General features: G+C 48.5%; 7 protein-coding genes, 2 long non-coding RNA genes and 1 pseudogene across 21 annotated transcripts; 5 read left to right on the forward strand and 5 right to left on the reverse strand.

Annotated features, from left to right (window-relative positions):
- Positions 1-261: 261 nt before the first annotated feature.
- Positions 262-49,393, forward strand: Tbc1d2 (TBC1 domain family member 2). Of its 6 annotated transcripts, XM_087897136.1 has the most exons (14): positions 262-423; positions 626-1,049; positions 4,367-4,508; positions 13,862-14,009; positions 20,845-20,978; positions 21,951-22,150; positions 31,217-31,591; positions 35,680-35,790; positions 36,749-36,933; positions 37,541-38,020; positions 43,654-43,774; positions 45,804-45,989; positions 46,483-46,604; positions 47,082-49,393. In XM_087897136.1, the coding sequence occupies exons 2-14, from the start codon at positions 684-686 to the stop codon at positions 47,287-47,289; spliced, it is 2,778 nt and encodes a 925-aa protein (XP_087753262.1). In that variant the 5' UTR covers positions 262-423; positions 626-683; the 3' UTR covers positions 47,290-49,393. The 6 variants fall into 6 exon arrangements, with proteins under 6 accessions (XP_087753262.1, XP_087753264.1, XP_087753266.1 ...); XM_087897138.1 differs by lacking the exon at positions 262-423 and having other exon boundaries at positions 526-1,049; positions 21,954-22,150; XM_087897135.1 differs by lacking the exon at positions 262-423 and having other exon boundaries at positions 527-1,049.
- A 2,577-nt stretch (positions 49,394-51,970) lies between these two features.
- Positions 51,971-107,814, forward strand: Coro2a (coronin 2A). Of its 2 annotated transcripts, none has more exons than XM_087897142.1 (12): positions 51,971-52,100; positions 78,205-78,405; positions 94,011-94,127; positions 96,447-96,596; positions 97,553-97,732; positions 98,514-98,630; positions 100,090-100,194; positions 100,805-100,901; positions 102,350-102,462; positions 102,775-102,865; positions 103,775-104,049; positions 105,077-107,814. In XM_087897142.1, the coding sequence occupies exons 2-12, from the start codon at positions 78,205-78,207 to the stop codon at positions 105,206-105,208; spliced, it is 1,578 nt and encodes a 525-aa protein (XP_087753268.1). In that variant the 5' UTR covers positions 51,971-52,100; the 3' UTR covers positions 105,209-107,814. The 2 variants fall into 2 exon arrangements, with proteins under 2 accessions (XP_087753268.1, XP_087753267.1); XM_087897141.1 differs by lacking the exon at positions 51,971-52,100 and adding an exon at positions 76,410-76,601.
- A 701-nt stretch (positions 107,815-108,515) lies between these two features.
- Trim14 (tripartite motif containing 14) lies at positions 108,516-130,811 on the forward strand. The gene is made up of 6 exons (XM_085677184.2): positions 108,516-108,776; positions 111,131-111,226; positions 120,226-120,459; positions 121,727-121,889; positions 126,011-126,103; positions 128,256-130,811. Exons 1-6 carry the CDS (start codon positions 108,576-108,578, stop codon positions 128,789-128,791), a joined length of 1,323 nt encoding a protein of 440 aa, XP_085533310.2. The 5' UTR covers positions 108,516-108,575; the 3' UTR covers positions 128,792-130,811.
- Positions 130,812-134,888: 4,077 nt separating this feature from the next.
- Positions 134,889-151,218, reverse strand: Nans (N-acetylneuraminate synthase). Of its 2 annotated transcripts, none has more exons than XM_085677185.2 (6): positions 151,034-151,218; positions 148,635-148,850; positions 140,774-140,873; positions 139,350-139,504; positions 136,842-137,112; positions 134,889-135,162 (listed from the first exon to the last, which is right to left on the reverse strand). In XM_085677185.2, exons 1-6 carry the CDS (start codon positions 151,163-151,165, stop codon positions 135,029-135,031), a joined length of 1,008 nt encoding a protein of 335 aa, XP_085533311.1. In that variant the 5' UTR covers positions 151,166-151,218; the 3' UTR covers positions 134,889-135,028. The 2 variants fall into 2 exon arrangements, with proteins under 2 accessions (XP_085533311.1, XP_048276355.1); XM_048420398.3 differs by having other exon boundaries at positions 134,889-135,132; positions 136,846-137,112; positions 151,034-151,215.
- Positions 151,219-168,261: 17,043 nt separating this feature from the next.
- On the reverse strand, positions 168,262-189,834 carry Anp32b (acidic nuclear phosphoprotein 32 family member B). 2 transcript variants are annotated; one of them, XM_085677187.2, is made up of 7 exons: positions 189,499-189,834; positions 181,324-181,473; positions 177,188-177,310; positions 172,508-172,736; positions 171,468-171,589; positions 169,189-169,258; positions 168,262-168,697 (listed from the first exon to the last, which is right to left on the reverse strand). In XM_085677187.2, exons 1-7 carry the CDS (start codon positions 189,550-189,552, stop codon positions 168,630-168,632), a joined length of 816 nt encoding a protein of 271 aa, XP_085533313.1. In that variant the 5' UTR covers positions 189,553-189,834; the 3' UTR covers positions 168,262-168,629. The 2 variants fall into 2 exon arrangements, with proteins under 2 accessions (XP_085533313.1, XP_085533312.1); XM_085677186.2 differs by having other exon boundaries at positions 171,468-171,592; positions 189,499-189,823.
- A 34,871-nt stretch (positions 189,835-224,705) lies between these two features.
- On the reverse strand, positions 224,706-226,765 carry LOC146891436 (uncharacterized). The gene is made up of 2 exons (XR_014997448.2): positions 226,536-226,765; positions 224,706-225,371 (listed from the first exon to the last, which is right to left on the reverse strand). It is a non-coding gene; the product is annotated as an uncharacterized LOC146891436 (long non-coding RNA).
- Positions 226,766-231,032: 4,267 nt separating this feature from the next.
- Hemgn (hemogen) lies at positions 231,033-248,424 on the forward strand. Of its 3 annotated transcripts, XM_048420704.3 has the most exons (5): positions 231,033-231,169; positions 239,618-239,749; positions 242,810-242,906; positions 245,178-246,571; positions 247,770-248,424. In XM_048420704.3, the coding sequence occupies exons 2-5, from the start codon at positions 239,671-239,673 to the stop codon at positions 247,877-247,879; spliced, it is 1,680 nt and encodes a 559-aa protein (XP_048276661.3). In that variant the 5' UTR covers positions 231,033-231,169; positions 239,618-239,670; the 3' UTR covers positions 247,880-248,424. The 3 variants fall into 3 exon arrangements, with proteins under 3 accessions (XP_048276661.3, XP_085533314.2, XP_048276662.3); XM_085677188.2 differs by lacking the exon at positions 231,033-231,169 and having other exon boundaries at positions 239,550-239,749; XM_048420705.3 differs by lacking the exon at positions 231,033-231,169 and having other exon boundaries at positions 239,551-239,749; positions 242,813-242,906.
- Positions 248,425-248,474: 50 nt separating this feature from the next.
- LOC148119549 (uncharacterized) lies at positions 248,475-251,783 on the reverse strand. The gene is made up of 3 exons (XR_015735099.1): positions 251,657-251,783; positions 248,819-249,007; positions 248,475-248,585 (listed from the first exon to the last, which is right to left on the reverse strand). It is a non-coding gene; the product is annotated as an uncharacterized LOC148119549 (long non-coding RNA).
- Positions 251,784-252,338: 555 nt separating this feature from the next.
- Trmo (tRNA methyltransferase O) lies at positions 252,339-264,480 on the forward strand. Of its 3 annotated transcripts, XM_085677190.2 has the most exons (6): positions 252,425-252,546; positions 253,645-253,732; positions 253,845-254,019; positions 255,266-255,423; positions 259,611-260,231; positions 263,876-264,480. In XM_085677190.2, exons 3-6 carry the CDS (start codon positions 253,991-253,993, stop codon positions 264,133-264,135), a joined length of 1,068 nt encoding a protein of 355 aa, XP_085533316.2. In that variant the 5' UTR covers positions 252,425-252,546; positions 253,645-253,732; positions 253,845-253,990; the 3' UTR covers positions 264,136-264,480. The 3 variants fall into 3 exon arrangements, with proteins under 3 accessions (XP_085533315.2, XP_048276663.2, XP_085533316.2); XM_085677189.2 differs by lacking the exon at positions 253,645-253,732 and having other exon boundaries at positions 252,339-252,546; positions 259,665-260,231; XM_048420706.3 differs by lacking the exon at positions 253,645-253,732 and having other exon boundaries at positions 252,400-252,546.
- Positions 264,481-268,684: 4,204 nt separating this feature from the next.
- On the reverse strand, positions 268,685-268,882 carry LOC125391428 (small nucleolar RNA U3; annotated as a pseudogene).
- Positions 268,883-283,277: the final 14,395 nt, after the last annotated feature.

The raw sequence follows: 283,277 nt of genomic DNA on the forward strand, positions 1-283,277 counted from the left end.
GGCGACCTCAGCAGCGTACTGGACGCCCGAGGCAAGGCGAGCCGAGAAAGGGGCGGTGAAGGCCGTGGGCCGACCTCACGGAAAGAGGGAGGGCACAGAGAAGAATTCCAAACTTTCTCAGCGGGGACAAACTCGCGCCGGAAACGGAGCTTCCCCGCCCCGCGTTCACTCCGCCAATGGCTGCGCGATGCGCCGTCCAACGTTGGCTCGCGCGGCACCCGTAGGGTGGCGGCCACAGAGGACGCCATCCCCTGTGCTGGCACACGAGCCTCACGGTTGCATAGCCAGGGGGTGGTGTGTCTCCCCGCATCCCCTCCCACAGCTAAAGCACCTCGAAGCCACCTTGTCTTTACACCGAAGCGCCTGCATACACGACAGACGTGCGTAGCCAGCATGGCCGACGACGTGGAGGAAAAGCCGGAAGTAGGTTGCGTGGGCGGGGCCGAGGGGCGGGGTCGAGGGCGGGTCCTCGCGTGACAGGGCATAGGGGCGGGGCCTGCCGGGGAGCGGGGTTTGTAGTCAGGTGTCTGCCGCGCTCTCCCGGCCGCCGACTGGGGCTCTCCGCCTTCTTCTGGGGGCCGGGCTGGACCGACTCCGCCCCAGCCAGGTGTCGGTCGGTTCCCAGGTGCCCGCCAGACCTTCGAGATTCCGGTGCTGCAGGCCTGTGCAGCGGGCCAGCAGCGATGGAGAAGGACCCCGAGTGCACCCCTTCTCCCTCCGAGTCCACACAACCTCCCAGCTCGGCCAGGGAGCCCGAGGTGGTGCCTCCGGAAGACTCAGAGGGCTGTGCCCAGCCACTAGACACGGTCCCCAAGAAACTCTGTGGGTATTTAAGTAAGTTTGGTGGCAAAGGGCCCATCAAGGGCTGGAAATGCCGCTGGTTCTTCTACGACGAGAAGAAGTGTCACCTGTATTATTCGCGCACCGCTCAGGATGCTAACCCATTGGACAGTATCGACCTCTCCAGTGCCGTCTTTGATTGCAAGGTGGACGCTGAGGATGAGGGCACTTTCGAAGTCAAGACTCCCAACCGGGTTATTACCCTCAAGGTAAATGGAACTTTTCTCTCTTTTCCAGTTTGAGCTAGTTTGCAGGGCCAATGCCTGGGCACCCTAAATTGACCTGGACAGTGATTACGGCCATGTGCCTAGAGCCTGGAGCTTTGCCACAGAGTCTTCACGCTGTTTCCTTATTGCCTTCCCACAGGCAAGGGTGAGGGACTCATTTTATGGAGCCAGAAACTGAGACATAGCCAAAAGGGTATAGCTCAGACCGGGCATTTACAAACGATGGGATCCACTTTTGGAGTCTTCCAGTGCTGTATCAAAGCTTTACTTTGATGGTACCTAACCACCCAGTTTCCTTGACTTACTTCCTTGGTACTAAAGCAAGAGTCAAGATTTGTGGTTGCCTTCTTTAAGGCCGGATCTGATTCATGTCTTGGTGGTTTGGCCAACGGGAGCAAACGCAGACATGGGCAGGGGTTAGGAGGAAAAATATGTAAGTTTAGCGATCAGTCTAAGTTGTTTGTCCAGGCATGTCTGAACTGGTGAGTTCTTAGTAAATGTTGTTTAAATAAACACATAGGCACACACACAGGGTGGTGGAGCCCCAGGTCAGAATCTACGAAGTTGAGAGGAAATGGCTTTTCACTTAACTGGGAAGACAGATGCGGGGGAGGGGGATGGCTTAGTTCTTGAGGCTCAAGAGTGTAAGAATGAAGGTCTTCCTCCCCACCGCCTCTGCTCCTGCTCCCTATTCCCCCAGCTTGATGCTGTCCAGACACTGGGATGCCCACAGGTTTTGCTTCTCCTTTCCTTGCAGGGTGTGGCTAGTTAACTAGGCTCCAGGAGAGAAGGGAGGAGGTTGCTTTTAAAATAATGGAAACTCAGACGTTTAGGCCAGAAAGGATGTTTTAGAGGTCTTGTGGGCCTTAGGTCTTGCTCGTTCCATAAGACAAGTGCTGTGGACAGGGCCTCTCAGCACATGGTTTTTACTGTTCCGGGAGTCCACACATTAGGCTCTGGGGTGTGGAACAAGTCTGACTTGTTTGCCTCTACCCCTTCTTCTCAAACAGCATAAGGTGTGATGGGAAAACTGGCAGCGTATTTAAATGCCTTTGGAGACACTGTGAAGAATCTGGGCAGTGAGATTGTGGTGACAGGAGGGGTCAGCGCCTCCACATGAGGTGGGGAGCTCTTCAAAAAGGCACTCCTTAAATGAGAGAAATAATGGGCTTTTGGACAGGCAAATGATCAAGGCAATGATGCTGAGGGAGCCTGTGAGCTAAGATGGGAAAACACAGTGTAACCCTGAGCATTCATCCAGGCAAGCCACAGGAGCCTGACCCAGAAGATGGAGATGAAGAAGGAGACACTGGTGAATTCAGCTCAAGAGCTTAGACTTTGTCCAGTAGGCTGTAGAGGTTGTCTAAGAGCCTTACACTAAGGGAGTGCAACGAGATTAGAGGGTTTAGAGAACTCAGCCTGGCTGTTGGGCAGGGAACAAATTGGGGGGAGAGGAAACTGGTAGTCTGAGAGCCCCTCAGAGAGTAACCAGGAGGGTATGGTGGCTGAGCAGGAGCTGTGACCCTGGAGAAAAAGCAGATGGAGGAGTTCGTAACCGGTGGTTGCATGATGGGGGTAGTGCTGACAGGAGAGAGAGAGAGACCTCAGGGTGAGGAGACTGTAGGACACTCAGATCTGTCTTATCTGAAGTAAATCTGGCCAGAAGATCTAAGGGCTCCTTTCTGAACCTCACTGTGAACCAAGATCACGTGTGCTGGCCTGCCACAGGGTTTCCAGTGTCAGTAGAGCCTCTGACAGAGCAGTGGCTCGGTGTGAATGTGTCAGGCGAGTTCAGGAATAAAATGAGGTGCTTGTGCTTGGCTGGGGATTATCAGGTCTGGTGATGCCCGAGAGCAATTGAAGCTTTGGAGGAACAGTGTATGAAAAGGAAAGGCTGACAGGCATCCTACTGATGTCTGCGTAACAGGCCAGAGGACTATCATAGAAATACCCTGGTTCTCGTTGAATTTCTGTTGCCTTGAGAAATACCACGACCGAAAGCAATTTGGGGGAAAGAAAAGGTTTGTTAGAATTATTTAACGTCCCGGTCCTTTGCTGAAGGGCAGGAACTCAAACAGGAACCTGGAAGCAGTAGCTAAGGTGAAGACCATAGTGGAACAGTACTTACTGGCTTACTCTTTCTGGCCTGCTCAGCTATCTTTTTATACAGACATGCCTGCCTAGGCATGGCACCACCCGCGGTGGCCTGGGCTCTCCTGTATCATAGACATGGCCACAGGCCAATCTGATCTGGACAGTTCTTCAGTTAAGGTTCTCTTTTCCCAGGTGACTCTTCGTTTGTGCGTTATGTTGACAGCTGAAGCTTACTGTGGCAACCTCTCTCCCCACCCAAGTCACACCGCATGTGTGGCCCTCTTCAAAGAGGGAGCTTGCCCTGGTCGCTCTGTAGCCTGTTGCTGTTCTTTTGTAGCCTTGACTGTGGACGGCTCCACGAGCCTCACGGTCTACTTCCGTGAGCTGTCCATCATCCGTGCCCACATAAGCTCATGCCTTTGAAATTAGGTCTGAAATAAAGCTCTGCTCTACAGTGGAAAGGCCTTGTTCTTGGGCCAGCATGCCATAGCCACTACATGCCTGGACCACTTGTGCCTCCATCTGGGAAAAGGGCCGATCACGTCTACTGTCTCCCTAGAAGATCCAGCGAGCTAATGGATGTAAGAACAACCGTTTGGGTTATTAGTTGGGAAGGAAATGACTGATATCAGCTGCTGACTTGTTGGAGTGGGGCAGGTTTCCAGTGTGTGTTAGCACAGTGCGTATGGGGCTTTCCTGCCCCCATCCAGAGTCAGGAGCTGGTGTAGCCCTGCAGTAGGTGGGATTACCCCCATCCCACAGAAAGGCAGCTAGTACTTGGGGCTGTCACACAAGGAGAGTGGCAGTCGCTGGGCCCTCCAGGTCACAGTTCCCAGCTCTCTCCTCTCTCATGGTACCTCTCTTTCTCCGTCTAAGGAATGCATTTGTGCACCTGCCGTGTACCAGGCACTGTGCCAAGCACTCTATTCCCCCTATTTTGTCTTCATAAGCACTCTATAAAATCAGTAGTACTGTCCCTACAAAACGCTCAAGGAAACAGAGGCAGAGACATGAGGAGCCTAAGCAGGAAACCAGAGCCTGGTTCTTTTCTGTGATGTTCCAGAAGTGGATGCAGACCTTCAGTGCTGATGGATTTTTTTTTTCTGGGCAGGACAAAGTTCCTAAACGTCTGTGATCTCTGAAGGCCGTGCCTAGTGCCACCCTGCAGGCCTGGGACCTGACTAACTAATGCTTGTGCTTCTTAGGCCGCCACCAAACAAGTGATGCTATACTGGCTACAGCAGCTACAGATGAAGCGCTGGGAGTTCCACAACAGCCCACCTGCACTTCCCGTCACCCCTGCTGCCGGCCTGTCTGGGAATGGGCCCACCCTGCACCTCAAGCTAGGTACCAATGGGCTGACCTCCTGCCACCTACGCAAGCATTTGCTAGCCAGGCCTTTCCCTTACTGCTGGGAGCATGGGAGGAGCCCTGTTCGCCAAGGAGTGGAACCGGGAATGGAATATAAGATCAGTTAGGACAGGAATATGGGCTCAAAGGTCAACTACTTGAGTTCAGGTCTCAGCTGTGGGATGATGTCAGGCAAGTTTCCAAGCCTGTCTGGGCTTCAGTTTCCTTCTCTACCAAATGAAGTGGATAAATTATACCCATCTTGGTGCTCTTCCGAAGCTTGGCTGAATCCATGGACCTCAAACGCTTAGAACAATGCCTGCCTATGGTCAGAACCCAATAGAACATTGTGATATCCCGAGCATATCTCAAGAAGTTACTCCTGCCCGGAGTTGTGAGAAGGAAGGGTCAGTGCAAAAGTGCCGTGCAAACCTGGCGGTGGTGACGCACGCCTTTAATTCTAGCACTCGGGAGGCAGAGGCAAGCAGATCTCTGTGAGTTTGAGGCCAGTGTGGTCTACAAGAGCTAGTTCCAGAACAGGCACCAAAGCTACAGAGAAACCTTGTCTTGAAAAAACAAAAACAAAACAAAACAAAACAACAACAAAGCAAAAGTGCCATGCTGTGGGTTTCTAGGGCATTTTGTAATGGTTTGGAGTATTTGTTACTTTAACCCTGATGATTTCAGAGATCAAAGTTCATATTACCTACAAGTGCAGTCTCTCTCTCTCTCTCTCTCTGTGTGTGTGTGTGTGTGTGTGTGTGTGTGTGTGTGTGTGTGAGGGGTTGAATCCAGGACTTCATGAGCGCTAGCCAAGCACTCTGCCACTAAACTATTATTCTTTGCCCTTGGATTTGGAGACAGGCACGTTCTTGCTGTGTAGCCCAGATTGACCTCAAAGCTCTCAACCCTACCTCAGCCTGCCAAGTGCAAGGATAGTAAACATGAGCCATCACAACTTGTTGTAAGTTCTAGGATATCCCAACATGGAGAAACCTGGAAGTCACACTTCCTCCCACCACATGCTGATAGATGTGGGGGATGGACTACCCCACAGCTACCATGGTAACAGCATGCATAATCAGTTAGGTCCCAGTACAGAGTCAGTGTCTAAAATGCCACAACTTCAGGCCAGTTAGCCAGGATAGAGCGTCACATGTCCGATATTGAGCACACCTGCCTGTGAGAGTTCCCCCTCCCTTGGTAGATGCCCGTGTGTGCCCACCCACAACAGCAGGCCACACCCCCACCCTTCCTCGGTTTCTACCAGCCAGTCCAATCAGGAGCTGCCCTGGGCCTCTTGCCCCTTAAACTGCCTGTCAGTTCCAGGTCCCCTCACTGCCATTCCTAGGTTAGATCTCTCAGCTAGGAAACCCTAGCATCCTGCTCTCTTCGGTAGTGTCCCCTCTCAGGGCCTGTGTCCGAGCCTGTCCCCGTAGTCTGAGTGGGCTTTCTAAAATGAAAAGCCACCCAGATGTGCAGGCTCTTACACACTGCCTAGGGCTAGTTCCCTAAGCCCCATCACATCTCTGCCAGCCCCCAGTGTCTCCCAGTGTCTCCCAGTGTCCCCCATGCTCTAGCAGGAGGTTCTCATGTCCCTCTGTCTGGCCTGACCAGTCCCTGATTATTCTGTAAGGTGAGGCTCATGTCCTCTCATCTTGTCAACTTCCACTCAGATGCCTGCTGGGCCTTTGCCATCGAGACTCGGTGTAAGCCCTTGAAACTTTTTCAAACCTTGCAGGGAGATCTGTCTCATGTTTTCCCATTACCAGTGTCCTTGTCAGTCTCCACTAGTCCTTAAGACTAGTGTGCCTAGTCCTTGTTAGTGTCCGGTCTGGCACAATTTTTATTTGCAGAGTGACTGTGAGAATAAATGCATTTTTATGCCTGAGAAAAGGACTGTAACATGCAATGTCAGGCACACAGGCCTAGTACACGGTAGCGACACTCATGATGCATTTTGGTGTGTGACACACACACGTTGTTTATGCTGTTATTGTCATCGTAGTGCCTACAAGCACATGTGTGCTAGTACTATCATACCATGTATGTTGACACTATCACGGTAGCACATACCATAGTACACACTATCATAGCATGCATGTTGACACTCTCATGATAGCACACACCATAGCACACACTATCATAGCACACACTATCATAGCATGCATGTTAACACTATCACAGTAGCACGCACACATGATAGTACATACTATCACTATGCATGCTTGTTCTGTAGCTATCATAATAGCATATACACACTATTGCTATCCTAATAGTGCCTACATACCATGACCACTATAACAGTACACCCACATCAATGGCTATCACTACTGTTGTATAGTAGCTGCTTCTTGCTGTGAATAGTCATTAACTTCTTTGGGCAGCTTCTTCTTCTGCTTCTTCTTCTGCTTCTTCTTCTTCTTCTTCTTTTTCTTTTCTTCTGTGAGACAGTGTCTCTTGTAAAGCAGGCTGACCTTGAATTCACTATGTAGCTGAGGCTTTTCTGGAACTCATGAGCCCCCTGCTTCTTCCCGCTCCTCCTTTCAGGTGCCCGGATTACAGGGATTATAGGGATTACAGGCACGCATCACCATACAGCTTCAGGCAGGGTTTTTAAAGGGTTTCTTGGCACCCATCCTTCTTCTATAGCTCATACTCACCAGCTTCACACAGCCAGGCATCCCTGTCTATGTGGAAGATTATAGCCTGAGTTGACACAGTCACCATAGCCAACCTCAGGGCAAAGACAAGTTGATCTGACATGTGAAGAACAAGGCTCCAAGACAGTGTGGAGCCACACGGTGTGGAACCCCGAAGGCCTCAGCTGTGCCAGTCCTGGCCCAGGTTCTTAGTTCTATAGCTTTGCTTCAGTACACAGACTAGGCCTGTTTGGGGCTAGCATTGTTTTTCTCATGGGGCAGGCCACATGGTGTCCCCATAACCAGGGTGGTGGTATCCTAGGGAGAGAACTGGCCTGAGATGTGGGAAGCAGAGGTACAGACTTTACCTTCCATCAGCCTTTCCGTTCTGTAGCAAGCCTACCCCTGCTGGACCCAGGGCCTGAGTGGAAACTTCCTACATCACATGTACACATACGTCTGCACACACAGAAAACCCTTTATGGAGTCCATTGTATGTTTGTTTGCTTGCTATAGCCCAGGATGGCTTCATTCTCACCACGTGGCCCAGGTTGGCTTTATACTCACAGTGATCATCTTGGCTCAGCTTCCCAGATGCTGGGATTATAAGTGTGTGCCGCTATGCCTGACTCCTTTTCTTTCTGGAGTCTTGAGCAAGCTGCTGAGCCTGAGATTAGCTGTTTGGAGCATGTTGCCCTACCTCAGCCCCTCCCCATCCTTCCTGAGGAAGCAGAAGGCTGTGCAAGCCTCCTGATCCACTTCTGACTTTGAGTCACAGAGGCTGGGTCCCGCTTAAAAAAAACCAAAGTTCCATCAACACCCTTGAGCAATCTGGAGGCGTGGTCTCTCCCTACAGCGTTTTAGCATTTCCAGCTTTCTTTTATACCGACACAGTGGTCCCCAGAGAGCCAAGGACAATGAGGATGAATGACAGATTTCTGTAATTATATGTTGCCAAAGGAAGCCACACCTTACAGGGGCTATTCATAAATGTCTGCCATCAGAAATTCCCATTTACCAACACCGCTCTAGCCTGGCCGTGTCATCCCATTTAATCCCTGGTCTTCTCAGTGTTAGTCTCATTTTACAGCAGAGGGAGCTGAGGCCCCTCGGAAAGGAAATGCCAACCCTAACATTCAAACTGCACCCCATAGGTTCATACCTCAGAGCTGAGGGGGCATTCAGGGCTACACCACAGAAGCAGCACCCTCCTGACCAGGCCGTTTTGTGTGTGTGTAGGCAGGGACTTCCTTGTAGCCCTGGAATAGTCCAAGCTCTCAGACCAGAGAAGTCTGAGGGTCGCAGGATATGCCTAGCGCGATCATCTCGCCGGGGGCCTTTCTTCAGGCAAGAGGAGCCAGGCCATCTAATCTGTCTGCAGCGGGAAGTGCTGGTCTCGGCTGCAGTAAGGCCACTTTGTGTGCCTGTTCCTTCAGTGCTTTGCAGTAGGCTGTGCTCTCTGGGCACCCCACTTTTCAGGAACCTCGTTCTGCCCCAGTGAGCCACTGAGGTTAGCAAAAATGAATTGCATCTGGGCTCATGTCACCGGCTGGCTTTGGCTTCCCCACAGACCTTATCCTCCCCGAGCTGCTCTTTCCGTATTGGTGATGCCTCCCCCTCCCCCACCTGCCCGACACACAGGGCAGTTAAGTGTGGCCCCAGAGTTGATCTTGGCAGAGAGGTGTGGGTGACCTGACACACCTGAGAAACACACACTAAGGTACTAACATCTGGGAGAAACAGATTTTGTTTGCTCTGAGTGAAGGAGAGGGAAGGCAATTAAAGTGTTGTCGAGTAAGACAAATTTATATTGAATCTGTTTAAAACCTGAAAGGTCAGAGTCCACATTATGGGGCCTTATCCTTTTCTATTTCTGTGTACTCTAACCTCGAAGAACACAGGGTAGAGAGTAGCCTTCCTGAGTTTTCATTTGCTTGTAAGGAATTTGGTGTAAGGAATTTCCAACAGATCACAGAATTCTTGCTGTGGAAATAGGACCTGGCCATGGATCTTCTAACCAAAGGCAGGTCTAGTATTTCGGCTCTTGTTGAACAACAAACAACACACACACACACACACACAGACAGACATATTTACACTTATACATGCATGTATACACATAAACACACATTTCTCCTCATGCATACATACAAACACACATACCCCACACACACGTATTTACACTTATACATGCATGTATATACATAAACACGCATTCCCCCTCATGCATACATACAAACACACATACTCCCCCCTCAGACAGACAGACAGACACACACACACACACACACACACACACACACACACACCCCTCATGATCCAGCCTCCTAGCCATACCCCACACATGACCTTCCCATCTGGTTACCCTAGTCCTTGTCCCCAGGCTCAGTACTGGTGCTGGAACCTGACACTTTGCCTTCCCTCCTCAGGCAGGTCCAGTCAGCTCCAGCCCTCCCAGCCCTCCCAGCCCTCCCAGCCCTCCCAGCCCTCCCAGCCCTCCCAGCCCTCCCAGCCCTCCCAGCCCTCCCTCCCTCACTGTTCTTCCCCCAGGGAGTCTGCTCTGGCTTGAGGTGGAAGGACTGTCTTGGCCTCCCAGAACAGCTCTCTCTGCCCCAGCTCCTGCCTAACTGGGTCTCGAGTTGTGACTTCTTCCCCTTGCCTGCTCCTTAGCCTCAGCATCCTGCAGCCCCAGCATCCTGCAGCTTTGCCTCCTCTTACTTCCTCCAGCTCTCCTTGAAAAGCCCAGTTCCTGTCTGGGGAGAGGGGGAATAGAAAAGACGGCTTTGAATGTTGCTGCCAAGTCAACTGACCAGCCTGTGCAGTTGATGGAGCCTGCTGAGAGTTAGCAACGTGTGACCAACTATTGTTTAAGTGACTACGGGTTTTCTTGGATGAGTGGAGCAGCCTCCACTCCCACCCTACCCACCTCCCATGATCCCCACTATGATGATGAATGTTTTTATACCCACATCTTCTTTACAGATATGATGCACAGATAAAGTTCCCCCACCCCTAAAGTCATAGGTTACTTTATTTTAGTATGTGTGTGTCAGTGTGTGTGTGTGTGTGTGTGTATCATCACATCAGTGTGATGCCTTCGGAGTCCAGAAGGCTTTGGATTACCTGGAGCTGGAGTTACAGGCAGCTGTGAGCTGCGGGTGGGTGTTGGGAGCTGAACTCCAGTCCCCAGTAAAAGCAGTCAGTGTGGCTCTAGGGGAACCCCCAGGAATCCACAAGGATGACCCCAGCTAAGACTCCTAGCAATTGAGGAGAGGGTGCTGGAACCGGCCATCTACTGTAAGCAGATTGGCGACTACCCTAATTGTCACTTGATACTCTATCTAGTAACTGATGGAAGTAGATGCAGAGATTCACAGACAAGCACTGAGCTGAGTTCTGGGAGTCTTGCTGAAGAAAGGGAGGAGGGATTATATGAACCAGGTGATCTCATGATGGGAGAATCCACAGAGAGAGCCGTCCTGAGCTCATGGGAGCACATGGGCCTGGACCAACAGTTAGAGGAACTGACATGGGGCCAACCTAGGCCCTCTGCATGTGTGTGACAGTTGTGTAGCTTGGTCTCTTTGTAAGGCTCCTAACAGTGAGATCAGGACCTATCTCTAGCATTTAGCTGGCTTTTGGGAACCTGTTCCCCATGCTGGATTACCTCGCCCAGCCTTGATGCGAGGGGTGAGAGGCTTAGTTCTTCCTCAACTTGATGTGCCATGCTTTCTTCAAGCCCATGGGAGACCTGCCCCTTTCTCAATGGAGATGGAGGAAGAGTGGAAGGGAAGAGGGGTGGATGGGAAGCAGGGGATGGGGGAAGGCTCAGAAGGAGAGGAGAGAGGGAAAGAAAGAAAGAAAGAAAGAAAGAAAGAAAGAAAGAAAGAAAGAAAGAAAGAAAGAAAGAAAGAAAGAAAGAAAGAAAGAAAGAGGCAGGGAGGGAGGGAGGGAGGGAGGGAGGGAGGAAGGAAGGAAGGAAGGAAGGAAGGAAGGAAGGAAGGAAGAAAGAAAGAACAAGCAGCTAGTGCACTGAACTGCTGCCCATTTCTCCAGCCTCACACCCCTGAAGCTTTCACTCCTTCAGGATAAGGGCTCCACAGGAGAAGTGTCCGATAAGTGGCCCTGGCCCTCTCCTCCTTTCTGTAGCAGTCCATACTAACTTCTGAGATGCTGGATCCTCTCTGTTACACTTCAAATGATGTTTTTAGTGTAGAAACTTACCTTAACATTAAACATTTTGAAGCCACTTTCTCTAGAAGAATTCTTGTCAGAATATTAGGGAAGCAGTAAAGAGGGAAAGGCAGCCCATGTCCATCTTCTAGTGAGGTCCGTGGTAATGTCCTGTCATGACCTCCACCCTCCTTTGTTTTTGTGTATTTTGCATCATCTGCCAATGTAAGGCATCTTTACTTTACTTTTCAGTATTTAGGATTGCGATCTTAATATGTCTCTGTGTTTTAAGTTCTCTTTGTAGCTTCCTATTTTTAATGAATCTAAATTTGTTTTCTAGTTATGACGGTAGGCCTAAAATGTTTACAGTAGCAAATCTAGTGGGAAAAATAATAAATTGAGAATAGCCTGCTCACCCATAATCCCATCATGAAACCTCAGTCACACTTCTTCCCAGTATCCAAGCATTTATTGAGTCAGGTAAGGGCTCTCCTAACTGCTGCATACCAGCTGTGTGCGGTTATCAGGGCTTGTTTGTCTCCAGAGATGGCCGAGAGAGGTTGGCAAGACCAAAACTTCAAGACATTCAAAAGCTAACGCAGCAAAGGTCACGCAGATTCCAGAGCAGTGAGTCGTGGCTCAGCTCATTCTTTCTTATCTTCAAAATCCAGGCCAACCAGGAAGAAATCTGAAGAAATCACTACTCAGGTATTGAGGCTCTTACAAACTTACTATTTTGACTAGGAACAGCCCTTATCATGGTAGAGGACATGACCCAACTTTTTTTTTTTTTTTGTAGGCTTTTCAAGACAGGGTAGTTTGTGTAGCTCTGGCTGTCCTGGAACTCGCTCTGTAGACCAGGCTGGCCTTGAACTCAGAGATCCACCTGCCTCTGCCTCCTCGAGTCCTAGGATTAAAAGTGCGCTCCACCACCCAGCATAGGCGGAGGGTATTTTAAAGAGACTCACATGGTAAAATTCATGCCCTTTAGCCATGTTACACCTTGAAATCCCATTAAGGTATGTAAGGTGGTGCCCAGACAGGAAGCCAGCCTATGATCTCCTCACTTAGTGATCTACATACTGGTACAAGAGAAACACTGAAGATTAAGGAGACTGAGACTTGGTTGCAAAACAGTTCAGTGCATAAAATAACCCGCTTGATGTCACTTGAGTGAGTGGTAAGACCCTGAGACCCTGGTGACTTTTTGTTAGGTGGTAGTTTTGAACTGCCCTGTGACAAATAGCTGATGTAGATTCAAAATGATAGCTGCCTGGAAGTCTTTGCTGCTAGTTGACCTTAAATCTTGTTCATATCCACGTAGTTTATAGCACCATAGTGATGGGAAGGTTCCAGCAACTCTTAAGATCAAGAAGTTTATTTGTTTTGTTTTGTTTTGAGAGTTGGAGCCTTGAATCCTGGAGCTTGTGCATCTGGGCAACATCCCTGCCCCGTGCAAGTCTATTTTGAAACTTTTCAGTGTAATTAAGACCAACTGTGACTCCATTTTTAAGTCTGGCATTTTCCATTTGACATTATATCCCATGTATGTTTCTATGTTCTCTGGAGGGAAATGCTGACCTGGAACTCACAGCAATTCTCCCGCTTCAGCTGCCCACTTGTTTGTGTTACACAGTGGAGTGGCAGTTGTATGGAGGTATAGGGTTTACCTGACCTGCTCCCGGGTTGTAAAATCTTCATTTCTAGCCGAGCTTGTTGTGCACCTGTAACCCCAGTACGTGAGAACTGGAGGCAGGAGTGTGGAATACAAGGTCAAGGCCGGTGTGAGTAATTTAGTGAGTCTCCACGTCCAAATAAAGGACCGGGGAGCTGGCTCAGTAGATAAAGACTTGCCGTGCAAGCCTGAAAACCAGCAGTCGGATCCTAGAACTCCTGGAATACCCAGGTGGGTGTGGCATCCAGCCCCCTGTAATTCTGGCTCTGGGGAGGTCGAGCCAGGAGATTCAGAGCAAGCTGAATAGACAGATATCCTCACCAACAAGCTCTGGGCGCAGTGAGAGACCCTGTGTTAGTAAATAAAACAGAGATGGAGAAAGATAATCTGACGTCAACCTCTGGCCACCACACACTAGCACAATTCACATTCAATACACATTCAAGCATGTATATATGCTCCCACACACATACATGCACATGCTAAAAAAAAAAAAGCAAAAAAACAAAAACAAACGAACAAACAAAAAAGAACCAGAAAAAGTTATTTACACTCTAAGGTACTAAAGATGATGCTAGGAGAGACCCTTTGACGCATCAAGTTTCAGGACATTTCAGACATCTTCTAAATGGCTCATCAGATACAGAATAACCTGCAGGCCTGCATGTTCATGAAGAGTCTCTGCGAAGGCTGCAGCAGCAAAATAGATCATGTTGCAGCACTTTGCTGTTGTTAGCCTGCATCAAGGTCGCTAGGCGAGCAGCTGTCACAACCCTGTGCGCCCATAGCCCAGGACTAAGTCATTCCTACCAAGTATGCTAGTTCACACCAGTCTTGACTGCCTGTCTTCGGCTCCCTAGAACAAGAGGAGACGGAGCTGGAAGAGTTCCTGTGTCCTGTGAAAACGCCCGTCGGACTTGTGGGTGCAGCAGCTGCCTTGCAGCCTGTCCCTGCCATGCCCTCGGCCCTTCAGAACATCTCCCTGAAGCATCTCGGAACTGAAATACAGTAAGTGCCCTAGGAGATAAGAGGCAGCCAGCCCACCAGACCCCCTTTCTGTGAGCTTCATCAGGTGGAGTTCTGTGTAGGGTGGACAAGGGTGGGATTGTTGCCTTATTTTTAACTAATCACATTGTTATTTAAAAATAGGCCAGGTACTGCCTGGGAGGCAGCGGCAGGAGTTCCATGAGTTCTAGGCCAGCCTGGGCCACATAGAGAGATCTTGTTTCACAATACAAAAACAGGGCTCAGCTGGTAAAGCACTTGCTGCTCAGATCTTGTGACCTGAGTCCCTGAAATGAGCATAGAGGTGGGAGAGAGAACCAACTCCAGGGAGCTGTCCCCATATGTACTATGGCAGAAGCACCCACCCACCCTACTGCACCCATAGGCACACCATACCTCATAATAAGAAACAAAATTTTAAAAGGACAATCGTTAGAAATTACCCATACTTTAATCATTCATCACGCTTAGCAGTAGTAAATAGCTCTATATATCCACATATAGCTGAGATCACATCAAATGATGAGTTTGTATCAAATTATTTACTTCTACTACTTGTACTTTATCATGGCATGTCAACTACTTTGTAATGAAAGGTGTTGAGATAAGGTCTTACTCTGTAGCCCCTGGCTAGCCTGGCATTCACTTTGTGGCCCTGGCTGACTTGGAACTTGTAGCAATTCTCCAGTCTTGAGTGCTGGAATTACGAGCATGAACTACCATGTCAGGTCCTAACTCCTTTTAATTTTTAATTTTGCTACTGTGTGTGTGTGTGTGTGTGTGTGTGTGTGTGTGTGTGTGTGTGTGTGTGTGTTTGAGAGGGTAGTTATGTTCTTCCCAGAGAGAAGCAGGCTTTAGAGAGAAGACGAGATGTGACTTTTTAGGGCCTGCTTGGCTGGAGGAAGTGCTAACCACAGCCATTTGGACAGAGGGGCATGGAGCCCATCAGAGAGAAACCTAGGGGACATGGATCATGGGTGAGCACCCAGGGTGCAGGGCTTATCCCCTGAGATACTGGGAAGAACTGGTATGTTGTCAACACGCTCAAGGGAAGAGGAACCTGGGAAGGCCAACCTCCTAGCCAGCGTGTGTCCAGGATGGGTGGTTTGTGCCTGAGGGAGGCCACAGCCGCAAAAGTGGAACAGCGGGCATGTGGAAACTGAGAAAGGGAGGTGGTTTCACAGCCTCGCCCAGGCAGTGCCCTCCCGTCACTTGTGATGGCCACAGATACAAGGCAACAGCAGCATTGCAAGCACTGCCGGGGCCCCAGACGATGTGGTGAAATGAGAACCTGCCCACGGGTCTTGCATAGGCCCTGGTAAGCCTTGAGCTTGCCGCTGTGTGGCCTGAGCGCAGGATGAGGGGCATCCTGAGCACCGCCAGAGACTACGCTCCCACTGACTGCCATAGCAAGCTGCCGTGTGTCCCAGTGTTAGACCCAGACTGGGTTCTCCTCCCCTTCCATCCAGGGGCACTTCCAGGGCTGTCAAGAAGGTGAACCAAGGAGAAAAAAATCTTTCTGTTATTCTCAGAACCTTGACCCTGGGGGAGCATGTGTTGGGGTCTATTCTTAATCTCCCTGGCTGGCAGGAAGCCACCCTGGAGGATGTGCTGGCCAAGCCTTTCAGAACAGAGCTGAGTTAGGTACTCTTCTCATTGCTATGACCAAATCCCTAACTAACCTCTAAGAACAGGTAGCCCATGGTGTCCTGGAAGGTATGGAGGCGGGAACCAGGGCATTTCATTCAGTCAGGAAGCAGAGACAAACGATTGGTAGTGTTCAGCTCCTTTCCTCGTCTTTATTCCTTCTGGAACCTTCCTTGTCCATGGATGCTCCCCACCCCATTCTAGGTGGGTCGTCTCCCTTCTGGAAACACCCTCACAGGTGGGCGGAGAGGTGCGTTTCCAGGGTGATTCAGATCCAATAAAGCAGACAGTGAGGATCAGCCACTCCAGGAACCAGCGTACAAGGAGAGTAATCTAAATTGCTCCAAGCAAAGTCGATGGGTTGATGGCAGAGAGATGCTCCCTTCAGGAACAGTGGCCGCCTAGATAGTAGTAAAAGGTAGAGAGGACCCTGTCCCAGAGATATACCAGCCAGGACCAGAAAGGTCCTTTCCTGCCCTAAAGTTGGGTTTTTTCTTGCTCTCCCACACCCAAGGACCACTAGTCACAAGCCCTGTGACATGCTGGGGAAGCTTAATTCCTGACAACATAAAGTGTGAGCAGCAGTGACCATCACCCCACTTAGCCAGTGCCTCTGGCTGTGGCGTGTGTCCCTCAGTCCCTCTCCAACTTTTGTTCTTGTGACCTGTGAGACCCATGCATAGCAGCGCTTAGCACACAGTAATCCCCATCATGGCAGTTGGTGGTCTTTCCAGCCTGCCCACTGCACTGTGAGTTTCTGATAGGGGGAGTAAGAACCAAGAAGGGAAATGACCAGCCCAAGAAGTCAGGGGTCTTTTGTAACAGGGTTTTAACAATAACCAAATGCCACGATCTGGTTATTAGCATCGTAATGCTGATCTTAATCTAACTGATGACTATATTCTTTATCAATCCATGAAAAGACAATCGCATTCCCCCCCCTTTTTTTTGTGAACCCATCTATTTAAAACAAACAGACTGGATCTTCTTTCAGACTGGTGAGATGGTGACAGTGTCTGCTGCCAAGCCCGATGACCCGAGTTCTGTCTCTGGAACACACTTGGTGGAGGGCGAGAACTCTCTCCCAGAAGTGTTCTCTGACCACCCTACGTGTGCTGTGGCAGATGTATATGTGCGTGTTCTCTCACACACAAATAAAATAAAATGGCTTTTCTTTTAAAACTCCAACAAGATTGATAACTTTTAGCTAGGTCATGAACGGGAGAAAATTAAAAGTACTAAAGTTGGGAACAACAACAACAAAGGGTCATTACTGCCAATGCTATAGAGATAAAAAGGATTGTAGGGCCAGGCGTGGTGGTTGGGAGGACCGGCGCTCAGGAGGTTGAGACAGGAAGATTCTAAGTTCAAGGTCAGCCTGGGGTACTTAGTGAGTCCCTGTCAAAAAATAAACAGGGCCCATGGGATAAATTTGAAATCTTAGATGAAATGGACAAATTCCTATAAAGACACGGATTGCTGGGCCTGACTGAGAAAGAACTCAAAGTCTGAGTAGACCTAATAACTGGAGCCCAGGAAGTTCTGCAGCTATTTGAAGAGAGGCGCTGCACTCCCTTGGGGGTGGCCTTTGCTGGGGTGCTAATCTGATCTGTGCACCCCTTTCCTTTTCACCCCAGCCCAGCCTCCCATCCATTATCAGGCCCAGTCCCCGTATTCCCTTCCTTTTCTGGGACTGCGTTTTGCTCTTCTCCAGCATCTGAGCAGGTTTGTAGAATGAAGATTTTCCAGAGTGACTTGTCTGTCATATTTCTCAAAGTATGTGTCTCACACGGGTGACTCAACAGAGCCAGGGGCCCATACAGGTCTTTCAACTTTTGTATCCTTTTGTCTGACTACTCCCCATCCACCTAACACCCCCCCTCTCCTTAGTAAATGCCCTCTGGGTGCAGTATCACCCAAAATGGTAACGGGTCATAGTGAAAACTGGTTATCTGTTATAGCTCAGAACAAATTTCTAGGGTTCACAGAAAATCTTAACCCTCAGTAGGTGGGGTAACTCTTAATGTTTTCTCTTTGTTTTCTTTCTCCTTAGAAAAAGAGTCACCATATCAAATTTATCTCACTTTTTCCTATCCTTTATTTAAGGCAGAAAGTGTTGGTGGATACCCTGTGATAGTAAGCATTTTCAGTAAGGCTGGGCCAAGAGAAACGTGGGGTTGGGGATGTGGCTCAGTTAGTAGAGAGAGCCCTTGCCCCTCGGCTCACTGAAGCTCTGCATTTGATCCCTAGCACCCACGGCAGAAGGATGAGAAGTCCAAAGTCGTCCCCTGTCACACAGTAAACCTGTGATGCCTGAGATGCCATCTGAGATGCAGGAGACCCTGCCTCAAAAATAAATAATAATAATAATAATAATAGTAATAATAATAGTAATAGTAATAATAATAGTAATAGTAATAATAATAATAGTAATAATAATAGTAATAATAATAATAATAGTAATAATAATAATAATAATAATGGAGAGAACTAGAGAAATGGCTCAGTGGTAAAGTGCTTGATGTACAAACCTCAGATCCCTGGCACCTGTCCCTAGCTAGAGCACTGGGGAAGCAGAGACAGGAAGCTGTTCTGGGGCTCACTGGCCAGCGCTGGGTTCAGTGAGACACCCTGTCTCAAAGAAAAAAAGTAGATAGTGAATGAAGAAAACACCCACTGTCCCAGTGTTCACCATGGCCTACACACAAACATGCAGGAAGGGGGGGGGCTGAGTTTAACTTTTTTTTTTTCTGAATGGCAAAAGGATTTTAATTGTAAGATCACTGTGGACTCACCAATAGAAACATTCAAAACACAGTTCAGTCACTCAGGCACCGGATTCTTCCCTGTGTGCATCTACATTGAAACAGATCTCGGGGAATTTCAAAGGCCAGGGGTTAAATCTGTCTGCCTTCAGAACCCCTCCTACAAAACTCCACTAGGAAGCACGGATGCTCTGCAGCTGGCTTTCAGACACCATCACCCTCCCTGCCACACGCCTTGGCTGCCCTCCCTGGACAGGTGTGCCTCCCGTGGTCTATTTCTAGGTGGTTTCTTCTTGCATAGCCTGAGTTTTATTTATTTTGATTTTTTTTTTCAAGACAAGGTTTCTTTGTAGCTTTGGTGCCTGTCCTGCAACTAGCTCTTGTAGACCAGGCTGGCCTCAAACTCACAGAGATCCGCCTGCCTCTGCTGGGATTAAAGGCGTGTGTCACCGTTGCCCAGCTGCATAGCCTGAGTTTTAAACAGTTCACTTAGAGAGCGCTTTTTCTCTCCCTTACTATTGATTTCAGAATCCATGAGCTTTTATCTCTTTGTCAGGGAAAATAAGCACCTGAGCTCCCTCTTCATCTGGTAGACTGTGAATTTTGCTATATTCTGCACTCTCAGGTCAGTCTTTGGTGCTCCTGGTTCCTTTCTATAAACTGCACAAGGGTTAAGTCTGGAGTCAGGAGTGGGGCCTCAGTCTCAACAAGCTTTTGGCTGAAGCTGGCCTGGGCACGAGTGTATTAAGTCCCTTGGAAGCCATGAGTCAGTGAAACCTGCAAGCCTGGGTGGGTCTGGGTCCAGGAAGAGAGCAAAAGCAGAAAGCTGCCAGGAAATGCTTACAACATGCCTCAGCAGATCAGAGCTGGGAACCACTGATGGCCTTTGGGCCATAGGATTTGGGGAAGTTAGGTTGACAAGTGCATTCAACAATTGTTCAATAAACGTGAAGCAATTTCTTTCTTTTTTTAAAAAATTTTATTTATTTATTTATTTATTTATTTATTTATTTATTTATTATGTATACAATATTCTGTCTGCGTGCATGCTTGCAGGCCAGAAGAGGGCACCAGACCTCATTACAGATGGTTGTGAGCTACCATGTGGTTGCTGGGAATTGAACTCAGGACCTTTAGAAGAGCAGGTAATGCTCTTAACCTCTGAGCCATCTCTCCAGCCCCGTAGGAATTTAATTTCTTATTACAGCCACTGCTCTAAGTCTACGAGCAAGCAGAGCAACAAGGGCAGGCACCGCTCCAGACGCGGGGTTGGGGCTGCAGGAACCAAGCCTGTGAGAAACACAGTGTTCATTGCACTTGTGAACTTGCAGCAGCTGGGGTACCTGAACAAGATAAAGCCATCAGTAATTCCAACATCAGTGGGGGGAAGAGGCTCGTGAGGCCCCACCCCTAGCTGAGGAGCTATTGGCAGCTGGTGACTGTTGGGGGCGGGGTCATTGTTCTTCAGGGTTATGGCCAACAGTAGGTTCTTCATGCTCAAGCTGGCAACAGTAATGGGACTCAGTAAGGAGGGCATATGTTGGGGGTACTGAGGAATGGGGGAGAATGGGGTAGATATGTATGGTCAAGATATATTGTAGGGGGCTGGGGAAATAGCTCAGTGGTTAAGAGCACTTATTCTTGTAGAGGATCACCTGGGTTCAGTTTCCAGCACCAACATGGTGGCTCACAACCATCTGTAACTCCATTGCTAAGAGATCAGATGCCCTCTTCTGACCTCCACAGACACCAGGAATACACATGGTTCACAGACATATATGGTGGTTTGAAAGGAAATGACCCCCCCCCCAAAGGGAGTGGCACTATTAGGAGGTGTGCCCTTGTTGGAGTAGGTGTGACCTTCTTGGAGGAAGTGTGTCACTGTGGAGGCGGGCTTTGAGGTCTTATGTATGCTCAAACCACATCCAGTATCTTAGACTACTTCCTGTTACCTGCAAGTCAAGATGTAGGACTCTGAGCTAACTCTCCAGCACCATGTCTGCCTGCACACCGCCATGTCCCACCATGATGACAATGGACTAAACCTCTGAACGTAAGCCACCCCAATTAAATATTTTCCTTTATAAGAGTTGCCATAGTCATGATGTCTCTTCACAGCCATAAAAACCCTAAGACAGCCATACATGCAAGCAAAACACTCATAAAATAAAATAAATCTAGAAAAATACATGGTATGTATGTGTGAAGTTAACCAGGAATAAAAGGGTGTGGGAGTGTAGTGTGGCAGGGGATAAATGAGAAGAGTAAGGGGTTTGGAGCTGGGGGGGGGGCAGGTGCGTCACACAGGATGCTGAGAGTGGAGACAGTCTGGGTGGTTGGAGACATGCTGGTGAGGCCAGCACTCCAGCAGGCAGCAAGCAGGGCAGAGAGGTTGCCAGTCTCACACTCCTCGCTTCTCCTTCCAGAAACACCATGCACAATATCCGGGGCAACAAGCAGGCCCAAGCCATAGGCCATGGACCATTAGTGGAAGAGTCTTCCCAGGGTGTGGAGCCCCAAGGTGGTGAGCAGCCCTCGACCTCTGACCCCAGCGCTCCAGGTGAGCTCTGGCCTGTCTCCTCCCTGCCTGCAAGAGCATGTGTGTGTGGCTCACGCAGAACATGCTTACGGGAATTCTTCTAGTTAGGTGAAAGACTGAGAAACGCGAGGTCAACATGCTGAAGATTGGGATCTAGTCAAGGCTCTCTCTTCCAGGCTTGTTGACTGCTGTGCTCTGACTTCTAGGTGGCTGAGACTCTCATCTTCATCTTCCTCTCATCTTCATTTTCATCCCCCTGTCATGGGGCTCCGCCCTCATGCCTTCATCTCAATTACTTAAGTCTCTGCCTCCTAATGCTGTCACATAGGAGACTGGCGCTTCCTCCTGGGGCTGTGGGCAACACAAACGTTCAGTCCTTAGCAGGGTGTGTTATGTGACAGACTTTTCCTGCAGAGTTGTAACACACACACACTACTGGGGAGGAGGCTTTCAGAGTCTTCCAAGTGTCTCTTCTTCAGATGAGTTACCTTTTTTTTTTTTTTTTTAACATTCTGAGTCTTAAGAGTCTCCCTTCCCAAAGACGCCTCCAGCGTTCTGGGCCTCCAGAGGATTGGCTTGTTTCCACCTTGAGACAGGGTCTCATGTATCCCAGGCCTTTAACTTGCTCTATAGCTGAGAGTGACCTTGAACTTCTGATCTTCTGCCTCTGTACTGGGATGCAGGCATGCACCACCACACCAGGTTCAAGTGTGTTTTATTGTAGTAAAATACACATAGCAAAATTTACCGTTTGACTACTTTCCATCACACCATTCTGTGGCATTAAGTGTGTTCACACTGTTAAAGACTTCCGCTGCCATCTTTCCCGCAGAATTCCTAGTAACGATTCATAAATAAAGCAAAGAGTATTCCCCCCTTTATAACCCATAGGGAAAGAGCAGGAAGGTGCCTTTGTGTGGGTGAGGCAGCTGTAGGTGGCTGGACCATTCCATTGTTTCTGCCCATCCTGACATCTGTGTTTTTCATCTCTAGCAGGAAAAGAGCCGGAGGAGTCTCCCAAGGCTACCCCCAGGTCCTCTCTGCCCTCAAGTCCCATACAGAAGCCTAAGCGACAAAGCAACACCTTCCCATTCTTTTCTGATGGGCTGGCTCGGAGCCGCACGGCCCAGGAAAAGGTGGCAGCCTTGGAACAGCAGGTGCTGATGCTCACGGAAGAGCTGAAGTCACAGAAGGTGAGCCCCAGCCCCTTCCTGGGAACCCCATTGTGCCCCCTGGCCTTTGAGCCTTGACAAGAACTGTGCAGTGCATCAACCAATCCAACACGGCTCGTATGTGGTCTTCAGAGGACAACTGTGGAGGTCAGAGGTGCCTCACTGTCTGTCACTCTGAGACATGCTGTCACACAAACTAGGTGATAGGTGGCCCCCAAAGGCATGGGTCTCTGGGGGCTTGCTTTAATAATTGATTTTGGATGCCTCTTAGAGAAACTTGGGTGGTCTGATCCAACATGAAAGCAAGGCAGTGTCTGGGAGGTGCTGTCGAGATGCGAGGTCTCAGGAGGAGTGACAGGGAGGGTGGATGGTAGAACCTGGTGACTGTGTACCAAGACCCGAGGGACTGACCCGGGACAGAGAACGCTGGCAGCGTGTGGCAGAGAACAGTGGCCGGAAAGGTGTCTTAGTTTTCACATGAGTTCACCATAGCAGACAGAAAGAAGATATGGGGCCATTGTGGAGGACACAGGACGTATGCCCAGAGGCATTAACATTCAGAGGGCTTCAACTTGGAACAAGTCAGGTTTTTACGGGTAAAGGCCGTTCTCTGACGTGGTGAGCGGCAGGGGCAGGGGTGTGGGAGAGCTGCAGCGCTGGGCAGGCGCCTCTCTCCAGCATCATGAAAGTGAAGCTCTCACAGCTGTTATCACAAAGCCCAGGTAGGGCCTTGGTGGGCTCCTTTGTCCCTGAGGAAAGCGGAAGTTTGTGTTTGAGCTCTGGCTGCCCAGAGAGCTTCCAGCTTCCTTCTCTGGCCCTTCTGCCCAGGACTCCGGCTGGGGTGGGGCATGTGGTGTGTGCTGGGGAGTCTTCTCTCCCATCTGTGATTCTGCTTGTGCTCTCTGCCCAGCTTGGGGAGAGGTGGTTTAGAGAGGCCCTCTCTCCTACCTCACAGGCCAGGCCTGACACAATTAGCAAAGCAGATGGCGATTGGAGGGGCTCAGCCCATCCGGGACTCGCATTGCATCACAGAGGCAGCTGCGGGGCAAATGAACACCCAGGCATGCACTTGCTGCATATGACATATCCTGTGAGAACACAGCAGCGATGTGCGAGCTCAGGTCTCCCCTGAGCCCCGGGATCTGTCGTAAAAGTGTGTTGTAAAAGTATGTCCGGTTGAACTGTAATGCATGTCAGATCCCCAGATTCATGTCACTGAAGCTCCTCAGCCAAACTTAGAAGGAAAAGGAAAAGGAACCATGATTGTAAAGACTGCATGTCCTGTTACCACCTGTCGCTTCTGCCTAGAATATATGGGTAGCTCGACCTTTACCTGGTCTTCCTTTCTAAGGCATAACAAATGGCCAGAGGAACTCACAAAGCCCTTGGAGATCCGCATGCCTCTGGAGTCTACCTACCTTCCATAAATGAAGGCAAGACTCTTAGGGGCCTGTAAAGGTTGCCAGGCTATAAATACCCATTCAAAGGAGAAGGTCATGGGGAAGTTGTCTGGGTCTTTCAAAATGTAGACTTTTACTGGGTAATTTCCCAGGAAACCTTCAGTTTGTTGGGACAGATAGTTGGGAGGAAAGGGCTTGTGGTTCATCTGTTGACTTTTAGCCAACTTTACTAGCAATGTTACTGCTCCCAGCCTGTCTGATGCGTGCATGGCAGCCTAGCGGTGACTCCCAGCACAGGCCCACATTCTGACTGTGACGTGTCTGTTAACTTCCCAACCCGTCTGCTCTTGGTAGAGGGAGGGATGGCCATTCTTGCTGGAGAGGTCACGTCTGGACCCTCAGGTCAATGCCAGGCACCCCACAGTGCACCACAGCTGCCAGTGTCCCCTCCCTTGGGCTCTGAGGAGAGAGGCTCATCTCAGGCCCTCAGGGTCTGTTGTACTTTGCCTTTCTGTCTGCAGTAAACACCATGACCAAAAGCAACTTGAGGAGAGAAGGGTTTGTTTTGTCTTACATATTGCAGTCTGTCAGTCATGAAGGGAAGCCATGGCAGGGGCTCAAGGCAGAGCTTAAAGTAGAGAACATGAAGGACACCACAAAGCCACCTACTGGCTTGTCCCCAGTGGTTTGCTCAGCCACGTAGTTTTAATGCGGTCTAGGCCCCAAGCTTCACAGGCCCGTCTGATCTGGGCAGTTCTAAAGTGGAAGCTGTGTTTCCCAGTGACCAGGTTTGTGTCAAGCTGGCAGCTGAAGCTCACTGTGACAGAACCCATGAGGAGGAAAATGGCTCCTGGCTTTCCCAGGGGCAGCACCTCTGAGACGCTTTCCTGTGTTTGGTAGGAACATGTGCTAGCTTCGGGAAAAATGGCAGCATGTCTAAGTTTAACCATCCAAGTAGACCAGTGGTTCTCAGCCTGTGTGCGGGTTGTAACCCCTTTGGGAACTCAACAACCCTTTCACAAGGGTCACCTAAAACCACCCCAAAATACAATTATTTATATTATGATTCATAACAGTAGCAAAATTATAATTATGAGATAGCAACAAAAATTATGTTATGGTTGGGGGTCACCCCAACGTGAGGAGCTATGTTAAAGGGTCACAGCGTTAGGAAGGCTGAGAACAGCTGAAGTAGATGAACGTCAATGGATTCAGAAGCCCTGTGAGGATTTACCTCAAATTTTATGCTGTGGAAAGCACACTGGGGCCAAACCCTGCCCTCGAAGACTCTGCCATCCTTCTGGGAAGAGAAAATAAGGTATGCTCATTGCCGGTGTTGTGTTGTTTGGTCCCAGCACAGGGCAGTCTGAACGCCAGCTATAGCTCTTAACCATGGATGCCCTCCTCCCTTCCTGAACAGAAAACCGAAGGTCTGAGGTCTGAGACCTCTCCAAACCCAAGCTTCCCAGGGCCCAAACCAGGCCTCAGAGTCTGATCTTTACCACTACAGCCTCCGTCCCTTTGCTGGGGCCTTGCTCAAGGGACCTAGAAGAGGTCGTTTGCCTGAGGCCCGGTCTGCAGGCCTGGAAGCTGCCCACAGCCGAGGCTACCTCCCTTATTTCCCAGTGCCATGGCCTAGCCTTAGACACAAATGCCAGGGCTGCTCTTGGAAAACTCTCAATGCACTCTCAATGCTTTCCCGTGTCAGTAAGTCCACGGGGACTCTGGTACCCATTAAGCCATCATCCCATTATCCATCTGGACAATCCCATGCTGGCTTTATAAGAGGTTTAGACTCCAGGAGACAGCTCCAGGTGGCAGGCTGACTAGGTGCCTCAGGCCCCTGAGCTGAGAGTCACACCCGGTTTGAAAGATGTCCGCCCTGGCAGATGGCTGGTGTTGGCCATCTGTCAGCTGCGGGAAGGTTGGACCCCAGTGGGACCACTTAGGCTCACTCCGGAGGTCTTGGCTGTTTGTTTAGGAAATTACATAGGGACAGTCCTTCAGCCCCCTCCCCGGAACTCTGACCAGAAACTTCAGAGTACTGCCACAGGGCCTGGTCCTTGACTTGGAGGGAGGATGGGAGGCACCCTGGCTGAAGCAACTTGAGGAAAGGCTTTTGACACTTCTTTCTTTAATTCTTGAGGCAGCTCTTCAGGGAACTGAGATCTTTATCACCAGCCTAATTAGGAGAAAGTTGATATTCTGTGAAGTGACCAGCCCAAAGCCACCCTCCTTGGATCCATTAACCTAAGGCAGGTTGCTTTATGAAGAAAAGGGTTGTTGCTCCTCAAGGTTCCCCTGATTGCTGGGGTTACAAGTACATACAACCACATAGCTTATTCTAGGCAAGCACCCTACCAACTTGAGCTGTCAGGCTGAGGTGTCATACCTGGGGTGGCCTTGATGGCGGAGTTCTGAGGCGATTCAAGGCATCCCATGACAGGGGACAGGGAGTTCTTATGTGTGTGACCTTTGGTCTTCACCAGCAGGACTGAGTTGTGGGGACTCCACCGTCACGACCTCTCGGTGACCCCAGAGGCCCAAGGACCATTTCCTCCCTCTTAGGAGCTCCCAGTGGGACCACAGATCAATAAGTGAAGCTTAGACACACTCACACCACACAGAGCCTGAGGCCTGTGTTAACTTCCAGCCACTCTCCTGAGCTTCACTTAGCGATGTACATATTGGCGCTCTAGGAGGATAAAAGCTGGTTTGAAAGGATGACTTACTGGCTTGTAGAGATGAAAATAAAACAACTCATGGCCAGGTATGAAAACCTGAGATGGGCCAGACAACTGTTGGGTTGAGAAGTTATCACTCAGTCAGCCTTTCTGCTTCCTATAGCCCTCAGCATGCCTTCTGACCTTGGAAACCACTTGGCCAGTCCTCGACAGGGTCCCAGGATGCTGGGAATTGTGCCACATCCATCCTTGTGTTCCTGACATGTCACATGTGGGTGCTGCTAACCAGTCTCAGTCAGGGAGTGTTCCACAGCCTCCTAAGGACACAAGCAGCTTCAAAACTGTGATACTGGGTTGGGGTATAGCCCATGCTGGTGGAGTTCAGGTCTAAATGATGCAGGCCTGGTAGCCTTATAACCCTAGCCCTCAGGAGATAAAAGCCAGATGATCAGATGTTCAAGGCTGTCTTTAGTCACACAGCAAATTCCTGAGGCTCTGTGGGAGCGTGCCCCCAAAGTGATGAACTGCAAGCTTCCCTCAGCATTTCTCTGTGGTATATGTGTGGAGAGAGAAGCCAGTTTCCACGGGATGGCTGTAAGCCTGGCGTGTGGCTTATATACTTGGCTCTATGGTGACTGTTGTCCATCTCTGCCCACTTTCTGATCCTCACTGGTCCTGCTCTCATTGTGCACCTGTCTAGGCTCACCTGCTAGAGTCCTCACAGGTGTGTCCACATCGTAACTTCTTAGCAGGTGAGCGTTTGAGCCGTTCATACCCATATAATCAGTGCTGCTTCTAAGTGGTAGTTTTATTATTTTTTTCCAAATAATCAAAAATTTGCATAAGAAGCATGAAGCCTTTGGTCAGAAAAAAAGTAAACCATGTACTTTTTTAACCAATGTTCCGTAGTGCTGGGGCTGGAGCCCAGGCCCAGGCCCATGCTAGGTGGGCCCTGACTTCTGACTCCAGTGCTTCTGACTCCATCCAACCTGCCATTTGCATTTTTAAGAGCGTTTGTTCATTATGAGTTTGAATGGTTATTTTTTATTTTTTAAAAAATATGACATTAAAATGGTTCAATTACTGCATCTTTTGGCACCCCCAACTTTGTAGTTAATAATAATAATAATAATAATTACAAGACCACTACGGGTGGGCCCCGGGTTCCAGGCCCAGCACCACAAAACAAACAAACAAAAAACAAGTAAGCAAAAAAAGGTACCATAAAATCACAGTCTGGTTTTGGGTTTGTTTGGTTTGGTTTGGTTGGTTGGGATCTCCCTGTCACTGTTCCACAGCGCCAGGACCTTAGATGCATGCTACCACGTGGCATCCTGTAGCCATTTTGAAGCATTAGGGCTTGCAATGATGTATATGTTCATATTGTACAACAGATCTCCTGAGCATCTTCCTCTTGCAAAGTGAGAGCTGAGCCACTTAACAGCTGCACTCCTGCTCCCCACCCTGGGGACCACGCTCTTCTCAGCTCTGTGAATCTGAGCATTCTAGTGTAAACAGAATGACCTGCAGAATCGCAGCTAGTTAGTGCACCACCCTCGCAGGTGCGTGCAGAGCTGACTAGGTAGTTCGGTGGATAAAAGCGCTTGCCACCAAACCTAATGACCTGAGTTCAATCCCAGGGACTGGAGGAAGAAGAGAACCAACTCCCATCCACAAAGGGGCACACATGGGCATACATATATACACATACGCTAAATATTAAGTTTTTGTTTTGGTTTGATTTTTGAGATAGGGTTTCTCTGTGCAACAGCTCTGGCTTTCCTGGAACTCACTCTGTAGTTTGAAGCTGGCCTCAAACTCACAGAGATCTGCCTGCTTCAGCCTCTCAAGTGCTGGGATTAAAGATGTATGCCACTACTGACTGGCTACTATAAAAAATAATATTAAAATTTTTTAAAATTAAATATTTTTAAATTTTAAATATTAAAAACTTAAAAAGCTTTTTTAATTAATAAAACATCCTTGTGATGATGTATATCAAAGTTTCTTCTTTTTAAGGTTGAATAATACTCCTTTGTATCTATACAACACATTTTGTTAATATATTCATTCACTAGTGATAGATACCCTTTGACTGGGTTGTAGTAATGAGGTCTCGCTGTAGATGGCCTCAAATCTCTGATCCTCCTGCCTCCACTTCCCAAAAGCTGGCATGGCAGGTGTGCCCCACCACCCTTCGCTCTTGGCTACCTTGACTGATATTACTGTTTATGGGCTGTTTCCATTTCAAAGAGAAATGGAAAGAAAGTATTCTACTTCAGAACCTGTGTGCTAAGGGCATGGAGAAGCCAGGGCTCCTGAACTGAGACTTGGAGTCCCTGCTCAAGCCCGATTTAGTCTTAGATTTTCTCTGGGGCTTCAGTCTCTATGTGCCAGCGTGGTAGCTGGGCAGGAGGTCTATGGGGTCTCTCTGGCCTCCAGGTTTTCCATGTCTATGCATTTCCTGTGAGGCTGCGTCCTCTTCCCAGACTCCTTTCTCCCAAGCATGACTTGTGTAGGGATGGAGTGGGTGGTGGTTGGGGCTTCAGGCTGGAAGCCTGATTGGAGATGCTGAGAATCAGCGAAAGAAGCCACTCGCTGACTGTAAAGAGCCGGCTTCCAGACCCTCTGAAGGAGGGGAAGATGTTTGCCTGCTTCTGGTCCAGAGCAAGACTCAGCTATGGTGTCTGGGCCTATTTCACCCAGCAGTAACCCAGGGCCATCTCCGTGTTTCAGCTGGACCCTGGAGCCGCAGGAATGTTAATCTCTCACCCTGGAAGCTGTGTCTCCATTCTGGGACATTCCAGACATAGTGGTCTGGTGTGCAGTTGTGTCTCCACCCCCACCTTCTGGCCACTCCCAAGAGCTCCCAAGGCTCTGAATCTTCTCCTTTTGCTCCCCAGATCTTTGCTCGGGCTGTCTTTTGAGCTTTTGCTGGGGGCCCAGCCTGGAAAGGCTCCCTTGCCCTCACCACCTGTGTGCTGTTGGCCATCTCTGACCCTCTTCATTCCTCAGGACTCTGAATTGCTTTGTCATGTTGTCTGGTGTAAGGACCTCTTCCTCCCCTCATCTCCACCCCAGGCAGAAGCCACTGTGCAGAACCAAACACCTTGCCCTTCTCTTATGGCAAACCATCCCACTACAGTGGTCCATCTTTACTCCCAGTCCTTGGAGGTGGGAACAGTAGCCTATCCCTTTCTGGACTGCAGCACCTGGCATGATGGTGTGGGGTTAGTTCTTGAATGTGGAAGCCTGAGGCAGGAGGATCATGAGTTTGAAGCCAGCCTAAGCTGATTGTGAAGCCCCTTCTCAAAAGCAATCAAGAGCTGGAGAAGAGATTGTCAGGAGACCCGAGGTGGTCTTATCAGCTGCTCAGTCATGGTCTCTGGCGCTTCTCCCAGATGGAGTCATGCTAAGTAGTTAATTCCATCCAGCTGATTCACTTACTGAACTGCTGCAGCATGGACACAGTTGAGGTGTCCCTAAGAGAATGTGTGTTCCAAGTGCACTAGCAGGGTCAGGGTAGCGGCCTGCGGGGCTTCCCCACACCTGGCTGCTGGGCCGCCTGGCTTCTGAAATTCCGATTCTGGCCCTGGATCAATTCATTCCCTGCTTTGGGCACGGCGAACCTGAGTCCTGGGGAGGTTAGAGTACTCACTCTGTCCCAGTGACGCACTGAAGACCTGGAGGGTCAAAGGGGGAAAGGCCAGTGCGGTTTCCCAGCTACCTAGCATTTACTTCCTGTACCGGCCTTGCAGGCACTGTTTATCGTTGCTGGGCTAAAGGCTAGACTCAAAGAGATTGAGTTTGCTTGGTGAGTGTCCTCCAATCCTGGCTTTTCCCTCCAAACCTGTCTCAGCTTGCTAGGAAGTGGCTATTTGGATACTGTGTAGCGGCTGTAACAAAACTTGACAAAAGCAACTTCAAGAAAGAAGGGTTATGTTATTTTTGATGCCCTGTTCAAAGATACATTCTATCATTGAAGAGAAGTCCTGGCAACAGGGACTTCTTATCACACTGCATCCACTTAGAGAGACAAATGCGGTGCTCAGCTCCCTTCCTCCTTTTCTCCTTTGTCTTCAGTCCTGAACTCCAGCCCATAAAAAGGTGCCGCCCACATTTAAACTGGGTCTCCCCACCTCAGTTAACCGCGAATCTAGAAACTGGTTCACAGACACGCCCAGATGTGTGTTTCCATGGTGATTCTAAATCCCATCGAGTTGACAGTCAATGTGAGCCACCGCAGATGCCATCTTGAAGATTCTGAGGCTTGCACTACCACCATGACGAGAAGGGCTATCACACAGTCTTTAGTAATATGTGGAGACGAGAGAGAGAGAGAGAGAGAGAAGAGTGAGAGAGAAGAGCCATACCTGCGTGCCACACACCTGCACCTCAACTTTATTATTAAGCTTGGGCTTTGGGGTCTGGATGTCTTAGGATTGAACTCTCCTTTCCTGGACTTCAGTTCGTTCTTCTCTAAAATAGACTTGTGTAAGTCAGAGTGTGGGTTCAGCCCCTGGAACAGAGAAACCTCAGATTGCCATAGCCTAAAGCAAGTTCAGAATTTTTTTTATTTTGCACTGAAGAATCCAGATAAGCAAGTCCAAGTTGATGGAGGTGGGCAGCTCTGCTATCCTCAGCATGGACTTCAGCTCTGGGGTCTGGTGGCCGTTCTCCTCCAGTCCCTTGCCAGCCAGAAGGAAAGGGAACAGGACCCATAGAACTAGTGGTCTCAGAGGTGACCCAAAAGCTGCCTACTTCTCTGCTTATCCATGTTAAGGCAGAACTTGCTGAGATGTGTTTTGTTGGTGGTGGTGGTCTGTTTGTTTTTTGGTCAGATAGCCTGTGCTCAGCTACCATTTTTGCTGGACCAAGAAGGCAGAAAGGAATACTGGGATAAGATGCTCAGGGGAGCTGCTGGGCACCTCAGAGTCTTGAGGTCTGGGGCAGTACGTACCTACCAGGGCTTCCAGCACTCACCCTGCTCCCTTCCCATCCAGGAGCTGGTGATAATCCTGCACAAAGCATTGGAGGCTGCCCAGCAAGAGAAGCGAGCCTCCAGTACGTACCTGGCAGCCGCCGAAGACAAGGATCGGCTGGAGCTGGTCCGGCACAAGGTGCGGCAGATCGCGGAGCTGAACCAGCGGGTGGAGACTCTGGAGCAGGATCGAGAGCGCCTGGTACATGAGGCTGGGCTGCTGGGACAGCAAGTGCAGGAGCTTCAGCAGCACGTGCAGCTGCTCATGGATAAGAATCAGGCCAAGCAGCAGGTCATCTGCAAGCTTTCCCAGAAGCTCACCGAAGACCTTGCCCAGCCGGAGCAGCCTGCCAATGGGGACTTCCTGAGCCAACAGGAGAGAATAGAGCACCTGAAGGTAGGCCCCCTCTCCACTCAGCATGCTCTCCTGGCATCTGGATGCCATCAATGGGTTTCTGGTTGGGGCAGAAGTCACCCCTCATGCTGCAGCATCCAAACCAGAACTAGGTAGCAAGAGGAAAATTCTCTTCCCTCTTTCAGTTTTTGAAAGCCCAGTGCAGTTTGACCTTCCATGCCGTGCGGGGAGGGCCTCTGAAAAGCGAGCAGGTTCCCAGCTTATCAGTTTAGAGCCGAAAAAGCAAACTAGTCTGGAGCCTGCTTTGCACAGCCCCCTTCAATGCCGTTCTGCTGCCCAGGATCCCCAAGGTGCCCTCAGCGTGGTCTCACATATAGAACAAATGACCAGTACTGGCTGTGGCTGACACACACAAGGCAAGGGCACTAATCACCACTGAGGGCTTTCTACATGCCAGTCCCATCTCCAGTGTTTGCTGTATCAGCTCACTGTGGCCTGTGCCAGCCCTGCGAGGTGGTGACTGGCAGGTCCTATTTTTGCAGCTTCAGTTGCTGAGGCAGAGATGTTTGCCCAGCAACTGGCACAGGGGTGGGAGCAGGACTGACTGATCAACCTGTCCTGCACCTCCCAGCCCCTCTAAGCCACTTTCAGGCCTCACTCTGTTTCCCTTCTCTGTCTTCACCTCTCTTTTCAAGCCTCCCCAACTCACAGGGACCAACCATGCTATTTAGGGCTATTATTTGAGGTGTGATACCTGCTGTGGGCCACAGGCTGCTCTGAAGGCTGTGCCAGGGCTGCCCGAGCACCAGCATTCCCGAGGCTGAGACTAGGCGCTCTTGCCCCTCACTGTCCCTAAGGACAGCACACAGAACCGGGGTCAGTCTGGTCCCAAACACTGTTTCTCATGGCCTCCCGTGCTCTTGTACACCTCGAGCCAAAGAACTGCTGGGTGGTGGGAGGTAGGGAGAAGTGGCTGGTGAGTCAGGTGTGGCCACTGCCCACCTATGAAGTAAGCCAGCCTTGGTGCTCTGCCTTACTAGATGAGCGACTTCAGACAAGTTCTCCCTCTCCCTCTCCCTCTCCCTCTCCCTCTCCACTGTTCCTAAGCTGAAGAGTCCTTAGAATGTAGGAAGAGGACTTGAGACCCTTACTCCCTTCCCTGCCGGGCAAAACTAGCAAGCATAGACCCACTGTTAGCCTGAAGCCAAAGACCACTTAGAAATAAAGCAGAATGAAGAACAGCTGAGGCCTGCTAGAAAGCCGCTGGCCGTGCACGGGGTGGTGGGAACAATTCTTGTTGACCTGTATGCCAGAGGCCTCCTTACCTCTCTGTTCTAGACCCAATAGAGCAGCACAGGGCTGAGACATAGATCAGCTGAATGGTTCTAGCATGCCAAGGGCCACTTGTTATCCCGCCTCCCCTAGGGGCCAAAGTGTGTCCCTCGTTCACATCTGTGGGAACATCATTTATCCATTGTGGGAGTTCATGCTTGTAGATCTTGCTCCCGAGCCCATACTGGGGTCTGACAGAGCTGCTGCTGTCTTAGTTTGTAGGTCTTAGAAGGCCCATCAAATGCCAGGCCTCATCATATGTGGCCACAGAGAAGTGCTCACATTTCCTGCTTGCCTGAGACAGGATGCCAGCCTTAGCTAAAGGCCCTCTTAGCCTGTCATTTCAAGAGCAGTGCCGTTGATCTCTTGAATTTCAGAGCTGGGGTGGGGAGAGCCCAATATTACCAAACTAGGCTCGTGATCCCAGTGCTAGGAGGGAAGTGGAGGCAGGAGGATTAGGTCAAGGCCATCCTCAGCATAGAGTTGGAGGGCAGCCTGGATTACACAAAGTCCTGTCTGGGTCAGTGAGGGGTTCAGAGATGGGAAGGCTGGGGGATCCAGCTGTGCAGGTGCACTGTTGGCAGATACAATAGCCACGAGCAGGGAGACGGGTCCTGGTCTTACAGCGTGGGCAGCAGGATCATGGTAGACTCAGGTCCCCCTACAGGAGCCTTTCCTGTGAGAACCTGTGATACCTGATCCCGCGCAGGCTGCGGCAGGCTCTCCTCCTGGGCCCCTTCTGCATGTTGTCCTCTTGCTTTGCTTGTGACTTTGTGTGGCTTTTTTCTTCTCTGAGGTCTCTCTTTTTCCTCCCTACAGTTCTGAGCCAAGGAGCACAGCCAAGGTAGGGCACCAGTCTGATTGGAGGCTGCCCGGCTGCCATTCCTTACCCACTGTGCTCCGAGGGGTGTTCACACCCACTTCCCTTCCTGGACACGGCTTGGCTTCCCTTTGACCCAGAAATGGGCACCCTTAATGACAAATACATATTCTCAAAGTCTGAGGGGCGTCTTCCCCATGAAGAAGGGGTGCTAACAAGGAGCAAGAGTGGATGTGGTCTGGGTAGTCAGTGGCATGGGCTGAGCGCCTGCCATGGGCTGAACACTCCCAAGTTGGGATCCTTGCTCTCCCCACCAGCTGTGTCATTGAGAGCTTTACCTTCTAGATCCATGTTTCCTCATCAGTAAAATGGGAACAATGCTACTTTTAACACTCATCGCCCACAGATGGCACACAGTGGGACTGCAGCACTGACACACACTTCATTCTCTCTCAGCTGGATGCCGTGGCTTTCCCAGGTGCTCCCCTGAGCAGCCGCAGCAGGCTCCCCACAGACTGAGTGAGCAGGCAGGCTGTGGCAGCCATCTTGTATGCCTTACACACACAGTGACTAATGAAAGCACTTCCCAAACGCACACACAGCCCAGGACTCTTCCCCAGCAGGAGAGGAAAGGCTTGGTTTCTCAGGGGATATGAGTGGACCATGTGCTTGACTGGCTTCTGGAATATTCTTCTCAATAGAAAAAAGATTGAGTCATAGCTGCAGCTCTGTATGGAACCTTCCTATGACTTGCCCAGCCTCTTATCAGTCCAGGCACCAAGCATCGTTCCCTGCAGGACTGTGGGGGGCAATCTCAAGGCTCGTAGCTGTTTATCACGGCAGCGTCGTACTTAAAACACAGCTAAAACACCAGGGCTCACATTTAAAAACATCAAAACAAAACGAAAACAAGGGCTGTGGTGGTGTGTGTGTGTGGCCAAGACCTGCACAGTTTGAGAATTGACAGGGAAAACAAGGAAATGAAGAAATAAGAGACACAAATAGAAAAACTGGGCAGGACTGGGCCAGCGTGCTCTGATGTACCAGCAGCCTGGAAACTCAGCACTGACTGCGGAGGCAGGTTTATTATTTACAGCCGCACCAGGGGAAAGCTTTGCCACTCCCATGGGTCCAGGCTCTGGCATCCTTGGCATGGCCTGCTCATGTCAACCCTACACACACACTCAGGACTTCACTCACTCCGCACAGCCTGTGGTCTTTGCACTTGGCAGACAGAGGCAGGGGGGTCTGCAGTGCAAATCCATCTTTAGCTACGGAGCAGATTTGAAACCAGCCTGCGATATGTGAGACCTTGTTCAAGCAAACAAACAAAACCAGAAAGAAAAATAGAAAAAAGAAAAGAAAGAAGTGTCCGGGAGAGTGTGGCCCCTGGCAGAGCCCATACTCAGATGCCACAGAGGCTGGATTTGAGTCCTAGTGTCAAAAGTAGGCGAGCGTCTCACAGTCGTGTTTACAAAGTGATACTTAGCACAAAGCAGTCCACACACAGCTACAAATACCGGACACATGTACTGATTTAAAAGCAACCAACGCGATTCTAGGGGCGGTGCCATATCCTAGAGTTTGAGGGGTGGAGGAATTCCAAGTCATCCACAGCAGCCTAGTGAGCTGGAACCAGCCCAGGCTACCTGAGACCCTCTCTGAACTAAACAAACCAAACTGAATGCTTTGCTGGGTTCTGTCACTTCCTTGACGCTACCTGTTAGCTGTGTACTGTCCCAGCCGCTGAGGGGAGATTCATGGCTGCCTTTCACAGGTAGGAAAACAGAGGGTCAGAATGGTACCAAGATGGCAGCCATCTTGAACTCCAGGCCTCGGGCTCCCCCCACATTGTGCTGGAGAAGTCTTTGAAACCCCCTTTCTCTGTAGCTTTGGGAATTCCTCAAGGAAGGAAGCTTTGGCAGCTCCAACCAGGATGTTTGTGACTCCCCTGCTGATTCACTTTGCTTTTCTCCAGGATGACATGGAAGCATATCGAACCCAGAACCGGTTCCTCAACTCTGAGATCCATCAGGTCACCAAGATCTGGAGGAAGGTGGCAGAGAAGGAGAAGGCCCTGCTGACCAAGGTACAGGGGCTGATGGCCTCATCTATGGTCTGGCCCCTCCCTGGCCCCTGCCTTCCTTCCTCTACTTCCCTAATCCCCTCCAGCCCCTCACGCCTGTAGCTGATTTTCAGAAGGTAGACTTGGCATAGGGGACAGTTTGGAGTCTGTAGCAGAAATCCCTGCAGTCCTGGGGTCAGGTTGTCCAGGAGGAGAAGAAGTTGGGCAGGAAGACACAGGAGTGTGGGGAGGCCAAGGCAGGGTTGGACTGAAGTGTCCATAGAGCGTCCATAGCAAGTGGTTCCTGGGCAGGACTGCAGCCCTGCAGCCTCAACCCTGACCTCAGGATGGGAACCGAGCTGGCGCAGTCATCACAGCAAATGCTTCAAGGCAAAAGTCGACGATCCCCATCCTGCAGAGACAAAATGCAAGGCCCAGAGAGCTCACCTGACTCACCCAAAACCATCTGACTTGTGCACTGAAGTGGGGGTAGGGGTGGGAGTGCAGGGCCACACCCTAGGCTGAAGATAAGGGTCTCCAGAAGCCCAAGGAAGGGCAGCAGTATCCTGCCGGCCACCACCTGCAGGGAGCTGTCTCTGTGCCCAGTGCCTGGCAGGACTTCAAACAGGGCTCACTGCTCCTTGCCAGAATCCTGAGGAGACCCCGTGATACCCCTGTTCTACAACAAAGAGCCTGAGGTACCGGGTGAACTAGCACAGTAGCTGACTTGTCAGCTACTTGCAGTGTCTGAACCAGGATGGGGTTCCAGACCCTACATGAGCCGAGCTGTATCTGCCCTTGCTTCCTTCCCCTATTTTGAACCCAGCTCCCTCCTTGATCCTGGTTTCTTTTACTTCCCTTGCAGTAAGCCTTTCTCCATCTGCCGCTCCCGGAGTGGGCAGAGCTGGGAGGGTTAGAAGCTGCTCAGGGCTTTGGCAGCTTGATTGGCCCAGAAGCCTGACCAGCTGCTCCCTTCCTGCAGTGTGCCTACCTCCAGGCCAGGAACTGCCAAGTAGAAAGCAAGTACCTGGCCGGGCTGCGGAGGCTGCAGGAGGCAGCGGGGGCTGAGGCTGGTGGCTTTTCTGAACTGCTGCAGCAGCTGGTCCAAGAGGCACTACAGTGGGAAGCAGGAGAGGCCTCAGGCAGCGTGGAGCTGAGACCCATCAGGTGAACCCAGTGGGCAGCGAGGGAGGGGCTGTGGGCATGATGAGATCATTGTTGCTAATGCCAAAGGCCACATATGCCAGCACTTCATAGCTGTGGATTCCCCGGGCTCAGGCACATACTATGCGGTGTCACCCGAGGTGGGGGGGGGGGGCAGGCTCAATGGAGGCACACAGACCACCCAGTCACCACACCCAAGCTGTCTCCTCCAGCCAAACCCTTGCTGAGCACAGCAAAAGGGGGAAGCTGTGTCTGATGGGCTCTGGGGATCGCAGGCAGGATGCTGTATGCCCCAAGCAAGGTACCTTACCTTTCTGCATCCCATGTTCAGCCCCCGTGTAATTTGGGTAAAGAGCCCTGACTCTCAGGCTCCCTGGGAATGACCGAGATGGCACACACAGGACACACAGTGAATTGCAGTCAGTAAGTGCATCTCTCCTGGGCCACATATAGGCTCTTCTAGTTTACGAGAGGGGCTCTCCCGTGTCTTCAGGAGGCAGAGCAGTTCTCCCAACTGTACATATAAGCAGGCTGGGCCCTGGAGTGATCTCAGTGCAGCCAGGGTGGAAGCCCATCTGAGACAGCCGTGCTGATGCGGCCCTTTTGCCAGCAGCGAGTATGATGATTATGGCTTCCTGACGGTGCCGGACTACGAGGTGGAAGACCTGAAACTGCTAGCCAAGATCCAGGCCTTGGAGGTGTGCTCCCACCAGCTGCTGGCCCTTGAGGCTGTGGAGCGGCCACTAAGGGAGCGCTGGGCTGCCCTGACTGAGCTGGCACCCTCAGCCGAGCTCAAGCAGCTGCTGCGGGCAGGTGTGCCCCGCGAGCACCGCCCGCGTGTCTGGAGGTGGCTGGTCCACCGCCGCGTCCGGCACCTGCACTCCCCAGGCTGCTACCAGGAGCTCCTGGCCCGGGGGCGGGCATGCGAGCACCCGGCCGCCCGCCAGATTGAGCTGGACCTCAACCGGACCTTCCCCACCAACAAGCACTTCACCTGCCCAACCTCCAGCTTCCCGGACAAGCTCCGCCGAGTGCTCCTGGCCTTTTCCTGGCAGAACCCCACCATAGGCTACTGCCAAGGCCTGAACAGGTGAGAACAAAGCTCTCTCTTCCCAGCAGTGTCTGGCTGCTCAGAGCCCAGGAGGCAGAGAGAGGGCATGCTCACGGCTGAGACAGGCTGGGGTCCTTGTCCTGTGTGCTCTGACTTGATCTAGGGAGGTTTTACTCATGGACTGGTCAGAAGTGGCTCTCTGTGGCCAAACAGACCGAGTCAAGATCATGTCTCAGATGAAACCCATCCAGGGAAGCCCAGAGGAGCACGAATTTGCAAATGGTAAGGAAAGAAAGCAGCCCCTAGCAGCTTGCATGCCTGCATTCTTCCTGTGTACACCCTCCGCTCTGCAGCCACACAGGCCCTGGCCTCTCCCTCTCCACCTCTTCATCCTCCTCTCAGTGGGGCAACCTCTGCCACTCATTCTGTGGACATGTAGGTTCCACCAGGGCTGCCTTGAGCCTGCCTACTTCACCCCTCCCTTCCCACGCTTGACCCCTCATAGCCAGGCTTGGAATTCCAAAAGCGGAGCGTGAGTGGTCCAGCCTGGTTACTGCCTGCCTGACTCCAGTCAACGGCAGAGGGTTGACTGAGGCTGGAACCACGCAGTTGGTAGAGGTGTCTGCCCCCTCCAACACTGGGAGACTCTCATGAGTACCCTGGTTATTGCCCTGGATATTGCATGCTCTCACATATTTCCCAAAGCAAGTTTGACTCAATTTAGTTCAAGCGCACATATTCTTGTGCTGAATTTACATAAGTTGTCTACTCTCCCTTCAGAACAGGTGATGTGTGACATTTATTCCGCACAGCAGCAGGCTCAGAGTGTCCTCACTCAGATTTCAGTGGGTCCCAAGGGCAGAGATTTTTGATATGCCCATCTCTAGTCCAAATGTGAGTAAAATTGAGCAGGCGTATGTAATTTCTGCGATTTGTGAGTTAAACCCCCAGCAGTCACGTAGCTCAGTACCCCTCAGCAAGATTGTCAGGATGCATTGCCGCTCTGCCTGGGACAGAAGATGACTGTACACAGTCTGCCCACTCACTCCTAGCCCAGCAAGACCACCGTGCTGTCTAAACGTGTCAGACTCCAGAAGGGACACACGCGAAGCTTCTTTAGGAATAACTAGCTGCGAAGGGACGTGCAAGGTGGCCCAGAAGGTAAAGGAGCTGGCTGCCATGCTTGGTGAGCTGAGCTCCAGGGTGAAACGCACGTGACAGAGGGAGAGACTCCCACAGGTTGTCCTCTGGCCCCTGCACATTCAGCACACGCCAGCACACATACATGTACACATGGAAATAAAGGTAATTTTAAAAAAAAGTTTGAGAGGGGCTAGAGAGATAGTATCCTGGTGAGTGTTTCTATTGTGATAAAACACCATGACCAAATTGGCGGGGGGCGGTATTTCATTTTCCTGTTTGTGGTCCTTCATCCAGACAGGACAGGTCAGGGCTCAAGGCTGACCTTATACAGAGGCCATGGAGAAACACCGATTACTGGCCAATCCCATGGCTCACTCTGCCTGCTTTCTTTTGTTTTTATTGTTTTAATTGAGCTATATATTTTTCTCTGCTCCCCTTCCCATCTCTCCCCTCCCCTTCTACCCTCTCTCCTTAATCCCCACACTCCCAATTTACTCATCTGCCTGCTTTCTTACAGCACTCAGGAGTGCCTGCCCGGGGATGGCACTACCCACAGTAGACTGGGCCCTCCCTCACCAAACACTATTTAAGAAAATGTCCCACAGACTTGCCTACAGGCGGATTTTATGGGAGTATTTTCTCTTTTGGAATTCCCTTTCCCAAATGTCTCTAGCTTGGGTCGAGCTGATGAAACACTAGCCAGGATAGGTAGTCTGGGAGCTCCGGGCACCTGCTGCTCCTCCAGAGGACTAGGATTTGGTTCCCAACACTCACACGGTGGCTTTCACCACCCATGACTCCAGCTCCAGGGTATCTGATGCCCTCCTCTGGCCTTCATGGACACACGCACATAAATGTGGTGTGCATAAACCCACGTAAGCACAACTCAGATATGTGTAAAAATAATAAGCAATTCTTTAAAGTAAAACAGCAAATGCTAATGAATTCGTCACCAAATAAATAAATGGAGGAGGAGGAGTTAAGAAGATGGGTCAGAGGGCTGGAGAGATGGCTCAGAGGTTAAGAGCATTGCCTGCTCTTCCAAAGGTCCTGAGTTCAATTCCCAGCAACCACATGGTGGCTCAAAACCATCTGTAATGGGGTCTGGTGCCCTCTTCTGGCCTGCAGGCATACACACAGACAGAATATTGTATACATAATAAATAAATATTTAAAAAAAAAAAAAAGAAGATGGTCAGAGACCTATAATCTCCAGATTATTCCAGAGACTCAAGCAGAAAAATCACAAGTTCAAGCCTGTCTAGACTATTGTTGAGTACAAGAACAGCCTGCGTGATTTAGTGAGTACCCTGTCGGGGGTGGGGGATGGGGGTGAGGGGGACGCCTGAGGATGTAGCTTAGTGATAGAGTGGTTGCCCAGCATGTGCAAAGCCATGGGTTCAATCCCGAGCACCCTCCAGGAAATGGGGGGGGGGCTGTGAGGGACCAGAGGGACCAGAAATTCTGGGATTGGGTGAGCGGTAGGTTTTATCTGTGACCGCGCAGGTGGGAATGAGCTGAGCATCCCATTTTCCAGCCGAGACCCGAGATGTTGAAGAAACTGCCCAGACTTTCACCATGCACTGCAGCCCTGCAGCCCCTGGCCTGGATTGACCCCATACCCAGTCCTTCATACAACCCACCCTCTAAGTGGGAACTGGGCCAGAGAGAGTGTTGGGCTACATCAAAGCCTTCCTGATCCATGTGTCTTTTTTGGAGACCAGGGAACTTAGCCACACTGGGGCTCTGGACTTTGGAGGTTGGCCAGTGGTTAAGGGACAAGGGAAGGTCTGATGGTAGGAGGACCTTAAAGTCAAAGTCAGCCTCGGGAGCAAAATGTTCTGGTGCAGAAGGGAGCAACACGAGCCCAGAAGGCCACAGGGACACGTGAAACAGAAAGGGCAGGTGACTTTCAGTATATCTCTCCATTCTGCCTTATTTAAATTGATGTACAAGCACACTTAATTAGTATTTGCACAAATATTTATATTATTGCTTTAAATAGAAAGCTATGTATAATAGAGCCTACCTGGATCCCAAGAGGAGTGTGTTTTGCAGCTGCAAGCCCCTTATGACTGTCTATGTCACCATCTAGTGGTCAATCTTATAACTGCATGCAGTGTGTCGGACTAAACAGTCTTCTCATAAAGCAACAAAATTGAGCTTGTTCTGGAGGTAACAGATAATGTGAAGATGTCTGATTGTTGCAAGGAAACCGCTTGTTCATCCTGCCCACCCAGAACCTAAATAATCACACAGAAACAATATTATTTAAATCACTGCTTGGCCCATTAGCTCTAGTTTCTTATTGGCTAACTCCTACATCTTAATTTAACCCATTTCTATTAATCTGTATATCACCACGAGGTTGTGGCCTACCAGCAAAGTTTCAACACGTCTATCTCCAGTGACTCCTTGGTGTCTCTGACTCTGTCCTTCTTCCTCCCAGCATTTAGCTTAGCTTTCTCTGCCTACCTAAGTTCTGCCTTGCTATAGGTCCAAAACAGTTTCTTTATTCATTAATGGTAATTATAGCACACAGAGGGGAGTCCCACATCACCTAATGCCAACTTAGAGCAAGCCCTTGAAATCCATTTCCCTATGATAATAATTGTAGTGCACTAAATGTAATTCTTCACTATCTGCATACACCTTTGCAGGCCTGCTTGTTGGTAGCCCCTCATCTCAGGTGAGCCCCAATGGACTAGTCTCCGATAACTGACCTTATATATACAGAAGTCTAAACTAATACTGACAGCAGTTCCTGAAGACTTTCTTGGGCTTTGGGGGAACAGCTGGGCTAGGGTAGACAGCAGTAGGCTGGGCTTTGGGGTCCTGGATTCTGTCCCCTCTGCGAATATAATCTTAAGTGATGGCCACTTTTGCCTTCTGAGTTCGTTTCCCCATCTGTATGGTAAGAGGTTTGCTTTGATCCGAGGTGACCCATGGGAAGAAGCGTCCTAGAGACCTGTTTGAAGTGTCCAGGCTCAGTAGCAAACAGTTCCATGATCCACTACATATGTCTTCCCTGGGCATTGGTAATACTGACCACTGTGGTACTGACACACAGGGCATTTTCTGTTCTTGAGCCCAATGACCTCTGCAGGTCCCCTCCCCCAGCTTGGAGAGGGCTGAGCCTCCTGTGTCCCAGGAGACCTGAGGCTGTTTTTCTCTTTTTGCACTCAGCTCAGACTCAGGAGGGTTTGTATAAACATGTAACAGCAGGTAACAGTTCCCTCTCAATCGGCTGGGAAAGGAGAAAGGATTCCCCAACACACACACACACACACACACATACCCCACCCACTTTGTGAGAATCAGCCCTGGTTCTAAAAGTCATGAACCTCAAAAGAAAATGGAAGTCATGAATCCAATCCATTAAGACCCCCAGAAGCATAACTGCGGCTCTGAAAGGGTCTGCAGAGTGTGCTGTAACACCCCTGTGACCCTAGCACCCAAAAACCGAGGCCAAAGGATTCCAAGTTCTAGGCCAGACTGGCTAGACATCGAGACTTAACAAAAAACAAAACAAAACAAAAACCCTTTTAAAATAAAATTCAAAGCTACTTGAAATCCACAGAGAGCCCATGACTTCCAGTAAAGGCCCCGTTTCCCTCCAGGTACCCTGAGGGGAGCTGTGCCTCATGTACAATGTACAAAGGGGCCCCATGGTCCCCATCCCCCCGCCTCTCATCTGACTCTCCCAGGGGCTTGTTGCTGCAGAATGTCCTGAGGCTTTGCTGATACTGAACACTGTGCACCTCCAAGAGTGGCTGGAACAGGCAGTGTTCCCAGATGTGGGACCTTGTGTTTACCAGGCTCCATGGAAGACCTGCTGGGGCTGAGGCTGGCCCTGGATGTGACCCCTCAAGGAAGGTGGAAGAGCCGAGTGCTTCTCTGGGGAAGATGTCCCCACTCAGCTCTAAGCGTGTGTCTGTCCCGCTCGCGGTTTCAGCCGACCTAACTGGGTGAACGTGCACAGGAGGGAAGGTTGTATGTCGAGCACAGGCTGTGTGGATGAGTAGGGCATGAAGCCTGTCTGCCGTCACTGGGGACCACGCAGCTCTGTCCGGTGGGCAGTATCCCTGAGAGACTCTCAAAGCTTGCCAGTGTGAAGGTGAAGACAGCTAGCATTTCCTGCACTGACTGCATGCCATGCACGGTTGGGCAGCAAACGTGCTGACAACCCACAGAGCTGACTGTTGGTCTTCACCCAGCCCTGGTGACGATAAGGAAGCTGAGGCTCAGAGAGGTTAAGGCCACCCAGGAAACAATTCTTGCCGCAATTCACACCCAGGCAACCCAGGCTGGGAGCCTCTGTTCTGAATTGGCCGTCATTGCTCCGAAAGTCAACCCGGGCATCCTCCTCCAAGCATGCCAGGTGCCGTGACTACCAGCCTGGTAGGGGGAGTAGGGCTAGGTCAACTAAGGCCAGATCCACTAGGGCTCAGCCCCAGGACCCTGGATGCTGCCCTATCATACAGCACTGTAGCTGCTATGGGTCACTCAGGCCTCTCCCTTCTCCACAGGCTGGCGGCCATTGCCCTGTTGGTCCTCGAGGATGAGGAGAGTGCTTTCTGGTGCTTGGTGGCCATCGTGGAGACCATACTGCCGGCTGAGTACTACAGCAAGACACTGACTGCCTCCCAGGTGAGCTGGCTGCATCTCAGGGTGGGGTGGTACCTGGTGACTGGTCAAGGCAATCCGCCAGAGGGGTTCCTTCAGGCCAGCAGATCCTGGGTCTCCTCCTCTCCTACACAGAGGCCTGTAACCCCTCTCTGGCTGCTGAGCGGAGGGCCTGTAAGAGTGTGAGGTCCCGCCCGCCAGCAGTGACATCATACCACTGGCAAGAGCTGATTCCTGGGGAGGAGAGAAAGAAATTTATGTCCCTTGCCATCTGCCAGTCGAGAGTTGAGAGAGACCACAGGATGATGGGATTATCAGTGGGCTGGGGATGCTGGCCACCATCCCTACATATACTCATGGTTATACCATATCGCTGGGGAGGGTTTGGCTACCCTGAATCAGGAAGAACAGGGCTCACAATCCACTGGCTCTGTGACCTCCCCATATTACCACTCTAAACTCCAGGCTGGCCTAGTCTAGAATAGGAATAAGGTCCCTGTGGACTTAAAAATTCTCAGTGCAAAGTCATGCCCCAGTCCCCCACCCCATTTTTGCGGAGGCAGCCTTCAGCTTTGACACACCCAGCCTCCTACCTCACCTCTCTGCCCCCTCCTGTCATGTCTGACACCTATCCCCGCCCCCCCCTCCTGGGCTGCCCTTGGATGACAGGGATCATGTCCAGCTGCAGGGAGAGAGAGCCAGCTTGGACTCCGAAGGACCGAGGGAAGGGACTGCATCCAGCCTCACAGAAAGGAAGGGCCCAAGAGTGGTACCCGGTCCTCGATGCTGTCAGTGGTCAGGTTCCTCCCAGCTCCCTACTCTGCCATCCTCATACTTCCAAGTGGCTTCAAGGGGGATGCATCTCCCTTAGCCCTGTGGTCATGGTGTAGGTCAGAAGAAGGAGACAAAGGGAGGCGGGGCTGGTCCTTTCGGTCCACAGTTTCAGTCCACTTCCTGCTTAATTCTTTTTTTAACACCCCCCCCCTTAATTCTTAAGGTCAGAACTATATCTTATGTTTGCCTCCCACTGCAAGGCAGCCTAGGAAATACCATATTTCATCTCTGGATCTTAACGTCTCTGAAAGGGAAATGAATTGAACAGCAGCATCAAGCTTACCTTTGGTTTTATTTTGGTCATGGAGAATTTGCCACATTCAGAAAAGGAGAGAGGTTCCCACACAGTGTCCCTGGCCACCAGCAGAGGGAAGAGGCCTGTCCCCTGCCTTGACTGCCTTGGTGTGGATCACAGGCAGTTCTTTGGCTCCATTGTATCAGCTCTGATGACTCACCTGGAGCTCTGGACTGACCGTGGCCTCTGCGGCTACCATGCTTCTGAGGGAGGGAGGAAAGCTGCCCTGAGTACTCCACACAGAAACACTGAAGCCCAGACAGACTGGTGGGGGGGGGGGGGCTGCCATGGTTCTAGACAAGAAGAAGCAGGAGGAAACGCAGATCAGGACACTGCTGGGGAGGAGGGAGCCGGCCCCAAGAGTAATCAGCCATGTCCACAGAAATAAATAAGCCAGCGCCACCAGGAGAGGTCACTAGCAGCAGTGGCCTTCAGCTGCCTGCTATCTGATGTGGCAGGACACTGTTCTCCCCGCCAGTATCTGTCCCAGGCACTCACCTCAAGTGTCGGCCAATATGGGTCTGAAGCCTAGAAAAGCAGCCTAGAAAAGATGCTCCTAGCTTTCTGTGCCTGTGAGCGTGAGACTGATTGCCTTGGTTGCCTGATTGCCAGGGACGCTGGCTGAGTGAAGGGGCCCATGGACTTACCCACAAAGAGGCACATGCCAAAACCTGTTGTTCCGCCTGGGTATTTCACCTGTGCTGGGAGCCATGGTGATGCCACTGCACCCTCCACGTGCACGTGTGTGCATGCGTGCGCGTGTGCGCACACACACACACACACACACACACACACACACACACACACACCGTCCCTGGTACAAGATAGGCCCACCCAAGCAGCTCTGAGCGTATAAACCACTGGGGTCTGAAGAGGAGGCAGAGGGGGAGACAGCAGGTGTGACAGGTCTCTGCTGCCTTCCAGGTGGACCAGCGGGTGCTCCGGGACCTCCTCTCAGAGAAGCTGCCCCGGCTGACAGCACACTTGGGGCAGCACCACATAGACCTCTCCCTCATCACCTTCAACTGGTTCCTCGTGGTCTTTGCCGACTCTCTCATCAGTGACCTCCTCCTGCGAGTCTGGGATGCCTTCCTCTACGAAGGGACAAAGGTGGGTATGCCTGGGCCCAGCTGCCCGGCCAGGCCTCACGGAATGGACAGCCTGCCAACTGTCAGAGTCATTTGGGACACCTGAGAACACAGCTCCTTAAACTGCAGTATTCTGTGCAATATGAGAGGAGCGGTGGCCCCACCTTTGAAGCTTGGGTCTGGTCCAAACCTTGCCTGTGACCTTGCCAGGAGATCTCGGTGGAGGCTGCCACCGGCCAAAGATGCTGGTGATACTAACCCCTTGACTCCAGCAGGGCCCTGCTCCCTCGTGCCTTGTGGAGGGATCAGGTACTCAGAGACCAGATATAAAGCCACGTTTCAAGCTGTGCTTCCTTTAGGATCTTCTGTCACCTGCTCTTCTAGCCCTCCCCCCTTCCCCCACCCTCCACACTGCCCTGCCAGGAACCTCCACATTCCCGGAGTCTCTGGGCTTCTCCATGAGCAGTACCTTCCTGGACTCCTGCACCCCATCTGAACCCCCCACTTTGCCCCAGGTGGTGTTCCGATATGCCCTGGCCATCTTCAAGTACAATGAGGAGGAGATCCTGCGGCTGCAGGACAGCCTGGAGATCTACCAGTACCTACGCTTCTTCACCAAGACCATCTGCGACAGCCGGTGAGCTGCCACCCCTCGCCCACCCTTCGCCCAGCTTAGGAGTCCTGAGGGCCAGTCTATCTTCAGTCCATCTGTGTCCTTATGTGGCATGCAAGCTCCCTAGCCCATCTTCACCCTGCCATCCACAACCAGGGTGTGGAACAACCCCCCCCCCCTCCCCTACTGCCTGTGCCCTTAGTTTCTCCTACTTAGAGCCTCCTGGCCACTTCCTTCACTGCCACCACTGTCTTGGGCCTGGTCCATTTCTTCAAAGCTAAGCTCCTTACCCCGCCCCCAGGAGCCCTCATGAGCAGCCCTTCCCTACTGGGTCAGGTGCCTACTGAGCTCCGTCTAGTCCCCGCTCTGGTTAGAAATGGTCTTTATTGCCTCCTGGAAGGTAAGTTCCAGAAAGCAGGGCCACCATCCCAGGGCAGATGGGTGTCAGGACAGGCCCAGAGCTAGCATTCATTACCCTGGCTGACTATGCCTTCCTCCCAGGAAGCTCATGAGCATCGCCTTCAACGATATGAACCCCTTCCCCATGAAGCAGCTGCGGCAGCTGCGGGCAGTCCACCGGGAGCGGCTAGAGGCCGAGCTGCGGGAGCTGGAAGTGCTGAAAGCCGAGTACTTGGAGAGACGGGCTTCCAGGGGCAGAGCCGTGCCCGAGAGCTGTGTCAGCGAGGACGAAGGGGAAGGCGACGGCTGATCTGCCACTCTGCTTCCCAAAGCCTTTCTTACCTTTGCTGGCAGGAACACAGAATACAGGCATGGGCCAGAGGTCTGCGTGACCCTGGAGAAGGCCCGTCTCCTCCCATACAGACAATGCTTGCTGGGAAGTCATTGGTTGGAGTCTCTCTTCTAAGCCTCCCAGGCTTACCAGCCTGTATTACAGCACCACAGAGCACTTTAGCATGTAGGGAGGCAGGAGAACACTCTGGATCGCCTGGAGCGTTCTCTGAGGCATGACTGTTTTGGTTTGGCTTAGGTTTGGTCTTCTGAGGTTGGGTTTTGTGGAGCTCAGGCTGGCCTCAAACTCACTACATAATTGAGCCTGGCCTTGACCTTCTGGTTTTCCTGTCTGAGGCACGTGGGCATAAAGCAATCACCCTTTGACTGATGTCTCTCCACCTTTAGGACAGACACGCTCTCACTACCAGTGTTCTGGGTAGGCCAAGGTGTCAGGAATGTTCGCTGGCACCCTCTGACTCAGGGCCTTGGTCCCCATTCTTGTGGATCCCAAATTAAAGATCTGCATTTTCAGGGCATCTGTCTTTCCGGGCAGTAGCCCCTCTGAAGTGCCACCTGGATCCATGTTGAGACCATCCTGCTTGAGGGGACTGTTTCTAGAGCCCCATGCCTGAGGCTTCCTTACTTTTTGTTTACAGCCTACTGGGGACACCCCAGGGGAAACCCCTGCCTGCCACCCTGAGGAACTCAGGACAGTGGGGCCCAAACAATTATCTACTCTAACTCTAACATGCCCTTGTCATGTGGGGCCAACAGGGTAGGGTTGGGAGGGCCTGTGGGGCTGCAGCCCGCCTGGCTCAGCAGAGCAACTTGAACACAGTTTTCTGGCCCAGCATAGCCCTGTTCTCCATGTTCTTCCTGTGTTTTCAGTAGAGAGGGCTGCCTGTCCCGTGTGTCCTCCCTACCTAGGGCAGACAAGACGCACAAGGGGTCCATATCTCTGCAAACTGGGGCTGCCATTGGAACCTTGAGCCTGGCTCTCAGAGGGCTAGGGGGGAGGTCTCTGTGGAGGCTGTTCTGGAAACTTCCAAAGTCAAGGCTCCTATGGAGCTGGGGCCACACCCATTGTATATAGGCTAGCATCTAGCCCCGGTGTGAACCTGAAGGAGTGGCATGCCTGACACCCCACAGAGTACCTTCTCCCCCCGCCCCCCAACACACACACCAGCTCCTGGTCTAAGGAGTCCTGTGAGCACCCTGCACTGGGGCTTGCCTGCTTCCTCTGCCAAGGCCTCTTACCTGCAGAGTTTCCAGGAAGTGGGAGAAGACATAGGAGGGAGGTCTTGGGATCTGGCCTGTACTCTGACTGGCACAGTAACCCTAGAGTGAGTCATGGAGGAAGAGGCAGCTCAGCCCTGTGGAGCACGCAGCAGAGTAAAAGTTGTTGCTGGGGCCCGGTGCGATGAAGTACCCAAGGCGATAAGCAGCCTGAGGAGACCTGGCGAGGTGGGGTCCGGATATCCCCAAAACAAGTCAAACGGTGGGCACAGGCTGCTGGATAAACAGTTCCTTCTGCCCTTCTCTGCCACTTCCTCTTCCAAGCCACTGCCCCCACCTTGCCTTTTCCTCACTCCTCCCTAGAGGAGGTCTCTGCCCAAGCCCTTGTGCTCCTCCTTGGGGGACTAGACCAGCTTTCTTACCAAGCTATGCCTTAGAATCCTGGGCAAGCTTTGTTCCGTCCATGTTGCTGGGCTTCTCCTCTGATGCTGTTGGGGCCATGGCCTTCTGATAACCGTGGGAGGGTTAGAGTTCTGGGACTAATTGCCTCCTCCAGCCCCGAATGAGGAGGCAGGCTGAGGACAGCTTGTCCTACCATATTCACCCAGGTCAGGCTGCGGTGACAGGCCACAGAGAAGTTAATGAACTCCAATGTCACACAGTAGGGGAGGGCGGAAGGGCCTGGTCTGTGAAGGCCTGCAGGCATACCCACAGGGTTAACTCTAGGAAGGGAAAAGGGGGCGCCAAGTGGTACACACTTCTGGTCCCAGCAATCTGGGCTACACCCTGGCTACATAGCCAGACAGTGTCTCAAAGAACAAAACAATAAAAAGAAAACAGATGCATGTCTGAGTTGCTTGAACTGGAACGGGGTGGACAAGGGGTACAGGGTGTCCCATGCCTGAGAATATCAGGCTGCTGCTAAGGCAGAGTCTGCCCCTCCCTCGGGGGCCTGGGGCCTACCCCTAGTGTCAGGTTCCTTGCTCGCCCCACAGCTGTTGCCCCTTCCCCAGGGATCACTGCTTCCTAGACTGGGGGATCTGATCCCACAATTCACCTTCCTACCCAGAACAGGGATGGGACTCTATGCTCCACCCCTCCCATCCCTGGACCAGCAGGCCATATCACAGAGAACAAAGGGACTGGGTCAAAGGAAGGGCCTGGGTTCCTGATAAACTCCTCAATCCATGTGGGAAGGGCCAACTCCCTACCAGACTACTTTGTTACAGTCCAAGGGGCTGTTTTCTCTCCGTACCCCAGGCACATTCTATGGGAAACTCCACGTGGGACAAGCAGGTAGATGAAAATAAAGCAGTAGATAACATAAAGCAATGTCCCTGTGACGATGACTCTCCACCTTCAGGACAGAAGCACTCTCATTACAGGCGCTCCCCTTGGGACTCCATGCCCTCACCCCAGGAACACAGAGTTGAGCCTGGTTCATATCCTCAAATTAGGCATTGTCGCTGTCCCCACCCCAACCCCATGTGGGGTTTAACCAGGCCCTGGTAAGTTGTGTCCCTGCCCAGGGTCCCCTTGTGTGTAACTTGAGTTTTCAGGCAGAGTCTTCCACACCTGGGGCAGGACTAAGAGAAGGCAAGAGGAAACAGGGAAGGTCCTTCCCCAGACACAGAAGGGGCGTGCCAGGTTTCAGGCCTCCCCTCTGATTTGTGGGTCCATATGTTCACGGTCCCCAGAGAATCCCTGTCAAATAAGACTGTCCCAAGACTGTCTCGGCCACCAACTGGCCTGGCACTCATGAACTAAGGTTTCTTAGAAGATGACTCTTCTAAGAGGGGACCGTGTGAGCAGAGACTCGGGGGTGATGCTGGGAGAGAGATACTAGAGAGCCTGGCTTCAGCCTTTAGTGAGCTGGGACATTCAGGTGGCTCTCAGCCTGCTCCCAGATAACACCTTAATTGGCCTAACACGATGGTACAAATCTGCAATCCCAGCTCTTGGGAGGTGGAGATGGGGTGCGTTTGAGGTTCTTCTTAGTTCACATACAGTTTAAGACCAACCTGGGCTATGTATGTGGGGGACCATGTCTAAAAGAATAAGAAAGCAAGCAGGCTGGCAAAATGGCTAAGGGGGTAAAAGTAATTGCCACAGAAGCCTAACAGCCTGAGTTCTATCCCTAGAAACCATGGAATACATAACATGGCAGAAACAAGAGAGACCTTGACCAACTCCTAAAAGATTCCTTCTGACCTCTACACAAAGGCACATGCACACACATAAATACACGTGTAAAAAATGATAAAACTCTGTTGAAATAGCATGGACCCATGAGTGCAAAGGTCCAACTGCTGCATGGCCACATCTGGTGTGTGCTGTGTGCCTCTGCCACGCAGATGCATGACCACATTCGGTGTGTGCTGTGTGCCTCTGCCAGGCAGCTCCCAGGGGCTGAGTTTGGCCTGCAGGGAACCCTCAGCTCTAGACATGGGTGTGACCAAAGCACTGTGATTCAGGCCCCCTAGGCAGGCTGTTCTAAAGTGATCAGGGTCTCCACCAGAGTTGAGTGTGGTAGTATACTCCTGTAACCCCATCTACTTGAAGCTGAGGCAGGAAAATGGCTAGTTCAAAGTCGACCTGAGCAACTTAGTGAACCCTTGTTTCAAAGAGAGAGAGACAGAAAGAGAATTCTCACAATGTAGCACAATATAACACTAGAACACTTGTCTGGCATGCACAAGTCCCTGTGTTCAATTCCACTGTCACAAAAGCATGCATACACACACACACACACACACACACACAGATATTAAATTAGTTAATAGAGCCTGCCAAGAACTTAGCCAGTCTCAACCTCTTAGCTAAGAAATGGGGGTATTATTATGGCTAGATTGAAGGGGTGGTAGGTCAATGTAATAATGTGTCTACTTATTCAATACATACAGCACCTACTATGTGCCTGGTACCGCGCTAGCACCGCCCCTCCCCCCACTACCACCACCACCAAATGCGTCACTACAAGACACGAAGAACTCTTTCCAAGATAAGTGGCGTGGCGTGGTTATTATGAAAGACCCAACGTCCCATCTTCCATGTTCAGTGTGCACAGGGCTGACAGCGGGCTAGGCTGGGCAGCAGCGCCCCCTATTGGCAACCACAGGAAGGGTCTCCCTCCCGGGTGCGCAGTCGCCCTCCGCCTCCCCGTTCTCCCGCCGCCTGCGAAGCCGCGGTGCGGGTACTCGCTACGTGATCCAGCCAGGAGCCACCTGGCAGGCAGACGCGGTGACTGTCTCCATCTCAGCAAGGGCAAACTGAGGCTCGGGACCCGAGTCCCACCCAAAGCCTGCCGCTAGAGCGTGAGGGAGGCAAAAGCGTGTGCACGCGGGACGGGATCCGAGCTGCGGGCAGCGGGCGGCGCACAGGCGGAGCCTCCCCGTCCCGCCCCGCCCCGGCCCCGGCCCCACCCGGCCCGGTCCCGCCCGCGGGGCTGCGCGGGGAGGTGGCGGCGCTGGGCGCGGGGACTCGGCGGGCGGCGCGGAGCGCGGAGCGGGAGCTGGAGCCGCCGCAGCCGCCACTTGCGCGGCCGCCAACAAGGTAGGGTGGGACAGGGACAGGCGATACGCGTGCTGCTCCCGGGTTGCGGCTAGGCGGCGAGAGGGATGCTGCCCCCGGAACCACGAGACCTATCTTCTAGCCCCCTACACGACCTCACACAAAGCCCTGCCCCACTCTGGTCCTCAGTTTCCCCAACGGGATAGCGGTGCGGCCGCCCCCTCAACGGGTGACTTGCAGCAGCGACCAGGTTTGGGCTCCAGGGGCTCGGGTCTAGTGCGCACCGCCCGCGCCTCCTGCAGCGGTGAGCGGCCCGCCCTGGGCGCGGCAGCCAGTCCTGACAGGCCCCAGTGTGGCCCTGGTGCCCCGTGGACCCGAGTCGTGATTGTTCCTGTCCTGGCGGGGTTATCCGCGAGGCTTCAGCTTCCAGTCCGTGCCTGCCGAGGGGACCTGGGCGCGCCGGTGGGGCGAGCAGTCTGCCACCCAGACCAGCCTCACGCCTGGAGCTGGAGGAGGAGCCCCGCTCTGGCGGTGGCCAGATCTCAGGGGCAGGAGCCCAGTTCTGTGTACCAGTCTGGTGGGTTGACTCTGCCACAGAGAGTCCTCAGAAAGTCCAGGAAGGCAGTATCTCCTGGGGTTGGGGGACAGAGCACTTATCTACCGGTGCAGTGGCCCTAAGGTCTGTGAAGACCTCTGCCGTGGGGCTAGGACCGTTCCATAAAGATGCCCCTGGATGAAGGTCTTGTGTTGCATTCTTCTGGCGATGGGGATCTCATTAGCTGAAAATGGGAAGCCTGCTCCCACTGCAGCTGTAGCCCTGCTAGTGTCCTTTAGACAACATCTGGCCCTTCTGCCCCAGAGCCTGCCCTTGTGCATATGGTTCAGGGGCTTGTTCGTAACCATCTGCCTCGGCATAGGAATGTGTCCTTATGCTGTCTTCGCCTTCCGACATCTCTTGTGGTATGTGGGAGAGAAGGACCTGGACCATCTCTGGGCCTTTCTGCCTCATTTCCTGGCATTTGTCCCAATTAAGGAACAGGTTCAGCGCCTGCTGATTTCCTCTCTCCCTCCCCCTCACCTATTGAAAGCCAGCTTCGACAAAACTCGTACCTTCCAGGGTAGGAGCATGAAGATTAGAATTATTAAGCAAACAGAACAGAGATATAGGAGAAATAAGAGACAGAAACACAGAACAGCATCGGGAGCGACGCTCAGTGAATACTGAATTCTCCTCATTTAGCCTTCCCCACGCCTATCTACTTCACTCCAAAAAGGGAGGGGAGATGCGGCAGATTTCATTAACATGATATAAAGAATAGACTTGAATTCTCCAACTCTTGGTCCAAGTGGAGAGGATCCTCCTTTACCTCCAAATTAACCACACCCTAGGTCAGCATCTCTCATGTGTAGCCACACCTGTTGTCAACAACCTTGAGAGAGCAAAAATAAGCTCCAACTCTCAGACCTCCAGTCAAGGTAGGACAGGCTCACATCAGTGTGTGCCCTGACCCTCACTGGAGGGCTTTCTTAGGGCTGAAAGAGGGGATTTGCCCCTCCACCAGCATCGGGGCAGGTGGTGAACCCAGTGTCATCCTAAGTCTACAGGCAGAGGGCTGGGTGGGCATTGTCGGGTGCCATGGTGTTCCAGGGCTGAGGCAGAGTGGCGGGGACCTTGTCCCTTGGGCCCCAACCTGGAGCTTCTCTGCCAATGAGTGTTATTACCCTCTCGTAAAGGGAGACTAAGTATAAGTGTGGCTGTGCCAGAGCCCAGCACCAGCTTGAAGGTCTAAGTACTACCCGAGTCCCCTGTCATTGCGTTCGTGTGTGATCTGCAAGGATGGTAGATCCTGGATGGTATCTGAGGAAGGCAGGTTCGGGTTATTACAAAGCCATCCCATACTTTAAAGATAGACTGTGGAGTTGTGGGTTATCTGACTTGAAAGGGGTCTCTAGAAATCACCTCATCCAATCTCCTTATGCTATGGGGAGCTATCACCTGTCCCTTGAAGGGGATGTGACTGGTAAAAGCCACACAACAACCAGTCAGGAATCCTAATCCTAAACAGGGCATGTTTAGCCACTAGCGTGCAGCCCAGCGATTTGAGTGCTTCCCTAGCTGCATGAAGCCCAGTGCCATCCCAGAATAGACTGAGCATGGTGACTCACGGCCGTAATTCCTCCACTTGAAGGTGGAGGAAAGAGGATTGGGAGTTCAAGACCACCCTCTGCTACAGATCAAGATCTAGGACAGCCTGGGGTATGTGAGACTCCGTCTCCAATTTAAAGTGGGCAGGAGTAAAAACATGTCATAAATGAAACAGTCTTATTGCTTTGTAAAAGCGGCGAGATATAAACATAAAAGGTTAAAACTCTGCCCTGGCAGGGCTGCAAGGATTAGCCTGGGGTGTGTCGTTTTGTAGGATAATCCAGCACCCATCGAAAACAGAAGTCTACTCAGTGGATCTGCCTGCCCTTTGCTCCCAGGCCTCTCCTTCGGGGACTTTACCCTAAGGCGGTCACTAGAGAGACTTGTGTGTATTACTACAAGTTTCCTGACCCTGAAGAAGCCTGTCGAGGCTTCTGAAACATTTTATTTGAAGAAAAGTGGTGTCAAAGGGACAGCAGTGAAGTTCCCACCACTGCCCCAGTGATCAGGCGGGAAGACCCTGAAGCAAGGTGACAGATCCAGACTCCCGCCCCACTGTGTGACCTCAGGGCAGCCCTGCTCCTCAGCACCTCACTTTCTCCCTTATGAAGTGGGTGTGGCTTTGGCCGTGACTATACCTCACTTTCTCCCGTGTGAAGTGGGTGTGGCCTTGGTGGTGGCTGCATCTGTGCAGCTCAGCTAATGGAGCCTTTTACTGGAGGAACTGAGCGCTCTGGACGTCCAGAGATTGTGACACCCTCCCTCCCCCAGAGATAAGTGTCCTCCCTCGGGGAGGGTTGCCAGCTCCCCTCAAGGAGTTCTGCTTGAAGCCTTTGCTCTTTTGAAATAGCTCTGATTCAGGCCTTGGGGAACTTTTCCTCTTCTCTGCCAGACACAGGAAGACCCCAGATGTTACTGCTTTCATTATGAGGCAGGGGCTTCACTTTTAGGACTGGAGGAAAGAGCTTGGCAGCCACGCTGCATCGGCGGGACCAGAAACCCTCACTCTTTCTCTGGATGCCTCCTGGGGACCTGCAAGGGGCTTACACGTTAGTTTAAACCATTCCAGAAAGGCTTATGTCCAACTTTTTTTTTTTTACTTACAAAAAAAAGTGTGGTTCAACCTAAGTAGAAAAGGATATAATTAAAGATGTAATTATGGTTCCTTACAATAAGTGAGCCATGGGGTGTGGTAGGGGACTGGGAAGGTGTGATTTGAGACTCCAGTAAGGAGGCCTTGAGTCAGACAATACAGTGCTGGCTGCCGCAGGGCTGCAGTGCTCTCTGTTGTACACTCCAGGCCTCTGTCCCCAGTGTTTACCAAACACCTCCACTGTAAACAAAACACTCAAAGAAGATGCCCTGAAGGAGTTTGCAGTCTGTCTGAAAGGGACAGAAGGCAGAAGGTGACAGAGGCAGAAGGTGACAAAGGAAAGAAAACAAAGGAATCAGGAAGGAATTTGACCACAGAAAGGGGGACTGCCATTTTAGGCAGGGGTCTGCAGGGCTCGCTAAGAGGGTGACTTGGGCAAATGGGGTTGAGCTGTGGGGGAGTAGCCAGTAAAAAGGTCCTGAGGTAGGTGGGTACTGGGAAGACCAGGAAAGCAGGTAAAAAGAGTGAGACAGGAGAAGGGCAGAGGCCATGGTCCTGATTATCTAACCCCCCCCCTTCCGTGTGCAGTGTGGAATCCTACAAGTTAGTGAGGGAGGTACTATTTTTATACCTTTTTCAGTTAAAACAAACAAACAAAGAAACAAACAAGAGGTACAGAGAGGTTTGGAAACTTCCAGCTCTGTCTGAGAGAAAAGCTAAGACTTCTGACCCAAGGCAATGGGAGCCACGCAGGCTTTTGACCTGGTGGGATTCCCCAAGATTGCTGTGATCTGCCAAGTTCATTGGTTGAAACCGGCACCCCCAAGGTAATGGCATGGGAGGAGGTGATTGGGTCAGGGTGATAGAACACTTCTGATAAGGGTTCCTGTTCCTGCAAAAGAGGTCCCCTGAGACACACCAGCCAGCAGGCACCCTTCCCTGACCCCGGAAGCTGGCCCTCCCGCACACTCCCAGTCTGCAGCCTTATCTTGGCCTCCTGGCTCCAGTAACAATGGGAACTGCAGTGTGTGATTCACAGGCCACCCATTCGTGGCACCTTGTTACCAGGTCTCAGAGGTGGCTGTCACAGAGTTCAGGCCTAGGGTGGGTGGGAGGGTGGGCGTGAGCTCCGTGTGTTTGCAGAACAGTAGAGGGCCAGGCTGGCCCGGCTTCCTGACCACTCTAGGCAGGTGAAGGAATTACACTCCCTAGCTCACTCCAGCCTTCAGAAGCCATAGGTGAGGGTCTGGGCAAGCGGAGGGTAGATACTAGTACCTGCTTTTATCTTTCCTGTGCTTCCTTTGGTTTGGTTTGGTTTTGATTCTTTTTGGAGACAGTATGTTGCTCTGAATTCCAGGCCAGTCCCTGGGCTCACAGCAGTCCCCCTGCCTCAGCCTCCCCAGTGCTGGTATTGCAAGTGGGAACCACCATGCCTGGATTCTCATTTTTAAATGGGTCTGTTATGTTATAGGTAGACTGTATCTCAATAAAGTTAACTTACAAAGAACATTCTCTTGGTTTTTCTGCTATGACTATTTGATGATGGTGGATAAAACATTAGAAAAGAGGAAAAGTAGAAAATTAATGTCCCGTGTCCTCTTGTCCTCAGTGTGATCACTCGGAGCGGGGAGGTTCCTTCCTTTCGGACACTGCCACCCCCATTCTGCGGATGAAAGACTAAGGCTCCCGTGTTGCCCAGGGGCTCACTTTTGGACTGTGCCATCTGCCTGCAGAGTTCAGACCTGGCACTGTTCTCTGTGTCTGGAGGAAAAACCCAGGGTGCCCAAATTGGCGCATTTCATCGAGTCACCCCCATCACCCACCCACCCAGCCCACTCACTCCTAGCCATGTCCCAAGTGCAGCAAGTAGGACCTTGTCCAAGGGTTCCGGAGCTGGGGTCTCATTCCAAAGAGAAATCAGGCATAGGAGAACCTGTGTGGGATTCTCACGACAGCTGCTTCTTTCTAGCCTGGCCCGGAGCCCAGAGAACTTGTACAGAGTTGGCAAGTGTCATGACCCTGTCCCCCAGGGAGTCCTAGAGACTTCAGGGGGGCCTGAGCCAGAGTCTCATCCTTCAGCCCTTGTTGGGAGGTGGCAGGGAAAGGGGAAAGGGAGGAACTTTGCCACAGTCACACTGCCCCTCCCCCTGAGGACTTTTCTCCTGCAACCTGACTGCATTTCTCTCCAGCACTGGGCCAACACACCCTGGCAGCCAGCCACTGCCTGGGATGCAGTCATCCAGTTCCATCCAGTTCAGTCGTTAACTTATCTCAGGCCAGGGTCTTTACGTGCTCATCTACAATGTATGTATTATGATGGCACCAACCACTGGCTTCAGGGACATGTGTGGCAAGAGTGGATACTCAATTTATGGGCCAGTCCTACAGCTGCCCCAGGGGGGTGGCTAAGCTGGTAGACTGAGCTCCCTCAATCTCCTGCCAAGCTCCCCTCCCCATTCTGTGTCAAAGAAGACAAGTGTGAACTTCAGGGAGAGACCCAGAGTCCAAGGTTGTAGATAAAGGGCTTGGTGGGATGGAAGGAACACTTACTCTAGGAAAGGGGCCTGGTCTTGCCGCTGTGGTGTGCCTCTGTTATACTGCAGTACCCCCGCGGGAAAATGAAGTTTTTCCCCCATGTTTCTGAGTTTAGAGGGAGGGATAAACCAGAATCAGCACCACCCGCAGTAGCTCATAGCCCCAGCGGGGAGCCATGGCTACCTACCATCCATAGCTGGGAACCAGGAATCTCCTAGCTAGGACTTCCAATCCAGCCTGGGTGGGGTGGGAGCCCAGGAAGACAGCCTGGAGAAGGTGTGGAGTCAGCCACCTCTAAAGGTCAGACATGGGGTACCTCGCCCATCTCTCTAACCTTTGTTTCTCCCTTTATAAAAATAGGAATGGTTGGGCTGGAATGTAGCTTAATTGGCAGAGTGCTTATCTAGAGTATAGGAACTCTGGGTTCAATTTCCAGTATCCCATAAACTGGGTGTGGTAGCCATGTCCTAATCCCAACACTTGGGAGATGGAGGCAGGAGGATCTTTAAGTTCAGAACTATACGGCAAGTCTGAGGTCCATTTGGGATGCCTGAGAGTATTGTAAAAACTGGGAGCTTGCAGATAAGTGCATGTTGCGCCGAGTGTACCAGCCTGTTTAGAGCCACAGGCCTTGAAGGATATGGAGGTGTTCTGTGACCTGCACGGCACCAGGCACCCCTCCCATTGTGCTTGATCCTGAGCTCTGGAGTATCCGGGCAGGGAGCACTTCCCGTGTGTTGTGCAAGTTCTGTGACCAAACTGGACATACAGATGTCCACCACTGCTCTCAGCCTGCTTGACTGAAGAGTTCCAGAGCATGTGTGCTACAGTTCACTTGCAGGTGGTGGCCGCTGCCACTCAGTCACCAATCACAGCCCCCTGGGGAAGAGAACTGTCTGTGCCAATAAGACCCGTGAGGCTCACAGTGTTGCCCCCACTGGTGAAGGCCCCTGGAACCTGCCTGAGGGGCTGGAGGGAGCTGCCAGGCGGTGGGGTGGGGTGTCATGACATCATAATGAGGACCAGCCTACCAGAGACAGGCCCAAGGTGGCATGCTATTGGAAAGAGAACAGTCTAGGGGCAGAAGGAGCGTGTTTGAGTTCAGATATGAAAAAAGAATATGTGTGCAGACATAAATGTAGAAAAACATTCAAGCCAGGCTTGGGGGTGTAAAGCATAATCCTAGACATCTGGGAGGCTGAGACGGGGGTCGCGAGTTGAAAGCTAGACATTAAGATTCTGTCTCCTGCAGCAACAAAGAGGGCTGCCAGTGTATCTCAGTGGTAGAGCGCTTACCTCACACATAAGAGGCCCTAGGTTTGAGCCTCAGTACCAAGGAGGGTGGAGGGCGGGAAGACTATTCAGACATCTGTCTGGGGATCTTCAGTGGTAAGGGGGTGTTTTCTGTGGTTTGAATTTTCTAGACGTGAATCTATCTGCCTGCTATAATTGTTGAGCTGTCTGTATCTGTACCGTGGGTACAGCGAGCAATAAGACCCAGTTGGCACCAGCAGGCCAGAAGGTGAAGTACTCTTCAGGTCAGAGCGACGGAGCACATCGTGAGGCCTTGATGCTGTTTCCGGGGACAGCTGTGTGGAAACACCCGGAGGAGAGCTCTCACATCTCTGGGACTGCAGACACAACTGCAGTCAGGAGCGAAAGACCAGGCCCAGGAGGCAGGGGCCCCGCCATAAGTGGGGCCCTCCTCTGAGTGAGGCTGAGGTAGCCGGCACAGATCTGGGGACACCAGGGTGGGCAGGGGCCCAAGCCTTGGGGTCCTTGATGCATCAGAAGCCAGGATAAAGAAAGGGGCTCCGTTCCCTGAGCAGCATGGAACCTTGGTCTTTGTCCCTTGAAACACACAGGCCTTCAGCCGCTTTGCCCAGCAGAACGAAGCTAAGCTACCATATTGATTTGATGTGGTGTTTGAGACAGGGTCTTGCTATAGAGCCCTAGCAGATGATATGCTACTTTTTATATAGCTCATGCTGGCCTGGAGCTCCTGACAAGTGTTTTGCCTCAGCTTCTGGAGTGCTGGTGTATGCTGCCATGCCTGGCTCCCATCTAGGTGTGTGTGTGTGTGTGTGTGTGTGTGTGTGTGTGTGTGTGTGTGTGTTATGAGTGTTGTGTCTACACACGAATGTCTGTGCATGACTTTCATACCTGGTGCCCGCAGAGTCTAGAAGACGGTGTTGTTGGAATTACAAACTGCTGTGAGTCACCATGTGGATGCTGGGGATTAAACCCGGGTCCTCTGGAAAAGCACCCAGTGCCCTTAACCAATGAGCCATCTCTTCAGCCCCACATTTAGACTCCTAGATCTCTCCTCTCTAACCCACATAGCAGCCTCACGCTAGATAGAGGCACAGCTGGATTCACCCCTGCTCACACTAGGTCCTACCTCTGTAGAGCTTCCTCATCCACAGCAGGTGCTGTTTCCAGGGACAGCTGCATGGAAACACCCCAGCTTAGGGCAGGGGAACATGCCCACACTGGAGCAGTTCAGACGGCCCAGTGGGCTGCCCATTAACATCCTGGCAGTGGTCAGAGTTCATGGCCAGCAGGAGTTTGGAGATCTTGGAGAGTTTGCTGACCTCCCACTAGCCTCACCCCTGCTGTCACCGTTACCCAGAGTGGCTTGGCCAGCGGCCCACCTGGAGAAAAGCATAGATGTTTACTCTCCACAGGGTGCTGGAGTGTGGCCCAGACTAGATCCGCTCTTCACTCCCTACATTGTTACTGTTTTTCTATTCTATCTTTGAGACAAGGTTGCACTGTGTAGCCCCAGCTAGCTTGGAACTTGCTATGTGTATCAGGCTGGCCTTGAACTCAGTAACCTGCCTGCCTCTGCCTCTTCTTGCTAAGATTAAAGTCATGTACCACCATGCTTAGCTGCTTTTCTTTTTTGATGCTATTTTTTTCCTTCCTTTCCTTTTAAATAGTATTTTTTCAGTAGGACTTTTGTTTCCTTATCTATAGCTTTCTGGGTATATAACCCAAGGCGCAGTTAGAGACACTAAGGGAATCCAACAGACCCAGACCTTGCCCTTATAGACTCATGGTCTAAAGGTGTCAGAAAGAGGCATTGTACAGTCCCACAAAACCTGAGGCAGGTGTGTGGAGAGAGGAGGAGAATAAGGAGAGGGTGGAATAGAGTATGACTGGACCCTGAGCTGGAAGACTAAATGACTTTCCTGAGGGAAGAGCTTTTGAGCTGAGCTCTGAGAGGCGAGCAGGGGGGCATGGGTGAGGGTGGGGAATGGGCATAGCGGACAGGGAAGACAGCCAGGGCAAAGCCTGGGGCAAAGGGGAAGGGCCTCTGGGAAACGGAAAGGGCTGTGCATTGGCGGCTTAGCTCCTAAACAAGATGGGGCTGGAGAGTGGGGTACTTCGGGTCAGAAACTTCAAAAAGCAGAAGGAGAGTGGAGACCCGTGAGGGTCCTCGGGCCAAGTAATCTCAGCATTTGGGAGCAAGGACCAGGAGTTCAAGGTCATCATCAATTACATAGTCAGTTCAAGGGCAGCTTGAACTACAAGAGGCCCTCTCTCAAACAAAACAACAGAGGAGAGGAGGTGGAGCGCTGACCTGGTGAAGGGGTAGGCTTCGTTCTGGGAGTGGGAAGTTACAGATGTTTTGAGAGGTGTCTAAGAGGAGGGTCCATCCATGATGGATTGACTTCGGGTGCAAGGAGGAAGAAGCCAGATAGAAGGTCTGAGTTCCATTTGGTCCCTCAGTGCCCTTCCAGACCATACTTGCAGAGGGGTGCAGGTGGGAAAAGCAGCCTGCACCCCATCAGTGCCTCCTGCCCCTGTCTGGGCCCCTTTACATAGCCACCCACCAAGGAGGCAGATACCGAGGTTCCTCCAGTGCAGGGGTATTCTAGGCGCTGTGGGAAGTGGCAGAGAAAAGGCTTTAACGGGTTGATAAAAGAAACCCAGTGTCCCAGGAAGTGTGCATCCAAAGAAGGTGATTATCCTGTTGCCCAGAAGCCATCCCTAGAGCTGGTCTCCTCCATACAACCTGGGCCAAGCAAGTTAGTGGAGTCGGCTGTCACTCACTGAGTCATGTTATCCTAGAGGGATCCTGGCAAGGGCTCTGTGGTGGGTGAGATGTGGTCAGGTCAGCAAGAGGCTTCTGGAATTCCCTTAGAAACAGGGTAGTGTTCTGTTCATCTAGACCAGTGGTTCTCAACCTTCCTAATGCTGCGACCCTTTAGTACAGTTTCTCATGTTGTGCTGACCCCCCTCACCTCCAGGTCATTGTTGCTTCATAACTTTAATTTTGCTACTGTTATGAATCATAATGTAAATATCTGTGTTTTCCGATGGTCTTGAGCGACCCTTATGAAAGGGTCATTAGACCCCGAAGGGGTCACAACCCACAGGTTGAGAACCATTGATCTAGACCAAGTTTGGCGTGTGATCAAGAGACAGGAGGCCAGTCTCCGGAGATAACTTGGGGGTGAAACACGCTTTGCAGAGGTGAAAGAGTCACAGGGAGGCTGTAAGACTTGTTGAGGTCCAAGACCTAGGAAGTCGAGCGCCTTGCAGGGCACTCTGTGCTCTGAGTCCCTTTCCTGAATTTTCCTTTGGAGCTGAAAACCATTGCTGAGTCCACACTGTGGGAGTCCGGAGGGTGGGCGAGAGTCATGGCCACTGGAGGAGACACCAAATGGACGTGTGGGAGGCTTCCCAGAGGAGAAAGCCTTCCCTGACCTAACCGTCCAGAGTACTGGGAAGGAAGGTTATGGAAAGGAATGTCCTGTGCTGTGTCAGGCTTGGGGAGGAGAGACTTGCTTAGCCTGGGGGACCGGGGCTTTACACTGTGGTTTAGTCACTAGAAGGGTACAGAGGAGGGTTGGGCTGTTCTAGAAAGGAGAGGTGGTTTTCTTTTAAATTATTTTTATTGTTGTTACTATTTACTTTTGGTATTGAGAACGGACTCGGGGCCTCCCACATGCTGAGTACACACTCTGCTATGAGCTGCACCCTAGCCACTGAGGAGTGCTTGCTCATTGACACGGACCAGAACTGCAGAGACGTCATCACCTCAGGAAGTCAGGCTGGGGTCAGCGCTGTCACCAATCGGAAATTCTCTATAGAGAATGCCCCCATCTGACTCATCTCCTGATGTCCTAACTCTCTCTCCTAGCCCCCCAGACTCCCCCTAAACTGCACCTTGGATTTCAGTGCCAGGTGGAGAGACTGTGGGGAGGTGTGGAACAGGATGCTTCCCTTTGACAGCAGCCCGCAGGAAGGTTCAGCCTGAGAGGCAGTCTCTGGGGAGCAGGACAGCCTGGAGGGTACTGGAAAGAACTGGAGATGCCATGGACACAGTAACAGGTCTCAGACCTTTGCCTGACCAGTCCCAGAACCATAGCTGCCCAGGCCAGAACTCCATGAAGATTCTAACAGGGCCTACTGATAGAGTTGGAGGCAGAAGTTGGTGACCTGGGTCCTAGACCCCCTATATCTCAGCCCAAAGTTGTCACCAAACGTCATAGGCCCTCCGAGAGCAAACCAAACCAGCTCTGATGGGTCCTGTTTCAGAGGTGAGGAGCCAGGCTTGATAGTAAAGTAGAGATGCAGAGACCCACATGTAGTGCAGGAAGAGAACTAATAAGGGTTACTTGATAGCCTGAGCCCCAAAGCGGGGCAGGTCTCTAGGTCAAAGAATTTTGGGTCTCTAGAATTGGAAAGAAGTGTTCTTCCCATATGGCCGTGAGCTCCTGGCTCTTGTATTCACACACGAAGACTGGATGGTGTGTCCAGACCCTGTAGCATCAACACCGTATCTCACCCTGGCATCTACTCCAGGGGCTTCCAGAGTGAGTCTGTGTATAACCCACACCAACAAGGACAGGACTCAGGGCTGAGTGTGGGCCCAGTGGAAGGGCATTGTGGCAAGCAGGAGGCCCTGGGCTCCACTCCCAGCACCAAAAAGAAAAGATCCAGGGTCACTTCTGATTGTCAGGTGTGGTCACGCAGCTCCCCAGTCAGTATCTGGCAGATCTGTCTGTCTCATGATCCAGGGATCTCTGGGGAGCAGAGGAGACACCAAAAAGTAGCGATAGGGACCACTGTGTTTAGTAGGATAGCCCAATCAGTTTACCATGGTTGATTAATCCAGACCAATGCTCAGATTAATAGATATATTAACCACCCATTATCTAATTTGACCTGACTAACTCTTCCCCCCAAGGGACAAGTTTTTGTTTACTTGTTTGTTTGTTTGTTTGTTTTTGTTTGTTTGTTTTTTAAAACAGGGTTTCTCTGTGTCGCCCTGGTTGTCGTAGAACTCATTCTGTAGACCTGTAGCTTGAAGCTGGCCTCAAACTCAGAGATCTGTCTGTCTCTGCCTCCTGAGTGCTGGCACTGAAGGTGTGCACCACTGCCTGCCCCCGGACAAGTGTTTTTATTGTTTAATTATATTCTACTCGTGTGTTTGGTGTGTGCAGGTATATGTGGATGTCAGGGGACAGTTGAGGAGTCCGTTCTCTCTTTCTACCATGCGGAGCCTGGACATTAAACTCAGGAACTCAGGTTGTCAGACTTGGTGGCAGTCACTTTCACACACACACTGAGCCGTCTTGCCGGCCACCTAAGAAAAGTGGTTTTGAGAAAGTTGGGTGTGGTCACATGCCAGTCATCACAGCAGTCAGGAGCCTGAGACAGGAAGATCACCACAAGTTTGAGGCTAGTCTGGGCTATGCCATGAGTCTCTCTCTCTCCCTCTCCTACCCTCCTTTCTCCCTTCCCTCAGTTCCCACACACAAACGAAACTGAAAACAGTTTAATTGTCCTGACCACACCACGCTGTGGCTTTTTCACTTGGGGACAGTATTCAAAGGGAAGATTGACAGCTGTTCTGAGTAGCTCTCACGTATGTGTCATATCTTTTAGTGATGGTTCTTGTATTTAATATGAAATACTGATTGTCAGGCAGTGGTGGCACACACTTTAAGTCCCAGCACATGGGAGGCAGAGATAGGAGGATCTCTGGTCAGCCTGGTCTACAAAGCGAGTTCTAGGACAGCCAGAGCTACACAGAGAACCCCTGTCTCAAAATAGAGAGAGAGAGAGAGAGAGAGAGAGAGAGAGAGAGAGAGAGAGAGAGAATAAAACACTGGAGTGTAGTCTCAGGGACTCTGCCCTTTGGAGGAGCAGTGCTGGAAACTTTGGAAGCTGGAACTGGAGAACCAGCTCAGCAGTTTGGAAGATCACTGGCTTCTATTGCAGAGGACCAGCTTTTGATTCCCAGCACACACACGGCGGTTCACAACTGTCTGTAGCTCCAGTTCCAGGGAATCTGACGCCTCTTCTGACCTCCAAAACCACCAGGCACACACATGCTGTACAGGCATATGCAGGCAAAACACCTATACACATAAAAATAATGCTTTCTAAAGTTTGGAAGTTTCGTGGTACTCAAGTGTAATACAAACATACGTGAGGAGCAGACTTCAAAGTTGCCATCTACTACACAGCCGGTTTGAAGCCAGCCTAGGATATATGAGAACCTGTTTCAGATAAAACAAACAAAAATTCAAAGCCTGTTCTAAACTCCTTGGTCTCCTTGGCTTCACCCCACACTGGAGGTGGATCTCTGTTACGTAGTCGCACATGTGCATACATGTGCATGCTTGCAAACACAGACATGCTCACACTGGCTGCCCTGGGTTCAGAAAGCCCAACCCAACGCTGACCTATCAGCCTTGGGAAGATGCTGGTTGAAGCAATATGTTCAGGTTCACGCCATAGCACTTAGGGCTGCTGGTCTGGCCAGCAGGAAAGACATCCTTGGGTTTGTCTTCTCTCCTGGCCACCAGAAGTCCCATGTTTCCAACACAAGTCACTCTCAGTTGAAGCATCTCACCTTTCAAAGGCCTGAGCACAAAGCCAGGGGAGGTGGCACACACCCACCGGTAGCCCCAACCTGTAGGAAGCTGCAGCAGGGCTGTGTGTTCAAGACCAGCCTGGGCCACATAGTGAGGCCCTTCCTTTAAAGGGAAAAGAAGATCTGACCCCCAGGAGGATGCTGATAATGTGAATGGCCCCTGACCTCTCCACAGAAGGCCTTTTCTCCTTCGCTTGCCATCCTTGGAATTTGGCCCTCCACAGACAAGTCCCCGCTATGACTTAGAGTAACAGATAAGAGGGAAAATATTTGGTTCTGTAACCAGGCCCAGAATGAAAGGAAACTTTGTTTGCTGCCCTAGAAGACTCCCAGGGCTGCATCCTGTTCCCAGGATGCTCTGGGTGGCTACTGGCATGCTGACTCGGTTTCCCCTCCTGGGTCTTGCCAGTGTGATCATTCTAAGTTGTGGAGGACTTGTTGTACAGTGTGTGTGTTTGTGTGTGTGTATGTGCGTGCGTGTGTGTGAACACACCAGGATCCAGACTGGGCGAGGTGACAGCTCTACACACTAAGGGAAGATACCATAAGAGGAAATTAAAAAAAAAAAAAGTCCAAAAGCTGGGTGTGGTAGTACATGTCTTTATTTTCAGCACCTGGAAGGCATTGGCAGGCAGATCTCTGTGCATTCAAGGCCAGCCTGGTCTACAGAGTATGAGTTCAAGGACAGCCTGGTCTACAAAGTGAGTTCCAGGACAGCTAGGGCTACAGAGAGAAACTCTGTCTTAGGAAAGGAAGGAAGGAAGGAAGGAAAAAAGAAAATTACCATGAGGTAATTTCCAGCCTGAATCGGAGCCATCCCAGTAGTCTGTGGTCAGGGAACTCTGATGTCTGTGAGGCTGTCACTGTAGAAGCCACAGATGGCTGGTGGGGCTCCAGGGACTGATGGCAGCAGCAGAAGCCAGAAAATTCCATTCCCAAAGGAATGAGTTCTCCATTACTGGCAAGATGCAAGCCCCAAAACCTCAGAGTTAAGCAGGAAAGGTGTGGAATGGGAGGCAGGGAGCCAGGCTGGCCCCAACTGAGCCTGGTCCACTCTGGGACTCTGGGCCCTTCTTGCTTCCTTGTGCAGTGCCAGGCCCGACTGAGAGGAAGAGCTAGTGGGTCTGCAGAGAATTAGATTCTGAGTGAGTCAGCACGGCAAGGTGCAGGATACAACAGATTTCGTCTTGTTAGAGGGACAGCGCACACACTCACACACGTGCACACACACTCACACATGTACAAAGTGCTGCCTCAGAGTAAAGGAACGTGGCCACCTTTGTCCTGCTCCATCCCTGTCTGAGTCCAAGAGACATTTTCTTGCAGACCGTGTAGATCTGAGCCTGGCTCATGGCAAGGGCTCAGTAAAAGTCTCCATTCTTTACACCTTTAATTTTGGGCCTTTAATTCACTATATAGCTGAGGAAGACCTTGAAATTCTGATCTTCCTCTCTCTACTTCTCAAGCGGCTGAGATAACAGGTGTGTACCACCACGCTTGGATTTCTGCAGCGCGGGTGACCGATCCCAGGGTTTCACGCATTCTAGGCAACCACTCTACCAAACTATGCCACGGCCCTAGCCCAGAGTTCCTTATTTGAAGCAGGTATGTCTTTTGAGTCACTTTGGACCAGGCAAGATGCCAAGGGTTTGATAGATATTAAAGCATCTTCCAAATGAAGAAACCAAGGGAGGCATCCCTGCCCATGTATGGTGTAATGAACTGTAAGCCTGGCAGGTGGGCTCCCAACCACATCCCTAATGGTTGTGCATGGACCACCTTGTTTCTTAAGTAAATCGAGCCCCTTTTCTCCATTCAAGGCCTCCTGTAACCTCAGGAGGGCAAGCTGAATGCTAATTTATTCCCTTTTATTAGATGAAGTACAGGAGGGCTGGAGAGATGGCTTTGCAGTTAAGAGCACTGGCTGCTCTTCCAGAGGTCCTGAGTTCAAGTCCCAGCACCCACTTGGCAGCTCACAACCACCTAGAATGAGATCTGGCGCCCTCTTCTGGCCTGAAAGCAGACATGTAGCCAGAACACTGTATGCATAATAAATAAATAAATATTTAGGGAAAAAAAAAAGATGAAGTACAGGACCAGGGATCTTCCTTCTCCAAGGGGACAGTGGCTGGGAAGAGCCTTCACTACCTGGGCCTAAAGGGGAAGGTCCCTCAGGCATGTTCTGCAATAGAGAAGTCCCGCCAGCCACCAGGCTCTCTGTGCCAGGGTCCCCCCGACCCCCAAGAAGGACCTGAGTAGCCAAGAAGACAAAGATAAGGCAAACATCAGTGGGGAGCCGCCTGTCTCAGCCCCCACCTCTAAGTCCACATCAGGAACTGGGCTCTGAGGCCCAGCAAAAGCTGGAGGTTGGGAGCTCCACAGGAAAGTGAATGGGAAAAATGATGCTGTCCACTCCACCAAGGGAAACTGGGTATGACCCACATCTGCCCCATAGGGTGGTGGTGAAGAGGAAGATGGACAGTGACCTGGAGGGAATTTGCAGATCCTAAACAGGATGAAGGGCAATGGTCCTTCCAGTACAGAACCCAGACCAGCTGCTTCAGTGGCCACTGGTACTTCAAAATGTGGCTTCCCAGACCCTGAGTCAGAAACTGTAGGGTGGTGGTGTGGCGCCCATGTGACTAGAATCAACTCTCCAGGGATTTCAAATGTCAGACCCCAGCAAACACATGCAAACCAGGCACAGTCACCTCCCTCAAACATTGGTCCTGGGGCAGACGCACCTCCTCCTGGGGACACAGTTATCTTTTTGCTGAACTCTTCACCCCTGGCTCCTGGCGGCTGGCAGTTGTAATCCGGCAGGAGAAGCTGTTTGGCCTCCGCCCTCCCAGCCTGCAGACACAGCCTTCTTGGAGGATCTGGGCAGAGCCTGGGGGGCTGACAGCAGACCATCCTGCCAGCTGTTGCTGGCCTGCCTGGGGAATTAAGGCTGACCAGTGAGCATTTATCTCCATGGTGACGATCGGGTGAGAAAGAAGCCAGAAGAACTTCCCATCACCCTCCTTGGGAGGGCTGAGCATTGAGATGTTGGTATCTGGGGTCTCGAGTCATAGCGTAGTCACAGGGTCACCCTGGGCACAGCCAAGGATGACCTCAGACTTCTGCCCTCTGCCGCAGCTGCATTCAGCACCTAGCATGCATGCAGTAAAGCCCGCTGGTGTCTTTTTAAACCAGCCTAGCTTGAGGAAAGAAAATCCCCTCTCAGCCCAAGGGTTCTGGTTCCCTAAGAGCAGGCCTAAGACCCCTGCAGCTCTGATCACGTGACAGCTCCAGTTACAAACCTGGATGACCCCTTCTGCTACAGGCCAATCCCCAGACTGGCCTTCAGCACCCTGGCCAGCTGCAGCACCCCCTGCTCCCACCCTACTCTGGGTACACGCCCAGACCCTCTTGTTTCTCAAGCTCACCTACATGCCATGAACCCTACATGCATCTCACATGCCATGCTGGGCCTGGCGGTGCAAGCCTCCCCTCTCGCCTGGGTTCCTTCCCCTTTCTGCAGGGCTCGCTTCTGCCTTGAAGCATCCTCCCAGTGTTCCTCCTGGGTCCTCTGGTCACTGCTGCTTCGGGTTGCAGCTTGGGGACTGGGACTGTAACTCAGTGGTAAGGCATTTGGCTAGCATGCTTGAAGCCCTGGGTTCAGCCTCAGGAAAAAATAAGCAGATTTCAGCTCAGGCCATTCAGCCGTGTTCTCCAGAAAGGACCTTGACGATTTCCTGATGTCTCCCACACCCCAGTCAACTGAACACCCATAGTTGACTGCTTCCACTTTGTCCTTACCTCTGGCCCATGGCTCCCAGTGTGGCACCAGATTCAGAGGGCAATGGTAACCTCTGTAGGACTGACTGTGGGTCGCTGATCCCTACAACAGGAAGCAATGGCTGACTTGTGGGCTTGTGAGGGTCTGTGATTCAATCCCCACCCTAGGTCAGAAGCTACGGGGCTTCACCCCTTCTGTGGAACCATAAGCAAACATTTTCCCTGTATATACTTGTGGGTTTCTCTATCCAATGGTAGAGCCAGAGAATATACGATCTACCGGACAGGGTGCAGAGGGTGGGGCCTGCAGGTTTGAACCTCCAGGAGGCATCTAGGAAGCTTCTTGGTGACCTTGTGGTTGAAAGTCCCAGATAAAGAACTTGAGGGCCAATAAACCTAGATAGAGTTTGTCTTGAGGTAATAAATAGGAAATGATTCTGTTCTGGGTTTCTAGAAGGTTGAAGTAGCAAGAAGTCAGCCCTCTGTGTACTGGGACAGCTGACGGGCAGTGTACTGTCCTCATGGGCTTGAGAGTATCTGGCTATGTCACATGCAGGCTCCAGACCCTCTGTACATCATCCTCATTGGTGGGCAAGTCAGTGGTATGACCATTAATAGAATGGAACCACCTCCCCACTCCTGGCTTCCCTCAGTTGCCTGGAGTTCTTTGTGTAGGGTTGAGGCCTCATGGGCTTTTCCCTGTCCAGTTTGGGATGTAATCCTTGTTTGCCCTGGGTTTGGGCAGCCGTGTTGGTGAGATTTCCTGGGTGGAAACTTCTGATGATTTTAGGAGACACAATCTCAGAGCAAAGTCCCTGATCCTTTGACTCATGGGCTTGAGAGTATCTGGCTATGTCACATGCAGGCTCCAGACCCTCTGTACATCATCCTCATTGGTGGGCAAGTCAGTGGTATGACCATTAATAGAATGGAACCACCTCCCCACTCCTGGCTTCCCTCAGTTGCCTGGAGTTCTTTGTGTAGGGTTGAGGCCTCATGGGCTTTTCCCCGTCCAGTTTGGGATGTAATCCTTGTTTGCCCTGGGTTTGGGCAGCCATGTTGGTGAGATTTCCTGGGTGGAAACTTCTGATGATTTTAGGAGACACAATCTCAGAGCAAAGTCCCTGATCCTTTGACTCTTAAAATCGTTCTGCCCTCTCTTCCATGATGCTCCCTGAGCCTTAGGTGCAGGGGTGTTTTGTCAATGCATCCCTTGAGTAGGGCTCCGCGACTCTGCATTTTGATTGGCTGTGGTTTTCTGTGGCGGTCTCCGTCTGTCACAGAGAGAAGTTCCCTTGATAAAGCGTGGCGTCCTCTTACCCGTGGGTATAAAGACAAATATTTAAAGATGTTGGTTGTTACAGAGATTATGCTGGTTTGGGAAAATGGTGGTTGTAGATCTCCTCCAACAACAACAGATTCATTAACACTGCGTAGTTGGCTAACTCACTGGTACCTGGCATGATATCTGTTTTGTTAAGCCAGTCTTAAGTCCGATTAGAGAGCTGATGGTTATCGCCAAGGTCTGTGTGCCTCTGCTGCCCAGGGTTATTGTGCCATGGTAGTCGTTGAGGTGCTTCGTAAGTGACTGTTGGTTCTCTGTGTGTGTGTGTGTGTGTGCGTGTGCGTGTGTGTGCGCGTGTGCGTGCATGTGTGTGTGTGTGTGTGTGTGTGTGTGTGTGTGTGTGTGTGATATGTATGCAGGTGTTTACAGAGGCCTGATCTCTTGGAGCTAGAGTTATAGGCTGTTGTGAGTCACCAAAGTGGGTCCAGGGACTAGAACTCAGCCACTTGAAGAGAGCATGCATTCTTCATCCCTGAACCATCTCTCCTGCCTAAGGCCTTGAACTTTGGATCCTCCGGGCTTGTAGCTAAGATTACAGGGCTATTCTACCAGAGTTTGTTTAGAACAACCTGTTAATAGGCTTAGCTGGACACGACGGCATTCCGCACTGCGAAGGCAGAGGCAGGAAAAGCTCTGTGAGTTCAGTGCCAACCTGGTCTACAGAGTGAGTTTCAGGCCCGCCAGGGTGACATATTGAAAGCCTGTCTCAAAAAAGTTTGGGGAGAGGGTATGCTAAGGCCCACCAACAGAGTGCAAGTCTCAAACCTGGGACCACTCTGCCTGCTTTAGCTACCCTACCCCAAGTATGAAGGTGAGTACTTCATACAGTGGGGTGGTCTGGAGGGGGAGTGTCATGGTGGAACCTGGCGCAAGAGGAGGACAAGAGGCAGGGGCATCCTCAGAGTCCAGGGAGTGCCAGCCTCATGGCTTCATTCCAGACTCCGCAGGGAGAAGCAGTATGTGCCAAGATGGGGTATCCGAAAGACGTAGTGCTCTGGGGGGCAGGGCAGACACACAGAAAGTGGGGAGCATAGGACCCACCACCCAAGTCCAGCAGAAACCTTTGAAGAATAAAGGCAGCCCATGGTGGGACTCGAGGGGCTGCACAGGTGAGAGAAACAGGCCCCTGCCGAAGATCACAGCGACCAGAGTCTGGGTCTTGAACAAGGGGCTAGGCCCCCAGAGGATCCCTCAGTCATCTCTGGAGGTGTCCTGCCAGCTAACCCTGGCTCGCACAGTTAGGTGGGGGAGGAAGAGGCTCTCCCTCCAGCCTAATCTCATCAGGAAGAAAGACTTTCTCTTGGCTGCCGCCAGCCTCAATCTGTGTTTCCTATGGGCCTGTGGGAGGCCACTGTGCCAGACCAGGAGGATGGAGGGGGAGGGGAGGCAGCAGACTGACCTGAGAACTGGGTTCTGTGTGCGCTTGCTGGCTGCAGGGTGCTTGTGCCTGCGTTAGGATATTTGATGCCATGAAGGGATCCCGAAATTTGCCCTGGGCTGTGTTGCTGGACACACCAAAGGGCTTCCCTCACTCTCCACCTCCCCAGACCTCAGCACATAGGTGGAGCCATATAAGCAGTAGTTCTCAACCTGTGGGTTGCGGCCCCTTTGGGGGGTCGCATATCTGATACCCTGCATAGCACATATCTACATTATGGTTCATAGCAGTAGCAAAGTTACAGTTATGAAGGAGCAATGAAAATGATTGTATGGTTGGGGTCACCACAACATGGGGAGCTGTATGCAAGGGTCGCAGCATTAGGAAGGTTGAGAGCCACTGTTCCGGAGGCTTCTGTTGGGCAGAGCTGTGAGAATCGGATGAAAACCTTGCAGTCCTCTGCTGGCTCCCCTCCCCACCTCCTACCGGGTTACTTTATTGTAATTTGTGTGGATGCTGCTAAGGATTGAGCCTGGAGCCTTTCAATTATTTCTTCTTTATTATTATTTTCTTTTTGAGACAGAGTCTCATATACCGTAGACTGGCTCCCAACTGTAGATAATAACCAAGCATAATCTTGAACTCCTGAATCTCCTGCCCTTACCTCCTGAGCCCTGAATTACAGCTGTGATGCCCACACCAGGTTTTATGTGGTGCTGAGGATGGAAGCCAGAGCTTTGTGTATGCCAGCCCTAGCCCCTGGCTTACTTCAAAGTCAGCACCAGGCGCCCTATCATTTAATCTGTGCCTATGAAGCATTTATCTCTAAGAGACAGACTGCAACCTCAGTGTTGCTGCCACCCCAGAAGACAACTAGTGACATCGTTTAATATCACCAGGGGTCTCCAGGCAGTGGTGCCACCAAGCCTGACAACATGAGTTCTTGAGTTTAGCGTCCGGGCCCCAAATGGTAGAAGGAGAGAACGGACTCCTCAGTTGTTCTCTGACCTCCACACATGTGCATACGACACATACCAAATACATGAGTAGAATATAATTAAATATTTTTTAAAAAACTTGCCAGCCAGGGGCACACCTTTAATCCCAGCACTCGGGAGGCAGAGGCAGGCAAATCTCTGTGAGTTAGAGTCCAGTCTGGTCTACAGAGCTAGCTAGTTCCAGGACAGCCAGGGCTGCACAGGGAAACCTGTGTATTTAGTTTTCCATCAGGGGTCATTCTAGTTGCTCAGTCGCTCCAGACTGACTTTCCGTGGCTGAATGCCGTGACTCCGGATTCTACTTGCTGTGGACCTTCGTGTTGCATGTCACGCATGATGTCTCTTCCAGTCTGGGCAGATCCCATTGGCACTGTCACCTGTTGAAGACACAAGGCAGTTTTTCAAATTCTGTTCTGTCCTGTTGAGACAGGGTCTCACTCTGTAGTCCAGGTTGGCCTCGACTCACAGCAATCCCCCTGCCTTAGCCTCCAGAGTGTTGAAAATACAGACCAGATGACCTTTCTGTCCTGATTGTTGTTAGGTCTGAGGGATTCTGTTTGTTCTGTTTGTCAGTCCTTTCCCAAATATACCTCCCAGGTACTCCCCATTCTTCAGGCTGCCTTTTACCGCACCAATAGTGTTCTTGATGCATGAAAGTTCTCAATTTTCTGTAAGTCATTAAGTCCAGTTTATCTGGGTTTTCTTCTGCCCACTGCTTTTGGTCACCACCAAATCTAATATCTTGAGTTTGGTCTTTAATTTCTCTAAGTATTTTATAGTTTTAGCCCTTTGTTTTGGCTCTTTGGTTCATTTTGAGGTTTTAGGACTACAAAAATTCAACACACGGGATTTCCTGGGTTCTAGAGCTTGCCAATTGCCTCCTGGTGAACATGTTTCTCTCAGCTTAGCGTGCAGACTAACACTGACTTGGTCATCATGGGGTTCAGTGTCTTGGCAAGGCCTCTTTATAAAGAGCAGGCCGAATAATGGCGGCTTTTTTACCGCCTCTGATGCTGAGAGGGATGGTCTCCAGGCTCCACTACACCTTTGAGCCTCAGACTTGGCTATAGAGCCCGAGCCATGAGGAAGGCTAGTTAATATACAGCAGATTCTGCCCTGCACCCTGGGGTGCCAGATTCTGTCAGGGTGGGGTGGGGTAGGGCCCAGGAAGTTACAGTTTTGGCAAGCTCCCCGGTGGCATCACACTGGAGATGCTACCGTGAGCTGTTGTGTCCCAGCCCCCTACAGGGATCTTCTGAGGACCTGACTGCACACTGGGATACTTTTGTTTGTTTGTTTGTTTACTCTTTTGGAGAGGAGGTGATTCTGCAACCCAGGCAGGCCTTGAACTTGTGTTCCTGTTGCCTTATCCTTCCAAATACTAGGATGACAGACTTAAGCCTCTGGTGGGATTCAGTCGATTCCAGTCACCAGCCACTGTCAACCCTATTATCAGCCCTCAGATTCACCATAATTTCTCTTCCCATACTTTGGACTTCAGGAAAGAGGTGACATCAGAGAGAGCAGTGATCCCACCGAGAGCAGTGACCCAGATATTCCTTCCTTGCCCTCAAGTCCTGGGCACTAAGTAAGCCCTGAGCCTGCCCTGGGTAGAGATTGGTGGCTGAATGAAATCATAGTCACCTCTCTTTACAAACCTTCTGGAACGTTCTGTTTTGGAATGTTCTAATCTCTGGTTTAGGATGCTGGGCTTGCTCACTTGCGTAGCTTTCTCTTTCACAGGCAAGTTGTCCAAGTCAGGGCTCCCAGGAACTTAGCCATCGCCTATGGTAGAGTGACCAGCTTGTCCCTGTCTGTCTGGGACATCCTCAGGTTTGGGGGTTTTGTTTGTTTGTTGTTTTTCTTCCAGTTCTAGACTTTAAACCCGGGGCCTTGTACATGGTAGGTAAGTGTCCTTCCGCTAAGCTGTCTCCTCAAACCTGTGTTTGTTTCCTGAGATGGGATCTCACTATGTAGTCCAGGCTAGCCTCCGAATTGTGGCAGTTGTCCCTGTACCTCCCCAGTGTTGGGATCCAGATGTCAAGCCACCATGCCCAGCTCCTTTTTTCAAGATTTCAAAGCAGGCTCTTACTACGTTTCCCAGGCTGCCCTTGACCCTGCAAGCCTCCTCTACTTTGGCTTCTTAGTTATAGCCCAGAAACCCCTTGTCCAGGGAGCCATCCAGGGTCCCTGGCAGACGAGTACAGTTGGTCACTCCCCTGAGGAACCCCCAGGCCTCCTCTTGCTTTGAAACACTGAGGTTCTAGTTGCCTGCATCTCGGTGACACTTGAGATCGTTGCTGGCTGGAGAAGGCAGAATTAAAAGATGCCTCATGATAAGAGGTTGTGGTTTCAGTCAGGGCTTGGCCTCAGATTGAGAGACTCTGTGTTGAGGAAACCTTTACCAGAAGGAGCCAGGACCTGTGGTTTCTTCTTCCTTGTGAGACAAGAGTGCACCATGAGAAAGAGCTGAGAAAGCAGAGGTGTAGGTGCTTAACCTTAACCCCAAAAGGGCTACCTGGGACTCTCTGATGAGTTCCCCGAGCCAGCTAGCTGCCCCACCTCATCTGGTATGGATGGAGGCCCTCGCTAGGAATTCTGGGGGCTGTAAAAAGAGACTTGGCAAACAGTCTTAGCAGGTAAAACAGATGACTGTGAAGCTGAGGCCTTGAGTCAGTGCTGGAACCCATGTAAGAAGCCAGATGCTGTCAGGCACATCTATAGTGCCAGCACTTCCGTGGTGAGATGGGAGGCCAAGACAGGAAGACAGCTGGAAGCTGGAGGACCATGGTGGCATCGTGGTAGAAACAACTTCTGCCTCAACAAAATGAGAAGAGAAAATCATCTACCAAAAATTGGTCTCTGATCTTCATGGAGAGATTTTCTCACCAGGGTTGAGACCAAGGTCGGGGTCATGATGCTTGTTGGGATTTTAGTCTGGGTGTAGGTGCCCCCCTAGTCAGGTTTTATTGTGTCCATTCTTGGTCTCTGAAGATCACTTTCAAGTAAAGTGCTTTGGCTTGGTTTGGTTTTGAGTAGCCCAGGGTAGCTTTGAATTTGCTGTGTACCTCAGACTAGCCTTGAATTCGCCACGTCGCCTGAGCTGACTTATAAACTTTTGACCTGCGTGCTGGAATTTGGCATGTTTCACCACACCTATCTCGCCCTTCTAATCTCCCTCTAATAACCAGGCTATGATAGAAAGTGGTGGTTCAGACCCTCCCACCGAACTCTCGGAGGGAGCGGCCTCTGTGCCCACAAGGTCAAATCTTAAGAGGAAGAATCAAAAGAAAAACTTGAGATTTCAGATGTGGAATGGCTCGGGCAATAACAGACTCCGGCCCAGCCCACCCATCCTCAGACCAAATCAGGTAAAGTCCTGCTTACCACGAGACCACCAACAGGGGCACTAAGGAATACGCCATTGGATAATTTGTACCCTTCACACCTTGGGTTCCATTCCAGCTTCCCGCTGGGCTGGGTGAAGAAGGGGGGCCTTGGAGAGCAGGCAGGAAAGGCTGTTGCTTGCCCCCACACTCCCCACCAGCACCGTCATCCACACAGGTGCCCTTGCGCACATCTGTCACGGGAAGAGGTGTGGCTTTGACTTTCCACAGTTGTTGCTCATCCCGGCATAATCTTGATCCAATGGTTTCCCCTGCATCTCCGTTCCCCATCGTCAGGTGGGACCAGGACTCCCCATCTACCTCTCAGGAGGGTTGGAGAGGATGAGACAGTCGCTCCCCCCCCCCAGGGCTGTCACACCTAGAGTCAACTAAAGCCTTGTCAGGGTGGAGATTTCCAGCCCCCAGCCTAATCCCAGGGCCCTAGTCACTGGGCACACACGAGATGGCAGCTGAGTGGATGCTGTCCCAGTGCCACCCCCAAGAGAAGGCTGCTTTGGAGGGGTGATGTAGGCCCTGCCTGCCGTTGGGACAAGTGCCTGCGAGCAGGGAAGCTTAAACTGTTGCTCCCGGATGGCTGAGTCATCAAAGCCACCCATGAAGGCAGGGTCCCTGAGCAGAAGGTCCCGAACACGCCTGGGACAATGGCGGCACCCCAAGAGCTCCCTGATGAATGAAGGCAGGTCTTGTGCACCGGCATGTGCACACCGTCACACAATACAGACACTCCCGTGCTGCGCACAGAGGGCCTGACCTTACTAGATGCTCTCCTCCCCCCACCTCTGGGACACCTCCCCAACTGCAAAGGTCTGGACAAACCTTGATAATGGAAATAAGGACCGGGGCGGGGCAGATGGGTATTGGCGAGCACATTGCTCTGCACTGGGTGGTTTCGTCCGTCCATGAAGGGCAGCAACTCCCTTTCCAGAGGCGAAACACAAATCTATGAGACAGGTACTTAGGTCATCCCATTTTATAGACAAGAGCATGGAGACCCCAAGGTTTACGTCATTTGTCCATCCCTGTGAGGCAGAGTTAGAAATGGAGGCCAGACTGGCTGGCTGCAGACGATGCACTGGTTCTCATTTAGTTGGCGGGCGAGCTGGTCTGGTGAGAAGAATTGTGGGTGGAGGCTGTAGCAGATATTCTGTGGTCCCTCCGCTTTGGGGGGGCTCATAGTTAAAAAAAAAAAAAAACGGAAAAGCCTTGATATATCGGCAAACAGATCAATAATAACGGCTCCTCCATGACCGCAGGGATAGCCTGTTCACCTGGCTGTCCTTCATAGTGGACCTCTGCCTTTGCAGAACTGGCCACTGTCACCAGGCTTGGTGGCACAACCTGTAATCCTAACACTCAAGAGGTTAAGACAAAACAATCACAAGTTCAAGGCCATCCTGGCCTATGCTGTGAGTTCCAGGTCAGCCTGATCTACAGACCGAGACCTTGCCTCAAACAGAATCAGCAGTGAAACCTGACCGCTACCCCAGCTGTGCCTGTTAAGTAGCCTCAGGTATGTCCCATGATGAGGCAGTGAGCCTCACTCCATCGGTCCCTCCACCCCCTGCAGATGTCATGGCACCCCCAGTACCGCAGCTCCAAGTTCCGACACGTCTATGGCAAGCCCGCCAGCAAAGAGAACTGCTACGACTCGGTGCCCATCACGCGCAGCGTCCACGACAACCACTTCTGTGCCGTGAACCCCCATTTCATCGCTGTGGTCACTGAATGCGCCGGCGGGGGGGCCTTCCTCGTCATCCCCTTGCACCAGGTAAGAACCCTAGTGATCCCAGGGCCCAGACTCATCTCTAGAGCCTGTGGGACCGATGGAAAAGGTGGGGAACCCAGTCTGGGTGTGATTGAAGGCCTGGCCTGCTTTCCAAGTTGTGTGAGCTTGTGTCAGCCAGTTCTATGAGTGTTGGTTTCCTTTTTGGGGAAGAAACTGATAGGTGAACGTTCAGCAGCTGGCCTAGCCCCTTCTAAGACCTTCTCTCGTGCATGCGGAACAGTGTTCTCTCTTGAATGAAATATAATTATCAGCACATTGCTGGACTCGTGGGAGATGGGAACTTGCCCAAGCTACTTCCCCTTTCTGAGAGGCGGGGATGGGAGGCACAGAAACAAGTGTTGGGCTAGAACCTACGTTGCAGAGGGAACCAACAGGCAGAAGGGCAAACACTTACCCGTAGAGCTAGCAGTGGGCCATGAACCATTAATGTCACTCAGTGTTTGAACCAACAGAGTGACAGGTTCAGAGAGATCACCCTAACAACGGGGTCTTTGTGGGACACCAGCACTGAACCTGCCTTTGGCAAACCACCTGAAGAGGCAGGCCTGGGAGAGAGGGGGGCTCCCAGGCTGTGCTTCTACCTCATGGCCGAAGGGGCTGGGGATCCAGACCATGGGAAAGCAAAGCAACCTTCAGACTTAGGTCAGGCAGCTGAGGCGTCACCAAGACTGGCAAGCAAGAGTCTGCTGAAAGGCCAGAAGCAGGCCTGGAGTGCCGAGGACCTGCGCAGTCAAAGCCCCACATGACTTGAGTTCACAGGTTGCTTTTCTCCTCACTGTGCCACAACTTTAGAAACCAGTGACCACAGACAAGTTCAACGAGACCAGCTGTCCCCACCCGTTTGGAGTTTTTGCGTGCTTGCTTCTTCATGACCGGGTCTCCTGTAGGCCCACTCTTTAACTCAGTGTAGCCAAGGTCGGCCTTGACCTCGCCCTCCTAAATTCACCTCCTGAGGGCGAGTTTCAGGTGTGTGCCACATTTAAGCCAGAGGAGGAATCAAAGTGAAAATTTGCTTACTTTGTTTTGGTTATCTATTTATTTATTTAGTGTGCATGCATTCCTCTGTGTGTGTGTGTGTGTGTGTGTGTGTGTGTGTGTGTGTGTGTGTACGTACATGCATGCCACAGCACAAATGTGGAAGCCAAAGGGTAGCTCCCAGGAGTCCGTTTTCACCCTCAGCTTGTTGAGGTGGGGTCTCCATTATTGTCTCTACCACTGTGCAGCTTACTCCAGGTCAGCTGGTGCTCCAGCTTCTAACTAATTCTCCTGTCTCCTCCTCCCATCTCCTAGAATACACAAGAGCACCGCCACAACCAGCTTTTTGTTTTTGTTTGGGTGGGCTTTTGGTTTGTTTGCTTTGTTTTTCAGTTCCTTAGGACAGGGTCTCCCTAAGTAGCCCTGTATCACCTGGTCCTTGCTGTGTAGACCAAGCTGACCTCAGTCACAGAGATCCACCTGCCTGGAAGATCTCCCTCCGGTGCTGGGATCAGAGTTGTGGAGCGTCACACCCAGCATTTTAGGTTTTGTTTTATTTTGTTATTTGGAGACAGGTATTCTTTGTGTAGCCCTGGCTGTCCTGAAACTCACTCTGTAGACCAGGCTGACCTCAAACTCACAGAGATCCACCTGCCTCTGCCTCCCGAGTGCTGGGATTAAAAGTGTGCACCACCACCACCACCACCACCTGGCCACATTAGCTTTTTATGTGGGTTTTGAGAATTGAACTCAGGTTGTCAGACTTACACAGCCTGAAGCATCTGGGCCTTTTTTTTTTTTTTTATCCTGCCTGGATTGTGTTGTTGTACTTTCCCATTGACTTTAATCACAAGACATGGTAACACCAAGAGTCACCCTAAAGGGTCCCCTGACTAGCTGGTCCACAGCCTGTAAGCTGCTTTAATAAACCCCTTTGTTATGTAGTAATTCATTCAATCAGTTTTTTTTTTTTTAAATAGTGCTAGAGATCAGACTTTGTACTTGCTAGTTAAGTGTTCAGCCACAGGGCCACATCCCCTGTGAAGTGCAAATTTCAAATACTTGGAACTGAGTGATAATCAGATGAATCTAAAAACGCCAGGCATTCAGGGAACGGATCCAACCAAGGGGGCACAACACTAATGCTTCCATTAGAGAAGGAGAAGACCGAAGTTAGTGAGGGAGCATCCAACCTTAGGGGTAAACAAATGGAGCGAACCCAAAGAAAGCTGGGGGGTGATAAAAGGCAGAAGTCAGGGCAGGGGAGACGGCCTAGCAGTTAAGAGACCATCGGCAGTTCCAGGGAACTCAAGTTTGATTCTCAGCATCCACTCCTGGCAACTCACAGTGCCTAGAACCAGTCTCCACAGGTAGCTGCACACATTCAAATACACACACACATACACACATGTGCACATGTGCACATGCATTAAAAAAAGCAGAAGTCAAAGAAAGATAACCCAAGAATGCACTAGAAAATATTTTTTAATAGAAAAAGCCCTGGAAGAGAAATTGAACAGCCACTAGAAAGACTGACCGTGAGGGAAACAATCCAGAGGTCCCAGGAGCACAGAGGGAGTCTGGTCCAACAGCAGAGCTGTGAAGGCCAGCAGGACCCTGACGTGAGCAAGCCGAGGGCTATAATCTGAAAGCATGGGTGAAGTGGGCAGACTCCTGGCGTTCCTAATTCAAGTAGGAATCAAAAGCCTGGAGAGTCCTGCAGCCATTAACAAATCGACCAATAAAACACTTCCCTCAAAGAAATAATAGAAAGAAGTAGTAAATTGTGATATAGGAAAAAAAAGATATTTGCTTTGTGTGTGTATGTGTGCGTGTGCACACACGCGTGCTCGAGCATGACACACACAAGTGCACATGGACACCAGAGGTGCTTGATCCCAGGAACTGGAATTGTAGCTGTTAGCTGCCTGACTTGGGTGCTGCAAACCAAACTCTTGGGTTCTCTATGAGAGTAATCTTCACTCTTAACCACTGAGCCATCTCTCAAACACCACCCCTCACCCCATTTTGTGCTGGGATTACAGATGTGAGCCACCACACCCGGCTGAGGGTACTTGCTTACTAAGGAACTCAGTTCGTAGGGTCGAGGATGAGGCTCTGTTGGTAGAGCTCGTGCTAACATGCATGAAGCCGTGAGCTCCATTCCCAGTGCTGCATAAACCCAGCATGACTGTGCACACCTATAATCCCAGCACTCAGAAGTGAGGTTGCCAGGGTTAGAAGTAAGATTGTCCTCAGCTAGGTAAGGCGATTGAAGCTAGCCTGGGCTGCATGACTGCATGAGATCTTCTCCAAAAAAAAAAAGAGAAAGAAAGAAAAAGAAAAAACCGGAAGGAAAAATAAGGGTAAGCAAGCAATTGAGTGTGGGAGCATTGTTCATATGATATACCAAGTGGAAAAACCCCTGTATCAGTAGATAAGTTGCTGTCCAAAGTACTTAACATACATAGCCGCATACAATACAATCTCACATTGAGATTACAAAGTACAGATGCTGTCATCCCATTTCCCTATAAAAACAGTTGTACTATAAGGAACAAGTAATTAAGTGATAAATTTTCAAAGAAAACCAAGTGAGGGAATACCATGAGAACCAAGACACTAGTTCCCTCTTGCAGCAGGGAGTGGCTGTGAACCCCAAAGGTCCCTACACTCTAGTGATGGCTTCTGTCATGACCTGGGAGGGCTGGGTCGTGTTTATCTGTTGACTTATTGCCCAAGTGTTCATGTGACTGAACATTTCAGATCCGTGCACTCTGGGACATGGTTGTTGCATTTTACAGAAACAGATACACCTATGAACAATGCCAGGGTAGGTACCATTACAAAGTCCTGCGCAGCCCTCAGGGTGGGGATGGCTCTGTGATTAAAAGCACTGGCTGCTCTTCCAGAGGACTCGGGTTCGATTCCCAGCACCCACAAGGCAGCTCACAACTGTCTGTAACTCCAGTTCCAGGGATCTGGCACCCTCACACAGACATTCATGCAGGCAAAACACAAATGCACATAAAAATAAATAATTTTTAAAAAGAGGGACTGAGAGAGGAAGAAAATGAGACAAAAAAAAAAAAGTTCTACAAAGCTTTCAAGGAAGCGATTCCTCTAAACTGTTCCGAACTCTTCCAGAAATAGGGAAAGGGGCTACTCCCTCTGGTGTTCTGGGAAGTTCGCATAACCTTAATTCCAAAACCACACAAGGACAGACCAAGAAATGCACAGATCAGCTGCCCTCCAGAAGAGGAATGAAACCTGACGGGCAAAGAAAGATATTCTACCTGCAGAGGGGGTACATGTGACCTGGGAGAGCGGCTCAGTTAAGGGAGCGCTTGCTTGCCTGCTGTTCCTGAATCTCCAGGTTCAATCCCAGCACCCCAGAACGGGACATGGTGGAACATGCCTATAATCCCAGCATTTAGGATATGAGGCTCAGACTTCAAAGGTTGCTGAGCGCATTCAGGCCCAACCTGGGATACATGAATGAAACAGTATTTTTTAAAAACGAAGGAAGGAGGGAGAAAGAAGTTACATCTGCTTCAAGGTGGATTTATTTCAGAATCTAAAGGTGGCTTGCTAGGAAAATCATCGTCTAACAGCTGAAAGGGGGCACATACAATGATCCCCATGGATGCAGAAAGAGGTTGACCAAGACTGCATTTGAGCAGTTTCAGTCCGTGATACATTGTTACTTTGGGAAGGAGGCACATCTCAGGGGAAGCAGGAGCCCGATAGTTTTCTCTGCTCACACATCACCAACAAGCAAGAGGAGACCTTAGCCCCACCATCCCTTTTCTTTCATGAGACAGGATCTCCCAGTGTAGACCACACTAGGCCCAAACTTGCAATCCTCCTGCCTCAATCTCCTGAACACTGGGCGATTCTACTGCTGCCACCCCAGTCTCCTGCCAGGGGCATGCCCCCAGCGACCTCCTATTAGGTCCTACCTCCTCAAGACTCCACCACATCCTAGTCACACCTACCTGGGACTTCATCTTCAGCACAGACCTTCTGAGAGCCACTCTATACCCAAAGTAGCACTAGGAATAAAAGGTAATTGTGAGCCGGATGGTGGTGGCACATGCATTTAATCCCAGCACTCGGGAGGCAGAGGCAGGAGGATCTCTGAGTTCGAGGCCAGCCTGGTCTACAAGAGCTAGTTCCAGGACAGGCTCCAAAGCTACGGAGAAACCCTGTCTCGAAAAATGAAAGAAAAAAAAAAAACGTGGCTTCCCAGTTATTAACCTTTGCCACATTACAGTGACTGAGTGTGTGTGTGTGTGTGTGTGTGTGTGTGTGTGTGTGTGTGTGTTTGTATATGTGTGTGCTTGGAAACAGTTATCGTTCTAACCCTTCACCCCCAAATACTACCCATCAATCATACTCTGTAAGAACAGGAGCATTTTACAGAACTACTTCCTGGAAATTGAATGTGCTATGATGGAATGAGAGCATGCAGTCCACATTCAAATCCCGCTCATTGACCCAACCCTTACACTGATTTCAACCTGATCTAGACTCCCGTTCAGGACCACACATTACATTGAGCTTTCGTGTCTCCTTGTCTTTCAAGGATCTTAAATATTTTGTATTTAAGGAGCGATGGCCGGTGATTTTTGTAGATCATGACTAAATTTAGATTTGTCAGGCTCTTGTCCCATGATTAGACTCACTTGTGTATTTGTGGTAGGAGTTTTATACACTCAGTGTTGTCCCCTTCTGGTTCACGGCATCATGGGTCGGTGATGTACTCTCGTCCACTGTTGGGCGGTTAGCCCTGGTAAATAGTGCCAGCATGACACACACAAAGGATACAGTCATGAGCGTTCTGTCGAAAAGTAATGGCCCTTGATGGCCGCTGAGATGACTCAGAGGGTAAAGGTGATTGATGGCCATCAAGCCTGGCAGCTTGAGTTCAACCCCTGGCCCCAAATGGTGGAAGGAGAGAAATGACTCCTGAAAACGTCTCTCATGTGTCCCCACATGTGCTATGGCGTGTGTCCAGACACGCAAAATGTAAACAGAGTAGGTAGTCAATTGTTTAAAAAAATAGCTAAATATAAAACTCAGAATTAAAAAATAAATTACGTTTGTACATTCCAGAAATAAGAAATGTCACTAAACATTTCGAGTAGAATAAAACTTGCACACCTAGCTGGGCATGGTGGCTCACACCTTGGATCTCAGCACTTGGGAGGCTGAGGCAGAAGGATCTCTGTGAGTTTCAGATCAGTGAGTTCCAGGAGAGCCAGGGCTACATAGTGAAACCCTGTCTCAAACAGACAGACAGACACAAAGTTTGTTTAAATAAACAAGCCAGACTTAGGAGAAAATTACAGAGACTATTGAAGGACTCACAAAAGACGGCATGGATAACTGGAAATGCATACCAGGTTCATGGATAAGCGCTCTGTAACTGAAGATGAGACTTGAACAGATTCACCTGCCTCCTCCTCTCATGCCCAGGGATTACATAAAGGCCTATTCCCCAGGCCCAGTACATTCCCCTTTCCTAAAATACACCCTACAGCATGTTTCTTGCTTAGGACTCTGTGCTGGGGTGGGGGGGGGCTCAGTGACTCCACTCCCACCTGTAATGTTATGAGGGAGGGGGAGGGGCGGGCCTTGTTTACTGCTATGCTGGTTGCTGACTCAGTTTGGCCCTGGCAGATTTTCATTGACTGAGCGAATTACCTAAGCATTGTTCAGGCTGCTAAGCAGCGTGGTTCTCAATGGCCAAAGGAAGGGCCCCCGACAGAGGTGTGGAGTGTTCAGAGAACAATTCCAAATGCAGTCTGACAAGAACTGACTTTGAAAATGAGGAAGCAAAGAGCCCTGGAGAAGCAGACTGGGCTTTGTGAAAAGGGGCCTTGACTGCCAGGGCGACCGTGGAAAATGTGCTCTAGGGAGATGAAGGTTTACAAGGGGGAGAAGAATGAGTCAGAGAGTTGTACGGGTCACTGAGGAAGGAGCTGTCTACAGGTCAGGGGTAGAAGGGCCTAGAAGCTCCTCGTTTGCCACAAGTTTCTCCTGACTCTGGGTACTTTTAAAAGGTTTTGTCCATCAAATGATCTACATTCTTCACTAATTAAGGAATTAATTAGGGCTGGGAGTGTAGCTGGGTAGGAGAATCCACAAGGCCGTGGGTTCAATCCCCAGAGCAGGAAAAAGAAAAGAATTGGTTTACTACTCCAATTCTAATTTGCATTTACTACTGAGGAAAATATCAGCGTGTTCAGGCAGTGCGTAACAGGTTTGTGTGGTGGATGCTGACAACGGTTGGGGGGGCCTGCTTCACCCAGGATGGTCCAGGAAGGCCTTCTTTAGGAGCTGCCCCTAGACAATGGCTTTGATGCTGAAGAACATGTTCAGGCAGAGCCAGAAGCAAGTGCAAAGATCCTGAGTGTGTTGGACTGACTCCCCTCTACCAAGAGTACTGTAGTTCAGTATCACAGCCTCGATGAGGGTGTCCAGATCACCAGAGTGTGTGTGTGTCACCCCACAGACTTCTCCTTGGCCTTCTATTGCATAGACACTCCTCACCACCCCCACTTCCTCCTTCACCCCTGGCCAGTGGTAATCCATTCTCCATTTCATTACTGTTGGCATTTTAAGGCTGGGTAACTAGGACTGGACAGTCCTGCCACCTTTGCATTTGAATTATTTGGCACTGGGGACACACACACACACACACACACACACACGTGCTGCCAGGTCATCAGCAAGCACTCCAGTGTAGCCCTGAACTTGGCTGTTTTCATTCAGGCCAGGTTCTCTGGACATCCACCCGTATGCCCGCCGGCTGGGAGACTATCGGAAAGGAAAGGACACCCCGCGAAGATGTGGAAGGCTTTTCAGAGAAACTTGCCCTCAGCTGTCTTTACGGCAGCTGGTATATGATCTTGTGCTGTTACAGTCCTCGCAGGATGTATTAATGAGATTTAAAAACAAAGCATAGCTTAAAATTTGAAGTTTAAAGCTAAATAAGATATATGACCTGGGTTATTTACTTTTCTTAAAAATTTTTTCTTTTGGAAATGAAATCCTGAGGTGTGTCGTTTAAAAGATGAGGTGAGAACACAGACACAAGACCCCAGGCGGTCTGTCCCTAAGCAAGCAGAGTTTGTTGCCTTTGTTTTGTTTTGTTTGTTTTGGGGGGATGTTGAAACAGGTCCCTATATAGCCTTGGCTGTTCTGGAACTCGATATGTAGATCAGGCTGGCCTGGAACTCACAGAACTTTACGTCTGCCTCCTGAGTGCTGGGATTAAAGGCTTGTGCCACCATGACCAGCTAGCTGTTGCTTTTTTTTGGTTTAGTTTGAGCCCTGGCTAACCTGGAACTCTCTGTGTAGACCACACTGGTCTTGTACTTATGACCTGCCTCTGCCTCTCAAATGCTGGGAGTACTAGAGTCCACCACCATACTTGGCTTCTTTTTCCTTCCTTCCTTCCTTCCTTCCTTTCTTCCTTCCTTCCTTCCTTCTTCCCTCCCTCCCTCCCTCCCTCCCCCACCTCTCTCTTTCTCTCTCTCTCTCGCTCCCCCCTCTCTCTTTCTTTCATTTATTGCTTTCAACATCCTTATTTGAGATGCTTCTCCAAAAAACACACTTTATCTCTGTAGGCGGTTTTGCTTTATGAGTTTTCTTGAAGTTTCATGACTCTTAGCCATTAGGAAAGACAAACTAGATCTTTAAGGGGCTTCTCTATCTTCTCATGTACCCTCAATTTTCCACGTGTGTATTGTCTCAGGTGCTTGTTTTGATGAGGTATTTAACTGTTCACTCACTAAAAGCTATCTAGTAGGAATTCGGGATGAAGCTGATGGAGAATTCTTCCCTATCATGCATGAGGCATTGGGCCCAAACCCTAGCCTCTCTCTCTCTCTCTCTCTCTCTCTCTCTCTCTCTCTCTCTCTCTCTCTCTCTCACACACACACACACACACACACACACACACACACACAAAGAGTCTAGAAATATTGCCCACATCTGTAATCCCAGCACTTGGGAATCTGAAGCAGAAAGATCAACCTGGGTTACATAAAGAGACCCCGTCCCACAAGAAAACCAAGCAAGCCACCTGTTGATTCCAATTCAGGATGGTTCTGAGTGTAGCTGCCTCTCTGTAATCAGCTCTCTGGGTGAATGCCCAAGACAACTGCTGGATCATAAGCTAGCTGTGAATTTAATGTTCTCAGACACTGCGGGGTAGTTGTGGCAGCTCACAGCTGTAAATCTAGTACTTCCGTGATGGAGGCAGGAGGATTGCTGAGAGTTTAAGGCCAGTCTGGACCCCATAGCAAGAGCTTAGCTTAAAAGCAAACTAAGCTTCTCACAACTCTCTCTTTCTGGTAGGTGGGTGGGTCGCTATTGAGACAAGGGCTAGCACTGTAGCTCAGCCTAGCCCAGAACTCACCAAGTGTCCCATGTGACCTTGAAGTGGAGGCAGTCTTCCTGCCTCAATGAGTGCCTGAGTTACAACTGTGAGCCACCATGACCAGCTACAGTCATTTCCCCGGTACGCTGTCGCATGAAGGCCACTTACATTGTAAACACACCTTTGCTGGGCATCTGAAATACAAATTTAACTGGACATCCTGCTTTTTCTCTTTTCTCTTTAGAACAGGGCCTCCCTACATAGCCCAGGCTTGCCTCAAGCGTATGGTCTTCCTTGCCTTGGCCTCCCAAAGACAGATTACAGGTGTGGGCTACCACACCTGGCCACATCTAGGTTTTCTGAGCTGGCATTAAAGATAGAGAAAGAGACAGGAACCCACCTGTGCCCCATCCCCTAGAACTCAGCAGCACCCCTTTGTATCATAGTGGGTGCAGGGGTATTTGTTCAGGCTGGGGCCTCACCCACACTGCTTGGAGGAAGTATTGCCCCTCGTCCAGATCAGCTGCCAGCGCCCTGTGCGCCATAGATGAGAAGCCTGGAACTGGGTGTGGCTAGAAAGCCGCCTATTCTCTTAAGCCCCTGCGGCTGCAGTGCTTTGGCTGTTTATGCCCAGGTTCCTCACTGGCTACCAGAGGCTGCAGCCAGGTCAGGCCCAGAGTCTGGGTAAAAAGTAGCATAGCCCCAGTGCCCTACCGAAAGTGCAGGGGAGAGCCTGACTTAGGAACTGTCTGACATTGCCACAGCTTCCTGTCCTAGGTGTTACCAGAGTGCCAGGCTGTCCTAAGCAGAGATTCAAGGCTCATAAAGGGTGCCACCTCAGGCAAGGTGCCTCTCCCCTGTGCACTGTGCAATGAGCCTCTGGAGGGAGGCCAGAGGGTGAGTTTCACAACCTACCCTGCAGCCTTGGCAACCAAAGCCTACTGGGGTACAAAGGGGAATGACAAAGGTGTGGGCAGAAACTGCCTGGAGCTTCCAGACAGGAATAGGATGTGCTTCTAGGTCTGGGCCTGTACCAGGGCCTCCCAGGGCACTAGGGATGTGGACTTTGGGTGGGGTATGGAGGGAGAAAGGAGAAAGGAGGTAAGTCCTGGGCCATTGCTGCCCAGGGACCGGATCAACGCGGCCCAGGGCCTGAGGGACCAGATGGTTCTCATGACTGTGCTGGACTAGAGGAGATAGGACAGTTCACTGGGTTCTCGGAGGCAGACTGGCCCATATTAAGCCACCATAGGTAGTGGTGTGTCTGTTCCTGAGCACATGTATGTGTGCGTGTCTGTCTGTGTCCATGTACATATGTGTGTGTTTATCTGTGTGCATGTGACTGTCTTTTTATCTGTATATTATATATTCATGCACATGTCTGTCTCTGTGTCTTTTGTGTGCATGTATGCAAGTATATGCATGTGTATATGCATGTGTGTGCACATATATCTGCATATATGCACATATGTGGTTGTATGTGCGTGCACATGTATGTGTGCTGTGTGTATTGGTATGTGGATGTGTTGGGGGGGGTGTGCATGTATACACATTTGTGTGCATGCTTAACTCTACCCCCACCTCTGGAACAATTTGTTCTCACACTAAGTATATCCTGGGGCCCTGGAACATACCAAGCAACAATTAAAGTTGGGTGTGTTTTGGGTGTAGCCCAGTGGTAGCAAAGGCTGCCTAGCATGTATGACACCCCGGTTCCTCCCCTTCACCCTACAGAGCTTTAGTTGGATAGTTGTGATGAACTCGGATGAAGCGAAACAGGCTGGTTTGTGAAACGTTCCATCCCAGACAAGTTCTCCGTCCATATCTGTAGATTTCCTCCCTCACCCCCACTGCAAGGAAAACTTTTTCCTGCCCCTGTTCTGTAGAGAAAGAAACCATGGGCCTGAGCAGGGCTCAGAGGCCCAGCTTGAACATTAACGAGTGGTAGGGTTGAGGTGGGGGTTCAACCCCAGGAAGCAGGAATCAGATAAACTATACACCTAATACTGCATGACTTCCTCTGCCTCTTCTCCCACCCCTGCCTCCCTATCTCCACCTTGCACCTGGAGGGACATTTGAAGCTGTTAGCTTACTGTTGTAGCCATGTGCCATGGCCCTGGGCAGCCCTTCCCATCCCAGGAACTGGGCCTTACCCCCACCCCTTCATTCTGCCTTGTAGGGATTGCAACTTCCTGCCCTCTCCACCTGCCTCAGGACAGCCCCCTGGTGGCTTGTAGGCCTCTACAGGCTTGGTAGCCAGCTCCTGTGGCCAGCCAGGCTTCTCTGGTTTGAGAGTCACCCCTGACTTAAAGCTTGTGTCCCAGTAAACCAGAGGCCTGTCCCTGGCTGAGTGCTGATCTAATTTACAAAAAGGTAGAAATGGCTTCCTGATTATAAATGTCCCTCCCTGGCAGGCTTTTAGCAGCCCAGACTAATGTCACCAATGCCTGGGTCTTGAGTGACCAGCCCCTGAGGGCTGAGGAGAATGGACTGTCGGCACTTCTGCTTTGGGGGTCCCAGAGGAGCTCAGCTCCCATGGTCAGCCTAGCCCTGATGCCGCAGGCTCTGAAGGAGGTGAGGGTGTAGTGTCAGCGGGCTCTTGGCAGCTTGCCTAGGGTTAGCCCAAGACCTGTCTGACAATTAGCCTTTCCTGAGAAACCTGCAGGGCAGAAATGAAGGCATGGCTCTGGGCCAGAGAACAGAGATAAAGGCCCAGAGCAATCAGGCCTATAGCAAAAGATTCTGTACTGTCATACCCTTTGACCCAGGAAATGGTACAAGAAGAGGAAAAGAATGTAGGAAGGAGGGTCAGAACACAATTCAGAGAAGACTAGATAGAACTCAGAGCACAGGAAGTCCACTAGAGATTCACTTCAGTTTGTTGGGCAGAAGCCTAGACTCTAGCCTAGCTCTGGTCCTCTAGTCCTAATGAGTCTGGGAGTGTCCCTCCTCTAGTCTGTGCTTGATTGTGCTGTGATCCATTAGTGATGCCTGCCACAGGTCAGCGTTAGAAAGCCTAGTCCATGAGCCCACCATTCCTACTCTCTGAAAATGCTTTGAACTTGTAGGACAAATTTTTGACTAATCCTAGAAAGACCATCTTTTCAGAAATATTATAGTTCTGTTGGTATTGTTTAAGACAAGTTCTCATTTCACAGGCCTGCCTGATCTGGGTCTTGCTATGTAGACCAGACTATGTTCAGCCTAGGGACAGTCCTGCCTCTACCTCCCAACTGCTGGCATTACAGAAATAAATGCTATTTGTTTTAATTGCCAAAAATATGGAAAAAAAATGAAAATTTGTTTTAAAAATAAAGATTATGTGGTCATATAACCCCAGCATTTAGAAATCAGAGTTGAGAATAAAAAGTACAAAATTAAGCCAGGCAATGGTGGCACACACCTTTTAATCCCAGCATTCAGGAGGCAGAGGCAAGTGGGTCTCTGTGAGTTCGAGGCCAGCCTGGTCTACAGAATGAGTTCAAGGATAGCCAGAGCTGTTACACAGAGAAACCCTATCTTGAAAAGCCAAAATAGAATGAAATAAAAATGCAAAACCATCCTTGTCTACATAACAGGTTGAAAGCCAGTCCTGAGCTTCAAAAGATCCTATTCAAAAAAAAAAAAAAAGGAAATCAATGTTGTAAAAAGAAATCTGTATGTGTCTCACCATGTGCAAGTGCGTTTCCTTCTGTTTGCTTTTTTATTTTTCTTTCTTTGCTTTGAGATACAGACTGTCACAGGTGTAGCTACTCTGGCTGAGCATTTACCTCAACTCTTCCCCTCCCTCCCTGTTGGGCTGTCTCATCTAACCCTTTGCAGACCTACAAGGAAGAGATGGTTACAGCACAAGCCTGAGGAAGAGACTTGCGGAGTAGACGCGGGTACATGACTTGGTTGGCTTTTCATTTTTAAAACCTTACCCTGAAAGCCAGTTGTAGTGGTGCACACCTAAAATGCCTTGTAATCCTATCTCATGAAAAGTGGAGGTAGGAGAATCAGGAGTTCAAGGCCAGCCTGATCAACACAGCCTACACGTGAGGGGGGCTGGGGCACTCTGAAGACAGTGCATGGAATGACCTGGAGGCTGGGCAAAGCTGGTAGCTAAGACCGGTCCTCTTCCTGGAAGCCGAGACACATGATCTGTCTCTCCTGTACAGGAGGCTCCTACTTCCGATGACAGAGGCAGAGTCGTTTGACAGAGAGGGGCAGCCTTTTGCCCCGCTTCTCACACATAAGTACAAATGATGTAGCTCACATTTGTTGAGTGTGTGTATGCACACTTCTTTATTCCTTGGTGGTGGAGAGGATTGAGCCCAGGGTCCTCAGCATGCTAGAAAGGGACTCTGAGTTATAGACCCTACCCTGCTTTTCACTGTAGAATTTGGAGACCCACAAAGTTTCCCAGGCTGGCCTTGAACTTGTCACCTTCCTGCTTCAGCTTCATAAGTAGCCTGTACTGTCAGGCTTGACTGAATATTTGTTTTGTCTGAACCATTTGAGAGTAAGTTATATGTATAATACCAATTTCCTTAGCATATTTCTTAAATAAAGCCAATAAGATTAATATTGCAATATTTCATATGAGACATTGTTTTTCATATGTGTCAAATAGCGTCCCTAATGTCTAGAGAGTCGGGGGAGTGGGGAGAGAGAGGCACTGTGGCATATGCCTGTAATCCCAACACTCTAGAAACTGTGACAAGAGGATTGCCGTGAGTTCAAGGCCAGCCTGGTCTACAAAGAGTTCCAGGTTAGCTTCAGCTATAGAATGAGACTGTCTCAAAAGAAAAGAATCAAAACAATAAAATAATAATTAGACCTAAATAATCAAAAAGAGCTTAGCATGGTAGAGCAGGCCTGGTCATGCTCACCTATAGTCTCAGCCCTCAGAGGGTAGAGGTCAGGAGGTCGAGAGATCAAGGTCATCCTTCCTGGCTACACTAGGAGCCTGAAACAAAAACAAAGTCTCCTAAACAACATGAACTGGGGGCAGGAGAGACAGCTCGGGGCTTAAGAGCACGGACTGTTCTTCCAGAGGACCTGGGTGATACCCAGGATCCACATGGAGGCTCACAGTCATCTAAACTCCAGGCCTAAATGATTCAGTGCCCTTTTCTGGTCTCCCTGGGTACATGGTGCACAGACAGACATGCAGGCAAAACATCCATACACATAAAATAAATGAAAATTTAAAATAATAATAAGAAAGACAGAAAGCAAAGGGAAAGGGAGGGAGGGAGGGAGGGAGCCACCCCCACCCTTGGCACTGGCCTCTCCAAATGCAGTAGTTGGGATTCTGTGTACCAGGTACGGGGCGGGGCTAAGCTGCTCACACGGTGACCTGCGTCTGAGCATCATCCAACTGGGATCCCTAGGTAGCGCATGTACATGGAATGGAAGTGACCATCTCACTGGCTTGCCAGGCTTTCGATTTCTGGGCCCGAAAGACCCTTCTGCCTCAGCCTCCTCATTTGCTGGGAAACTAGGCACATGCCTCCAGCGCCTAACTAATAACTGGCTTTATGTTTATTTGAGTCCAAACTGACCTCGACTCTTCTTGATTTGTCTGCCCAGCCTCCCCCGTGCTGGAGTCACGGGGGTGTGCCCCCTCACCTGTTGATAGGTAGCTTTTGTGCCCGTTTCTCTCGCTTAGGATACTGCTCTCAAGGTGCCTTTACAGCATCCCTTTTTCTGGCTGAATAATATCCCACCACATAACTGTGCTGCACACTGTGCGTTCCGCATGTCACGCAGTGGGCGCCTGGGCTCCCTCCAGTTTCTGGTTGCCATAGCGCTGCTGTGGATGCCGCGGATGAATGAGTCTCGAGTGTTTCCATGTTTTCGTTTCTCTTGGGGATACGTCTAGGAACAGATCTGCCGGATCACGTGGTACCTCTTAGCATTTAACTCCTGGGGAACTGCCAGGCCATTTTCAGAAAGGGCTCTGTATACCACATTAGTTCCTGGAGCTGAGCACCTGCTGGGCACTGGGCCAGACTGCTGTGAAACACTCATTATATCCTCCTCTGTACCAAGGAGGACGGGAAGGTTCAGAGAAGTGAAGTGATCCCCCTAGAGTCAGACAGGGTGTGTGGGAAGGTGTGCTGCCTTGGAGCTGCCCCTTACACGGCCTGCTTATTCGGTGAGGACCAACTGACTGAGGAACCAACGTCATCCCGCTGGCCTCCTCTCCCATGCCTGTGACACTGTTTTGCAGACAGGAAAGTTGGACCCTCACCACCCCAAGGTCTGCGGGCACAGAGGGAACGTCTTGGACATCAAGTGGAATCCTTTCAATGACTTTGAGATCGCCTCCTGTTCTGAAGATGCCACGGTGAGTGAGTGCCAGGACAGTGCTTCCAGGGGGTGGGGGTGGGGGGGATGCTGGCAGGAAGCAAGCAACTGGAAGGTTCCCAAGCCATCTGTGTCCAGGGCCCGGCTTTATCTCACTAATGGCTTCACAGGGAGGAAGTGAGAGGTGGAGGAGGTGTCATGGGTGTGTAGAGCTTGAGCCCATGATGCCTCTCAACAGGTCTCAGTTTCCCTCCCATAAAATGGGTGTACTACTTCTGCCCATCACAGGAAGACCTGGTGAGACTCATTCTCTGTGACATGCTGTGAGGGGACCAGGAAATAGAAGCTCATTTCATGTCACAGTGGATGAATGAAGGACAAGGGAGGGGTTTATATGAACATGGTCCCAAAACACCCCAAGAGGCCAAGCCCGCCAACTTTCTGTGTTACTGAGGGTGATCTCAAACTCCTAGATGCAAGCGATCCTCCCGCCCCAGCCTCCTGGAAAGTTGGGCACATAGCCCTCTTTGCTCCACCCATGCAGGAGCGCATGCCTCATCCCCACAATGCTTGCGTTTGTTCTCCCTGGCACCTGCTTCAAAAATACTGTGATGGGGACCTCAAAGGCCCAGTCGTGAACAAATAATTAAAATGTCGGTAGTCCCGAGACCCAGCTCATTGGGTAGAGGGCTTCCCATCAAGACTGACAGCTTGAGTTTGATCACCTCGGGCCCATGTGGAAGGAGAGAACTGACTCCCACAAGTTGTCCCCAGACCTCTATATAGACACAGGGGCAAGTATGTGCACTCAATAAATAAATAAAATGTAATCAGATACAGATAAAAAGCCACGGTCAGCATTTCTTGTGATCCCACTGTATTCTGATCACATCACACTGACCCCTTCACTCGGTCTTCCCAGCGCCCCATTTCTCCCATGGAAAAGTCGAGGACTAGAAAGGAGTAGCAACTTGCCCCAGGTTACACAGCCCAGGCAGCGGAGCTGGCTTCAAACTGAGGCCAATTCCCTGCCCCCTATTGTGCCACTTCTCTCGAGAGACATGGCCACATATAGCAGAAGTGAAGAACTACTAGAAATGTCAGTGATACAGGATGCGAAAATAGTCCCTGGTTTAACTCAGCACTGCCTGGCGGCTTAGACCAAAAGGGAAAGAGAAATCATTACGGAAAGAAGCAGACTAGGAGGCAGGAGAGAAAGGCAGACAACTGAGGGCTCGCTGTGGTGGTACGACAGCCCTAGCTCTTCAATTGCTGAGGCAGGAAGATCTCAAGTTCAAGGCCAGCCCCAGTTGTAAAGCAAGACTGGTTCAAAGCAGAAAGTTCCATGTAGGAGATCGCTAAGAGACCTAAGAATAAAGGACGGCTGAACCTGCCTCATGACTCCCGTCCTTTCAGGCCTGTTCTGAAGATCCCCTGAAGGATATTTGGGGGCAGCCGAAACTGGCGTGTTTTGTTGCTGTTGTTTAATTTGGGGGGTGTTTGTTGAGATGGAATTTCACAACGTAACCTAGACTGACCTCCAACTTATGATCCTCCCACTGTAGACCCCCCCAGTGCTAGGATCACAAGTGTTTACCACCACACCCTGCCAGATCTTCCTAGAAGGCTCTGGCCTGCTGCTGTCCCTTCTGGATTCTGGGGGGTGCTGGGGAGCAGACAGAATGACGGGGCTTAGGGTGGCAACAGACCCAGTCCCTGTCAATGCATCCCTGCTCCTCCTCCCCAGATAGGGTAGATGCCACCTCCTTCAGGACACACATCCCCCTCTGTAAATAAGCCCAGAACCTGTCTCCCTACAGCCCCACCCCAGGCTCAGCTCTGTGTGTCCTGCAGATGGAGCAGGTAGACTGCATGGCCTGTTATCAAAAGCAAAACCAGGAAATCCATGTCCCTGAGTTGCAATCAAAGCCTCCTGGGAAAGCTGCCTATCTTTGGGATATGATCTGAACACTGACTTGGAGCCTGAGACCCCAACAGAATGAAAGGAGCATTCATGCAACATTTCCGGGGTGCTATGGCCCCCTGCTGCTCTCCCTGGGGTTCTTCCCATGATGGAGACCTTCCCTTTACTGCGGCAGTCCCTACTCACCTCGGGTCGTGGGAATGGTTAAAGTCCCTGGGGCAGGTTTACGAATGAAGCCTCCCCCATCAAGATCATCCCTACTTGGAGGACCCTGAGGACCCTGAGGAGACTCCAGTTTCCTCTCCATTGGGCGATGGTGGCAAGAGAGAGCAACAGCGGGGTCCTTCTGCCAGGCACTACCTGCTCCACAGCTGAGGACAGCAACATCCCCAAGATGTCCCCCGGCTCACACTCCTGCCCTTGTCTCCCCTCCAGATTAAGATCTGGAATATCCCCAAGCAGCTGTTGGCAAGGAACCTCACGAACTACAGGAAGGAGCTGGTGGGTCACGCACGCAGGGTGGGGCTGGTGGAGTGGCACCCCACGGCTGCCAACATCCTCTTCAGTGCTGGCTATGACTACAAGGTGAGTCTGGGTCTCACCACAGTCTGGCGCTTGTCTCAACTTCCCTGACAGCCATGTAGACTAGAAAGACTCAAGCAAGGTGCTGGCAGCCTGTTGCTTCCACATGCCTGGGGAAGCACCCTTCCACACCTCTCTGTCATTCTTGCCTCTGCCTTCTCAGCCTCGTCCTGGTATGTCCTTGCCTCCCTTCCCTTACTGTTAGATTGAGATCCCTCCTCCATTTGCTGTGGCCTCATGTTAACTAATTACATCTGTTGAAACCTTGTTGCCAAATAAATCCCTTTTGAGGTTCTAGGTAGACAGGATGAGGACGCAATTCAATCCACTGTAGCTTGCCTCAGGGGGCTAGCCTGAGCCCACCTGACACTTTCCCATCCCTACCTAGTACCCTGAAGCCATGAAGACCAAAACAATCTCCAGCCCTGGAGACTAGGGACCTGATGCAACTCATCTCTGACTTGTATGAGAATGTCCCGTGATTCTCGTTGGGTCTTAGTTTCTTGAACCCCAGACTGCAGACAGAGTGGGTTGGTGTGACCTTTGCTATGGTTTTTCAACTCTTCCTCTGCTGACTGTATGGGGGTTTGCAGAGACACCTCAGGAACTTCTCAGATCCAGAAGAGACAGAAACTGTTGGAAGGTTCTGGTCAGAAATGCTTGTGTATCTGTTGATGTGAACGGTGTGTGCGGCTATGTCTCTGGGAATGCTACTCCCAGCATAATGTTTTCTGGCTCAGAGGTGGGTGGTGGTTTCCTTCTACTACAAGACCACCTGACTCCCAGCATCCCCTGCTGTGCATACAGCCACAGCTATACCCCTCGCGTTCAGTGGCCTGGCTGCCAGCTGCCTCTTCCCTCCTGGGAATACCGTGTTTCTCACCAATGCCTGCTGCTGTGTGACTGTGGGGGCTGGGTGGAGTGGCTACTGTGCTCAGTGCCAGCACTCTGCCAAGCAGGTGATGGTGTGGAACCTGGACACAAAGGAGTCTGTAGTTGCAAGCCCCGTGAAGACAATCAGCTGTCACCAAGATGTGATCCTCTCCATGTCCTTCAACACCAACGGCAGCCTGCTGGCCACCACCTGTAAGGACCGCAAGATTCGCGTTGTCGACCCCCGACTAGGGATTGTCCTCCAGGTTGGTGCTGGCCAGGGTTCAGGGGTACTTTTAAGGATGGGGTGACAGCGTTGTCAGCAGCAGGGCTCAGCCTCTGGAGGCAGCATCCTTAGGTGGCCTCAGCATCGTGTGGGTGGAGGGGATGCTGAGATTTGCCATAGTCGCTCTATGGATGAGAAAAGTAAGGCCAGAGAAAGGAAATGACTATGTATACAGGTGAGCTGTGAACCATTCTGACCTCAGAGCTAGCCACGGTGCCTCAGTTCTGTCCCTGGCAGGGAACAGCAGCCAGCAGCCACCTTAGGCCAGCACCTTTTGCTTTCTGAGCAGCCTCTGTTTACTCGGAAGCTGCAATGGACCATTCGTCCTTCCTCACTGGAGCTAAATAGGACAATGTCCACTGTGTCCCTCTGCCTCACCCAGGGCTCTCTATGCTCCTGGAGTCGAGGATGGAGTGGAGCAGGGTTTGGTGGCACGTGTTGTAATCCTGAGACAGGAGGAGTGATGGTTCAAAGCCAGCCTGGGCAACATCTTGAGGCCCTGTCTCAAAAAAAAGAGTGGGGAGGGCCAAGGTTTGCCTGACTCTGCTCAGAGGCAGCTCTCAATAGAATGGGGAGATTTCACTTGAAGGAAAGGAGCCAGGACACCTTCCTAGAAGAGGTGTACCAAGTGACTCCACGGGTGACAAAAGGGACAACCAGGGTTGCATCAGGAGCCAAGCAGGGAGCCAGGAACCCCACCTACAGCTGCTGCTAGTCCCCTTCCCACAGCTCTTCAACAGTGACCACACTTATCCCTCCAGGAAGCCAGCTACAAGGGGCACCGGGCCAACAAAGTGCTGTTCCTGGGGAACCTCAAGAAGCTGCTATCCACGGGTACATCCAGATGGAACAACCGGCAGATGGCCCTGTGGGACCAGGTGAGTCTCCACCCATCCTCACCTCCACCCTGCAGCCCCGCACAGCCTCCCTTCACCCATCTGGGTACTTTCTCATTTAGCCTGGTGCTCACAGTCAGCAGCGGACAGTGGGACTGGGGGCTGGGAATAAGTACCAGGGATAGGATAGTAGTCCATCAGGCCAGCTAGCCTTGGGCCTCTCATCATTCAGGAGAGAGGTGGGGTCCCAAGAGAGGATCTGGGGAGGGAGTAGAGTAAGGCAGGGTACAGCTGGAGAGAGGTGAGTGTAATTGTGACCCCCTGCGGGTGGAAGGTGAGCAGTGCTATTCTGTTAGGTGTTCCGAAGACTGCTGACAAGATGCAGGGCCTCCCACCTGCTAGACAAAGCAAGGTCTCCTTCATTTGTTAAAATAAGCTGGAAACCAAACTAAGCTTGGAGATGAAGGGAGGAGGACCCAGAGTTTGAGGTCATCTTTTGCTGCACGTTGAAGTCCAAGTATGGTGTGTGAAAGCTTATTTCCTGGAGAGGCTTAGGTATAGGGACAGTGTGCTAAAAGCCAGCCTCAAAGCCATCCCCAAGTTTTCTATTTTAAAAGAGACTTGTAGATGTGGCTCAGTGGTAGAGTGTTTTTCTAGAATCATGAAGCCCTGGGTTTGATTTTCATTGCTGGGTGGGGGGTGGGAAGCCAGGTATAGTAAGTAATTTTTATAATCCCAGGCAGAATTGCTCGAGTTCAGGGCTAGCACGGCTAGCCTGGGCTACAGAGTGAAGCCCTGTCTCAAAAAAAAAAAAAAATATATATATATATATATTTAAAAGACTTGTTAAAGCCAGGTGCCATTAATCTCAGCACTTGGGAGACAGAGGCCGGCAGATCTCTGTGAGTCTGAGGCCAACCTGGTCAACCGAGCATATTCCAGGACAGCCAGGGCTACACAAAGAAACCCTGTCTACAAAACAAAACAAGAAGACTTTTGTTAAAGCAAAATGCTGACAAAGACAGAAAGATGGCTCAGGGGCCAAGAACACTCATTGCAGAGGACCAGGACTGGGTTCCTAGCACCCGTGTGGAGCTCACCACTGTAACTCCAGTTTCAGAGAGTTTGACATCTCCCCCTTGCCTCTCAGGCACGGCACATGGTACCCAGACATATATGCAGGCAACACACCATATACATACATAAAATAACATAGATAAATCTTTTTATAAAAGGCTGACAAATTGGGGTGGGGCAGTACTGCCTTTGAAATATCATTTCCACCAGAGAATAACTCACAGACTGGGTCTTGAGAACCAGGACCTCTTTACAAAACATGTGTATAACATGTGTGTAATACAGAAAAACAAACTTTCTGTCTCATACACCAACACGCACTCTCATGGACACATTCAGAGCCAAGGGCAGCAGATCAAATCTCAGCTCCCCTGGAGATTTCAGGAATGATGCTCATGTCTCGATGGTCTCCCTTCCCTTGCAGGACAACCTTTCTGTGCCCCTCACAGAGGAGGACCTGGATGGTTCCTCGGGTGTACTCTTTCCCTTCTATGACTCAGACACCAGCATGCTGTACATTGTGGGGAAGGTCAGTCTGGCACGGGAGGGAGGCAGAAACAGCCTGAGCTTAGCTGTGTGTATGCTCAGAAGACCTTGGAGGTGCAGGGTGGAGACAGGCACTAGTGGCTAGCCTCTTCCCTAAGCGACTACCTGCTCCTCCCTTCCTAGCTCCTCAGCCTGGGCTTTGGTGTGACCCCCCCCCCATCCATCCTAGCTTGTTCCTCCCCAATTCCTGGTCCAGGTGGTAGTTCTCAACAGGGGAATCTTTAGATTTGAAGCGGAATAGATCTTCGTGGGTGAGGAGTGTCCAGTATCTAGAGCCTCTGTTCCCTGCTCAATATGCCAGTAATGGTACCTACCTCCAAGTGACTCTGTCAATGAGAAATGTCCCCAATGCTAAGAGCCACAGGATGGTCTCTGACATCCTGACTTCCTCAGTGGTTGTCACGTGGGAATGTTCCCAGGGCTTCTGCACTAGAGGAACATGGGTGGGCTGGGGTTGTTGGTTGTTGCTTATTAGCCTTAAGTTCCCTGGTGTCCCTGTATGGGATGGGTTCATCAGCTGTCCACTCTGAAAGTCAGGGGGGCCAGTGAAACACTGATGGCCCTGCTCTGACCCTCTCGGTTCCCCTCCCCAGGGAGATGGAAACATACGATACTATGAGGTGAGCGCTGAGAAGCCTTACCTGAGCTACCTGACTGAGTTTCGCTCCTACAACCCACAGAAGGGGATCGGTGAGTGGAACTCCCAAGCCATGTATGGCCAGGGCGCCAGGGCTGGGTCTTGGTACGGGAAGACATCAGACAGGAAGGGGATAGCCAAGGGATACTAACGTGTGGGCTGTATCCATCTGTTTCTTGATGCCGATATCAGCACCCCAGACTGGATGAGTTAGGATGAGCAAGGCACGGTGAGGCTCTTGGCTCTGGAAGTCCAAGGGGCTGCGTCTGGTGGTTCCTCCTGTGTCAACAGGTTCCTAAGACAGTGCAAGGCATTTGGCAGATGGAGGCAAAGGGATCAGGAATTCAAGATCATCCTCATCTGTATAACAAGTTTGAGGTTGTGGCAGGTTTATATGGGACCTTGTGTCAAGTAAACAAAAGGAAGAAAAGAAAGAAAAAATATAAAGAACTGAAGTGGCCATGTTAGGAGCATTTAAGGAGGCCAGGTACAGAGAGAGACACAGGTCTGTAATCCTAGGCCTGAGTATTAGGCGCTTAATGGCCAGCCTGGACTGTGTAACAGCAAGACCCTGCCTCAAAAGCCAAAAAGACAAATGAGGCTTGGTGTTGTGGCACACACCTGTAATCTGAGCCCTCAAGAGATGAAAGCAGGGGCTGGAGAGATGGCTCAGTGGTTAAGAGCATTGCCTACTCTTCCAAAGGTCCCGAGTTCAATTCCCAGCAACCACATGGTGGCTCACAACTACTATCTGTAATGGGGTCTGGTACCCTCTTCTGGCCTGCAGGCAGACATGCAGGCAGAGTACTGAGAATACTATATGCATAATAAATAAATAAATAAATAAATAAATAAATAAATAAATATCTTTAAAAAAAAAAAGAGATGAAAGCAGGAGGGTCAGGAGTTCAAGACCATTCTCTGCCACATAATAGCAAGTTTGGTTCCATGAGATCCTGTCTCAAAAATAAATAAATAAACTAAAATACAAAATAAGCATTTAGGTTCTGGGTCATGCAGATGGAAGGGGGGAACCTTTGGGCAGAGTAAACCATCTTCAGGATCCAGATAAAAGAATTCAACCTTGGGGCTGGAGAGATGACACGGTGATTAAGAGCACTGGCTGCTCTTCCAGAGGACTGGGATTCAATTCCCAGCACCCACATGGCAGCTCACAACTGTCTGTAACTCCAGTTCCAAGGGATCTGGTACCCTCACACAGACATCCATGCAGGCAAAATACCAATGCATATAAAATTAAAATAAATTGAAAAAAAATTAAACCTTGAAGGTAGAGGCGGTACCTGGTTATGGAATCCTTCAGCTGTTTCCCAGCTCAGGGCAAGCCCGCATAGGTGATGTTCAGGGGCTTGGCTGAGGGGAGATGACAGGGGAGGGCAGTCTCTGATCACAGGTGCGCAGTCTGCCTTTGCCTTACCCACTGGGTCTCAGCTCTAACCCAGCCAGGATTTCTCATCTCTTCTTGGCCATCTGGCCACAGGTATCATGCCAAAGAGAGGTCTCGATGTGTCTTCCTGTGAGATCTTCCGCTTCTACAAGCTGATCACAACCAAAAGCCTCATTGAGCCCGTGTCCATGATTGTACCCCGGAGGGTAAGTGTGGTGGGACTGCCAGCGGAGGTGTGGGGGATACCAGACCCCAGATGTCAGAATCCCAGATCCCAGGCCCATGCTGGGGGATCATGGCTGAGGGTGGCTCCTGCAAGGCAAGGCCCTTCTCGCGGTCAGTACAAACAGTCCTAGATCCTGAAACACTGGATCTTGTCCTGCTTCTGCCCCTAAGCTTCTGTACCCATGAAGGGAGTGCCCTTGTTTTCTGTCTACCGGGCCCCTCATTTAGCAGGGGTGAGGAGAGCCAGACTCCAAGGCTCAGCCCTGCCCTCACTGTTCCCACTTCTCCTGCAGTCAGAATCCTACCAAGAGGACATCTACCCACCCACGGCAGCGGCTCAGCCCTCCCTGACAGCCCACGAGTGGCTCAGCGGAATAAACAGAGGTGAGGGAGGAGGTGTGGGGGGGGGTAACAGGCCACTACCTAGAAAAATGGGAGTCCCAAAGGTCCCAAGCAGCTGAGGGGAGAGGCCCTTGTCAACCAGCTCCCAGTAATTGTTTAAATAAAATGCCAGGTAAACAGACTTCACCTACCTTGTTCCTAAACTCTTCCTGGTTAGAGATGTCTGTCACTCCACAGAAAAGCTGCCACTGTGACTATACAGAGTATCTGGGTGGCTCATCCACATTCCTCCCCACCCTCACTATTTCCTCCATGGTTATTTTATGGCCCAAGATTCTCTAGGCAACAGACAGCTGTCTGACCCTCCTCTGCCCCGCTCCTGCGCAGGCTCCCTCCACACCTCCATAGCACCCCCGCATCACTTTCTGTATCCCCAGAGCATGGGCTGCCTCCTGCCCCAGCGTCACTTACCAGTTAAGTATAACCCTCAAACAGCCCCTGCTCACACAACACACACCCATCTGCCCTCTGTGTCTGCCAGACTTTCCTGAAGATGTCAGAGAAATGACTGCGCTTCATAGGTGGCAGAGGACCCCGTGTCTGGGTCTCTCCTTACAAAGCAAAGCCAAGGCAGCTCATGCCCTAAGATAGTGAGTTCATGGCCACTCAGAACTACAGCGTAAGACCCTGGCTAAGGGGCGCAGGGAGAAGGCAAGGACAAGCTTCATTTGAGGGGCTCAGGGACCCGGAGGCCACTCCAGTGTCTGTCTATGCTGTGCCCATGTGCTGGCTTCCCTTCCCCCACACATGGGCTCCACACATGTTGCTACCTGATTGCCTGGCATGGGTACATGCCTGTCTACAGTACAGGCCAGCCGTGTCCATGCCCCTCCCATGCCCATCTACTCGTGGTCACTCAGCCCTCTTCACAGCCGTCTACATCCCTTCCAGAGCCCATCATGATGTCCCTTCGACCCGGCTCGGAGCTGCTGGAGTCCCAGCCACTGCCTCCAGAGAAGAAACCTTTCTCCAATTCTATGGTCCAAGTTTCACCTGGGCTCCTGGAACCCATGGCACAGCTGGCCACCAATGATGACCGGACACCCCGCTCTCTGCTGGACGAGAAGACACCAAAGTGGGCCAGAGAGCAGCGGCTGGAGGAGAAGTCGCGGCTCACCAACGGCACTGACATTTTTGAATGCCCCCCACCAAAGACAGAAAATGAGGTGGGAGGGGAGAGAGGCCCGCAGGATGGGGGAGCGTGGTGGGCTGGGAGGGAAGTGAGGGCAGAAGGGCAGCCTGCTGGACCTCACTGCCTGGCCTACACCTTAATTAATTCTCTTGGCAAAATTTAGTCACCTCATTGCCTCTGATTAGCAGCCATATAGCAAGATGACGGATGTGCACACAGTGGTGGGGACAGTCTGTGAAATGCAGGAGATAGGACTTGGTGCCTTTACGGCCCTGGCACCAGCACTGTGGAATTTTGAGGCCCGATGTTAAGAGCCAGTACATGGTAAGCACCTGCTGTAAGCCAGGCTGGTGTACTCGTTACTCCCATACTGCTGTGGACAAAATGCCAATGGAAACGGCTTCAGCCTCGGTTTCCACACCGAGAGGAGGCACTAACACTGCCACCCTAAGAGATGTCACAGACATTTTGGGGGAACAACAGAGTCCCTCGGGAGGTGCCCCGCATCTAATGGCTGTTTGGTGCAGGGATAGCAATTACGGTAAGGGGTTAGTTTATCATGGTGAGGAAGGCAGGAGCTCAGGGAAGCTGATCACATGGCATCCACAGCCAGAAGCAGGGAGAGATGAACGCTCACTTCCTCATTCCTATTCAGTTTGGGACCCCAGCCCATGGGATAATGTCACCCACAGTTAGGGTGTGACTTCTCTCATTTAGCCCAATCTGCAAACTCCATAGGTCATTCTAGATCCTGCCAAGTTGTTGGTATTAACTACACAGCCCGATGGTGGTGAAAACCCAAGTTTTCATATTCAGGCCCAAATACCCTTTGCTCTACCCCTGAGGGACCCTGAAAGGAGAAATGGGACACTTCACACACACACAAAATCTGTTCGGACTTCATTTATTGGGTGAAGTGAGCAAGGCTTTGGTGACTGAGCCAAGCAATGACTGTTCCTTGATAGTTTAACCACTCTCAAGTCGAAAGTCAGTTGTGGCTTAGCTTTTGTGTTGTTGCCCATCCTGGCCACCCAGATGACCTTGCCCCTCTGCTTCCCCAGCTGCTGCACATGTTCTACCGGCAACAGGAGGAGATCCGGAGGCTCCGGGAGCTGTTGATGCAAAGGGAGGTCCAGACCAAGCAGCTGGAACTGGAGATCAAGAACCTGCGGATGGGTTTAGGACAGTTCTGAGCAGAGGTCCCCGCCATCCTTGCCCTCAGGGACACCAAGAGGCTCTGTGGGGAGGTCCAGAACCGAACCATAGGTCCCCGAGAACAACCACTATTTCTATATTTTATACCAGAAAACAAAACTCTCGGTCGCTGAAAGAGATCCCAGTGGATCATGGTGCCGCTTTCCTGTTGCCTTCTCACCGCTGGGGGTTTCTGCCCCGGCTGGTTTCGATTGCACCCTGCCTTCTGCTGAATTATGGTTTTAAAGGTCAGGGAGGAGCTATGACCTCCCAGAGGTAGAAAGATCTGGAAGGACTAGGTAGGTCAACCTGCCTGTGGTCATAGAATAGGGAGCGGTTTTGGTCGGTGAACTCATTCTAACAGATAGCCTCCATCTTCATCAGCCCACTTTGGAATATGTGCTTTGACTGCTAAATTATCTCTTAGAAGCTTGAAAACCACTGATCTGGCTTACTTAACTGAGGCCCCAGAGAGAGACACGTAAGATCTGTTTCCTGGCAGGGCTGGACTGAGGTTCTGTCCTGGGTCTGTCTGACAGCGTTGTTCTCAGTCCCCATAGTCGGATCCATTGGTTTCTGACCTCAGCTATGTCCAGACTTCCCTGGTGACCTTTCACCAAGTACTGCTCTCTCTGGTCTCAGTTTCTCCATCTGTCCATCTGAGCAAGGGGAAAGTTCCAGTGAGCTATCACCCCGTCTGTGACTTGCCACCAAATACTTGATTTTGATCATGCCTGTGGGCTGATGACCTGTGCTTAATGAAGAAGCTCACGCTGGTGCGGGGACTCAGTCTGAAAGGAAGAGTGAAGATTTGGCCCAATTCTAAACTACAGACAGGTAGCCAAACCCATCCTTCCAACCGGAACCAGTCAGATGAGAGTAGATAGCTGGGGACACCAACCATGTCTGTTGACTCCAGAGCCTGCAGCCTCCAGGAGGGCAGACGCAGGCTTCCACCCAGGTTATCAAAAGGCCTCTGCGAGGTTGGGGATGTGGAGGGAGGGCAGCACTGGAAGTGGCCAAGCCCTGTGGCCACCCACCAGGAAGGGCTCTGGTTGACTTGTGCCAGGTGAGAGAGTGGGACCAGATAGCATCTGGTCTGCAAGCCTGGGCCCCTGCCTTGTGTGTCCTGGGCCCTATTCTGAGGCTCTTTCTCTCCTGGTGATCAGTACAGCAGCCCAGCTGTTGCCTGAGAGGAATCTGAGACAAAGCTACTCCCAAAGCTTACCAGACACCCTCTCCCCTCTGGACAGGCAGCCAGTGTTTCCCCATCACACAGGGTCACACAAGTGGGAATTGCAGGAGCCCCGCAGACTAACAGACTTTGACCATGATATCGATTAGCATCCCTCTAGATGGACATGGTGATGACCAGACCCACCCCCACTGCAGCTGACTCCTCAGTGGGAAGTGTGGGGACCGAGAGGCTTTGGGCGGGTCTCCTGCACCTGAGCTGGCAATCAAAGTAGGACAATCCCAAGACTCCCTCCCATGATGCCTTGCCCCTCACAATCTGTGTTTCTTGGTTTATTCTCCATCCATCAATCACTAGACTAGGACTCTATCCCCAACAACGATGACAACGACGAGCCAGCTATGCTTGCCATATTTGTGCTCCCGAGAAAAAGGCTAAGTCCCAGGCATTTGATAGGAACTGGAGCTCCTGGATCAGGGCTCTGTCCTTTCATTTGTGACTAGTTTGTCAAGCTCCCATCCCCCATGTTCAGAAGGCAGGACAACCTCAGAGTGAAGACACCGGTCCAAAGCCACTGCCTCCTCCTGTGTGTGGCTGAGGGTGGGGTCTCCAGAGCTCTCCATCCTGGTGTCTCTGTACTACGCCATTCCCCCCACCCCAAGAGAAGCTCACCCCACTGTAAGGGACCCAGACTCAGACCTCACGTTCAAGAACAGGTCACAGGTGGCTATGAACAAATTTATTTGTTTTTTTTTTACACCTAGAATAAATTATTTAAATTATTTCATAGCAAGGGAAGAGGGATAGGTAATTTTTATCAGATATTTTTTTAAAGTCATCTTTTTTTTAAGATTATGTTTTTTGTGTTCTTGAGTTGATGGAGCAACAGTGCCCACAAAGGCAGTGCCCACCAGTGGGAAAGCAGCCCTCACCTCCCTGTCTCACGCCTTGGGAGCTCCCTTTCTGTTGACTCAGGAACTTTGTGTGGTGTGGATGAGGAGAGCGCTTGGAGATGAGCCGTTGGCTGGTACCCACCTTAGCTCTAGAATATTTCTGTTTCCTAGAACAAAACTTGAGGGTCTGCCCTAGAGGGAAACAGGAAGTGAGAAAGGAGCTATGCTTGTCATGTGAAACCATGCCTGAAGCCGTTTGAATGGTTGTTTTAATGTTTCTTAAATTCCTTGTACCTTTGTAAAAAAAAAAAAAATTAAAGAAATAAAAGTAAAAAATCGATGCAGAAATTGTGCAATGGAAGAATCTAACAATCAACACTGGGTGATAATTGCCCCCCCTGTAATCCCAGCGTTTGGAAGGCGGAGGCAGAAGGATTGAATTTCAGTCCAGCCTGGACAGAGTGTGAGTCCCTGCCTCAACCAAAATAATAATAAAACACCAAGCTCGATATTGTAATGCATGGAGATTTTCTTTTGTTTCGTTCTACAAGTACCAATTTAGCAACAGATACCCCTGCTGACAAACTGGCAAGTAAGGTCCTGATAGTGTTTTCAGTCGTGGTTAAGAGAACGCAGGGAACGGAATGAGGCATAGTGAGCTGATCTGAAAAATTGAGGTTTCCTGAAGGAGGAGCTAAACCAAAACCGCACGTGGATGGGTGGCCGTGCATAGCAGCTATACTCCAATTCCCCAGGCTGGAAACAAAGGGTGGGCCACCACCCACCAGGGGAGGAGGGATCCCAGAGTCTTCAGAGTTTTAGCCTGGGGCTGATTGCGGTTGCCTGGAAATCTGTTCCAAACTCCCAAGGCTGACCCCAGGGAAGAAGCACTGCAGGAAAAGGGACAAGTGGGAGTGTGGGAAACGCGGGCCCCTCCTGGCAGGCCACACCTACCAGGCCACTCCGGAAGTTTGTCGAAACCCCCAAGACCAGCGTAACCAAGTGGGAAGCCCACCTGCCAGTTAATCCATTCAAGCAAGCCCCAGCGTTCCCTGTCTGTGGCAGCCTCCTCCCACACAGGGCGGAAGAGTGAAAAGGTGCTGTGCTGTGCTGTGGATCCAGCACTAGGCGGGACCAAGGCTCATCACCGTCCCCCGCCCCCTTCGCCCCAACCCGCCACTGGGAGTTGGGTCGCCAGCCCCGCCCCGAGCAAGGTTTCGATTCTCGCAGCCACCCCACCGGCTACACTGCGGGAGTGGACAGGGGTTGCCACAGCGAATGGCGAGTGAGACAGCCTGCATGCCGGAGCCCGTCCAGGCCAACGGGGCTTGCCGCTGGCGCTGCCCTGAGCACAGCGAACGCCCGGCTGAGCTCTTCTGTCGCCGCTGCAGCCGTTGCGTGTGCGCGCTGTGCCCGGTGCTGGGTGCCCACCGCGGCCACCCGGTGGGCCTGGCCCAGGAGGAGGCTGCGAGCGTGCAGGTGGGGAGACGTTGGGTGTGGGGCATTCACGCAGATCTGGGCGGGTGGAGACTGAACATAGGAGTAAGAACAGAAATAACGGACGACGGAGCGCCAGGCCAGGCAGGTCTCACTCCCACATCACGTTAGGACTTGGAAACTGAGGTCCCCTAGGTGGTAGACTTAAGGTTTGGAAGCAGAACCGCATGGCAAAGGAAGACCAAGCCAACAGTGAAGTATCAGAAGACTTGTTGAGGGTACTGGGAGGCTCAGGCTGATCCTCAGATGTCCTTTACCGCTTCTGCTAGGGCAGCTCACCAACGCTGCCACAGGCTTAAAGAAAACCTGAGGTTTAGTGAACACAACCAAGGGTTCTGGGACTCTCGCCTAACGCTTGTAGGGCATCAGGGAGTTTGAGGCAGGGAGACTAGAATTTAAGGCCAACCAGTACTACAAAGCGAGGCTATGTCAAAAGACCGTATTGGAGCTGTGGGTGTAGAAAAAGAAAACTCCACGATTGCATCATGAAGCCTAGAAACTGGACACTGAAGTTCATAATAGGCCATTCTCAACTGGGGCCTGAAGGCCTGTATTGCTTTGCAAACTCAATAAGGCCATCTTCCTGCCTTGAATCCGGCTCCTCCCCCTATGCAAACACACCACTGCTCCCCTCTAGCCTATCACAGTCTTCTCTGCAGAAACCACTGAGCTGGACCCCACCAGGCATGCCTGGCATTTCAGAACCGGAAGGCTGGCTAGGCCGAACCTTCTGTCTTCACAAAGCGGATTTTATTATTTCTGTCTCTAAGAGGTCTTTTGACCCCTGCCTGGCTGCACCTCATTTATGCCCTTCTTTGACTTCACCACCTGTAACAAGTATAATCTGAAATCAGGCCAATGGGAGCACAGGCTGGCTCGTGGAGTCCTGGGTTCATAAGAAATGCCCCCGCTTCCAGAACCTTCCTTTTGGTACCTGTGAATGACTAATAGTGATCCTCAGATGCTGCTACTTGGACATCCAAGGCTATTTTCCAGAGATGTGGCCCAAGTGTCTCCCTCCTTTGTCTGTCTCGGGGTTCCTCTCATCAGTGCATCCACATACACCCTCGCTCTACGTGTTTACAGCTTACAGAGCCATTCAATCGTCAACTGCCTGTTCAGTGAGCCGGGTCATAGGTCACATCCTCCTCTTACCTGAATGCATTGCCTGGCTTGTCAGGGGGAAAACGGTAACAATGCCATGTGGTAAATACCATAGTAGGGAGCCCAAGGTGGTGGTCAGTGAGGGCCAGAAAAAAAAAGATGGAACTTGAGGCAGGAAGTCAAGGCAGGGAAGCACCACTGGGCATGGCCTTGAAGGTTATTGAAAGTTTTGTGAGGTCCCAAGACAGATTCCTGTGGTTGGAAGTGGAGGGTTCAAGTCGGAAGGCTGGGATATTCTTGGGCCTCCTTGGGCAGTAGATGGCTGAGGTGTCACAGGAGAGGCGCATGGAGAAGCTAAGACCAAGGTTGACCCCCCTTCTCTGCCCCCAGTTCCCTCGTCCAGTAAAGCCATTCACCACAGCCACTAAAGCTTGTTGGGTGTTAAGGTGGCAAAACAACCCATACTGAGCATGTGTTGTTGGCCAGGCAAACTGAATCTCACTCAGTTTCCACGGCGACCTTGTTTGCAGAGAAGGAAATGGGTGGGGGGCGCACGGCTGCAGAGGCAGGGCCACGACCTAGCTTTAGTCTTCCTCTAGAGCCCACACTCCTGCCCGCTTCCTCGGGCTTCCAGCTCTCCTCTGGAAATTGGCATGCCCTAATAATCCTGGTTGATCCAGACTCCCACCCCTGCTCCTATAAGGTAGACCCAGGTGTCAAATGAAAGACCAGCTTTACAAAGGAAGACTAAGATGGAGAAGGGCGTCATCGAAGGAAGAAGACCCAAAGCAGGCATTTAGTAGAATAGTAAGTTCTAAAAGCAGACACATGGAAGGTAGGAGACAGACATCCAGGCTGGAGGCTCAGAGGGCCAGAATCTGCTCACCACCCACCTAGCCACATGAACTTTGGGCAAGCTACTCACTCTCAGAGCCTCGGGTACCTCTGCTGAAAAGGAATTCAGGGATGGGCCAGTGAGATGTCTCAGCAGGCAAAGGTATCTGCTGCCAAGCCTGACGACCTGGGTTCAAGCCCTGAGACCCACGAGGTGGAAAGAGAGAGGGGACTCTGCAGACTGTCCCCTGACCTCCCCATGTACACTATGGCCCCAGTGTGCCCTGCTCCCACCCTGTAGATAAAGAAAATGTGATTAAGGAAAACCCGTAAAGGGGAGAGCAAGGACGAAGGCTTGAAAGTGACACCTTCCCTCTTTCTCCTGACCCCCATCGCAGAAACTCTTCCAGGAGTGTTTAGAGTGTTTGGCGACCAAGAAGCGGCAACACGCTGACAACATAGCCCACTTGGAAGACGCCGGGGAAAAGCTCAAGGCAAGTGCACCCATCTTCCCTTCTCCGTGCAGATGTCTCCCCTTGTGGAAACCCAGAAAAACAAGGACTAGCCTCAAAACAGGTGTCAGAGTTGTTGCTGGGGACTGGGGCACTTGCAAGGGGTCCTCTTGGAAAAATGCAAAGTTAGGGATTTCAGTAGAAGATCACGAAGGAAGCATGCATGCGGGTGAGTGACCCTGAGGGTCAGTTTTCCCAGCCTTGTGGAGGCTCAGCCTCTGTCCCCCTCCCCCCCCCCCCCCCAGGCAGCAGACCACTTTACCAATGCCAGGACTCGATCTTTCCTCAGCAAGACCAGAGGAACTGGCCCTCCATCCTCCCACACCCCAAACTGCCTTAAGGAAAGCAGAATATCTCCCAGGGCAGGCAAACCATTCTTAAGGGTTTTGGCCATGAGAAACAGAGTCTAAATATAGTCCATAGGTATACATTCTTCAGCTTTACCCCCTATACAATATTGGTTATTTGCTTGCTTACTGGTTTGCTTGTGGGTGTTTGTTTGTTTGTTTGTTTTTGAGACAGGGTTTTTCTCTGTAGCCTTGGCTGTCCTGGAACTCACTCTGTAGGCCAGGCTGGCCTCAAATTCAAATCCATCAGCCTCTGCCTCCCAAGTGTTGGAATTAAGGGTTTGCCCCACCACTGCCTGGCACAATATTATTTCTTTCTTTTATGGTGGTACTACAGATTGAACACAGGGCCATGCATATGCTAGGCAAGTGTTTTTCCACCTAGTTATACATTTTCAGACTTCTCTTTACTTTATTTGAGGGGCAGGTGTGTGTCTGAAAATGTGAATTTTTTATTAAAATTGGAGTCTCTGCAAAGTCTCTTTTAAAAAAGCATTTCAGTGTTGGCATATGTGAGTTATACATGTCAATGGGATGCCTATGTTTTCAGACATGTATATAATGTATTTGATCATACTCACCCCATTTCCCTCCCTGTCTCCATCCCACTGATTTCCAACTAGCGATCCTCTGTGTGTATGTGGGTACCAATGAGTTTAATTGGCATTACATAAAAGAAATGAGTGATGGGTTGTTTACAGGAGCATGGGAAACATTTCTGTTTTGAGACAGGGTCTTATTAAGCTAATCAAACTGGCCTTGAACTTACTCTACCTCAAACTGACTTTGAACCCATGAACCTCCTGCCTTAGCCTCCTGAGTATTTAGGATTACAGACCTTAACCACAAGGATCAGCTGATTGATAGACTGACTGACTGAGATGGGGTCTCCATTACATAGACCAGAATTACTTCAAACTCACAATCCTCCTGCCTCAGCCTTCTAAGTTGCTAGGATAACGGTATGCAGCACCGCCACCACACAGGAGTGTGGGATTGGCTCCCCAGTTCCTGACATCCATTATCGATTAGGGAACTACATGTCTCAGTGTTTTGGAGATCTTCACAGGTCACATCGGTAGCCCTAGATTAACTATTAGTCATGACCCTCCCTCAAATCTTCAAGAGCAGGACTGGCCAGGCATGGTGGTACACACCTGCAATCCCAGCATGTTCAAGGCAAAATCAACCCAAGTTTGAGGCCAGCCTGACCTACTACTAAGTTCCAGACCAGGACTGAATATGCAAGACCATGTCTCAAGGAAAAAAAAAAAAAAAGAGTGGCCAGCAAGATGACTCAGCACCTGCTGCCCAAGTTTGAAGACCTGAGTTCAAGCCTAGGATCCCACAGGAGAGAACAGACTGCTGAAAGTTGCCCTCTGACACCCACATACATATGTCCTCACACACAACATACACATGCAATAACGGTAAATAAACTAGAAGTCTCAGAAAAGCAAGGCGCTAGGCTCAAGGAGATGAATCAGTCCACAAGGACCCGGCAAGTGATCCCAGAAAGCGTTCCCCAGACGACAGCAGCGAGCAGGAGAGTCCAAGGGAGGAGAGGAGCCGGTGTCGGCAGCTCTTAGACGTTTACTTTGGAACAATTCTAGCGTCACAGGAAGCTGCAAAGATCTTGTGGAGAAATGTCCCGTTCCTTCACCTAGGTGACTGGGGGTTCTTTCTATGACACATAACTGTCCTTTAGAGCCAAGCATGGAATCTGACAGTGTCTATGTCAGCTCGGCACACGGGCTCTACATGCAGAGCAGGTTCTTTTTATTGTTTATGCACATTTGTGTGCATCTGTGAACCGTATGTCCACATGGTTAGGATTAATATAGCCAATAATAGATCTTGAAATAATTGATGAATGCTCTTTGCCCTTCCAAAATAATTTAGGCTCTTTAGCTGGGGGCGGGAACTCACACCTGTAATCCCAGTACTCAGGAGAGTGAAACAGGAGGCTTGGTGCAGGTCTGAGGATTGCCCGCGCTACATAGTGTGTGGCAGGACAGTCTGGCCGTACAATGTGAGATGATTCTGTCTCAGGAAGAAAGAAAAAAGATCCGGAGGGGGGCGGGTTGGAGAGATGGCTCAGAGGTTAAGAGCATTGGCTGCTATTCCAAAGGTCCTGAGTTCAATTCCCAGCAACCACATGGTGGCTCACAACCACCTGCAATGGGGTCTGGTACCCTCTTCTGGCCTGCAGACATACACACAGAAAGAATATTGTATACATAATAAGTAAATAAATAAATTTTAAAAAAGATCCAGGAGGTGCAGTCACTTATAATTCCACAACATAGGCGGCTGAGACCCAAGGAGCACAAATCTAAGGCTAGTCTGAACAACGTATCTCCATGGTGTTAAGTCTCCAAATCCATGAACATGGGATGTCCCTTGGTTTGTTTAGGTCCTCTTAGCAACATATTCAACATATAGTAGTTGAACTCTGTATGTTTCCAATTTGTTTTCATTTGTGTGTATGTGTCTTTGACTTTGTGTCTGCCACATGTATTTGGGTGCCCGTGGAGGCCAGAACAGGGCATTAGATCACTTGGAGCTAGAATTACAGGTGGTTGTGAGCTGCCCAAAATGGGTGCTAGAATTCAAGTTTAGGACCTCTGCGAGAGCAGCACTCTACCGCTGAGCCGCATCCCCGGCTCATTTCCCAGTTGGGCCACTCTGGATTTAGAGGCCTAACTGAGGAAAGTTTTCTTTGGTGTGAAAACTAACCCATGGAGCTTTGTAAACAGATCAATAAAGTTCAGATACGGTCCAAAGTCTATGAAATAGAAGCCAATGGCCCAGCCAATCACCACTCCTTTCCATAGGACAACTAAAGTCATGGTTAACAATCTCCAGCCCACACCCTCTAAGGCTGTATGCTTCCCTGTTGCGGCTCTTCAGGGGTCAGGCCGTTCATGTGGCAGGGGTAACCCACCTCGATGCAGCCCTAGATGTCTCATCGGGCTAGTACTGAACATCAGCAACACAACAACACCGTTCTCTCTGAATGGCCCACATTTTGGCCAACGAAGTTGTTTGGGGAGAGGATTTTAGCAGCCTGTGTCTTGTAGGTTGTCCTTGTATGTGTGTGTACACATGTGTGTTCATGTAGGTGAGTGTGCATCTGTGTGCCTGTGATCAGGGGGCCAGAGGTCAACTTCAAGTGTCGTCTTTCTTAAGACTTTATTTATTATGGGAACATAATATGATACGCCATCCGATCTCATTATAGATGATTGTGAGCCACCATGTCATTGCTGGGAATTGGACTTAGGACCTCAAGAGTCTTTCTGAGTCACTCTCTTTTTGTTTGTTTGTTTGTTGTCTTTTCAAGACAGGGTTTCTCTGGGTAGCCCTGGCTGTCTTGGAACTTCCTCTGTAGATAGACCAGGCTGGCCTTGAACTCAGAGATCCACCTGTCTCTGCCTACCAAGTGCTGAGATTAAAGACATGCACCACTGTGCCCAGCTTTGGTTATTTCTAAATAGTCTAGGCTGGTCTTGAACTCACTGTGTAGACCAGGCTTGAATTTATGATGATCCTCCTGCCTCAACTTTCTGACTACTGGGATTCCAAGCATACACAGAAACGCCCGGTTGGTCTTGAACCTCAATTCTTCTGTTTCATCCTCTGAAGTGCTGGGAATACAGGCATGTGCCACCGTGTCGTACCTTGGTACTTTTTGCTTTGTCTTGTTTTTTGAGACAGGGTTCCTCTATGTAGCCCTGGCTGTTCTGGAACTCACTCTGTAGACCAGGCTGGCCTCCGATTCAGAAATCCACTTGCCTCTGCCTCCCGAGTGCTGGGATTAAAGCTGTGCGCCATCACTTCTCCACGTACTTTGATACTCTTATAAATGGGTGGGAAAGTGGGAGAGAGAAAGTGGGAGAGAGACTCTGTGTGGGTGAAGACTGCTTGTTGCCTGTTGGAGCAAGCATAATAGCGGATTTAGAATGTGCAGTCTGTTAGAACTGAAAGGCCCATGGGAGATGCATGTCTAAGCCAGACAAAATGGTGCTGCCTGTAGTCCATGCTACATGAGAAGTTGAGGCAGGAGGATTGCTTGAGCCATGGCATTCAAGCCTAGGCAAAGTAATACACATCTTAAAAAGAGATTACTCCAATAAACAAAAAATCAAAACACCCAAAAAGCAAAGCGAACAGGAACAGTCCTTTAAGTCTCAGTATGGTTGACCAGACGCTCGGGTTGGGGATAAGAACAGTCGGTCGAGTGCTTGCCTCGAACACATAGACCACTGGGTTCAACTTCCAGCATCCCACAATCCTCCATAAAATCAGGCATAGCAGCGATGAATGCCTGCAATCCCAGAACTAGGGAAGTAAAGTATCCTCAGCTACAAGTTCAAGGTGAGCCGGCTCTGTGTGAGTCTGTCCTAAAAGGGAAGGGGAGATATAGATATATATGAATAGGGAGGCCAGGAAGGGAAGCACTTTATCATGGGTCACATAGCAGGGGACCTGGGCCACCCGGGAGCAACAGAAACACTCTGTGGTTTCAGCTGGAGGAAGAGAGCGTGCTCAGTGCAAGGTTGAAGGACCCATCAGAGGCGCTCAGACAGGAAGCCTGCCTGCCTGCCTGCCTGCCTGCAGTCTGTATGACCAGGGTCTCCTGAGCTGAATCGAGAACTACAGGCAGGCCTGCCTCCTGGGACCTAGGGGAGGGAGGGACGTAGTGGGAGCCACCCCTGGGTCATTGCGCTGCTGGGAGAAGCACCCTGCTGCTCCCTCACCCTCACCCCCTGCCTTCCCTCTAGTTTCTCTTCCTGTTGACCCAAGGAAGTCTGAGAACCTCAGCCTCCTTAGAGAGCTGAGGAAAGGCAGGAGAGGGACCTGAGGCACACAGTCTGAGGCTGGTATCGGACCTGGCCACCTATAAGGGCTGGAATAACTGTCCTCAGCTCCCGGCTCTATGCGTTCACGGTCCTTGAGTACTACAGGAACGGAACCAGAACGTGGGTCTGTGGACACGACACACAGGGTGACATGAGCCAACTTTTGCCAGATTGGAAATGAGGTCGTGAGGATGCAGCCTTGCCGCTGACCTTGAACATGTTACTGACCACGCTGCTGGACGGGCTCAGCCACTCTGCCCGCTATGCTGGCCATGGCCACTATAACTAAAATGGCTTGGGAAGGATTGGAGGGCTTATCTTACACCCTGACTGCACCACTCACAAGAGCCCCCAGTAGGGTTGTCCTGTCATGCCCAGTATGCAGGAAGCAGCTTCTTGCCTTCTCCTCACAGCCCCACCCCGCCCCCGGAAGGAAGGTGGGGGTCACAGAACAACCTGCGTCCCATGTACTGAGTCCCTAGGGCTCCCTGAACAAGGCTTCCTGGCCGGTCAAGTTCTTTCTTGCTGGTCGTTCTTAGACACCTCTCATCCAGCCTCCACCAGCCCCACCCAGACTAGCTCCAGACTCCAAAGTTCAGTGTGGGGATCCGGTTTCCCTTTGACTCCATGGATCCAGACTGGCAGCCAACTTCCTTTTCTCTCTGTGTCTCTCTCTGTTTCCCTCTCTCCCTCCCTCCCTCCCTCTCTCTCTCTCATCTCTTCCCCCTCCTTCTTCCCCTCCTCTTCCTTCCCTTTGCCCTTTCCTTTCCCTCTCTCCTCTCTTTCCCCCTCTCCCTCTGTCTCTCTACTTTCTCTCCCATCTCCCTCTCCTCCCCTCTCCCCCTTCCCGCTCTCTTTCTCTGCCTACCCCACCCCTGCATCTCTCCCACCACTCTGCATCCTGTCCTTTCCTGTACCTTCTCTGCTGACCCTTCAGTAGCTCCCGCCCCCGCAGAGACAGTACAGTGCAGTGTCACTATTTGAGACAAAATGGATCTTTGGGACTGCTTGAAACTCAGCTCAGCTGGAAGGAACAATGAATCCCGTCGGTGTCTCTACAGAGGCCTGTCGGATTCACTCGGTTGCCTCTAACACATGTTCCTCCCTCAAGGCTCTGGAACATGTTTCCTCCTATCCAAGTACCAACCAGACCCAAGCTGCCCCCTTTCTGAGGTCACACTGAGTCAGTGACATTCAGTGTGGTATGGCTGTGGACAGGAACACATTTTCTTCCCTCCCCTTGGCCATTCATTAAAGATACATCAGTAACCAGGTACACGGACCCTCTGCAGCCATGTTACAAACAAGGCCATGGGCACTCAAGCTGGCTCCAGAACCTAGCTACTGCTTAAAGCCTTCTGTAGAAGACACATAGAAACTCTCTTCCCATTTCTTGTCAAACCATAGCTGTCCTGTATAATGTCATGTAATCCTCTTACTTGGGAGGCAGTGGCAAGAAGATCTGTGTTTGAGACCATCCTGGGCTACATAAGGGTGACCTTGTCTTTAAAAAAAAAAAAAAAAAAAAAAGGAGGTACATCTTAGTAGCTAAGGGTTGGCCTGGCATCTGCAAGGCTTGAGACTAATACTGGAAAAACAAACAAACAAAAAGCCCAGTGTCACAGGGAAGCCAGGTCCTTACAGGACCCACTCTGCTGTATGGGCTGAAGACAGTTTGGATTAGGGAAGGAGCTGCTTTAGTTTTTAGACTTTATTTTTCCAGATGTTTACTGCAGTGTTTTCTGCTTTTTCCACTGTATAAGGAAACATAGGAAGGTATTTTTTTTGGTTTTTTGAGACAGGGTTTCTCTGTATCTTTGAAGCCTGTCCTGGAACTAGCTCTTGTAAACCAGGCTGGTCTTGAACTCACAGAGATCCACCTGCCTCTACCTCCCAAGTGCTGGGATTAAAGGTGTGTGCCACCACCGCCCGACTGGTATTTTCATTTTTTAATTTAAATTTTATTCTACATGTATGGTGTCATGTCTGCATGTGTGGCTGTACACCACACCACATGAGTACCTGGTGCTCATGGAGGCTGGAAGAGGAGTTACAGGGGCTTGTGAGCCATCATGTGGGTGATGGGAATTGAACTCGGGTCCTCTGATCTCTTTAGCCCTGATATCCCTTCATAGTGACAAATATACATATATAATGCTGACTCTTCAAGTGTCCTTTCTGGGGCATGACCAACATTCGCCTTGTGTACAAACATGACCATTATTTATTTCTAGAACTTATTTTTATAACAGCTAGCAGCTTCTCAAATAGCAACTCTGGCTGGGTGTGGTGGCACAGCCTGTAATCTCCGCATGTGAGAGGCTGAGGTGGTGCGGGGTGTCCACCAGAGAAGATTGCTCAGACCTGGGTTTAAGTCAATAGAAAGTCTTTATTGACTAGCTGGTGACTACCCTGGGTGTTTGGGATCCCCATGTAGCCCTGAGCCTTTCTCAGAGTGAGCATGTATGTACAAAAGAAAAAAAAAATCTTCTGGGTTGACATACTTCAGTTAACAAGAACAGTTAGCCAGAAAATAGAACTACAGAAGCTAAAAAACAAGGTGAGTTCATTAGAGACTTTCCCAGAACCATTTTGTCAGGTGGCGCTGCCTATGTGCTGAGTTTTATGGCCTAGGTGATAATTCCATCATGGATTCAGTTGTGCTAAAATCTGGGGCCCTGTTACAAAGGCAGGAGGATAGCTATGAGTTCAAGGCCAGCCTGGGGTATATAGCGAGCAGTAGGTCAGCCAAGGGACACATCCTATTGTAGAAGGAACGGTGGGCTGTGTTCCCACCCCAATCCCGGCTAGCTTACCCCGAAATAATTACGTGGAAACTGTATTCATTTAAACACTGCCTGGCCCATTAGTTTCAGCCTCTTATTGGCTAATTCTCACATCTTGTTTTAACCCATATTTAGTAATCTGTGTAGCACCACAAGGTGGTGGCTTACCAGGAAAGATCCTAACCTGCGTCTGTCTCAGAGAGGAGAATCATGGCGACTGCCTCACTGCCTTCTTCCTCCCAGCATTCTGTTCTGTTTACTCTGCCTACCTATCAAATTTTCTGTCCAATCAAAGGCAGAGGCAGTTTCTTTATTAACCAATGAAAGTAACACATAGACAGATGATCCTCCTCCATCATCCTATTGCAAACAAACAAAGAACTCCACCTAGCAAGAATAACAAAACCAGATAGAAGCTGAAAACAGCAGGAGATGTGGCTCAGTGGCTGACCTGAGTTCTGTCTGTTCCAAGTACCAGGAACTCTGATGTCTTTGTTTCTGACCTGTACTCCTATTTATGAGTACATACCCACACACGGACATGCACATACTGTAATTAAAAAAAAAAATTAACTAAAAAAGAAAAAGATCAGGCCATGGTGGCATACACCTTTAATTCCAGCACCTGGGAGACAGGGGCAGGTGGATCTTTATGAGTTTGAGACCAGCCTGGTCAACAGAACGAGTTCCAGGACAGCCAGGGCTACTCAGAGAAATCCTGTCTTGAAACTACTTGCCAGGGGCAGGAGAGATGGCTCAGTGGTTAAGAGCATTGGCTGCTCTTTCAGAGGATCTGAGTTCAATTCCCAGCAACCACCTGGTGGCTCACAACCATCTGTAATGAGATCTGGCGCCCTCTTCTGGCCTGCAGGCATACACACAAACCGTCCCCTTGCTGGACTCACTCTGTAGGTGTTTTCTGTTCCAGACTTCCTGGTTGGCAAGTGTATTGTCTACAGTCAACTCTTTTTTTTTTCTTTAAGGTTTATGCAGACTCAAGTAAAGCCTGGCTGACACAGAAATTTACCGAACTCAGATTACTCCTTGATGAAGAGGAAATACTTGCCAAACAATTCATCGATAAGAACACAGAGCTCACCCTCCAGGTGTACAGCGAGCAAGCCGAGTCTTGCAGGAAGCAAATTGAGGTCATGGATGATTTCTACACCAGGGTGTGGGTCATGAGCCTGGAGCCCAACCCCGTTCAGCTGCTGCAGGTAAAGCTGGACTTCCTGATCTTACAGCTGCCACGGGCTCCCCACACGCACCTGGGTCACTGTGGCAACGAGCATGATCTTTACAGACTGGGGAAGTGCACAGAGATTTCCCTGGCTAGCATGTAGACTTCGTTGCCAGCACACAGGTGGTCAGGAACACTGTTACAATAATTAATATCTATCTTGAACTATAAATAATCTTAACAGTACCGTTTCCCGGGCCCCCAGGCTGCAAGCGCTTTGTGAACTGTCTTCATCAATGTGTTATTGCTGTGAAGAGACACTATGACCATAGTCACTGGCCTCCAACTCACTGAGATCTGCCTGCCTCTGACCCCCGAGTGCTGGGATTAAAGGTGTGTGCCACCACTGCCTGGCTGACCATGGCGACTCTTAGAAAAGAAAGCATTTAATTGGGGCTGGCTTACCATTTCAGAGGTTTAGTCCATTAGCATCATGGCAGGGAGCATGGCAGCATGCAGGCAGATGTGGTGCTAGAGATACCCGAAGGCAGCAGGAAGACACTAGAAGACACACTGGGCCTGGCTTGAGCATCTGAAACCTCAAAGCTCAACCCCAGTGACATAGTTCCTCCAACAAGACCACACCTACTCCAACAAGGCCACACCTCCAAATCCCTCTCAAGCAGTGCCACTCCTTGATGACTAAATACTCAAATATGTGAGCCTATGGGGGCCATTCTTATTCAACCCAACACACGATACTTGATAGAGCTCTGCAGAAAGGCTTCTGGTAGGTGAGATGTGGGCCTGAGGGTCGCAGGACTCAGCAGGGCTCACACTCTGGTAGAATCAGAACCTGGACCTGACCAGGAATGGTGAAGCGTGCCTGTAATCCCAGCATCTTGGAGGTAGAGGTAGGAGGATCAGGAGTTCAAGGTCAGCCTAGGCTCCATAAAACCCTGTCCCAGGAAAACAAGATAAAACAGAGTCACAGTAACCTGGACTCTAGGGCAATGTCCTGGTCATTCCTCCTTGCTCAGGCCCTCCTGGGGACCCTGTGGGAAGGGAAGGGAAAGGGGAGGAGAAAGGAAGAAGGGTGAAGGGGAACCAACCAACAACTCTATGTGCCTTACATCTCAGGTGGCTGAGCGGCCTCCCCAGGCCACTGCTTTGTGCTACAGCTCGACCTGACCACGGTGGCCAGGCACAGTGGGACCTGGCTGGCTGGGTTTCTTCCCGGGTATACAGCAGAGGCTAGATTCAGATTGCAGGGAGCCATCTTGACCCTATGCCTCTCTACACAGGCATATGTAGCCACTAAGTCAGAGATGGGACAGCAGATGAGCCCCTCGGAGCTGAGCCACCCTGTGCCCCTGTCCTTCGAGCCCGTCAAGAACTTCTTTAAGGAATTTATGGAAGCCATCCGGGACACTTTACAGACACCAGTGGACACTCGCCTGAAGGAAAGTGAGTTACCTAATGACAGACTTGGAGCCCTTACTCCCTGTTGGGTCGAGCGACACAGACCCGATACACTCGCTTCTGGAAGGAAGGGTTGATTTGGCTCGCACCTGCGGCCTGCCCTGGTGAGGGACTCGGGGTGGCAGGAGCTGGAGGCAGCGGGTCACGCTGCATTTGCAGCCGGGTGCTGGGGCTTGGGTCACTGTCACCTTTCTGTCCAGTCTGGGACCCCAGCCAATGGAGCAGTATTTCCAACAGTTAGAATGGGTCTCCCCGCATCTAGAGACTCTCCCGAAGATCTCCCCCAGAGACTTGTTTCATGATGGCTTCCGTCCTAACAACGTGACAATCAGAGGTAGCTGACAACTTAAGTCATGCCTTTCCCACATGATGCCCTAGCTGGGCAGTTAGGAGGTCCTGGCTTAGTGCCCACCCCACCCCCACCCTCACTACTTGGAATGGAACCTAGGGCCTGGAGCATGCTAAGCTAAGCAAGCACTCTGCCACTGAGGCATGTTCTCAGCTCTCTTTATGTTGAGAGAGTCCTCCTAAGTTGCTCAGGCTGGCCTTGGCCTTTCAATCCTCCTGACTCAGTCTCCCAAGTAGATTATAGGTGTGTGCCACCATGCCCCCATTCCAACCCTTCCTTAACAACTGATACCACCTCTGTCTGTCCTGGGCTGGTGTCCTGCTTGCCATTCTCCAGCCACCTCTTCCGGGGTCTGCTCACACCAATACCTTGTTATCTCTCACCCCTCCTCTTCTGCCCAGGGCCAGTCACCACCCCTGCAGGTGGCTAACACAGCTGGACACACCCAGAGGCCTTTCTACCGACTCCAGCTCACTCCCCTCCCTGTCACCTCACCTCTGCCCCACTCCTTCTAGGACCTGCCCCATCACGTGCCTGGGCCTCATGAGACGGCTGCAGGAGTCCCTCCTCAACCACAGTACCCATCTGGGGTCCAGCCCTGAAGTGCCCACAAAGCCTGTGGAGAACTCGGAAGTCCCAGGCACTGATCCTCTCGGCTGTGGTGGCCATTCGCTCTCCACATTGGCTGTGTGCCTGTCGTGTGTTGCCGTTGCCATGGCTCCCACAGTCCTCTGAGGGGAAAACAGACAGCATGTGTTTGGGGCCACAGGAACTGTTGTGAGGCAAAATAAAGTCAGAGGAGACAGATGAGGAACCTTTCATAGCGGGCTCTGAGGAGGCCTCTCTTAAGAAGGTCCTGAGGCAACCTGGAGTGGCATTCTGTAGGCCCTGAAGTTCTAAGGATGGGAGCACAGGGCTGCCACACAGCTCTGAAGTCGTTCTGCCACCTTGTCCAGAGGTTTTCTTGTTCGCACATCTGTATGATGGAGCTCCTGCTTGGGAGGCTGCCGTCTAGGGTCGGATACAATCCGCTCCTCCTGTGTTCTCTGTTCTCACTGTTGCCCCTGTTCCTGGGGAAATGTGCTCTAAGGAGAAGGAAAAACAAACACCAAGGCCTAAGGTGAAGTGAGAGCGAGCTGGTCACCCTGCAGGACAGTAAAAGTCTTAGCTCACAGGAATGGGCATAGCATAGGGGTGGGGTAAGGAGAGAGCTGGGGTGGGGAGAACCAGGCGTGTCTTCCTTTGGTTTCCACTGCTGTGATAAACACTAGACCAGAAGCAACTTGGGGAGGGAAGGGTTTATTTCATGTTACAGTGAATAGGCCATCACTGAGGGGAAACCAGGGCAGGAACTGATGCAGAGACCATGGAGGAACACTGCTTACTGCCTGGCTCCCCATTTCTTGCTCAGACTACTTTCTTATGCCACCCAGGTCTGCCTGCCCAGGGGTGGCATCACCCACAGTGGACTGGGTGATTCTGCATCAATCATTAATCAAGAAAACTGTCCTCCAGTGCCAGGCATGGTGGCACATACCTTCAATCGGGGTGTGTGTGAGGGGCAGAGGCAGACAGATCTCTCTGAGTTCGAGGCCATCCTGCTCTACCTAGCAAGAACTAGGACAGCCAGGGATATGCAGAAAAGCCCTGTCTCAAAACAAACCAAAAAGAAAAGAAAAGAAAAAAATAAAGAAAGAAAAGAAGGAAGAAAAGACACACAAACTGCTCTATGGGCCAATCTGATGGCAGCATTTTCTCAGCTAAGAGCCTTCTTCCCAGATAACTTTATCGTAAGTCAATATGACAAAAAATAACCAGGATGAGAAGGCGCAGGCCTTGGGCAATGAGCAAGGAGGAAGTGGGGAGGAGCCCTGTGAGAAGTCTGAGCTCTCTGGTGCGGAGCTCACATGGGTAGCAGCAAGTCTGGCTCCAGCATTCGGAGACGGTGAGGCCTTTGCCAAGGTCCCCATCGCCACTCACAGGCCATGGTGATGAAGGAAGCCTTCTGGGCAAGATCCACGGACAGGCAGGCAAGGGTCCCTAAGGAGGTGTTTCCTCGGGAGTCCTCTTGCTGGAACAACCTCCTACCCTTTGCTCTTTCGGAGAACTGTACCTCTCTGTAGACTTAGCTGGGCTTTCTGTGTGTGTGATAAATTTTACCCTTTTAAATACTTTATTAGCATGTATGAAACATACATAAAAATAGCTTTCATGATGACATTTTCGCAAAGCACATAACATATATTGCCCATATTCTCTCCATCACCCTCTCTCTCTTTTTAAGATTTATTTTTTGTTTTAGGTGTATGGGTGCTTTGCCTGAACGCATGACCATGTACCACATACACACAGTGACTGAGGAGGTCAAAAGAGGGCATAAGATCCTCTGGAACAGACTGTTGTGAGCCAACCTGTGGGTGCTGGGAATCGAACACGGGTCCACAGCCAGGGCTCTCAGTGGCTGAGCCATCTCAGGAGTCCCCCATTACCCTCTCTTGTCCCCCTCCCATTCCTAATGATTCTCTTCCTCTGCCTAACTAGTTCCCCCTTCTGCTTTCATGTGTGTGTGTGCCAGTGTGTGACACATGCATGTGTGTCTGTGTGCCGGCATGTGCACACATCTGTGTGTGTGCATGTGTACCAACGAGTTTAGTTGTAGAACTACTTACAGGAGCATGGGTGAGAAGTTATTTACCAGAGTATAAGCATTTGCCAGAGGCTGTGCCACTGAAGAAAATGTCTCTGTCCCCAACAACCATTAATCAGTCATAGATCCTTGGGAGGAAGGGACATACGAAACCCCCCTCCATGGCAGATAATTCCAGCACTATTGAGATATCAGGTCGGTCAGGCTTCCTTTCTCTTTTAAAAATTGTGCATGCATCTGCCCGTCCGTGTGAGGTTATGTGCACATGAGTATAGTGCACATAAGAGGAGTATAGTGCACACAGAGGAGGTGGTGCACACAGAGGAGGTGGTGCACACAGGGGAGGTGGTGCACACAGGGGAGGTGGTGCACACAGGGGAGGTGGTGCACACAGGGGAGGTGGTGCACACAGGGGAGGTTGTGCACACAAGGGGAGGTGGTGCACACAGGGGAGGTGGTGCACACAAGAGGAGGTGGTGCACACAGGGGAGGTTGTGCACACAAGGGGAGGTGGTGCACACAGGGGAGGTGGTGCACACAGGGGAGGTGGTGCACACAAGAGGAGGTGGTGCACACAGGGGAGGTTGTGCACACAAGGGGAGGTGGTGCACACAGGGGAGGTGGTGCACACGGGGGAGGTGGTGCACACGGGGAGGTGGTGCACACAGGGGAGGTGGTGCACACAGGGGGAGGTGGGAGTGTGGTCTCCTGGAACTGGAGTTACAGGTGGTTGTGAGCCACCCAGTATGGATGCTGGGAAGCACTTTTAAGAGCTGATCCACAGCTGTGTACCCCCCAACACACACAAGCATGTACTCATGCACGCGGGTGGGCACACACACACACACACACACTTTAGGCTTCCTGCTGCTTACCTTCCTCCAAACTCCGCCCTGCTTTGGGGAAAAGCTACCTCCAGTTTTCTAGCGCTGAGAGCTGAGGCTAGTCCCTGCTGCAGCCAATGAGTGGTTGCCATGTTGGGGGCCCTCACCCATCCAAAGTTTGTATCTTTTTTCTAAGTTTGCACATGATTCTTGGGAGACTTGTGTTTGTCTGTGCTGCCCGCATGAGCTCCAGATGTTCACATCTCACACCTGCGATCCCTTACAGACATGAACTGCCAGCTCTTGGGATCCTCCGGCACCAAGCCAGGCACCCTGTTGAAAATCAGCCCTTCTCCAGAGAGATCACTCTTCCTGAAATGTAAGACCGGGAGTGGGGGAGGGAGGCTGGTGAGGAGCAAAGGTGGAAGAAGGAAATGAGCCTGCCCCCCCCCATCCTCCCTTTAGAATGTTTGCTAAACATTCTTACTGTTTAGCAAACTTATTTTCAAAACATTTTTGCTTGGTGTGGTTCCACACTTTTTTGTTTGTTTGTTTTTTGTTTGTTTTTTCAAGACAGGGTTTTTCTGTGTAGCCCTGGTTATCCTGTCCTAGAACTTACTTTGTAGATCAGGCTGTCCTTGAACTCAAGATCCACCTGTCTTTACCTCCGAAATACTGGGATTAAAGGTAAAAACCACCAAGGCCTGGTGTCCACACAATTTTTAATCCCAGTACTCAGAAGCTTAGGAATGAAGATCTCAAGTTCTAAACTAGTCTTGGCTATATAATAGGTCTTAGGTCTCAAATCTGGAACAAATGGCTAATTGAGGTGCCCATTAAAATATCAAAGTGGGGAGATGGGGGCTGGAGAGATGGCTCAGGGGTTAGGAGCACTAACTGCTCTTCCAGATGACCTGGGTTCAATTCCCAGCACCCACATGGTGACTCATAACCATTTATAATGAAATCTGATGCCCTCTTCTGGCCTGCAGGTATACAGACAGACAAAGCATTCATACATTAAAAATAATACATAAATAAATAAAAAAATTAAAAGAAAAAAAGAAATGTTTGACCACCTGTGGTGGCTCATGCAGGAGGATCACGAGTTCGAGGCCACCCTGAACTACATGTTTTTAAAAAAATGAAGAAAAAGAGATGAAAAATAAAATGCATTCAAAGAAAAGTACACAAACCAATTTTACAATTTTACAATTCTGTAAAAGTAAACATTACTTCACCTCCTTCAGATCAAGAAGTTGAAACTTCTAGAAGCTTTTCTCATAATCCCTCATTTACTATGCCACAAGGATAGCTGTTGTTCCAATTTCTAATTCTTTAACCTAGAGAAACTCTAACCAGAGAGGGCTCAGTGTTAAAGAGCATTTGCTCTCTAGGGACACCAGGTTCAGTTCCCAGCTCCCGGAGGCTGTAATGCCAGTGCATTGAATTTGGCGCCCTCTTCTGGCCGATACCGGTACTACACGCGTCACACTGATGGACATTAAAAATACTCATGTCCATAAGTTAAGCACACACACACAAACTAGAATCACCACCACTGAAACACGTTTAATATGGTTCAAGAATATGTTGGCAGGTTTTAAAAAGCAGATTGCCTAAGAATATGCGTGGTATGATACCAATATTAGGACCAAGCATAACCCTCAAAATTAAAGAATAGGTCTGGAGAGATGACTCAGAGACTGCTCTTCTAGAGGTCCTGAGTTCAATTCCCAGCAACCACATGGTGGCTCATAGCCATCTGTAATGAGATCTGGTGCCCTCTTCTGGCCAGCAAGCATACAGACAGAACACTGTATACATAATAAATAAATAAATCTTTAAAAAAATTAAAGAATAAAAAGAACATGCAACCAAGTCCTAATAGTTATGGGATTTTCTATCTCTTTTTTGTTTTTGAGACAGGGTCTCTTTGTGTAACCCTGGCTGCCCAGGAACATGCTATGGAGACCTCCCTATGTTGACCTCAAACTCACAGAACTGCCACCTCCTGCCTCCCGAGTGTTGGGTGGGATTAAGGGCATCCTCGACAGTAAGATTTTTGTTTGTTTTGCTTTTTCAAGACAGGGTTTCTCTGTGTAGCCTTGACTGTCCTAGAACTCACATTGTTGCTTTTGAGACAGGGTTTCTCTGTAGCTTTGGAGCCTGTCCTGGAACTCGTTCTGTAGACCAGACTCCCTTGAACTCGCAGAGATCCTCCTGCCTCTGCCCCCGGAGTGCTGGGATTTAAGACTTGCACCACCACCGCCTAGCTTACTTTTTTTTTTTTTAAGCAGTAAATTCCACGATCCAAACTCAAGCCGTAATACAGCATGTAATAAGTCTATCTTTCCCTCTTGTCTGGTCCAACAGGCTGGGGGATCAGGACAGCAAAAGCGGGGCGGGGGGCGGGGCCGCTATGGCCCCGCCCACAGTTCCTTCTCCGGGCCCTCCCTCCGCCAGGGTGCGCTGGGTCGGAGGTGGTGGGGGCGCCCCTCTGACCTTCGTCTTTCCCGCCCCCTCCGCAGACGCCCGCACGCCCACGCTGGACCCGGACACCATGCACTCTCGTCTGCGGCTGTCGACTGACGGCCTGATCGTCCGCTGCGCGCTGCTGGGCCGCCTGGGGCCGCGCCCCGCGCCCCGGTTCGACACTCTGCGTCAGGTGCTGGGCCGCGACGGCTTCGCAGCCGGCCGCCACTACTGGGAGGTGGACGTGCAGGAGGCAGGCGTGGGCTGGTGGGTGGGCGCGGCCTACCCGTCCCTGCGGCGCCGCGGGTCCTCGGCTGCCTCCCGCCTGGGCTGCAACCGCGAGTCGTGGTGCGTGAAGCGCTACGACCTCGAGTACTGGGCTTTCCACGATTGCCAGCGAAACCGCCTGCGGCCCCGTCGCGATCCCCACCGGATCGGCGTCTTCCTGGACTATGAAGCTGGCGTCCTGGCCTTCTACGACGTGGGCGGTGGCATGAGCCACTTGCACACCTTCCACGCCACCTTCCAGGAACCGCTCTACCCGGCCCTGCGCCTCTGGGAGGGGGCCATCAGCATCCCTCGGTTGCCCTAGGCGACCATGCTTCCTTTTCTAGGTTGATCTAAGGGCTCTGCCCACGCAACCCCGGCGCTGCCTGTGTCTGGGACACCATCATGCAGCGCCTTGAACCTCCTGGCACACAGCAGGCACACAGTAATTTTCATTGAAAGAGTCCCGGCGGAGGCACTGCACCTCCTTAAAGATCTCCATGGGAGTCAACTGCTCTCCAGCCACTTCAGTTTGAGCCAGAGAACCCGAGAAGGTTCCCAGTCTCCTGCTCCTCTCGCATCTTCATCTTCTACACTGAAACCAGGGTGAACGACTTGAAACCTAGCTCCGCCTCTTGGGGTTAGAAGGGGGTTCTCAAAAAGGCACAAGAAAAAACAGGAAAGCCTTCTTAGCGTCCCGGCTTTTCTGGCCTGCTCTTTGACGGCCTACCCTCACCCAGCTGCTGAAAGTCTTCTGTTCACACATTCTTCAGGCAGAAGCTAGTTCACAGTTTTGCCTCTTTAAACGGCTGTGCGTTCCAGCATAAATAGGAAAACCAACTCTTCGCCTGTCTCACTCATCGGACTTATCTGCTCAAGAAGCACCCCCCTAAAAAAAAAAAATGAGGCTTACAAATATAGGATCTGTCATTCCAGTTGCTTTCTAAGGACATTTGCGTCCCTTTCCTCCTCCCCCCCCCCCCACCAAAAATGGTTCAGATAGTCCCCTTCCAGGCGATGAATGAGTGATCAGTTGGCTGCTACTCACAGAAGGGAAAACTACCGAGGATGGCTCCAAGGTGGATTTGACGGGACATAGCTAATATGGGAGCCGTACTCTTGATGCTACACCTTCTTCATCCACAAAAGACGAAGAGCTTTTCCCACACGCACCACTGCAGGGGCCAAGCCAGGCGTCTCTTAACAATCGTACCAGGCGTTATCACACGTAGTTGTCCACTGAACATCTTACATCCCTCCAAAGTGGGGACATGAGCCCATCGTTCACGCAGCAGAATTGGTACACTTGAGTCAGGTGACTGCCCAAGATAACGGAACCAGTTGCAGTCCAGAACCAGTTGCAGTCCGGGTCTGTGCTCCCAGCAGGTGGTGCTGTGGACACGGCAGCCCGGTTCCCTGTTGGCAGTGACCACCTCAACTTTTCCACCTGCCTTCTTGGGCCGAATCTGCCTCTAGATTACCTCCGCTGGTCTCTGAGACAGGTTTCCTACCCTTCACAGTATGGGGTGGGACTGTTCTGAGTATAAAGCAGAAAGATTGGTCTGGGCCAAGGTTTGTGCTGACCGGAAGCCTAGTTTCCCTGCTGTGTGGTCTTGTTAAATGACACTTTTCTATTCGTGGCCCCCATCTGTGAAGTGCGGGTCAGTGCCAGAAGAATCAAGCAAGCCAAAGCTAGTGAAATTGCCTTAATAACTACTTTGTATCGTGTTAGGATCTAACATCTCCAACAGATTCTCCCAAATGTCAAATTGTGGGACCATGGATGCCCAGCAGCTGGGTGGCAGCCGCGGGGGCTGCCCTAATACTCTCAGGGCAGTTTCCTTGGGATCCATGTTCTTGAAGGTAGAAAGCATCTGTCTTGATGCTCTTGGTTTTGTAGAATTTACCTCAAAGGTAAACCACAAATTATTTTCCCATGGTGCATGGGCTAGAACCAGTGGCCTTTGCGCATCCCAGGTGTGTGCTCCGCAGAGCTACACTCTGGCCCTAGCGGGTGTTTGTTTCGTAAGAAAAAGGTTTAGTCCAGGCCAGCCCCGAGGGAAATGGAGGACAGACACCTCTGTCTCAAATGTCCAGCTTCAAGGGCCAGACTGTGGGACATAAGATTCCTGAGACTGGGCTCAGCAGGGACTGATTCTTCAGAGTTCTCAGACCTGGGGCCGGCTGCTGTGATTTCTGGGCACTAGCTCCCAGAGAGGCTTGTGTATCATTTCCTTTGAGCACATGGTTTCAGTCTGTGTTGGCTAGTGACAGCCATATTTTTAAATGACAAGTTCTCTAATAATATGCATTGTGTAATAAAATACGAATGCTCTCCCGTGTAATTGTGTTCTTCATTGGGAGTCAAGCGCCTAGCACAGAGGGCTGGATAAGACCTTGTTCACCTGCCATCCCTTCAGGGTTTTCTTGCAATAGTCACCCAGTGATGGGGAGCTCACCACTCATGAAGATAACCAAGTTCTTTTTAACATTCAGTCTGAGGGGGCAGAGGGGCCTCCAGTACCATGGTGCACATGTGGATGTCAGGAGATAACTGGTGGAAATGCATTTCTGTCCACCATGTGGGTTCTGGGGACTGAACTCAGGGCGTCAGGATGATGACAACCATCAGCCTCTGAGCCATCCCAATGGCCCCTAAATTTTCATGGACGCAAGCAACCCAACGCTCGGCTGTGTAGCCACCCTTTAGCACCACGGAAGCCTCGGGTGGTCTCTAGCTTTTAGGGAATTCAGAAGCTCTTTTGCCTACATCTCTTCTGCCCCAAATTCTACTTTGTTGGTGACACTGACCCCTGGTAACCCCATACAGGTGTTGCTAGTAGATAGAAGCGTTTGGTGTTGTGAGGGAAAGTCCGCTCAAGACAGCACCGTGTTTATGATAGGGTGTGACTGAGAAGGGCCCAGGCCGGAGTCCATCGTGTTCTGATCAGAAGTTTTCTAGGGGGGATGAAGAAGGGGGAGGCTGGTGAGATGATTCAGCAGGTCAAAGGTGCTTGCCTTCAAGCCTGGCAGTCTGAATTCAACCCTGGGGAGGGCCCACGTGGTGGAAAGAGAGAAGTAACTCCTAATACTTGTGCTCTGACTGCCACTCAGAGTGCACATCCACCCATACACACACACACACACACACACACACACACACACACACAATGCAAAGGCTAGAGCGATGTCTCAGTGGTTAAGAGAACTGGCTGCTCTTGGAGAGGACCCAAGTTCAGTTTCCACCAATCACATGGTAGCTCACAACTGTACCGATTTCATGAGACTGAACACTCTCCTCTGGCTCCTGTTGGCACCAGACACACATATGGTGCAGACATACATGCAGGCACAGCCATACACATAAAATAAATGTAGAAAAGAAAAACATCCTTGGTCTACCACTCCCTGGAGAACCTGGAAGGCTAAGCCCCTCTTCCCCACGGGTTGCTCCTCTCAAATCACCTCCCACCTCTGGGAATTTCCCAAGCATACACCGTTCATCCCTCAGTTGCTGCTCAGTGTACAAGGCTTAAACTGGCTGCAACTTCTTGGAGGCTTTCCCAGGTCAGTGCCCCCCCCCAATGCCCTTTCCAGTGAAGGTCAGCTCAGTGGATCCTGTCTGTGGAAGTGTCACGGGCACAGCATGGCACAGCCCACCTGCAAGTACTTAGGCATGTCTTCCAACTGTGAGCGGGCTGGGAATGTGCCTAGATCCCAGGCCGGCTACAAACCAGAGCACCCCAGAAGTTAGTCCAGATTCCGAGAAAGGGAGTCCTAATTCACACATTAGCCTCTCAGGGCTAACTATGCACTGAGAAGAGACTTGAACGTACACTTTCCAATAGTATTGATGCAGCAAATAAGGTTAGATTGGGCCTGGAGAGGCCATGGCTTAGAGGTTACGAGTTCAAACTGCTCTTGCAGAGGACCTAAGTTTAGCACCCAGCACCCATATCAGGCAGCTCACAACTGCTTATAACTCCAGCTCCAGGGGATCTGACACCCTGGTCCTCTGTAGGCAGGCACACACACACCCTAACAATAAGGTCAAATACCCCTGGCTCTGGGATCTGACACCCCTGGCCTCTGTAGGCTGGCAGGCACACACACACACTAACAAAATAAGGCCAAATGCCCCTGGCCTCTGTAGGCAGGCAGTCACACACATGCATGTGCACCCTCTCCCCTTAACCAAATAAGGTCAAATAAGTATGAACACAAAAATTAAGAACTTGGAAAGGGAACTGGAGTGTTGGGCACACAGATGTGAGCCCATTCCACCTTGTCCGAAGGTCAGAGAGTTTGAGCTTATTTTTGCTCTCAATGTTAACAGGTGTGGCTACAAACGAGATTCTGGCCTAGGGTGTGATAATTAGCATTTTGAGTGTTGAAGTAGATCTGCTCCACCTGGACCAAAGGTAGAATTCAAGTCTATTCCTTGTGTCAAGCTAATGAATTGTTGCCTCCCCCTTCCCCTTTTACTAAATGTCTCTCCTAATGCTGTCCTGTTTGTCTCTTATTTCTCCTATATCTCTGTTCCTTTTGCCTAATAATGCTAATCCTCATGCTCTCCTACCCTGGAACGTACAAGTTTTGCTGAAGCTAGTTTTCGACACTGGAGAGAGGACTCAAGAGGTTAAAAGCATTCCTCTTTCAGAGGACCCGGGTTCAATTCCCAGCAACCACATGGGACCTCACAACTATCTGTAAGTCCAGTTCCAGGGAATCCAAGACCCTCACACAGACATACATGCCAAAGCACACACACATAACATCTTTAAATCTCAGCACTCAGGAAGAGGCAGGTAGATCTCTGAGTTCGAAGCCAGCCCCGTACACAGTGAGTTCCAGGACAGACAGACAGACAGACAGACACACAGACACACACACACACACACACACACCACCTTGAAAAGAAGTGGCTGAAGAGATATCTCAGCAGTTAAGAGCAGTTTCTGCTCTTGCAGAGAAACCCTGGGTTCAGTTCTCATCGTGTATGTAGAGGCTCATAACCAGTTCCAGTAAGGGGATCTATACCCTCTTCTGACTTCCCTTGGTATTGGACACATATACATACACAGAGAATAAAGATAACCCCTTAAGAAGAGAGAAAGGACTTGAAAAGGGCTGAAGACGTCTCGATAGGGAAAGGCCCTTGCTGCTTAAGCACTGGGGCCTGAGTTCAGATCTCGGCCCCAAGCAAAAAGTCAGGCCTGGCAGAGACAGATTTTTGGAGCCTGCTAGATGTTTTCACAGCTAATGCTGCCTCGGATAAGTGGACAATGGTAAAGCAGGACATCCGACCTCTGCAAGCACAAATACACAAAATGGGAGGGGTGGCTACCGGGCCAGCGATACAGGTCAGCTGGGAAAGGAGACCGCTGCCAGGCCTGGCGGCCTCAGTTAGATCCTTGGGGCCAACATGGCAGAGGAGGAGACCTGACTCCCACAAGCCATTCTTTGTAATTCGTGCACACACAAACACACACATGAAAAATAAATGTGGGCCAAGTGTGATGTTGTACACCTTTAATCTCAGCCCTCAGGAGGCAGAGGCAGGTGGATCTCAGAGTTCGAGTCCAGTCTGGTCTACAAAGCAAGTGCCGGCTCAGGCAGGGATATAGAGTGAGATCTTGTCTCAGAAAAATAAAAAACAAACAAAAAAAGTAAATTTTTAAAAAAATAAAATATAGACGAGAAGATACTTGAAAAGAACAAAATGATTAATTTCAGCACTGATTCAGCAAAGAACGAACTGCAACGTGACAACGAACCTCTATAAAAAGTTCACGCACTTGAAGAAGTCACAGTGGAGGCTCTGTGCCTGGGTTGCCATCTGTCATCTCTGACAAGACACTGGCGATTATGGCAGAGACGATTTCTGCATCCCCCTCACACTACGGCTCGAAAGCTCCACGCCCCACACCTCCCTGTTCATACCCCTTTCTAAGGGTCACCTCACCGACCAAGTGTACCATGGTGTAGTGTGCACTGCCCTGAGTATGGGCCTGGCTGCTTAGAGCCACGTCTCTCTAGGCCTCTGTGGTACAGGACAGAGGCTGCCCTGAGGGTTTACCAAAGGGAAGATCAACTGCTCTCTTCCTCCCAACCTTCACTCAGAGACAGAAGCGCTTGCCTCCTGCCCACAAGGCCTCAGGAGAGTCTAATGTAAGCGACCATTATTTGGTACTCTGGGGAACCCAGCTGTCTGTGAGGTTCCTGGAGTTGCTGTGTGGGGTGGGAACACGAAGGGTTAAGACAACAACAGAGCCTCACAGAAACCCTGAAGGAGCTCGGGGCTGCCTTCTCTGGCTGGACACCTCAGAGTAGAATGGCCTCATTGGTCCTTCCTTTCCGATGGGCTGGACACAGGTGGCCGCTGTGACAGGGTGTACCCAACACACTGGACAGCGGTAGCATGGTAGCTGAGGAGCCAGGGAGAGGCACTTTATTTTAAGACTTGATTTTCTTGCTGTGATTTTCCACAGAGTCTTCCATGATTGTGTCATCTTCTTCCACAGTGACCAGCACTTTTCTGCCCACGAGGCTGAAGATGTCTTCAGGAGGATAGCCTTTGGGCTCCCCCACCTTCACGGTGAGCATGTCCAGGGTCAGGATGGTGCCTTCTGGGATTTTCACTTTGGCCACCACAGACTTGCCCAGCTGTGGACACAGGAAGACCAGTGTCAGATACTAAGTAACTCCTGCACACTCCATGTCCCTGTGACGGGATCATCACAGCTGGGACTTCCTCACCACAATGTCCAGAGCAGTACCTCACAGAAGCAGAGACACAGTCCGTGTCAGGTGACATCACAGACTAGGGCCTTTCCAGTCACACAGCACAAAGGAAAGGGCTCAGGCTGTGTAGCAACATCAACCCAGGTTCAGTACCTGTTGGCCTGGGTGCTGTGTTTGGCTTCCCCGCTAAAGGTGCTGGTACCTTATCAGAGTATTAACAGAGTGAGATGGAGCGTGCTCCCTATATGTGACAGTCACGGTTACTTCTGTCCCTGTGCTCCCTACATGTGACAGCCGCGATTACTTCTGTCCCCATGCTCCCTACATGTGACAGCCACGGTTACTTCTGTCCCCGTGCTCCCTACATGTGACAGCCACGGTTACTTCTGTCCCCGTGCTCCCTACATGTGACAGCCACAGTTACTTCTGTCCCCATGCTCCCTATATGTGACAGCCACGGTTACTTCTGTCCCCATGCTCCCTCCATGTGATAGCCGTGGTTACTTCTGTCCCCGTGTCATCAACATCTTATAGAAACTGAGGTCAAAAGAAGGCAGCAACTTCGTCAAGCTGCCAATAACTAAGATGAGTCCCGGTCCCATGTGTATACAAACCTGTTTGCCACTTTGTTCTATAAAATAGGGTGATGGAGGGCCCATGAGCAATGAGGGTGACTTATTCAGATGACAAGGGGTACCCAGAAAGGGGACAGACAGGACAGGCAGATGTGGAGACCGAGGGATGGTTCACAGCCAGCACTCCGCCTCCCTGTACATACTCGGAAGCAGCATTTGCCGTCCTCCACAGCTTACATAAGAGCCCCCGAGTTCTAACTTGGACTTAGCACCAGGAGAAGCTGTGTCAGCTGCTTATTGTCACAAAGTGGCCCTGGCTGCTTTCACCCTCCACTGTGAGCACTCCATGCCCGACCGCCGTAACTGTCACTCTAAGTTCCTGAATGACTCTCTCCAATTCATCTGCGGGGCAAGTATAGTCTTTAACTGCTAACTCCCCAGTCCACGTGCACCTGGAATTGTGGGGGTCGGGTCAGCAGGTAATCTCCGGCAGAATAAAAGGGTTCAATGCCCTGGGTCTGCCCTGACCCACACAACTGCAGGTAAGGAGTCTTGCACCCAGAACTCCTGGGACTCCTGCCTCTAAACTCACAAGAGCAGAAAGGGCCAAGTCATGGCTTCTAAGAAGCTGGCAGGGAAGGGGGGAGCTCGCCCAGGCCTCACCGTCAGTGACCACCAGCCCTACCCACCCAGTGCCCCTTTGTACTCAGGACTGCCCTGGCTCTCTTCCCAGTGCCTCGGTATGTCTACTCCAAGTGACCAGGCTTGGCCATCGTAGGACTTCACTCTCTATCTCGTAGGGTTCAGAGCCCTGAGGCCACAGGCTCCAGAGGCTTTGTAGAAAGACTAATGTGAGCCAGGGTAGCTAAAAACCCTGACCTGCTCCCATGTGATGCATCACCCCGCTGCTCCCATAGCCTAATGGTGCCCAGAAGGGTGGGTGTGACATTCCTTAACCTGCTCATCTGTCAGGCTCAGACAAGTCAGAAGCCCAGCTCCTGGTCACGTGTGCCACACCTGCCCCAGGACAGCAGGCGAGGCAGGGTCAGGCAGTACCCACCTTCTCATTGCAGGCCACCTCACAGGGCAGCAGCTGCTTGACTGGAGAGCCCAGTGCCCGCTCCACCAGGCGCACGGACCGCACCAGCTCTGCCAGTTCTCCAGGCTCCAGCGAGGCTGAGTGGTCGCTCCCCTTCCAAGTTTTGTCCAAAGTTATGTGGCGTTCCAACACCTTGGCCCCCAGGGCCACTGCCGCCACGGATATGGCGATGCCTGTCTCATGCCCGGAATACCCTATGGGAATGTCGGGAAAGAGCTTCTGGTACTCCTGTAAAATAGAAGAGGGGAGTGCTTACCCTTCTGGGACTTCTCGTTAGGGAGATCAGAAGGGCACCCCACTTCAGCCGCCCCTGAGCAGAGCAGCCAGGGGTGAGACAGTAAGGAAGGCACTCTGAGCCTCCCCCTTACAAAGATAAAAGTGCCCACTGAGGGTTGCTGGGAACAGGGAGGGCACCCGCTGTACTGACTGGTTTTATGTCAACTGACACAGGCTAGGGTCATCAGAGAGGAGGGACGAAATGTCTCCCTAAGAGCGGGCTGTAAGGCACGTTCTTACTTAGTGTTCAATGGGGACAGGCCCAACCCACTGTGGGTGACACCAACTATGGGCTGGTGGTCCTAGGTTCTGTAAGAACGCAGGCTGAGTAAGCCACGTGGAGCAAGCCTATAAGCAGCACCCCTCGTGGCCTCTGCATCAGCTCCAGCCTCCAGATTCCTGCCCTGCTCTTGATGATGAACTGTAATAAGGAGCTGTGAGAGGAAAAAAAAAAAACCCTTCCTCCCCGAGTTACTTACAGCAAGAGAAACCCTAACTAAGACACCCGCCATACTGTAAAAGTTACTGCTGCCATTGAGAATGCCTTCTGCGGGCCATCAAGATGGCTCAGAGGGTGAGGGCAAGCGCCTGCCATCGGGCCTGACGACATGAGTTTGATCCCTGGAAACCATCCAATGAAAGGAGAGTACCAGCCCCCGCAGGCTGTCTTCTGAGTGCTATACACTTACCATGGCGTGCACACACACATGCATACTCATACACATACGTGAATTCAAAACATTCTAATCAACCAACACCTTGTATGACTGTTAAAACCTGTGCAGACCAAGAATAACAACATAACTGAAATGGAATGCCTGAGCTCACCTCCAAAAGCTCTTGTCACAAGTATGAAATCAAGTGTGTTACACACAAACATATCAATTAGGGCTGGAGAGATGGGTCAGAGGTTAAGAGCACTGGCTATTCTTCCAGAGGTCCTGAGTTCAATTCCCAGCACCTGCATGGTGGCTCACAAACATCTATAATGAGATCTTGTGCCTTCTTCTGGTGTGCAGACATACATGCAGGCAGAACACTGTATACTAATAAATAAAATTTATATATATATATATATATATATATATATATATATATATATATATAAATTATACACACAGCCCAGGCCCAAAACATTTCGTTGATGGGAACTCTGAATAATTAATGGAATCTCTAATCCACCTAATGCACCAAAGCCCTTCTCAGATGAGTGAGTGCTGTCAGTGATGGTGGCCAGAAGGCTGAAGCCCAGCAGGGAGATGCAGGTGGGGAGCAGTAGCAGATAAGGAATGCTGGATGGCTAAAGCCTTGAGATCAGCCCACAGCTGTGTGATATACAGTCTATACACTGCAGCCGGGTGGCGGCGGCACACGCCTTTAGTCCCAGCACTCTGGAGGCAGAGGTGGGCATCAATGAGTTCAAGAGTTCAAGACCAGCCTGATCTACAGAGTGAGTTCTAGGACAACCAGGGATGCACAGAGAAACCCTGTCTCAAAAAAAAAAAAAAAAAACCCTCCCCCAAAGAGAGAAAGAGAGAGAGAGTGTAGGCTTCTAGGCCAGGGAATTCTACTGTGACTGGGTGGGCTGGCAAAGCCACTCTCGCTGCGTAGCCATGTCCAGAGAGAGGATGTGATAGGACTTCCAGTGAGGGGAAAATCAGGGAGAGTACCTGGAGTCAAAGACGCTAAGTTGTTAACTATATTCATCTATGGAGGCCTTTAATCCCAGCACTTGGGAGGCAGAAGCAGGCAGATCTCTTTGAGTTTGAGGCCAGCATGGTCAACAGAGTGAGTTATAGGCCTGACAATTCTACACAGTGAGACCTTACCAAAAAAAAAAAAAGACTAAAAAGTACATGAAGACAAATCATGATGTATGAGGCATAAATACATACACACGCACGCACACACGCACACACTCACACATACACACAGGGAAGAAACTAAGATTGGTGTTATATGCTTTAATTTACAGTTCTCCTCTTTGGAATGCCATACTTCCTTGGCTGCCTAGGTCTAATCTGATTCTGTCACACGAAGATAGGATCTGTACATCTACAAAGTGTGCCATGGTTGGTTATAACAACAGGGCTAGGGCTATCTATAGCTCAGTGGAAGAACACTTGGTTGGCATGCCCACGGCCCTAGATCAGTCTCCAGCATCGCAAATGAATGAATGTCCTGCTCACCGAGATGACGCGTAGGTTGGCATCCTCTGGCTGCAGTGGGTACGCGCTGGTGCACTGGAGGAAGCAGAAGTTGGGGTTGAGGGGCTTCACGATCTGGTAGACTTGCTTCATGGTGTCCATCGACTGCATCCCACTGGAGATCACCATAGGGCGACCTGAAGAACCGGCACCTTCTTCACAGGGCTCAGAATCTCCCCTCCCCCGCCCCATCTCCTAAGACACCGCACAGCAACCAATGGGGAAGCACACTTCCTCAGGATCATGCTCCAGCAAAGGGAAGCACGCCGAGGGATCTCAGGATCTTGAGGGGAAGAGAGGCCTCTCTACAGATCAAGAGGCTGTACAGTACTGAACAGGCTTCATCTTACGCTGTGGGACAATGGTTTTATTTACCCTGTAAAGATTTGTTTCTTGTACTTGTTTAATAAAATGCTGACTGGCCAGTAGCCAGGCAGGAAGTAGAGGCGGGGCAATGAGAACAAGAGAATGCTGGGAAGAGGAAAGAGTCAGTCTGCAGTCATCACCCAGACGTGACTGCCTCACCAATAAAGGTACCAAGCCACGTGGCTACCAAAGACAAGAATTATGTAATGTAAGCTATAAGAGTTAATAAGAAGCCTGAGCTAATAGGCCAATCCGTTTATAATTAATGTAGACCTCTGTGTGTTTATTTAGGACTCAACGACTGTGGGACTGGGTAGGACAGGAACCTCAGTCAACAATCTTAGTCTAAAATCCCCAAACCCAAAAGACTCCAAATTCAGGAACACGCCTGCTCACAGGCATTTGGATAAGGGATACGCAGCCCACACTGTGGAAGATTCCCCAGTGCATGAGCACAGCCGAGGGGCTGCGAGCTGCCGATTTGGGTGCTGGCCTGCACAGAGCCCTGTCCTTAGGGCTTCTGATACCTTGCCTAGGAAACAAGTCAGACTATCCCGGGAGCATGACCTGCTTCCATCCCAGGTCTGTAAGGTGGGTCAACTGAGATCATTTCACGCTGGGAAATCAATTTACCAAGTATTATGTGGAGATTCCTACAGGGCCTGGGGATGTGGCTTAGTGGTAGGATACTCACAGCAGGTGCATGGTCCCTAGTACTGCCCCAGAACAAACAGGTAGGAGATTTCTAGAACGTGTCTCCTAAGCTGGGTGTAGTGGTGCACACCTTTAACCCCAGCACCTGGGAGGCAGAGGCAGGAGGATCTCTAGGAGTTTGAGCTAGATCTGTAGGAGGATCTGTAGCCTTGGCTACAGAGCGAATTCCATGCCAGCCAGGATACACAGGGAGACTGTCTAAAAACCAAACCAAAATAAAAACTAAAACTAGATGAGTCTCCATGAATGCTATCACAGTGAGCAGCCACTAGGGGGCAGAAACACAAAGCTTGGACTGGTTTTGAGGGAAAAAAACCCACACTTACCTTTCTTGGCTGTCTTCTCCAGATAAGGAAAATTGTTAGTGTCACCAGATCCAACTTTGAAAAATGGGACATTCAGTTCATGCAGAAACTCAACCGCCATCTACAAAAAAAGTCCGAGCAAGTGCCTTTCAGTATTGTTCAGAAACACTGCCCTGTGGTACAGGACGGGTGATAGAGGAACCCAGTGAGGGAGACTAGAGAACACGTCGTCGCATGTCCACCCACCCATCTGTCTAGTGCACATCCAAGACTTGCTCTTCACAAGCTGACCATCAATGGCTACGAGCATCTGCATGGGACACACTGCCTCTGGCCAGACTCTTCCTCCTCAAAGAACTTGTGAACAGTGACCCAGAAACCAGGTAGAGAGAAAGTGCCCGGCCCTCAAAGGTCAAAGGACAGAAAGGAAAACACTGCATCCTTGCCCAGAGGGACAACAGGAGCAATCTCTGTCCCAGGTTGACTCTGGGTATCAGTTGGTCCTCCGGACCTTGAACTGTGCTGTCTGCGGAACAGGCGGTCACCATTCAGACAACAGCACGGCTTGAAGTTACCATCAATACTGCCAGGTGGGACTCATCCCAGAAGATTCCAGAAACTGAAAGGTGTTAGCAAACGGTTCCAGGATCATCTCAGGACTGGCAGAGATGGCCGAGTACTTCCCTAGAATGTGTGAGGCCTTGGGTTTGATCCCTAGCACTGCACGCACTACACACACAAGCAGAATCTCACGTTCTGTTAAGTACTAAGAAGTAAGGGTGGATCTCTATGAGTTAAAGGGCAACCTGACCTACATAGCAAGTTCCAGGTCAGACAGGACCATGGTGAGAGCCTGTCTCATAAAAGAAAACAAGGAGCTGGCCTTTAATCCCAGCAGTCAGGGAGGCAGAGGCAGGCGGATCTCTGTGAGTTCGAAGCTAGCCTGGTCTACAGAGCTAGTTCCAGGAGGGGCTCCAAAACTACACAGAGAAACCCTGTTTCGAAAAAAACCAAGGGAAAAGAAAAGAAACCAAGGGTTTGAGCGATGGCTCAGGGGTTAAGAGCACTGGCTGTTCTTCCAGAGGTCCTGAGTTCAATTCTCAGCACTCACCTGGTGGCTCATGACCATCTGTAACAGGGTCTGATGCCCTCTGCTGGCCTGCAGGTGTACATGCAGAGCACTCATACAAAAATATAAATAAATAAAATTAAAAAAAGAAAAAGAGCAATGGTTGCTCTTCCAGAGAACCCAGCACCTGCATGGGGGGCGGGTTTAACAACCACCTATCTGTAACTCTAGTTCTAAGATACTTGATGCCCTCTTCCAGCTTCTGAGGGTACCAGCCATACAAATGGTACACAGACATATATACAAGCAAAACATCCATACACATAAATAAAAATAAATTATATTTAAAAAAAACTTAGAAATAAACAACATCCTACCATAACAGACCTCCATCCGCCTTCCCAAAGGGTTTGGAACCTCTCCAAACACCATGGCCGTGGTCAGTTTAGTGAGTCTGAAGCCGACTTTATTCTTTAGTACGCTCTCAACAACACAGGGTGGGAGGCACTTAGCGGGGTCTGAGGCTGGCACTCTGGGTGGAGAGCTTGCCTAGCGTGTGCAAAGCCCTGGGCTCAATCCCCAAAACACTTAGTGCCCCATCAAAAAGAAGCGAGGCTGGTCAGCCAGCGCATGAGGACTCAAGGCGGCTGGAACCTTTCAGTCCGTGGGTCACTACAGAACAGGACACCAGGGACCGCTCACCCCGAGCGTCCCACAATCCCTGTGGGGCTGGCTGCTCTACCCCTGGGTCCAACGTTTTGTCCTTTGCTTTTCCCACCCACGTTTCCTCTCCTCCCTGCATATGCCACACTGCTAAACAGCCCTGAGAAATAAAACGAAACAAAAGTGATCCTTTTACAACATAATTCACTTAACATACTCTAGTTTTCTCAGTACTCTGGTCACATCTGGTAAAGGAGAGGGGAACGTGGAGAGGGAAGCTGTGCACTAGAAGAAAGAAGCGGTACCAGTTGAACGTAAGTGTTCAGCTAGTGGAACGCTCACTCTCCCAGGCATGAGCAGGCCAAGTGTGGCCTCAGGAGATGGACCAAGCAGTGAGAGCTAAGGATGCCTAGTGCAGAAAGAAAACAAAACAAAACAAAAACAATTCAAAGATTTATCTACAAGGATTGTGCAATTTGCATGGAATTCTATCATTGTCAAGTTATTTTTTAATGAGGAGGCAGGGGAGTTCCTGCTAAGAAGGAAGAGAGTGTCTCATTTTGCAGTCCATCTGGGGAATCGGTGCCACCTAGTGGCCATTTTGAAAACTGCCACCTTGGTTCTTCACCCTACAAGGGTCACAGCCAAAGCTTTCTTTCCCAAGGCCTGCTGACTTCCTCTGACCTGCCTTACTGCTGTGAGGCCCTGTCCCTGGCACAAGTCAAACAGCCCTACTACTTCCTGTTTTCAGTTTGCCTTTAAGTAATTCAATTAGGACCTCAGATGGCTGAGGTTCAGAGCATGGAACAGGCCACCCGCAGGAGGCTGGAGCTAAGGAAACTTTGCCCACCTATGGCTCCCAGGAGGAAGGGTCCCAGAAATAAACCTGTCAGGTTTCAAACTTAGGTCTTCCGAACTGGTTTGACTTAGGATGTGCTTCTTTGCTTTTTAAAACAGACTTGTATTATTCTAGGCTGGCCCTGATCTTGCTATGTACCCTGTACTGGCCTCCAACTCTTGATTCTCCTGCCACAGTCTCCCGAGGGCTAAGATTACAGGCAAGCACCACCATGCCTGGTTGACTGACTCAGTAAGAGCAGACAGTGGGCCTGGTGGTGCACACCTTTGATCCCAGTACTCAGAAAGCAGAGGCAGGTGGATCTCTGTGAGTGCCTGGTCTACAGTTATTTCCAGGACAGCCAGTGCTATATGGTGACCCTGTCTCAAAAATAAATACACAAATAAAATACAAACAGATAATGGGTGCTCACAGAACCTTTCTGTGTATATACGAAGAGAAGCTACTGGTAACAGAAGGGGTAACAGAGCGAGACCTGGGCTTCTAATTTTGAAAACAATGTCACCACATGTAGCCCAGGCTAGCCTCGAAATTGCCTTCCTCCTATCCCTGCTTTGAGAGCTGGGATTACAAGCAGGTTCAGGCACACTGGGGAATGGGGACTTTCTAAAGTCCCTTTGGCTGTGATCACGCAGGAGAGAAACAAAGCCCATGAGGACGAGCCAGAAAGCAGGGGTGAGCGACTACTGGGGAGCGAAGAAAAAAGTGTCTGGCTATGAACAACAAAACAAACAAAAAACTCTGGCAAGAGTTTCTGTGTCTGCAGAGACTGATGAACCAATCAGAATGTCAGTGCTGTGGACAGACTGGAATTTTTTGGGTTCAGACACTAATTACTTTATCCTGGGCTAGTTTTAGACTTCTGAAACAGCCATGCCTTGCCCCACTGTACACCTGAACTAACAGCTCATGGTCATAAATAAAAACCTCAGTCAGAAAGTGGTGGCACAGGCCTTTAGTCCCAGCGCTCAGGAGGCAGAGTGTGATACCAGCCTGGTCTACAGAGCAAGTTCCAGGACAGCAAGGGCTACAGGGAGAAACCCTGTCTTGAAAAACCAAAAATAAATAAAAAGTGAGTAAATAAATACCTCTTGCTATTAACTTAGGGCTGGAGAGGTGGGTTCAGTGGTTAAGAGCACTGGCTGCTCTTCCAGAGGTTGTGACTTCAATTCCCAGCAACTACATGGTGGCTCACAACCATCCGTAATGTGATCTGGTGCCCTCTTCTGGTCTGCAGGCACACATGCAGGCAGAACACTGTATACATAATAAATGAATAAACTTTTTAAAAGAGAAGCTATTAACTTAGCAAAACACTACCTTCCGCCAATCCAAGAGCAAAATGTCATCAGAGAGCACGTTGAGCCTATAGAATGGCTGCCCCATCTCATTACACCCGCTGCTCTGGTGCACTCACCGACATATTTTAATGCTGCTTAGATTTATGACTCTTTATTCTGTAAAACTATAAAAACCCTGTGAACTGCTTCCATGTTGGAACACAGAATTTAGAGTAACCTAAATCTGTGTTCTCAGGCCCTGGTTACTCAGAATGGTTCCAGAATAGTCTCTCTTGCTCCACTTAAGATGAGAATTATGGTTTTTGTCAACAGAGCACAGAACAAAAAAAAAAAAAAAAAGGACAGGCCAGCCCTGTCATGGGCACCGGGCAGCAGGCAGCCAGGGGAAGGAGGTGGAGAGGACAGAGTGCAGGGGCAGGAGTAGGGAGAGGTGGCTCTGTGCCCCCACGCCTCCCCACCCCCCACCCCCGGCTCATTGCTTCTATCTGCTGCTGCCTTGACACTAAGCTTGCTTTGGCTGAAATCCACCTCCTCGGCACACCCTCCTGAGGGGTGTCCTGCAAACTTTCAGTCTCCCTACAATTCTGCCACACCTTAACCTTCCCTGAGCACACAGAACGCCCAAGAACAGCACGCACAGCAGAGAGAGGAGGCACTCAGTAAATGCTAGCTGTTATAACGCAGTCAGGAAGGTGAACCCTGGGAGCCACCTGCTGCAGAAACGGAGGTGGGAGACACGGAAGGACAGACAGAACTCAACCAGGACGCTCTGAGGAGGCTGGGCAGGAAATGCTAGTTTGGCAAAGAAAGATCTATGTAAATTTACTCTTTGTAAAGGTTTTATGGACCCATTTCCCCCTCACCGCCCTTTCTCCTGTCTTCATGTGCCCCAGGCCAGCCATGACACCAGCTGCAAACAAACGCCAGAGGAACCTCCTTCCCAAACTGGCAGCAGAGAAACCCCAGCAGGTTTTCAGTATAGAAAACCTACTGTTTCTGGCTTGTAGACTCTGTTGCCCAGGCTCACCAGCAAGTGCTGGGCCTATTAGTCTTTTTACTTTTCATCAATTGCTTTTTGGGTTTTTGGCCTGTTTGTTTTTTCCATGATGTAAGGAGAAAAGCAACAGAATCTCACTTTGTAGCTCTGACTGTATGAAACTCACAATACAACACAGTCTGGTTTTGAACTCACAACAATCTTCCTGTCTACACTTACCAGTGCTGGAATGAAAGGCACAAGCCACCATGTGGGGTTTCCTTCATTTTTACAAGGACCAATGTTTGCAATTACAAACATATTCTGAAATCTGGAAGACTAACAAAGACAGGGGTGTGTTTTATGAACCAGGTGTGGTAGGGCACACCTTCAATTCCAGTACTGGGGAAGTAGAGGCAGGGGCAGGAGGCTCTCTGTAAGTTCCAGGTCAGCCTCATCAGCACGCACACACACACACACACACACACAAACTTTCAACAATCTGATTAAAGCAATGAGAAACTATTCCAAGGGCAGTAAAAGCACGCCCCTAAAGTCCACCCTACAGCCTGTATCTAGAAAGCAACCCTAAGGAAACAACTGAGAACAGACAGAAAAGATGCTCACCTTGGCATCTGCTTCGTTTTGAGACAGTCTCGTGTATTCCAGGCCAGCCTCAAACTTATTTTGTAGCTGAGGCTGACCTGAACTAATTCTCTTACCTCCACCTCCCAAATACTAGAGTTAAAAGTGGGTGCCACCAAGCCTGGTTCAGCATCATTTATCAGTATAAAAAAACTAAACATAATAGCCAGGAGGTGGTGGCACACACCTTTAATCCCAGTACTCAGAAACAGGTGGATTCCTGTGAGTATGAGGCCAGCCTGATCTACAAAGAGAGTTCCAGGACTGTAGCCTGAGGGGGCTGGGCCTGTTTGTTGGGGTTTCTGTCCCACCTGGCCCCCAAGCTGTTTAGTCCCAGAGAAAAATCACACACAGATCTCTGTAAATTATAATGCTGATTGGCCCGTTTGGTCAGGCTACTTATTAGCTAACTCTCTCATCTTGATTAACCCATTTTTCTGATCTATGTTAGCCATGTGGCTCTGAACCTTTTTCAGTGGGGCAGCTCACATCCTGCTGCTTCGGTGGTCTGGGCAGGAGTGGGAGGAATCAGCTTCCTCCTCCCCAGAATTCTCCTGCTCTCCTTGCATCATTTCCACTTCCTGTCTGGTTTTCCTGCCTACACCTCCTGCCTGGCCAATCAGCGTTTATTTAAAACATGATTGACAGAATACAGACAATTCTCCTGCACAGGACTGTTACACAGAGAAACCTTATCTGGAGAAACTAAAGGGGAAAAACAAAAAACAAAAAACAAAACAAAAAAACTAAAAGTAAGTCTGAAACCCAGAACTCAACTCAGGATTCTGGAGTTGGAGGATCATGAGGCCAGCCTGGTCTACACAATGAGTTGTAGACCAGCCAAGGCTACATACTGAGACCCTGTCTCAGGAAACAAAAACAACAACAGATAACACTCTAGTATACCCTCCAAAAGAAACATTGAACTGCTGTCACAGTCTTTACACAGGAGGAAGGAAGCTGTGTTCTAACACTAATTAGAAAAAGAACACAGAAAACCAGATGTGACCAGCAGTGACAGGTACTGTAAGACTCAAAGAGGAAATCCATAGAGAGACAGCATATAGAAACCACAGGCCACTCCCTCTCGTTCCCTGCAATTTTTTTTGGGGGGGGGCGGGGGTTCAAGATAGGGTTTCTTTGTGTTAACAGTCCTGGCCGTCCTGACCGGGCTAGCCTTGAACTCAGAGAGCTCTGCCTGCCTCTGGGGTGCTGGGATCATTCCTACTTCCTAAATTGTGTTGGTTTGAAAGAAAGTGTCCCCCATAGGCTCACAGGGAGTAGCATTATTAGGAGGTGTGGCCTTGTTGCGGGAGGTGTGTGTCGCAGTCTCTTCCTGCTGCCTTTAGATCCTGTAAACTCTCGGCTACCTCTCCAGCACTGTCTGTGTGTCACCATGCTTCCCGCCATGATGACAATGGACTGAACCTCTGAACTGTAAGCCAGCCCCAATTAAATGTTTTCCTTTATAAGAGTTGCCATGGGGGGCTGGAGAGATGGCTCAGTGGTTAAGAGCACTGACTCCTCTTCCAGAGGACCAGGGTTCAATTCCCAGCACCCACATGGCAGCTCACAACTGTCTGAAGATCCAGTTCCAGGGGATCTGACACCTTCATACCAATGCACATAAAATAAAAGTTAAATAAACTATAAGAAATGGTTTTTTTTTAAAAAAAAAAAAAAGAGTTGCCATGGTCCCGGTGTCTCTTTGCAGCAATAGAAACCTTAAGACATAAACTTTCTGTACCATTGTCCTTGTTTCTAAGACTAAAGCTTTTGACATTCAGAAAAGAGAGAACATAGGATCATCAAAGGACAGAAGATACACCGGGCGGTGGTGGCGCACACCTTTAATCCCAGCACTCGCGAGGCAGAAGCAGACAGATCTCTGAATTCAAAGCCAGTCTGATCTACAGAGTAAGTTCCAGGACAGTCAGGGTTAGAGACAGAGACAGAGACCCTGACTCAAAAATAAAGAAAAGAAATTATAGTGCAAAATGGACCTGCTGGACTGCTCTAGGATGTCAGCACAGCCAGCCCGAGACACGTCCCTGTGGGTGATGCCAGCTGCACTCCAGGGAGCCAGTCACAGCTGGCTGGTGAGGCACACTGGTTCCCCATCTAAACCACACTCCAATGGGAGAGCCTTGCCCAGCTCAGCTGTCCCACGGTGGGAAGGATGCTGGGGTCGAGCATTGCTGCTCTGATGTCGGGGTAGTTTTTAAACCGTGGTACTCTTCTCTCAAAACCCCTTCTCTGGGTCGCTGGCCCATTGGCTTCCCACTTAGCCGGACACAGTTAAGGCGAGCAGAGCTAGGGCCGGCTTTACACCATAGCTGCCTGCATCCCATGAGAGGCTGGGCGCTTACCTCGTCCATGCCAGAGGCGGTGAAGAAGATGCCAATGTCCTGCGCATAGCGCTGCAGTTCCCTGTACTGGGCGTGGCTGAATTCTAGATGCCGTTTATGCTCCCCATACGTCGACCCCCACGAATGCTTCGAAGTATATGGTCTCTCCAGGGCCTTCCGGTTAAACTTGAACTCCAACTCGCTCTTCTGAAACTTAGCGCAGTCAGCCCCGCACTCCTGCAACACACAGTAGGACATTTACAGTGACCTGGAGCAGGAATGTGGAGGGACAATGATATGACGTCATTATATTTAGACAAAACAAACCGGAGCCGAAGAGATGCTCAGTGGGAGAAGTGTGGTCATGAGGATTTAAGTTAAATCCACACCCTGTAAAGAGCCAAACATGGTAGCATGTGCCTAGAGACCCATCCCTGGGGCCTGCTGCCCAGCCAATCTAACCAAATCATGAGCAGTTTGTTCAAGAAGAAGCCTCGTCTCAAAACGTAGGTGGAGGGCGGGTTAAATGGCTTGTCAGATAAAGGTGCTTGCCATCAGGCCTGACAAACTGAGTTCAATCCCAGGGTCCACACAGTAAAGGACAGAACTTTTTTTTAAGATTAATTTATTTATTATGTATACAATATTCTGTCTGCATATATCCCTACAGGCCAGAAGAGGGCATCATATCTTATTATAGATGGTTATGAGCCACCATGGGGTTCGAACTCAGCACCTATGGAAGAGCAACCTGTGCTCTTAACCTCTGGGCCATCTCTCCAGCCCAGAAGAACAGAACATCTGAAAGCCATGTCCAGACCTCCAAACAAGCACTGTGGCATGTACACACATACACGAGTGTTCGTGGAAGTACACGACACACACATACAAATAAAATATTAAAGACAGAGGACAACTGAAGCAGACCCCAGCATGGGCCTCTGTCCTCTATGTGCAAATGCATGTTAAAAAATAATGTGTTAAAAGGGCCAGGTGGTGGTGGCACATGCCTTAATCCCAGCACGCGGGAGAAGGAGGGAGGCGGAGCTCTGTGAGTTCGAGGCCAGCCTGGTCTACAAGAGCTAGTTCCAGGACAGCTAAGGCTGTTACACAGAGAGACCCTGCCTTGAAAAACCATAAATACACACACACACACACACACACACACACACATTATTGCGCTGGTGAAATGTCTTAGCAGGTAAATGCTCAGGTCACGAAGCCTGAGGACCCGAGTGTGAGCCCCGCAACCCACACATGTGTGAATGCACTCTGAATATAATAAAACAAACAACAGATGCATCCTGTGAGCGAGTGAGCTTGTACACTACAAACCCTAGGCAGTAAACTGAGGCAATGGTCTCCTGCTACAAATGGCAGCAAAGTCAAAACATAGGGATGTAGGAAATTCCTCTGCAACACCACAGAAAGGGAGAGAAGTAAGAAAAGTCTGAGGCCTAGGAAAGTCACCTGCTCAAGACCACTCAGCTAGTAAATGTCCTGACTCTAGGCCAGGCCCCTCACACTACAGGACAGCACCGGCCTTGCCACTGTGTCCTCTGGCCCCGGTGCCCTCCAGAACTGAAGAGAACCCGTGAGAGGAAAAACTATAACTCTGTTTGCACAGTTTTTATATCTCTGGGTATCTTTACAACCTCATCACACAAAGAGGTCACACCTTGGGAAAACAGGCTGTTCCTTGGAAATAAAAGCAGGAATTTCCCCCTTTACAGAACAATGGCTTGGAGGCCTGTGTCTAAAACAAAACAGTGTGAGTTCTAGGGCTGGGGGCTGCGGGTAGTAGTGGTCACCTAAGGCGCGCTGCGATGAAGCCTGTGCTTTTCACGCCTTTCTTCATGAGAGGCTCATCACAGCCCCACGAAGGCGGCCTTTCAGATCGGACAACTTGGGTGCACAGGGGTTCCCTAGTGGGATCTGCCCTCGGAGACCTGCACTTTTCGCCAGTTAGTAATCCAAACACTGGGACTGACAGGTGAGGGAAAAGCCACACCAACTTCCAACGATTGTAGTTCATGGAAACCAACGTTATGAGAGGATCGCCGAAGTGACATATGACAAGCAGGAAGGGGCCGAATCCCTAAGATCCTGGTCAGGTGGCTCCCTACGGACGATGCCAGGCTGATCTAACCGGAAAGGGGAAGAAAGGGGTCCAGTGGGCAGGGAGGCGGAGAGGGCGAGCAAGAGTTCCTGGAAGACCGAGCTGGGGAATCGAGGCAAGTGAGACACGGGGCACAGAACCAGAAAGCTCTCGCGACCGCGCTCTCCCGAGACTCTCCGGAAACTCTCCCAGGCCCCTCCGTTAACTCGCCCCCTGGGATTCCCCCCGCCCAAGCCCTCCGTTAACCTCCACGAACTCCACCGCTAACCCTCCGCGGACCTTCCCGAGCCCCGCCCCTCACCTTGGCAGTGCGGATCATGCGCTTGGCGATGTCCAGGTCGCCCTGGTGGTTCTGGCCTATTTCCGCGATGATGAAGCATGGGTGCTGCCCACCCACCCAGCGCCCGGGACACAGCTCCAGTTCGAGCGGCATGATGTCTATCCGCGCCCCGCACGCTTCCAGCCGCGTTTCCGCACCCGCCGTGCAGGCCCGCAAGGTCCCGGCCCCGCCACGTCAGCCGGAGGTCGCCGCGCAGCCAATCCGCGGGTTCCGTCTCGCTCGACAGCCAATAGGAGCCCTCCCTCGAGGAGAGCGGGGGGAGAAAAGGGGCAAGCCCCGCCCCGCCAACGCCGCGGGCCGAGGAAGGCGGGATCCCGGCGTTGATACTAGGGGCGAGGAAAGAGTGCGCCTCACGGTGCAGCTAGGAAAATAGGTGAGCCAGAGTTCGATTCCCACGGCTGCTGATTCTGAGACGGAACGGAAAGACATGGAAATCTCACGAACATGAAAAGAAAAAAGAGAGCGCCTCACCCAGAAATACAGGTGACGCTTCTGGTCTGCAGCCTAGAAAGAATTTCTGCGCCATTAACAACTGCCGTTTTCCTTCGCTGCTGTAGTTTTTTAGAAATCTCACGAGAAATCACGTTTAGAAGGAAAGGGCAGATACCACACCCCTCATGTAACCCTAGTGGCTCCCGGGTTTGCCTTCTCAGGTTATCTATAACTCCATCCAAGGAGCCACCTTAATTACCAAAAGAGGGAGAAGGAAAGCAGGGACAGGTTCCTAGTAGCTTTGAGATAAAACTTGAACACACCAAAATGGTACGTATAGCTAATGCTCAGACAACTGTGACTCTCCAGTCTTCCTTCTCGAGCATTTTCTGTTCTTCCCTGAAGCAGAAACATATGACAGTGTATGGAAACCATCGATCACAGCCACTGATGTGGCACTGAAAAAAATTATTTTTATGTATATGAGTGTTTTGCCTGCATGTATGTCTGTACACCACGTGTATCCAGTACCCGCGGAAGTGAGAAGAGGGGATCAGATCCCCAGGAACTGGAGTACATACAGATGGTTGTGAGTTACCATGTGGTTGCTGGGAACTGAGTCTAGGGCCTCTGCAAGAGCAGCCAGTGTTCCTAATCACTGAGCCATCTCTCCAGGCCCTAGCATAGTACATTTTAAATAGCCATAGCTGTTTCTACAATATGACCGGCAGTGGGGTCTGTGAGTTTCACCGATTTGACCAAAGCCATCTTGAACTCCAGACTAGGGCTCAGATTGAGGCCTTGGGGTGTCTCCCAGTCCAGGGCTCCTATAGTGCACTCCTTGGATTTCAGAACAATGTTGAGACCCAAGAGTTAGATAGAGTGCCTGTTCAACTACACAGAACTGAAGAACAGAGTAACAGCCAGAAGCGGGGGAGGGCAAGGTTGGAATCCATTGTAATAAACTTGCAGTTCGAACTACCTACCAGATAGGAAGGAGCACAGCCATATCTGGCTGGGAGGAAGGGAACACTGGAAGCTCTCCCCAGTGAGTCAGAGGCTGAGCAAGCAGGGCAGTTGGGGTGCTCGGGCGAGCATAGCGAGAAAGCAGAGAGCAGATCACACCCGCAGAGAACTAGAAGGCCGGTCAACATCGGAGGCCCATAGCTGGAGAATGAGGAGAAAGGAGTCGACGAAAGCTGGGCTTACGGCTGGACACGACATAGGTGTGCCTTATTAATTGGCAGGATCTTATGGTCTCAAGTGTAGTTGGCAGAGCAACAAATCCTGATTCCAGCGAGCATGAAACATGACACTAAAGAAACTCAGTCACTTTTGGCTAAAGAAAACAATTTTAAGCCAAGCATGGTGGCTCGTGCCCATAATCACAACAGTTGCCGGAATCACCTCCACACAGTGAGTTCCACGTCAGCCAGGACTGCAGAGAAGCGGGGGTGGCATGTTATTCTACCATTGATTTGATTGGTTTTTTGTTTTGTTTTGTTTTGTTTTGTTTTTGAGAAAGGGTCTCATGTAGCTCAGGCTGATTTCAGACCTGTGACATAGCAGAAGATTGAGCTCCTGATCCACCTAAGTGCTGGGTGTACTAGCATGTGCCACTATGTCTATTTAAAGAAAAAACAAGACTTAAGAAAAGAAGAAAAGAAATAAAAGTCATTGTAACTTTACATAATCTGTGACTAAATAGAAAATTAACCTGGGCTAGTAGCATGTGCCTTTAATCCTAGCACTCAGAAGCAGAAGCAGACAGATCCCTGTGAATTCTAAACCAGCGTGATCGACATAGTTCCAGGCCAGAGTTAAACAGGGAGACCTTATCTTGAAAAAAAGAAAGAAAAAAAAACTCTGCAATGAAGAGAAATCACATTTTAAAATAGCCATCCCTCGGTGGTAGTGCACGCCTTTAGTCCCAGCACTTGGAAGATAGAGGCAGGCGGATCTCTATGAGTTCAAGGCCAGCCTGGTCTACAGAGTGAGTTCCAGCATAGCCAGGGCTACACAGAGAAACCCTGTCTCGAAAATAAAAATAAAAAAAAAAGCATTCTTACATTATGAGCCTTCCCTGTCTCAAAAGAGGACCAGGTTCAATTCCCAACTCCCAGCACCCACATGGTGGTTTAGAGCTGTCTATTACTCCAGTCCTGAGGAATCTGACACCCTCTTCTGACCTCTGTGGGCACTGCATGCACAGAAAACATCCACACACATAAAAGAAGTAATAAAAAAAAGAAGAAGAAGAAGAAGCCATCCCACCAAAAGGCAGGCTGATGCTGCTAGGATTACTTCCCCCACCGCAGTCAGCAGTAAAGGGGTTTTGCCTGTTTGCTTCCCTGCTTTTTGCAGATGAAGCCCAGCACCCAGACATGCTGGGCAAGTTCCTACCACAGAACAGTCTACCCAACTCTCAGTCTTATGTTTCTGGCACTTTCTGTGGCTTTTTCTGGTTGGCTGGTCAATCAATGTTTAATCTGTCCAGGTAGGACTACTCAGGAAGGGTTTTCAAAGTAAACTAAAAAAACCAGCCCAGGACTCTTTCCTGTGGCTGGCAAAGAGGACAGGGAAGAACCTCGTTTTGGAGAAACTAGAGAGCCCTGACTGTATTAGACCTCTGAGGCCCCGGGGCCACCCAGACTATGCCAAGTCTCTCCTGAACTTGGCTTGGCAAAGCTTCCTCTAGCTGATGGCTCCTGCCTAACATGTTGTCACTATGTGGTCCAGCTACACTGAACTATTTTGAGTCTCCTAAGGATCATATTCTGTCACCTCCAGGACATGGCCCAGGCTGGTTCCTGGTAGAGTTCATTCTGTTCGCCTCCTCCCCAGCATCCATCCATCCTTTCCTTTCCTTCCTTCCTTCCTTCCTTCCTTCCTTCCTTCCTTCCTTCCTTCCTTCCTTCCTTTCTTTAAATATTTATTTATTATGTATACAATATTCTGTCTGCCTGTATGCCTGAAAGCCAGAAGAGAGCACCAGACCTCATTACAGATGGTTGTGAGCCACCATGTGGTTGCTGGGAATAAAACTCAGGACCTTTGGAAGAGCAGGCAATGCTCTTAACCTCTGAGCCATCTCTCCAGTCCAGTAAAAAAAAGTCTTTTTTTTAAAAAAAAAAAAAAAAAGAGGAGGCTGGAGAGATGGCTCAGAGGTTAAGAGCACTGCCTGCTCTTCCCAGAGGACCTGAGTTCAATTCCCAGCAACCACATGGTGGCTCACAACCATCTGTAATGAGATCTGGTGCCTCCTTCTGGTATGTGGGCATACATGCTAGCAGCACATTGTATGCATAATAAATAGATAAATCTTTTAGAAAGAAAGAAAGAAACAAACAAACAAACAAATGAGCCGGGTCTATCTCTGTGAGTTCAAGGCCATCCAGGTCTACTACAGAGAGAGTTTCCAGGACAGTCAGTGCTACACATGAGAGACCATGTCTAAAATAACCTACCCTCAAAAAAGCCAACAAATGATGACAATCTTGGGAGCCAAAGATTTTAGCATGTAAGCATGGGCCCTGGCAACCATAACAAGGTAGACTTGGCTACCCTCCTCAAAACACCAATAAAAGAAACAAGTGGTTAAAAACTCTGGCTGCTCTTCCAGAGGACCTGGGATGGACTCCACAATCATGCAGTTCTAGGGAATCAGATGTCCTCCTCTGACTCTTTGGGTATCAGGCATGCATGTATATGAAAGCAAAACACCTTTGAAGTAAAAAGTTTTTCGAGACATGGTTTCTGTGTATATCCCTGCTGTCCTGGAACTCATTCTGTAGACCCAACTGACTAGTTTCACCTGCCTCTGCCTCCCGAGTGCTGGGATTAAAGGGGTGTGTCACCACTGCCCAACTATAATTTTCTTTTTTTCAAGACAGGGGTTCTCAGTAGCTATAGAGCCAGTCCTGGAACTCGCTCTGTAGACCAGGCTGGCCTCGAACTTACAGAGATTCGTCTGCCTCTGCCTCCCAAATGCTGGGATTAAAGGCGTGCACCACCACCGCCTAGGGAAAAAATATCTTTTAATTAAAGAATAATAATAAAGAGACAAAGGAGAAACAGAGAAAGATTTTTCCAGGGTGGCTGCTTTGAGAAGAGGAGAAAATAAAGGTCCAGTGACACAGGTGTCAGGGTGCTAACATGAGGGTTCAGTTTAAATAGAGAACAAGAGTATACATCACTTGCCCAAGCCAATAACCTCCCATCCCTACTCCAGTAAGCAATCCTAATTAAGTGCAGTAGAACACACACATGCACACTCACACACACACACACACACACACACACACACCGCCCCTAGCGTAGCCTAGGCTGATTTCAAACTTTCAATCCTCCTGACTCAGCTTCCCCCATCCCTCAGATTTACTTGTGTGTGTGTGTGCACGCAGGTGCTCGGCTTTCCCCATCCTTCAGATTTACTTTCGTGTGTGTGTGTGCTGTGTGTGTGTGTGTACACACAGGTGCCAAAGGAGACAAAAGAGGGCTCCAGATCCCCTACAGCTGTAGTTACAGGCAGTTGTGAGCCATCCTGAGTGTTCTTCATGGCTGAGCCATCTCTCAAGCACCAAACCCACCTCTCTCTGAGGCCCTTCTCTGAAGTCTCTGACTCACTCCCAGAAGCCACAGGGATCATTCCTTTTTACGTTTGTCTGTCCATCCCATCCACAACCCTTTATCCCTTGACAGCCATGACTACAATTGTGTCATTTCAGGACTATTATATTATTATATTAACGGGACCCTATTGTATAGGAGCTTTTGTAATGGACTTTTTTTTTTTTTTCTATCAAGGTCCAGCTATGTCACCCTGGCTGGCCTGGAACTTCCTATGTAGACTAGGTTGGCTTTAAACTCATGCATAATCCTTCTGTCTGCTTTCTAATTGGTGGGATTATAGGTGCGTGGTTGTCGTACCCAAACCTCGGGATGAACTTTTTCACTCAGCATTATTTTGGGGGTTTCATTCAGGTGCTGCCTGTCCGCGTGTACGTGAATGCATCATAGTTTGTGGCTCCTTATGGCTGAGTACTACTCCATGCCTTGTGCTCAGCGCAGCCTCCCTAACCGTGCATCCTGCTCAACATTTGGCTGTTTCCACCTGGGGCTACTATGAAGCAGCTGCTTCAGACATCAGTGTCTTAACCGTGAAGATCAGTTTACAGTCTCTGAAATCATGCCCAAGAGTACACTCTCTGGGTCCCCTGGCGGTTGACTAAGAAACTGCCGACTTGCTTTCCAGGGTGGCTCGACCATTTTACAGTCTTCCCAGCAGCATATAGTCCAGTCTCTCTGTGTTCTCAGTCCCTGCTTCTATCCGGCCCATTCCAGCGGGTGTGTCTCCCGGGGTTTCCATGTGCATCTCTCAGATGACTAATGATGTTGAGCATCCCGTGTATTTATTTACCCTCTTCAGTGAAAGCTTTTCATGTCTTTCCCCCATTTTCTGATTAAAAAAAAATGTATTTATGTGCATGTGCGGTTGTCTGTGTCTATATGAACACGTACATCCAGGTTCCAGAGGAAGCCAGAAGGGCGTGAGATGCCCTGGAGCCACCTGATAACGGGTGCTGGGAACTACCCCATGGTCCTCTGGCAGAGCAGCCTGTGCTCCTAACCGAGCCTTCTCCCCAGCCCCCCATTTCCTAATGCTATTGATTTTTCCTACTGAGTTTTCATTCTGTTTAGATTCTAGTCTTTTCATCGACTATGTAGGTTGTAGGTGTTTTCTCCCAGTCTGTAACTACACCTGCTTCTTAGTCTTCTGTACAAAGTCTTTTGCAAAACAAAGGTCTTTAATTTTAATGAAGTATAGTTTATTGATGTTTCCCTTTATGGATCATGCCTTGTGGTCTAGTAACTCTTTCCTGGATCTAGATTCTAAAGGGTTTTTTCCCCAATTAGTTAGATTTGTTTTGTTTTATTTTTCGAGATAGGATTTTTCTGTGTAGCTTTGGAGCCTGTCCTGGAATTTGCTCTGTAGACTAGACTGGCCTCGAACTCACAGAGAGAGACCTGCCTGCTTCTGCCTCCCAGGTGTTGGGATTAAAGGCATGCACCATCACCACCCGGTTTAAATTACCTTTTAATTTATTTTGTATGCATATATGTGTGTTTGTGTGTGAGCACACTCAGGCCAGGGCGCTCCTGTTGGGGTCAGAAGACAACTTGCAGGAGTTGAGACTCTCTGCTCACTGGGGCTGTCTCACTGGCTCTATAGCCCAGGCTGGCCTCGAACTCACGGAGATCCAACTGCCTCTGCCTCCCAAGTAATGGGATTAAATGTGTGTGTCCACCACAGTTTTTATCTAATTTGTGTTCCGTTAGAATTAAAGTGATTTTTTTAAAGCTTAATGGTGGTGGCACACACCTGTAGTCCCAGCATCATCTCTGAGTTCAAGGCCAGCCTGGACTACTGATGAAAGCGTTGCATTCATTTTGTGGTACTGGGAATGGGATCTAGGGCCATGTCTGCTTGGCATGCACGCAACCACTGAGTTGTACAGTACCCTTAAGAGCATTTTAAAAAGATGGCTGGAGAAATGGCTCAGTGGTTAAGAGCACTGGCTGTTCTTTCAGAGGACCCAGGTCTGATTCCCAGCACCCACATGGCAGCTCGCAACCGATTGTAATTCTAGTTCCAGAGGGTGAGATGTCCTTTTCTGGCCTCTGTGGTACTATGTGCATGTGGTGCACTCTAGGCCCATATTTCTACACTGAGTGGCACCAGACTTCCAGGCCACAGTTTGTACCTGCACACAGGAGGTGATCACCTCCCTAACAAAGGGTCAGGATATGCTAATGTTGTTCTGCTCCCTGCTTTATTATTTGAAGGAAGCCTGGGATAGAGATGTTAATTTGGCCTACGTGACAGAGATAGCATCCAGAGCAGGGAGATAGGAAGACATGACAGAGAGGGCATAGAAAGATGTGTGGACGTGACCACAGCCATTTACCTGGTTACCTAGGAAACAGAATACTAATGAATTTTCCCCTCAGTTTATGTTTTGGTATATAAGGCTGTTTGGAGAATAAACGCTGAGAACTCAGGATTTCATGAGGGATCCCTGAGAATCTCCCTCCCAATAAAGCATGTGAGCTGTCTCAATTATTCAGACGCTTCCCTGGCTGGTCTGAAGAAATAATTTAGGGTCCAGGCTGGCACCAGGCCACGACAGTGCACCCACATATGTTCAGGCAAAACACCCAGACACACATTAAAAAAGAAAGATTGCTTGTCGGTTACATCAATAAGAAAATGGGGTTAAGGCTTCCCTAATATCCCGAAGGGAAAACAATATTTCTGACAATGGCTACAAAGTGCATCAGATAAGGCTCAGTATCAGTAGAAGACTGTTTACCTGGCCTGTGTGACACCCTGGGTTTCAACCCCAGTTTTGCGGTATGTGTGTGATACTACACAGCCCTGTGGGGAGTAAGCTACCTAACACCAGGCATCTGACAAAAAGCAGGTGACCCTGTTGCTGAGGAGAGGCCAACATCAAGCAGTGACCAGATGAAAATTCGCCTAAGGAGCCTGTGTGGATTATGTCCCCTCCCCAAGGCAGGCCACAGAGAGCAGAATCCCTCCTCTGTGTGGTCACCCTTGAAGCTCTACGTCCTTCTCTGCTTCTCACCCTATGCATCTGCTCCCATGCTCCTTTGCAACACCCTCCACAGCAGATGCGTTAACCTAAGGAAGGTTTCCTGGAGTTCTGTGAGCCACACTAGCAAAGCATCGAACCCAAGGAGGGGTGGTGAAAACCATGATTTGTCGAAGGTGATTTGCAGAAGGAAAGAGCCTGAGGCTTGTCATGGCTGCCTTTCTTGTTGAGCTGGGATCTCACGTAGCTCAGGCTGGTCTTGAACTCTGTGTAGCACAGGCTGGCCTTGGACTCCTGATCCTCCTGGCCCCACCTGCCCAGTGCTAGGATTACAAGCATGTACTATTGGTGCGGGAGAATTGTCTATATTCTGTCAATCATATTTTAAATAAATGCTGATTGGTCAGGCAGGAAGTATAGGTGGGAAAACCAGACAGGAAGTAGAGGTGGAGCAAAGAGAACAGGAGTATTCTGGGAAGCAGGAAGCTCCCTCTGCCATTCCTGCCCAAACCACCGAAGAAGCAACATGTGAGCTGACAGCCAAAAAAGGTACCAAGCCAAATGGCTAACATAGATCAGAATAATGGGCTAACTTAAACTACAAGAGTTAACAAGAAGCCTGAGCTAATGGGCCGATCAGTTTTATAATCTTATGGAGTCCTCGGTATGATTTTCTTTGGGGTATGCTGGCTGTGGGGTGCTGGGCGAGACAGATACACCAACAAGCCGGCCCCTCATGTTACACACCACCATGCCAGCTTTTTACTGGGCATGCTTGGCAAGTATTCTACCAACCAAGCTACAGCACAACCGAAGAGATCTATCTGTCTATCAACCTTTCCTCTGAGTCACTTTCTATCTCAAGAAAAACAAAACTTGAAGGACAGACTCCCCAGTCAGAGAACAGTTACCCCTGGAGGTTCAACCCTCACAGGTCAACACATTAAAATTAGAGCAGATTGTTTTGCTTTGCAAAGACAACAGCAGAGATAAGGGGTCAATGACCACACTTTGACCAGTGTGTTAGGTCTTAAGTGTTATACTTAAGAATGTACACTTGCTCTCTATGTGTATTCAAATCTTGTATCAGCACTCCAAAGACAAAATTGCTGTCACAGACCCTTTGAGTTCCTCTCCCCAGTGTGTCCAATGGGTCTTTCTCTTACTTTCACTCTGACTTCTCTTTAGATAGAGACGAGTGGCTGGGTTATATTTAGTCTGTGGGGGCTGCCAGAGCCCAAGCTTTTACCCTAAAAACTGGCTGGGCGGTGGTGGCATGTAGAAGGAGCGGCGGGCTGCATTCCCACCCGGATCCTAGCTAGCTTACCCCCTAAATAATTACATGGAAACTGTATTCTTTTAAACACTGCCTGGCCCATTGGTTCTAGCCTCTTATTGGCTAACTCTCACATATTAATTAACCAATTTCTAATAATCTGTATATCACCACGAGGTCATGGCTTAATGGGAAGATTCTAACCCACGTCTATCTTGGAGAGGAGAGCGATGGCATCTGCCTAACTCTGCTTCTTTCTCCCAGCCTACCTATGTTCTGACCTATCAGGCCCGGCAGTTTTCTTTATTAATTAACCAATGAAAGCAACAGATAGTGGACTCTCCTACATCATTTCCCCTTTTTTTGTTTAAACAAAAAGGAAGGCTTTCACTTTAACATAGTAAAATTGCATATAACAAAACAGGTATCAAGCAAGAATTACAGTTACAATATTTATATCTATTTTATCTTTTATTATAACTAAGGAAAACTGTAACTATAACTAACCATTCTTCAACTCCATCAAAGACTCCAGAAGGATATAATACTACCTAAGTAAACAAGAAATAAGCAACTTCCAAACTCTAGAAATTAGAGACATTTCGCTGCCTGGACTGTCACCCAAAGTTCTTTTGTACCATTTGGGGTGTCTATCTTTGGCCTTTCTGATGCCTCCGCCACGCTAGCAGTGCAAGGTGTAAGGCTCAGAGGCACGAGCGGCTCCGCCATGTTGGGCTGGGCGGGGCAGGCAGGTGAGCGAGGGAGCTGGAGCACAGGCCTGCTGGAGGGGAGCCGATGGCCGGGGTACGAGATGGTGCGGGTCTCTAGAGCCTTAAAGGGCTCCAAAAAGCCCCAAGTTCAGGTGTCAGTGGTGCACGCCTTTAATCCCAGCACTCGGGAGGCAGAGGCAGGTAGATCTCTGTGAGTTCAAGAGAGCCTGGTCTACAAGAGCTGGTTCCAGGACAGGCTTGGACAGAGTCCAAAACTACAGAGAAACCCTGTCTCGAAAAAACCAAGGTAGGGGGAAAAACCAGAAAACAAAAAGAAACTGGTATAATTTTCTTCTTTCCACATTGTTTTCCAAGCACCTGACCTCAATATGGGGACCGTTCCAGAGGGCCTCATGAACCGTTTATTTTGTGTTTGTGTTCAGGTATGCTACCTTCACATTCACGTGTTGGAATCCTAATCCCAGCACTTGAGTGACTCAATTTGGAAACAGGGCCACTGTAACAAGAGTTTGTTAAGATGAGGTCACAAGAGGGGGCCCTCATTCAAAATAGCTGCTATCCTCAAAAGGAGGAATTTGCATGTTCACATGCATTCCTGTACAGGCAGACATCCGCAGGTCAAAAGGAGAGGCCTGAAACTGCCTTCAGCTGTTGCGGGGGCAGCTGCTTGTTAGTTGCGGCTGCCCAGAACCAAAATATCACACAGAAACTGTATTAATTAAATCACTGCTTGGCCCATTAGATTTAGCTTCTTATTGGCGAACTCTTACATATTAATTTAACCCATTTCTATTAATCTGTATATCATCACGAGGTCATAGCCTACCAGCAAAGTTTCAGTGCATCTCTCTCTAGCAGCGGATCCATGGCATCTCCCTGACTCCCTTCTGCTCTATCAATAGGCTAAGGCAGTTTCTTTATTCATTAATAGTAATCACAGCACACAGATCCTCCCACATCACCTCCCCTTTTCTGTTTAAATAAAAAAAGATTTTAACTTTAACATAGTAAAATTGCATATAACAAAAGAGGTATCAAGCAAAAATTGCAGTTACAATATTTCTATTTATCTTTTATCATAACTAAGGAAAACTATAACTATCTATGTATTCTTCAACTCCATCAAAGACTCCAGAAGGATATAATATTACTTAAGTAAACAGGAAGTACATTGTAAGCAACTTCCAAAACTCTAGAATTGAGAGAGATATCTCATTGCCTGGACAGTCACCCAAAGCTCTTTTGTATCATTGGGGCATCCATCTTCAACCTACAGGCCCATAGTATCCAACAGACTCTTTCATGAAGCAGAACATTTTAAAGACAGTTTAGCCTATATTGGCAGTTTTCCAGTTACTTCTTCTGTGTCCTGCAGACTGTCTGGCAGACTCTTCATGAAGTAGGAACCCTGAAGGACCATCTCGCCTTTAGGCAAGTTCAGAAGTCATTTCTCTGTGGATCTTGCATGTCCAGTTCATCTAACAAACTCCATAAGGAGCCTCTTTGCTGTCCATTTTCCTCTTGAAGTAGATTGGTGCTGCCAGGAACAAATGTGCCTCACTGTCATGAAAAGTCCTAAATTTTTAAAATATTTAAATGCCATATTCTGAAGGTCTCTGAATGAGAGAATACCAATTGAAGAATACCAATCTAACTGAAATATGTCTCTACACATCTAGAAAATAAACTAACATGACTACAAGCTTGACTATTATAGATGACTAACTATAAACCTGTATTTATTAATTATACATTACATTTTTAAATGAACTACACAATCACAATACCGTAATCAAGAGCAGAAATATACATATAATAAGATTGACCTTAAATTTGTATCAATAAACCAAGATCCATACCCATGCAAATCTCTATAGCACTCAGGCTCCAGCACTAGAGGCTGCCTCTGCATGCCTGTGGGAAATCCCTGCATGTGACTGTCTGTTAGGGTGGCTCCGGGAATCCATGGAGGCAAGCACACCAGTGTCCTAGAGTAGGGAGGGCAAGCTGAGGTGGGCCACAGCCACTCTGGTGCCCAGGGATGATGCCACTGGGCACCTGAAGTTCCTCAGCCTTTTATATCATTCACCTGCTGGACCCACCTGCACTGTGCAGAGATCAGCAGGAGGCAGGCACAGCCATGGTGCTCGCCATCAGGCAAAGGAGACAACACTAGAAGGACAGCTTGGCCAGCGTCCTGAGATTAGGTACCATTAGGGAGCCTCTGAAACTTCCTGCAGAATATTGTGGTGCTAATGTCTTTGCTCTGGTTCTTTGTGTGTGTGTGTGTGTGTGTGTGTGTGTGTATGTATGAATGTATGTATGTAGAAGAGAGGGAGGTTTTTCTTTTACCGATGAAGGAAAAGTGTCTAGACTTCACTGAGAGTGAAGTGGTCAGGAATGCACAGGTCTCCCCACAGGCCACGAGGAAGCAGGTGGCAGGAAGACTGTCTAGGAAGGGAGAGCAGAAGTAGCTCTGGTGGCACTCCATGTCAGGAGTGCCCTGCAGACACTGGGAGGTTAGAGAACGCTCCTTAGTGGAACCTCACTGGACAAGAGTAGAGAGAGTGCAAGCTGGGGTGGACCGCGACCACGGTGGTGCCCAGGGAGGATGGCACTGGACATCTGAAGTTTCTCAGCCTTCTTATATGCCATTCACCTGCTCAGCCGTCTGCATCATGCAGAGATCACAGCTTCCAAATTCTCCCAAGTCCTCCTCTGCCATGAGCATTGAGGCCGAGGTCTGGAAGGCTCCCTACACCCTCAGGTTTCTCCCTGGAAATGGCACAAGGCAGGAAGAGACATTACATTACCCTGTTCTGTGTACTGGGTCTTTTTTAATATTTGTTTATTTATTATGTATACAATATTCTGTCTGCGTGTATGCCTTCAGGTCAGAAGAGGACACCAGACCTCACTACAGATGGTTGTGAGCCACCATGTGGTGGCCGGGAATTGAACTCAGGACGTTTGGAAGAGCAGGCAATGCCCTTAACCGCTGAGCCATCTCTCCAGACCTGTGTACTGGGTCTTTGCAAAGGTCTCTGTGAGCCTTAATTCCCTCATTTTTCAGATGTGAGAATCCCCACACTACATCCTCAAAGCAGATAATCTGTCCAAGAGTCACATAAACCGTGGCATGCCATGGACACATCAGGGGCCATCACTGCCATATGCAGAAACAGGCGTCGAGCCAAGCAGAGGCATGTACTTGGAGTCCCAGCTACGCAGGAAACTGAGGCTGGAGGAGTGTTTGAGCCTTGGACTTAAAGGTGAGCATGGCTAACTTAGGCAGCCTTCACTTAGAGACAGAAGGCTTAGGCCGGGCCAGAGCTGCAGCTGGTTGCATACAGGCCTAAGCAGGTGGCTGTGAGGACAGGAGTGACCAGACCAGGGAACCAGTAACAGCTCAAGGGCAGACCAAGGTCCTGCTACTTCCTGATAATGGCCTGACAGGGTTTCCCACACCAAAGGCTGTGGTTGTGTTCCGCTCTGTTGGACTCCCAGGTGCCAGTGCCATACAAGTATTGTCCAGACAATGGCTTCCCTCCCACTGTCAGAGTTCCCACATCTGAGGGCCTAGAGTCAGCCTTGTAGGACTAAGGAATCCTCACATGACCAGGCCACAGCTGAATGCACACCAATCGTCTGTTACCAACAAAAGCCCCGGGAAAGAACTGTTCCCAGTCCTTCTAAACAGCACCCTGGAGGTATACAGCCCTGTCAACGCAATGTCTCATCAAGGGCAGTTCTAATTTACAGATTTACAGATGGAGAATGAAGTTCACCAAGGCGCCTCCACAGGCCACCTCGAGGAAGAGTGGCAGGCTGGCCGGTACTTAAGTTGTATTGTATGCATCCTAGGGGTCCATAGCTCCAGCCCCAGACTTCAGTTTGTTCTCCCAGTCCTTAACTTTTGGAAACACGTGTTGTGGGATATTTGTACACTGTGTGAAAATATACTGCTGTGATTGGTGTAATAGAAAGCTGAATGCCAACAGCTAGGCAGGCGGTATTGTCAGAACTATACCTACAGAGAACTCTGGGAAGGCCAGCCAGACACAGAGGTAGTATTGGCAGTACAGAGAAATGGGGTGACGAGCTACGCAACAGAAACACAGAGTAAAATAAATGGGTTAATTTAAGTTATAAGCCTAAACTACGACTGAGCTTTCATTGAGCTGGAGCCCAAAGAAGCCAGGGCTGCACAGAGAAACCATCTTCAAAACAACAACAACAAACTAGAGCTAAAGCCAGAAGCCAGGAGCCCAACAACAAACAAACAACAACTTAGATTATGGGGGCTGGGTTGGAATCCTATCAGTTAGCTGTTACTGGCTGTGTGGCTGCCTCAAAATCCCTGTTTCAGTACCTGTAATGGGATTCATTCGTTTGCAAGGAAGTGAAAGACTGAAATAATCCTCAACAAATCCACAGCCACCTCCCTTTCTCCTCCAACTGAAAGCCCACGCTGTTGAGTATCCTGTTCACCTAAATTCATGTCCAGAATCTCCTACACTGACCAGCACAATGAACTCCCTCGTATTCCCGAGCTATCTCATTCACTCAGAGCCAGTGCCTAGGGGTGGGAGGCTGGGGGAAGAGCATGGCCCATCCGGTTTGGTCAAGATAAACCAATGACCTCTTCACTGGCCTTCACTTCTCTACTTCTCCATGACCTTAGGTGATATCCCTCACTAACCCAAACCCTCATCTTTTCTGGATGGCGAGGCACTGGAAGGGCACAAAAAAATACCCTGGTGCTGAATGCAGAGTGGTCCACACTGGCACCCGGACAGCTGGCATGTCTGCCAGCTCACGGGTCCAACATCAACAAAGGTGCCAGAGGCCAGGGCTTTGACTGATATCCTGCTTCTCCACCCTGTGAATGGGACAGGATGGGCTTACAAATATACCCGTAAGTCAAGTCCGTTTCTCTGAGAGAAGTGATCCCTCTGGTACCTCCCCCAACACAGTAGTCCCATCTCTTCTACCCCCATCAGATTCTTTACTAGGCTGGCTCATAGGCTCTGGGATGGACTTTCATGCTCACTGCAATCTTGGTGGCTTTCCTGGGACTGCCTGGCACCTGGAAGCAGGCTAGTAACTTGACTCCCTTTCCAAACTGTCAACGCAGCGGTACCATCAGCCTCATTAAAATTGATGTCAGCATAACTCAACAGGGCTGGAGAAGGCAGGTCACAGAAAAGGGCAGTGTTCAGTGGTTCTATCCAGCCCTCCTTAGGATGCTAGGGTAGTGCAGCTCAGAGAAGCCAGAGATCAGGTTTCACTGTGCTTAGAAGCCTGAATGTGGGCTGTGGGCAAGGTGCTTGTGTAAGCCTGAAGACTGTACCATTATATGGGTTTGGGGAAGTGTGGAAGACAGTAGTTCCTAAATATCATCACTACTGTGGATGGATTCCTGTAGCAGAGTAAACTCAAGGAAAGAACACAGGGTTTGTAGCAGGCCTTTCACCCAGCCAGGCCCTTCCAACAGGCCTCAGCTGTTTCACCTCCACTGGCATTTTACTTAGGAAGGTTAGATCACCACTGCCCCACCGGGGCCAGCCAGACCCCAGCACAGCTTCCACCAAACACATCTTTTTCTTTCTCCAACTGCTGGAATTAAACCCACCAAGTGAAGTCCTTCATGTAGGCAGCAAGTGTAGAAATACAGTCAGCTCCATGACAGTGTCCCTATAAAACTTGCTTCCTACAACAAATATTCTTCAGTCAAGGGTGGCTGAGCCTTAAATCCTATCCAAAAGAGAACCATGTCAAAGGCTCCTGGCAAACACAGTTTTAAAAGACAAAAACCAACCCCTGGCTTAAGAATTACCCAAGCACCTGAATGGCCACATTACAGAGGCCAAAGCCAGCAACCAGTGACTGTAGGAGAGCCTTGGCTGGTGATGTCTCCAGCCTCCCCCCTCAAGCCCTCAAATTCCCTAGTCAAATCTGCCTGAGGTTTTCTCAACACGTCCTCCTCTATTTGTCCTGGCCTCCTTCTTGCCCAGCTAAGGGACCCGGCGTATCCTCAACAGACATTGTCACGTTCTATGAACGTCTAAAAGAATCCAAGTTACTGTTGTTGGTATTTGATAAGGTATGTATAAACCATGTCTGTCTGAATGTATGGAGGTCGGGGGGAGATTGTGCACATGGAGGCCAGAAGAGGGCATCCAATCCAAATGCTAATAATTGCTGAGCACGCTCTATTGCCCCAGACAACATCTAGGCTGAAAAAAACTACTGAAAAATATACTGAAAGTTTACTATGCAGGGAATAAGGCCTTGTGGTTAAGGAAAGTCATTCAGGTCCAAATCAGAATTTCCTTTGCAAAAGATAAAAGTATCTTATCTTAAATCATGAGACTTGGATTTTAAAATATCTCATCTGGAAGCTCCATTGACATTGTGACTTTTCTTAAATTATAAACGCAGGTTCTAATTTTTCATTATCATTTAAATGGTACAGCTAGACTCACGACACCTCCAAATCAGTAAGTATCTACCCAAACCCACATCACCCACACTACCTCTTAGCCCCCGTAAGAGCAGGGAATATGGGCACCTTCACAGTGAGCTGAGCACAGGACTTGCTCCCCAGCTCAGGTTAGCCAGTCTAGCATACACACTCTAGCACGGCTTGAAGCCCAGTATTTACCTAGATCCTCTTCACCTGTGCCGACGCGCCAAGTCATTTTTAGGCTAAATTTTAGACTTAAAAGGCTTTCCCCCTCAACTCACGTACTGGTTTGCAGAGCTCCCGACTATTCAGTTGCAGTACTGTTTTTTTCTGGTTCTGGGGCTCTAAACCAGGACCTTACGCACACCAGGCAAGTGCTCTGTCATTACTCCAGATTCCAAACCATTTTAAAGTAACTCACTTCCGTGGTCATGATAGAGGATTCAACAGAGATGGTCAAAGATTCTGGACTTCCTCAAAGCTAGAGCACAGACCCCAATCCTGTTCTCCAGAGACAATTTAGAAACGTGAGAGCACAAGTAGGCTTTACCAAAGAGTAATGCATTTATTTTACTTCATCTTAGAAAATACGTTTTTTTGAGCAGTCATCACATAAAATGTCCTACTGTCTTAAAAAAAGAAAGAAAAGCATGAGAAAACAGACCCAAAATGTTAAGATTTTATTTACAAAGCTTTTCCTTGTTGTACAGAAAGTAAAAATGTTGTTACAATCGCAGTGTAACTGGCAGCCAGGACGGTCAACTCACCAACCACAGCTGTCACGATACAGCAAGAGTCTTACACGAAAACCTAACAACGTTTACAATTTTGTTGGGGCAGAAGTCCCCAGGCTTGGTGGTGGATTACCAAGGGGCTAAACGGAGGAAGGCGGAATGTCTTGGGAACTATTCTTTGGCTCTTTGGGTGGGGTGTCCTGGGGTCGTATCACAGCTACCTTTTTAAACAGCTACCAAATCCATGAGCAGTCCAACCAATACTCAACAGTTCTGGTTCTTGTAGATTGTTTGGGGTCTCAATCATCTTCTCCTTCATCGTCTGTTTCCCTCTTTCTCTTTTCACCTTTCCCACTTTCTTCTTCCTCTGTAATAAAATAATTAGCTGTGAGACCATGTAAAGGCATTCTACCTGGGACTCTCTGGTGATGTGGGAGTCCCCTCTGTATTGTTGGTTAATAAAGAAACTGGCTTGGCCTGAGAGGGTAGAACAAAGCTAGCAGGGGAAAACTAAACTTAATGCTGGGAGAAAGGAGGTAGAGTTCAGAGAAGCCATGGAGCCTCTGCCAGAGACAAGACATGCTGAAACCTTGACGGTAGGCCACGAAACTCATGGTAAAATATAAAATAATGGAGATGGGTTAATTCTAGAAGAGCTAGCTAGCAATACACTTAAGTAACTGGCCAAGCAGTGATGTAATTAATAGTTTTCTGTATGGTTATTTCAGGAGTCTGGGCGGGAACGCACTAGCAACCTCTTACAATGAGAGAAAGAGAGAAACAGAGAAAGAACATGCAAGCACTAACTCATCCAATTTTTGACTGAGAGGAGAAACAGAATATATGCATCAGACCCACCTTCATCCTCATCTTCATCCTCATCTTCTTCATCTTCATCAACTTCACCATCATGTCCAAATTCTTCTTCCTAAACAAAAGAGAATAGCTCAACACCACTGTATGCTGCTAAGGCTCAACTGGCAGAGGAGAAACCCTGGCAACCTAAGGTCAATCACTAGAATTCACACAGACAATATGGGAGAATTAAAGAAGAAAACAACTCTCAAAAGTCCTATGTCTCCATGCAGGTTGTGTTATGGGTGTGCACCCGCGTGCACACCCACACACCCACAGCAAAAACAAAATCAGGCTTGATGGCTTACAACTGTGATTCTAGCAATTGGATATGGAGGCAGGAGGATCAGGAATTCAAGGCTAGCTTGGTGTTGTGGGAATCCCCTCTGTATACTGTGATTACCATTAACAAATAAAGAAACTGCCTTGGCCTGTTGATAGGGCAGAACTTAGGTAGGCAGGGGGAAAATGGAACTGAATGCTGGGAGGAAGAAGGCAGAGTCAGAGAGATGCAATGTATCCACTGCTGGAGACAGACGTGCTGAAACTTTGCTGGTAGGCCACAACCTTGTAGTGATGCACAGATTAATAGAAATGGGTTAAATTAAGATGTAGGAGTAGGCCAATAAGAAGCTAGAGCTAATGGACCAAGCAGTGATTTAAATAATATGGTTTCTGTGTGATTATTTCGGTTCTGGGTGGCCAGGACAAACAAGCAGCCTCCTCTAACAGTCTGGGCTACATAAGCGCTCACTCACCAATCCCTCATAAAAAAACAAAAATGCAAAGAGGAATATACTTTCAGATAGTTGTAACATCACACTGGGGAAAAACTTTTTACATACTTGGCTGCAAAGAGATACTAATTTTTTTTAACAAGCAAAAGTCTGGAGAGATGGCTCAGAAGTTAAGAGTCTTGAACATTTGATTCCCAGCACCCACCAGGTAGCTCTCGTCTGACTTCAAAGGGCACCAGGCATGTATGTAATATATAGATATATATGCAAACAACTCATACAATATACATTATACATTTGGGCTCACAAAAGTGCGCACACACACACTTGGGGGTGGGGGGAAGAGTCAGGAAAAGAGCACTTTCAAGGCTCTGGCTTCCTTCCTTCGATTAACATTACATCCTAACCACAGTTTCCCCTCCCTCGAGGCTCTGGTTTCTTTTTTCTTCCTTCTCCCTCCCCCTTGATTAATATTACATCTCTACCACAGTTTTCCCTCTCCCCTAAGGTTTTGATTTGAAAAGAAAAAATGCCCTTTAAGCCAGGTACTTTTGTACACACCTGCTATCCCAACCATTAAAATAGGATGGGGGCAGGCAGGTGGTCAAACAGTTTAGTCTATCCTGAGATACTAATAAGCAAGACCTAAGTTCAGTAAGTAAAATAAAAGTATTTTAAAAACATCAGTGTTCAGAAATAAGCAATTCAGGGCTGGAGAGATAGTTCAGAGGTTAAGAGCACTGACTGCTCTTCCAGAGGTCCTGAGTTCAATTCCCAGCAACCACATGATGGCTCACAACCATCTGTAATGAGATCTGGTGCCCTCTTCAGGCAGAACATTGTATACATAATAAATTATATAAAAAAAGAAATAAGCAGTTCATTAGGTAAGCTCTAATTACTCTAATTACCTTGTAAGTTAAAATGGAAATTTCAATAAATGTTTTTACAATCTTACATTGCAGTATTGGTTTGAATAGATATTTTTCCCCCCTGAATGTGGGGTAGGGGTGTAAACCAGACCCTATGCATCTAAGCATAGAATTTTAGCCCAGGTTGTCTTGAACTTGTGATCTTCCTGCTTCTGCCTAGGTTCCGAGATTATAGGCATATACTCTTGTCTTTTTTTTTTTTAAAGATTTATTTATTTATTATGTAGTATTCTGCCTGCGTGTATGGCTGCAAGCCAGAAGAGGGCACCAGATTCCATTATTGATGGTTATGAGCCACCTTTGTAGTTGCTGGCAATTGAACTCGGGAACTCCAGAAGAGTAGCCAAGGCTCTTAACCTTGGTGCCATTCCTCATTTCTCCAGTCCTAAGCACACATTCTTTTAGAAAACTCAGCCATTTGATGCTCTTCCAAGGGAGAAGAACATTTAACTTTGAATCACAAAGCTACATCCTTTCTTTGGTAATGTGAAAGGCATCTCAGACATAAGTGCTGTATCTAGGCAGCACTGCCATTGTCTGTCAGCCTTTGCCTTTCTTTCGACCCCACCTTTCTCTGTCTTTACACAGAAGGCAAGAAAACAGTTACATTTACCTCCCCACTGACTTCATCTTCATCATCTTCTCCTTCTACATCCTCATCTTCATCTTCATCCTCTTCTTCATCATCCTCCTCCTCTTCACCGTCCTCATCTTCCTCTTCATCTTCATCTTCTCCTTCTGAAAATAGTCCAAAGGAGCAATTATTAAGGCTGGGCACACCTTTAACTCCAGTACTTGGTAGACAGAGGCAGGCAGATCTCTGTGAGTTCGAGGCCAGTCTGGTCTACAGAGAGAGTTCAAGGCCAGCCAAGGGCCACACAAAGAAACACGGTCTCAAAAAACCAAAAGAAAGAAAAGAAGAAATTACTGAATAACCTTGATGACTCATAGGGCCTAAATGAAAAGGCCAGAGAGCCCAAAGTTGCCCTACGTTAAAGCTGGTAGGCTCCACAAACACCAGGGGCTACTTACAGCTTCTACTAGCCCTCAACCCTAAAATAAAAAATTTCAAACTTCTTCCTACTCTTACTGAATGAAATCTGCCTCAATTTCATATAGGAGGAAGGCTTTCTACGTCTTTCATGACTGAAAGCTCCTAGGTTTTTGTTTGGTTATTGAAAGAATGCTGTGATGGTATCATCAAGTGCCCAGGATAGTGGAAGGAAGACCAGGAGTTTACGACCAGCTCCAGCTACCCGAGACAGCCTCAACACCCCTCCAAACAAAATAGCAAGTCACCCTAGGAATGGCACCTGAGAGCAGTTGTCAAATCAGGACCCCTGCAGGCTTAATCCAGGTCATACAATAGTCGCGGATTCTAGGTTCCCAGTTTCCTCCCTACCAGCCTCCAGTTCACTGTGGTCTCCTGCCTGCCGTCCTTCCCGTTCCGCGTGCCCACCCTACAAACTCACTTTCAGCCCCTACTTGGACAGAACTGGAGCTCTTTACCCCAGCTATGGGCTTTTATGGTTAAATGCACCAAGAGTTTATAAATAAGGAAACAGGAACACAGGCACACATTCTGAGCAATGCATGGTCAAGACTGTGGAAAGGTAGAAGTCAGGACACAAGATGCCCGCCCAGTCTACCCACCTTCATCCTCTTCTTCTTTGTCCACACCATCCACCTCTGCATCTGAGTCGGGGGCTTCCTCTACGCCATCCACCTCCACATCCGAGTCAGGTGCTTCCTGGTCCTCTCGGTCATAGCCATCCAGATAGGACAGCTGGGGCAGGAGCTTGAAGACACTCTCTCTGTAATCGTTCAGGTTAGTGACCTCACAGCCAAAGAGATCCAGGCTTTTCAGACAATCCAATTTTTTCTAAAGCAAAGAACCAAAAAAACAAAAACAAACAAACAAAAAAACAAGATTCCTAAGTCAAAAGAACATGTCACCAAACCATTTTCAAGAGGTAAAAGTCTAGGCTCCCTATTAATTAGCTGCTACCCATTCATCCCTGGCTCCCCTAGAGAACAGTATCTTTTCCTGGTAGCAATAGGTGTGACCTAGCTGAAAAACACACAGGACCCACCCATGAGCAGCACTCGAGGATGGAGCGAAACCTGGGATGAGGTATGCCAGCATGGGCAGAAGGGCACACAAGAGCTTAGATTTCACCAACAGAAAAATCACACCCCTTTTGTCTATTTAAGATCTTTGGAAGAGGTTAATATTACCAGACTTTTTTTAAAATGTAAACTTAAAACATCATCACATACAGCCTGCGGCCTACTAGACTGCAGGTGACTTTCCTATATGTGATACACAGACAGACACATGTAACTTTGGAGGCTAGGCTATTATGTCAGGGTCATCATCAGCTACCTGAGACCCCTTACTCAAAAAGTTCTGGATGAGGTAAGCACTAGCAAATCCAGCAGTGACATTTCGCCTTCAAAGTTACTGCCACACTCACACTACCTCCAAGAAATATGGATACAACATATGTGCTTCAGGACTGAAGGCACCTCTCTAATTCTCTGCTTTCAAAGTTGACTCCCTTGCTATTTTTGTACACTAATGCTTTGTTTTATAGACGCAGTCTCTCTCTCCATATGGACCTGGCTGGCCCTAAACTCAGAGATCACCTGCCTGCACCACCATGCGCAACTATAAAATAAAGTCTTACTGCCACACAGCATTCATCTGCTCTTCTATCACACACCTACTGCCAACCGAGCTCCAACCGAGCTTCATGTTTGCATTATCTGACTCTCAGGGAATGGGCTGCTGACCCTTATAGAAGACTCTCCATCCTCTCATCAGGAAAAGGCTCACAGAATTTATTCTCAGAGGAGTCTCTGGAACACATTACCAGGGAAGACCCAGCAGCAGGATTACAGGCGGATGTTATACCCAACCATCAAACAAACAATATACAGTGATTTAAGATTGGTCATCAAGGGGGGCTGGAGAGATGGCTCAGCAGTTAAGAGCATTGCCTGCTCTTCCAAATGTCTTGAGTTCAATTCCCAGCAACCACATGGTGGCTCACAACCATATGTAATGAGGTCTGGTGCCCTCTTCTGGCCTGCAGGAATACACGCAGACAGAATATTATATATATAATAAATAAATATTTTTTAAAAAGAGTGGCCATCAAATACTGTGCTTATGAAAGCCAACTCCCAAATGTCTCAAGAAGTCAGGTTCAGCCTTGCCAGTTCTAGGGGTGAGTGATTTTTTAAGCAGACAATTTTTAGATTAGGTTTCTTACCAGGTAGGCCCTGACCTCAGAAACCCAGGTATAATTTCTTGCCAAAAAGGAAAAAATGCTGTAATACCATCCCAAATAACCAGCGCAGGCTATTTACTGGCTTTCATTTTGGAGACAGAGCCTTTCTATATTGTCTAGGTTGGCCTAGAACTCCCAATCCCCCACACCTCAATCTCAAGAGTAACAGCCGACTCTATATCACATAAGACATAAAAGAAAAATCAATTAAAAAGCTTCTAGAAAGGTTTACTGTAATGTGCTCCCTTCTCCACCCTTTCCCAAAGTGTATGTTTCACCATGTAGCCTTTGTCTCAGTCCTCTTGCTTTGGCCCCTCAGGTAGCTGGGACAACAGTATACATCACCACCCCTGGATAGCCTAAAATTATCGACTTAATGGACTGGGCCACTGGTGAAACTACTGTACAGGGCCATCAATGCCTTCCTGTTTCTGGATAGCATGAATCTTAGATGTCTGACAAAGCACCCATTATCAAGTAATTTGGACATGTCATACAGTACGTATGAAATGTAGGAAATGAAATATAAGCAAGTTGACAATAACAAATCCTACATAACTACAGTCCTCTGTAGATTGTTTAAAGCAGTAAAACTGTACCTACAGCCCAGTAGGCTCAAAATACAGATTATACAGGATCCCAACATGATGTGTAAATAATGCTAAAAACTTAACAAGTGTACCATGCCGGAAACTTGATCTAAGCTAATAGGCTAGCCATAATAAACATTAAACATTTTATTAACAATAATTTTGCTTGCCTTCTTAGAATTTAGAAGGGCTTTGGGGGATGATTTGGATGGCCCAGGTCTCTTAAAAAAGGTGTCCCAGGAAGTTGGAACTGATGCCTTCTTTGTCTCTCGTTAATGTCCCTGTAGCAAGCAGAGGCATTCACAATCATTGCATTGCCTGTCAAAACTGGGCTCAACGCAGTGTTCACAATGTGTGGTGATGAGGATGAGGATGGTGTTTCCCCACTCTAGAACATTTAGAAGTCAACACTGGACCCAGAGTCTCTCCCCCTTTACCTTTCCTACAGATTTCCTTTATTCCAGGTGAGAACCAGGAGGTCAACCTGGGGCATATGGAGCTACGGTAGCTCTGCCACATATTGTCGGTTCCCTCACTGTAAAGCAAGGGCCACACTACTTCTATTCGCTCTGTAGAGACTTCTCAACAGCTAGCACAGGATCCACAGGGCCCCAAGTATAACACATCCGCTACAGTAGTACAGTATAGCAACAAAGATTACTTCTCCCGTCTTGGGACCATAATCTGTTACAGCCCAGAACAAGAACCCTTAAGGAAACAATCCCTGCACAATATCTGTCTGTGCTATGCTTCGCTGCTAGTAAAACCAACACAGGATTCCCAGGGGAATTCAATTTCCAAGAGAATCAGGAGCAGCTGGTTATTCAACAAGGAAAGACACTTTCTGGTCCTCTGTTTAACACAAACACAACACACCTCTCTATAAGGGGTGCTAGTCCTCAGCTTGGCACAGCTCAGAATAAAGAGATCTGCCACCAAACAATAAACACAGGCTTGGCACAGACCATGGGTAAGTGTTAATATGAGCATTCCTTTGGGAATTTTATTTTCTTGAAATTTAGGTATGGAATCAATTTACATGTAGAAAGAAAACAGTTCCCAAGGGCAATGAAAAATTAAGTGAATTTGGATTTGATCCTGCCATTAAATCCAAACAATTACTTAAGCTTTCTAAACCCAGTTTTCTCTCTAAACAGGACAGCCATTTTCTCTTCCCTGGGTTACAAGCCTTCAATGAACAAATACTAAATGTCCTTGGATACAACAAAGCTTATAACTCAGGAAACAGGCTGCTCTACACAGAAAAAAAAATGAAACTAGCAAAACTGAGGGAGTGGGAGCATCTAGTGATGGATAGCAGAAAAGATCTGCAGAACAAGGGTAAGAAATCAGCTCTAAACACCTACAGCAAATAGAAGCTCAAACATGAATATATAAATAAAGAGACTTAGTAAAATGATTAAAACTGCTGCAACATTTTCAACTGTAGAAGGGAGGGGGGAAAAACCTTTAATTCTAGTAGGGCATCTTCACTGAAAGAAACTACAGCCTGTCTTCCACCAAGGTATCTAGAGAGTAGGTTTTTGTTTGTTTGTACTTGTCAGGGTTTCCTTTAATTCAGGCTCAAGCTGGCCTCAAATGGTGGATGACCTTGAACTTTTGATCTCCTGGGAGTTAAGGCAGGCACCAGTGTGAGGTAATGAATCCAGAGCTTCATTCATTCTGAGCAAGTACTTCACCAACTGAGCCAAACCCACAGCCCCAAACATAGCATTCTTCCAGTCAGATAAAGCCCTTTATTTTTTATGACACCTCTGTCTAACTCTCTCACAGTCTAGTCTGAGCTGAGGGGCCGCCTCTCTCCTGTTATTAACCCTGCCTGCAATCATTTCAACAATTTTCCAGTCCAAAAAATACAGTGTTTTCTTCCCGATTGTCCTGCGCTCTTAATAAAGGCAGGAAACACTGTCTTCTCTGCTCAGTTTGCTTAAGGCCATATACCAGGTTTACAACCCAAAGGGCACTTAAAATTTGGTCTCTTTAGCTAACCTACAGTAAGACTGAAGATCTGTTTCTACCCAAAACTCTGCAACAGTAATATAGGGGTACACAGATCACCAATCCTTAAAGCTGCCCTTGACTGTGCTGAAATGTCACCTAAGACAGACAGTTCTGTTACAATACAGAATAGCTTGGCCAGTCTAGTGGGAAAAATTAGGAGACATGTTTAAGGCTACATATGTATTTTAAAAAGGATTAAAAAAATAAAAAATATAAAAGTCTCTACTGCAAGATTCCATTACAGTTTCAGTCAGAGGAGCAAAGCCCCATGAATACACCTTAGAGACTGTGACCTTTAAAAGTCACTCTATGAAGAGTATAATACTAGCATTTTTTAGCCTATTATATTTCCCAATCATTTCTCTCACTAGAAATATGAAAATGAATATGACAACAACCCATTCTCTACATTCTCAATTACCTACCAAAGGTTCCAAGGTGCTGATATCTTTCAGCTTATTTCCACTTAGGTTCAGATGTGTGAGGCTCGGCAGCTCCTCCGCTAGTCTGTCCAGACCGCCGAAGATTCTGTTGTCACTGAGCTCAAGCTAAAAGGAAACACATGCACAGAGAGATCACTCACTACTGCACTGAGGTAAAAAGCAAATACCTGTAACAAAGATCACATCTGCAACCCCACAATTCAGTAGATGGCAAGGCAGGAGGAACCAGCGTTCCAGGCCAACCCACGAACCAAAGCGACCCCCCTTTCCCCTAACAAAATAAACAATAGCAGTCAAACTACAAGGGCTGGTGAAGTGACTCCTCAGGTAAAGGCTGAAAGATCATGTCCAACCCTGGGACCCACATGGTGGAGAACTGACTCCCTTGGTAGTTCTCAGAAGTCAACACATGTAGCACGTAAAGAACTGCTTCCCCCAAAGCCTTGTTTGTTAGATCATATACATTATTTTATTTGATTAAATCCAAATCAAGTAGTTTATAGATACTACCAACATATGGGATGAGTGAAGCAGACACACCAGAAGGTGGGAAGTTTTTAAAAAAGACTTTGTGTGCTTTGTATAGGCACCAGGGGCATGCAGTGCCTATGGTGGCTAGAAGAGGGCACCAGATACCCCGTACAAGGCCATGCAATCCATACCGAGCACTGAGTATGTTATGGCAAGGGGGGTTTGTGAAACCTGATCCCCAGAGGCTTCTTTGTAAGCCTGGCTCTAGCCTCCACAGCAAGTTACTTTTAGTTTCTCAGCTACAGGTACAGGCAACAGCGTTCTCACTGAAGTGTCACACTAAAAATTGCCAATGTCTCAGAGTACAAGACGTAGAGATTAGGTAAGGGAAAGTCTTTTGCAGACAACACTGCAGTTCGGAGCAGGTGGTGTCCTTCCAGAAGATGGAGTTCAGTTCCTAGCACCCATGTTGGAATCCAATCACTTGTAACTCCAGCTCCAGGGGATCCAGTATCTTCTTCTGGCCTCCAAGAGCATCCCCCACCCCCATACACATAAATAAAGACAGGCAGACAGGAAGGACAGATACCCCAGGCCACAAAGATGGCTCCAATTTTTCATACTGGTGATAAGATAAAGGTAGCCAATCATCATGTAGTGTTTGGGGTGCTGGTCACTTTACAGAGCACATCACCTCACTTGCTCTTACAAAAAAACTCATTCTTTTGTTTACAGGTAGGGAAATGAACTGCAAAACTGTGACTGGTCCATGATCAAAGTTTGCACACGGACTCCACATACTTGAGTGGAGTTCAAGAACTCCTGGTCTACTCACTGTGCCACAACATACAATGCCTGGTATGCTAAGTGTGGAAACTTCATGTGGCTGGGCATGGTGGTGACAGAGGCTTGGAATCCACCTACCCAGGAGGCTGAAACAACATGTCACCCTATGAAGCTTAGAGAGATCTTGTTTCCAAGTTTTAAATTGGACAAAAGATCTGGGAATATATAGTCAGTGTGTAGAGTGCTTGTCTAGGATTCCTGAGACCCCTGAGTTCAATCCCTGTACACAAGACAGAACTACCAAAGAAAACAACAAAAAAGGAAAACCAATTAAAAAAAAAATCAACTTCATGAAATAAAGGCTTTGACACATCATGAAATACTCTACTTGACACAGAGCAATGACCCACAATTTAGAATTCTAGTCTAGGAGGGTAGGAGAGAGATGGCTCTGTAATAAAGGCACATGTGACAAGCCCGAGGACCTGAGTTTTGAGCTGTTCTTTGACTGACATATGAATGCTGCAGTAGGCGCCCCACTCAAGTAAACCCCTGCTAGTCTACAATCAATAAAGATTCAAGCATTGGCTCTCATAGTTTCTGGAAACCATTAATACCAGAAACTTCCTTTCTGTGTTTAGCCCATATGGCTAGAATATCACATCTTCCTTCAAGAACAAACAAGGCAATCTAAAGCATTTACTAGCATAACATTTAAAACCATTTATATATCTTTTTTTTAGTACTTGTTTCTTAACATTCAACCTGCCTGCCTTTTAAATAAGATCACCTTCTCAGTCTGTTGAGTGATCCCTGTTTAAAGTTTTCAGAAAAAGTCCAGTATGGTGCAACTTGCAATCAATCTCAGCATTTGGGAGGCTGGGGAAGGAGGACTGTTCTAGAGTTCATCCTAGCTGAACAATGAGACCCTGTCTCAAAGAACCAAACATATGAGAAAGATTGAGTAAAACCACCGTGGTGCTTAATCTCATTGCTGACTCAACAGATTTGGAATTAGTGAGGGACACACTGCTCTCTATTGAGGTTTTCCAGAAGGCTAACAGAGGGATGACCACGATGAACATATGCACCCAATCTCATGGCCTGAAGCTCAAACTGAGTCAAACGAAGAATCCAGGTCTCTTCTCCCAACTGCACACACCACATCAACTGCACTGTACCCCACCCACCACACTTCTTCACCATGACTGTGCCCTCAACCTGAGCCTGTAGAAAATCCTTTACACCGTGTGAATATATGTCACTGTGATTGGTTTAATAAAGAACCTGACTGACTAGGCAGGAGAGCCAGACTAAAAGGATGCTAGGAAGAAGGGCTGAGTCTGAGAATCAAGAGGATAAGCCATAAGACACAGAGTAAGCATGATGGGAAGTACCTATGTGAGGTAAGTGAGCCTTGGGGCAGCACACAGATTAATAAAAATGGATTATTTAGTTAGCAAAAAACAAGCTTTGTGTGGTTATTTGGGAGCTAGCAGTCCCAACAAAAACCTTCACTACATGAGCCCTAATGAGCTCTTCTTGATTTATCAGGATGGTAAGAACAAAACACAAACTTACAGGTCAAATTTATACAGAACAGATGCTAAAATCTTAATAAGGGTCTCCAGATGACCCATCTTTCCAATGTCACTCACAACCACACATGTAAATTCTTAAATGGCTTTTAGGTTTTGTGTATGAGCGTTACTTGCAGTGTATCTGTTTATCACGTGTGCCTGGAGCATTTGTGAAGCACATCCCTTTTTCTTCAATAGTGCAAAAGATTCTTATTTGACCCTAGCACAAGCGTTCTGTGGCCACATCTACCAATAAACAGTACACAGGAGCAATGCTTCTTCCACCTCTTTGACAAGACAAAACTTTTCCTAAGCATTCTGTCCTCTCTGGAAAGTACTAGAAGGCAAGAGAGGGTGACTACAGGGGAAGCAAACCTACTAACAATGGCCAAGACCAGAGAGAGTGCCCAGACACAGGAGACAGTAGCTGGTCTGGGACCCACAGTCCTTTACATGTTTTTACCTCCTAAGAGCAGAATTACAGGCAGATACCACATGATGGTCTGGCCTGTAGCAGGCTTTGTTACATACATAGGACTTTTCTAGTAAACCACAACACATTTTAAACTCTCTATTATTAAAAATTACGTGACAGGGCTAGATAAATGATTCAGCAGTTAAGAGCATTTGCTATCCTTGTAGAAGTTGGGTTCGGTTCCCAGCTCCCACAGGAGCAGCTTACAATTGTCTGTACTCCTCCTCCAGATCTGATGCCTCTGAGGCAATACATAAACACATGCACACCCCACGTAGTAAGGCAAGTCTTCACTTTCCTTTTCATCAGCAGTTATGTTAAAGCATGGAAAGAGAGAGGCTCCTGGGACTCCTGAGCCAGAGCCTAAGAGCAAACCTAGCTAATGGAAATAAAACTTCCAACAACTAACCAATTATTTATAAAGTAATTCATAATCTAGCAGGGATTATTTCCAAAGCACTGCTGCAACTCTGCATGTCAAGTGTAATAAAAACAGGTGATGAAACCAACCACCTTAGGAAGATAACCTACAACCTCACGGTGCCACAGTTCACTAAAGCCCGTGCTTCTGCCACACAGCCCTAACCTGTACATTTCTCCTTTGCAATGGTTCCTTTAAAAATTAAAGAGCACAGCGGTTGTGACACACACCTTTAATCCCAGTACTCAGGAGGCAGAGGAATCTCTTGTGTGTCAGAGGCCAGCCTGGCTTACATGTAAAGTTCCAGGACAGTCAGAGCTGTTACACAAAGAAACCCTATCTCAACAAACAAACAAACAAACAAACAGACAGACAGAAAACTTACCTTTTTCAATTTCGGTAGCTTGGGGAGATCTGAAACTGAGAACAAGCCTACACTTATTAAACTGAGGAACTCTAGGTTCACAAATTCATCCGTTAACCCCTCGATTTTTCCATCGTTCGCTTTGCAATTGTCCAAGACAAGTTCTCGAACCTGTGGACACAAACAAAAAGGGAATAAGCTTTAAAAAGAGTAACAGAAGACAAGATCAGTCCTATAGTAGTAGCATAGTAAGACCCAAAGACCACTGTTAATTCAAGCCAATTAAAACCAAAACCAACGCCCCCCACAAATGGTGAACACTCCATATCCCAGACAGACACCCAATTCTCAAAACACAAGTGACACTATGTCCTAGTCTTTCCACGGCTGGGTCTTGAAGGGGTTATGTTCACGTTTGAGTATGGAGTGAAGAAACCCTCTCAGACTCTCTTAAAGCCCAGGAGGGGCACAACCACAGGGAGAAGAACACTCTACTTCACCATCAAGATCACCACGGCACTAAGCACTTGATCAAGGAGCCCGCTGCTCTGAAGCACAGTAACTGACCTTACCACCACCCAGCTTTTGAAGAGGTTCCCTGCCAGTTTTTTTCTTATTTTGTCTTATTTTTCGAGACAGGGTCTCTCTCTATAGTCCTGAAAGAGTTCCACCTGCCTTTCTCTGCCTTCTGAGTGATGGGATTAAAGGTGTACTTCACCATGCTTAGCCTTTCTTTGCCATTTTCAAAGAAAAGTCACAAATAAATCTTGGCTAAGGATTTTTACACCTGCACTTTCCAGTTTCAGATCTTTTGTTTTAGCCAGAGTTTCACTATGCAGTCCAGTCTGAGCAGAACTCAGAGACCCAACTGCCTCTACCTCCTGAGTGCATGCCCAAATAAGATTTTGATTCATTTTCTGTGTAACAATGCAATTAAAATGTCATATTAAAAATGACATTAATGGCCAGGCAGTGGTGGCGCATGACCTTAATCCCAGCACTCAGGAGGCAGAGGCAGGTGGATCTCTGTGAGTTCGAGACCAGCCTGGTCTACAAGAGCTAGTTCTACGACAGGCTCCAAAGCCACAGAGAAACTCAGTCTTGAAAAACCAAAAAGACATTAATATGTCCAAAATAAGAGGGATGAAAGAGTATGTTACACTGCCTCCCAGGTAGGGATAAAAATCGCCTCTTGGATAGTTCTCCAGTTGCCAAGATTCTACTTTAACCACTGGGAGGGGTCATGAGAAACTACTACTGGGGCTGGGAGCCAAAATATCACAGCAACTCCATCACTGAGGCAGAGGCAGGACTACAACAAGCCATTCTGTCACTATGACTAACAAGGTTGGTGCTTGGGGAAGCATTGCTATCCACGCCTGAAGACCCGAGTTCAATCCTTGTTACTCACATAAAAAAGAGCAGCAGAAGGCAGGTGGCATACACCTTTAACTCCAGCAGTCAGGAGATGGAGGCAGGTGAGTCTCTTGAGTTCAAGGCCAGCCTGGGCTTCCACATCATACACACAGATTTTTTTTTTTTTTAATTTAGGGGAAAAAAAAAACCCAAAAAACGGAAGGGGCTGGGAAGACACTGACCTGTTAAAGGCGAAACAGATCCCCTCCCCACCAGATGAGCACAGGACCGGACTAACTTCCAAAAGGGAAGACAAGAAGCTCAAGAAACACTTACCCAAGGGGACTTTGAGCATGGAGTACTAGGCTAAGAGAAGAGAGCCCCGACTTTTCCAGAAATGCTGAGAATAGAGCTCCAGAAGCACATCAGGATCTGCCACCTAAGGCCAAGTCTTAGGGCTGTGCTCAGAGAAAGTCTACAAGAACTACTTGCCTTCAGGTCTGCGTAAAGTTCACAACAGAGCCCGAGTGGTGGCCCAAGACAGTCATGCCTGCTTCTCAGGGGTGGAGGCAGTAGGACCACAGATTCAAGACCATCTCAGAAAAAGAGGCCGTAAGGCACGATGACGGTACATGCCTCTAATCTCAGCGCATAGGCAGGTGTGGAACAGGCAAGTCTGAGCTCAACCTTGTCCTAAGCTTAGAGTTAGAAGGAAGCCTCTGTTCATGAGCCATAGACTCAAAACAAAAATTATGCGCCTGGGGAGATAGCTCAGCAGTTAAAAAGCACTTGTCGCTCCTCCACTGGTTTCCAGTGCCCAAACTGAGCAGGTGGCTCACAACTGCATCCAATTCCAGGTCCAGAGGATCTGACATCCTCTTCTGGCCTCTGCAGGGACCTTAATACATGTGGCAGGGATGCAGATATACACAAATAAATACTTTATTAATTTCATAAACAGCCAGACATGGTGGCACACACCATTAATCCCAGCCTTTACTGTGAATTCTAGGACAGCCAGGCTTACATAGTAAGACTCAGTCTCAAACAAACAATACAAACAAACCCCTAAATATGGAAAGGTGGCCACCAACCTGCACACAGTGACTGGAGAGCCCAGCAGGGCAGCCTTCTGCTTAGAGACGGAAAAGTTTTAATTTTTGAGGCCAAATTCACTAATATTGGTCATTCTCCACTGAACTTGGTTCTTTCTCAAACGTGAATAAAGTTAAATGTTTAAGAACTAAAAACTGTCTGGTGGTAGTGACGCACACCTTTAATCCCAACACTCGGGGAGGCAGAGGCAGGTGGATCTCTGTGAGTTTGAGACCAGCCTGGTCTACAAGAGCTAGTTCCAGGACCAGCTCCAAAGCCACAGAGAAACCCTGTCTCAAAGAACAAAAACAAACAAAAAACAAAAAGAACTAAAAACAAAAAACCCTAAAACCAAATGGTACAGTGCTTCAGGCCTGCAATCCCAACACTTTGTGCAAAAAGGCAGCAGGATCACGAGTTCAAGGTCATCCTCAAGCTAGAGTTTAAAGCCAGCTATTTAATTCTTATTTTATTTTTAGGGCAGAATCTCACTGTATAGCCCCAGGCTGGCCCGGAACCTAGAGGTTCCCCTGCCTCTGCCCGGAGTGGCGCCACCAGCTTTTCTTTAGCTCTCTTTCACTGGGTTTTCTACTTACGAGCAATGTCAAATATCCAGCACTTTTTAAGTTTCCTTTTTTCCTTTCCAACCCTTTCTCAGTTCCATTCCTTCAACTACTCTAGAAATGACCAATTTCACCTATGGTCAGGGTCGGGCAATCTTCCCCAACTACATACTTGTCCTAGAAGAGGAAAAAGGCCCAGAAATTAAACAGAATTTTGAGTTATGGTGGTTTGAATAAATGCCCCCTGTAGGTTGATGTATTTGAATGCCCCCCAGGGAGTGGCACTACTTGAGAAGTATTACGGGGTAGGGCACTGTTGGAGGAAGAGTGTCACTGGAAATGTCCATGCTAGGCCCATATTCTGACTCTCCACACCACTGTCCTCATATTCATGACAATCCTTCTGCCTAGAGCTGGGTGACAGACCTGTGTAATGAAGGTACAGTGGTTTGTTATTGCCATACCGGTTTCTCTCTGCAGTGAACTAAATATGCTTGTTTTAGGAAAAGACTGCCCTATACCAAATACCCCTTAAACTCAAACAGGGGACAATAGATTCCCCAAGTTGTTCTCTGAGCCCCCACAGAAACTTAATAGTGAAACACACATAATTTTTTTTAATTTCAAAAATGAAAACAAAAATGATTGCAATGTATTCATAGAGGGCAAAGGGGTAGAGCTGGGTAGTATGGTTAATTCAGCATGCTGGGAGCCTTGAATTCAATCCCCAACACACAATAAAATGACAAGGCTGGGCAGGCATGGCAGAAGACACCTTTAATCCCAGCACTTGGGAGGCAGAGCCTGGAGGACAGCCAGGGCTACCTAGAGAAACCCTATCCCAGAAAAACAAAATAAACAGCAAACAAAGGACAAGGATGAGACTAAAGTTCTGTTGGTAGTGTTTGCTTAGCATGCACAAGACCCTCGGTCGGATGCCCAGCTACCCAAAAATACACAGCAGTAATGCAGACCTTTCACCCCAGAATTTGGGAGGAGAAAGGAGGTGAAGCTGGACATGGTGGCATACACCTTTAGTCCCAGAACCCAGCAGAAGCAGGTTTTGAAACTGAGTTTAAGGACAGGCTGGTCTACATAGCAAGTTCTAGGACAGTCAGAGTGATGGGTCAGCAGTAAAAATGCTCACTGCTAACAACCTGAGACCCACCTCCCACAAGCTGTTTTTCTGATTTCACACACACGTACGTTTTAAAAATTCAAAGCTAACTAGGCTCATATTCATAGCAACTGTCAGTCCTTCAGTGTGTTCAGATGGCAGGAAAGTTGAGAAAGATACCCCACCCTAGAAGAGGAAATGCCTGTGTCCTAAGTGTGGATTAAAGAGAACAATTCTGAAAAGCAATTAGACATACACTGGGGCTCTTCTCTAAGCACCAGACAGTACATGTTTATAATACGGTCCAAGTTAGGAACAAAATGAAGCAATTTTGTAGGCCACACACCAAACAAAATGCACGGAAAGGTTAAGTGTGTATTGCGTATTTTTATCAACTGTTTTTGGCTTATTTGCATCTAATTTTCGTTAAAGATGTATTACTGTACAAAGGAAAACAACCCCAATTAGTTGCTATGCAACCAATTAGAATATCCCATAGAGCTCAGAATTATATCACACTAAACAACAGATGCCAAAACTTGGGGGTGGGGGCCACAAAGAGGACAATAAAAAAGGAAGATGTGCCTAAGCAGTCTGCTTCCCCAGTGAGCTAGGTAGTAAGACAGACTGACGAGTAGTGTAAGCACACAACACACCAAGATTAGGGGAAGGAGGGAAGAGAAATTCCTTTTTTAAAAACCTCCAGTATGAGGCTATTTGGTTTTCCAACTCCGGGTAGAGAGGGTTAGCTGTCCCTGGCTGTGGGGTGAGAAGGGGCACACACAGCAGCCTGTGTGCAGGAACGGAAGCTGAGAACCTCATACCAGAGTAGGCCGCCTTCCAACTTTGGAGCACAGCAGCTGCATGACCGAGGTGTGTCTGCTACTGTGTGCCAGCGCTTTCTCACCTTATTGAAAATCCCACCAGCTCCTGTGGCAGATATGTTCTAGCACTGTGCAATTTACTCTCAGTAAAAACTCTTTCTTTCCTATTTGGGGGGATGGCAATGCTGGGGAATGAACCAATGGCCTCATACTGCGTGAGATCTCTTGGCACCATGAGTCCCCCATCGAGTTCATGGTATTTTACACAAACTAAGTTCGTAGGAGATGAGGCTGGGAGCTGAGAGAGCAAATGTCCTTGGTCCAATCCCCAGCACCCTCATCCTATGCTTGCCCATAAAATCTTTTGAATATTTTTTGGGGGGAGGGCGATGTCATTTTATGCCTCCCCCCCACTGTGAAAATACATTCTTCTACAAGAGCTGTCTTGGACTTTGAAAAAAAAATCGAATGAAGTACTTAAAAATCTCCTTTGAAGAAAGAGGCACACCCATATTTATAACTAATAGAGGTGTAGTATATGGTCCTGAATATGTTATCTTGGGCCTTATATACTTTGAAGGAAAAAGAGCCCACTACCAAGATGGGAAATACCATTTCGGAGATGTCCAAGATTCAAACAAACAACCACACAAGAACACAAGCAAACACACACACCTTACTTAGTTTTAAACACCAATATCTATTTAAATATCAAGCCTCCACTCACCCCCTTCACTTAGACCTCATTTGACTTTAAAAGTACACTCGGGCTGGAGACAAGGCTCAGAGGTTAGGAATACTGACTACTCTCCCAGGGGGCCAGGGTTCAATTCAAAGCACCCACATGGCAGCTCACAACTGTCTATAAATACAGTTCCGGGGACCCAACACCCTTACACTGGCAAAACACTAATGCATATGGAAATAATTTTAAAAAAAAAACCACACATTGAGCAGGGAGGAACCTGGGATCTTTTTTGCACCCCACATGACAAGTTTGTAGGGTCGCAAGGGCCAACCTTACTCCCTAGCACAGGTTCTAGGACATTACCTGGTTTTGTTTTTTGAGACAAGGTTGACCTCATATTTACTGAGATCTCCCTGCTTCTGTCTCCTGAGTGCTGGGATCAAGAGATGTGTGCCATCACACTCAAGAGAGATGAGCTCATATAAAAGGCGCCATCTCTGAACTTCTCACTTTTAACCCTTATGACACCCGGAAAAAGCCTTTTCAGAGCCCCCAAACTACAGCATTACTGGATGCGATAGGACCAGCTCTCAGGAGGCTGAGGCAGGGGGATGAAAACTTAGAAGAGAGCCTGACTTTAGGAAAAAAATAAAATAAAAATCACAAAAATATCTACAGCATCTTCCCCTTCAAACCCTTCAGCTTGAGGTCAAAGTTCTTCCAAGTAAGAATTGGCCAATGGTCCGGCTTTCCCTAGGGAGATTCCCCTTCACACCTCCACAATCTTGGCGCTTTCATAAGGCCCCTCTAACCTAAGTTAGCGTGGCCCACGACTCTGAGGCCCAGAAGGCCCATGTTTCGTTTACACCGTTTCTCAGGCCCTGCCCTACTGTAGGTAAATATGCAATAACTCAATGATCCTGGAGACCAAGGATGTCCAGTGTGGCACCAACCAACCACTTGTTGCTTTTGGGCGCTTTAAACGTGTAGTCACAGACACACTTTTACAGTTTAATGGCAAGACGGTTTCAGTTGAAAATGGGTCTTTTACCAAAATTTAGTTATTTCCCACTCTGTTGATTTTTGTGGCTCGCCTGGACTCAAAGTATTAACTCATCTCTGCAAGTTGAAGGAAGAAGATGGTTTAACAACTCAATCTCCCAGCACGTGGTGGGCACAAAATGTCTGACTGAGAGCTGGAAGGGACACGTGCCGGTGAGATCCTCAAGGCCCCGGGAACAGGGACACCACCCAATCAGTCCTCAGGGACCGCCCCGCACCTCGGCGGGGCCGACCTCAAGGCCTGTGTGGCAGGAACACAAAGCCTCGGGCACATCAGGCGCACCTAGGCAGGCCATGGCCACAAGTTCCCAACTTGTTAGCCACAACACCTGCGTGCGCCAGCCCCGGCCCGGGGTCGTGGCCACCGGCGCCGCGGCGCACGAGGGCGGCGTCGGGCCCGCGGCCTGCGCACGGTCGGTCGCAGAGGCCGCGCGGAGCACGTGCGGGGCCCCGGCCACCCCAGCCCCGCGTCGGCCACCGTTGCCCTTTTAAGAAGGGGGAGGGCGCCCGCGAGGGGACGAGGCGGCGGCGGTGGCCGAGTGCCGCGCTTCCAGCGCGCGCGGAGACGAGCCCGCGGGGCGGGGGCAGCCCGGGGACCGACAGGCAGCGCGAGGGCGGCCGGCTCACCCGGCGGAGGAAGACGGCGCCCGCCAACATGGCGCTGTGGCGCGCCCCGGCTGGCGCGCGGAGCCGCCGGCCGCCCACACCGAGGGGCCGGCCTCCCTCTCGGGCAAGGCCCCGGGCGGCGACGCGGGGGAGGGCGAAGCCACCGCGGTGACGGTGCCCGGCCGAACCCGGGAGGCCCGCGTGGGCAAGGCCGAGGGCGAAGGCGAGCCGGGCAAAGGAGGGGGAAAGTTGTATTTTTAGGCTTGAAAAATGGCGGGAAGCGCATCCTTTTTTCAAACTTGGCCTCGGGAGGGGCGGCGGTTGCGCCACCTCCGCCGCCAGGCCCGCCCCTCCCCCGTTCCGCGCCAGGCCGCGCCCGAGGGGCTCCGCGCCCCTCAGGGACCCGAACCCCCCTCCTCGGCGCGGCCCGCGACGCCTCCCCGTCGGCCGCGGGGAGCATGGAAGCCGGGCCGGCCCCGCGGCGGGCCTGACGGCGCGGCTCCTCGGCAGGCCCGGCCTCCGCCCGGCCGCGCATCCCGGGAGGCTGCAAACATGGCTCCCAGCGTTACACAACCCCCGCGCCCGCCCTCGCCGCCGGCCACACGCGCACGCGCTCCCTCCGGGAGAGGACCGAGCGGGCGAGCGGCTTAAAGTTTGCTTTTCCACCCGTCGTCCTCCCCGTGGCCACGGGGGCCCGCGGGCGCCAAAGAGTTAATGCCCGCGCGCTCGCTCCCCCCTCCGCGCCTTCCGCCCGCCTTCCCCTGTCCCCGTCCGAGCTGCGAGCAGCGCCTTCCCCGCGCCGTGGCCGGAGCCCGGTGGCCCGCAGGTGGCCACCATTACTTGCAAGTCATCGGGGGCGCGGGCGCCCGAGGGGGTTCTGCTTACTGCTGCCGGGGTCCGGTTCCTCAGCTCCAGGTGGATCCTCTTCTTCATGTCCATGTTTCCCTCGTCCCCCCTCTTCAAACTTAACTTTCCGCGGCGGGGGCGGAGGGGGGAGAGGCGACCCGGCCTGCGCGGCGAGGGCCGTCGGAAGGAGGCGGCTGGCGGAGGCGGCGTGGTCCCGAGCGGCGTGCGGCGTGCGGGCGTGCGGGCGAGCGGAGCCCCCGGAGCCAAGTTACTCGCGGGAGCGGAGAGAAACCATGGAGGGAAAAGGGGGCTGGAGCGCGGCGCTGGCCTCACTACCGCCGCCCCCGGCCAAGGCCCCGCACTGCGCTTAAACCGGCGACGCGACGCGGCGGCTGCTCGGCTCCACTCGGCCCTGCGCGGCGCCGCTCGGCTCAGGATCCCGGGCTGCAGCACGGACTAGGGAGGCGCACGGAGGGCGGGGCGGGGCCGCCCTAAGCTCAGCCCGGACTGCGGCACCGCCTCCCGGGCCGCGCGCGCCTCCTGGCCCTCGGGTCGCACGTGGGCTGGCTGATGTAAGACCTTCCGGGGCCGGGGACCCCCTCCCACTGTCGCCTGCTCCCACTCTCGCCTGCACGTCCGTGCGACAGCCTTTGCCTCGCGCCTTCGGGGGTGTCTCGGACCCAGTTCCGCCCGCCGACCCGCTCTCCCTAGCCTTCTGATGCCGCCCTCAGAGGCTGTGGCTTTGGGGTTCACCCCATCCCCCCAGGCTTGGCTTGGGCCAACAGCCTGACCCCCACAGCCTTTAGGTCCAGAGATGTTGGAAGTGCCTTCGAGGACCCTCATGAGGGTGTGATCACTGCCTGGTCGGGTTGTGCCGCGTGGCTCCAGCGAGGCGGTTGCACTACGGCATGGATGCATCGGGGCATCCCAGTTCAGGAGACTTAACCCTTGGCGCTTGTTTTTAAATATTTTTAAATATATACCTTAAAACTTTATTGCTTCATCAATGCATAAACTACAAACTACCCAAGAAGAAACAAAGCATTTTAACAGGAGCTACTAGCAAAGAAAACCATTAGCAATTTTGAAGAAGCCTCAGTTTCCACCATCTGAGGCACTCATGGAAGGTACATACATTCTTGATCTCCATTAAGGTGAATCCTGGGCAGGCCTAATCTCGAGGGTTCTTGAATTTAAAGCACAACATTGGGGTGCGGGAATTCAGTGTGTTAATTCAGGTGCCTGCTTGCTTCTGATATTAACTAAAGGCACCAAAGATTAAACACAGTTTATTAGAGAAAAACAAAATTCTATACTTTACCCTAAGATTTTTGTTGAAAAAGCCTTTCTCCATTCCATTTTGCCTTAGGGGCTCAAACTTTTATATGGATTATATGTCAGTTTCAGAAATAGCAACTCAAGAGAAAAAGTTGGAAGGTTATGGGGAATGCTTTCTAAGTGTAGACTCATCCATGCCTCTAGTTGGAGTCTGGAAGACCTAAGACAAGAGAATGTGGGGAAAGGAAAGGAAGGGTGTGGTGTGCTCCTTGTCACCAAGATCTCTAACTGTAAGGTGGTGGACCAGCTTCACTAGCTATGCAAAGAAGCTTTTGAAAAAAAAAAAAAACCTACCAAGACACTTCCATAAACTAACAGTCACAGAGCTCTGACTTTTAAGGGTTTGCTGTGTTATTTCCCATTTAATCTCCAGTGGAGTTGAAGCTTAGTCACTGTCGGTACCCTCAACAAGGTTAAGTTTTTATAGGTCTGGCTCCAAATCTGCCATATTTTTTTTGCTGCACCCCTAAAGTGAGTCATCTCGGGGGACTCTTACTTTGGTACAGCAGATGGGAAACAGTTGAGGGAGCCTATGGGACCAGGTGGCCCACAGGTGTCATCTCGTGCTGCTGTTGGTAGGGATAGTCTCTACAAGAGAGGTGTAACCTGGTGCCTCCCGAGGAGGGTGGGATTAATCCTAGCTCGTACACTGAGACTCTTATCTCCTAAAGGCAAACTCTTTGCAGTGGTGAATGGTCCGCAGGAGAAATGTGTAGTTTATAAGATTAAGCTACAAAGTAATTAATAAACACAGCCACAGCGTGCAACAAATAAAAAGAAAGCGGGCAAGTTCAGGAGGAGAGACTACAGACAGGGCACTGTGCCTTCTTGCACAGCCGGTGCTGGCATGCACCTCTGTGAACAAAGAGCATGTGTTCCAGTGACATGCTTCTTTGTCAGGGGCTTCACTGCCAGAGGCATAAATAACACAGGCAGCACAGGGTGTGTCCCATTGCCCTGCCAACGTCTACAGGACTGTCAGTCCAAGGGCCTGAAGGGGCTGCTGTCACAGGGCCTGGTGTTAAATATTGCTGTGCTTAGCGTCAGTGCTAATGGGTCTGTGTGAGGAAGAGGGACGGTGTGCGGTCACAGCTTAACCTGCAGTTACTATCTTGTCCGTGAGTTTATGGTTTGAGCTAAAGATGGAAGAAAATGAGGGAGGGTGAAAATGTTTTAGTCTCTTAGAGGCAACCGTACAAGTGGATTTCTTTTCAGTTCCATGGATGCTAATGTCCACCCAGTAAGTAATAAAAATACTTAGCAAGCACTTCTTTCATCTTAAACCACCTGTGCATAGAGTGTGTGAATTACAGTAAACTTTGAAATGTCAGAGAGCAAATACTGAGCACTGGTAACTTTGGACATGTTCCTCACTTCAGAGTGCGAGATGACCCAAGCCCTCCACAAACGCTGAGAGGAAATACCACCACTCAGGCTACAGAAGCACTGCTCTTCGGAGCTGGCAAGAGGCCTGACACGGTGGAAGGAGAAAGCTGACCTCCCACAAGTTCTTCTCTGGCCTCTACGCACGTGCTCCGCTGCACTGAGCGCACACAAAGTCACAGGGACTCACTGAAGTGCCGTCATGTCAGTGTCTCCCTTTCTCTCTGCACCATAGCGTGGATAACAGGTGGAGCCTAGCATGTACATGGTCTCGAGTTCCATCCCCAAATCACACTGGCAATGGGGGGTGGGGAGGAAGAGGAAGGAGTCTGAGGCTACACATTTCTAGATGATTATGGTGAGGAGAAGCTTGGGGGCCAGCTTGAGAGCGCAGGAGGGCCTTGGCAAATGTGCACATTGTAAATGACGTCAGTTGTACCGAGAATCGAGAATTGGACGGCTTAGTTATTGAGGAAAGGGAAATGCAAACAGGTGTCAGGAACTCGTGTGAGCCATTCTGATCTAAGGGCATGTTCCAGGACAGCTAGGGCTACACAGAAAAACCAAAGAGAGAAATCACCAAAAGGTAAAAACAGAAGCAGGAGGGTGGCCAGAATGCAGACAGCTGCATCCCACTGTAGGGCCCTTCTGAAGGGAACCAGGTTTCTTTCTGGACAGTCAAGTCTAATGATTAAGTGCTGGCCTTGTGCCCCGTGCTGTACTGGGGACGCTTGCACACACCGTTCCTCCAGCCCGGCGAGGGTCCCTGGGATAGAACTGTCGCCCACTTTCTGCTGGGTTTGGGAAATGGGCTTTACTGGCAGTCGTGAGAGGCTGGATCCCTCTGTTGTCGAGGGTTCACCGGAGGTTCTTCTCACCTCTGATCCTCTAGTCCTCAGCTATTTCTGTGCCAATCCCATTTCTCCTCTGAAATCGACATAGAGTCATGCGTAACAGCGCGTCTCTCTAATTCCGGAGACAGGCGCACAGGCCAAGCTGGTCCAGGCCAGACAGGGTTATATAGTTAGACTTTGTCCCCAAAGCCAAAGAAACTAGAACTGGTGGTGATGCACACTTTTGAATTCCCACACTCTGGAGGCAGAGTGAGTTTATAGCCACTCTGCTCTACATAGAGCGTTCCAGGCCAGTCAGGACTGGACAGTAAAACCTGGACTAAAATAAATAATACAATATTTACATTTAATTGTATATGTCTATAAGGGGTAAAAGAAAAAAAAATACAAAACCCGGCCCGATAGAGAGGCCTGTGCTTATGTTCTGAACTCTGAGCACGTGGGTAGGATTCCTGGAGGCAGGATCTCCATTACGGACTGAGGTCGTGGTGGTAAAAGTCAGTGGCTGGCTGTTTTGCTATTCTGACCTTCAGGTTGAACCCCAATATCTGTCTCTGGGTTTTTATTATTCGTGCCACAGGAGCTAGCCTGGGCAACTTAGTGAAACTCTGCCTCAAAAAAACAAACAAACAAAAACAACAACAGAAAAGCACCCTGGTTTCCTCCCTGCCATTATGATGAATTAGAATTGTTGGAGGATTCTAGCAAGGTATGCTTTTTCCATACTGTATGCTTTTGAACAAACTCTGTGACCTCTCTGAGTCTCAGGTTACCTGTGAAAATTTTATTTTGTATATATAATTTTTTACATTATTACTTTGTTTTGTTTGTGTGGGTGGCCATGAACGTGTCACAGGACACAAGTGGAAGGACAACTTGCAAGAGTTGGTTCTGCTTAGATTTTCAGACTTGGTGGCATTGCCTTTAGTGGCTGGGTCATCTCACCAGACCTGTTTTTGTTTTTTGAGACAGGAGTTCACTACATGGTCCAGTCTGGCCTTGAACAATGCTACTCTGCCCCAGCCTCCCAATCCCCCGCCTCTCTCACCTCAGACGTGCCCACCTGGGTGACCTCTGTGATAAGCCAGGGTTTTATGCTCTCCTCCCCACCCCAACCACAATGTGAGCCCAAGATCCTCCGTCAGCCACCAGGTTCCAGAGTACCCTGGTTTCCTAAGGGCTCCCAACTTTCTGTTGGGCCAGAATGTGTGGCTGCTGCCCCTGTACTTTCCTTACCCTGCAGCAGAGAGCTCATCTCAACCTGATGTTTTGAATGTCCAAGAGGTCAGACTCGTTGGCTGTTGCAGCCCCAGGTCTCGCCTGAATGACCTAGAATGTGCCCCTGAGCTAGACTCAAAAAGAGCAGAGTGCCCTTCCTGCCATCAGTGGCCTACACCGTACCATCTGGAGCCTCTTGGAGCACACAGGGATTTCCTTGTCAGGAGCCATGAAGGCTGATCAGAGTCCAGCTTCTGCTGCCTGAAGCCACCATCTGTTGCCCAGTTCTCCTTACCTGCCCCTGGCCAGCCAAGAGCCTCTGCAGTGGACATGCAGTGAGTTCTCTTCACTCTGGACCCTGACCGCTCTCTGAAGTGCTTTAACTGACTCCTTAAAGCAGTGGTTTCTGGGCTGGTAGAGGTCAAATCCCAGATAACCTGGCACTCTCATCTCTGGAACCAGGGCAGCCAGGCTGCAAGCTTCATGTCACGGTTATCTGTGCGTGTACTGTAGCAAACTTGGAAAACAGACAGAAGGAATGGAAGGGTCAGCCCGACCTGTAATTGCAGCTACTCAGTAGGCAGATCAGGAGGATCATAAGTTCAAGGCCAGTACAAGCTACTTAGTGCATCTTAAGCCAGGTTGGGTTACAGAATTCAATCTCATTTGAAAACAATAAATAAATTAATTAAAAACCTAGCTGGGCGTTGGTGGTACATGACTTTAATCCCAACATTTGGGAGGCAGAGGCAGGCAGTATTCTATGAGTTAGAGGCCAACCTGGTCTACAGAGCTAGTTCCAGGAAAGACTCCAAAGCTACAGAGAAATCCTGTCTTGAGAATAAAATAAAATAAAAATAACAAAATAAAGGTCTTAGAGACATATCTCGATGGTAGAACATTGACCTAGCATGTGTGAGAGGCCCTAGATTCAGTCCTCAAGTACCCACAAGTAATTGATTAATTAACTAATTAAAAATAAAAATATCTGTTCTGGGGACTGGAGAAATGGCTCAGTGGTTAAGATTACAGGCTGTTCTTCCAGAGGACCCTGGTGCAATCCCAGCATCCACATGGCAGCTCACAACTGTCTGTAACTCCAGCTCCAGAGGATCTGGTGCCTTCACACAGACATACGGGCACATAAAAATAGAATAAATCTTTTTTACTAAATTTTTTCATTTATTTTATATCCTGACTGTAGTTTCATCTCCCTTCCCTCCTCCCATTCCCTGCCCCTCCGCCACCTCCTCTCTGCTCCCCCATCCATTCCTCCTCTGTTTCTGTTCAGAAAGGGGCAGGCCTCCCAAGGGTGTCAATAAAGCATAGCATATCAAGTTGAGGTAGGACTAAGCTCCTCTCTTTGTAGTAAGACGGGGCAAGGTAACCCAGTATGGGGAGTAGGTTTCCAAAAGCCAGCCAAGGCGTTAGGGACAGACCCCGATCCCACTGCTAGGAGTCCCACAGTAGATCAAGCTACACAACTGTCACATATCAGTAGAGGGCCATGACCAGTCCCGTGCAGGCTCCCTGGCTGTTGGTCCAGAGTCTGAGAGCTCCTGTGAGCCCAGGTTAGTTGTTTCTGTGGGTTTCCTTGTGATGACCTTTACCCCCTTGGCTCATGCAATCCTTATACTAAATCTTAAAATTCTGGGGGTCAGGGAAGGTACTAGGAGGAGAGGAGAGAGGGGAAACTGTGGCCAGGAAATAAATAAATAATTTTTAAAGTTTTTATCACTAAAAAAATTCTGTTTAAAAAATGTCTGTTGTGGAGCAAACACTGTTCATGTTTTGGTGTCTTTGCTCTGCATCTGTGATTCTGCCTAGTGTCAGCTTGTGAGAACACGGCTGCAGCCTTTCAGCAGGAGGGGAGAGGGGACCGGTATTCAGATATCCACGTGAATGAGAAGAGACACCCTTACCTCAGAAATAATGAAAAAAAAAATAGCACACTCTTGAGAAAGTGCTGTATATATTACATTTGAGTTTTTTTCCAAAGTAGGCTATGAGTTTTTTAAATATTAAAAAAGGTTTTATTACTCCAAGTGGTAGGGGCACATATCTGTAGTCCCAGTACTTAGGAGGCAGAGGCAGACAGATCTCTGCGAGTTTGATGCCAGCCTTGTCTACAAAGCGAGTTCTGGGACAGGCTCCAAAGCTGCAGAGAAACCCTGCCTCAAAAAACCAAAATAAATAAATAAAATAAAAAATTAATACGCTGTATTATTATTTTGTGGGCTTGTGTGTGCCACACTGCCCACAAGGAGGGCAGAGAACAATTTACAAGAGTCACTCTGTCCTTCCACCACGTAGGCCCTGGGACTCAAACTCAGCTTCTCAGGCTTGGCAGCATCTTGAAGGTCCCAGACATTTCTTTTGAATATGACACTGGATAATTTTCTATAATATTTATCCCTTAAGGATATTCATCTACAAAATGAAACTTTGGTTTTGCCTACTTTTTAAAGGATATTTTAAAATTTTTATTATTTTATGCATGTGGGTGTTTTGTTTGCGTGTTTGTTTGTGTACCACAGTGTGCTGTATCTTTTCTGTGTATAAACATAAGAAAATGTCACAGTACAATATAGCCTGCCTCTGTCTCCTGAGTGCTGACTTTAAAGGTGTGCGCCACAATACCTGTCTTCATCGGCCACTACTTTTAACTTTTTTTTTTAAAAGTTTTTCGAGACAGGGTTTCTCTGTGTAGCTCTGGTTGTCCTGGTACTCGCTTTGTAGACCAAGCTGGCCTAGAACTCAGAGGTCCTCCTGCGTCTGCCTCCAAAGTGCTGGGATTTAAGGTATGCCACCATTTTTAAAGGATGCATCTTTTCTGTTTGTTTGTTTTGTTTTGAGAGGGTTTGTCTGCATAGTCTTGGTCATCCTCGAATTTGCTCTGTAGATCAGGCTAGCCTCAAATTCACAGAGTTCTGCCTGCCTTTGCCTCAGAGTGCTGGGATTAAAGTGTGGCCACCATCGATCTACTGGTTGCATCTTTTTAATTGTATGAATGGAGCATCATAATTCTTTTTTTTTAAATATTTATTTATTTATTTATTATGTATACAATATTCTGTCTGTGTGTATGCCTGCAGGCCAGAAGAGGGCACCAGACCCCCACTACAGATGGTTGTGAGCCACCATGTGGTTGCTGGGAATTGAACTCAGGACCTTTGGAAGAGCAAGCAATGCTCTTAACCTCTGAGCCATCTCTCCAGCCCCCGAGCATCATAATTCTTTCACCCAGTGTCTCTTTTTTTTCTAGATAGGATTTCTCTGTGTAGCCCTGGCTGTTTAGGAGCTCACTCTGTAGACTAGGCTGGCCTCAAACTCAGAGACCTGCCTGCCTCTTTCTCAGAGTGCTAGGATTAAAGGCAAGCACCACCACTGCCCAGTTCACACAGTCTGTCTCTTTCGTTTTTAAAATTAATTTTTTTTTATATGTACAGTATTCTGCCTCCATATCTGTCTACAGGCCAGAGGGCGGCACCAGATCTCATTACAGATGGTTGCGAGCCACCATGTGGTTGCTGGAAGTTGAACTCAGACCTCTGGAAGAACAGCCAGTGCTCTTAACTCTGAGCTGTCTCTCCAGTTCCTCACCTAGTCTCTTAATGATCAACATTTATGTTCCTTCTGGTGTGCCTTTTGACATAATGGGTTTTGTTTTGTTTTTGCATTTTTTGAGGCAGGGTTTCACTGAATAACACTCCAGGCAGTGGTGGTGCACACCTTTAATCCCAGCACTGGAAGGCAGAAGCAGGCAGATCTCTGAGTTCGAGGCCAGCCTGGTCTACGGAGTGAGTTCCAGGACATCTAGGGCTACACAGAGAAACCCTATTTCAGGGGGAAAAAAAAGCACTAGTACTGAACTTCTAGAGGACCCCGGTTTAGTTTCCAGCACCCACATATTGGCTCACAAACACTTTTAACTCCAGGGATATTTGACTCTCCTTACCTCCTTGGCCACCTACGTCACAGGAGCACAGACCTAGACACACATATACACATACTCTCAAAATAAAATAAAATCTTAAAAAAAACTACATTACCTGCATATACAGCTGTTAGCAACATACAAGATTCCCCTTATCCTTGCCTAACTGGAGGTTATTTGGTAAGGGTCTGGCACAGCCGACTTGCCGGTGCAGACAGGACTGTACCCCAAGCAGGCAAGGAGACTGAGACAGTAATAAAAAAAAAATGTCCAAGGTCAAAAATAGTTTTGTTTTGCTTTTTGGTGAGACCTTGCTTTGGAATAAAAGTTAAAAAGAGAGCTGAGCATGTAATTTATGGTAAAGAACTTGCCTGAAGCCAACTGGGCAGTGGTGGCACATACCTTCAATCTAGCACTCAGGAGGCAGAGACAGGCGGCTCTCTGTGAGTTCAAGACCAGCCTGGTCTACAGAGCTATTTCCTGAACAGCTAGGGCTGTTATACAGAGAAACCCCTGCTGCGGAGCGGGCAGCAGAGAACCTGCCTACCATGCTTGAGCCCTGGGTCCAATCACCGGAACTGATGTGGACATCTGTATGCTGTGAATATGTTTTATTACCATTGGTTAAGAAAGAAGCTGCTTTGGCCTATGGCAGGGCAGAATATAGCCAAGCTGGAAGAGAGAGAGAGAGAGATAGAGATAGAGATAGAGATAGAGATAGAGATAGAGATAGAGGGAGAGGGAGAGGGAGAGGGAGAGGGAGAGAGAGAGAGAGAGAGAGTAGGTGGAGTCAGAGAGATGACATGTAGCTGTGGAATCTTACTGGTAGGCCACAGCCTGGTGGTGATACTTAGATGAATAGAAATGGTTTAATTTAAGGTATAAGAAGCTTGAAAAAAAGAAGCTTGAGCTAATAGGCCAAACAGTGTTGTAATTAATATAGTTTCTATGTGATTATTTGGGTCTGAGTGGCCAGGAAGAAAATGAACAGTCTCCGCTTATACAGGACCATAAAAATAAACAAGCAAATAGATGGAGGATATGAATGTAGCTCAGTGGCCGGAGTGTCTGCTAAGGATGCACAGAGCCCTGGGTTAGACCTCCAGAACCTCAGGAAGCTTCCCTATTGTCCTGCAGGAGGAAGCTCTATGGCCACATGGTCCTTGGGGAATTAGTCTCACTGAGGAAGCAATTTAGGACGAGACTCCAATGGCAGCTTAAGGACAACCTTATTATAGAGTTGAATAGAAAAGTCCCAGGTCAGGCAAGCTGTGGGTCTTGGCAGCCACTCGGAAGAATGGAGAGAAGAAGGGGAAAGCCCTGGCGCTGGAGGTAAGTCGGCATGGAGACAGGAAGTGGAGCTTTAGGAAAAGGGTAAGGAGGGACTGGAGAGACACTCAGAGGCTAAGAGCACTGGCTGCTCTTCCCCAGGACCCACGTTTGAATTCCCAATACACACCAGGCAGCTCGTAGCAATGTGTAACTCCGGGTAAAGGTGACTCGGAACCCTTTCTGGCCTCAGAGGGCAACTGGCATGCATGCGGTGCGCAGACAAGCGTGCGGGGAAACGCCCACGCCATACAATAATAAGTTAAAAATGAAAAAGATCAGGGAGGCCCAAAGTATCAGGAAAAACACATGGAGACTGTGGTCAGCTTCTGAAAGAAAATGGCCAAAGAGGGAACAAAGTTAGATGTTCCGGAGGCCTGATGGATAGCTAGCTCCTTAGAGACTGTGCAAGGGCGAGGATTCTGGGAAGAATATGCGTTATTATTAAAGCAACAATTATTCCTCGTGTCTCTTTAGCACAGTTTATGGTGAACTTACCTGCCTAAGGGGTGGTCTTTTGGCCAGGCAGTTGAGCAGCTTAAATGAATGAACTCTTACAGGGGGAGACACTGGCACAGTGTCACCAGAGGTAGGTTTCATTCATTTGGCTAAGAGACCACAGCTTTTCCTTAATGAGCCTTCAATGCTCTTTTATTTAATTTCATTTTTTAAAAATGTGCACTGGTGTTTTTGCCTGCATATGTGTCTGTGTGAAGGTTGCAATTACAGACAGTTGTGAGCCACCATGTGGGTGCTGGGAATTGAACCCAAGTCCTCTGGAAGTTCAGCCAGTGCTCTTACCCACTGAGCCATCTCTCCAGCCCCAATGCTCTTTTAATAGAAGCAGGTGGATCAGAAGTTCAAGTTCATCTTTGCCTACATGAGGAGTTCGAGGCCAGGCTAGGATACAATATAGATTAAAAGTATAAGACCTAGGGAATATAGGAGTGAATCTTCATGACCTTGGAATAAACAAAATCTTCTTAGACAGTGAAACAAAAACACATTGAAATTATATTTTATCAAAGTTAAAAATACAGCTAGGCAGTGGTGGTGCACACCTTTAACCCCAGCACTCGACGGGCAGAGACAGTTGGATCTCTGTGAGTTCCAGGCCAGCCTGTCTACAGACTGAGTTCCAGGGCAGCCAGGTCTATGTATGGAAAACCTGTCTCAAAAATATTTTTTTAAAAGAAAAAGGAAAACAAAAACCACCAAATCAAGGGTTGCAGGCTCATGAGGTCCCACCAGCCCTTGAGTGCCTGTCGGCAGTTAATCGTCCCTGGGGCAAGAACATTTTCTTCAGCGGTGTAACTGCTTGTTAATTAATAATCCCTCACCCAGGATCTTCTAAGAAACCCTAAAATCCAGCTGGGTGGTGGTTGTGCACATCTTTAATCCCGGCACTCGGGAGGCAGAAGCAGGTGGATCTGTGTGAGTTCGAGGCCCGCCTGGTCTACAGAGTGAGTTCAAGGACGACAGCTAAAGATACACACACACACACACACACACACACACACACACAAAAAAAACAAACCACAAAGTCAAAAGAAGGCAGACCCATAGAAACAGATGGTAGGCCAGAGGTATATCAGGGCTAGGAACAATGCGGGAAGTGACTAGTAAGGACTATGGGGTTTATTTAGGTAGGAAGTAATAGAACATTCTAGAATTTGTAGTGGTGGTGAATATACTGAGAACACTGACTTGTATACTACAGGAGAGTGAATTTTTAGCATGTCTAAGCAAAAACGAAAAGCTTCATCAGCAAGTAAGTTCACAAGGATATAGCTTTCCTATTTTAATTAATTTTCACTTTTTTGATGTTTTGTTCTGTTTTTTTTTTCTCATGTAGGGCAAGCTGGCCCTGAATTCTCTAAGCAGACTTTGAACCTCTGATTCTCCTAACTCTACCTCTTGAGGGCTGGGTGCATGTATGCCGCCATCACATCCATTCTTAAAAATGTTCTATTGGCCAGGTGGTGGTGGCACACTCCCTTAATCCCAGAACCTGGGAGGCAGAGGCAGGTGGATCTCTGTGAGTTTGAGGCCAGCCTGGTCTACAAGAGCTAGTTCTAGGACAGGCTCCAAAGCCACAGAGAAACCCTATCTCAAAAAACCAAAAAGAAAAAAAAAGGTTCTATTGGTCGGGCAGTGTGCATACTTTTAATCTCAGCATTTGGGAGGCAGAGGCAGGCAGATCTCTGTAAGTTTGTGGCCAGTCTGTTCTACAGAGCAAGTTCCAGGACAGGCCCCATAGCTACTGAGAAACCGTGTCTCAAACAACAACAATAGCAAAAAATAGCAAAAAGTTCTATCTATCTATCTATCTATTTATTTATTTAGAGACAGGCTTTCAAAACTCTGGCTGTCCTGGAACTCACTATGTAGACCAAGCTGGCCTTAAACTCACAGAGATATGTCTCCTAAGTGCTGGGATTTAAGGCTATGTAACCATACCACATCAAGCCTTAAGAAAGATGTATATTTTAATTGTGTTTGTGTGTGTGTGTACGTGGAGGCCAGATGTTGACCCTGGGTGTCTTCTTCAATTGCTCTTCTGCTGTGTGCCTATCTATAGGGGTGTGTGTGTGTTTGTGGTTTATTTTCATTGTTTTTAGTTATGTGTATATGTCTCTTTGTGGGTTCATACATGTGGGGCCAGAGGTGTTGGATCTCCCTGGGCCTGGAGTTACAGGCAGTTGTGAGCCATCCAACATGGGTGCCGACCTCAAGTCTTCTGGAAGAGCAAGAAGCACTCTTTGACCAGCTGAGTCGTCTTTCCAGTTCCTCTGGTTTCTGAAGTCAGGGTTTCTCTAGCCCAGGCTGGACAACTCACCACGTAGCTGCGGATGGCTGTGAAATTATGCTATTCCTGCCTTCATCATACAGTGCTGGGGTCACAGGCATGTGTCACTATATCTGGTTTCATTATTAAGTAAACTTTATAAAAAGCCGTTGTGCTTGCCCAGCTCCTCAACAGACCAGACTAAAAATAAAAATGGAGTCATCCATGCTGAAGTTCCCTGTCACCAAGTTAAAGCTGTGACCTCATCTTCCTAGAAACCTGGAGAGAGAAGGAGATAACAGCCAGATTTCCCAACAGACCAGTTTTAACAGGTCTGATAGTGAAGCTCCCCAGGCTATACTCCTTAGGCAAAGAAGTAAGGTGAACTAACCGAACTAACCTGCTTCAGCTGCTGTTTCTGTACCATTCTGTCTCCTGGTCCCCGTTTTATAGAGAAAGTGCTTTTGAAATGACTGATCCACTTTCTCCTTCCTCCCCTCTCCCCTCCTCTCTTTCTCTCTCTCTCTCTCTCTCTCATTTCTCCATTTTTTTTTTTTTACTTGTTTGTTAGGTTAGCCCTAGCAGGGAAAGCTTGGACCTGATGCATTGATTCACATCTTCCTGCTCTTCCAGAAGACTTAAGGTCAGCACCCTTGTTGGCTGGCTCACAACTGCCTGTAACTCCAGGCCCAGTGAGATCCAACACCACTGTTTATCCTAGCACTTAGAAGGCTGAGGCAGGAGCATCCCTGTGAATTGGATGACAGTTTAGGCTACACACTGTGTTCAAGGACAGAGAGAGACTGAAAACAAAGAAAGAAAAAAAATTAGCTTTGACAAGACAGATCCACTGTTTGTTTCCCTCTTGGCTTCTTTCAGATTTCTGTGCATAAAAATAGCTTGATTCATTGAAGCTCTTTTTCTCTTTTATGAAAGGTTACTTGATTCTCAAATGAAAAATGGAGCCAATAGCTAGGTCATCAGGTTTGGAGGCAAACACCTTTGAGCCATCTTCCTCTACTTCCTCCTCCTCTTTCTCTTCTATTTGTTCTGTTTGTTTGTTTCTAAACAACTCTGGCTTGGAACTGCCAGAGGATGGATTTGAACCTCCGCCTTCACTTCCCCAGTGCTGAGATTAAATTATCAGCGCTTACACATTTTTATATATTCTTAGGTCTCGTTTGGGGCCTGCTTTTCTGTTAATTTGTTTTTCTGTCTATATTCCTACCTGCAGCATTCTGAAAGTTTAGAAAATGGGAAGAGTGGGGAGATGGCAGAAGCCTAGTCTCTGGAGAATGGCATCAGAGAGGTACTAGAACCTAGGACTCGAGGCCCAGATGGGAGTGGAGACTAAACCCCTTAAAATGTACAATGCCACCACCACTTGCTGGCAACACCACTCTCAGCATCCTCATTCCTTCGTTATTTAAAAGATTTTTCTCTGCATGTGTGTGTGTGTGTGTGTGTGTGTGTGTGTGTTGCATGCATGTATGTTGTCTGTGTGAGGGTGCCAGGTCCCCAAGAACTGGAGTTACAGACTGTTGGGAGCTGCCACGTGGGTGCTGGAAATTTAATCTAGATCCTTTAGAACAATAGTCAGTGCTCTTAACCCCTGAGCCATTTCTCCAGCCCTCACTGCTTTTTTTGTTTCTTTTCTTTTCTTTTCCTTTCCTTTCTCTTTCTTTCCTTCTTTCTTTCTTTCTTTCTTTCTTTCTTTCTTTCGTTTTCTCTCTCTCTCTTTCTTTTTTTTTTCTGAGACAGACTCAACCATTTCATATCTCTCTTATCTCTCTTCCAAATAATGTTCACCCAGCCTAGTTGTAGACTATCAGAAATGTTCCTGGCTAATTAACATAGGTTGACCTAGCCAATCCTTAGGAGGTTGAGCTAGAAGGATTATCACTAGCCTGGGCTACACAGTGAGTATCAGGCCAGCCAGGACTACACAGCAAGACCTTGTCTTAAAAAGACAAACAGGCCAGGCAGTGGTGGCACACGCCTTTAATCCCAGCACTCAGGAGGCAGAGGCAGGCGGATCTCTATGAGTTTGAGGCCAGCCTGGTCTACAAGAGCTAGTTCCAGGACAGGCTCCAAAGCCACAGAGAAACCCTGTCTTGAAAAGCAAAACAAAAACAAAAGACAAACAGGAGCCAGCAGGATGGCTTGGTGAGTAAAAGCACTGCTGTTAAAGCCTGATGACCTGGGTTCAACCCCCGGAACCCAGCTGGTAGAAGGGCACAAAATCAATCAGTCGACAAAAGACCAATAGGTTGGGAACTGATCCTGTGGGGAAAGTGCTCACCATGCCAGCATGAGGAGCTAGGTTCAGATCTCCTGACCCAGGTGAATGCCAGTCCAGGTGTGGTGGACTGCTTCCTCCACCTGCACAGGCACACATGCACAGGGACACATGTACTCAGGTGCACAAGAACATAGATAAGAACAGGAATGCCACCTATAGGTTTAAAGCAACAACAACAAAGCTAACTGGTCCTGTTGGCACACACCTTAATCCTAGCTACCAGGGAGGCTGAGGCAGGAGTATTCAGACTGGGCAACTTAGTGAGATCCTGTTTCAAAAATAAAACATGAAAAAAAAAAAGTCATATTGCCTTCTAGAATTTCCCCTACAGGAATTTTAATGCAGAGGGAAGATATTATCTTATAATGAATCTTTTTACCACAAAAACCAAATAAAAAATGAAATACTTATGTTTATAAGTTAATTCAAAATTATGAATTATAATTAATTCAGAAAAAGTCTCTGAATTAATTATAAAAGGAAAATTGAGAGTTTGTCAACCAGCAGGTACAGACCCAGCAGAAATTATTGTTCTTTTTACTGCTGATGAAATTTAAAAAATTATGGGAAGACAATGAACCTTGGCAAAGAGCTTGTGGTACTTTTTTTTGGGGGGGGGGGAGAAATTAATAGCAATTATCCCCAAAGCGATAGAATTAACCTTATAAAGAGAACTACTTGGATCCTTCCCCAAGTTGTACATGATGCACCAATAACTGGAGGCCAGACATTTTATACAGATGCAAATAAACCAGGAAAGTCAGGTTACAAATCAGAAGAATTAAGTAAGGTGGAACAAAGTCCTTATAATTCTGTCAAAAAAGCAGAATTATATGCTATTCTCATGGTACTAAGGGATTATAAAAAAATCTCTCAATATAGTTACTGTTTCACAATGTGCAGAAAGAGTTGTCTTGCATATTGAAACTGCTGAATTTTACCAGATGGTACAGAATAATGATTCATGCAGGTTTAAGATATAATCAGGAATAGACTTTGTCCCATATGCAAACACACATTCAATCCCATACAGGTCTGCCAGGCCCTCTAGCACAAGGGAATGCAGAAATTGATTGATTATTGATTCGAAGTGTGCTGAAGGCCTCAGAATTTCATAAGAAATATCATGTCACTAGCAAAGGTTTAAAGATAGAGTTTTCTATTACATGGCAACAAGCTAAGGAGATTATAAAGAGATGTCCTACTTGCTCTTTCTATAACCAAACACTATTACCAGTAAGGAGTAACCCAAAGGGTACTCAAAGGAATGAGATCAGGCAGATGGATGTGTTCCACTTTACAGAATTTGGAAAATTAAAATATGTACACCACACCATTGACACTTATTCTGGTTTTCAATGGGAAACTGCCTTGAGCTCATAAAAGGCTGATTCAGTAATCTAACATTTATTAGAAGTTATGGCCATCATGGGTACACCTGCACAAATAGTGACAGACAATGGTCCAGCATATGTGTCTAAGAAAATGAGTCAGTTTTCTGCTTATTATAATATAAAGCATATTACAGGTATACCAAACAATCCTACAGGTCAGGCAGTTACAGAAAGATTAAATTGAACTACTTAAGGATGGCTAAACAAACAGAAAGGGATGGAAAATACCCCCAGAAATAGATTGCATAATGCTTTATTAGCCTTGAATTTTCTTAATGCTAATGAGAAAGGAACAACAGCAACAGAGAGACATTGGATAATAGAAAAAGCTTCTTAATTAAATCAGCCAGTATATTTCAAGGATGTGCTGACCTCACAATGGAAACCAGGAGATGTGCTACGTTGGGGAAAGGCTTTTGCTTTTGTTTCCACAGTTGTGAGCTGTCATATGGATGCTGGGAATTGAACCCCGGGTCCTCTGGAAGAGCAGTCAGTGCTTTTAACCTGAGCCATCTCTCCAGCCCTAAAGCAGGGTCTTACTGTGTAGCTCTGGCTGTCCTAGAACTCAATATGTAGACCAGGCTAATTCAAAATCACAGAGTTCCATCTGCCTCTGCCTCCCAAGTGTTGGGAGGCACCCCAGTTCTATTAACATTTTTAGAGGTAATATATTTGTATATCAAATAGAAGGGTACACAGACAAACAGACACCACACACAGACACACACTGCACACCAAACACATACTACATGTGCACAGGCTTTCCAATCTCTAACTTCTCTCCACTTTCTCCAAATTGCTTGCTAGCAGCACAGAGCTGTCTCCCACCTTTCCTGAGTGTTCAGTGCCCTGGGACATCCATCCATCCATCCATCCATCCATCCATCCATCCATCCATCCATCCACATGTAGAAGGGAGTCTCTATGAAGGGGACTGGGAAGTCTGTGGGAACCAGGCTGTCTCGGAGGCTCACGGACACTGTTTTGGGGTGTGCTCGGTCTGTTTCATGCTGCTGTTGTAAAACTTCCTGACAAGAGCCACCTCAAGGGAGAGAGGGCTTGTTCAGTTCAGGATTCCAGGTACCCCCTCACTTCGGGGAAGTAAAGGCAGTTATTTAAAGCAGCTAGTCACACCCACAGCCAAGAGCAGAGGGCTTATATCCAATGTGGGTCTTCCCGTCTTAGTTGCACCAATTCAGAAAGTCCCTCAAGGGCATGCACATGGGTCAACCCAGTGGGTTGATCTAGACCAAGTGACTCTAGATTGTGTTGAAAGACCCCCGAGGGATGTCTTCCTAGCGAGAGAGGCCCCAAACCCACGAACCCGACGAAGCCACACTTACGGATGCAAACAGCAAGAGGTTTATTCGAATACACAGGTACCTGGGACAACAAGGTCTCTCAGAAGACTTGCGTGCCCCCAGGTTGGGGGTGAGGGGTTCTTATAGGAGAGCAAAAGCGCGGGTACAGAAGCAAAAAAAGCGTGGTTACGGGGATTCATTCCATTGGTCAATTCAAATAAGGCTAAGCTGAGTGGCACATTCTTGACCTTTCACCTAAATACCAAGGAGGGGGTTGTCCAGGAGTTTCCTGTTTTCCTTATCTCTTCCTGCCTTCCTAGCTGGAGACCCACCTGGATACCAAGGTGGGGGTTGTCCAGGGTGGTATTTCTTTTCCTTTTCAGTGTCAAGCTGATAATTAGCACTAACCATGGCAGGGCGATCAGGAAGTCAGCTGCTCTGTTCACTGAGGGAACCACAGATGTTATTGATATTTTTAGTAACTTATCTGTAAGGATGTAATTGTTGGGGAGTACTCTGTCATGATTCCTTTAGCTTGCTAGAGTCCCCCCAGGGATGCTATGGAATGGAATCTCAGGCATGCTAAAAGCCCTGAGAGGAAGACAGGTTCAAATAGAGAGACAGCCAAAAGATCAGAACTCAATGACTCAAAAGTCCTCAATGAAGTTTTCAGCCACAACATTCTGCGCAAAGTGTTTGCATGGAAAAAAAAAAAAAAAAAAAGAACCAGAAAGGGAGGACTTGACTGCTAGGTACGGTGGAGGAGAGGGTTTATTGTAGATGTGAGGAAGAGCATAGCCAGTGGCAGGGACATCTGGGAGAGTCTCTAGGGAACATGACCCTGAGCCAGGCCTCGTGAGGAGAAGCAGGGGGCAGAGGGGAGTAAAGGTAACCAAGCAGGTCCGGGTAAACAAAATGGCCGAATTATAGAGGGAAGGGCAGGTAGGAGAACAGAATTAACCTAGCCTGGAGAAGTTTAGGGTAGGGGGCAGAGGATGCCAGCCAGAAGGACCCGGTAATTGATAGGGACTGGGGGCTGCTGGGAGAACCTGGCGACCACATCAGCTTTGGTATGTAAATAGGCACCTGGGTTTGCTGTTTGTCCCAGGTTTGAATCTTAATTTTTGTCTTAGAATTTACGCAATGAGTGCAGTGAGGTTCTCATTCCAGAGTAAGGACCACGGGATGAAGACATTTTCAGCTATCCAAGGTCTCAGAGCACTGCCCTCCACGCCCCCCTTTTAAGATCTTTCTTGAAGATTTATTTTTATTGATGTGTCTTTGTGTTGTGGTTGCAGGTGCTCGTGGAAGCCAGAAGAGGGCGTCAGATCCTCTGCAGCGGGCGTTGCTGGCATCTATGAACCACTGGTTGTAAGTGCTGGAAATCAAGTTGGGTCCTCTGTGTGAGCAGAGCATGCTTTTAACCATTGAGCCATCTTTTGGTTAGGTATCGCAGACTGCCGTTAGTCAAGAACTCCTCCCACTTTGAGAGAAAATTATCACTATTCAGTAACTATACACACACACACACACACACACACACACCACACACTTTTTTTGGTTTTTCCAGACAAGGTTTCTCTTCCTTCCATGTGTGCCGGTATGCTAGAAGGGTGCGCCAGGTCTCTTTATAGATGGCTGTGAGCCACCATGTGGTTGCTGGGAATTGAACTCAGTCAGTGCTCTTAACCACTGAGCCATCTCTCCAGCCCCTTCTCTGGGGTTTTGAAGCATGTCCTAGAACTAGCTAGCTCTTGTAGACCAGGCTGGCCTGGAACTCACAGAGATCCACCCGCCTCTGCCTCTCAAGTGCTGGGATTAAAGGCGTGCGCCACTACCGCCCGCCTCGGCATTTTATGTTTTAAACACGAGCAAGCAGGGCAACGGCAGATGGGATTACCTTTCCGCTGTCTTTCCTCTGATGTGAGGTAAATACTTGGATGTGATAAGCTGGGTGCAGGAGTTATTTCAGGAGCGCACTGGTGCAACCTCAGGGCTGCTTGCTGTTGATGACCAGGTGAAGGGAGCCGCGACTGCGCACCTCTTTGTATCTAGAGCTCCAGGAATAGAATATCAAAGACCCCACGGCTAGAACTTCGTTCCTTTTCCTCAGATACCATCTCTTTCCTTCCTCCTCCGGTCCTTCCTTCCTTCCTTCCTTCCTTCCTTCCTTCCTTCCTTCCTTCCTTCCTTCCTTCCTTCCTTCTTTCCTCTCATTCTTCCTCCTTCTTTCCTTCTTCATTTACTTGCTATAGTGGGAATTGGATGGGGTCTTCTAGGCTGACCTCGAACTCTGACCCTCCAGCCTCCACCTCCCAAGTGTTGCAATTAGAGACTTCATTCATTAAAATCATTAGGAAATGAACTGTTCCTGAAGTTGGCTTGAATTTTCCTATTTCCTAGGGCCGGAACCCAGCGCTGCTTGCACGTTAAGCACATAGCTAACTACTGATCTACATTCCTACTGCGCGGTGAAATAGTTTTTCAAATAAAGGTTTGTTTTTAATGACGTGTGTGTGTGTGCGTGTGTGTGTGTGCTTGTGTGTGTGTGTCCTGGTATGTGCCTATGAGTATGGGTGCCGCCAGACGCCAAAGGCATCAGATCCTGCTAGGGCTGGAGTTAGGTGGTTGTGAGTCACCCATGGGGATGCCCTAATCAAGCTCTGGTGCCCTGTTAGAGCAGTAAGCGCTCTGAATTGCTGAGCTGCTCTAACACCCCCCCACCCCACCCCCACCTACTACCCCACCCCCACCTCCCACCCCACCCCCCACCCCCACCCCCGCTGAAATCTACTTCCTGGAAGTATTCACTCTGGATTTGCTCTGTAGGGTTTCAAAGTACACCAGTGCTCTCTGGCCACAGATGCCGCCTGCTGGTCTTCAGAAAGGCTGTGGACCAGGACCACCACGTCTTTTTGGGCCCCCCTAGTGTTTAAAGGTCAGAGGCTGGAGGGAAGGCTCAGTGGTTAAAAACACTTTCTTTTTTGTTCCCAGAACCCACACTGATCAGACCATAATTGCCTAGAACTCCAGTTTCAGGAGATCTGGTACCCCCTTTTGGCTTCTAGAGGCACCAATACACATGTGGCATGAACACATACGCAAACATTCAAATAACTAAGAAATAAAATAAAAATTATTAAAGATATCTGAATTTGGTTTTCAATGTTTAAATATCATGGGGTTAAACTTTAATTTTCAATTAATTTTGTTACTTAGTATATCATCATCATCGTCATCATCTGTGTGTATACATAGGTACATGATGCTTGTCTGCATGTATAAATGCAGGAATGTGTGTGGCAAAGCAAGTGTGTAGAGATCAGAGGACAACATTTGGAGGTCAGCTCTCTCCTACTGTGTTTCAGAGTCTGAAATGTGGTCATCAGACTTCCCTGGCGAATGCTTTTACCTGCTGGCCCATCTTGCTGGTCTAAATAAATTAACTTTATGAAGCATATACTTTTTTTTTTTTTTGGTTTTTCGAGACAGGGTTTCTCTGTAGCTTTGGAGCCTCTCCTGGAACTAGTTCTTGTAGACCAGGTCAGCCTCAAACTCACAGAGATCCACCTGCCTCTGCCTCCCGAGTGCTGGGATTAAAGGCGTGTGCCACCACCGCCGGGCCCATGAAGCATATGCTTAATTATTTTATTGTTGTTGCTTTTTGAAACAGGGTCTCACTGTGTAGCCCTGGCTGTCCTGGAAGTCACTGTGTTTATCAGGTTGGTCTTGAATTCACAGAAATCTGCCTGCCTCTGTCTCCTAAATGCTGGGATTAAAGCCATCTGCCATGCCTGATTGTATATTTAAAGTTTTTTTTTTTCCCCAGCCAGGGTTTCTCTATGTAGCCTTTGCTATCCTGAAATTCGCTCTGTAGAACAGAGCCTCGAACTCCCAAAGATCCACCTAACTCTGCCATTAGGCCTGGCTTCAGGTGTCTTTACACACTGAGTCATGTCATTGGCCCGTACGTGTGTATTTGAAGACAAAGTCTCATGTAACCCAGGCTAGCTTCAGATTTGCCGTATACTGGAGAGTGACTTTGAATTTCTGGTCTTCCAGCCTCTACCTTGAGAGTTCTGAGAAGCGTATGCCATGCTTTTTAAAATATTAATTTTTTGTTTGTTTGTTTTTTGAGATAGAATTTCTCTGTGTAACAGCCCTGATTGTCTTTGAACTCACTTTGTAGACCAGGCTGGCCTATAAGTCACAGAGATCTGCCTGCCTCTGTCTCCAGAGGGCTAGGATTAAAGACGCGCCACCACCGTCTGGCCTTTAATATTATTATTTAAAAAAAAAAAAAGAACCTTGCTTTTTAGCCCAAGCTGGCTTCAAATTCCTGAACTCAAGATCCTCCTGCCCTCAGCAGGCAGTGCTGGGATGTTTCTTCTGATTTGCTTTACTTGAGGAAGTTTCATTAGGTTGCTCCTGCTAGCCTCAAACTGCCTTCCTGCCTCAGACTCAGAGCTGGGAGAACAGATGTGTGCCGCCATGCTAGGCCAGGTGCGTCGTTTTAAAGAGCCTCACACATCAGAGCAACAAAGATGTATGTCACCCCTTTCAGAAGTGGAGCTGTGGGAAGGTCTGCTAAGACAACTTCCAGGATGAGAGAACCCGCAAGAAGAATTGCCACCAGATACAGTGTGTGCCCTGTGCACTGTGTGGTGAGATCCACTGTAGCATCTCAGAATACACAGGATCTTCACCCCGTCAGGCCTACTGCTATGCTACCTTGCTCCAGAACTTTTTGTCTTGACGGAAGGAACCCCTGAATGCATTAAGGAGTTACTCAAACTTGGCTGGGATGGAATCCTTTCTGTGGTCTGTTGTTGGTCCCCTTTCTGGAAAACAGACACGTTTGCTCATAGTCTCTCCAGGAAAAGTTAGACAAAATAGCTCAGACTGGTATCAAATTAAGATTCTCCTACCTCTAAGACTACTTGTGTGGGATACCACACCAGCCTTAAGTAACATCTTATTTGTGTGTGTGTGTGGGGGGAGGTTCTAGATAGAGATGGAAGCCAGGGGCTGGAGAGATGGTTCAGTGATTAAGAGCCCTGGTTGGGCCAGGCAGCAGTGGCATATACCATTGATCCCAGCACTCAAGAGGCAGAGGCAGGTGGATCTCTATGAGTTCAAGACCAGCCTGGTCTTCAGAACTAGTTTCAGGACAGCCAGAACCACATAGAGAAACCCTGTCCCACGAAACAAAAAAAAGAGACTATTTAAATTATGTGTATGTCTGCGTGTCTGTGTGAGGATACATGCACGTGAGTGCAGGTGCCTAGGCCCAGAGGTATGGGTCCTCTGAAAAAGCAGCAAGTGCTTTTAACTGCTGAGCTATCTCTTCAGGCCCCCAGCCACCCTGGTTTGTTTATTTGTTTTTTTTGTTTGTTTGTTTGTTTTTGTTTTGTTTTGTTTTAGACAGGCTATTTTACTGGAACCCAGGACTCACCAGTTGGGGTAGGCTGCTGGCCAGTGAGCCCCAGGGATCTGATTGGCTTTGCCTCCCCAGTTATGGGATTACAAACCTTTGTCACTATGCCCAGCTTTTCACATGGGTGCGAGGGACTAGAGTCAATACAGTCAATCTTCATGTTTGCATCACCACATACTTTACTGGATGAGCTGCCTCACAGCCCTGGCTCTAACTTTCATTCCTCTCTCTCTCTCTCTCTCTCTCTCTCTCTCTCTCTCTCTCTCTCTCTCTCTGTGTGTGTGTGTGTGTGTGTGTGTGTATGGCTGGGGGTCGGACTTAGGGCCTCACACATGCTAGATAAGCACTGTAGGTACCTCCCACCTACAACCCCAGTTTCCTTTTTACTTTTCGTTTTGAGACAGGGTCTCACAAAGTTGCCCAGACTAGACTTAAGCTCACTTTGTAGCATGGGTAGGTATTAAACTTGTGATCCTCCTGCCTCAGCCTCCAAGCAGCTAGAATTACAGGCTTGCATCACCAGGCCTGGAGACACGTTCTTAGTTTGTTTTTATTTTTCTCTTCTTTCTCTCTCTCTCTCTCTCTCTCTCTCTCTCTCTCTCTCTCTCTCCATTCAGAATAGTAGAAAATCGGAATATGCTTGATTGAACTGTATCATGCCTGCTTTAAAAGAGATTCTTATCACTATAGCGCCGTCAATTCATTTCCTATCATGACAGTGATTCCCTGCTCCTTGGGATGAGGGTCATCGTGTCCTTTGGAACACTGTCAGGCAGCAGCCCAGGCCACGAGCTGCTGGCCCCTTTCTCCGCTAATGATCACAGCTCATTTTATTCCTCAAGTATTCTTCTCTTCTATAATTAGCATGCTTATTATGGAGTGTATTCAGATGCTAATGCGCACGCTGTACTGACGCGATTGTGAGAGTCATTTTGCTCAGGAGCTAAGATTACGCTGCCATCCTGCCTGATGCTCGGGGTTCTGTGCTTGAAGCATGTTTCCACATAACCAGGAGCCGAGGCCGTTTAGTGAGCACGCTGAGCTGGGAGGAGGAGAGCCTGACAATAGGCAGCTGTAAACTAAACAGGGTCAACAAGGAGAGGGGCCTGCTCGCTTGGCAGGAGCTGTCCATCCCTACGGAGACTGCTGGCACTGGCGGGTACTCAACAGCTTTATCCTTCCTCAGGCTAGGCCATCAGAAGGCACAGGTCTAGACCTTAGAAACATCTCACAGGAATTTAGCTAAAATCCAATCAAGGTTCCCCTTGTTGGTGACTATACTTCAGTGGAGAGTGATTCTGTCCTGAGGACTGGTCGTCACAGGTCTTTTGGGAGTCACGGTCAGTCCCTTCCTTCCTTCCTTCCTTCTTTCCTTCCTTCCTTCCTTCCTTCCTTCCTTCCTTCCCTCCCTCCCTCTCTTCTTTCTTTCTTTCTTTCTTTCTTTCTTTCTTTCTTTCTTTCTTTCTTCCTTTCTGTTTTTTTTTTCTTTTCAAGATAGGGTTTCTTTGTGTAGCCTTGAGTGCCCTAGAATTTGCTCTGTAGACCAAGATGGTCATGAACTCACAGAGATCTTCCTGGCTCTGCTTCTGGAGTACTGGAGTACTGGGATTAAAGGTGTGCGCCACCACACCTGGTGCATGCCTGCCTGCCTGCCTGCCTGCCTGCCTGCCTGCCTGCTGCCTGCCTGCCTTCTCCTTTTCTTTTTTCTTTTAGACAGGGTCTCACTGAGTAGACCAGCAGGCTGGACTTGAATTCACAGAGTTCAGCTGGAATTTGCCTCCCAGGTGCTAGGATTACAGGTTCTTACCATCAAACTCCAGCTCACTCAATGATTCTGAGTGTAAATGAGATTTCTCTGTCCCGCCCCATCCTGAAGCCACTTCTAAATAATCACTCAGTGGCTTAATATTAATTACAAACTGCTTGGGCTATTGTTTAGTCTTATGACTACCTAGCTCTTACAACTTAAATTAACTCATTTCTACTAATCTCTATTTTGCCATGTGGTTTCGTGGCATTACCTATTCTCTGGTACATCTTGCTGCTCCTTACAGCCTGTTTATTTTTACATTGTGAAGCTTTAAAGTATATAGGTTAATAAGAATTACAGGTTAATAGTCACCCATGCTTGTCAAACCTAAAGTCATGTTAGTGGGGTTTTCTAGGTGTGCAGAGATATATCCCATAAAGATAGGTAATCTTCAAAGACCTACAAAATATGGCATTTAAATGATTTTGAGTTTTTGGTTTGTTTGTTTTTGTTTTTCTAGACAGGGTTTCTCTTTGTCACTTTGGAGCCTGTCTTGGAACTCACTCTGTAGACCAGGCTGGCCGCAAACTCACTGAGATGTGCCTGCGCTGCCTCCCAAGTGCTGGGATTAAAGGCACGTGCCACCACCACCTGGTTGCATTTAAATGTTTTAGTAACTTAGAATTCAATCGAATTCTGGCAGCACCCATCTACTCCTGAGAGGATGATGGGCATCAAAGACACTCCAATATGGAGTTTGTTTCCTTCTTGGCCAAACTGACCTATTGGGCAAAAAATTGTCCTGCCTTAACTGCTGATGGTAAATATGTTGTCCAATCTGGACAAGCAAGACACAAAGAGAAACTACTGATGAACTTTGCCAAGACAAGCTAGAACAGTCCTTCAAAATTTCCTGTTTCACAGGAAAGTCCGTCAGCTATGCTAGGCCTGTCGGCCAAAGTTGGATGCTCCAATGTTGAAGAGGAAACTTGGGTGTCTGTCCTGTTTCCGTCATTTCTTACATTTTGGAAGTCACTTGTTCACACTTCCTGCTTACTCAGGTAATATTATTTTCCTTTTCAGACCTTTAATGGGACTGAAGACAGATAGTTACAGTTCCATTCCTCCTGAATCTTAGCTAAGAACATATCAGGTACAAGCCTAGATTCTGCAGAAAAGGACAGCTAGTGGAGTAATATCTATAATTTGCCAGTTACCTATGGTCTGGACATCTAGAATGTATTTCCTACTTGACATTGTTCTTATTGTCTGTAATTTCATTTTTGTTTATGTTACTACCTTTTCTTTCTTCTGGTTAATACTTGACAATTGTTCTTATTGTTTGCAGGTTTTATTACAGTAGGGTTAGAACCCTCCTTTTTATTTTGGACTAAAAGAGGGAAATGTTATGGGAATTCGATCTGACAGTCAGTCATATTGGGGTGACTCGGTCCAATGGGTGAGGTCTTCTCTGGGGTTACTTAACCCGAATACCTCAAATAAAGGTCCAGGGTGGTGCGAAGCTTGCTCTTGGACTGTGGAGAGCTCGCTGGCAGCAGCAGCTTGGTGACCTTCCCTGGACCTCCCCATCTCCCTTGGGAACGAGAGGCTCAGCAGCTGCAGTGTTGCAGCCTCGTTCGGTATTGTGGGTGTGCTGTTTATTTCACACCTGTTTAATAAACCTGCCTTAATCACAGAGATCCATCCCTCATCATCCGGGAACCGTCCGTCCTGCTGTTGCATCCTCACTGCTGAAGACAGACCACCAACCACACCTCTGCTGTAGCATCCCAGAAGTGCCTTCACGCTCCTGCTCATGACCAGCTGAAACCGCCACCAAGTACTCGGAATCATACACTGCCACTGAAGCAGTGGCTATTTAGACCCCAAAACAGGATCAGCCACTCGTCACCGTTATATATCATCTTTTATGTCTGCCCCAATTCTTTGGCTTGCCAATAAATGTCTATAACTTGAACTCATTTTTTTTTTCTCCCTAGGAAGGTAATCCAATCCATCTATCCATCAATATTGCTTTTCTTTTTTCTTTTTTGGTTTTGGTTTTTCAAAATAGGGTTTCTTTGTGTAACCCTGGCTGTCCTGGAACTCACTCTGTAGACCAGGTTGGCCTTGAGCTCAGAGATACACTTGCCTCTGCCTCCAGAGTGCTGGGATTAAAGGCACTTGCCACCATACCTGGTTCAATATTGCTATTTATGTATAAGTCAAGGTTCAAAGTTCCTGACAGAAAAAGCTTCACCTACTTGCATAGACTTGGAATCAAAATATTCTTACAGACAGACAGACAGACAGACAGACACACACACACACACACACACAGCCCCAATACTCTCTCCTCCATCTCCATCATAACTGTTCTGTTCTTTAATTCGTGTGGCCAGGGAGAGAAAAGACCAGATATTGTTATAGTTTATAACTGATTGGCCAAATCATCCAGGAAGGGTAGTGCAGCAACTAAGTCCTGCTCAAGGGCTAAGCCTGGCAGGACAGAGGGACAGTACTGAAGCCCACGCATGCCCAGGTCGGACGGAAGCCAGGCTGAATCTGGTGGAAGACAATTCCTGGGTCCTGCCACAATTTCAGTGATGAAATTAATGACCAGGAAAGAGAGCCAATGCTGGGAGCTAAGGTCAGCCAGCAGTCAGTGTGCCAAGTGGAAGGGAAGACACACAAAGAGGACGAGCAAGGGTCACCAAGAGGACAAGACTGGAGGAAGACAGGCCAGGATCTAGAAACCCAAGCTGGACTCCCAGTTTCAGGGTTCTATATGGTGGCCGTTTGTAATGGTCAGAGGTTGTGTTGTAGCTGGGATGTGAGTTGTCTTCCAAAGGCTGTGAACTCAAGGCTTGGTTTCCAGGTGGCAGCAGTTTGGGGAAGGGGGAAACATGAGGTGCCTACTCAGAGGAAGCCAGTCACCAAGAGGTCCCTGACAGTGTATCTTGTCTTTGGCACTGTCCTCTCTCTTTATTTTCTGGTTCTCCTGATAGACCTTCCTGCCATTAAGCCTGCCTCACCATAGTTCTGAAGAGATAGAGCTAAGTGACCATGGATTCAAACCTCCAAGACCGTGTGCCTAAATAGATAATTTCTCCTTTAAGTTAACGTTCTTAGGCATTTTGTGGCAGAGAAGGAAAACTGACAAACATATGGCATAATCTCTGTGGTCAAGAACTCATTTAGTGTGTGCGAAGCCCTGGTTTGACCCTCAAATGTGAAAAATAACTAAGGAAAGCATGTAATGTTTTACATGCATCTATTTTCCTATTTTATGCAGACTGCTAGTCTGGGTGCTTGAATGGTTCCACACCGTGTGCCTGCAGTGCCCTCAGAGATCAGAAGAGGGCACTGGATCCCCTGGGACTGCAGCTGTGAGTCACTGTGTGGGGGCTGGGAACCAAACCCAGGTCCTCTGCAAGACCAACAAATACTCTTAACCACTGAGCCATCGCTCCATCTCCTAAATAAAGTAAAATAAAATATGAAAGTGTTCCATCTTATTAACTCCCTTCAGGTGTTCAGGAGCTGTATGTGACTGATTAGAAGCTATTGGATAAGACGGAATGTGTGTGTGTGTGTGCATGTATGTGTGTGTGATGTATGTGTGTGTGGTGTATTGTGTGTGCAAGTATGTGTATGTGGTGTATGTGTGTGTGCATGTATGTATATGTGGTGTATGTGTGTGCACATATGTGTGTGTATGTGTGTTATGTTGGATGGTATATGTGTGTTGTGTTGTGCGTGAGTGTGTGCATGTAGTGTGTGTGGTGTATGTGTGTGTGGTGTATTGTGTGTGCAAGTATGCATGTATGTGTGTGGTATATGTGTGTACATGTATGTGTGTGTGTTGTGTATATGTGTTGTGTGTGAGTGTGTGCATGTATGTGTGTGTGGTGTGTATGTGTTATGTGGTGTATGTTGTGTGGTGCGTGGGGGCATGTGCTGTGTGTGGTATGTGTGGGGTATTTGTGGTGTATATGTGTGTGGTGTATATATATGGGGGCATGTGTATTGTGTGTGTGTATGTAGCATCTGTGTGTGGTGTGTGTGTATAGCATGTGTGTTGTGGGGGCATTGCTGTGTGTGGTGTATGTGTCTGTGCTCCATGTGTGTGGTATGTGTATGTGGGGTGTATCTTTTTAAAATTACATTTATTTTAGTGTGTGTATGTGGGGTGTGTATGCATGTAGCAATCAGAGGAGAACTTTCCAGCCAGCTCTCTCCAACTTGTGGGTCTCAGGACTCAAACCCAGGTCTTCAGGCTTGTCTGCCAGTGCCCTTACTCGCTGAGCCGGCCCAGAATATCATTTAAGTGTAATGATTTTCCATTCCTTTCCTCCAAAACCCAACTGAAATGTCCATCCTCTATGGTGCACTTTCCGAGTTCTTAATGATGTCATGGTTTATCAGTCTGGCACTGTCTCTCCTTAACTCTCCTCCAGCCGTGCCTGAGGAGGGTGTCCACTTTTCAAAAACAAAACAAAACAAAACAAAACCAGGAACTCATTCCTTATTCAGGCTGGCCTTGAAGTCTTGCCAGTCCTCCTGCCTCAGCTTCCCCTGTACTGAAATTACCACGACATTTCCACTACCATAATCACCACCCCCAGTTTAAGAGCTCCTCCTTGACAGAGAGAGTAACTGGACTTGGAGCCAAGACATGCGGCAGGAGCTAGGGTGGAAGGGAACGCTGGCTGAGCCAGCTGGACCTGCAGAGTCCACTGTCCCTCCATAGCTGCAAAACCAGGTTTATAGCAAAGCTTTTGACCTACTGGCCGCAGCTGTTATGTAAATCAGGCAGTCAAAGCTGCAATCCAGGACTGATTTGTGAGACGAGATATCTTGTCATCTTGCTTCTGGGCTCCCAGAGACTGCACTCTGCCTTCTCTTTCTTTAATTTCCTGTCCCCCAAACTCACAGAATTTCTGTCAAGATCTAGCAGTTCTACTTTCTAAGTCTTCCTAGAGTCTGCCCCTTCTTCCAGTCCCACCAGCTTCCTTCTTGTCTCTCCCACCCACGCAGGAATCTTCCCAAGCTCTGAGAGCCCTTCTAGCTCACCACATCTTTTCTCCTAACCCTCTCAGGGGCTCCCTAGAGGGTAAGGTTGGCTCCTGGGGCTCCCGAGTGCCTCTTCTGTACCAGGTTTTCCTCTAGCCTCAGCATGGAGAAGCCCTCCTGTCTTTGTGTTTTTGAACTGCCAGCTCCCTCCATCTTAAATCCCACTCAAGGTGAATTGACTCTTTCTCCCCTTCCCTTCTCTCTAATGTCCTCTCCTTTCATTCTCTCTCTCTCTCTCTCTCTCTCTCTCTCTCTCTCTCTCTCTCTTCCTTCCTTTCTTCCATTTCTTTTTTTTCCCACTAAGTACCTCAGGCTGGTCTTGAACTTGACACTCCTGCCTCTGACTCCTAAGTGTCCTAAGTGTATGTTACAGACAGGCACCACCAAACCTGGCTTCCCCAGTGAATTTCTACACTCCTCTTACTAAATATCTTCCTCAAAACTTTCCCTGAGCCCTCAGACAGCTCCCTCAGCTATGCCCAGAACTGAAGGCGTTGGCCATCACACTTCCTGTGCCTGACATTCGTGGGTCTGTTTCTCTCAGTAAACTGTGAGGTCTCACAAGCCAGCAACTGCGTGACTCATCTCTCACCCCAAGTGACAGCACAGGTCACTTACTCATAACCAGTACTCCCTGGATGCCAGGCAGACTGACCAACATCTCCACCATTCTCAGATGAGTGACTGCAAGGGTCCCTGTACTTCTCAGCACAGTCATGATCCTGGGAGCTCACCCATGAGCTAAGATGCCGGAGCCCTGGAGCTTGAGGGTGTGGGCAAAAGCGAGAGGCCTGCAGCTGTCCTGCTGAAAGCGTCTCTGTCTGTGGCTGTGACCCCAGCAGACGTGCTGCCCAGCACAAGCTCCTTCCTTGTTTTTCATTAAACACTGGGCTCCTTAAAGGATGCTCTAGTAGGAACCCATTTGTGGCTAACTCTATGGGGGAAATTGGTGACGGCAGAAGAGAAGGTTGTGTATAGCAGGAGCGTCTCCAGTTAGAGAGTGGGAGGGCTGTTAGCAACACTGCTTTTGATGTTACTATCGTCTAGCTATGCAGTCAGACCCACCTCAAACTCATGATCCTCCTGCCTCAGTTCCCAAGTGTTGAGATTACAGGTAAAAACCACCATCCCTGGTCTGCTATTCTCTTCTAAATGGGCCCTACACCTTAATAGTTACCAAGACACTTTTAGCCAGGCTGTGGTAGCTCACGCCTTTAATCTCAGAATTTGGGAGGCTGAGGCAGGTGGGTCTCTGTGAGTTTGAGGCCAACCTGGTGTTGGAGCTAGTTCAAGGACAGCCTGCTTACACAGAGAAACCTTGTCTTGAAAAATAAACGAACAAAGCCACTTCCACGACCATCATTTCCTTTAGCCAGTGGTCTACCCTGAGAGGCGGCTGAGGGAGGGTTGTGATTGTGTTGTTGTTATTGTTACTATTATGGTTTTTAGAGACAGGGCTTCTCTGTGAAATAGTCCTAACTGTCCTGGAACCAGCTCTTATAGACCAGACTGGACTCAAACTCACAGAGATCTGCCTGCCTCTGCCTCCTGAGTGCTGGGATTAAAGGCATGTGCCACACCGTTATTATTGTTATTATTAGAGACAGGGTTTTTCTGTGTAGCCCTGGCTGTCCTGAAACTCCCTATGTAGACCTGGCTGGCCTTGGACTCAGAGAACAGCCTGCCTGTACCTCCCAAACTCTGGGATTAAAGATGTGAACCACTCCACCGGATTTAGGGATTATTACATATAAAGAAAGACACTAATACCATCCTGAAAAGGAAAGTGACTGGCTGACCTGAAGCCATGCACATTAAAAGCAAAGACCTGTTGAATTGAAGTCACTCTCCCAGGCCATGAGGCAACAATCAGAGCCATATTATACGGGGTTCGGTGTTGGTTTTTCTTTATTTGGGGGTAGGGAGATGATTGAGGGAGAAAGGATTTGCGACAGGGTCTTATGTAGTCCAGATTGGCCTCAAACTTACCCAAGTTGCCAAGGCTTTCTGGGAACTCCTGATTCTCAAATACTGGGATTACAGATATGTGCAACCACACCTGGGGTAGATTTTCTTGAAAAAACAAAAACCCTGCTTAAAATAAGACCCATTTTCTAATAAACTAAGTCTGTAGAGTGACTTTAGTCACCTCATGGAAAATTTGGTTAGATGACATAGAATATTTCTCTTGATGTCTTGACTTATCTTGAGATGGCATCTCACGATTGTTTCAGGCTGCTTTGAACTCTGGATGCTCGTACCCTAACCTCCAGAAGGGATTATACAGTTCTTGAATTTATTATATACTATATCTCAAGTTTATCTTATTCTAGAAATTGATGGGCTTCCTCTAAGGGAATTTCCAGACCAAACAAGTGTTGTATCTGCACGGCTTATCAAAGAGTGAGGGCTGTTCTGTGTTTGAGTCATCCACTCACCAACCTAGTCTTCCCACTGCGGCTGGCTGCAGCATGGCCTGTTACCTGATCAACCTTTGCTTCCTCTGCCTGTGATGGCCATGATTTACAGCCAAAGGAGTTTCCTTCAGAGACCACAGGCAGAAGTGTCAGCATACTTCGTTGAGACTTTAATTTAAGTCCTACTGAGAATTCAATCAACTAATTAGGAAGGTTTCCCTTTCTTCATCCCATCCCCTAGAGATGGCTACATCCTTTAAGGTGTCATCTTGGGGAGTATATAGGAGAAGGAGATAATTAGGTTTTTGCTGCTGTTTTCTGTTTTCCTGGCAGGACCAGCCATTGAATCTACAGCTTTAACTATGCTAGGCAAGCATTTTACAGAGCTACAGCCCAGCCCAAGCGGTTTTTTGTTTGCTTGTTTTGGGCTTTTTCGAGACAAACATCTTGACTCATGCCAATTTTTCTTGGATTCAGGTTATACCATTACATCTAGCTTGGAAAGAAATCTGTTTTGGGATTTGAGCCAGGGTCTCATAAAGCCTAGTTGACCTTGAGTTTGCTATGTAGTGGAAGATGACCTTGCCTCCTCTTCCTAAGTGCACCACCGCATCAGGGTTTATTTGGTGCTGGGAATCAAACCCAAGGTCTTGTGCATGCTAGGCAAATTCTCCAGCAACTAAACTACATCCCCAGTTCTTGTTTTTGCTAGTTTGTTTTTAGTGCATTTGTGTGAATGCATGCTACCTTTGTGTAGGTGCCTATGTGTGTAGAATTCCCTGGCATCCATAGTGAGTTTACTCATAGGGTTATAGGGTCCTCTGGAAGACCAGGAAGTGCTCTTCTTAATCCCTGAGCCATCCCTCCAAGCCTTAGTTCTTGTCTTTTAAGGCCAGTCTCATGCAGCCCAAACTGGTCTTGAATCCACTGTGAGGTCAAAGGCGATTCTGAAATACTGATCTCCTTGACTACAACTCCTGAGTACTGAGTGCTGAGACTATGATGTGCACCATCATGCCCAGCTAAGAAGGGAGGTCTTTCCTCTAGATGCAAGGTTTTACTGTGTAGTTTAGGCTACACTGAAATGTATTGTGTAGGCCAGGATCTCTCGGAACTCAATAGTCCAGGTTAGCCTGGAATTCATTGTGATCTGCTTGCCTTAGCTTCCCTTGAGCCGGGGTTATCGGCATGAGCTATCTATCATGTCTGCCAAGAACAGAGTGTTGGCATGTCAGAATGCGTTCAAGGTGCCCTGGAAGGGCAGCCTGCATTAGCTAGATAAATTAAGTTATTTAAGATATTGACCCTGGGCCTGGTGGTACACACTTGTAATCATTAATCATTACATTTAGGAGGCTAACAGGAACATAAAAAGTTCAAGGTCAGCCCGGCAGGGGTGGCACATGGCTTTAGTCCTAGCATTTGGGAGGCAGAGGCAGGAGAATCTTTGTGAGCCCGCTCTACAGAGTGAGTTTCAGGACAGCCAGGATTGTTACACAGAGTAACCCTACTTCAAAAAAATTAAAATAAATAAATAAATAAATAAAAATTAAAATAAAATAAAATAAGAAAGGAGGGGAAAAAGGCTCAAGATCATCCTTACATTATATATCAAGTTCTAGGTCAGCCTGGGCTACATGAAACTTCTTTCTTTTTCTTTTCATGTTTATTTGCGTGAGGCCGTGAGGCTGCAGGAGCTTACGTCATCAGGCCAGGCAACTGTGATGAGCAAGTGCTCTTAATCACTGAGCCATCCTCCACAGCCCAAAGCTTATCTTCAAACAAACAAACAAACAAACAATTTTTTTGTTTGTTTTTTTTTTTTTTGAGACAAGGTTTCTCAGTGTAGCTTTGGAGCCTATCCTGGAACTCACTCTGTAGACCAGGTTGGCTTCGAACTCACAGAGCTCCACCTGCCTCTGCCTCCCAAGTGCTGGGATTAAAGACGTGAACCATTATCAACCAACTAAACAAAAAATGTTTTAGATAGGTGTGGTGAAGCATGCCTCTAACCCCAGAGCGTCAGAGGCAGAGACAAGAGAATAAGGAGTTTAAGATCAGTCTTGACTTTTTTTTTTTGTTTTTGTTTTTGGAGACAGGGTTTCTCTGTGTTGCTTTGGAGCCAGTTCTGGAACTAGCTCTTGTAGACTAGGCTGGCCTCGAACTCACAGAGATCCACCTGCCTCTGCCTCCCGAGTGCTGGGATTAAAGGTGTGCGCCACCATCGCCCAGCTTGCCAGTCTTGACTTTACAGTGAGTTCTAGGCCAGCCTGGGCTTCATGAAACACTGTCTCATGTTAAAAAACAAACAAACAAACAGATAAAACAGTCTGCCAGGTTTCTGCCGGCTTTCCAGTATGAGAACAATACATTGTTCATGTGTCCCAGCTGAGCCAGAACAGAAGTTAAGAGAATCTCAGTGACATCATACACCCTACTCATGCGATTCAAGAGTCCAGGTTCTGCCAGGCATGAGGGTGTGTTCTTTTAGTTTCAGCACTTGGGGAGCTGAAGATGGGGCATTCTGAGTTCAAGACCAGTTCAGGCTATAGAGAGCTTCAGGTCAGCCTGGGCTACACAATGAGATCCTGTCTGAAGAAAAGCAAAGGAAAGCCCACAAGATAGCTCAGCAGGTAAAGGCACTTGCCACTGAGCCCGACAGACGCCCCAGGTTTGATCCCTGGGAACCCACAGTCAAAAGAAGAGAGACCAACTCCTGGGAGCTGTTCTTTGGCCTTTACTTGGGCATCATGGCAAGAATGGGGACCCTGCAAATACTCCGTGTAATTTAAAGATGGCACAGAAGAAAACGAAAGAAGGAAGGGAAGGGAAAGGGGCAAGGTGAGGCCCAAGTTCCGTGTACTGCGCCACATTCTCTTCTGCGGTGTCCCCGGGAACAGTGTAACCTAGGAAAGCTGTGGTTTATGTACTGAGTGCCATCCAGCGTCTGCTTGGGCAGAAGGCTTTCCAGACAGAGAAAGTGTGAATCATGCCAGTGGTTCCGAGCAGTCCTAGAGGATGACTGTTCTTCCTCGGTTTGCTTTCATTTCGCTCTTGATCATCAAGGACATTCTGACATTTAAACACAAGCGTAAGAAGTGCCGGCCCGGCGAGATGACTCAGTGGGTAAAAGCGCTCGCCACAGAGACTGACAATTTGAGTTTGATCCCCGAGGAACCCACATGGCAGAAGGAGAGAACTGGCTCGTGCGGGTTGTCCTCTGACCTCCACGAGCATGCTGTGGCACCTGTGTTCCCTCTCTGATTCTTACATAAACAAAAATAAACGTGATAAAAGAAGCATGATTCTTGGCCAGGTGTGTTGACTCATATCTGTAGTACCAGGTGAGGCAGGAGGATTGCCACAAGTTTTCTGCCATGGCAAGATCCTGTTGAGAGAGAGAGAGAGAGAGAGAGAGAGAGAGAGAGAGAGAGAGAGAGAGAGACTGGGTGATGGCAGCACACACCTTAAATCTCAGCACTCAGGAGGCAGAGGCAGGTAAATTTCTGTGAATTTGAGGCCAGCCTGGTCTATACAGAGTGAGTTTCAGGATAGCCAAGGCTGTTACATAGAGAAACCCTGACTTAAAAGGGGCAGGGGGAGGAAGGGAGGGGAGAGAGAGATTTTTGCTGATATGGGCTCTCCTTACAATCACGTCCCAGGGAGTGTGAGTCTTTGCTCTGTGGTTCCCAGACAAAGGTCTGCCAAGGCTGAACATGGCTGGCCTCTCTATTTTTGTTTTTCACTTTTTGAGTCAGGGTCTCACGTCACTCAGAACTTGTAGACAAGGATGACCTTGAATTCCTGATCCTCCTTTTCCACCAGTCATTATAAGGTGCACGCCCCCCCCCAACCCCCACCAACGTGGGGAACGAAGCCAGGGCTTCACACATGGTAGGTAAGCACCGAACTACATCCCCAATCCCACTCTGGACTTGAGAAAGAACGAGAAAGCGTGAGACCAACAAAGGGCGGCAATTCAGAACACGGTGGGTGAAGCACAGCCTCACCTGGAATGTTCCCAGGATGCCTGCAGAGAAAACCAGACCAGAGCAGACCAGATCCTGAGCATCCTCTGTTAAAAGGTGCTTATGGTTGCTTAGGAGCACGTCAGGCAAGAAAGACCCGCTTGCTGTTGAAGTAATTCCTCCTCACCTCCCCCTCCCCCCCCTCCCCCGCCCTCGCCTCCACCTGGCTAAAAATACAACCCGGGTGTCACTGGGTAATAACAAAGCAAACAGGAAAAACCCTAACATTTGTTGAGCAGAAGGCAATAGACTATCAATTAGCTAAGTGTTTGGTATGCAAACACTCTCAGTGCTTAAGTCACCCAGAGGAGAAGTCAAAGGGAAGAGGAAACATAAGATCCGAGGATTAGGGAGCAGACTGGTTCCCTCCAGGAGAAGCACCAGAGCCAGAGCTCAGGGCCCAGCAGACCGGTCAGAATCACAGTTACCATCCTGGTCCACCAGAGGCACCAGGAGCCTCATTGGTTCACGCAGAGGCTGTACTGAGTGCATCTGTCCCTTCCCCGGATCCTCTGGCAACTCACCGGAGGTGGAATGTCTCCTATGAGTCGGAATCTGCTGTAGGTAATTACAGCTCTAAACTCCAGCTCCAGGGGACAGAATCTGCTAGAAGCAGAGTGTTGAAATTTCCAAACGAATGCGGATAAACATCAGGTTAGGCTCTAGTACGTAGTCTACGTAGGGAAGTTAAAATTTGAGGGTTGAATCCAGCTAGAACTGGACAACTGAGCATCCAACTGTCGACCTCAGAGAACAGCTGATTGGATAACGGCGGGAATCAGTTCGGTCCTTCACTCTAATTCTTTGAAGCATAACGCAGCCCCAGCAAAAGGCGATTGGTTTAATTTCAGAATGGATTCCAAGTCCTATGACGGTAAATCAGTAGCCGGGAGTGGTGGGTGTGGCTACAATCCCAGCACCAAGGATACTAAAGTGGAAAGGTCTTGAGAGGTGGGCTAGTTGGAGCTATATAAAGGAGGCCCTCCCTCATTAAAAACCAAACACACAAATAAATTTTTAAAAAGTGTGTATGTCTTGTCGTGATGGGGATTGAATTTAGGCTCCAGCTGATTTTTTTTCACCCCTCGGGTTTTAGCTTTCCGACATACACTATGTACTGGAACCTATCCTGAAGGGGATTGCCAGGCAAACACTTGACCACTAACTATATTCATAGCCCTCTTTATTGGTTTGCTATTGTGTGTTTTCTTTTTACTTTATTTGCAAAGTAACAAGGAAACATTATTCAAAAGCAAAGTTATAATGCAGATGCAAAGAAACACACTGCAAGTGAGGAGCAGGCCACCCGAGTAAGAAAATACTCAGGAAAATAAACTTAATACTCCCTTTACATTTATTTATTTAGCCAGGCAGAGGCAGGCGGATCTCTGTGAGTTCGGGGCCAGCCTGGTCTACACATTGAGTCCCAGGGCCACCAAGGCTACACTGAGAAATCCTGCCTCGAAAAATTACCCAAATAATAAATAAATCTTAAAAAATGCTTTATTTAATTTTTTGAGATGAGGTCTCACTGTGGATTTCTGTCTGGCCTGGAACTTGCTATGTAGACCAGGTTGGTCACCAACTCACGGTCTTCCTCCCAAGTGCTGGGCTTAAAGTCATGTGCCACCACGTGCAGTGGTCTCTTTAGAATTTTTGTAGCTCTGGCTGTCCTGAAACTCATGGTGCAAACCAGGCTGGCTTCAAACTCACAGAGACCTGCCTGCCTCTGTCTTTTGAGTGTTGGGATTAAAGGTGTGCACCACTATGCCCAGCTTCTTTTGATTTTTGAGGCAAGGCTTCATGAGTCGCAGGCTGATCTCACCTTCACTGTGTAACAGAAGAGAAGGCTTTCATTTTGATAGGGCTGGTACTTATTTAAATGTGTTTTAGAAGAAATATAACTTGTCATGCCACTGGCCTGTGGTTCCACAGATGATGTTTATGGCTTCCTACTCCCAGAAGTGACATAAACATTCCATTTTAAACACTTATGGAAAAACAAGTTTATTCAAGGACAAATATTAAGTAATAGTGCAAGGGAAATGAAGATAGAATATTAACAACCTGAAAATTGTGTTGCTGCTTCATCAGGCCATGGGACAAGGTGGATGGGCTGCTAAGAGGGACCTCAGAATGCCAGCCAGTCAGTTACAGCTGCCTCTGAGTCTAGCAGACACTGATCTATCACTGGGCCTCTGCGTCCTTGTCTATGGTCCTTGTCTAGGAAATGCAGGGAAACCCTCCTTAGCTTTGTGATTTGGTGTTTCTGATTGTTTAATGCTATTGAGAGCATGAACCATACAGTGAGGAGACCTTCGTGGCAGGCACTGTGTTGGAAGCTGTCAATAAGTCACTTTTGTTTGTTTTGTTTTGTTTCTCGAGACAGGGTTGCTCTGTAGCTGCGGAGCCTGTCCTGGAACTTGCTCTGTAGATCAGGCTGGCCTCAGACTCACAGAGATCCGCCTGCCTCTGCCTCCCGAGTGCTGGGATTAAAGGTGTGCGCCGCCACCACCACCCAGCATCAATCACTATTCTTAATCCTGGTGCTGGGAACCAAATTCAGGCCCTCTGCAGGAGAACAAGGGCTCTTTGCTGTTCTTGTTGTTGTTGAGACAGGATTTCTGCATATAGCAGCTCTGGCTGCCCTGGAACTCCCTCTGTAGACCATACCTTGAATTTACAGAGTCTCACCTGCCTTTGCCTCCCAAGTGCTGGGATTAAAGGTGTGCTCCTCTCTTACTTTTCTAGTTTTAGGTTTTGAGGGGTAGGAGGAGGAGTCTTTGTGCACCCAACAGCTGCCATAGTTCTGGGCACAGAGTGGTCAACAAATGAGTGCAGAGAGACCAAGTGTGATGGAGGAAAAGGCAAAAAGGAGACTAGGAAGGAAGATATGTTGTCTCCTATGGTACTGAGCACCGGGGGAATAGACTTGAGAGGCAGGAGAGCAAGGTACGTAAGGACAGGGCCAGCCTCTCAGTCCAAATTGTCTATCTTTGCCACTGAGGATGTTATCCTAGATAGCGTTAACTGTCAACATGTCATAACCACTGGAGGAGGGCCCCCTTGAGGAAATGCGCAGATTGGGTTGTATAAATCGAGGTTTCTCTGTCCTGCTCCATCCAGCAGTTGCTTCTAAATAATCACTCAGAGGCTTAATATTAATTACAAACTACTTGGCCTGTAGTTCAGGTTTATTACTAACTAGCACTTACATTTTAAATTTACCCATTTCTTTTTTTTGTTTTGTTTTTCGAGACAGGGTTTCTCTGTGTAGCTTTGGAGCCTGATCTGGAACTCTCTCTGTAGACCCAGCCTCGAACTCACAGAGATCCACCTGCCTCTGCCTTCCGAGTGCTGGAATTAAAGGCACGTGCTACCATTCCCCAACTAAATTTACCCATTTCTAATAATCTATGCATTGCTATGTGGCTGTGACTTTTACTGGTCCACTGGCATCTTGTTTCTTGGGCAGTTGGTTTGTGTCTCTCTCGAGTCTGTCCTTCTTTCTCCCTGTATTCAGTTTGACTTTCCAGACTAGCTGTATTCTGTCTTCCTATAGCTTTTATTATCAACCAATGAGCGCAACATATATTCACAGCTATCCCACAACAAGGGCTATCCCACAACAAGGTTGTCCTGTGGGCACGTCTGTGGGGGATTGTCTTGATTGTTAATTGATATAGAAGGACCCAGCCCACTGTGGGTGGCACCATTCCCTAGACAGATGGTCCCGGACCGTATAAGGAAGCTAGTTAAGTATGAGGTTTCATGAGCCAGTAAAGCTCTGCTCCTATGGTTTCTGCTGTAACTTCCTTGGCTGTGGATGAGTTCCTCAGTACTACTATGGAATAGCAAGCATGCCTGGCTTCTAGTTCCTTCTCTTCACTCAACGATAGATTGTAACTCAGAAGCTAAAGAAAACCCTTTCTTTTCCTAAGTTGCTTTTGGTCAGAGTGTTTTATCACAGCAATAAGTGGACCTAGGGCTTGGGTTTAGTGCCTGTACTTCAGTGGCTTTTTCTACTAGAATGGAGACCTCAGTTTGTACCAGCCTGGAAGGATGCTATACGAGTTTTTACCATACATGAAGTATGTAGGACAATATCTAGGATACGGCAAGCAAAGGCTTAGTATATATTGGTTGTTACTATTATTCCTGTGAAATAAAGTGAAGGATATATCCCTATCAGGAAAAAAATACAAGAAGCTATTATATCAAAGAAAGCTCTGTTATCCTTCCAGTTTTGGCTGATGACCAAGGCCAGGGTCATTGTAGGCTACAACATGCAATGTCCTCACTTTTCAGTTCTGTGGTAGCAGCATTCGGTATCCATCTCTACCGTCAGAACACAGATATATCAATATAAAAGGATCAGGGTGTAGCCAGGTATGGTGATGCAGGTGTATGCTCTCAGCACTTGGCATGCTGGGCATGAGGGAGGCGAACTCAAGGCCAACCTGCTTGAAAGGTCTGGTCTCCAATAAACAACAGCAGGCTAGACAGTGGTGGCGCATGCCTTTAATACCAGCACTCAGGAGGCAGAGGCAGGCAGATCTCTGTGGGTTCAAGGCCAACCTGGTCTATAGAACTAGTTCCAGGACAGCTAGGGCCACATTGAGAAACTCTGCCTCAAAATCATCCCCCCTCCCAAAAATAATGACAGCAGAAATTTATTCAATGTTTGGTGAATGCATATAGCATAGCAGATGTATTTATATATGAAAAATAAAATATGTGCTTGTTAGTGAAATCATGGTTCTGAAAAGAGAGCTCATTCTAGATAGGAAAAGGCAGTGGAATTGTAGAATCAGACGGCCTTGATTTTGAGCCTTAGCTCTGTCTCTTTTGAAATCATGTGATGTTATTTAAACTCTTTATAGTTCCTTACCAGTGAAATGGGAATAATATTGGCTGGCAGAGGTCATTCAGGCAAGTGCTGGGTACCCACTATGAGCTCATCATCCGGTCAGCATCATCAAAGGCTTTGTGATGGAGACACTTGCTGCCTGGATGGCTGGGCACAGGGAAGAATACAGGCTAATCAAAGGTACTGGGCATGCTGAGACGATCCAAGGAGAAATAGGGAAGGGAAGTGGTGCTGTTTGACTGGAATGGGAGAGAACACTGGGAAGCTGACATTATCCGTTGGACCAAGGTTAGTCTTTCTTCCACAGGCATGCTGAGACTTTATGGGATCCTAAGCGGGTGATGGTGGGTTCAATGCCAGCAACAGGGGAAATCTTCAAGTGATTTGTTCAGGATGGGCTGGGAGAGTGAGCAGAGATAGAGGGGTAATAAACCTCTAACAAAGTGGTGGGAAAGGTAGAGGCGGTGTGAGGAGAAACAAGGATGACGGAGGGACGTTGGTGAGTTAGAGTTTATGGGGCTGTGTAAGAAGCTGGACTGCCACGCCTACCATCAGCTTCAGTACTCTGGAAGCAGCGGTCAGCCTGTCCTACAGAGTGAGTTCCAGGCAAGGCAAGGCTGTCCAGAGTGAGACCCTGTATAAAAAAGAAAGCGAAGAAGAGGAGGTAGAGGAAAAGCTGGGCCGGGTGGCAAAGCCTGAATCACAGATCCTAGCTGTTTTGGAGGCTGAGTCATGTCAGTTACAAATTCAAGGCCTACTTGGCTGCAGAGTAAATCCAAGGCCAGTCTGGGCAATTTAGTGAGCAGCCTGTTTCAAAATAAAAAGTCTTAGAAAAACAAAACAAAAATTCTTGTCATTAAAAAAAAGAAAAAAGGGCCCAGGGTATAGCTCAGTAGTTGGGTGCTTGACTAGCATGTCCAAGGCCCTGGGTTCAAGCTCAGTCCTGATAGAAAATATATTTTCTGTTCATCCCCCAAATAATATCATAATCTCTCTTAAGAAGTCTTTGGCTACTTCCCGTTATCTTGTTTAGATGTCGCTTCTCTGTCTTTCCCTGCTTTTTTTTTTTTTTTTTTTTTTGGAGGGAATCTCACGTAGCCCAGGATGACCTTGAACTCACTCTCTGTAGTCAAGGGTGGCCTAGAACTTCTGGTTCTCCTGATCCTGGGATTATAGGGATGTAGTACCTCACCTGTTCTATGCAGTGCTGGGGGTCAAATTCAAGAGATCATGCAGGATAGACAAGCACTCTATCAGCTGTGCATAGCCTCAGCTCAGCTGCACTACGATTTAAGCATCGTGAGACCTCTTAGCAGCAAAGAATGACCATCAGGGAATACTTGACAATGGGACCTTTGTACTCATTTATGTTGGTACTACTGCATAGCCGTAATAGCTGTGAGTAGACGGTCGATTCAGCTTCTAAGATGAGAGGATAAAACCAAGAGGAACAGGGACACATCCTCAGCCAATTCCAGCCACAGTTAGAGGGTGAAAGAGCAAGCCTGTGAGGAGGAAGAGGAGAGTGGCGACGAACACCGTCGAGAAACCACAATCTAGCCGAGCGAGCTACCAGGAAGTGCTCAGAGTACGCTGGCTGCAGAAACGCTGAAGAACAGGGAGCACTAGCTTTTGCACATAGGAACACCGATGTCTTAGGAGCAGGGAAAAGCTAGATTACAGGTGCATGGGAGGGACGGGCAGTGGGAAATCTTGCCATTCATGCGCGTGTTTCAGGGCTGAGTGCTAAACTCTGCACCTTGCTGGGCATGCGCCCCACTTCTCCACTCCACTTCTCACCCGGTGAAGCGGTGTGGGAGGGGAAGGACCTGAGGATGCACTATTATTATCCTCATAATAATATAGGATTTATTGATGAAGGATGAATAATTATCCATCATTCAGGGACAAATAGACAGATGTCAGATGCTGTCTTGAGAGAAACACAGGCGTCTTTCCCCAAGTGAGTATCCCTCCCCTGATGTCTACTCCCCAACGCTTAGCTGAATTACCGTTAAATGCTTTAATATTCGTGCATACACACGTTAGAATACACACATACAATACAATATCAAATTTAATATTAAAAGTATAAGTGTATACTTCTAAGATAATGGGGGCTAGATGGAAGCCAGGCTTCAGCCGTTCTACAGCTGTGGAACACATTATCTGTGTGTCAGGGCAGCATCTGGGTGACTAGAGACAGCCCTTGTTATCACATCACCACAGACTGAGCGGGAAACAGGAGCCGGCAAGCCCCTTCCATTCTCTGAGGAATAACCAGAAGTTTCGGAAAGTATTCTGTCAAGAAAGGAGGGCAGCTGGGAGGTGGTGGCACACGCCTTTGACTCAGCACTCGGAAGCCAGAGGCAGGTGGATCTCTGTGAGTTGGAGGCCACTGTGGTCTACAGAGTGAGTTCCAGGACATCCAAGGTTACACAGTGAGGCTCCTCCCTGGACAATCCCACCCCAGCGTGCTTTAGGAACAGGCCCAGGTGCCTTGTTGGAGCTCTCCGTCGCGCAATGAAAGTTGCCCAGGAGCATGGGCCTCACATCTGCAGAGACCGTCTTATTTCCTAAAGAGCACTGTGGGCTTCTTTTTTTTTTTTTTTTTTTTTTTGATTTTTTGAGACAGGGTTTCTCTGTAGTTTTTGGTGCCTGTCCTGGAACTAACTCTTGTAGACCAGGCTGGCCTCGAACTCACAGAGATCCACCTGCCTCTGCCTCCCGAGTGCTGGGATTAAAGGCGTGCGCCACCACCGCCCGGCCCACTGTGGGCTTCTTAATCCTCAGAGAATCTGCTTTGCTTTTCTGTTTTACAGGGAGTGAAACTGAGGAGGGGAAAGAATGACGTGACTATATCCCAATTATTTTGTGAAGAAATGGCTCAGCCCTTGCCCTTTGCTCTTTTGGGTGACTTTAGACCCTGCTCACATGGCCATCACAGCACCGAGCTAGCTGAGGCGTGATGGCTCTAAGCAGACCAAGGCTCTCATGCTTTAATGGTTTTAAAATTCTGTCAGTCAGCGATGCAGGACTGCAATTCTAGCTGGGATAGGAGAATCAAAAGTTTAAATCTAGGGCTGCTGAGATGGCCCAGTGGGTAAAGGCACTTGCTGCCCAGCCTGACCCTTGGTGCAATCTCTGGAATTTATATGATGTAAGGAGTCTGAACCAGGGTGCATATGGATGCACGCGCGCACACACACACACACACACACACACACACACACACACACACACTCAAATAAATGATTTTTTCGAAAAGAACAACAAAGACTCCCAGTCTAGCCTAAAATGATGCTATCTTTTTCTATTCAGCTTTGCTATTGACTTAATTCCATCTGCTCCAGGACTGAGCCGCCTCCATACGGACCTCTAGCAGAGGTTCTCAGCTGTATGCCTCCTTCTCTTCTACATTTCCAGTCCCTCTGGGCTTCAGCAAGACTCAGCCAAGACCTCTCTCCTTAACTAGACCTGCTCCAGCTGGGCAGACAGGAGAACCATTCCTCCATTGATACCCAGCTTCATAAAGTTCACGAAGGGCCGGGTTTGAAGGCTGAAGGCCCGGTTTCCAAGCCCAAACTGTCAGCCTAGCTCTGTGACCTTAGTCACACCAGTGTCCTGATGGAATTTCTTGGTTTGAGAACGGAGGACAGACAGTTAGAGCTGTGTTGTAAACAGACTGCAAGGACCCATCAAAATGCTGAATGAGGCCCTGTGCTAGGTTAATTGTCTGTTTCTGCCATCTTGAAAAATCTTAATGATGTTCAAAGGAAGAGACCTGGGTTTCCATCTTGCCCTGGGGCCTCAGCAAATTATGTATCTGGTCTAACCTGTATGTCCACAGCCAAATCTATGTTTAACCTCCCTGGATGCATAGCCTGTAATTAGCTGGGTTGAATTGTTAGGAAAGAAACTGTTGGGGCAGTCTCCAGGCCTTCCTTTACTTCACACCAGCAAAGTCTGATGTGAAGTTTAAGGAGATGTCAGTCTTCTGCAACTGAACAACCTTCCATCTGGCTTCCAGTCCACCCTGCTCTTCCGGTTCTCCGTCCCTCGACTGTTCCCCTGGCTGTGCTCTCGCTCGGGGGCAGCACATTCGTAATATACCACTTATCTCCCCACAGCTCCTCCTCCTGGTCAGGACGACTCCATCCTCCCAGCCCTTCAGACCCAAACCCTTGGCTTTGGCTTTCTCAGCCCACACCCCATTTGTAAGTTGATGCGGCTACCGTGCTATTTTCTGACCACTGCTTCACCATCACCGTTGAAGTCCAAGCTGCGTCATCTGTCACTTGGATCATGGAGATGCCCTTCCGACTGCTCTCCCTGGTTCACCTCCTTCTCAGCCCACACAGAAGTCGGAACCACCTTTTAAAGTCAGGAGTCGGATTGTGTTAGTCCTCTGCTCAACTCATCCATGGATGTCCAGCCCAATAGGCCTGGGCCTTCTCCTTATCCCTCCCTCTCCTTAGGCCCTCTGCCTAAGCCCTGAGCTGTCAGCACCCTGGGTCTTCTCCGTCCTCCCCAAGTCAAGCTTCACTCTCCCCAGCAGCCACCACTGACTGTCTCTTTATTCTTATTTATTTATTTATTGAAACAGGATTTCTCTGTGTAGCTTTGGAGCCTGTCCTAGAACTTGTTCTGTAGACTAGGTTGGCCTCAAACGTACAAATCTGCCTATCTCTGCCTCCCGAGTGCTGGGACCAAAGGCGTTACCACCACTGCCCAGCTCCCTTTAGTTTTAACTTTCTTTTTACTTATTCTTTGTCTTTAACATCATGCCTCCCGATTCCACCCACATACCTCTCTCCCAAAATAAAACAAAAATAAAATTTAAGAGAAAAAAAGGGAGAAAAAGGAAGAAAGGGAAACCCTCATAATGGAAGCTGCAGTGTGACACGGGGAGTCACACAGTAAACCCCTTTATCCATACATTTTTACATGCAGGCATTCATCGACACAGGGCCCCTGCCCCTTTATTCTTATCCCTACATTCCTGGCTATTGCTGTCATTGGACACACTGTTATTACTTGTTCTCTGCCCTTTTTAAAACTGTAGACTATTGCTGGGGGGTGGCGGCATGTCTTTAACTCTAGCACTTGGGAGGTAGAGGCAGGCAGATCTCTGTGAATTAGAGGCCAGTCTGGTCTACAGAAAGAGCTCCAGGACAGTCAGGGGTACAGAAAGAAATCCTGTCTCAAAAAACCAAACATAAGCAAAAAACAAATAAAACAGAACTCCAGAAAGCTACACAATGTCAGGGATTCTCTTTTTTGATTTTAAACAGGCCTCACTTAGTCCAGGATGACCTTACTCTTTCCACACTCCCACCTCAGCTTCCTAGAGCTGGGCATCGGGTGAGTGGCAATGACAAGAATTCTAGAATGACTATGGTACTGTTTTACGTACATCACAGCAGCCGCTGTCCCTCATCCCAGGAAGCTGTCCCCACACACTGCAGTGTAGGCACTTATGGAGATGACAGGGGCCAAGCCTCCTTCAAGATCATGTTACAGGTGACTCCAGACTGCTATTTGCCCATTCTGCCAAGAGTTTGAGCCGAGAGGGAGGGTTTATGTGCTTATGCACATAGCTCTAAAATAAAGCAGCTTTTGTTTAAAAGATCTGGCCTTATAGGTAGAATGCAAAACTCTCACATTCTGGTAATAAAGCTAAACTTTCCTACAGACAGAGGGACCATAAGTTAGTCTTGCAAAATAACAGTGTGGTTATTTCTGTCCCAAATTCCCGCTCTTGACTGCTTATCACGCTAGAGACACCTTGCCTGGCTTCCAATCTAGTTCCCTCCAAAGCATCTCCTCTGGTCTCCCCCACCCAGCATCATCCTCAGTTTGTTAACTTGAGACCCCACCCTCTGGAGTTTCTCTTCACCCTGTTTCTAGATACAGGGAAGTGGGGTGGAGACAGAGAATGGCGCTGGGGAGTTGTCATGAGCACAAAAGACCTAAGTTCTAGTTTCTTCCAATAAACATGTGTATCCTTGGGCTGGCAATGTGGCTCAGTTGGTAGAGTACTTGCCTAGCATTCATGGGTTTCTAGGTTCTATTTCAGCACCAAAAGGGTGTGGTGGTGCCCACCTGTAATTCCAGTACTCCTGGTACTTGGGCGATGAGGGCAGAAGGATCAGGTGTTCAAAACTCATCCTGGGATGCATTAGACCCGGATTTTAAGAAGGGAAAACATGTCGTCTGTCCCTTTGGAGTACTCAGATCTCAGGGACTATGGTGCCCACTTGTGTAGCCTGACCGTTTTGCTCAGAAGGTAGCACAGAGTGAACATCCTGTCTAGTCTGCTACCTCCCTGAACAGGTGTCAGGAGCTCTGGAGAAAATCTGATTAAGAAGTACCTCTGCCATCCTCTGAAGGTGTTCTCAGAAGGATTTCACAATAACTAGTCTACAATAGTTAGTATTGAACCATCACCCAACTATTAAGAATTAAAGCATTCTTGGGCAAAACATGGTGGTACATGACTTTAATCCCAGCACTCGGGAAGCAGAGGCAGACAGAAACCTGTGAGTTATAGGCTAGTCTGGCATACATACTGAGTTCCAGGACAGCCAGGGCTATGTAGAGAGATCCTGTCTCAAAACAAAATAAAACAAAACAAAAAACAAACATCAGAACATTTAAAATGCTGGTTTAGAATATAAAACACATAATTTTAAAAATTGTATTGAGACCTTTAATCCTATACATGAAAAATCCAAAAAATTTAGGAGGTAGATTGTAGAAAATACCTGTTGTTATTCTCTACGTGGCTCCTCTGACTAGCACCCTGCCTCAGAGTTACCTGAACTTTGATTGGTTTACATAAGAGAAAGATCAAGGAACTAAGAAATAGAATGGAGAGTAAGTCTTGCTTGTTCAGTACAAAGATCCAGTTTAGTGGCAGGGCCTTGGGTGTTTGCTATGTCTAAGAACTTACTTATTCCTCAGTTAGCATGGTGACACACATATGCAATCATAGCACTCAGGAAGCGGAGGCAGGAGGATGGTGAGTTGAGATCTGCCTGGGCTGTGGAGGAGTTCTTGTCTCAAAGCAAACAAGAAAAAAAAGTAACTAGCATTGGGCAGATCGAGTTATAGTTTAAACTCACTAGGAAATTCATGTGCACCACCACACTCGACTGGTCACCCCCTTTATATGTATTTTACTATATGCACATAGGAGAAGGTATGTACATTCATATTGCATAAAGAGAAAGAAGGTGGCAGGAGAGACACAGAGGAAGAAGTTCTCATGTAGCCCAGGCTGGCACCCAGCTCCATATGGAGCTGAGGGTAACCTTAAACTTCTAATCCTGCATTTACCGTCCAAGTTTCAGGATGACAGTGTGTGCCTCTATGCTGGGCTCACACTTTTATTATTAGTAAAGCAGCTACCATTTATGGAGGTTAGATATCAAAAGTACCACTGATCGATGTGCTAGGCATACGGAAGATGTCCTCCATAACTAAAGAGACTTCACCATCCCTGCGAACCCACGAAGCCAGGGCTATTGTCTCTATGCTCCAGGTCTGTGCTGGCTCCACTCTAGCTTGAACTCAAGAGGCTCTGGAATCCAAACCTTTTCCCTCTTAGTCTGGCTCCAGAACACAATGGGTCCTGTGTCTCCTGACCTTGGCTTCTGTGTTCCCTCCTTGGCTGAGCCGCGGTCCCCTGAGCCCCTCTCCTTCATCGGTCTGGTGATCATTGGAGAGAAAGCAGTTCCTTTGACTTCAGCTTCGCTTCTGGAACACAACGCCGTGTCTTTTCACTCAGAGGCTTTCCAGCTTCCCCTGGGTGAACTGACAGCGGTCACTAGTCACTCTGAGTGGTTGAGCTCAAGTGTAGAGATTAGCTTTGAATGTCTAGTTAGGGCTTTGTGTCTATTTTCTGCCTATTCTAGGGAGATAGATACACAGCAAGGCTTGCTAATAGTTTACAACAGGTTTAGGTGAAAAGAATCATATCCAGGAAGATTAATCAATAGCTAACTCCACAATCTTCATTGTCGTAAGAAATGTATGCTGGATGGTGGTGGCACACGCCTTTAATCCCAGCAGGCGGATCTCTGTGAGTTTGAGGCCAACCTGATCTACAGAGCGAGTTCCAGGACAGGCTTCAAAGCTACATAGAGGAATCCTGTCTCAAATCCACCCCCACTAAAACAAACAAACAAAAAACAAACAACAACAACAACAACAAAAACCCCCCGAAGAAGAAGAAACGTATGAAAGTATGAAATAGGCAAGAGAGTGACTATTTACTCATTTTGCAAACAGAGGCACAGGAAAGGGATGTGGGTTGCTCTGGGCCACTGAGTTGATCAGAACCTAGACCCAGGGTTCTTTCTACACTCAGTCATCTCCATTCATAAAAAAGCCACCACTCTAGCCACAGCCTGGAGTGCACAACCCCCAGTCATCCGGTGCCTTAAAAAGGAATCCAGATATATGCTGGCACAAGGAACCACATGGCTGCCGGGCAGGAGGCTGCACATGCCAGACTGTGTGCCAGAGGGGGTTCCCTGGATAAATATGGAGCTTGTAGGACGACAGGGCCAGCTCCGCCACGTCCCCCTCACACCTGTGCAGTGTGATAAAGAAGAGTGCAATTTGCTCACAGCCGTGGTCTAACCAGATAAGACTTTTAGGCGGGAAATGACAAGCAAACTTGAGTGTGTGTGTGTGTTTTAAGTGTTAGTTTTGACATTTTAAAAAAAGCTTTTAGGGCGCTGGTGAAGTCAGAGCAAATACCAAGAAGGTGGTGTGCAGAGATGGACGTGGGGAAGGATGAATCTCACCTGAAGCTCCTCCAGACACCTGAACCTCATCCACGGAGAACCCGTGCTCCAGGTAATGACAGACCTGCAGAGCGGGGGACATGTTATTTTCCTCTTTTATTGATTAGGTATAAAAGAGCAATGGGATACATCCATGGGAAGATGGACTGTGACCCGCTGAGCGGCATTTTTTTGGTGCTAAGAACATCAGGTCTAAAGAAACACAATGGGCAATAAACAATTAGTGAGAAATTCTCTTCAATGAAAGATAGTGAAGGTACCCAGGACACTCCTTCTGTTCCGTGGCAGAGCAGGTTGGAAGGACATCCGGAAGGATATAGCAACAGGAGTTCCACTAGGGCCTGGTCTATCTGAATGCTCACTCTTTCGCCTTCTAATTTGTCATACGGTTTGTTCTAAAGCAGAATGTCTCAAAATGTTTTGTGGAACCCTGGTCTTTGAGATACTCTGAGGCACAGCTGGCAAACTTGTAGCTTCTGTACCCTTCCTTAAAATAAAAAAAAAGGCATCATTGTATTAAGATAGTAATCAGCATTGTTAAAATTGTGACATAGCAATATATGTGCTTATTTATAGATGCATTAAGTCATGTGATACAGTAGAGGGGTTAATAAACATAGCACCAAATCCAACGGATCCATACCCACAAGTGGTCACTGATACTACATGCAAGGACTGTGGTGTCATATAGGAAAAAATTCCGTCATTTATTTGAGTGATAAAGTGCCACACTGCTAAAGCCACTGTGGCTTTTACTTACATTCACACTTTAGAGGAAAATGTAATTAGAAGTGGGTAAAAATATAATTTTTCCTCATCAAGAATCTCTGGGTTCATCACGAGGGACAGAAAAAAAAAAAAAGAATCTCTGGGCTGGGGATGGAGCTCAATACCATAATTCTTACCTAGCATGTGTGAGGCCCTAGGTTCAGATCCCAGCACTACCAGAAAAAGAAAGGAATGGAGGGAGGGAGAATGGGAGGGAGGGAGGGGAGAGGGGAAGAGAGAGAGAGAGAGAGAGAGAAACTCTTGTCTTAAGAACAAAAAGTGTCCTAATCCAAGGGCACTTTGTTTCTTGGAGTTCCCAGTGCATATTGGACACCCACAGACTGAGAGGGTTAGTGTCAAAGGCCTACTAGTTTTTTCTCAAATTTAGGTAGGAATAGACTTCTCCTTTTTTTTTCCCTTGTTTTTTGAAGACAGAGTTTCTCTGTGCAGCTTTGGAGCCTGTAGACCAGGTTGGCCTCGAACTTAAGAGATCTGGTTTGTTCTGCCTCCCAAGTACTGGGATTAAAGGTGTGAGCCACCACCGCCCAGCTGGTAATTGACTTCTTTAAAAACATTTTCTTGCAAACTTTGTGTGTATAGGGCATATTTGCATGTATATGAACCTGTGTGTGTGTGTGTGTGTGTGTGTGTGTGTGTGTGTGTGTGTGTGCGTGTGTTTAGGGCAGAGGTTGATGTCAAATGTCTCTTTTCTTCATCATTCTCTATCTTATTTATTGAGTTAGAATCACAAACCTGAACCCGAGCTTGCCAATTTGATCTGTCTACCTAGCTAGTTTGCTTTGGGAATCCCTGTGTCAGGCCCTATCAACTAGGGTTATGGCCAACCACCAGACCCACTTAACCATACATTTGGGCACTGGAGATATGAACTGTGGTCCTTATGCTTCTGAGGCAAGCGCTTTACCTGCTGAGCCATCATCCCAGCCCAGAATTTGCTTTTCATAGTACCCCGAGTATCTCAAATAATTTTAAGAAACACAATCCCAAGGACAAAAATCTAATAATAAAGCACAAGTTGAGCAGGTGTGGTGAGCAGTCTGGAGGCTTGGGATAGGGAATTCAAGGCCACCCACGGATGTGCCAGATCCCTCTAGACAGGATGTACCCTGTCTACCATTCCTCTCTCCAAAAGAAAAAAGAAAGGTTATATGAGTAAATATGCTTATTTCAGTTGGTGATTATTATTATTATTGACAGGTTTCTCTGTGTTACCCAGGCTGGTCTGGAACTCACTTTGTAGACCAGGCTGACCTCGAGCTTAGTGACCCGCCTGCCTTTGTCTCCTGAGAGCTGGGATAAAGATGTGTGTCACCATCACTCAGCTATCAGTTGGATATGATTACAATTTGATATAAAAAGGACAAAAACAGTAGTGATATACTGAGTTTCCCGTGAGTGGAGTGACTGACTAGAGATGGGTCAGCTAGCTTAAGTACCATGTCACAGGGAAATTAGAATGTCGAAGACCGCGTGAAGGAACTATTATTGATCTAAATTAGGTTAATAAAAGTTAGGATCATAATAAGCTATCATAACTACTTTGAATAATATATGGCCTGGATGCAAATAGGAAATACAATGAAAATAGGTTATTATGTCAAAGGTGACCAAACATGACCTATTTTTCTTCTATCACTTATACAAATATAATTTTTTTTTAATAAGTCAGTAGGTCAATAACGCACTTTTGAACAAATACCATCTGTGTAGGACTCTATGCTTTCTTCACTCAAATTCTCACTAAATGTCTGCTCCACTGGGTGTGTGTTGCTGCATGCCTTCTCTTCCAGCACTCCAGGGGCAGAGACAGGTGGATCTCTGTGAGTCTGAGGCCAGCCTAGTCTACCCAGCAAGTTCCAGGCCAGGTCTGCAGTGTGAGGCCCTGTCTCAAAAAAACAAAAACAAAAACAAAGAAAAAAGAAATCTCTTCCACATTCTCTGAAGGTGCAAGAACAAGGAAGACATGGTCCTTGACCTCAAAAATCAAGGGTAAAACTCAGGATAGGGGATCTAAAAACCTGTAGGGGGCTGGAGAGATGGCTCAGCATTTAAGAGCACCTGCTGATCTTCCAGAGAAGCTGGTTTCAAATGGTTCCTAACTGTCCCTAATGCCAGGTCCAAGGTATCTGATGCCCTCTTCTGGCCCCCTTAGGCACCAGGTGTACATGTGGTGCAGACACACATGCAGACAAAACACCTATAGACATGAGATAATAAGGCTTACAAAGAATAACTAAATAAACAAAGCTCCAGGGGCAGGATCCTGGCTGAGGCACCCCGCGGGTCACCATCACATTCCCCAGTAACTCTCCTTCTCACCCAGCAGTAGTCATTGGAACTTGGAGTTTGAGGAACAGAGAACAACTCAGGAAGAGGAAAGCCGAAGCGCAGGAGAAGCAGACATCGCAATGGCTCATTGGGTAGGTTCCTTACCCGAGGCGGGCATGAGTGTGCATGTCGCACGTCCATGTTCTTGCTCACACCATCTTCTCAAGCATCCTATGTCAGGTGGTGGTATGCTTGTGTGTTTTATTTTGTTTGTTTTAAATGTAGTCTCCAGTGGGTTTACTCTCTTGCCCAATGTCACAGCAGTAGAGTCACGGCAACAGAAATTTCCCCCGTTTTCTTTCTCTGTGTTTTCACCATGTACTGAGGCAGGCTCCAGCCCCACTGAAGCTGGCTCACCAGGGTAGCTCATGCTGCCCTTTATTGGTTCTGCTAGTGTTAAAAAAAGGTGCATAAGGCCTGCTTGGTAGTGCATATGAGTAACCCCAGCCCTTGAGAGAATGTGATTGGAAGTTGGGCTTTTTAGACCTCACGTGGCTTACTGAGAACACATACTGACTCGTGAAAACAAGGGGCTGGAGAGACAGCTCAGCCGTCAAGAGCATTGCTCCCACGCGGTATAGATGGACATGCAGGCAGAGTGTCCATGCATGTTAAAATTAGAGGGCAGGTGGGGAGGACCTAGCTGATAAGCAAAATGACCACCCAGACGTCCCAACTTCCTACTCTCTGTCCTTGGGCAATTTACAGAAGATCCCATTGCACCTCACTGTCCTCTGCACAATGGAGATAATAGCCTTTACCTCATGGCCTGAAGGAAATAGGGCAGGATAGTGCCTCAGACATAGGAAGGCCTAGAGATGGCTCCTGTGGTAATGCCTTAGTCCTATTTTATAGTGTTTGTGAGTCATTCAGCTAAGTTGTATGTAATTCTTACGGCCACCACACACAATTGGAAGGTATTATTTGTCTCATCTTACCTATAAGGTAGTCAAGAAATGGAGAGGATGAATGACTTGCCCTAGTCACGAGGGAACATGGACTAAACCTTAGGCCACTCAGATATTTTTGTATCTTTGAAATAATTTTATTATTATTATTTGACTTTTTTTCGAGACAGGGTTTCTCTGTGTAGCCCTGGCTATCCTAGAACTCACTTTGTAGACCAGGTTGGCCTTGAACTCACAGAGATTCACCTGTCTCTACCTCCCAAGTGCTGGGATTAAAGGTGTGCACCACGACACCCAGCTTTGCATTTTATTTTATCTGTGTGTTTTCCTTGCATGTGTAGACGTACCCTTAACCACGGAACCGTCTCTCTGGCCTTGGTGACGATGATGACTTTATTAGAGAGAAGGAGAATTTATTAGAGTCAGAACACAACTTTCAGTTGGTCATGTCCGCCATGCAAGTCCCAGTGATGAATCAGGCTTGATGGCAAGTTCCTTTACCCCCTGAGCCATCTCACTGGCTTTGTTTTGTATTTTAAAAATTTATTATGTGTGTGCACATGTGTGCACGTGCACATGAGAGTAGATGCACCCAGAGACCAGAGGTCCATGTGATCCCTCTGGAGCTGGCATTATATTCATCCCATGTGGATGGTGGGAAATGAATTTGAGTCCTTGGCCAGAATAGTATATACTTTTTAACTTTTTTTTTTGTTGTTGTTGTTTTTATTTTTCGAGACAGGGTTTCTCTGTAGCTTTGGAGCATGTCCTGGAACTAGCTCTTGTAGACCAGGCTGGCCACAAACTCACAAAGATCCACCTGCCTCTGCCTCCTGAGTGCTGGGATTAAAGGCGTGTGCTACCACCGCCCGGCTACTTTTTAACTCTTAATCCATCTCTTCATCCAAGCTCGATTTTGTAAAGTTATATTTTAAGTTACATTTTATTGCTTTAGTATGTGAGGGTGTGGGTGCATCCATGCATGCAGAAGTCAGAGGACAACTTGGGGGAGTCAGTTCTTTCCTTCCACCGCATGAATCCTGGGTCAGTTCTCTTCTCCCACCACATGGATCCTGCAAATGAATGCAGGTCAGCAGGCTTTGTAGGACATGCTGAGCCTAGGTGCCGAAGATGGAGTTCAGCTAAGCCCATTATCCTCAGAACCACCTCCCCAAGATTGTTCTCGCTCCTCCCCTCCCCTTCCCCCATTACACATATACACACATGCACACACACATGCAGACACGCACACACACTCTAGTTTTAAAACCATAAAATCCTGCATGAACACTTTCCTAGCAAGTGAACACCAAGGACTCTCAGGACTGTTCATTTTGCAAACTCAGAGACTGAAGTCTGGGGAGAGTAAGGCCACAAGGACAGGGGTTAGGTATTGGGAGCATCCATTTGGATTCTGTAGCCCTGTTGCTGACATTCATTCTGGTCTCTCTGCAGAGAACAGAAAAAACGCAAGTATCAAAGAACAGGAAAAGGAAATTCAAGAGGCCAAAAGAGACAAAGAAGCACAAAGGTGCAGGCAGAAAGGATGCAGAAAGTACCTGCTGAGGAAGAAATGGGGTGCACTGTAAGGCCTGTGACTGAAGTCCCCCCACTGGTGGCATGCCTCCCAGAAGCTGTGCCTGCACCACACTGTGCTAAAGTGCGCCAGGAGAGAGCAATACAGAACCATTCTCAAGCAGACAAACAGAGGGCCAAACCTGAAGACCTCTCTCCTAGCACGTGCCAAGAAATGGTTGTACTTCAACATTCTTCTAAAATGTGGCAAGACACGGATGAACCCGAGGTGCGCTCTCCTGAAATGTGGCGGGAAACAGCTGTGCCCCAAGATCATTCTTCAAAAGTACCCCAAGATATGGCTGGGCCTGAGGTACTCTCTCCTAAAATGTGCCAGGAAACAGCTGTGCCCCAAAACCATTCTTTCAAGTCACCCCAAGAAATGGCTGGACCTGAGGCGCTCTCTCCTAAAATGTGCCAGGAAATATCTGTGCCCCAAAACCATTCTTTCAAGGCACCCCAAGATATGGTTGGGCCTGAGGCGCTCTCTCCTAAAATGTGCCAGGAAACAGCTGTGCCCCAAAACCATTCTTTCAAGGCACCCCAAGATATGGCTGGACCTGAGGCGCTCTCTCCTAAAATGTGCCAGGAAACAGCTGTGCCCCAAAACCATTCTTTCAAGGCACCCCAAGGTATGGCTGGGCCTGAGGCACTCTCTCCTAAAATGTGCCAGGAAACAGCTGAGCTTCAAGAACATACTTTGAAAATGTGCCAAGATGTGGCCAGACCTGAAGTCCTCTCTCCTAAAACACATCAAGAGGTGGCTGTTGTTCCCTGGACAACACTTGGAGATGCTGCTGGCCCAGGATGCTCACCCGCAGCACTCCCCCAGGCAGATGTGCCTGAAGGCTGCCCACTTGACGCATGCCCCAAAGCAGTCACACCAGAGAAAACCGCTTGCCAAGCAGATCAGGGCTTGGCTGTGACTGGAGGCTGCTTTCCTGAAACACCAGAACGCAGTGTATCTGAAGACGTTTCTCTAAAAACATGCCAAGGAGGAACGGAACCTGAATTCATTTCTCATGAGATCTACAAACCCACTGAGCCTACAGTTTCCTCTCCTGAAACAATCCAAGACTCACCTGGGCCTGAAGAGTATTCACCTGAAGCCTGCCATGAAGTGCCTGGGCCTGAGGACCTCTCTATCAAGACCTGTGAGGAAAGGGATGAGCTTAAAGACTGCCTTCCAGAACAAACCCAGGAAGCAGGTGGGGCCCAAGGACAGGACCCTCAAGCCCACCAGGACAGTGAAGGTGCTTACGCTTTCTCTCAAGGTAGGATATTTGAATAGCAACAACTCCCTCTGGATTCGTGATTTAAAGCTGCTGCTGACAGTAGCTAGTTATCACCATGGGAGCTGTTACTGTCACTGAATCCTTTTGAGTAAAATGTATTTTTTAGTCAACCAACATTCTGTTGGCACATTTCCAAAACATTTAAATGATTGGAAATTCTATTTACCCATTTTGAGAAACCATAGTAAGAGAAACAAACCTGGAATAGGATTAATTATGTGCCAAAAATGCTCTTTTTTGGTTTCTGAGTTAGTACTCACTATGTAACTGTGCTGGCTGGTTTTTATTGCTTGAAACCAAATTCTGGTCCTCTGGAAGAGCCCCAAGGCTTTTAAGCAGTCAGACATTTCTCAACCCCTAAAAGGCCACACACATACGCACGCACACACACTCACAAACACACATTCATACACACATGCACGCACACTGAGAGAGAGAGAGAGAAAGGGAGAGAGGAGAGAGACATCCCTCTTTGAAAACACAGCATCCTGAGCTGGGGGTGCTGGTGCATGCCTTTAATCCTAGCACTGAAGAGGCAGAGGCAGGTGGAGCTCCATGAGTTTCAGGTCAGCGTAAATAGTGAATTCCACACAGCTGGTGCTACATAATGAGACTCTGTAAAACAAAACAAGCCAGCAAAACCCACCTTGGCCTAGAGGAGAGAGGGCTTAGTGGTTCTTGCAGTAGACTCAGATTTGGTTTTTAGCACCCATGGTGACAAGTGCCTGTAATTCCAGTTCCAGGAGATCCAATGCCTTTCTCTAGCCTTGAAGGAGTCCTGCACACGCCTGGTGCACACAAATATACTTAAAAATAAATCTTTCAAAACCAGCACATACTACTCTCTCTAAAAAAGAATCCCATTGGGCAGTGGTGGTGCACATCTTTAATCCCAGCACTTGGGAGGCAGAGGCAGGCGGATCTCTGTGAGCATGAGGCCAGCCTGGTCTACAGAGTGAGTTCCAGGACAGCCAGGGCTACAGAGAAACCCTGTCTCCAAAAACAAAAACCAAAAAACAAAACCCCCACATTTCTGAGAAGTGGCATGACATTTTGCTATCTAATCTAGCTGAAATGTCTGTGCAAGGTCTGTAGCATGGTCTCCCTCTTCCAAGTGAGTAACAGGCTGTGCCAATATTGTTTATTGAATCTATTATTTTGTGTTTTGATTTTGCAGAAATGAAGGAAAAAGCCAAAGCAGATCAAGACCCAGAAACACCATCAAGTCCACAGGGTCCACAAGAGAACTGTTCAGAAGACGACCCCGATAGCTATGTTCTGTTTTAACAATATTCAGCGATGAAGTTGCAGTCCAACCGAATATAGCATACACATCTTCTCTTGTACAATTTTACTGAAACATTGTAGCAATTGCTACAATTTGCATTACTGTTTTAGCTTGTGTTTTTTTCCATGTAGATCTTATCTGAAAGAGAGAACTAACTTTCAAAGGCTCTAACACATAGACAATAGTGTCTGTGTGTGTGTGTGTGTGTGTGTGTGTGTGTGTGGTGTGCTGTCTGAGGATGTACATATGTATGTGGGGGGAGATAGTAGACGGAGGGACAAGTAAAAGCAGGGGAAGGGGTGAGTAGTTGATTTTCCCTCTAAGAAGAAACATATATTTTGGTAATTCTGAGACGATAACAATTTGATACAAACACTTAATATTTTGAAAGTATATAGTTTCTGTGAATTGTCAGTTATTGATGTAATTTCAGAATTTTCTTCAAGCTTTACATGGCTCGCTGAGCTAATCTAAGCAATTCTTATTCTAGAACTTCTTGTAAAATATTCTGGAATTATAAACATCATTTACTTCTGTGTGTGAATCTGGACCTTCTACTTCTATTTTTTTAAAGCTGAGTTTGTGAAAAACATACATTAAATCATTACTTGCAGGCTAAGCTGTTGCCAAGACAGGATCTTGTGCTGGGATGGGGAGGGTGGTAAAACACCCAATGGCAGGCCATCTTGTTCACTAGGGTTTAATCTGGTCTCGTGGAGAAACAAAACAGAGAACAAATCAATCCGAGAGAAAGCAGCGAGTGCAGCAGCTTCCTCTCTGAGCCTACAGCCTGGCTGTGTTGTCCTCTCTATGAGAGTGCCTCTCTTTCTTTAACCCTCATACTTAAAACCTATAGTAAAATATCATTAATACGCTCCCCCAAAGGGAACAGTGCTGGTGCCATAGAAATGGGACGTGGAGACAGGAGGAGTGCTCACCTCTCCAGAATGGAGACTTGAAGGATGGGAAGGATCTGCACAGCACACCCAGACCAGCACAGTTCAAGGTCGAGAGAAGTGCAGGCCAACTGTGTCAATGTCTGGTCCATATGGAACAGCTGGTTTCCACGTTAAAAGTCCGTCATAAGGCAGCTCGTCTATCACTGGAGTGTAGAAACCCACCCGGACCTGGAGTTATAGGAGACTGTAAGACAGCTGACATGGGTACTAGGAGCCAAACCTGTAAACCTGGGTCCTCTGCGAGAGCAGTGTATAGCTCCAAAATGACCTGGAACCAGTTGTATAGACTACACTGGCTTCACACTCACAGAGCTGAGTCTGTGAGTGTCTGCCTCTGCTCCTGAGTGCTGGGATCTAATGCGGACATCACTACACTGGGCCATAGAACATAGGTCTCGACTGGCTGAGCCACGTCTCCAGTCCTGGGTATAGACTTGTAGACTTAAATGACTTAGTTATTTATTAGATAACTGAGGAATAAGGTTTTTCAACAATGAAGATGACGTTTTTGTGTTTCAGGAATTCATCTGGTGACAATGGTCACAGTGAACTGAAAATGACAGGTGACCAGGGGCAGGAACACAAAGGATTCTGGGTGGGAAAATATTAGAATAGATTCCCTGGTATTTCATTGGTTTGGATTTTCCTTGGGCTATCACTGGAGACTAAAATGAGACAAACTTTGGCAAATAAAAGCTCATGCAGTAAGACAATGTGCTAGGTTCTAAGGCTGTATCAAAAAGGCAGGCCTTGTCTTTCATAATGGATGGCACAGGGCTCTTGTGGTACATGAGAGCCAACCAGGGGAGCCTTCAAGTACATAGGTGCTTAGTGCTTAGTATTCTCCCCCAGGGTTCTACTTGAGGTGACATCTAGGCATAGATATATTATTTTTGAACGGCCTATGCGCTAAGGTTTTGAATAGTTCAAAGATTTTATTTTATATGCATGTTTCCCACATGCACATCTGGGCACCAAAGCATGCCTGGTGTTCACAGTCAGAAGACAGCATCAGATCCCTTAGAACTGCAGTTTTGGAGAGTTACGCCTGTCCATGTGGGTGTTGGGAATTGAACTCAGGCATTCTACAAGAGCAAAAAGTGTTCTTAACCACTCAGGTTTTTTTCTTCTTTATCATTGGTCTTTTTGAAGACAGGGTCTTGTAGAGTCCAGGCTGGCCAGAAACTCACCTCAGAAGCATGTGTCCCATGCATGGCTTCATGCAGTGCTAGGGCTTGAACCAAGGACTTTGTACATACCACATCCCAATCTGCTTTAAAAAAAAAAAAGTGTATGTATTCTTGGGTACTAGTGAAAGTGTGTGGGTTCATGGGTGCCCATGCATGACATGCATGTGAGACCAGATGATTGTCTTCCTCAGGTGCTCTCCATTTTGTATATTCAGGTAAGGTCTCTCACTTGATCCCAGAGTTAATGCTTGAGCTAGCCAGCTTCTTCCAGGGATTGTTTGTCTCTATCTCCAGGAGTTCACTACACCTCCCCGGCATCTACATGGGTTCTGGCAACCCAAACTCTAGCCCCTTACATGCATGGGAAGTGCTTTACCAGCTGAGCCATCTCCCCAGCCCCCTGTCCTGTTTCCTTCCACCATTCTCTATAAATTTATACTGTTTTCTTAGCTCTACCCAGACACCAGTGTGAATCAAATTATCCCTGTTTTCTTGTTGGTTTAGAGGTTTGAGATCATGAATTAGAATTCCCCCGAGAATCCACCTGAGCTCCACTCTGTACTGTCCTTTTCCTGTGGCAGGAAGGAGTTTGGGCACGCTGAAACTATATCTGAAGACTTAAAAAATATTGTGTGTGTGTGTCGTCCTGGCTGGCCTCCAACTCAGAGATCAGTCTGCTTCTGCCTCCCCAGTGCTGGGATTCAAGTCACAAGCCACCATTCCCAGCTCTCTCTATATCTATCTATCTATCTATCTATCTATCTATCTATCTATCTATCTATCTATCTATCTATCTATCTCTATATCTATATCTAGTGTGTGTACATATGTGCAGGTGCCCGTGGAGGCCAGAAGAGGCATCAGATCCCGTGGAAGTGGAGTTACTGCCTGCTGTGAGCTGCCACATGGGTGCTCCAAATCTAACCTAGATCTTCTGGAAGATCCTTTTAACTGCTGAGCCATCTCTCCAGCTCCCTTGAGGTTGTTTTTAAAGGCAGATTCCTAGGTCTAGTGTCTCCAAGTCTACTTTGAGTTTCAGTAGTTGGCACAGTTGGTAATTACACACTTTTGTTATGATTAGCAAGTGACTAGCAAGTCTTTCTGGAGGACAAATACCTTCCACTGTTCAGTTTGACTCTCGTATTAACAGCGCCGACTAGTGGCAACTGCAGCTTTTATTCGGTTCATTTTTAAAAGCGTGCAGATGTTGCCCGAAGGTACTCAAACTTGTTTCTCCAGCTAGACAAGACCAGTGTCTTCTAAAAGAAAAAAGTCTTTCGTAAATTTCATGTACAAGATTCTTGATAGAGGACACAGTATCAGTTTTAACTTAAAAAAAAAAAAACAACCCACAATTTCCTCCTAAAACCCACAATTTCCTCTTAAATACCTGTCTCCTAATACTGGTTATATCCTACTCGTGACTGTGACAATGAACTTAGAAGAAACAGCTTTTCATGGTTAAGCCTTTAGTCTGCGGACTTGCCTATTTTTAATATTTTACGTTACAGGTAATAGGTGGATTCCCGCTGCTTCCTCCCCCTCCCCCCCCTTCTAAACCAAGATTTTGAGATTCCAGAAACACAATCAAGTATGCAAAGAAACAGTTTGGCTGAAAGACTCTTACAAGTGGTTAAAGCGCTGGCAATTGGTACGGAGACAACTGGATATTGCATGAGATTAAAATACAATTCTGCCGGTCCCAGCTTTCCACTGTGTGTGCTGGCTCTTTACTCTCATTTTGGTTCTTGCGGTTTGGAGCCCACGAAACGTCCCCGTTTATTAACTCCTAGCCTAGGCTGGCTGTAAAATGCAGCACTGTTGATTTATTTGAGCTTCTTTCTTGACAAATAGTTATTACTGAAAAAGTGGAGCAGGATGGTAAATATAAACCGCAGCCCTATTTAACCTCCAGTTCTTTGGCGCAGCGGGTAAAGGAACCCGCTAACACTGACGAGCCGAATCTGATCACCGGAGCCACGCGGTGAAAGGAGAGAAGCGCCTTCTGCGCTGTCATCTGACTTTCACATGCTCCCCCCCATCAATGTTTAAATAAAGAAAAAAGAAGAAAAATAAGCTCCCAAACTTCAGTTCTTTAGCTGTGCGGTCATAGATTTTCACACCATTTCCCTTTAAAAGGCTGGGTCATATTTTAGTCATGGAGGACGCTTATAATTCAAGGGTATTTTTGCGTGTACATCTTTATCCAAGTGTACCATCTTCGGGGGGCACACTGCATGCCGCATAATGGATAGAAGGTGGGCCGCCCGCACAGCTTCTCTGCGTCCACCGCAGACCTCCACGCTGAAACTGGGCCGCCATTGCCGGCGTTCTCCAAGACCCGGCACCGAGTGACAACTGCGCAGGCGCCCAAGCCCAGAGGGCGGAAGCGGAAGCGGAAAGCTGCGCACGGCGCGTGGACGATTCAGCGGCCTGCGGCCATGCGCGGCTCGGCGGAGAGGGGTTCCTGCACTCCAGCGGCCTCGTGCGGGTGCGCTCAGCCGGCCCTGGAAACAGGTGAATTATAGGGACTCGGAGGCGCCGCAGCCGGCTTCTTCGTCGAGAAGAACGCGAACTGCCTGACGGGCCTTCTTGTCCTTGCCGCCAAAGTGAGGGTCACGTGTCCCTTCGATCACGTGACATGCCAAGGCCAACGAGAGTGACGTAGCACGTTCTTGGTACACGGGGTGTGGTTTGGCCTTAGTCCCAGCACAGTAGCTGTGGGTTGGCCATGTGTTTTATGGTCTCTTTTCTTTACGGAGATACAGAGAGTTAGGATGTGTGTGGCTGATGCTGTCATTTGGTCCCAGTTTCTTCGTCTTTAATCCTATTACACAGGAACCTGGATTGAGAATTTAGAAACAATAATAAAAAAAAACCACGAAAATAATACAGGAGTACCTGAAAATACTCTTGGAAGAAACTTGAAAGTTTTCAGAAATATACACAATATAGATGGACAGAGAAAGCCAGTCTAGGAAGCTAATTTACAGTGTGGTGTCTGCTTTTACAGAATTAGGAGTAAATGAAGTATTGTTTAGGCCCAAAAGTACATATGATAAGATCATATTCTGAAAGGAAACAGATGATGATAAAGATCGAATTACAGCTCCTGAAAGCAGTCCACAGGCATGCAAGCAGAGATGCAAGTAGCACTGTGGTTGATGTGGCTGCTGGGCGTGTTATGCTTCTTACATACATATTGCATATAATCTTTGCTGTGTATAAGTAATAGAGTTTTGTGAGAGACAGTCCCAGATTTATAGCCTTCCTGGTTGTGCTAATAAAATAGATTTAATGCAAATGAGGTAAAAATGGAGATCTCTTCAAAGAACATACAAAGAAATAATTATAAATGTAAATTGTAATTTATACCTCAATATGTAATTGACACATTTGTTATGTTAGTGTAATTCATGTATTTATATAATTACACATAAAAATTTAGGTGGGTATGCTTGTGCACAGCTGTTTTCTCAGCAGCTGGGAGATGGGACTGATGCTGGAGGTTCATGAGTTCGAGGCTGGCCTGAGCTACATAGCAGGACTTTGTATTTAAACATTTTTTTAAAAAAAGTTTTACTTATTATTATGTGTACAATATTCTGCTTGCAGCATCAGAAGAGGGCCCCAGATCTCATTACAGACGGTTGAGAACACCATGTGGTTGCGGGAAATTGAACTCAGGATCTTTGGAAGAACAGTCAGTGCTCTTAACCTCTGAGACATCTCTCCAGCCCTTAAACATGTTTTTAATAGTTGTATTTGTACCTAGATTTTTCTTTTGAGTGATCTTACCCAATTTTCTTCCATAGGATATCTTTTAACTGAGCCAATAGGCTACTTGGAGTCATGTTTCTCAGCCAAGAATGGTACTCCAAGGCAGCCATCCATTTGTAGCTACTCCAGAGCCTGTTTGAAGATCAGAAAGAGCATCTTTAATAATCCTGAGCATTCCTTGATGGGCCTAGAACAGTTTTCTCATGTTTGGTAAGTTGTTTAAGAAGTGGTAGTTTGGGCTCTGAGAAAGCACAGTCATTTGAAGGCAACTTTGGTGTCTTCCATCTGTACCACCCTAATTTGTATGATTATTGATTATGTATGGATTCCCATACTCAATTTCTGCTTTTGGTTGTTTGCATATCTGGGTACCTTTAGGAATCTGGGATTCACTGAAGAAATATGTTTTAACTACAGCTTGTTCTAATTATGATGGATTCCTTTTGTTGAACTGAAGCCATAGATGTCCTAGATTCTGCCCATGGGTCCTTGTGCTGGTCTCTACAGTAAGAATCAACCAAACTGTGACCTGTGGACCATATTTATCTGTGTACATCCGCTTATGGGATCGCAGCTGTGCCTGTGTATAACGTGATTTGAAGCTGTCTGCTATCTCTGGCATGCCTGTTGGTTTATGTATTGTGTGTGGCTATCACTGTGAAACTCTGCTCTGGTAGCAGAATAATTGAAACTATGACTGATTGACCTCAAATCCTAAAATATTTGCCATCTGACGTTTCACAGAATAAGTTTGTGGGCCCTGTTGTAGGCCCTTGAAGAATTCAGTTTACCCTCCCTAAAAGGCAGAAAGCCATAAAATTTTGGATACTACTTGCTCTTATTAGTTCTGTTTTTATCCATGTTTACCTGGCCCAAGAGGGAAGTGCAGTGTTTTGTTTTTAGTTTATCCTCTTAACTAGCATGGAGGCTCAGTGTCAGCTGTTTTGTGGTTCCTGTATAAATTGCACGCTCTTGTTCCTTGCTTTGAGTCCTGTGTTGAGTTCTTTACTTGGTCATTTATATAAGAATGATTTATATATTATAAATAATCAGCTAACCCACTGTATAGCAGACATCTTTCCTATTCTATTTAGAAAGGCCTCGTCAGGTTGAATGTTTCTGAGCTTCGATTTCTTCTCCCTCAGAGTGAGGGCTCAATTATGCTTCCTAGGATTGGTATGGTTCAGAGTGGCTATGAAGATGTTAGCATACACGGCAAACAGCAGACACTTCGAAGTGGCGTGCCCTTGGCCATGTGCAAGTCTGTTAAGTTCTTGCTGTATACTGGTCTTTGTGTTGAGTACTAAACTTGTGAGAGATGACTCTCTTCCCCCAAGGATGGAGGGAGGACTCATTTCCCGTGATTGATAAATTTAATAAAAACTATTCCCTTCTCAAATCATACTAAAATAATTTGTCCTCTTTTTAAACAAGTGGCTTGGTTTATTTTCAATAGGATTTTGTTTGTTTTTCACAAAAACGGCCATTTGAACTACAAGGCAAAAGTACAGCCGCCTAGGTTGAATGGGGCAAAGACTGGAGTGTTTTCCACAAGGAGCCCACATCGCCCTAATGCAATAGGACTGACGCTGGCCAAGCTGGAGAAGGTGGAAGGTAACTTACTTATTGTACTCTACTAATGCTGGCTGCTGGGCAAGGCGGAAGATTGCTCACTGCTGCGTTAGTGACCCTGGCCGCGCTGGGTGAGGAGGGAGGTTGCTCACTCCTGCATTAGTGACCCTGGCCACCGTGGGTGAGGTGGGAGGTTGCTCACGCACTGCTCCTTTGCCCTTTCCTGTCATACCCCTAAAATCAGCTTAGATTCACTGCTAGCTGCTGTTTGTGCCAACACTGTGACATCACTTTTGAGAGCCCTCAGGCACCTAGGAATGTGCGGTGATTGAAAGGGTGTCGGCGTTAGAAACACTACAAAATCAGCTCTCAGAAGGTGCCCAGAGCTTTTTTTTTTATCATTCTGCTATGAAAAACCAGTGCTACTTTTTAAAACTCATAACTTTTGTAATCATTAGATTAGTAATAACATTTTTTAAGACCTGGGATGTAGGAAATACAAGATGATTTAAGTTTACTGATTGTTTCCAGTTGTGATGCATAGTGCCCAGTTGTTCATGCATTTCTGGAAAGCAGGAGAAGAGTGGTGTCATTTTTTTGTAGCCTGAAGGAAAGAGACATTTGGGCTACAGTACAGGCCCTCACTGTGCTATGTGTGAGTGGCCTGGGATGTTACATTACAGGCTTTAGCATTGTCAGACTGTGGGGGTCGCTGTTCCACGCCACCCACCTCCCACGAGTTCCATATTGTCCTAGGGGTTAAAACACAAGACGCACACACACAGATACAGAGTTCAAGTCATCCTCAAGCAGAGAATGCCCAATTTATTCACCTTAATCCAGGGTTAAATACTTTTGGCCCCAGTAAAGAAAAACTCCTCCCACCCAGAGGGGGCTGGGGAAACTGGCGTCTGTGGGAGCTTCTCCCCAGGCAGGTGGTCGAGGGTTCAAGGCAATGTCAGACAGGTTAGATGGGCCTTGGCGCCTTGAGCTTCTTTCAGGCAGGTTGAGAAATTACCATTTTAAAGTAAAATAGATCCCTCAGGCTAATGTACCAGGCTGTAGCAGAAGCAAGGACAAAACTTAGCAGGAAGCTTAGCTGGTAAGCGTAAACATTCCTTGCATCCTGTGTTTTGGCCTCAAGGAACAGGGAGGACAGGGCCTCACATCAGACTATAGAAGTGCCACTGTAGAGTACGGGATTGGTTTTAACCCTGCTCCTGTATAACCTAGTCAGACATTTTCAGAGAGTTTCTGGTTTCTGTTTTGTTATTGTTTTTGATACAGGGTCTCTTGTACCCAGGTTGACCTTGAAATCCATATAGAGCTGAAAATGACCTTGAACTTCTGAGCTTTGTGCATAGTAGGCGAGCACTCTACTGACTGATTTCCACTCAAGATCAGAGAGCTTCTCCCTCTTGAATAACGGGCCGAGTTTTGTTAGAGGGGCAGAAGTTGACAGCCTGTGGATAGGCATAGGGAGTCCATTCCAGGCGCATCTTGATGGTTTGCTCCTGAAGTGGGTGGAAGCGTGGGGCCTGCCTCTCTGACCCTCAGAGCCTTTGTTGCTGAGGATCTTATACAGCAGATTTCCAGTCTCTGCAGGACACTGGACTAAATGGTTGAGAAGCTATCTCGTTCTTTTTGGTACCTGAGCTCAACTGAATTGTGCTCAATAGTTGGTAGGTTTTCCAGCAAATTCAGTTGCTTATCTACCTCGTTTTCTTAAGATGGCTTACCAAATTGGACAACAGCACCAGACCATTTTCTGTTCATTCATGCAAACTGCTTGTCTTAGTTACTTTCCTATTGCTCTGGTAAGACACCATGATCAAGGCAACTTTTTTTTTTGTTGTTTTTTCAAGGGTTTCTCTGTAGTTTTGGAGCCTGTCCTGGAACTAGCTCTTGTAGACCAGGCTGGCCTCAAACTCACAGTGATCTGCCTGTTTCTGCCTCCTGAGTGCTAGGATTAAAGATGCGTGCCACCACTGCCCGGCTACCAAGGCAACTTATAAAAGAAAGTGTTTTTATTCAGGGCTTACAGTTTAGAAGATTGGAGTCCATGACCATTGTGGTGGGGAGCATGGCAGCAGGCAGGCATGGTGCTGGAGCAGTAGCTGAGAGCTTCCATCTTCATCCAAGAGCACAAGGCAGAGAGAACTGACTGGGAAAGGCATGGGCTTTGGAAATTTCAAAGCCCACCCCCAGTGACACATCTTCTCCAACAAGACATATCTCCTAATCCTTCCCGACAGTCTCACTAGCTGGAGACTAAGTATTCAAGTATATGAGCCTTTGGAGCCCTTTCTCATTCAAGCCACCACACTACATACACATCTTTTTAACCATTGACTTTGTGTCAGGCTTTGTAAATGATAGAGGTACATTGATGATTAACTCAGATAAAAATTCCTGCTCGTGCAGCACTTAGCTTCTGCTGAGGGAGGTGAAATCAGAAAGTGAATGGGCAAACACTAATAAATTATGAACACTGTCGATGTGGAGACAGGAGTGCTTCTTTGTACACCTGTCATAAAGCTCATGAGCCAGCCAGTCACTCCTGTGTCAGAAGGCCAGTTGATAAGAGAGAAGCCTAATAAATAATGTCCATGCGCAGGGACGAGTGACACTTTCCTATGAACTCTTGAGTTCTCTGTGAATTCTATCATTTAGATGGTCCTGGGTCATCTTTACCCTGGTCCAGGCTTGCACATAGCATGTTTCAGACATTTGGGTTTCTTTCTCTCTCTCTCTCTCTCTCTCCCTCCCTCCCTCCCTTCCTCCTTCCCTCCTTCCCTCCTTCCCTCCTTCCCTCCTTCCCTCCTTCCCTCCTTCCCTCCTTCCCTCCTTCCCTCCTTCCCTCCTTCCCTCCTTCCCTCCTTCCCTCCTTCCCTCCTTCCCTCCTTCCCTCCTTCCCTCCTTCCTTCCTTCCTTCCTTCCTTCCTTCCTTCCTTCCTTCCTTCCTTCCTTCCTTTCTACATGGTTTCTCTGTCTAACAGCCCTAGCTGTCCTGGAACTAGCTCTTGTAGACCAGGCTGGCCTTGAACTCACAGAGATCCACCTACCTCTGCTTCCCAAGTGCTGGGATTAAAGACGTGTGCCACCACCACCTGACTCTCTGGGTCTCCTTGCAATGTGTTTTTCTTTAGGTCAGTGTCAATGTTCTGAACACATGCTATGTTTTGGTTCTCATTCAGTCATTGTTCAAGAGTCAGGATAGGAGACTCTACCAGCAGCAGGAAGTGGACAACAGCTATCCAAGTGGGACAGCCGGAGACCTGTCTTAATATTTAGTTATAGGGTCTTGTGTCCTGCTGACTGTTTTGAGTCTTCATGAATGTCTTTCTAATTTTGTATAACAAATTGATCCAAAGTGTATCTGCTTAGGCAGCATACTTTGATGAAGTGTTTAAAGCATTGCTGTTTTTCCAGGAGTCGGTAGGATGGGCTTATCTTTGCTGGTCCTCTGCACTGAAGTTGTTACAGAGTTCATTTCCTCATAGGTAGGATCGAGGGCCCAGCATTGTGCCAGTGTTGTCTGAAGGCTGCCAGCATTGCTAGGGCATCTTATAGCTGTTTGGTACTGGGCTTTCCCGGCATGCTTGTGCACTTCACCAGGGTGCAGGGAGAGTTGGTCAGGTTGATCTGTGGCCAGCAAGGAGTCCCATATGGAAAGCATTATTGAAAGGTATCAGAACTCTTTTGCTATGTTCTTTGACTTATATTAAGTTGAACTCAGAAAAGAAGGGGTTACACAGGACATGAGCACCAAGTTGGGGAGCATGTCAGACCTCCTAAAGTCTCCTCATCACAGTGGAAATACACATTGTTGGTTGTGTGAGGTGCTGAGGATTGGCCTGTGCCTAGAAGTGATACAAAGATGAGTGAACCCCAGCATGTGTTCCAGGGACCTGCTCACTGTCAAGGCACAGAGGCATCGGTAAGACATTGCCATTCTGTAGGAAAAGGCTTGAGTGGAGATTTATACACTTATGCCTCTGTGAGACCCAGAGGAAAGAGCCAGGAAGGTTTGTAAGTGGTGTGTTCTGTATGAGCCTTGAGGAGTTGGAGTTTGGCAGGTGAAAACGTGGGTTTCCAGGCAGAACAGTGTAAGTGGGCTCAATGAGGTGCAAGTAAGTGGGTATTTGGAGAGAGAGGGGATAATCCTGCCCTCCATTTGGCTGTACCACTGTCCACTAACACCTAAGAGGACCTTTATCCCCCTTCAGGCGGCGCTGTTTTCCTGTCTGGAATTGACATGATACACGGTACACCCGTTCTAGACATAAAGCCCTACATTGCTGACTATGACACACCACAGAACTCGGAGCCTCTGGAGGATTTGAATGTGCAGCATAACCACCATAAGTCTAGGACCGCATCTGACAGCTGTGACCAGCGGCTGCTCCCAGGGTGTGAGAAAGCACTGCACTGCCGTAGTGCCGAGGAGAAACTGAAATGCCTTGAAGACAGGACCCCAGAAGACACCTTCCAGAAGCCCAGAGCTGGTACAGAAACCCGGCACGCTTTGCCTGGGGACAGAGAGAGAACAGTGGGTGTGGCGCTGGAGTCAAGCAGAAGTGCTGGTGCGGATGTGACTGAAGAGCAGCGTGGCCCACAGGATCTGAGGAACTTTCTGGACAAAGGCACGGATAGGTCAGGGAACGTAGACCATGCCTTGGTCCTGCAGGGGAACAGAGCCAAGACACAGTGGGCTTCCTTCCAGGCCAGGACAGCTGACAGAGCGCCCTGCAGTGTCCCCGCCTGGGTGAAGGAGGCCCCTGCAGCATCGTTACAAGTCCGGTTTACTCCTCATGCGGAGATGGACCTGAGGAAGCTCAGTTCAGGAGGTAAGCCAGCATACCTGGGGTCTCCTCGGCCTGAGTGAGAGATGAACAGCCTTCATTTTCTATCAGTTCTTACTGTGTGGGGATCAGGTCCTGTGCTTGTTAGCTACAGACTCAGTCAAAGGATGAGCTGTTCTTTATAGTGGATTCTAGACAGGATTGACACTGGGAAAGCAGTTATATATATATAGAATATTTGTCACCATGACAGGGTTTTTTAAATATATATTTATTTATATATTTATTGGTGTTTTGCCTGCATGTCTGTTTGTGTGAGGGTGTCAGGTCCTCTAGAACTGGAGTTGCCGATAGTTGTGAACCACCATGTGGGTGCTGGGAATGAACCTCGGTCCTCTGGAAGAACAGTCGGTGCTCTTAACCACTGAACCATCTCTTCAGCCCCCACTCCTTTTTAAATATATATATTCTCCCCACTCTTTGATTTTTTTGAGACAGGGTTTCTCTGTGTAGCTTTGGAGCCTGTCCTGGAACTCACTCTGTAGACCAGGCTGGCCTCAAACTCACAGAGATTTATCTGCCTCTGCCTTCCAAGTGCTGGGATTAAAGGCCTACGCCACTGCTGCCCAGCTTTTTAAGTAGTTTTATTTGTGTATATGGTTCTCTATATTTGTGTATATATGTGTATATAATTATATTTGTGTATATGGTTCTCTATCTGCATATACACCTGCATGCCAGAAGAGGGCATCAGATCCCATTATAGCCACCATGTGGCTGCTGGAAATTGAACTCAGGACCTCTGGAGCTGTTAATGCTCTTAACTGTTGAGCCATCTTTCCAGCTCCGGTGACAGGGTTTTTAAGGAGCAGGATTATAAACTTTGGGCATCACTTGGTACTTTTTCTTTGACAATTGTTTAGTTGGTTTTCAGTCTAGGTGCTCAGAAGGCATCTGTGGAGAGTGGCTGCTGCCTCAGGAGATGCTCATGACTTGTGGTCCTTATCTTTCATTTATCTATTCAATATTTATTTTAATCACATATGTGTCTGTCTTGTGGGTATGTATTCATGTAGGTACTGGTGAAGACCAGGGGAGGGCTTTGAATTTCCTGGAGCTGAAGTTATAGGCATTTCTGAGCTGCCCGACATGGGTGATAAAAACCAAATTCAACTCCTTTGTATGAGCAGGAAGTGCTCTTAACACTGAGCCATCTCCCTTGCTCTGCTTACTTTTTCTGCTCTCTTTTCTAATAGCATTCAAATGGTGGATTGTGCTTGGTTTATACTTGGATACACTCAGTTTCTTGCTTGCTTTTTATCTGGCCAAAGAGGTTTTCTTTGGTCAGGTGAAGACCCTCCTGCCAGTGTTTTCCCCCATAGGACACAAAGTAAGCCATACTTTGTGTCTTGCCAAAGTAAGGCCACAGGACTCTGTTTTGGAACCCATTTAACACATGGTTCATAGCATGTGTTGTTTGGTTTCCCTAGTCCATAGCAGATGGAGAGTGAAGGAAGCTGGTGCCTGTTAAGAGGTGGGAAGGAAGATGCTAGCAAGACAGGTTTCCAAGGAGATGACAGATGTCCAAAGGACTGAGAACTGTTCTTGTGTTACTTTTCTTTTCCTTTTTTTGTTTTGTTTTGTTTTTCAAGGCAGGGTTTCTCTGTGTAACAGCCCTGGCTGTCCTGGAACTCACTCTTGTAGACCAGGCTGGCCTCTAACTCACAGAGATCCACCTGTCTCTGCCTCCCGAGTGCTGGAACTAAAGACATGCACCACCACCGCCCAGCTTGTGTTACTTTTCAGTAACTAGCCAGCATGGACACGGGAAGAGGGAAATGTGCTTGTTTACTGTGCAGTTGTTCACTGAGCGTCTCCAGCACTGTTCTGGCCTGTGGGATAAACATCAGTGAGGAAAGGGGGTCAGAAAATCCCGGCCTCCACAGAGTTTGCATTCTAATGGGTGGAGAGACGTAAGCTCAAGGCATTGGAAGTCAGCACACTGCTGTGCAAAGCACACGGAAGCACATACTGTCGGAAGGTAACGGTGGCCTGAGACATGACTAAGAGAGGGCAGTGCTGAGGGCTGCATGTGGAAACATGGCTGGAGGAGGCCTTGCTGGGGGGCACATTGAGAGCAGACATGAAGGAGATGGAGTGAGTTCACTTGACCAGAGGAAGGAAACCAGCCTCTGGAGAGCCAGTGCTCGGCCCCAAGAGGAAGGGTGTGTGGCTCCTGAGAGGTCATCAGCACAGTGAACTGAGGAGGGTCCCAGAGGCTACAGCAAGGGCTTGAGGCCACATGGGTTCTATATGCCACTTAAAAAAGCATTTGGCCAAAGGGCAGTGGTGGCACATGCCTTTAGTTCTAGCATTCTGGAGGGAGAGGCAGGTGAATCTGTGAATTCAAGGCTAGCCTGGTCTATAGAGTGAGCTCCAAGATAGCCAGGGCTGTTACATAGAGAACCCTGTCTCAAAACAAACAAGCAAACCAAACGAAAAACAAAACAAAAAAGCATTTGGCCAGGCATGGTGACACAAATCTTTTATCCTAGTACTTGGGAGGCAGAGTCAAGTGGATCTCAGTAAAATTGAGGCCAGTCTGATCTATATAGTGAGTTCCAAGCAAGCCAGGGCTACATAGAGTGACCCTGTCTCAAAAAGCCAAATGTGTTGCACCTGTGCACACTATAGTGCCTTTGTGGATTTCAGAGGAACTTGCAGGAGTCAGGCCTTTTTTCCACCACTGGGTATTGAACTGAGGTCGTCAGGCTTGGCAGCAAACACCTTTACTCACTGAGCCTTCTCACCAGTTCCCTAAAATATACACATCCACATATGTAGATTACTTATTTTACTTTATGCATATGATTGTTTTGCCTGCATGGGTGTGTGTGTGCTTGTTGCCCAAGGAGGTCAGAAGAGGGTGTTGGATCTCCTGGAATTGTCACCCACCATATGGGTGCTGAGAAGTGGTTCTGAGTCCTCCGCACAGCAGGTTCTCCTCAGTGCTAGGCCATCTCTCCAGCCCCCATCTATACTTTATTTTTGTTAAAGAACTTATGCCCGTGGGTGGTTTTGTCCCTTGGAAGAGTGAGTATCTGTTTACCTGAAATACATGACTGGGCCTCTGTGAGGGTGCTGGGCTTCTAATGGGTTTTGTCCTTTGCCCTTTGAAGTTTTGTCCTGGACTCTCCATCTGCATCGCTTCTAGCAGTGGGGTTTGGATGCCAAGTTTTTCTGCCCTCCCTCCTTCCCTCTTTCCCTCTGTACTAAATGGCCTGGTGTTTACTATCTAGATCTGCCTGCCTCTGCCTCTCAAGTGCTGGGATTAAAGGTGTCTGGGGTGGGTGGTGGGCAGCTTTGAGGACACTGGATGCTACTTGTTTCCTTGACAGTGTCTCTTCCACTGGGAAAATGACAAGAGTTATTGATTGAACATAGAATGGTATTTAGTGGACAGAAATGAAAGCTTGCCCCTCCTGGTTTGGAGACTTGTAGAGAATATACCCTGACTATTTTGTTCAGTAGGAGAGACATTTTGGAGGTGCAAGTCTCTAAAATGAATGTTTCCAGACCCTGTTCCTTTTATGTGACATGCAGAGCTACCACATTTCATGCTGAAACTCACTGTCTCTAGGTTTGACCTACACGATTCTAAGCACAAGCTTGCGTGTTTCTCGTTGCAGATGCCGGTCAGATGTCATTTAAATACTTCCAGTCTGCAGAGGAAGCCAGGTGTGCCATCGAGGCTGTGCTGTCGGCAGACCCCCGGTCCGTATACCGGCGAAAGCTCTGCCAGGACCGCCTTTTCTTCTTCACTGTTGACACAGCTCATGTCACATGCTGGTTTGGCCATGGCTTTGCCGAGGTTCTGCAGATTAAACTGGCTTCTGAGCCTGTTGAGATGACTGACCCTGAGGAGTCCTTGGTGGCTCTGGGGTCTTGAGCCCCATCATTTATTAAGACGGCCTAGTTGACCTCTGGGTGTGGTGTAGGAGGGTCTCCTTTCTATGTGTTGCTTTCACTGGTTGAATAAAGAAAACTGCTTTGGCCTTTTGATAGGGCAAAACTTAGATAGGCAGAGTAGACAGAACAGAATGCTGGGAGAAAGGAGGCAGAGACAGAGAGCCGCCTGCCATGAAGCTGCCAGGTCAGACATGCTGAATCTTTCCTGGTAAGCCACGAGCTCGTGATGACATGCAGATTATTAGAAATGGGTTGAATCAAGATGTGAGAGTTAGCCAATAAGAGGCTAGAGCTAATGGGCCAGGCAGTGTTTAAATGAATACAATTTGTGTGTGGTTATTTCGGGGGGTGGGGAGTTAATCTAGCCGGGTGGTGGTATGCAGCCCGCCGCGCCTCCTTACAACAGGTGTAGCTGCTTTTGTCCTCTTACTGCTTCAGGTGGTGCCTTTTACAATATTTATTTCAAGGAAATTGTTGTTTGATTTTTGTTTTGGTTTTGATTTTTTCAAGACTGTTTTCTACGTAGCCCTGGCTGTCCTGGAACTCCAGGATAGACCAGGCTGACCTCAAACTCACAAAGATCCACCTGCCTTTGCCTCCAGAGTGTGTCCTCATGCCTGGTGAAGGAAATGTATGTTAATAAACGTCCCCAAGAGCTGTAAAACATAGCGTCCCCACCATGAGCTTTGCTCCAGTGCCGCAGACTCCCAAAGCGCTGCTGTGGGTAACTGCCTGGAAACATGCTTTACTATTGCTGCTTGATACAGAGAATATTCTCCTTTGTTTTATTGGTTTTTCAAGATAGGGTTTCTCTGTGTAACTCTCTCTGGCTGTCCCGGAGCCTTGCTCTCTAGACCAGGCTGGCCTTGAACTCAGATTCACCAGTCTGTGCCTCCTGAGTGTTGGAATTAAAGATGCATGCCATACTGCCCATTGACAGAGAACATTGATGGGTTTTCACGTCACAGCTGATCCATTCATCAGTTCACACTGACTTTCCCCACTTAGGAGCTTATTGTAAATCACACTGAGTTATAATGTCTTAGGTGACAAATAAAACCAAGTGACCATAGCAATCTTTATGGATTAAACTCCTGCATTGGAGGAACTTTGTTACACACACATGCAAATAACAAATCTGAGATTCCTTGAATATTCTGAGTCAGAAAGGAAAACTACCCCCCAGCCTCAAGAAAGTGGCTACTGATTTGTCTCTGACTCTGCTAAGAAGTTGCCATGACTCAGCTTTTGGTGATTACCATGAGCTGAACAAAATGTGGGGCAGAGTTCAAGGCACACACCTGCTTAGCACAGACTGCCCTGGAACTCCGATCCTCATGCCTCGGTTTCCTGGTCTCTGATGCATTTCGTGTCGCAAGTCATGATTTGTGAAGGAAGTAGACACACGTGCCGTAGTGGATACAGTTTGATAAACTAATTAACACTGTACAGTTCTGTGCTGTGTAGGAAGCAATTACAGGAGTGTGTGGCCTGTAGGTGATTTTTATGAGGTGCTCTGAGATAACTGAAGATTTATGATCAGTGTAGCCAAATTAGACTCCTGTCAACTTGGTACTCTTTCCTAATCACAGCTACAGATCTCAGGGCTGATTGATCATGGTTTGGAACCAGCCCATGGCCTGTAGGAACTTGTGCAGCCATGGGCTGATGCCATCCCACTCCTGAGCCCATCTGCTTGGTAGCTGTTGTTTCCTTTGACAGTGCTTACAGTGTTTTCTGACAATATCTTAAATTTGATTTTTCTAAAGCTTTTTTTTTTCTTCTTAAGTACAGACTGTAAGAAGTTGTGAAAATAGTTCAGAGGTCCCTTCTAGTCTTTCTGGTCTTCCAGGGAAAACATCTAAAAGTGTATTATAGTATAGCGAAGCAGCTGGCATTGGTAGGGCCTATCTTTTAGTCTGCTTCTGATGCCTCTTTGTGTGTGTGTATGTGTTCTTGTGGGTGTATGTTGTGTAGATATGTGCACATGCATGTGTGGGTGTGTGTTGTATGGCTATGTACACATGTATGTGTTCGTGTGGGTGTATGTTGTGTGAATATGTGCACATGTATATGGAGTCCAGAAATGGTATCCACATTTAAAAAATATTACTATACTAAAACCCAGGGCTTCACAGAGAAACCTTGTCTTGAAAAAATAAAAACACTAAAACCAAAAAAACAACAAACAAAAAATAGCAACAAACCCCTCCCCCCTAAAAAACTCAAAAGAAGATAAAAGACCCTCACAAATAAATAAAAACAAACCAGATCTAATGTCTCTACAGTTTAATAAACTTCTGTACAGTTAGAGTTAGCATTTGGAGTGGAAGCTGTGGTATTTTATTTTATTTTATTTTATTGTTGATTTTTATTGAGCTCTACATTTTTCTCTGCTCCCCTCCCTGACTCTCCCCTCCCCTTTCCAACCCTCCCCCAAGGTCCCCATGCTCCCAATTTACTCAGGAGATCTTGTCTTTTTCTACTTCCCATGTAGATTAGATCTATGTAAGTCTCTCTTAGTGTCCTCATTGTTGTCTAAGTTCTCTGGAATTGTGGTTTGTAGGCTGCCTTTTTTTTTTTACTTTATGTTTAAAAATCACCTATGAGTGAGTTCATGTGATAATCGTCTTTCTTTGTCTGGGTTACCTCACTCAAAGTAATGTTTTCTAGCTCCTTCCATTTTCCTGTAAAATTTAAGCTGTTATTTTTTTTTCTGCTGTGTAGTACTCCATTGTGTAAATGTACCACATTTTCCTTATCCATTCTTTGGTCGGGGGGCATTTAGGTTGTTTCCAGGTTCTGGCTATGACAAAAAAAAGCTGCTATGAACATAGTTGAGCACATGTCCTTGTGACACGGTTGAGCATCCTTTGGATATATACCCCTAAGTGGTATTACTGGGTCTTGAGGAAGGTTGTTTCCTAATTTTCTGAGAAATCGCCACACTGACATTCAAAGGGACTGTACCAGCTTGCATTCCCACCAGCAATGTAGAAGTGATCGCTTTCCCCACAACCTCTCCAGAAGCTGTGGAATTTCACATTAAGCTTACACTTTCAGTATTGAATATTTTTTTCCTTTTTTTTTTTTTTAACATTGTCTCACAGTCTTGGAACTCACTGTGTAGACTAGACTGGCCTTGAACTCCTACAGATACCTGCCCAGTGCCCCCCACTTGAAATGGGTTTCCTCTGTGTAACAGCCTTGGCTGTCCTAGAACTCGCTTTGCAGGCTGACCTAAAACTCAGAGATCCACCTGCCTCCGAGTGCTGGGATCAAAGGCATGCACCCCCACTGCCTGGCTTGAATATATTTTATACTCTTATCCACCACCCAAATAAAAGACCTGTGACAGAGCTAGAACTAGAAAAACAGTTAACTTTATATCCTCTTATATAATTCATGTGCCTTTTTAAAATTTTTGTTATCTTTAGTTATGTGTATGTGTACATTTGTATGTGGGTATTGCATATGAGAACAGGTATCCAGGGATTGTGAGCTGCCAGACATGGTGCTAGGGACTGAACCCTTCTTCTACAGGAACAGTAGACATTAGATATGTGTAGGAGTGTTTTGCTTGGGTGTGTATGTCTGTACCACGTGCATGCCTGGCCCCCACAGAGGTCAGAAGAGGGTGTCAAGATCCCCTACAACTGGGGTTACAGATGATTGGATGCCATGTGGGTGCTGGGACTCAAACCTTGGTCCTCTGCAAGAACAAGTACTCTTAACCACTGAGCTCTCTTCCCAGCCTGTCTCTTTTAAAATAAAGATACTTTTATTTAGTATGTATACAGTCTGCATGTGATGTGTTCCTGCAGGCCAGAAGAGGGCACCAGATCTCATTAAATGTCTGTGAGCCACCATGTGGTTGCTGGAAACTGAACTCGACCTCTGGAAGAAGCAGTCAGTGCTCTTAGCCTCTGAGCCATCTCTCCGGCCCCCGAGAGTTTTGTACATGTTTTGATCATGTTCATGCCTCCTCCGACTTCTCAGGTCCACCCCTGCCTACCCATCCAACCCACCCAACTTTGTGTCTTTTTTTAAAAACCCATCAAGACCTGTTTGTGCTTCCTAATAATTTTGTGTGTGTGTTCTTCACTAGGGCCTGGTTGACTTCTCAGGGGATACAGTCTTACACAAAACTGCCTCTTCCTCTCCCAGCACCTAACAGTTGCCAGTAGCTCCATGTCTGGGGATAGGATTTGAAGCTAACTCATCTCCATGCTGGGATGGTGACTGGGGCTTGTACAAGTCTCGTGTGTGCTGTCAAAACATGGAGTTCATATGTGCCGCTGCCCTGCTGTCTAGACGATAATCTTGTCATCCTCATCCTAGCTCCTAGGCTCTTTACATCCCCTCTTTTGTAATGGTCCATGAGCTTTGGGAGGGTTGGTGTGCTACCGATAGATGTTCATTCCTCTTGGACTGAGCCCTCTATAATCTCTTACACTCTGTACCCTGGCATATAGAAGGTTGAGAGCAGCACTGGTCTGGGCTACATGCATAAAAACACCTTTTCTTCCTCCACCCAGACTGTATTCTCTTCCTCACCCAAAGGAAGAGGAGGAGGTGCAACAGAGCAGCGCCTAGAGCCGCGACCTTCACACTCAGGAGGTAACGCTGTGTCATGTCCTTGTGGTCTTGAGTGTTCTACACAGAGAAACTGCTCTAGTGACAAACTATAGAAATGACCTAGAAATGATCCCTCAAAGAATAGTCTTACAGACTTAAATATTCAGAAGGCATTTTGACAGCACAACCATTTAGCAAAACAGTAGTGTATGCTCCAGTGGCCTGGGACCTCCTTAGCCATGGCTTAGAGTACCATATTCAGCATTATTATTTTTAAGAATGACACCTAGGGCTGGTGAAATGCCTCGGCAGGTAGGGAGCTGACCACTTTAGCTTGACCTCTAGGACCCATGTGCTAGAAGGAGAGAACTGACCATAATGTTTCCTGACCTTCACACGTGTTATGTGGCACATACCTTCACTACTCAAAAATAAATACATACACATTTATTTACATAGTAAATAAAATGTGTAATAATTGTTTACATTGGACTTTGCAATTCACAAAGCAAGTTTAAATATTTTACCTCGTTTGGTATTTTAACAATATTTCAGATTGTGTGTGTGTAAGCTAGCTTGCAGCCTGTCTGCAGACTACTGTGGCCAACAGTGGCCCAAAGCCAACTCTCTTTTATACACTTATTTTTTTATTCACTTGTGTGTGTGTGTGTGTGTGTGTGTGTGTGTGTGTGTGTGTATGTACACATGTATCTGTGCAGAGCCATACCTGCGGAGGTAAGTGGATTCTGGGGATTGAACTCAGGTCACCAAGCCTGGCTGCAAGCTCCCTTAGCCACTGAAACATCTCACTGCACCCTCCCCTCAAAGCCTGTTCTTTTTATAACTGCTACTAAGATTGGTCTTTACATTGTCAGACAAAGACTATCATAAAAACTACTCAACCAACAAAACAAAAACCAAGAAGACACGTGACACATGGACTCACAGAGCTGGAAACATTCGTTAACTGGTCCTTTTCAGAAATATTGGGGCCGCTTACCTAGAGTGTTGATTCTCTGAACAGTGTTTGAGTTCCAGAAAAGTTACTTGTGAATGAATTTTTCATGTTACCATGTGAATACTAAAATACTCTTTGTAATTTAAAAGGGTTTCTGTGTCTGAAAGTTGTTGGAGTAAAAAATAAATTGTATCTTGTTTTTATTTTTCCCATCCATGTGTGCACAACGAGGTTATACAAGCCCGTGTGTATATGTGTGTAGTGTTTCTCGAAGGGTGGACACACACGTTGGTGAAGATTGCTTCTTGGTGCTGTGGGTTGAGCAGTGTTCCCTGCCTGCTAGGCAAATGCTGTGCGCCAGCATCACATCCCAGCAATGGTGTCTCTGCAGAGGGTTCTCTGGAAAGGCGCTGTTTGCTATATTCTCTTCAGTCTAGTGGGAATTTTTTCTGACCAGGAGCACACATTATTTTTATATGTGGAATATGAGGAAATGTCCTCCATCCCGCTTGGAGTGGGTCTGACCTGGGTGAGTGTAAACGATCGAGTTAGAGTTCTGTGTTTAAATTCACCGCTCTATGTGTGGTGTTTATGATAAAGGGCATGGCCTTTCCTGCCGTGTCACCCTTGCGACAGGAAGCCAAAACCCACCTGCATCGCACATGTACCTGTTCAAGCAGGTAGCTTAGGCCTTATTCCTGAGACTGGCCGCTGTTTCCTACTCTTCCAGACCTTTGGACATAGTCTTGTGTCTCTCAGGAGTAGAAGGCACCCAGTCCACGGTATTGCTGGTCACCCGCACTCCTTGTTCCAGAAATGGCCAAAGCGGTCCATCCTATCTGATCGGAAGGGCTCAGTTTCTAGTATCCACTCGCTTGTCGTCGCCATCTACTGGCCCACTGTGTACTTGCATGGTAGAGCGCTCACCTTTTAAATGACAGCTGAGGTTGCTCTCCAGGGGTCTCCAGGGTTGGCTTTTGCCAGCTGTCTGCACAGGAACCCTGAGCTTGGTCAATCGAGTCAGCAATAAAAGCCCACTTTGAAACCCAAGACTGGCTATGTCTACTGAATGAGTGCCTGTACTGAGCTGTGTATGTGGGTGCACGGCAGGAAGGCCCCGCCAGCATGTTGGCAGGGCAGAGCCTGTGTGTGGTGTGCAGTCCGACTGTCCACGGTCTTGGAGGTGGGGGGAGTCTGGATCTGAGAGAACTAGTAAAGTCGTAGCGGATACAGTCTAGGAACACTAGGGAAACCGAAGTTTTCCTGCTGGGCTGCTTTTTTCCTTTCCTAGTGTCATTGTTATCATTGCTGTCTTCTTGTTATTACTACTGAAAAAGATTTATTGTGTGTGCATGAGTGTGTCTTGCACGCACACATAAACACGCAAATGCATATGCATCCCTTCCAAAAGGTGAAGAATATGGGGCTTAAGTGATTAAGAGCACCAGTCGCACCTCCAAAGGACCTGAGTTCGAGTACCTGCATCTACACGGTTGGTCACAACTGTCTCTTCTGGCTTTCGGGGGCACTGCAGTCATGTGGATAATATACAAAATGGAGACAAGACACTTAAACACACAAAATAAAGAGGAAAAATAATTTTAAGTGGGGAATATGAATTGTGGAGACCCACCGGTCACCCTTGACCCAGAATCTGGCTGAGAAATGTAATGTCAGTTAACTTAAGAGGCGCCTTCCCACAGCTTCTGAGGACAAGACTGGGAGGGATTCAAGGTAGGTCAAGGGTCACAGGCTCTGGCCAGTAGAAGCTTTTAATGCAATTTTATTGAAAACGAAACCTAAAAACCTACTTAATGGTATTACTTTGAAAAAACGCCTTGCCAATTTCTAAAAGTGAAGCTAAAAGAAAAGAGACCTACATTTCCTTCTTGCGAGCCTGTCTCTCAAAGCATCCCTTGCCCCGAGGGGTGGTTTGGAAATCAGATCCGCCCAGCTTTCTCAGAGCCCAGCGCAGGGCTGGGTGCGGGTAGCGCGGAGGGAGGGAAGCTTGAAGCGGCTTGCAGCGGGTCTGTTCTCAACCGCGGCCGCTCATCCCTCCCACATGTCCAACCTAGTGGGTCTGCGCTGGAGCACGCACCGCTTCAGCCCTGAGACCCTGGCGGGGCTCCAAGCGGTGTAGGCCCTGCTGGAAGGAGCCAGAGGAATGCCTGCTAGGCTGAGCATATTCCGGGGCCGTGTGCAAACGGTGATGCAATTCTCGCAGCTTTCTGGGGGTGGGGGGAAGCCGGGCACTGTAACTCCAAGCCCAGAAGGAAGGTACTCTGTGTGTGTGTGTGTGTGTGTGTGTGTGTGCTGGGACGGGGGTAGGGGAGGGGTGGGGAGGTAGAAATACAATGTCTTTGGCCTTTGACTCCACCCAGGGAAGTGGGAGCAGAAACAACTTTATCGCTCCCTTTGACTTCTCATGTGGTTGAGGTTGGTTTTCTTAGATTCCCGCGTGCCCAGGGTTGAAGTGGGCTGCGTGGGAAGTTGTGAGCTCCCTGCCTGGGGTGCGGGATAGCTACTTGGCAGCAATGTTGTGGAGGCGAAGGGGACTCCAACACGAAGATGCTATGAGTCTTCGGTGCCCATTGTCCCTAAGACGCTGCCAGAGGTACGCAACCTGATGCGGATTTCACAATCACCTCAGGTCGGTGACGCAAGCTCCTTGAGGAGAAAGTCCCGGCTGCTGAGATGGATGGACCCTGGGCTGCTGGGGCTGGGAGTGCCTGACTCACGCTTCTCAGCCCATGCCAGCATTTCCGAGGGAAGCGATGCAGTCTCCCCCACTTCTTCCTCCGCTCGCCCCCTGAAGGCAAGCGTCTCCCCTCCTCCTGCTCATAACTCCTAGGAGATCTCAGCCACAGTCCTGACTCCAACCCTCACACCTGTGGATCTCAAGCTGTTTCCAGCCTTGACCTCATTCCTGAGCCCCTCGCCCACGGAGCCATCCATCCGAGAACTCAGCATCTCCATCTCCTCTCCGCATCTCACACTCATATCCAGAAGGGGTCTTCTTCTGCCTTTAAATTGGACACCGCTCTCAGCGCCGGCTTAGTTTGTTTCTATGTGTGTTCAAGCCTCCATATGCCTCCTCAGTGTGCAGCTTTTTTGGCCTTTCTCATTCCAACTCTATCCCTGTCAATTCCGTTCCTCCTGTGTTGGCCGCTAATGTCTGGCCAAGGGACTAGCCCCATCTTCCTTCAAACACTGTATTCTTCACACTGCCAGAAGGATGTGGGATTCGGCCTCCACCAGGTGGTCATTCCCTTATGAACAAGTGCAAAGCATAAAAAAAACAAAACAAAACAGACACTACCAAGTGTGGGCAAGGACAGCGCAACCCAAGCCCTGGTGCAGGTCCTGGTGGGTGCGGAGGGGAACAACTCTGGAAAGCTAGTTGCATCTGTTAAGGAGGGAAATACAAAACCCACAGCCCAGTGAGACTACTGCGAGATTCAAACCCAGCAAATACCGAGCAGTGGTCTCAACTTGTGGGTCACGACCCCCTGGGGGAGTCAAACAACCCTTTCCCCTAAGACCGTTGGAAAGCACCGATATTTACATTATGATTCATAACAGCAGTAATAAAAGTAATTTTATGGTTGGGAGTCAGCACATGAGGAGCTGTATTAAAGAGTTGCAGTGCATTGGGAAGGTTGAGAACCACTGCGCTAGAGCATCACAGGGCACTGCGAAAAGGTGCTGTCCATAGATGGGACCTTACAGTGCAGCAAGAAGAAACCCGGCTTGTGTGTACTAAAATAAGTCACATACGTGGGTAAGATGGGAGAGTCTCTGGTGTAGCCAGGAGGGTGTTTTGTCTGTGTGCACAGAGTTTTTGAGAGGGGCCACCATGAATTTCAGAAGTTTTAGCATCAATTTGTATCTTTTAAAAATTATTTTCATGATTTTTAAATTGTGCATATATGTATATATGTGGGTGACTGTGTGCCCAAGAGCGCAAGTGCCCTCTGTATCCAGAAGAGGGTGCCAGATCCCCTGGAGCTGAAGTTATAGGTGACTGTGAGCTGCCTGACATGACCGCTGGGAACCAAACTCAGGTCCTCCGCAAGAGGAGCAAGTGCTCTTTAACTTCAGAAACCATCCCTTCAGCCCCAACAACTGTAGCGTGTGTGTGTGTGTGTGTGTGTGTGTGTGTGTGTGTGTGTGTAACATGAGGGCCGGCTTGTTGGAGTTTCTGTCCCACCCAGTACCCCACAGCCGGCAAGCCCCAAAGAAAATCACACAGAGATCTCCATAAGTTATAAAACTGATTGGCCCTTTAGCTCAGGCCATTTATTAGCTCTTGTAGCTTATATTAACCCATTATTCTTATCTATGTTAGCCACATGGCTCAGTACCTTTTCCAGTGGGGCAGGTTACATCTTGCTTCTCCGTGGTCTGGACAGGAATGGGAGGAATGGGCTTCCTCCTTCCTAGCATTCTCCTGTTCTCATCGCCCCGCCTCTACTTCGCGTCTGGTTGACCCGCCTATACTTCCTGCCTGGCCAATCAGCATTTATTTAAAACATGATTGACAGAATACAGACAATTCTCCTGCACCGTGTGTGTGTGTGTGTGTGTGTGTGTGTGTGTGTGTGTGTGTGTGTGTTTAAAATTATTTCTGGGCTGTGGTGGTGTATGCCTTTAATCCCAACATTTGAGAGGTAGAGGCAGGCAGATCTCTGAATTTGAGGCCGGCCGGTCTATAGACAGGGCTGTTACACAGAGAAACTCTGTCTTGGAAAAACAAAATAAAACAAAAATCCAAGATTATTTATTTTATATGTATGGCTGTTTTGTCTGCATGTCTGTCTGTGCGTCATGTGTTGGATCTCCTGGAATTTGAGTTGCAGATGGTTGTGAACAACAGTGTGAGTACTGGGAACTGAATTCAGGCCCTCTGGAAGAGCTCCTAACTACCAAGTCATCTCTACAGTCCCAACATCTATTTTTTACTCCCCCCACCCCCGATCTCCTCCTTTTATTTCTCAGGGTCTCACTATGTAGCCTAGATGGCCTTTGTCTCCGGATCCTCCCGTCTCTGCCTCCCAAGTGTTGGGATTCCCCATGTCCCTGGCGCTGATGGTTTCCTCGTCTGGCGCTGTTTCCATAGGTGTGGTCAGTTCTGAGAAGTCTGGCCGTATATCATTCGTACTTCCATGGAAACTCACTAGACCCGCCTTCCCCCACGTACACACCGACAGAAAGCCTGCCGCCTACTCCCGAAGCCCATGCCCAGAGGAGACCCCTGCAGAACTGGGGACGGACTAAGCTCTCCAGGGTGCTCACAGTCGGCCAGGCCTTTCCATCCATGCCTTCTCTGCCTGCCGTCTAGACCACTCCTGGTTCTGCTGTGTCCTGGAGGTCTTTGTGTCTTCAGCATGGAGCGTCTCTATGTGGTTCTGTCTGAGGTTTCCACCTTCTCCTCCACGCATGACTCCTCCCTGCCTCCCAGCTCGGGTCTCTGCTTGCCTGTAATTCCTTAAAGGGAAACCCGAGGGGTGGTACGAATGGTGTCTCTTTCACCTTTGTAAAACCCCCTGGGGCCAAATCTGTGCCTGTTACGGGTGCCTCAGCTAATGAGTGTTTGACAAATGATCGCATGTGCGTTCACAGTTAAGCTGTCATCCGTCCTGCCAGAAAGCCAAGGCATGCAGTGTGTCAAAAAAAAAAAAAAAAAAAAAAAGCCCCTTTAGAAGTCAACACAGCATCCTGCCGGCCCTTCATGGGCTGCTGCTGACAACCCGGTAGATGGAACTGTGTTCTGCAGTATTGTGGGCGTGTCCAATTAGACTCGGTGAGACCGAGCTGCCCTTCTAACATGAATAAACCGTGCAAATATGTGGTTAATGACCATGTCGCTCCGTGTCAGTTCCTAATCCCAGATAATTAGCAGATAGATAATTGGTGAAAGAATGGGAGGTGCTGACAGACATCCCATCACTTGGGTGAAGTTAATGATCCTCCGTGGATTAAGACCCACCCTCTGGGAGTGTTGATGGCTCCTTTTGAAAGGGCCAGGATCCAAGAAGAGGTGTCAAGAACTCCAGCTCGGGGCGTGGCATCAGAACTAATTTCCTGAGCTGCTTCCGGGAAGGTGGGTGGACAGATGCAGGGCAGCAAGCCTGGGACAGGCGGCTAGGGGTCCAGTGCTGATCACACCCTACTGAAGCCCCCGTTGGCCCTTCTCCCTGGGTTTTGCCAAGTCGGGAAGGCTGCAGTGTGAGACTATGTAGTAAACCAGAGTTTCCAAGGTGGCCTCTCTAATTTAGAAAATAGACTTTTTTTTTCCTGCTGTCAATTTATTTGGGTAGTTTGACTGGATGAGAGAGCCTGTCGAAGAAATATTTGGGGGATGAAAAGAGACATCTGAAACTGGGCAGTGGTGGTGCACGCCTTTAATCCCAGCACTTGGGAGGCAGAAGCAGGCGGATCTCTTATGAGTTCTAGGACAGCCTGGTCTACAAGAGCTAGTTTCCAGGACACCCAGGGCTGCACAGAGAAACCCAGTCTTGAAAAAAAAAACCCAAAATGTGTGTGTATGTGTGTGTGTGTGTGTGTGTGAGAGAGAGAGAGAGAGAGAGAGAGAGAGAGAGAGAACTGAGATGTGAGCCAGTAGGGCTTCCAAGTGACCCGATGCAGGGCCTGTTAGCTGTCTACCACCATGATGTGTTCATTGGGATCCTTTGTGTTCAGTCATCCCTGGGAGGTGATGCTCAGACTGGACTCTGCTTCCAGGGCCTGTTGCCTGCCCCTGGGAGTCGGGGAGGTGATTTTCACCTGAATGCGGTTGTGGGTGATGTGGGTGTGTCATGTCTGGGCCTGGACCCCAGTACCCACTGCCTTTTGTGGAGGTCATTTCTCTTTGCTGCCTGGATTTCTAGGAAGGCAGGGAGCTAAACCCAAATCACCACACAGAGCAAAGGGACACAGGCATCCATTCGCATGGGTAGGCCATAAATCTCATTAAGTCAAAAACGTGAAATTCTCTTACAGCATTTAGAGATGCCCTGGGTGCCTGGAGAAGTGGGAAGTCAGTTTGTTTCTGTGGGGCTGATTCTGAGAATTTGAAAGGGAGATCAGTTACAATTAAAAGCTTTGGATACTGTGAGCTAAGGTGACCGTATAAAGCACTAAGGCGGCACTGATCTCGGCAACGTGCAACCACGGCAAAACGTAAGAAAATAAACTATCTGACCAAGCAGGCAGGCAGGCAAGGTGGTCTTCATAAAGCAACTCGAAGGTTGAAAGCTTTTTGCCATTTGTTTTGAGAGACAGGACCTTACTATGTAGCCCAGGCTGGCCTTGCTCTCCTGCCTCAGTCTCCCCATTGCTGGGGACACACATGTGTGCCACCACAAAACTGATGATGAAGAAGGAAAAAAAAAACCCATATTACCAGACAAGAACCAAAGGAACACAAAGTGATTGGACCCTGCCCCACCTCCAGAGGCTTAGTCCAGTGGTTTCCATAAGGGGCGGCCTTGGAATCTGACAGTGTCTGGAGACCTTTGCCACATCCCTCTGGAGGGGGTGGGGACTGTCATCTTGAGGACAACACCAGAGAGGCTGCCCCGTGTCCTACCACACATAGACTCATTCACCAAAGTGTTACCTGGCTCCGAACACCAGTAGTGTGGAGGGTTGAAAGTTCTGGTTTCATGGTTCCCTAAGAACCGAGGGTAATGGTGTGATCCTCTGCAGGTTCCAGATTTCCAGAGATAATGAGCACCGAGCAGTGCTGTCGTCGCATGGGAAAGAACCTATCTGAGGGGATTCTGCCAAAGCCCTGGAGTGAGTGGGTGTAAGTAAGCTACGGGTCAGATTGCTCCATGGGCCACATGGGGAGAGAGAAACATTGCGGAAATGCTGAAGCCTGAGGAGAACAGTGGTGAATGCCAGCTGTGGGCAATGCCAACCAGGGACCCTGGGCAGCAGGTTTGGCGATACTTGGTAATGTGAGGGGTAAAATCCAGCCTAGGACAAGAGGAAGAGATGGATATGATCTGAGTGTTGTATTGGAGAATGGTTTTGATTCCAACTGTCCTTCTGGGATTTTGTTTGTTTGTTTGTTTGTTTTTTAAACAGTATCTCACTCTGTAGTCCAGTATGATCTGAAAATTGTGGCAATCCTCCTGCCTCACCATTCCAAATACCAGGATTACAGACATGAATCAACACGCCTGGCCAAAACTTTACAATTTTTGAAAGAGATTTATTTTTATTTCTATTTCTCTCTCTCTCTCTCTCTCTCTCTCTCTGTGTGTGTGTGTGTGTGTGTGTGAGTGAGAGAGAGAGAGAGAGAGAGAGAGAGAGAGAGAGAGAGAGAGCACGTGAGTGCAGGTGTCCTTGGAGGCCAGAAGAAGGCACGAGCTCCCTTGGAGCTGGAGTTACAAATGGCTGTCTGACATGGGTGCTAAAAGGGAACTCTGCTTGTCTGGAAGAAAAGGAAGGGCTTGTAACAGGGGAGCCGCCTCTCTAGCCCCTTCATCTAATATATATATTGGGTCTGGGGATAGCAATCTTGAACCTGCTGTAACTTTCTTTTATTTTCTTTCTTTTTTTTTTTCTCCTTCAGAAATTTCCCTTAAGGTTCAGGTTTGGATACAATGTTGTGTGACCATGTTGTCCACTTAGGGGCACCAATCACGCAGATGGTCATGTACACAGAGGCCTTGTTCTGGAACCCCTGGTCCAACTAGCTACGCCTCCATCATTGAAAAACTATGGAGGTTCAAGAGGATGGAACTTAAGGGAAACATGGAACCCAGTGGTCAGAGTCCCTTCTTGAGCTCAAGAGGCTGGTTAGGGTCCTATTCTACAGGCACTAGTCAGACCTCTCTGGGCCCAATGTTCTTAGTAAAGTGTGTGTGTATGTGTGTGTGTGTGTGCATAGGTCAGAGGTCAATCTTGAATGTTATTCCTCAGGTGCCACCCCCTTTATTTTTGAGAGAGGGTCTCTCATTGGCCTGGAACTCATCCACTGGTCTAAGCTGGTTGGCCAGTGAGGGAATCCCCAGAACCCACCTGTCTCCATCTCCCCCACGCTAGAATAACAAGTATTTGTCACTATACAGGGCTCTCTAAAAACATGGGTTTGAGGGGTTGAGTTCAAGTTCTCACACTGTGACAAGCACTGAGCTCTCCCCCTAGGCCCACAAATATTTTTGAGGAGATATATCATGCACACAAGAGGAGGAATAGACACAACACTCACCTCCATCACCATGTAAACTGATTTTCCCAGAGAAATAGTCTCACATGGCGAAGACTCCTCTGCTGACTGACTGGAACTTCATGACCGTAAAGAGTTGGGATGTTATGGATTCAGACATCTTCGACTCTCTTGGTCCCACTAGTGGCCACTTCACAGCCACCTTGAGTCTGACCCAATGTCCTTTCCACTCTCAGGTAAAGCCTTGAGGTGTATTAACTTAGGAGACACTAGCCTCCTGGCCCAAAACCCGAGACTGTCACCTGAACCTGTCACAGACTGACTCCTCTTTGCTCTGACCTGCCCACCAGCTGTCACCACCGGGTGGGGGGGACATTTGTTCAGTGCCTGGGCCCTGGTCACTCGTGTTTGGCGGAGACTAAATTTTCTCGTATTCCCTTTGAGGGTTACAGCTGTGTTTTGACTACTTGCTTGGCATCATATGAATCTTCTTTTAAAAGATTTATCTAGGGGCTGGAGAGATGGCTCAGAGGTTAAGAGCATTGCCTGCTCTTCCAAAGGTCCTGAGTTCAATTCCCAGCAACTACATGGTGGCTCACAACCATCTGTAATGGGGTCTGGTGCCCTCTTCTGGCCTGCAGGCATACACACAAACAGAATATTGTATACATAATAAATAAATAAATATTTTAAAAAAGAAAAAAAAGATTTATCTATTTTTATCTGATGCGTATGAGTGTTTCCTGCATGTATGTATGTGTAGCACACATGTACAGTGTTTTTGGAGGTCAGAGGAGGACGTCAGATTACCTGAAGGTGAAGCTGATTGATAGAAGCCACCATGTGATGCTGGGAACAGAGCCTGTGCCCTCAAGTGCTTTTCACTGCTGAGCCACCTCTCCAGCCCCTCAGGAACCTTCTCGAACTTATCACCCAGCCTAAAGAAAGCAGCATAAACTGACCTTTCCCATATTTCTTTCTGATTCTCTCTCTCCTGACACAAACACCAGCTTGTTGGAACTAATCAGTTCTTTCTTTTCTTTAAAAAAAAAAAGACTTATCTATTTTTATTTTATGTGCATTGGTATTGTGCATGCACGTCTGTCTGGATCCTCTGGAACTGGAGTCAAGGACCGTTGCGAGCTGCCATGTGGGTGTTGAAAATTGAACCTGGGTCCTCTGGAAGAGCAGCCAGTGCTCTGAACTGCTGAGCCATCCCGCCAGCCCCTAATCAGTTCTTTCTGTCTGTCTGCCTGTTGTTGTCGTCTTCTTCATCATCATCCTCTTCATCTTTTTCCTCCTCTTCCTCCTCGCCCTTTTCCTCCTCCTCTTCATCACTATTTTTAGTGCTGGGGATTAAACCCAAGGCCTCTAAACTTCTGGGGAAATGCTCCACCCCCTGTCGAATGTGTATTTCTTTAGAGTCCTGCCTCAGTGGTGTGGAGGACAGACATTCTTCAGCTCCTCGGGCACAGTGTTGTTGACAGCAGGTGCCCACTCTGATTGCCTGGGACTGTGTCGGACTAGTTGGCAGATCTTTCTGACATCACTCCCAGAAGCGTGAGCCTCCACGCACGAATGGTGTCCGTTTGCTTCATATATTTCATGCTTTTAACCAACAGAACCATAGCCGTTTCAGTGCCCGCTGTTCACCCTCAACTCTTTCATGGTCCATAAGGAGCAGCGCACAGAGACCCTGTGTGTTCCTTATCCAGCCTTTCCCAGGGTAGTGATGCACTGATCAGGTAAGGCGGATGGTGGCACAGGAAAGGCCGGGTGAACAGTCTCTCTCAGGTCACCATTTCCCATCCATCCTCACTTCTTTCCGCCTGCATCCGTTCCTAGCCCTTGGTAGTCACTAAATTATTTTCCATTCCAATAATTTATTCAATAATTTGTTCCATGTGGGCTGGAGAGGTGGCTCAGCAGTTAAGGGCATGCACTCACTTGCGGAGGGCCTGAGTTTGGTCTCCAGCACTCATGTCAGGCGGCTCACAACTGACTATTCTCCAGCTTCAGCAGAATCTGCAAACCTCTTCTGACCTCCACAGGCATCCCCTACCTGACGTGTGTACACCAGCATACAACACACAGACACACAGTTAAAAATAAAATAAAAAATGTGTAAAGTCAGGTGCGGCACACACTTGTAATCCTACTACTTGGGGGGCTAATAAGGCAGGAGGATTGTCAAGTCTAAGCCAGCCTGGGCTACATATGGAGATAATGTCTCAAACAAACCAATGAAACAAACAGTTTGTAAACAGTCATGAAGCATGTGATCTATTGAAACTGGCCTTTAAGATAGCATTATCCTCCTGAAATTACAGGCAATTGTGTGCCAGTAATTTATTCCTTTTCCTTGCTGAGTTATGTTCCATGGTATGGATGTTTCATGGTTTATCTATTGTGTTGAAGAACATGAGTTATTTTTTCTTCCAGTTAAAAAGTGTCTATTAACTACGCAGGTCCAGAACTAGGGTTATGAGTTGGCCTAACCCAACATCACCCCGTCTATGATCTGCTGGAGCACGTGAGGGGCTGGTCCTGCAGATCCAAAGCTGTAGGATCTCCATGACACAGGGCAACAACAGGATATCCAAGAGGATCCCAGTGAGGGCCCAGCACCGATGGTGTAGCAGAAGCCAGAGGCCTCAAAACAGACCAGTGACTCTTTGCAATGAACACTTGCAAGTAAAGATGTATGGATAAAAGGGTTAACTGTGTAACTCACTGTGCCATACTGCAGCTTCCATGGCAAGATTTTTCTTTCTTTTTCTTTTTCTTAAATTTTATTTTACTTTACTTTGGTGTGGAGGTTGCAAGGGCAGAGGGCAGATACAAAGGGACGGGGAATGAAGGGGACGAGACGCATGATGTGAAAGACACAAATAATGAATAAAAAGTAAGTTATAATATAATATATTTATTTTTTATTTATATGAATTTGTATGTGTCTGTGTGAGTGCATGTCATGGGTGTGCAGGTGCCCACAGAAGCCAGCAAAAGGCATCACATCCACTGAAGCTGGAGTTACAGATGCTTGTGAGCCATCCAACACGGGTTCTGGGAACCAAACTGGACTCTTGTGGAAGTAAGTGTAGCAGGTGCTTACAGCCGCTGAGCCCTCGCTCTAGCTATTCCATTCCCCTCCTCTTTGATATTTTGCTAATATGACCAAAGCAACTATAAACATTCATGAACTTTTCTTAAGATTTATTTATTTTTTATGTGCGTTGGTGTTTTGTCGGCACGTATGTCTGTGTGAGCGAGTTGGATCCCCTGGAACTGGAGTTGCAAGCAGCTGTGAGCTGCCGTGTGGGTGCTGGGAATTGAACCTGGGTCTTCTGGAAGAGCAGTCAGTGCTCTTAAGCCCTGAGCCATCTCTCATGAACTGTTTCTAGCGTGGAAAAAAAAATCTTTTTTTCTAGAATGAATGACCAGGAGTTTGAATGTTGAGTCATGCGGTGGTTCCGTTTGGGCTTCCGGGAGCTGCCAAGCCGAGTGGCCTTCCCACTTTGAACTCCCACATCCCTGTCTGAGTGAGCAGTCTCTGGCTCCTTGCCAGCTTCTGTTGGCGTCACTGCTTTTATCTGTGGTTTTGATTTGCACTCACCCGTTGGCTGACAATGCTGCCCCTCTCTTCACGGGTCCTTTTCTGTCCTCTAGATGAGAACATCTCCGTGTCTTCTACCCACCCTTAGTGGGAATGTTTGTCTTCTGACTGCTGATCTTTGAGATCGGTCCGTAGATTCTAGAAGGGAGTCCTTTGTCAAATGTGTGGGTTTCAGATATTTTCTCCCTCTCTGTAGCTTTTCTTTTTTCTCTTTTTAAAAGATTTATGTATTTATATGCCTGCAGGTGTGTTTGCCATGTATTTACCCATGGGAGCCAGGAGGGGGCGAGAGATCCCCAGGAGCTGGAGTCGTGAAGCTCCCTGTGGTCGCTGAGAATGGAACTGGAGTCTCCTCAAGAGCAAAATTTGCGTGCACTTAGCCACTAGGTCATCTCTCCAACCTCCTCTCCCCATCCCCGGTTCCTCTGGATAGCGCCTGCTGTCCTGGAACTTGCTCTGTAGACCAGGCTGACCTGGAACTCAGAGGTCTGCCTGCCTCCCGAGTGCTGGGATCAAAGGTGCATGCCACCACCACTCATTGGCTTCTGTGATTCTTTTGCAAACAGTCCCTCTGCCCTTTTATCTACTGCAGAGTCATCTTCCCCACATCAGCAAACCTTTCTCTAAGATTCTGATAGAGATAATGTTCACCCCGCATATTAATTTGGGGCTAATGCATACCTTCATGTGTTGAATTTCCTAAGCCTGAGCATGGTGTGTCTCCATTCATTCAGACTTCCTTCGTTAGCACCACGTGGTTTTCAGTCTAGGAGTTCTCATATCCTCTGA

Source organism: Myodes glareolus, chromosome 16 (assembly GCF_982192425.1).
Source record: "Myodes glareolus chromosome 16, mMyoGla1.1, whole genome shotgun sequence".
Classification (NCBI taxonomy): Eukaryota; Metazoa; Chordata; class Mammalia; order Rodentia; family Cricetidae; genus Myodes; species Myodes glareolus.

What these genes read in the sequence shown, in the direction of transcription:
- Tbc1d2 (XM_087897136.1), top strand. Translation starts at nt 684, where the DNA reads ATGGAGAAGGACCCCGAGTGCACCCCTTCTCCCTCCGAGTCCACACAA. An exon ending in CACCCTGCACCTCAAGCTAG is followed by an intron (nt 4,509 to 13,861) that starts GTACCAATGGGC and finishes TCGGCTCCCTAG; the next exon opens with AACAAGAGGAGACGGAGCTG. An exon ending in AAGAGCTGAAGTCACAGAAG is followed by an intron (nt 22,151 to 31,216) that starts GTGAGCCCCAGC and finishes CTTCCCATCCAG; the next exon opens with GAGCTGGTGATAATCCTGCA.
- Coro2a (XM_087897141.1), top strand. Translation starts at nt 76,425, where the DNA reads ATGATAGAAAGTGGTGGTTCAGACCCTCCCACCGAACTCTCGGAGGGA. An exon ending in TCGTCATCCCCTTGCACCAG is followed by an intron (nt 78,406 to 94,010) that starts GTAAGAACCCTA and finishes ACTGTTTTGCAG; the next exon opens with ACAGGAAAGTTGGACCCTCA. An exon ending in GTGCTGGCTATGACTACAAG is followed by an intron (nt 96,597 to 97,552) that starts GTGAGTCTGGGT and finishes TCTGCCAAGCAG; the next exon opens with GTGATGGTGTGGAACCTGGA.
- Trim14 (XM_085677184.2), top strand. Translation starts at nt 108,576, where the DNA reads ATGGCGAGTGAGACAGCCTGCATGCCGGAGCCCGTCCAGGCCAACGGG. An exon ending in GGACACTCGCCTGAAGGAAA is followed by an intron (nt 121,890 to 126,010) that starts GTGAGTTACCTA and finishes GATCCCTTACAG; the next exon opens with ACATGAACTGCCAGCTCTTG. An exon ending in GAGATCACTCTTCCTGAAAT is followed by an intron (nt 126,104 to 128,255) that starts GTAAGACCGGGA and finishes CCCCCTCCGCAG; the next exon opens with ACGCCCGCACGCCCACGCTG.
- Nans (XM_048420398.3), bottom strand. Translation starts at nt 151,165, where the DNA reads ATGCCGCTCGAACTGGAGCTGTGTCCCGGGCGCTGGGTGGGTGGGCAG. An exon ending in GCATGATCCGCACTGCCAAG is followed by an intron (nt 148,851 to 151,033) that starts GTGAGGGGCGGG and finishes TGTGTGTTGCAG; the next exon opens with GAGTGCGGGGCTGACTGCGC. An exon ending in CCAACCTACGCGTCATCTCG is followed by an intron (nt 137,113 to 139,349) that starts GTGAGCAGGACA and finishes TCTATTTTACAG; the next exon opens with GAGTACCAGAAGCTCTTTCC.
- Anp32b (XM_085677186.2), bottom strand. Translation starts at nt 189,552, where the DNA reads ATGGACATGAAGAAGAGGATCCACCTGGAGCTGAGGAACCGGACCCCG. An exon ending in GGAACCGGACCCCGGCAGCA is followed by an intron (nt 181,474 to 189,498) that starts GTAAGCAGAACC and finishes TTGTGTCCACAG; the next exon opens with GTTCGAGAACTTGTCTTGGA. An exon ending in CAAAGAAGAAGAGGATGAAG is followed by an intron (nt 171,593 to 172,507) that starts GTGGGTAGACTG and finishes GACTATTTTCAG; the next exon opens with AAGGAGAAGATGAAGATGAA.
- Hemgn (XM_048420704.3), top strand. Translation starts at nt 239,671, where the DNA reads ATGGACGTGGGGAAGGATGAATCTCACCTGAAGCTCCTCCAGACACCT. An exon ending in ACGGAGAACCCGTGCTCCAG is followed by an intron (nt 239,750 to 242,809) that starts GTAATGACAGAC and finishes CTTCTCACCCAG; the next exon opens with CAGTAGTCATTGGAACTTGG. An exon ending in TGCTTACGCTTTCTCTCAAG is followed by an intron (nt 246,572 to 247,769) that starts GTAGGATATTTG and finishes TTGATTTTGCAG; the next exon opens with AAATGAAGGAAAAAGCCAAA.
- Trmo (XM_048420706.3), top strand. Translation starts at nt 252,471, where the DNA reads ATGCGCGGCTCGGCGGAGAGGGGTTCCTGCACTCCAGCGGCCTCGTGC. An exon ending in TCAGCCGGCCCTGGAAACAG is followed by an intron (nt 252,547 to 253,844) that starts GTGAATTATAGG and finishes TTTCTTCCATAG; the next exon opens with GATATCTTTTAACTGAGCCA. An exon ending in CAAGCTGGAGAAGGTGGAAG is followed by an intron (nt 255,424 to 259,610) that starts GTAACTTACTTA and finishes ATCCCCCTTCAG; the next exon opens with GCGGCGCTGTTTTCCTGTCT.